Source organism: Silurus aristotelis (assembly GCF_946808225.1).
Source record: "Silurus aristotelis genome assembly, chromosome: 17".
Lineage (NCBI taxonomy): Eukaryota > Metazoa > Chordata > Actinopteri > Siluriformes > Siluridae > Silurus > Silurus aristotelis.
Window position 1 is genome coordinate 19,609,611 of NC_139590.1, and position 288,358 is coordinate 19,897,968.

A 288,358-nucleotide genomic window follows, 5' to 3' on the forward strand; every position below is an offset into this window, starting at 1 on the left:
ATGCATTATATCTATCAATTTAAACTTTGGACAGTCCGAATACTCGATTCTGATTGTATAATTCCACTATTCCATTATTCTGACAATAATACCAATCAATAAGAATACCAATACATTTCAAAATAAAGTGGACTGCATGTCTTTAATTTAGCCAACAATTAATTTGCTCAATATGCATTATATCTATATATAATACCTTGGTCAGTCAATACTTGGTTCTGATTGGCTGGAAGCAGGCATAGTCCAGTTTGAGTTTAATTGGCGTTCGAATGAATGCGCTGCATCACAAACAATTGCAAACCAATTGCAACCAAACAACTCACTGTAAAAACTGTGTAAAAATGTAAAAATGTCCTAATTACCTCCTAGCTACATAGATGATATAGCTTGTCTATTCATGTCACGTCAATGCTATCATTTAAATCACAGCTGGAAACGCTCTCAGAGCTGTGCTGTTACAACTCATCAACATCTTATGACCAATCAGATTTGCATGTATGAGTCATGTCAGTGTTCATTTTCATATTAGTGCGGAAGATAAATTTGCATTTTAAAGATTAATTCAGGCAAAGAGTCATAATCTGGTCCAATTGGACCTTTTGGTTATTAGCCACTGGTTTAACTGGGCAGTGATGTATATTGATTGATCATTCATCTGTCATTTAATTGTTTGATATTGGGCAGTAATAGGCTTATAATATTATTAATAATAATAATCAGTTATCGCTTTCTGTTATTTTGTTCAGCTAGTTAGTCATTACTCTGTGGTGATCTGTGGTATTGGTAGTTGGTCACTAGATTGCGATTAGGTAGTGTTGTTTTGAGTTCATTAGGCGGTGCATGTTAGTGATTGGCCATTAAGCAGTGATGAATGGTGACTAGTCATTGCATTGTGGGAATCAATAATTTGTTCATTAAGTGATGCTGTTTTGTGATTGGCCACTAACCTGTGCTGATCAGAAATTGGGCCACATTGATCTGTAGTTGTTCATTAGAGTGGGGTGAGTTGTGATTAGTCATTAAACCATCTTGACTGGTCATTTGGGAGTGATGATTTGAGGGATTCAGTGTTTTGTTAGTCCTTAATATGTGGTTGATAAGTATTTAGGTATTTGTCTGCACTCAACCAGGATCGATCATACGTCATTAAATTGTGGCCAGTCAACAGTCATTCATCGGTTGCCACCTGTGGTAAATAGACATCATACAATAAAAATGTTACTGCTGTAAAATTGAATTATGGATCTACCTTTTTAATGGACCGTTTGGCATCCCATATGGACTCTCCCACTCTTTCTCACAGAGTGCTACTTAAGCCTTCATATGCAAAAATACTGTGAACTCATGCATGAAGAATCAGGCTCTGGAGAAGAGCAAAGCATTTCAGAAAACTATCAAGATTTCCCTCATAAGCAGGGAACAAATAAACTGTGGGAAATGAACAGTATTGAATTAGCATATACATTACATTTACAGTAAGGAATTAACACTTAACACTTCTCTGGGACTTGCTAGCAACACCTAAAACTGCAGTGTCAAATAGCTAATAAGACTGCAGACAAATGAAATACCACCTAGGTTTTTCATTTGTGGGAAGCTGTAAACATTATTTCAATAGTGACAGCTCTTCATTGTTTTGGGGCTGTTTTCTGCCAGAGGACCTGGAGGTTTTCTTAGGATATGTGGTCTTTATCAAATACACCAGATATTAAATGAACACCAGACATCTGAAAAAAAGAAAGTCCTTCACAGTCTCCTGACTTGAACCACATAGAGAATTTGTGGGGTGAACTGAAGAGAAGAATCCACCAGCATGGACATAAAAATGTAAAAGAATCTGGAAAGATTCTGTATGAAGGAATAGGAAATAAAATCCCTTGCCATGTTTTCTCCGACCTCATTAGGCGTTCACAGAGAATACTCAGAGTTGTTATCTTAGCAAAGGAAGGTAGCACAAAGTATTGACTGAAAATATGCCAGTAATTGTAACACCCATATATTTAACATATATATTATTCTGTATTTTGTTTGCAATTGATATCCATGAGAGCAAAGTGTGTATTATTATTTTTTATTTTATTTGTACATTTTTTGGAACGAAAGGTTAAACAATAAAGACAATTTCTTACAACCTTCTTTGCTCATATTTACCAATATTAAAGGAGGGAACTGTATGCCTCTATATTTTGACTTACCTAAACAAAAAACATGGTTATTAGTGCAAGGTCTTTCAAAACTAGACAGTCAGTATATTATATGATTTGTATTAACCTCCTACAGTGTTGAATTACCACCTACACTGTTTATACACCAAAACGGTAGGTGATAATTTTACGCTGTAGGTATCCAGTACCTCAACACCTTACAGCAATGAATAAACATCTGCACTGTTATTAATTCTAAAGTATGGTATTTATTGTGCGGAAATATAAACTTCAATACTTGCTATCATGTCGATATTAGAAAGCTAGGCCTACATCCATCATGCGACTGCTGATTTCCCATGCAGCGGAGTCAAATTCGACATGTAGAGAAATTCCTGAAGGATGGCGAACTCAGCATGTCAGCATCTAACACATCAATACATGGCGACACATGGTGAGTCAAAAAGCTGTTCTCTCTGATCCACTGATTACCATCACATTAAGAACTCGCACACTGTGCTTGATAGAAATGAACTGCGACTCCGTTTCCATCACTTGAACCTACGCCTGGTGCTCTTTCAAGAACATTGTCCATTGTAAGGTTGATTGCGTTGCTAAAACACTAAAATAAACACATCTGCGTTAATGTGACTCTGATAGTGGTGTGTTTATATAACTTTAATTTTCAAGGTGCTGTAGTGTTTTCCTATTATCCATAATGCACTCTCAGGGCATGTCCACTGAGAGATGAGTCAGGTTATTACAAAAACAACATGTAAATGGGTGTCTGATTATCATATCTGATTAGCTAGAAGATTTTTAAATACAATTATTTGTGTAGCAATGTATACATACTTTTTGTTTTTTATGCATACATTGTGTGGTAAAGTTTTTTCTCTTTTTTTATCGATATATTTTTTATATCAATATCTTTACTAATTAAAACATTGATTTTAGGTCCTAATTGTTAAAAGTCCTATTTAATTATAGCATCACTCTTCATTTTAGTTATATATATATATATATATATATATATATATATATATATATATATATATATATATATATATATATATATATATATATATATATATATATATACATAGCCAGCACACACCATTACATTTCAGGTTTACACTTATATTGTAAGCACATACTTATTTACATTTATGGCAGCAGGACAATGTGTAAAATCTTATATTTAACACGAAAAGGAAAAAAATAAAGATTATTTAGAACTGAAAAACTGGACACAGGATCACCAATGCAACTATGCCACAGTCACTGCGAACATATTTCTCACCATTACGATGTCTGATATGAACATTATCTAAAGCTCTGAGAATCTGCATGATTTTATGCATTGCCACATTATTGGCAGGTTGGACAATTGCGTGCATGCACCAGTGTACATGTTTCTAATAAAGTGATCAGTAAACCTATGAGGACATTAGGTTATTAACTGTTTCCTGTTTGAAGACATTATTTTCCACAGTCATCAGGTGCTAATGAACAGATATTATTATGACAAAAGACAAGACAAACAACACTGTAGGTATGGTGTAGTATAGACACTCAAGATGAATAGGTATATGTTTAGCAATAAACTCACTTTGCACCAGCTAAGCAACTGCTTTCCTAGAGAGAGTAGGGGAGAGGGAGAGGGAGAGAGAGATAAACAGAGTGTGGGGAAGAGAGCAAGACAGTATTCCTGCTTAGGAGTTTATGCCTTGAAGCTGTAATTAAAGTTTAATCGAACCCAAATTTGACCCCATTTGCTGCTTACCTTTTAGACCTCAAGCACAAAGCCAAACCACTGTAATAGACGTTTCAAGAGGTGACTCAGTTTGTATAACAAATCCCTCCTTGTTTCATGGCACCAAGGGATTTACAAATTTATTGTGATGGCGGGGTAAAACACTACATGTTGACTTTTAAAAAAATGTGACAGCTCTTGCACAACAATATGCCGACAGTCAGATTCTTTCCACTTTGGTTTTAGATTCAAGAACACTTTCTTCATGCTTGTCCAGACATCATTGGAAATAATCTGTCCAGTTAGAAGCTTTATGAGATTTTTGTTGAATAAATGTCACATAAGGTACACATGTTCCATCTCCAACTCGTATGTGGAGGAGACAGTTATTGATTTAATGTAAAGGGTCTTATGCTGTTGCAGCTCATTGGGTCCATGTTACGTAGCTTATTACATGGGGAGAGTAAAGTTGTGAGTAAGAGAAATGTTTAAAGAAAAATTTTAAATCAAATTTTGAATGTAAGCAAAAAAAAACAAACAAAAAAAAACAACAAGCACAATTTCCACTCATGCTTGAAGCAGAGACATGTCAGGCTCATGTCTTAGCTACGTTTCCTACTCATATTAAAACATAAAAAGCCAATAAGAGGAAATATTTTCAAAATCAAGCATGAAATTATGGAGAACAAAACAAAAAACCCTTAAAAAGAGATAAATAAATCAAATAAATATATATTATACAGTACACAAATAAATATTAATTTTTGTAATGGTAAACAAATTCAGTGCATTTCATTTTGATCTATTAAAAAAATATTTCCAAATTGCATTTTAGCCTAAAATTTCAGAATGATAAGGCTTTCTGCCAATGACCATAGGGAAGTACCAGTCCCCTGAAATTGTCAGTGATTGATTATTTTCTTCTCTCGGGTAGTTGCAGTAATGGGAGTGTTGTGAGAAGTTAACGTGGAGTAAATCCACCCATTTATCTCCAGTAAGTGCTTTATCATGGCCAGCAATACAGCAGATTCAGAGACAGTGGTAACCTGGTAACCTATGGGTTCAAGAAGAAAGAGACGAAGGAAGATGGGGGAATGTTTCTTTTCTTTTTATTGGGTTCTCAAACATGAAAAATTATAGACCTTTATTAGACACTATCCAGATTATTTGCAAATGATGCAGCAACACTTCAAAACTAATCTTAAAGTGTTTTGCTGTATTGGGTAGTTAACTAGCTGCACTCTTCTCTGGGACTTGCTAGCATGAATACTAGCACAGTCACTTCTATCAAACGTGTTTTAGTATATTGCCTTTTCAGTTGTAATTAATTTTGTTGAACTTGACAGTGACATTATGTATGACAAAATTTTTCCCATAGCATTTTCTCAATACATTCTTTTAAAGCACGACCTACAATAAGCCACTTTGCAATTCCGACACGTTTATCTGAACTGGGAAATAAATGAGCAGCTAAAAAAAAAAAGTCACACCTCAGGCCTGGGCTGGGTGAAGAACAGATTGTTCTTTCTCGCCATTTTTCTCTTAAACAATTACAGTCCTAGGTTACTATTCATCATGGCATGATCATTCCAGGAAGATTTTCAGTACATGTCTTAAACCTGTAAATTTATACCTTGGGTATCGTATAATTTATGTGGTGTGAAAGAGCTTTGAGCTCAACCCTATTGAATACCTTTGAAATGAATTGGAAGCCTGACTGTATCCCAGGCCTCCTCACCATACCTACATCAGTACCTGACTTTTCAACTTCACAGAAGAGTAGAGGTTATTATAACAGAAAATGAGAAGTAAATGTGGAATGGGATGTTCAAAAAGCACATACAATACTATATTATTTGTATAGCGCTTTTAACAATAAACATTAGACACAAGAGGGAATAAGATTGTTCTTTATAAGTGTAAGTTTGTCCCTAATACAGCTGAAATTAGAATGTCATGGGAAAGTTAATTTATTTCGGTAATTCAACTAAAATTGTGAAACTCGTGTATTAAATAAATTCAATGCACACAGACTGAAGTAGTTTAAGTCTATTATTGGTTCTATTATTTGTCATGATTTTGGCTCACATTTAACAAAAACCCACCAATTTACTATCTCAAAAAATTTAAATACTTCATAAGACCAATACAAAATTTTTTTTTTTGTGTGTGAATTTTTGGCCTTCTGGAAAGTATGTTCATTTACTGTATATGTATTCAATACTTGGTGAGGGCCTCTTTTGCTTTAATTAGTTCCTTAATTTGGCATGGCATAGAGTTGATCAGTTTGTGGCACTGCTGAGGTGGTATGAAAGCCCAGGTTTCTTTGACAGTGACCTTCAGCTCATCCGCATTTCTGCATCTCATCTGCATGTTCGAGTTAACATGCTCCTGAGGTTCCAGTGACCACTGTTCCTGCCCCTCCTGATTCTGCGGATCTTCCCACTTTGTCCAGGCCTGCCTTTTGGATAGTGTCCTCTTCGATTGGAGGCCACTCTTTGCAGCACCGGAACAGTTTAATTCTCATGAGTCTCATCAATGCCTTGGGTGGTTCCATGAAATTCCAGAGTAAGAACAGGAGCTTTGAGGATGTTAATAGTTAATGTCAACAGTCTGCTACATTGACTCAGGACTACAGTTTGCTTCTGAACACCATCACTGCACCCCCGCATCATCGTTTATCTGTTATAAATGGACATTAGGTGCAACCCAGATAAGGATGGGTTCCCTCTTGAGTCTGGTTCCTCTCAAGGTTTCTTCCTTATGCCATCTCGGGGAGTTTTTCCTTGCCACAGTTGCCAACGGCTCGCTAATCAGGGACAAACGTACACTTATAAAGAACATCCTATTCATTCTTTCTGACGACATTGTGTGTAAAGCTGCTTTTTTCACTGCAATGTTCACTGTTAAAAGCGCTATACAAATAAAAATGAATTTATTTACATTTTTGGTCTCTTGTTTCTCATTTTCCTCTCGACAATACCCTATAGATTCACTATGGGGTTCAGGTCTGGTGAGATTGCTGGCCAGTCAAGCACACCAGCACCATGGTCATTTAATCAACTTTTGGTGCTTTTGGCAGTGTGAGCAGGTGCCAAATCCTGCTGGAAAATGAAATCAGCATCTTCAAAAGGCTGGTCAGCAGAAGGAAGCATGAAGTGCTCTAAAATTTCTTGGTAAATGGGTGCAGTAACTTTGGTTTTCAAAAACCTCAAGACTTCAAGCAACTTAGGCTATGTGTAGCCTAGTGAACCAAACTGAGAGACCATTTTGAAGGCTCAGGAAACCTTTGCAGGTGTTTTGAGTTGATTAGCTGTTTGGCATATCACCATATTCAAATTTCTTTTTTGTTAAATGTGAGCCGAAATCATTTCAATTAAAAGAACCAAAGACTTAAACTACTTCAGTCTGTTTGCATTGAATTTATTTAGCACACGAGTTCCACAATTTGAGTTGAATTACTGAAATAAATGAACTTTTCCACGACATTCTAATTTATTGAAATGCACTCGACTTTTGTTCTTATACTGCATAAGACACATATTTACATTAAAACTTAAATGGAAAAATTTCACTGTACTGGGTTTGCTCTCTATGCAGGCAATAAAATGTTTCTTCCTCTACTTTTGATGGTCGACTTTTACATTTTGCTTCGCCAAAGAGAGGAATTTCAACTCACCACCCATGATTTCCAAACAAATTTCATGTGTGCGACTAGTGCTACCCTACACCCCCTTAAGACACACCCCTTCTACAAATGACTTAAGCTATAACAGCCTTCAAGAACAATTTTTTTAGACCTACACACAAAGCCCCTACTAAAATAATTTTTTTTTTTTTTTTTAAAAGGTCAATCTGAAAAGAGCAATGAGCCAGACCGGGTCCTAATCAGTACAATTATACCCATTAAAAAAGTGTCAGAATCTTCTTTCTTCGCTGCTACACAGAGAAGCTTAGAAGTTATAGTCTCATTAATGCGTTCCATGATAAAAATAATAGAGCAGTAGAGCGGAACAAAGAGCTGTGACCTGAAAAGAATGCGTGTCATGAACGTCTCACATTAGCTCAGGCCACTGCATGTACAGTATATAATAATGAGCAGATCACTGTCACATAATATTAGTCACCGGTCAACTTCGTTATACTGAAGCACATTCAAGTCACCAGTGTTTTTCCCTATTAGCATTCCTTTAGGTGGAACTGTGAAGGAACCTCAGTGGTTAGATGCCTTGGCTCTTTGATAATGCCTTGTTCCATTCTGTATATTCTGTATCCTCTCTAGGAAATTGCTGTCTTGGGTACTGTTGTAAATAAAATGCAATATCTATAAAAAATATACAGTGGTGTGAAAAAGTGTTCCCGATTTCTTATTTTTTTGCATGTTTGTCACACTTTGTTTCAGATCTTAAATATTAGTAAAAGATAACACAAGTGAACACAACATGCAGTTTTTAAATGAAGGTTTTTATTATTAAAGGAAAACAAAATTCAAAACTACATGGCCCTGTGTGAAAAAGTGTTTGCTCCTAAACCTAATATCTGGTTGGGCCACCCTTAGCAGCATTTGCTGGTGTGTTTTGGATCATTGTCCTGCTGCAGAACCCAAGTTCGCTTTAGCTTGAGGTCATGAACAGATGGCCGGACATTCTCCTTCGGGATTTTTTGGTAAACAGCGGAATTCATGGTTTCATTTATCACAGCAAGTCTTTCCAAGTCCTGAAGCAGCAAAACAGCCCCAGACCATCACACTACCACCACCATATTTTACTTTTGGTATGATGTTCTTTTTCTATGTTACTTTTACACCAGATGTAATGAGACACACACCAAAAGTGAAACTTTTGTCTTGTCAGTAAACAGAGTATTTTCCCAAAAGTCTTTTGGATCATCAAGATGTTTTCTGGCAAAACTGAGACGAGTTCTTTTTGCTCAGCAGTTTTCTTCTTGAAACTCTGCCATGCAGACCATTTTTGCCCGGTCTCTTTCTTATGGTGGAGTCATGAACACTGACCTTAACTGAGACAAGTGAGGCCTGCAGTTCTTTGAATGTTGACGTGGTGTCTTTTGTGACCTCTTGGATGAGTCGTCCCTGTGCTCTTGGGGTAATTTTGGACGGCCGGCCACTCCTGGGAAGGGTCTCCACTGTTCCATGTTTTTGCCATTTGTGAATAATGGCTCTCACTGTGGTTTGCTGAAGTCCCAAAGCTTTAGAAATGGCTTTATAACCTTTTCCAGACTGATAGATCTCAATTACTCTCTTTCTCAATGGTTTCTGAATTTTTTTGGATCTCAGCATGATGTCTAGCTTTTGAGAATCTTTTGTTCTACTTCACTTTATCAGGCAGGTTTAATAGGTGGGTTTAATAGAGCCTATCCTATCCTATTTAATAGATTTCTTGATTGTGAACAGGTGTGGCAGTAATCAGGCCTGGGTGTGGCTAGAGAAATGAAACTCAGGTGTGATAAACCACAGTTTTAACAGGGGGGCAAATACTTTTTTCGGACTGGGCCATGCAGTTTTGAATTGTGTTTTCCCTCAACAATAAAAACCTTCATTTAAATACTGCGTGTTGTGTTATCTTTTACTAATATTTAATTTAGTTTGATTATTTAAAACATGAAAGTGAGACAATCATGCAAAAAAATATGAAATCAGGAAGGGGGCAAACACTTTTACACCACTGTATATATATATATATATATATATATATATATATATATATATATATATATATATATATATATATATATATATATACATACACACTGCCCTCTACTAATATTCGGCACGCTTTTAAAATTAAATATTACAAATTAAATATGAGCAAAGAAGGTTATTGCTAAATCCTTTTCATCTTTTGTGCCAAAAAATTCACTTTGCTTTTATAGACATTATAAACAATTGCAAACAACATATATATTTTTTTAATCTTTGATAAATATACACCATGTGTGGCTCAGTTACTGACAGCCTTATGATTTCAGAAGAGTAAAATATATTTCAAGTATATCCCCATTTATATTTTACATTGTTTAGTACACCTGGGGGTTCATCCATGAATAACTCTATGCACTTCCTCCCAATTGATACAGTATGCCTTCAGTCCTACTTGTTATTTTTAACAGTGATGTGCTCAGCTAAGCAGAAAAGAAACAAAAACGGGAATCGTTCTGAGTGTGAGTAAAAGTACAGACAGCACAGACAATTGGTGAAATTTGATGTAAGTGATTTGCCCTTAATAAGGGAAAGGAAGCTATGACCAAATATGGAACAGGCAGTACCAATCGACAGAGACTGTGGGTGTTAGCAAGAACAGAAAACAATGACCAAAAATGGAAGGTGGAAGTGTTGCAAGAGTGCAGGGGATGGTTAAGCATTCAAGACTGTGATTTAGAGATGAAGTATTATGGTATGACAGCCTGCGGATTAATAAAGAGAGAAAACGACAATACAAATTGTAGACTGACAAGCAAGAAGCAGAAGACTAATAAGATTATATTGAAAATATTGAACTTATTTTGACTGACAGATTTTTGTATTGTTTCAATTTTAGTCCAATTTATGCTTACAGAGCTTCCTGACATCTTATAAACTAATACTTTTTTAACATTAGTAGCATATAATATTAGACACAGCCGACACCATATAAAATTAAACATCATATGAGTTTATTAGAGGGACAGCGCATGTTGGACGTTTTGGTGACAAGGTGAGGGAGGCGAGATTGAGATGGTTTGGACATGTGCAGAGGAGGGACATGAATTATATTGGTAGAAGAATGCTGAGGATGGAGCCACCAGGAAGGAGGAAAAGAGGAAGACCAAGGAGGAGGTTCATGGATGTGGTGAGGGAAGACATGCAGGTACTTGGTGTGAAAGAGGCAGATGTAGAGGACAGGGTGGTATGGAGACGGATGATCCGCTGTGGCGCCCCCTAATGGGAGCAGCCGAAAGAAGAAGAAGAAGAAGACACATTTAAATCTCACCCCTGAAATCTGTAGTGCGACACAACCATTAAATAAACCAGATTAACAGAATTCACAGGGCTTTACTATATCCTGTATTCTTATACCTTTTATCAATGTCTGTATATTTAATATCGCCCTTCTAGGAGCATTAGACAAGAATATCAAGCCAATTCCACTACTTGAAAGCTAGGTTACCTATAGCACGATTAAACACTCAATTTTCAGCTTGTAATGATTTTGCGAAAGCACTCAAGTGCCTTCACGGTCCTGTTTTTCTTTCTAATGAGCTCTCACGAGCTTTTCAGCTGCCACATCTGACAGCTTCATACAGATTGCATCTATAAAACGCTCCAGGAGCAAAGTCGCTACTTCTGCGCGCATCTTTACTAGTAATAAATTACTGCACTATCGGAAAAAGCTTAGAATCATGGTAAAGCATCGTCGCTGTGTATTCTGCTATTACTGCTTTTTTTTCCCTCGCTGTAATCGTGTCTGGCGACGCCAAGAGATTAGCATTCGTCAATATGTGCCAATAATTCCGGAAGGGGATGTGTATAATGATTTAATGTTCTTAATATTGGTGCACGTATCCCCTTCGTGTCTGTCAGGATGCTGTGTGTTCCTTCTATCCGGTTTTCATTCTGCATTACGCTAGTGTTCGGTAATATCCTCTTTTCGGCTCTTGCTTTTGGGATGGTCACCAATATGCATATTAATCCTCTTTCTGTATACCAAGAACTCAGCATGCAGACACACATACAGCTAATGGCGAACATTGATCTGATCTCAGCATGCACATACCCGGTGCTAAAGGACAACACTGTTCCGTGTTTATTATACATTTCAGACAGAAATGCATGTATAATAAACACTGTTCCGTGTTTATTATACATGCATTTCTGTCTGAAATGTAATGCCACATAAGCAATTACAGGGCAAACACTACTGTTAACTCAGCCTCATCAACCACCATGAAACAGACAGACAGACAGACAGACAGACAGACAGACAGACAGACAGACAGACAGCGATAGAGAGATAGATAGATATTAAAGATATACAATAAATATGATATAAAATAAGATAAATATATAAGAGAATATATATAAGCCATTAAATCAAAGCAAAATAAAGAAGGGAAATAAAGAAGCAGTGAGATAAATAAATGCATAAGCAGGAGAGGGACATTGCACCGATGGGCTTATCTTCACCCACAGTCTTATTAGCATAGAAATTACTTTCCACACCAAGACAGGTAAAACTGCAGTATGCGAGAGAGAGAGGAAGAGAGAGAGAGAGAGAGAGAGAGAGAGAGAGAGAGAGAAAGAGAGAGAGAAGGGGGGAGGGGGTAGAGAGATGGACAGACAGACAGTTGGAGAGATGGATCAGTAAACAGGAAGAGATAAATCAACATACAAACTGAGATGCCTCTCCCAGTCTTCGCCTGTTTTCAGACCATCTAGTACGCATTGATATTCATAAGCAGACCGCTTATTTGTATTGATATCAATTAATTGGCTCAGGTATGCTCAGAAAATATGGCTGCTGCTACTCAGTTGAATCAGTGTTCGTTCACCTGAGAGAAGTTTATATTTAAAGAAAATGCAGACTTCCCAGTCTTTTAGCAATTCTGACAAACAGTGAGGACACTGAGGTGGAGGTGACAAAAGACTATCTGGCATTTTTCCCTACATACAAACTAGTGCATCCATCAGGAGTAACACTTTAGGCTACTGTAGATGTTTGCATTGGTGCATGCAACTGAGCTAATACAGAGCTAGACAAGGTTTGTTTCTTCCCTGTAGCGAATTGCAAATCTAAAGCACAAGCACAATAACCGGAACACACAATAACTGGAAAGCCGAACAAGATAAAGCACGAGGGATAACTTGGGAAGGCAAGCAAAAGCAATGAATGGTGTGGGAAATGTAGTCCCGTACCATAAACCTGGCACCAGAGCAATGGGTGGGTTAATCTGGCAACGAGAAAACAAGACGATGTCCAAACTGTTCACAGCTTATCGATAGGAAAATGTTTTCACACAGAAGCTGAAATGTTTTTTTGCAACATAAGCAAAACTGACATTGGAAAATTTTTATATTTGTTGACATTCCAAACTAGCATGCTAGTACTGGTTTTGTAATTGTTGGTGAATAGGTTAATGTCGGGATTGATAGTATGAGGTGTAGAGTATATTCTGAAATAATATGATGGAGCAGTTCTATATCGAAAACTTACCAATCAGACATAACTATGACCAGTGACAAGCGAAGTGAATAACACTGATCATCTCTTCACCATGGCACCTGTTAGTGGGTGGGATATTTCAGGCAGCAGGTCAACATTTAGTCCCCAATGTTGATGTGTTAGAAGCAGGAAAAATGGGCAAGCGTAAGGATTTGCGCACGTTCGACAAGGGCCAAATTATGATGTCTAGCTGACTGGGTCAGAGCATCTCCAAAACTGTAGCTCTTGTTTGGTGTTCCCGGTCTGCGGTGGTCAGTTTCTATCAAAAGTTATCCATCAACCTTATGGTCAGGTTTCCACAAACCTTTGTCCGTATAGTGTATCTTGATTACAAGGACTTTTTCACACCTGGAGGATCACCAAAAAAACCCTACAATTATTAAAGCAGCATTTTATGCTAGAATGCAGATGGTCAGATATTCAGAGGTGGATAGAAATGCTCAAATTAAGACCATTAAACACTAATAAAGGCATTTTTACAATCAGGCCTAAATGAAACAGAAGTGCAGAAATGATCAGGTTTCCGACTGCCGTCAGCCATAATAGGGTCATTAATACGAAAGAGGAAAACACTTCGTATTTACCTCAGTAATTATTGCTGAAGCCTGAGGAAAGGGATAGTGTTATTAACTAGCTTAATCATTACGGAGAGCTGAAGGTGAAGCGCAAACCACCATTCTCTCGGACATGATATTTATGAGTTCGTGTTCATAGATATTTACTTTGCAAGACAAAGACTTAACCACCACTTTTACATGCCTACTTTATTCCCAGTGTTTGTTTTTTTTTTTAAGTTGAACCATCAGTTTTTGCTGTTTTCCTGATACATGATGAACAGGAGAGGATGAACAGGAGAGTTGAACGGTGCAATGTGTTCCACACCCACAGCAGCTGTAATTAACTGTTCCAGCATTTCAAAGATAATAACCACCCCGGTGATGCTTAATTATCAGGCACAGAAGAACCGGGAATTATTTTTGTCCATCTTTACTTTCAACAGCTACATCATGTTCTAAAAAACAGATAAAAACACAGGCAAGTGGCAAGTTTTTTTTTTTTCTTTTCCCCCCATCAGTTGTTCAAGACAACTTTTATAAAACCTTCACACTCTCACTCTCTCTTTTAAGTAAGACATTTGGCAGGTGAATCTCAAGAAAGGATATAGATTCAAGATTTACATTTGCCAGGATTTTCATGATATGTGAGAAAAAGAACAAAGTGTGATAAGACAGACTCTTTCTGCTGAGTGAGGCAATTATCTCAATCAAGAGCAGATATTCACATCTGGATTTCTTTTATTGTGTGCTAATACTTACCACTTCACATTGAGCTGATGTAAGGGAAATGCATTTGCTTATTCATTTTCTGTGAATTTTTTTTTCTGTGAACCTCCAATTTGATTAACAGCCAGATGGAGTGTGTCAAAAAACAAAACACTGTGTCAGACAGTCTAGAAGCCTTCAATGCTAGGCATAGGGAAGAGTAAAAAAACAAAACAAAAAAACCCCAAATTGAACAAAAGGCTGTCAGGTGAGCAAAAGACAAGAACTAAACAAACACTTTATGGTTAATAACTAATCCAAAGCCTATTTATATAGTGGCATGCGCATGTATGTAATTGTACACAGGTGTTTTCAATCAGTAGCTTAGAAACTGAGAGTTCTACAGTGTGTGGGAATTGCAGTTTGTGGCAGCTGTGTTTGAAGGCCATTATGTGGATGGAAAATGGAGTTGTTGCCATAATGTGACCTGACCGTGGTTAACAGAGACACAAAAACAAGACAGAGCGAACTTTTATATTCACACTTACCCTATCACATTTAATGGGTTCTCTTATGCATTGAGATGTTTCACTACTCCGTCTCTCATTTTGTTTTCCCATCCTGCATTTTGCTTGCAATATGGCAAACCTCTCTCTAGTTAACCTGAAGCTCCTGGGAGCTGTTAAATGCCTCTGCTATTTCACACCAGGCTTTTCCCTGGGTGATGCTTTCCTTTGGAATCTTCCTGCGACTAGCATTTCTTTCCAAAAAAATCCCCTGCAGAAACATTTTTCGTAATTTCTATTCCCAAAACCAAACTGTTTCTCATATGAATTTCTGTTACATTTTTTTATCCAATAGATTCCAAATAAATGTCCTACTGAATAAATATATCTTTACTATATTTTCAACTAACTATTATACCTTCAACTATATTTTAGTATATACTTATTATATATTTTTTATTATATTGTATTGTTTTATATGTTCTGTTTGTTGTGCACTGTTGGTAACCAAGACTTAAAAAAAAAATACAAATTATACATATGTAATATAGACACACCTGAGCATAATGTGCTTTTTGAAGATTGCATTCCACATTTAGTGTCCGTCTCCTGTTCAAAAAAGCTCCACTCTTCTGGGAAGATGTTCCACAAGACTTTAAAGTGCTACTTTGGTCAGACAACTGTTAGTAATGTCAGGTTAGGTGAGGTGAGGGAGGCCTGGGGTGCAGTCAGTATTCCAATTCGTTCCAAAGCTGCTCAATAGGGTTGAGGTCACTTATGATCACCCACTCTATCCATGTAAAGCATATCTTTATTGATCTAGCTTTGAGCACAGAAGCATTGTCATGTTGAAAAAGGTTTAGTTCCCCTTATTTCATGTTGGCCATCACATTTTGCATACACTTGAACATAAAAAACCAAACCTGTTGGAAACTCAACCCTTGAAATCTTTTGGGATGAATGTGAACACTGACTGCACCTTAGGTCTCCTCACCTCACCTACATCAGTACCTGACTCGACTAACACCCTTGTAGCTGAATGAGCAAAAATGTCCACTGTTGTGGAACATAGTCCCAGAAGATTGGAGATTATTAAAAGAGCCAATTGGGAATACATGTGGAATGTGATGCTCAAAAAGTGAATACCATACTTATGACCAGGTGTTGTCACGCGGTTTCCTGGCTGTTATCCGGAGGTTCATGAAACCACATTTACTCACGTGAACGACTTAAATCCTAAACGACTTTCAGAGTTGTATATGTTTCACTTTAATTGTTTGACAAACAGCATGATTAAATGCAGGATCTGTCAAAAGAAAGACGCCTTTATGTAACATGGATCCAGCTGTTTAGGTGGATAAACACTCAATTTTAAATACAGCAGTCCCACTGAAAGTATGCCATGGAATATTATATGATGCAGCATCAGCACGGATGCAAAACAAGCCACAATTAAAATGAACAAATGTCTGGTTTTTTACAGCTATGGCAAGAAAAAGCTATTGACAAAAAAGGTGCAGTTACAAAGAAATGCTTAATAGCCATAGCCTCATTTTGTAGCAGGATATCTCAATGTTACAATACGAAATACTGTACATTCTTGGCAACCTGCTGTGTAACTCTGGATGAGGAAGTTTGTAGTTGATAGTAGCTGAGATACAATGCATCACTAAGGAATATTCTGACCAAATCTGGGCCAACTTCTGCCAACACTTTAGGTCCACCAATGGTTTAAATTTACTCTGAATTTGCAAGAATGTTAAGATATTTTTTTTTACTTCTCTTCCTTAGAGGTTGTGTCCAATCAACACAAAATTTTGCCAGAAGTCATCTTCTAAGTAAACCTCACAAAAATTATGAATCCCTCGAAATCTTATTAATTAGACTTGACTCATCATTGTTGCCACGTATTCTATTTGTTTATCCACATATTTCCGCTTAGAGTCAATTCCACCAGTGTGCATAGTTAAAACATAGACATGGCTCTGTCTTCCTGTGACACATCTGTGAATGTGTGCCTCATCGTGTCTGGTGAACAAATATCTACAGCTAAAACTGTTTCTGGTAACACGCACATCAGTTTAACTTGGATAAGCTGTTTCTAAGATGTTTGAGGCATATTAAAATTAAAAACATCCAACAACAGAACAGGTGTTCAAGAAAACCAATGAGATGACCACAATCAGAAAAAAAAAAAACGCTTCATTGGTAACAGTGTTGTGTTCATCGGTGTATTCATTGCATTTATTCATTTATTCAATAACTCTGAGATTGTTACTATCTATGATACACCTCCATACACACCCATACACACATTCATCTTATGTTGGAAACCCCCCCCCCCCCCCAAGTCTTCAGAAGGTCTGCGTCTGAATGATAATTCTTAAATACAGAACGAATGCAAACAAATGTACATAATTCAATGCATATTCTCAAATGCAAAAGATCCAAAATGGAGACAATTGGAAATTATGATAACAATATACAGAAATGTACATTATATATAGAAACTAATTGCTACAGGATGAGAATTCTTTTTAGCGTTGATACACATTTTATTCCAGACTCTAATTATAAGATTGCTAAAATGCTATATTTCTACCTACATTTGATCATTTTAAATATATATATGTATTAATTTTTTTTTTTACACAGACAGTGTACTCAGCTGTCAGAGAATCATGAAAACTACAGATATCATGCAAAAGTACAAATTTAAATAATCTTATTTAGGTATTCACTCTTTTGTATGTCGCTGAACACACCCTGTGCACTGCGTAGTGCACTACATTGGAAGCCTTGTCACTATCGTATACAGTGAAGCATAGTAATAAACCATAGAATATTTAGGGTATATTCGGGAAATCCCACAATGCACTGCAAGTTGGGAGCCAGACTAATGTAAGCTACCCAATAGTCAGAAAGCATTTTGTTTGCTTTCCCCCCTTTTTTTTATAACTCTTTTAGATATCTTTTCTTTCTGGCAAAGTTTCTTCTCTGGAAAAGTCCATCAGTCTTTTGGGGTCCTTGTTTTAATTCATTTTACTTTCTCAATCACGTGCTGCTTTTATCTTGACAGCTTTTACCTTTTCATCTCGTCGTTGTCTTTCTTGTTTAAATGATTTGAAATAAATTGACGATTCAAACTCCATACACATTGAATATATTGATTTCCGGATGTCTTCAGGTCCGTACTGTGTGAATAAATTGTGAAAACTCAGCAATATCCTATCCAGGGGAGATAATGATATTTCTTGCATAATGAGTATCGAGATGGTGATTTAAACATCAACCCAACGTGCCACGATCAAACAGAGCAAAAATGCAGAGGGAGAAAAAATAATGAGCCATGGATGAATAATTGAGCACGGTGCTGTTGTTTTTTTTTTTTTTTTTAATTGCTCGTTTGGCAATTTGTCGGTTATGCCTTTTTCTTAATTTACTGCACTTCCTGTTTCACAGCTATATGACATTCAGTCTAAGGCATAGAGAAAACAGTGCCTTTTGAGATGGTTAAAAGATTCTTCCAGATTTACAGGAAGTAACGGTGCAGAAATGTAATGCCAGGTCATGGTTTCTAGAAAGCATGAAACCTTCTAGGTTATTTTGTAAATGATGACAAAAAAAAATTTCTGAGTATGCTCCGATTTTTACGTTACATCATCCAACATTGACTCATTTTATTCTGTAGGCTATTAATACAGGCATGTATAACCTGGCCATACATAGGTATAAACAGTTAGATTAGTTTTCATGGACATTTATTTTCATTTGCATAATTTATTCAATACATATCAAGTGTAATGCAAATGAAATGAATGAATAGCAGTTGCTTTTTAAGTCAGTGTGTTAAATAACCAGACACATTGGCAGATTTTTACATTTCCTAAACTAAATTGTGTTCTTTTTTCTTTTCTGCTTTGCTCATAAATCTGAACCACAGATAGAATCCTGGCATTTTAAAGTCAGTTTGCCTCCAAATGAAATACATTTTAAATAAATGTAGATTTTTTTGGTGTTATATATATATATATATATATATATATATATATATATATATATATATATATATATATATATATATATATACAGTGAGGAAAATAAGTATTTGAACACCCTGCTATTTTGCAAGTTCTCCCACTTAGAAATCATGGAGGGGTCTGAAATTGTCATCGTAGGTGCATGTCCACTGTGAGAGACATATTCTAAAAAAAAAAAATCCAGAAATCACAATATATGATTTTTAAACTATTTATTTGTATGATACAGCTGCAAATAAGTATTTGAACACCTGTCTATCAGCTAGAATTCTGACCCTCAAAGACCTGTTAGTCTGCATTTAAAATGTCCACGTCCACTACATTTATTATCCTAAATTAGATGCACCTATTTGAGGTTGTTAGCTGCATAAAGACACCTGTCCACCCCATACAATCAGTAAGAATCCAACTACTAACATGGCCAAGACCAAAGAGCTGTCCAAAGACACTAGAGACAAAATTGTACACCTCCACAAGGCTGGAAAGGGCTACGGGGAAATTGCCAAGCAGCTTGGTGAAAAAAGGTCCACTGTTGGAGCAATCATTAGAAAATGGAAGAAGCTAAACATGACTGTCAATCGCCCTCGGACTGGGGCTCCATGCAAGATCTCACCTCGTGGGGTCTCAATGATCCTAATGAAGGTGAGAAATCAGCCCAGAACTACACGGGAGGAGATGGTCAATGACCTGAAAAGAGCTGGGACCACCGTTTCCAAGGTTACTGTTGGTAATACACTAAGACGTCATGGTTTGAAATCATGCATGGCATAAAAGGTTCCCCTGCTTAAACCAGCACATGTCCAGGCACGTCTTAAATTTGCCATTGACCATTTGGATGATCCAGAGGAGTCATGGGAGAAAGTCATGTGGTCAGATGAGACCAAAATAGAACTTTTGGGTCATAATTCCACTAAACATGTTTGGAGGAAGAAGAATGAAGAGTACCATCCCAAGAACACCATCCCTACTGTGAAGCATGGGGGTGGTAGCATCATGCTTTGGGGTGTTTTTCTGCACATGGGACAGGGCGACTGCACTGTATTAATGAGAGGATGACCCGGGCCATGTATTGCGAGATTTTGGGGAACAACCTCCTTCCCTCAGTTAGAGCATTGAAGATGGGTCGAGGCTGGGTCTTCCAACATGACAATGACCCGAAGCACACAGCCAGGATAACCAAGTGGCTCTGTAAGAAGCATATTAAGGTTCTGGCATGGCCTAGCCAGTCTCCAGACCTAAACCCAATAGAGAGTCTTTGGAGGGAGCTCAAACTCCGTGTTTCTCAGCGACAGGCCAGAAACCTGACTGATCTAGAGAAGATCTGTGTGGAGGAGTGGGCCAAAATCCCTCCTGTAGTGTGTGCAAACCTGGTGAAAAACTACAGGAAACGTTTGACCTCTGTAATTGCAAACAAAGGCTACTGTACCAAATATTAACATTGACTTTCTCAGGTGTTCAAATACTTATTTGCAGCTGTATCATACAAATAAATAGTTACAAAAATCATACATTGTGATTTCTGGATTTTTTTTTTTAGAATATATCTCTCACAGTGGACATGCACCTACGATGACAATTTCAGACCCCTCCATGATTTCTAAGTGGAAGAACTTGCAAAATAGCAGGGTGTTCAAATACTTATTTTCCTCACTGTATATATATATATATATATATATATATATATATATATATATATATATATATATATATATATATATATATATATACACACACACAGTATGTGCTATAGAGAAATGGACATTAGCATAATCTATTCAGCTAGCAATCAGTGGAACTCATTTCCCATTGTGAATGTATAATTCACCACCCTATATATATATATATATACTATACTTAAATGTAGATATTTAACTAAACTTTATTTTTCGCTTTTGGGGACAACCACACATTAAAACGCTTGAATTTTACCCGTGGTCAAAAAAGGATTCAGATTTAATGCTGAGTTTGCCTCCATGCATAACTGTTATTAGAGAAAGAGCTTATTTTTGACATATACTTTACAGCCCATTGAAACTCTCTGTTCTTCGCATATCCCAGCTTGTTAAGAAGCTGGGGTCAGAGGTCAAGTTCAGCTATGACACAGTGCCCCTGGAGCAGAAAGGGTTAAGGCCATAAAGATGATAGCTTTGCAGTTTGAGCTTCTGACCTTCTGATCAGTAACCTGAAGCCTTAACTGTTCAGTCAATACTGCCAGTATTATCTTGCCAAGGAGAGAAGCCTAACATTTTTGAATGTTTGTGGTAAAATATGTTCATCATAACTAAAAGTCTAAAAAGGTATATATTTTTTTTCTTTTTACTTTTTTTTTTTAATTTTATTTTTTTTATTTCAGAATTCAGCTGTAGAGATTTCAGAATTTTTTTTTTCAGGCTGCCCCACATATACAGAGTTGCCACTTTTAAATATTTGCCACTTTAAATATTTGATATTTTTTGATGAGTCAACTATAGTCATAATTGCACTTTTGAAATATTCAATGTGTTCAATGTGAGGTCAAGTTAAATATTCAATGTGTGTTAACTGATCAGAATGATAGATTCAGCAGTAAACCAGAGAATGTTTATGGTTAGAATAGTAAAAGATTGGTGGACAAATCAGGGCAGAAATACAACATGGTGTAAGCTCAGTTTAACATTTAAAGATTGTGGGTGTGGTGGACTACATTAGAGTTGGTGCAAAAAAGGGATTGATGGTGGGATGTATAGCAGAAAATAAGGACTGAGAAATGGCAAATGTTTGCATGTTAAAAAAAAAAAAATAGACTGATAGTATGGGGTTCAGGGAAAGAATTTGACCTTCGTTACAGCGGGTCTGGTTTTAAAATAAGAGCCAGTGTTGCCACTATTAGCTTTATCCAGTAATTTGCATCACACTGCTTACAGTGTTGCTTTAAATGTAGATTGAATATTAGCAAGCTCTCAGAAACCTGAGTTTTTGTGAGTTGTGATACAAAAATGGAGAACTGTATTGCTATAAAATCTTCCAGGGCAGCTTCTGGGATGCAACATTGCTAAATAGTGAACACTACAGGTGGGATAAACCCTTTGTCTAAGGTCATTTCTAAAATGGTTTTCATCAGTACGACGGAGCGACATATTCTGGATTTGTGTAGGAAAACCCAAGAAACTCATCTTGATCCAGATTCATGATGAAGAGTTTATCAGTCGGTGTGAGCTCCGTTGGCATCTTCGTGAACTCGCGATCAAAGTTGCATGTATCTCGGCTGTTTTTCTGCAAAACAAAAATAAAAGTAAGGCCTGCTATTAATATGTACATTTGATATTTTCTGTAGTCCCATGATGCCTTTCACGAGAAACGTAGGAAACAAAGTCTGGCAAAGTACAAGTAAGCAACAAGCTAAATTCTATGTAACGTTATACAATTTCTAAGACAAGGTGACGTTGTCCTACAACTCTCATCTTCCATTTATGAAGGAGGCTAAAATAATTGCTAAAGGTTAAATGGTTTTGTCTTGAGCAACTAGCGGTCATGAAGAAACAGAAAAGCAATGAGGCACATCTGTACTTTTACAGCAGTAAAGCTGGGCATTGTCTGATAATGTATAATGTATGTCCAACCCATCAACTGTTAACGGATGCTACAGAGACTAGGGATCTAGCCCAATAAAAGTATTTTCTTTTATCAAGCAGGTAATTTGTTACACAAATAGGATCCCGTCAAACAAAAAAGTGTGTGAGCAAGGGGTACAATGCTTGCAGGACCAACATGCATGTATGTTGCAGAGTAATGTTTCTTAACTTATACTTAGTCCCCATGCTTGGTACTGTCCTGGTCAGAGTGTTAGAAAATATAATAGACAAAAATAACAACTCCTATATATATATATATATATACATTAACATATTAAAATATGCATTAAAATGTATTATAAATACATAAATCAAGTCCTTTGAATTTTTCTTTTTTAACTTGGCTGATGATTTTGGGTTTCCCCTTTACAGCGAGGAAACCCCCCCCAAAACTGCTTAATTTCTCCACATTTTTAACTATGCCAGCATACCAGTACTTCTTAATAATTTTTGACTAAATAACTCAAATGAAAATGTCGACAAAATCAACAGTACAGATAAATTCCTTTAATTACTACCAATATCTGTTTCCTCTGTTATCTTCATTGCATCGCCTTACATTTAAATTATTCATCAAATCATCTGGCCCATCATCTGGTTTCATTTTTTCCCCATACTAGATGTTTTTTTTTTTCAATACAGTAAAATCTGACTGATCCTTTAAGAGTCCCTCTCCTGTTCTTTATTTACAAAAAGGAACCAAATTGGGTTTTATTATTTTTTTAAGATAATTCTTCTCATAGTTTGCACCTGCCGTGAATCATTAGTCTTTAATCTTCTGCCAAAATCTTCCTGCTGTTTGGATGAAAGCATGGGCTGTTTTTAAATTCCAGTGTATTTTATATTATATTTTAAAAAAAGACATGTTTTAAGGCGTTCCCTTCTGTTACTCATAGAATACTATTTAAAAATTTAGCACTCTTCTCCGAACTGTCAAAGTCTAGCCCTTCAGATATAAATATTAATAGAAATTCAACTTTTTCCTTATTTGTTTAGAGAAAGGACAGAGAAGCAAAGGCATACAAAATATATAATTGAGCACAAAAGTAAGTACGCCCGCCTTCAACTCTATGTTCTTATTTATCAAAAACTTAATTTTTAATTGTTTGGTAACCAATAATGTCTGTAGATATAAATATATAAAAAAAATCTTAGGGTAAAAAATTGAAATATTGGTGAAAAAGGTTCACCCCTCATACTTCGACAGAATTAGCAGAATACCACAAGATTAATTAGTCATCAATATGCCTATAATTCTAAAATCTGAATTTTTTTTGAGCCATGACTCAATGAAGCAAATGTTGCTGCTCTTCAATTTGAGACAGGTTATAAGGCCATCTCCAAATTTAAATAAATTCACGTTTACAGTGCAAAAGACTATTTACGAATATACAAATACAGATTATTTATCTGCTGTGGAATGAGCATCCTAGCAAATTCGGTCTAAGGTCAGGTCGTTTAATGGATAGAAGTATAAGTGAAAACTGAAAGGCTACATCATGTGAGCCAAAGGCCTCTGTCAGCACATTCAATGTTTTTGTTCAAGAAACCATTATCAGAAAAAGCTTGGCTTTCACGGATGAACGGCTAACAATAAGCACTTCTCTTGATTTTGGTCTTTAAAATTACATCTGAGTACACCACAAATGTTTTGGAACAATATTCTTTGGACTGATGAGGTCAGTATAAAGATGTTGGTTACCAAGCACAATACTGTATTTGGAAAAAAACAAAAAGTATCACCAAAAAGACCTCATATTGACTGTCAAGCCTGGTATTGAAGGAGTGAAGATTTGGACTTGTTTCGTAGCCATAGGATGTTGGAAACTTGTAGAGAGTAAAACAATAATTCCACTTTAAACCAGGATATTTTGGGTCTAGGTCTTCTGTCCAGCAGCTTAAGCTGGTCTGAAAAAGGTTCATGTAACAGGGCAATGATTTCAAGCACAATAGAAATTTGACACCTGAATGGCTAATAAAAAGAGATGTGTTAAAATTAGTTTTCTTAATTTTTTGTATTTTTGCAAAAGGTGGTTTGACAGGTTACTAGTTTCTAGAGTGTGCAAAATTGAATACAATCTCTAATGATGTTGGTGCCACTTGAGATAATTTCATTGTTTGTAAAAGTGAATAAAGACCACCCAATTGTTTTTTAAGGCTTTGATACAAACACTGAAGTACAGCAACTGTGGCAATACATATTTTACTGTAGTGCTTGTAGAAGTATTCAGTTGCCACGAATTTCAGATGTGTAAATTCCTGGTCTATAGATTGTATGACTAATTGCGTAATGAGTTTACTGCCGCTGTCATCTGTTCTGAATAGTTTTCTAATTCTAATCATTTTGATGTGTGTGCATGTTCTTGTGCTGATGGTTTTGGAGGCAGCTGTGGGATTTTGTAAAAGGAGAGACATGAGGCATGTCTAATGACACTTTCACACCTACCTTGTTTGGTGTGGACTACATTTTTTTTTTATTCTGGTCCATTTTGATAGATACAAACACTCCACCCACACTTCGACTTGGATCTTTGACATTATTTTTTTTTTTCTACTAGGAGAAGTTAGTTACCTATTATGCTTGGGTTGCATAGTTTATTATATGAACTGCTAGACCTAGAGTTTTACTCCCCGAGTGAATCTTACACATTCTCACCAGGGACTCATATGCAAGTGCATATGCATTCATTGATTTACACGATACACATTGGAAAGATGTTGACTTGCTAGTATTTGAGTAATCCCATTATCTATGGGATATTTTGAATCTCCACTCTCTAACATGGGTTGAATGCTAAACCCCCCAAAATTTGCCTGCTGCTGCTGCTTTAAAAACTTGCTAAGGTTGATGTAGAAGAACTCGAGTGGCCTGCACAGAGCTTTGACCTCAACTCCATTGAACACCTTTGGGATAACCTGGAATGCTGACTGTGTCCCAGGCCTCTTTGCCTGACATCAACTCCCTGCATTTTCTAATGCTCTTGTGACTGAATGGGCAAATTCAGCACCTTTTGCACAGCTGCTTTTTCATAACAAGCAGGGCAAAGGTTCAACAACACCAAACATATTTACAGCTGTTTCCATGGTAACAGTGCTCATACCAGAATCTCAAATGACTTTTTAGTTCATTAAACTTATACTTTCTTGGAAAAAACAAATTTGGTTTCTTTTATTCAAAGAAATTTGGGGCTTCAAAATGGATGGTGTTGGACTCAACATGGATTCTGAAAAAAAAAACCCTCTAGGATTCTGGTCCATGATGCTATGCATTCATGTAACTGCTGCTGCCTCGGGTTATTGGAAAAGTACTCTGAGCTCATTATTATGTTCATTGCACCATTTTGAGCTGACATGGTAAATTAATAGTCATATAATGAGCAAAGATATGGCCACAAAAGGATGCCCATGATCATCAAAAAAACTTGAATAGACTGTGGTGTTCAAATGCTTCACTGGTATATGGGGGTTCGATATGTGCCTGAAAACATTCACCACATCAATAGACCACCAACAGCAGACTAAACTATTGAAATGATGCAGCTACGTCTACAGATTCATGCTGTTGTTGATAAACTCTTTGTCATGAATGTTATTGTTAGTGAACAGCTTACTTGTTATTTGAATACAAACAAAGTGTTGTCTATAAATCAATCTGGATTCCGCAAAAATCACAGTACCACTACAGCTGTTTTGAAAGTTTTAAATGACATAGTGGGATCAATTGATAAAGGTAATTTTTGTGCCTCTCTTTTTATTGATTTATCTAAGGCTTTTGACACGGTGGACCATGACATACTGTTGCATAGATTAAAAAGTGTTGGTTTATCAAGTTATGTAATTTCTTGGTTTAAAAATTATTTAAGTGGAAGAACTAAATGTGTCCAAATTGAAAGATGTTCATCTGGTTCATTAGTTACTGCTTAAGGTGTTCCCCAAAGATCCGTGTTGGGGCCCCTTTTATTCACTATTTATATTAACAGTCTTGATCATGCAATACAAGATGTTAGTCTCCATTTTTATGCAGACGACACTGTCCTGTACTGTAGTGCTTCCTCTGTGCAGCAAGCTCTGTGTAAACTTCAGTTAGCTTTTAATGTCATTCAGTCACGGCTTTCTAATTTAAAGCTTGTTTTGAATAGTGATAAAGCTAAATATATGGTGTTCTCGGGTTCAAAGAAACTCGAAGGTAATTTGATTTCTTTTCAGACACTACAAGGTTCAATGATTAAATTAGTCAAAGAGTACAAATACCTTGGCATCATTGTCGATGATGCTTTATCATTTGGCTCTCATATTACTCAACTGAAGAAAAAATAGAAAATTAGGCTTGGGTTTTATTTTAGGAACATGTTTTGTTTGTCATTTAATGCACGAAAGAAATTGATTTCTGCTACTTTTTTATCTGTACTTGATTATGGTGACGTATTATATCAGTTTGCTCCAATCTCTATTCTCTCTACCTTAGATGCTGTTTATCATGGTGCCCTAAGGTTTATATTAAATTGTAAATCTTCTGTGCATCATTGTACCTTGTATAAAAGCGTTGGCTGGCCCTCTCTGTTCAGTAGGAGAAAAATTCACTGGTACATAATTATTTATAAAGCTATCTTGGGGATGTTACCTTCGTACCTTTGCAGTTTAACGCAACAGAAATCTGTTACGAAATACTCTTTACGCTCTCAAAATTGCTATACGCTGTCAGTTCCCTTTGCTAGAACTGAACTGGGTAAGAAATCTTTTGCGTATGCTGCACCGTTTGACTGAAATCTTATCCAATCGAAATTGAAGTTGCAAAATCTTCTCTCCATGGACCAGTTCAAATTAGCTATTAGGCAACTGGAAGACGACTCTTTGAAATGTAACTGTTTTTAAACTGTGTTTGTGATGTGTAAGTCTGTAACTGAATGTTTTGCTGCTCATCTTGGCCAGGTCACTCCTGTGAATGAAATTTTTAATCTCAGTGAGTTTCTACCAGGTTAAATAAAGGTAATATATATATTGAGGTTAGTTGGACCAAACAAGGTTTTTGTCCTCTTTAATGGTAAAAACTTTGTGCCTCTTTGTTTACTAAGTGTCCTGTTCTCAGCTGACAGACTTAAAACTCAATGTGGTCCTCTGCTCTTGTAGTTCATCTGCCTCAGTGTTTGATAGGTTGATTGTTTTAGGATGCCTCACCACAGGTATAAAGAGCGGTTATTTGATTGATTACTGTAGCCTTGCTGTCATTTTTAACTAGACTGGCCATACTATAAGTGCAAAACTGCCACTCAACTGCACATTTATTTAAAATGACATATACATAATTATATATTTGTAAAATTTAATTTAAATTCCAAGAGAAATACAAATGGAATAAAAAAATGAAGGCAACACAATTGAAATATTCAAACATTTACACAACCCGCTCTTTCTTGACTTTGTGTTGTCATTAATCAAGGCAAGGAATTCTAACAGAAACTGCGATGCACTGTATGCTCTGTACTCCTCTGCATGACACGTGTGTGTGCACAGCTGAGAAGTAAAAGATCGAGGGAAGGCGTCAACACCTTGCAATATCTTCATGCTTCAAATTTACAAATACTTGCCATTTTTATTTGCTCTCCCAGTGGGTTGTTTTGACATGAGCAATGCTAAGGGGTTCAAGTGAATCTTTAATTTGTGCCTCCACTGAGGCGACAAGGTTTTGAGGATAAAGCCGAATTAGGAGCTGAAGAGCTGCAAATCTGTTCTCTGCTGATAAGCAGGAAAATTCAAAATGAATGAATTAATGAATCGGGAATGCTACGGCCAGCGCGCATACACACTCAATGCCAGTAAATAAGTTTAAAAAAGAGAACTGAATGAACGTTCACTACCAGATTAGCACTCCATTGCGTAACACTGATTAATTGATAATGCATATGAGGGTGTTACAGCTGTTGATTGTAAATATTTCTGCTAATCCTTCACAGCTCATGTGAAGGATTAGCAGAAATATTTACAATCAACAGCTGTAACACCCTCATATGCATTATCAATTAATCTTCAGTGCCGGTCAAAGTTTCTAACCACACCACACTGTACACAATCTCATTTTTTAAGTGAAAATCTACCAGAGGAATGGGTTAAGGTTAGGAAAACTTTGTGGATTTAGAAATGTTGGAACTGAATTTCAGACAGTGTGTTGTACTAAATATTAACACTGTCTATGAATCTGTGAACAGGTTTACCTCCCAAATGTACCTGCTTTGAATAAAGCACTCCTTCGGATCTGAGAGCGAGCAGTTAATACGTTTCACAAACTGTTATTCTGTAGCATTTTGTCTGATTCGCAGCAACAATACTCATTCAACTGTAATATAGGGTTAAAGAAAAAAGGCTAGGTATACCATTGTAGCAAACACTGCACACTGTCTCCCTAGCTGCATGCTAATGTGCACTGAAATTCAAGTGCAATACAAAGGCATTAGCATTTAGGTATTAAAATAACAATAATAGAAAACCTAACTAATAATACCAATAACACACAATATAGAGCACAAACAATGAAAAAGATACAAAAAAGGGCTCATATTGTATGCTAATCTGTGCTAATCTGCATTCATTACAATTGAACTAAAAAAATGTCTTTGAAACACTGTCTACAACGTCAACAGTATTCAAGTCATCACAACACAGTCTCGCGGCATTTCGTGAGATAGTCACGAATTTTAATCTATTGTTTTGTTTTCATAGACACGTTTCCCTGTTTTTTTGTGTCACTCTACACGACTGCCTCAGTCTGACATAGCAATGGAAGCAGAGGATCATGGGTAATGTTGACAGAAATTCCAAAGGTCATCTTTATCAGAGAATAAGGCAGAAAATATATAGGGGTTATACTGTAATAACTCTGTGTCTCTAATTAACGCAGTCTCCTTAAAAAAAAAAAACATTACAGCATCTTTGGTATCCAGACGCAGAAAGAAAATTTTGGAGGAGGCACCAAAAAATACTTTCTATTGAAATACATTACATACAAGGTCGTCCTCAGTGACACTAAAAAAGAGGGAAATTAGTGTCTATAAACACGAATCACTAAATTACGTGAGACTGGGCAGGTGATTAGCGACATTGTACAAAGCTGTATAAAAGCTTTTTATAAGCCGAGAGAATAAATAAATAAAAATGTAGAACAGGATGGTTTTATGGTGCTTTCGAGTTTGCCGCAGTCTGTTTGAACACTAACAGATTAATAATAAATGTTATAGCTACACTACTAGCTAGCAAGCTGCTGGATATTATATGATTACTTAGCATTTACTTGTACTTTGTCTTAACATTTTCTTTTTGCAAAAATTAACCTTATTTTGCTTACATAGACTTAAAGGTTGGGATTGGTAAGAAAGTAAACCCTAAATGAAGAAAGACCCTTGTAAATACTGCAATGTAGCTAGCTGTTTGCTAACAAGTTATTTGCTGTTAATCTGTAAAAATTATGGCAATTTTTTTTTTTTATATTAGATACTGTCAGTCTTGAAAAAACAGAGAAAAAAATACTTTAACTAATAAAAATAAAATAAATAAAGGGATAATATATACAAAACATCATAGAAATTGTAATGTTTTAATGGAAGCTCTGATGGTCCCTGTGGGACTTTACTGGTAATTTGTTGCCTTCTATTGGTGGTGGGTCACATGTAGATTCATAAAAAAGGGGTTGAAAATGTCCAGACTGACCAGCACCGGAGAGTGCCAGTGTTTTTTATTGCTTTAATTATAATAACTAACAAATATGATGTAAAATCTCTTCTGAACCCCCCTGAATTTGTAATGTTTTTAGCAGATATATTGGGAATTGTATTGCCTTTTAATGGAAACTCCAATGGTCCCTGCGGGTCTCTTCCTGTAATTTGTTGCCTTTTATTGGTGGCATGTAATATAGATAAGGACCATTCGTAAACCTTATGAAACTTGCAGGTCACAAGCAGGTCACAGTTTTCTGGATTATCGTTTATGTACACAAACCTAATACACTGGAAACCATTTAATAATGGTTTTGACGGTTAAGATGATAGTTTGTAATGGTGTTTGTATTGGAATCCATTAGACTTTTATTGATGATTTGGGTTTTTTTTGTTGTTCAGCAGGGATATGTACATGTCAGGGGTTAACTTAAACCATTCTCAAGGGTACAGCATCCAGGGGGTTCACTTAGTGTTGGATAAAACAGCTAATTATTCCAGATTCACACATTGATTGGCTAATCTACCAATTTTTAACTGTCCCAATATTATTATTTTTTCAAACCTAGCATAGCCCTGCACACACTACATACATTTTAAGCATATATACAGAATGGGGAGCACTTTAGTGGCCACATATCTTTCTTTTCAATGCTTACTGGATAAATAAACTGCCATGATGGAGCACCTAAGGGTGTAAACTTGCTTTATCCGGTGTATATTCAGCAAATTTGCCAACGATTACTTTCTATTAATTATTCATAAAATAGACACGTTATTCTTCTACGAATAGTGTAGATTTACCATACTCATGATTATAAACGTGTCTTTGTTGAATAACAATACATTGGTAATCTATTAATTTACTAACCTTAGCTCATGGCCATAGAAGTTACCACACAAATGATAACACACAGTCAACTTTTAAAGCTGTTGTTCTAGAAAGTACCTCGACAGCTCCTGACCAATGAGATTCAAGAACTCATCAGCACTGTGGTATAGTCAGTAAAAATCAATAGAGAATGAAGAATTGCCTTCGACCCGAATTTAGTTTGACCTGAACGTCTGGTTATTGGAGACATAAACAGTTCTTGCTAAGCAGACTGAAACAGTCAGGTCCTGTGCAGAGGAGTGAATGCAGTTAAGCTATTAGTCACCTGTGGGGAGGAGGTAGCCTCTGGTGAATGTGTTAACCATCTCTTAAAGACAAAAAAAAGTCTTGTGGAGACCTGACAGCTAGTGGACTTGAGCCAGAAAAAATTACAATGGCATAGGTCATATAACATCTAGGGAAAATTGTTTATGGTTACAATCGCATGGCAATTTTTGCCTTTTATTTTCAAACCCACCCTAAATAGGAAACCATTATTCAGTTATGTGACCATAGTGATAATTTTTTTTATTAGTAATTAAAAAGATAAAACCAATGTATGACCAAAAATGTATAGACACCCATATCATACCATCACACCCATATGCTTTTGTTAAACATCTCACTTATTGTTTTTCAGTATGTCTGTGTCTGTGTCTGTGTGTGTGTGTGTGTGTGTGTGTGTGTGTGTGTGTGTGTGTGTGTGTGTGTGTGTGTGTGTGTGTGTGTGTGTGTGTGTGTGTGTGTTAATTCAGGGCTCTGTGTAGGAAAATTGAGTTTAGGAAGACAAGCTAGCAGTCTCTTCAAGGAGCTCAATAGAAAGGAGGAAGGAGGAGAAATTGTAAGAAAACAGCAAACAAAGACTATTTATATAAAATTTTGTGCTTCCATTGTTATGGCAACAATTAAAAAAAAAATCATATACAGGTGTGATGGTCAGCTGCCCATAACCTTTGGCAATATAGTGTCATTTGACTGATGATTGTTTCCTGGGGGGAAAAAAACATTTTGTGAAAATGTGTTGTTATAACAACAGCACCAAGTGAGGTGTTTTGATTAGATGCATCTATGAGCAAAAAAGCAATAAAACGAAAATAGGGCAAAAGCTCAGTGTGAAAGCTGGTAAATAATAACCAGTCCTTCCATTTTATTTTCCAGAAATCACCAGATCACAGCTCAGCATTTTTGATTTTGCTCTTCTTTTGGCTCACACTTCCAAAGCAGGTAAAATTGTTAGAGTAACTTTCATCTAAGTAAACTTGGCAAAGCAAAATTATACATTTTACTGAAATAGTTAATTTATCCATGCTCCTGTGTCCTTTTAAACCATTTAGGTTTGTAATGTAAATTTAGGCAAAATGCATATGTATTATTCTTAAGCATGCCTTTTCATTTTAAATTTTTTAATGAGAGCGTAGGTTGCCTGTTTTCAGCTTCTTTGTGTAGAAAGCAGGAATACTAATCACCTACTCATCACTGTAGAGCTCATATATTACTATATATATGATATACTCAAGATGCAGAATGCATGCTTTTTATGGAGGTTATGTATTCAAACAAGAATAACAATTCAGACATGCAAAAAAAAAAAAAAAATGTCTGTGGCATCACACTAATGGATCACATTCACAGATGATGTAAAAGACATGCAGTGAGCTAATTGGTCAGTTTCCATCCAAAAGTTCACTAATGGAAACCTTTATTTCCCTCCATTTTTATTTTGTTGTTTTCTGCTTTTTTTGTTCTTCCATGTGTCTTTCCTTCAATATTTCTTTTCTTTTTTTGTTCCCTCTTTCTGTCCTCCCTTCCTCCCTTGTTTTCCTCTTTCCTTTTTTTTAAATTGTTGTTTTTGTTCTTTCTTTTCTTCCCTACTCTCTTTTGTTTCAGCCACCCAGCCTTCTTTTGTTTCATTTGCATTTTCTTATGTCTTTCTATCCTTCTTTCCTTTTCCTTCCTCACTCCTTCTCTTCTTTTCTTCTTTCACATTCAGGCTTTATTCCCTTGCTGCCTTATAAACAGTTGGATGGAAGCACACAGTGTTGTGTGGCTGCAGGAAGTCACTCATGCGTCCTGGAGGAAGTGGAGAACTCGTGGGCGAAGTGGATAGCTGAGGAAAAACTAGAGCTTTCCTGGAAGAAGTAGAGATCTCCTGTTTCATGTTGTGTCTGCTATGTACACATATTTTAGTACATAAGATCCAGGTTATTAAATTACCTAGTGATTACAGCAAAAATGCTACATGCATCTAAATGTATACTCGTACAGTTGCAGCCAGTCGGCCTGCAGGAAGAGTTTTGCATGCATATGATTATCTAATAGTTATTATCTATGTTTGTAAGCACTTCAGCCAAGTGGCCAGTAGGAAGCAGGGCGTGTACCAGCACAAGCAAGAAATGATTGGCTAAAATAGCAGGATCAAGTGTGGGGGGAGGGGTCTTTTGAGTTCATCTAATAGCTCATATTAATTAGCTGTGAGCTTCTGCGCTAGGAAAATCATAGTTTATGAAGGAGAAGCCCTCGAACTCGTCCTGGTCGAGGTTCATGATGACTTCCTGGTCAGGCGGAGTGAGCACCGGAGGGTGACGTGTGAAAAAGCGATCGAAATTCTCCGCCTCTCGGCCACACTGCAAAAAGGAAGAACACAAAAAGAAAAAAACGAGTGATGGATGGAGGGATAAAGGAAGTGGGGAGGGGAGAGGAGAACAGAAACATGGAGGACAAATAAAACTGTGACCGGTGGACACTGTTTTCAACAATGAGAGGTGAAAACGTATGAAAGAGGCATGTGCCGAACTTTGGTAGCATGACATTGCTGCCATATTCAACGCAAATATCAAGTTTTATTTCAGGAGAGACAGCATAGATAGGCAGTTTTTTGGAAGCAAATAATCAATTGTGTAGAGTTATATATGTTTTTAAATGCCAATCACCTGTAACTCATTCCAAATAAACAATGTAGAGCTTGTTTATTAGTTTCACTGAGGCCGCTTGCATGCCAATTTAGACAAACTCATGAGCAATCATATTATATGAATGTAGAAGGTTTTCCCCAATAAAGGAACCATATTTAATTTGCAAAATCTTGTTACAAATAAATTATTTCATATCTAGTTTGATGAATGAGGAATAATATATAACTAGTCAGTAAAATGTGTGCACCCTCTTTATTTTCTTTATGTTTCTTTAATGTTACATTTTATTCATTTATTTATTTTTATAATTTTCCCATTGGTCTCACTAATTTCTGCCTTTTGACCCTTTTCTATATCCACATTTTTGATCGACTCTTCACTTTAAAGTTCTCAAACCTTTGTATCTATCCTAGTAATGCCAGAAATATAGCACATTAGCAACATTTTCCACCTCGCCAGCACTGTAAACAATAAATTTCAATTTTATATAATTAGCATTACTGATTAATATTTTATTCAGAGACTGATATAATTCCTTTTGTCTTTTCTATACAGAGAAAATGAATGGTATATTAGGCCACTCTTGTGTGTGTACAATATAACTCTGCAACCCACTTTCTACTTTCATTTGTACATTTAGAGACTATTTAAGAGCAGTTGTGAGTATTTGAGAGATGTATTGTTGTGTCTTTATGTTTGTATACAAGGTCACTTACTTCATATGGCATTGGATTTTGGTACAGTTTGATCATACATTTACAGCCAATAAACACTTGTATAAAAGAAATCCTCTTTCTTGTACAGTACATTGAATGATCACATATACTCATTGCACCTTTTATCAGGAACGCCTATATATATATCCAAGTTATGTCTCATACACCATAATTGAGAAAAATCATCATCTTAGTGACTGATCATAGAATGGGTATGGAAACATTTAAAAATTTACTAGCCTCATACTGGAGGTGATGACACCTAAACTCCTCTGCAAAAAGATGGACAAGGCCCAGAATGGCAAGTATAAAGATTTTAATGGCCCCAAAACACAAATAATTCGTCAGAAAATAACCAAGAATGAAAAAATCCATTCTCGAGACTCTCCAGTGCCACCAATTGCTTGTTTACCTTTGCTTAATTGACTGTTTGGGAGGAAAAATTTATCATGAATAAAATGCTTGATTTAAAATAAACAGGAAAAAAACGAAATATTATTTGGATATCTGAAGCACCTGATGCAGCCTATCAAAGGCCTGGTAATAAGCTCATAAATGGGGGCAGGACTGATAGAATGGTTTCATTCCTTCTAATTTCCTAACCAAGGATTTGTTATTAAAACTATTAAAAGCTTAATATGTTGCCATTTTGGCCTATTTTATTGCCCAGGAGTATATGAACTGGGAAAGAAAAAATCATCACTCTTCTCATCAGTACTGATTAGCTGGCCTGATGAGGAATTCTGTTGCAGCAGTGATTGAATTTAAAGCAGCCATACAAAATCATGATCTCTCAAAAGCATTCGATAAACAGAGTGCCTCATCTCCTGCTGTGTTGGAGTTACACGGTTTCACAGACTCGTAGACAATCAATTGCACATTAAGGCTAAGAAGTGTGGCTAACATCCTTAAACTAATGCAAGGCCTTAATAAGGAGATTCCTAAGGCCATGCTGTCGTCATTCTCCAGCTGATTGGAGAAGTCATGTACCCAGGGCATAGAATACTTTCATCTAACCTCTGCCTTTGTCCCAGATTTGTTTGGCGTAAAAGTGTGAGTTGTGTTTGAACATAGAAGTGGCGAAGTACAGCTTTAACACCTCAATGAGGTGCATCTAAGACGCGTTTCACAATTCAGGAAACAGTGACATGAATATGTGGCTATTGTGGCATGAGGATTTTATATCGGCACATGCCTGACATGAACACAACATAAACACACACCGACATGTGAGAGTGCTTACCATGAGAATGGCTTACTTCCGTCTCTGGTTTCCATCTGGGGAACTGTTCACTTTATGCGGATCTGTCAGTGTCTATCTTTCTAATATTTTACTGTCTGTTTTCTGTTTATTTGTCATTCTTTTGTCTTGTCTGTCTTTCTGTTGAATGCTTTCTATTGTGTCTATCTACATAACTTTATATTCTTCTTACACCTTGCACCTATCTGTCTGTCTTGGCTTTCAGTCTGTTGATATTTCAGTCTCATATCATCAGCAAACAACCCAGAAAGCTGCACATACTAATTACACTACTATTACTCTAATCACCGTCACATACTGTTTGTAAATTATCTTTATACTACAACAATGTTGTATAGTAGATGCAAAGAGAAAAAACAAACAAACTGTGTAATAAGCATTATTAGTTCAGAATCAGCCATGGCTATGATTTTTACCTCAGGTTGCTAACTGGCTATTTGATTAGCTAGCAAACCACAGCAGCACAAACATATGCCTCTGTGTCAAATAATTGTGCTTGTTCTTCTTTGTTGTCCTGTCTGTCTTTTTTTTTTATCAGTCTGTTCACCTTTTCCTCTGCCATTCTTTGACTGCTGTAAAGCCAGAATTATGTTGTTCACTCTTTTAGCTGGACTACTGACACACTGCTTCACCCAACATAAAAGCAGAACCACCGCCATTCACAGCTCTACACACACACACACACACTAACACACACACACACACACACACACACACACACACACACACACACACACACACACAGCTATCTCGCTCTAACAGCCCGTCAGAGAAAAGAAAAGAAAAGAAAAAGAAAAGCTGGATTTTTTCCCCCTTCAAATCTCTAACATACCGCCTGCACACAGGGACAAAAGAGCTAGAAGCAAGAAAAAAAAAAGTAGAAGTGAGGAAAACACCCATAATTAGTCCTGACTTTTACAATTAAATCAGTCGATTTTTGAGAGAATTCCATGTGCTGAAAGAAGTAACAGCTAGCGGACAGGCTAATCAGACATGACACGTGATAGAAAGAAAGACAGAAGGAGATAAAGAGATGTAAAGACAGGATAAGTGACAGAAAGCGAGAAAGAAAGAAAGAAATTTGTGTGTGTGTGTGTGTGTGTGTGTGTGTGTGTGTCTGTGTGTGTTTGTGTGGACTTGCCAAATGATAGGTAGCATCTATATTTATTTCCATATCACATAGTTTTACCTCACAAGAATACAAAAATTTATGAAAGCCATCTGTTGCTCTGCACAGCAGTGGATCAGTTTCAGACGATGAGTTTATTTTTGGAAATGACAACCTCTATACCTTGACAATTGCCTGTACACATTAGACTTTTTTCAAGACAGCCAGTGATAAGCTGTTAAAAAAGCTAACGTCTCCATATTTCAATGACAATTTGCTTAATGACGAGCTGGTGGATATGTTTCAGGTTTGATAGTACTAGGAAAGAAAGCATGTAGTTACTGTATGGCCATCTGTTTGGCTAGCTTTCCCAAAATGGAATACTAGGCTAAAAGATGATCCCATGAAACTCAAAGCTACAACTGAAGCCCTTAGCGTATTCTTTGGGGCTAGTTAATTATTTGAATAGATACTGTATTTCATCCTTCCACTGCCTACTGTGTTCTTGTGCTTATAATGTGGTCGAGCCTTTGTGTTTCTCGCTGATCTCCTTAAGTAGTAAAACCCATATATAAGGAGTTTACTTATTAATAACTGCAGATATGTGAATAATTGTATAAGTGTATACAGTATGCATGTACAAGTATTTGTATTGTGTGTGTGTTGGACTTACAGCTTTAGGTTTGAATGGTGGTTGAACCTCTTTGTTCTCAAGCTTCTCCCAATCCATGTAGCGGAAGAAGCCATGCTCTCGGATGTCTCTCTCCCCCTCAGGGCCACATCCTAGACGTTTTCCAGGGTGCTTCGTCATTAGCTGTGTATACACGCACACAAAAATAAATAAAAAGAGACTACACATATATACACACACACACACTATAAAAAAGAATTAATTGCTACCATAGTGTTGGCAATCTCAGCCAACAGCTTGTAGGTTTGATATTTAGCAAACCATATTTATAACTAGCTCCAGCTTAAAAGCTTAAAAAAAAATAATAATAAAAATATAGTGATAGAACATAGTGAGGTTTGAGGTGACCCAGCAAAATAAAAATTAAAGTCTGTTTTCTTAGAGTATACAGTATATCAGTGATTAATGTGGTCTTTTTTTTTTTTTAAGTAGTTTTGATCCAGCAAACTAACTCCCTAGCATGTTAGCTGCCAGATTCCTAGCTTAAATCAATTCCATTTTATTTCAGTTATAACGAAGGAGGAATTTTAAGATTCCATATGATTACAGTGCCCTACAAAGGGTCCCATGGTCCAATAAACAAATTAGAACACAGAAAGGCAAACGTGGGTTACATACTCCTTTACAGATGGCCACTGCCTCCTTAGACATCGATTTGGGATACGACACATGATGTTCCATGATGGACTGGAACAGTTCGTCCTCATCTTCTCCGTCAAATGGGGGCTGGGAATCAAGGCGAGAAAGGCAAAGATGGCAATAATAATAATAATAATACATACTACTAGTACTATTTATCTAATAATAAGAAAAGTATAGTTAAGTGAAAGGTGAAGGAGTGTGTGTTGACTGTACCTGTCCAGCTAGCATTTCATACAGCAGCACCCCAAAGGCCCACCAGTCCACTGACTTCCCATACGGCTGATACGCAATGATCTAACACGCACATGGTAAGAAAACAACATACAGTATGTTACTAATTAAAATTGCGCGGTGCATTAAGAGGACTGAACTGAGCTGGAAATGTACACTTCATCCTTCACACACTCATTAATTCCACTGAAGCTGATAGGAGTACAATATAAAAGGAATGCAGGAAAAAAGAAAAAAAAAATACATGATTTGCAGATTTAGACCATCTAGCATGAGAAGACAGAGATGCGCTCGTACAGTCTATACAGAGAGATAGCAACAAAATAATTTCTGGAAAGTGTGAAGAATTTTTTTTATCACACCCTTGCAAGCCTGAGCGTAGCACGAACGCACCTTTTATTAAACATTATTCCTCAGACTACTTAGATTGTACATTTCTAGAAATGTGTAGCACTCCTAGATTCCTAGGTCGAATCAATTCATACCTAATTAGTTTTAGTTTCAGCTAACCGAGGCTCCTATCTTGCACCAATTTAGCCTTATTTGTTCCAGGTTTTAAGCAGGTAGGAATCACAGTTTTAGCATGAAATCTTTTGCTCGGAAGACTCTGAGTTTTAATACTAGAACCACCAAGTCGCCATTGTAGGGCCCTTGAACTGCTCAGTTATATGAATGAGATCATTTAGGTCGCTTTAAATAAGGGTGTCTTCTTGCTGTAAAACTAATGTAAATGTTTTAGCTTTAGCTAATTGGGGCGTGTAGACTGAGTGTAAATGTTGTACTGTTGTGTAGGTTTGCTTAGAAGATAGCTACCATGTGTCCTATACCACCGTGAGCTTTTAATTAGCCATAAAAAAAAAAAAAAAAAAGCACCTCTGTATAGTACTGCTCCAGTTTTACATACTGCCCTAAAAGTGCAATAAAACATGTCGTAAGTGTACTAAAATTATTTAGCAGTACTAAAATCCATTTTTCAGCATTTCTTTTAATTAAAACAATGCTGTTTTTCCCCCCCTACTGATAGTAAGCACAAAATAATGCGGGCATGCTCAGATGCACAAAACACAAGCAATTTTCTTGGGTGTCTTTTAAAACCGCTGTGATTTTAATTCGAAAATGCATGTGTTTTATGCATGTTACGTTACGCATTCCTCATCACAACAGTATAAAAGCTGCAACATAAATGATTTAGGTTATCATCACAAAGCGGCAATAAATATGGCTGACACACGAGCATAATTAGCTTGGAGAATAGACGCGCGTAACGTAATAGTCTTAGTTTATGGCACTCACATAAAATCCCAATGTGACTCAGGGAGAAATTGAGTTGAACACCAAAGCTCTTAGTGGAACTATTTGAGATAAGATAATTGTTTTTGTTAAAACGAACATGACCAGTGCTTTATGCTGTTTGTAAATGTTTGTAGCAATCAATACTGGTATAAAGTCTTTCAAAATGTTATTATTGTTGCAGAACTGCACAGACTAGTCCACTAGAATTGTAAACCAATGTATAAAGTAAAGTAAAAAACGAAAGAAAAAAAAAAGCACTGCAGTGATTAAAATTCATTGATTACTAAAAGAAAAAGACTAAAAGCTGCACCCCCCTACCATACACTATAAATTCACTGTCTCATGTCACATTCTATGCATATTTTACCCATACCACGTGTTTCATTGATGCAGTTGTACATATTTTGTAAATGATTAATAAAAATAAATAAAAAAAAAACAAGATGCATGCCCTTGTGCCTATAGAGTGAGCAGAATGTGATGTGTCACTCCCGAAAATTCCTTCACGAGCCTTATGCAGGAAGCCTGGTGTGAATCTTGTGTTACTCCTACCCCAGCTGTAAATGCTTCAGAGGCCTATATAAGTGTTTGTATAAAATGCTTTAGGGGCTCACCCCTCCCCATCTACACCTACACTGTTATAGAAACTGTTTTGCAGCTTTCAAAATAGATGATGATGGCGTTGATGATAACTGTGCGTAGGCATTATGAGCATTTTCTTGAGCAGCAAATTCAGTAGCAAGACACAAATTAGCATTCTGTGTTGAGGCTGATGACTCTATTGTAAGGAAAGCTTTGGATATGATCTGATGAAGATCTGGTGTGTGTGTGCTAAATATAAATGTGAAGTCTTTGAAAATATAGTGGCTCATTATGTTGGTGTTCATTCAAGCACAAATGAGCCTATACTTTGAGTTTACATATTTAAAAAAAGAAGTTGAAACAGGCATTTCTATTGTGGAGGACTACAGATTAGAATAAGATTAATCAATCCATTTGCAGCAGCACTTTGGTTTAAACCTCAATAAAACTCAAAAAATAAATGAATAAATAAATAAAAACTGCTCCCTTGGTGCCATTGGTCCCTTGGTACGTGGACAACGCAGAATTATACTATATGGGAAAATGTTTGAGGTTACCTCACCATTAGATTTGTGCTTTTTATAAATATTAGATTCCATTAATAGAAACTGTTTGCTTTTAGAATACCTTCCACTTTTCTGGGAGGATGTTCCACTAGATTTTAGTGTGCTTGTGGAGATTTGTACTCATTCACTATAGGGGGTTAGTGAAGTCAGGTACTGATGTAGGGTGAGAATGCCTGAGGTGCATTCAGCATTCCATTTAATGCCAGAACTGTTCAGTAGGGTTGAGGTCAGACATCTATAGCAGGCCACATAAGATCTTTAGCTTTTTTCACAGGGGCATCGTCAAGCTGGAACAGGTTTGGGTCTCGTAATTCAAGTGAGGATTTAATGCTAGAGCATCCAAAAACATCCTATACACTTGTGTGCCTCCAATTTTGTATATAATATAAAATCCATTTTCATCAATGACATGCAATAAAGCTCCTCAGCATGTAGTATCCCCTCTACCCCATTATGGATTTCAGACCAATGTTTGTTATCTCCACCTAGAGCGGTTCCCTGGTACAGCTTCAGATCCTGGCCATTAGATGCTAAATGTTTATGCAAATAAATCTATGACTGCCATTTTCTACACACATGCACACACACACACACACACACACACACCTCAGGAGCAATATAGTCCGGGGTACCACAGAACGTTTTGGTGGTCCCTCCCTCGAACATGTTCTCTTTACACATCCCAAAATCAGCAATCTTTATGTGACCTTCGGCATCCAGCATTACATTATCTAGCTTCAAATCCCTACAGAGGAAACAGAGAGGAGACATTATTCAGCACCTGTTTAAATTCATTAATTCTTCCTTAGTATCAATAGACAAATATATATATATATATATATATATATATATATATATATATATATATATATATATATATATATATATACAGTGGGTACGGAAAGTATTCAGACCCCCTTAAATTTTTCACTATTTTTTATTTTGCAGCCATTTGCTAAAATCATTTAAGTTCATTTCTTTTCCTTATGAATGTACACATAGCACCCTATATTGGCAGAAAAACACAGAATTGTTGACACTGTTGCAGATTTATAAAAAAAGAAAAACTGAAATATCACATGGTCCTAAGTATTCAGACCCTTTGCTGAGTATTTAGTAGAAGCCCCCTTTTGATCTAATACAGCCAGAAGTCTTTTTGGGAAAGATGCAACAAGTCTTTCACACCTGGATTTGGGGATCCTCTGCCATTCCTCCTTGCAGATCCTCTCCAGTTCTGTCAGGGTGGACGGTAAACGTTGGTGGACAGCTATTTTTAGGTCTCTCCAGAGATGCTCAATTGGGTTTAAGTCATTGCTCCGGCTGGGCCATTCAAGAACAGTCACGGAGTTGTTGTGAAGCCACTCGTTATTTTAGCTGTGTGCTTAGGGTCATTGTCTTGTTGGAAGGTAAACCTTCAGCCCAGTCTGAGGTCCAAAGCACTCTGGAGAAGGTTTTCGTCCAGGATATCCCTGTGCTTGGCCGCATTCATCTTTCCCTTGATTGCAACCAGTCGTCCTGTCCCTGCAGCTGAAAAACGCCCCCACAGCATGATGCTGCCACCACCATGCTTCACTGTTGAGACTGTACTGAACAGGTGATGAGCAGTGCCTGGTTTTCTCCACACATACCGCTTAGAATTAAGGCCAAAAAGTTCTATCTTGGTCTCATCAGACCAGAGAATCTTATTTCTCACCATCTTGGAGAACTCCATGCGGGTTTTCATGTGTCCTGCACTGAGGAGAGGCTTCCGTCGGGCCACTCTGCTATAAAGCCCCACTGGTGAAGGGCTGCAGTGATGGTTGACTTTCTACAACTTTCTCCCATCTCCCGACTGCATCTCTGGAGCTCAGCCACAGTGATCTTTGGGTTCTTCTTTACCTCTCTCACCAAGGCTCTTCTCCCCCGATAGCTCAGTTTGGCCGGTCGGCCAGCTCTAGGAATGGTTCTGGTCGTCCCAAACGTCTTCCATTTGAGGATTATGGAGGCCACTGTGCTCTTAGGAACCTTAAGTGCAGCAGAAATTTTTTTGGAACCTTGGCCAGATCTGTGCCTTGCCACAATTCTGTCTCTGAGCTCTTCAGGCAGTTCCTTTGACCCTAATGATTCTCATTTGCTCTGACATGCATTGTGATCTGTAAGGTCTTATATAAACAGGTGTGTGGCTTTCCTAATCAAGTCCAATCAGTATAATCAAAAATTTCTGGACTCAAATGAAGGTGTAGAACCATCTCAAGGATGATCAGAAGAAATGGAGAGCACCTGAGTTAAATATATGAGTGTCACAGCAAAGGGTCTGAATACTTAGGACCATGTGATATTTCAGTTTTTCTTTTTTAATAAATCTGCAAAAAGGTCAACAATTCTGTGTTTTTCTGTCAGTATGGGGTGCTGTGTGTACATTCATGAGGAAGAAGAATGAACTTAAATGATTTTAGCAAATGGCTGCAATATAACAAAGAGTGAAAAATTTAAGTGGGTCTGAATACTTTCCGTACCCACTGTATATATATATATATATATATATATATATATATATATATATATATATATATATATATATATATATATATATATATATATATATATATATATATATATATCTGGGCATATACATCCTGTATGTCTGGACTTCTTGTTTATGCTGCACGCTTAAATAAATCAGTGTTTCTGTAAAAAAAAATATATATATATATGTATATAAAAAGGTGTACCTACTTACCTGTATATTATGCCTTTAAGGTGCAAGAAGAACAGGCCTATGGCAATCTCCGCAGAGTAAAACCTACACACATACACAAACACACACTTGACTATATAGTACCTGAGGGACAGAAATGTCTCCAATCGAACATTTCTTTGCACTAAACAGGTATCACAAATCAAACCATGATGCATCAAATCAGGGCATGTAAATAACCACTTTCTGCCTCTTTCAAACCAACTACCTGCATGTCTTCCCTCGCCACATCCATAACCTCCTCCTTGGTCTTCCTCTTTTCCTCCTTCCTGGTGCTTCCATCCTCAGCATTCTCCTACTGATATATCAATGTCCCTCCTCTGCACATGTCCAAACCATCTCAACCTCATCGCCCTCACCTTGTCTCCAAAACATCCTACATGCGCTGTCCCTTTAATAAACTAATTTCTAATCCTGTCCATTCTCGTCACTCCCAACGAAAACCTCAACATCTTCAGCTCTGCTACTTCCAGCTCCGCCTCCTGTCTTTTACTCAATGAAACTGCCTCTAAAACACACAACATCACAGGTCTCACCACAGTCCTATAAACTTTCCCTTTCACTCTTGCAGATATACTTCTATCACAAATCACTCCTGCTATCACTCTTCTCCACCGACTCCACCCTGCCTGCACTCTTTTCTTCACTTCTCTAACACACTCTCCATTACTTTGCACTGTTGAACCAGTTACCTAAACTCCTGCAACCGCACCACTCCACTGCCCTCCCTCTCATTCACACACATGTACTCTGTGTTACTCCTACTTACTCATTCCCCTTCTCCTCTCCTCCCAGCACATATCTCCACCTCTCCAGGCTCTTCTCAACCTGCTATCTACTCTCACCACAAATCACAATATCATCCGCAAACATCATAGTCCAAAGAGACTCCTGTCTGACCTCGTCCGTCAACCTGTCCATCGCGACTCTAAACAGGAAAGGGCTCAGGGCCGATCTTTGATGCAGTCCAACCTCCACCTTGAACCAGTCTGTCATTCCTACTGCACACTTCACTGCTGTCACACTGTCCTCATACATGTCCTGCACCACCCTCACATACTTCTCTGACACACCTGACTTCCTTATACAATACCACAACTCCTCTCTCGGCACTCTGTCGTACGCTTTCTCTAAATCCACAAACACACAATGCAACTCCTTCTGACCTTCTCTATACTTCGGAATCAATATTTTTATAGCAAATAATGCATCTGTGGTGCTCTTTCTCAGCATGAAACCATACTGCTGCTCACAGATGGTCACCTTGTCTCTCAGCCTGGCTTCCACTACTCTTTCCCATAACTTAATGGTGTGACTGATCAACTTAATTCCCCTGTAGTTACTGCAGGTCTGCACATCTCCCATATTCTTAAAGATCAGTACCAGCACACTCCTTCTCTATTCCTCAGGCATCCTCTTATCTTTCAAAACATCTATCTTGTTAAACAATCTTGTTAAAAAACTCCACTGCCATCTCTCCTAAACATCTCCATGCTTCTACCGGTATGTCATCTGGTCCAACTGACTTTCCACTCTTCATCCTCTTTATTGCTGCTCTCACTTCCTCCTTACTAATCCTGGTATGAAAGTCTGATTTGTGATTCGCATATTTGATTTGGCAGATGATTGACGCTGGATGCCCTTCCTAACGCGACCCCCCCCATTTATCCGGGCTTGGGACCAGCACTAAGAGTGCGCTGGCTTGTGCAACCCTAATGGCTGGGTTCTACAGACTGGCAGCTAATCGATAAAAATGCGATCTATACTTGAATCCACAACTTTCACAAATTACCAAATTCATGTACACAGCACAAAACACCACGCATCCACAAGGTATGACATTTCTTAGGAGACCCACCAGACTGTAAGCAAATGGTACCTTGGAATTCCAAGTATTTTAGGTTCCCCCTGTACATGACACCAAAAAATATAGTATATACTGTATAATTAATTAACACTTTCTGTGGCTATAGCTCAAATCAACTGGGTAATTAATTCCAATAGGTCTAGTATGTTATATTTTATGTACTAGGTAAAGAACACTGAATAAAATGCCATTCAGTATCCTGCCAATTGTGAAAAAAAGGGCGGAATAAATCAACATTACATAATGATATATGTATGTATTTTGATACAATAAAGATATACAGTATTTTAATGACAAAAGAATGTGGAATCCTGACTATAAGATTGGTGAGTGATTTCTGAAGATCCCATACTATATTTATCACTTATTTACTGTTATAATAGCCTCCAATCTTCTGGGACGATGTTCCACTAGATTTTGGAGAGTGATTGTGGAGAATCATTAAGCTGCAAGCGATTTAGTAAAGTCGGGTACTGATGTAGGTGAGGAGGCCTGCAGTCCAGTCAGTGAGGGTCTGCGCTCAATATCTTCCACTCCAACCCATCTAAATAATATCTTCATAGCGCTGGCTTTTTGCACAGGGGCATTGCCATGCTGAAACAGGTCTGGGTCTCGTAGTTCAAGTGAAGGGAACATTTAATGCTACCACATTTAAAGACGTCCTGTACAATTATGTGTTTCCAACCTTTTGCAGTTTGGGAAAGAACGGACATAAGGGTGTAAAAGTCAGGTGTCCCAATACTTTTGGTCATATATCTCGGTGATTTAAAGTGCAAATTATAAATAACAAAAACAAAGAACACAAACCACAAAGAAACGTTAACGAGTGTGTAGACAAGGACTACTGGGAAAAACTAGGGAAAGACAAAGGTAAGACTGAGAGTGCAGTGCAAAATGAGGCGGTATGTGCTAACTAATTAGGATTGTGGATTCAGGTGCAGGAATCGTGTGACATGGTGCAATGGATTATGGGAAACATAGACCGGTGTCTTTTAGGAAATAATCCCGACACTTTTTTTAAGCCATTTTTACTTTGTGTATTAATTTAAATACGAATGAATTATAACTGACAACCTTTTTGTCTAAACTCTCTTTCTTCTTCATGTATTTCCACTCTTTATCTACATAAATCTCTCAGAGAAAGAAAAGAACAAAGCTTCTTTAGCAAACAAGGAATACAATGTGAAGAATCAACTCCGTGGAGTGAAAGAAAAAAAAAATGAGAGAAAGTAGGGAAGAGAGGAAGACAGTTGAAAGAAGATTAAAGGTCAGTGCAGTAACCTTGTGTATCGACATAGCCTTCGTTTTCTCTCTCTCTCACCTTTTCACTCTCGTTTTCATTCCGCTTGCTGTGTTTTTTCCGTTCCGGAAGTAATTTATGGTTCAAATCGAAAATAAACAAGGGGAGTGAAGGATAAATGGCTTGGACTAGAGGTATGTGAGAGAGAAAATGGACTTTTCTTTACCTACAGTTGTCCCCATTCACACTCAATCAAGCAGCAGGCAACAGTGAGAGAGAAAGAGAAAGAGAGAAAGAGAGAGAAAACGGGAGGCAAAAAGAGCGATAGAGAGACAATTACTGACTGAGGAAGAGAAACAGAGAATGTTAAAGACCAACAGTGTCCAACAGTGGGTCAACCTGTGGAAAGTATCTTACATCAAGAAGTGTTAAGAAGCTGCAACCAGTCATTCATTTGAGCAACACACTTTTTTTTTTTTTTCGCTTCGTCTCAAACCACATACTGATGAATTGGTTGTTTAGTTTTAAAATGTCAAATTTTATTGTTTAAGTTCAAGTGGATTTCTATAGCATTTGCTGGCATGACTGTGGCCAGGAAAAACTCCCTTAGATGAATGAGGAAGAAACCTTAAGAGGAACCAGACTCAAAAGGGGAACCCATCCTCATTTGGGTGATATCAAGGATGTGATTATAAATGCCAAAACAATACAAAACACTGGAGAGTGAGAACTTTCATGAATACCATTGTGTGTGATTATGAGTAAAGTATTTAAAAAAAGGATAGTATTGTCACTATTTGCTTGCTTTTGTCACTTTGTCATTTTATTTCGATTTGTAAAATCAATCAGTCAAAAAAGTATTAGCACACCTCTGACTCCATTTCCCAGCAAGCACCACAGCTTTGAAACATGGCCATCATGGACTCACTACACCACATCGCTCCAAGTCACCTAGTTACTAATTGCCCACACCCGTTTCTATTAACATGTATACCCACAACTGTACTGCAAATACTTTAATCATTAAATACTTGTTTGTATTGTTAATTTGTTTGCTATTTTCCATAATGACCAGTGTTAAGCCCTTGATATCTGGTTTGTTGATCGTCTGACCGTTGTGTTTGTTAAAATCTGCATGAAATCAGTATCAGTGCAAATTTAGCAAACAAAATGATTAATTTCACTTCTGATGCAATTATTAGGGAGGACTAAGTAGAATGAATGGAGAAACAAACAAACAAACAAAAAAAGATTTGGTGACGTAAGTTAGGAAGAAAAGTCCAAAAGTCATGACAATATTTATTCAGGGAATATACATATATAGTGATGGATTATACCGCTCAAGTGGTGGCCTTCACCCTCCCTGGTTGGTAGCCTCCACTTGACAGGGAAGAGATGCCTGAAGAATGGGAATACACTAACACAAACAAGCTTTAATGCTTACACTTTGTGTTTTTTAGCTATTCAAGATCATTGTAAGACAAAATTTATATCTCGGACTCAAAGTTATAATGTGATGAATTGAATGACAAATTGACTTTGTTTGGTTTGCGACAGATGGCCGAAATCTATTTTATTTTAGACCTTTCACATTTTTTTTTTTCTCTGTAATTTAGCAAAGCGTCTGTGTTCGGGGCCTTTGCGTGGCTGAATGTGTTGATCTTTTTTATACAACAGTTTGAATTCACAAAGTTAACGCTTTATTTATTTATAAATGAATGATTTAAAAAAAAAAAAAAAGCGTGAGGGATTCTCTGCAAACCCGTCACGCCCTAATATATGATGTACTAAATAATAGTCTAGTATATTAGTATGTGCTGTAGTTTGTTACTCATCTTCTTAGAAATTCTCTTCACATGTTTAGATAGAAACCTACCGAGAGAGATCTGTGTGTGCGTGTGTGTCCGTGTGTGTGTCCTCATTAACTGAAGGTCGTTCGGCAGTGCTAGTAAGAGCAGCACTGTAGGGGTCTGAATATATCTATTCTCTCCCTCTTTTTGTCCTTTGCTCAGATCTGTCTCTGCCCAACTTCAAAAGCCAGATAGAGAGAAACAGGGAAAATGTCCGAAAGACTACGATGAGGAGGAGCATGAAAGAGCGTGCTCTGCAACAGAGGCAAGTGAACAACAGTCATCGAGAGAATAAGGAAGAGGAAAATGGAACATACATAGAAAAAGAGACTTCGAGAATGTAAGAAATCCAAAGATGGCTGCATTCAGAGATGAGTTAAGCAGGAATATGTTAATAATGAAATATCAGTATTCACCGTGTGCAACAACCAGGTCTGAAGTTTCATCAAAACTTTTCTTTCCGATTCTATCTTTTTCATACCTAAATCCTAAAGTAATCAGAAAATTTCGGGTCATCCTCTAAATTTTACTACGAAATCCAAGTTTGACGATAAATGTAAATTTGTAAAGCATGGAAATATTGTTAGAAAACCCGTTGACACATAAGAGAAAGCAGTTTTGAATTTGATTCTTGCTGAAATAAGGAACATTGGTAGGAAACTCCATGAGAGTTACAAACCAGGTAAAAGTGAGAAATAAGTGTAGTATTGATATAATAGCTGACCACTGAGACTAATAAATGTGCTTGGGAACATCAATGAACCTTAAAATGGCCTGCTGGACAACCACTAAGCACAAACACACAAAAAACTCTACCCCTTTAACAGACAGTAAAGACTCATAACTCAAAACAAGTTTTAGCATAGTTACAGATCCATGTCATAACCCTTTTTTTTTTAAAAACCAGTTCCTGGATAAATCCAGGATCTCAGCCCTGAAAGCTAAATGATGTACACGAATATAGGTGTTTGTTATGCACGACTCTGCATATTAGTGCATGTTGTTAATGCTCTGCCTATGGAAAGGGTAAGAATTAGCTTATATATTTCTACTACTAATAATGATAATATTAAGAAGAACAAGAAATGTGGGATGATGAAGCTAAAAGTGACAGCGTTGTGCAAGTACTCACACTGCATGTGGCTCTTTGAACTTTCCGACCTGCTGGATTTGGTACATCAGATCTCCTCCGTTAATGTATTCCATTACAAAGTACAGACGATCCTATAAACAATAGAAACGCAATAGAATCAAAAAAGTAACTTTTTTAATACTTTCAGAAGAAATTTTACAGGGTAATCCAGGGTTATGAAAGTGATTTAATTTTTTTGCCAGCAAGCCTGAGGCACAGAAAAGCTCTCTTGGACAGGGCTAGGAGAAAGAAACCCTGGAAAGCAGCTGAAGCTCAGCAAGGGAACACATTTACCTCTGGCTGGCACAAAAAAAACTGGAAGTAAATGCGATTCGGGAAGTGTGACGCATTCTTGAGTGAAGGAGATAGTAGCTGTAATCCTTTATAAACAGAGGCTGTGGTCTTTGAACAAGAGAGTGAGAGGTTGTGATCCGTTAGAGGGTCTGCAATACTTCATGCTTAAGGCTTCAAACTTTTGAAGGAAAGGGTTGCAATTCTTGAAAAAAAGAGAGAGAGAGAGAGAGAGAGAGAGAGAGAGAGAGAGAGAGAGAGAGAGAGAGAGAGAGAGAGAGAAAGTGAAGAGCCACATCCATCAGAAACGAAAGGAAAAGTCTTAGATAGAGGCCTTGAACCCTGAGTAAAATGCTTAGGTTTGCAATCCTTGATTGAGATCAGTGTTGAGATCGATGAGATCTTTACCTTCCGCTGCACTTGTGTGTTATGCATAAAAAATCTTAATGATCAAGTCAGAAATGCAAGGACAACAACAGTGCTGGAATGAGGTTAGTTAATGTCCACAAATTGTTGGTTTTAGAATGGAGTAATGCATGCAACAGTCTGAGGGAGCAGTTGAGCCTCTTTCTGTGCCATTAAAGTGCTAATAAAGGTTCAGAAAATGGCTTTGTGATGTTACACATGTAGCTAGATAACATAAAAATGTAGGTTGGTAGATTGCTTACAATAAATAAAATCAACTTGTATGTGTGTGTGATACAGTGCGATGGACTGGGTCATATTAAGAGCCCTGCCATGTGCACTGTATTCCTAGCTTTGGATCTCTGACTAGGATAAAACAGCAACTAAAGATAATATAATGTTCGTTTCACTTTCACTCTCTCTCTCTCTCTTTTTCTCCCTGTCTTTGTGTGTTTCAATGTGTGTGTGTGAGTTTGTCTGCTCATCATGCTGTCAGACCCACTGCTGCTCTACTGCACCCAAAGATTTGTCTGACATGCTGGCCTCCCTTTCTTATTTACAGAGTGTGTGTGTGTTTGTGTTGGCGTTCTATGTTAGGTGAAAAACATGCTGTGACGTATGCATTTAATTATGTAGGTCTGTATGTGTTATTGTATACTCATCTCCTAATCCACACAATCTCAATAAGCTCTAAAATCATTTTAAGTAAGTGTGTGTGTGTGTGTGTGTGTGTGTGTGTGTGTGTGTGTAACCCAGCCATTATGGATGCACAAGCCAGTGCACTCTTAGTGCCGGTCCCAAGCCCGGGTAAATGTGGAGGGTTGCGTTAGGAAGGGCATCCAGCGTAAAACGTGCCAAATCAAATATGCGGATCACAAAGGAGAGGAGGAACACGTCTACAGATGCGGCAGGGAAAGAAGCAGTGTAGGAGAGTGGAGGTTCGGGTTGGTACGTTAAATGTTGGTACTATGACGGGTAAAGGGAGAGAGATAGCTGATATGGTGGAGAGGAAAAAGGTAGATATGCTGTGTGTTCAGGAGACCAAGTGGAAAGGGAGTAAGGCCAGGAACATTGGAGGTAGATTTAAACTGTTTTATCATGGTGTGAATGGAAAGAGAAATGGTGTTGGGGTGATTCTGAAGGAAGAGTACAGTAAGAGTGTAGTGGAGGTGAAGAGAGTTTCTGATAGGGTGATGATCGTGAAGGTGGAAGTTGAAGGGATGATGATAAATGTCATCAGTGCCTATGCTCCACAAGTTGGCTGTGAGATGGAGGAGAAGGAAAGATTCTGTAGTGAATTAGATGAAGTGGTAGATGGTGTACCTAGGAAAGAACGATTGGTGATTGGGGCAGACTTCAATGGGCATGTAGGTGAAGGTAACAGAGGTGATGAGGAGGTGATGGTTAGGTATGGTTTTAAGGAGAGAAATGTGGAAGGGCAGATGGTGGTAGATTTTGCTAAAAGGATGGAAATGGCAGTGGTGAACACTTATTTTAAGAAGAAGGAGGATCATAGGGTGACGTATAAGAGTGGAGGAAGGTGCACACAGGTGGACTATGTGCTATGCAGGAGATGCAACCTGAAGGAGATTGGAGACTGTAAGGTGTTGGCAGGGGACAGTGTAGCTAGACAGCATCGGATGGTGGTCTGTAGGATGGTTTTGGAGGCGAAGAAGAAGAGGAGGAGAGTGTGGAATGAAAGAAGAATAAGATGGTGGAAACTGAAGGAGGAAGACTGTAGTGTGAGGTTCAGGGAAGAGGTCAGACAGGGGCTCGGTGGTGGTGAAGAGGTGCTGGATGATTGGGCAACTACTGCAGGAGTGATGAGGGAGGCAGCTAGAAAAGTACTTGGTGTGACATTTGGAAATAGAAAGCAAGACAAGGAGACGTGGTGGTGAAATGAGGAAGTGCAGGAGAGCATAAGGAGAAAGAGGTTGGCAAAACAGAAGTGGGATAGACAGAGTGATGAAAAAAGTAGGCAGGAGTACAAGGAGATGCGGCAGCAGGTAAAGAGGGATGTGGCGAAAGCCAAGGAAAAGGCATATGAGGAGCTGTATGAGAGGTTGGACACTAAGGAAGAAGAAAAGGATTTACACCGATTGGCCAGGCAGAGGGACCGACCTGGGAAGGATGTACTGCAAGTTAGAGCAGTAAAGGATGGAGAGGGAAATGTGTTGACTAGTGAGGAGAGTGTGTTGAGAAGGTGGAGGGAGAATTTTGAGCAGCTGATGAATGAGGAAAATCAGAGAGAGAGAAGGTTAGATGATGTGGCGATGGTGAAGCAGGATGTAGATAGGATTAGTAAGGAGGAAGTGAGAGCAGCGATTAAGAGGATGAAGAGTGGAAAGTCGGTTGGACCAGATGACATACCGGTAGAAGCATGGAGATGTTTAGGAGAGATGGCAGTGGAGTTTTTGACCAGATAGTTTAACAGGATTTTGGAAGGTGAGAAGATGCCTGAGGAATGGAGAAGAAGTGTGCTGGTACCTATCTTTAAGCATAAAGGAGATGTGCAGTCTTGCAGTAACTACAGGGGAATTAAGTTGATCAGTCACACCATGAAGTTATGGGAAAGAGTAGTGGAAGCCAGGCTGAGAGAAGAGGTGACCATCTGTGAGCAACAGTATGGTTTCATGCCGAGGAAGAGCACCACAAAAACCTTATTTGCATTGAGAATGTTGATGAAGAAGTATAGAGAAGGACAGAGGAATTGCATTGTGTATTTGTGGATTTAGAGAAGGCGTACGACAGGGTGCCAAGAGAGGAGTTGTGGTATTGTATGAGGAAGTCAGGTTTGTCAGAGAAGTATGTGAGGGTGGTGCAGGACATGTATGAGGACAGTGTGACGGCAGTGAAGTGTGCAGTAGGTACGACAGACTGGTTCAGGGTGAAGGTTGGACTGCATCAAGGATCGGCCCTGAGCCCTTTCCTGTTTGCAGTGGTGAGGGACAGGTTGACGGACGAGGTCAGACAGGAGTCTCCCTGGACTATGATGTTTGCGGATGATATTGTGATTTGTGGTGAGAGTAGGGAGCAGGTTGAGAAGAGCCTGGAGAGGTGGAGGTACGCGCTGGAGAGAAGGGGAATGAAACTCAGTAGGAGTAAGACAGAGTACATGTGTGTGAATGAGAGGGAGGGCAGTGGAGTGATGCGGTTACAGGGAGAAGAGGTGGAGAAGGTGGAGGAGTTCAGGTACCTGGGGTCAACAGTGCAAAGTAATGGAGAGTGTGTTAGAGAAGTAAAGAAAAGAGTGCATGCAGGGTGAAGTGGGTGGAGAAGAGTGTCAGGAGTGATTTGTGATAGTAGGGTATCTGCAAGAATGAAAGGGAAAGTGTATAGGACTGTGGTGAGACCTGCGATGTTGTATGGATTAAAGACAGTGGCATTGAGTAAAAGACAGGAGGCGCAGCTGAAGGTAGCAGAGCTGAAGATGTTAAGGTTTTCGTTGGAAGTGACGAGGATGGACAAGATTAGAAATGAGTTTATTAGAGGGACCATGAGATGGTTAGACATGTGCAGAGGAGGGACATGAATTATATTGGTAGAAGAATGCTGAGGATGGAGCCACCAGGTAGGAGGAAAAAAGGAAGGCCATGGAGGAGGTTCATGGATGTGGTGAGGGAAGACATGCAGGTAGTTGGTGTGAAAGAGGCAGATGTAGAGGACAGGGTGGTATGGAGACGGATGATCCGCTGTGGCGACCCCTAATGGGAGCAGCCGAAAGAAGAAGAATGTGTGTGTGTGTGTGTGTGTGTGTGTGTGTGTGTGTGTGTGTGTGTGTGTGTGTGTGTGTGTATGTATATCTATATAATATACCATGGTCTGAAAGCAGGAATGTAGTTGGGTGAGAAAAGGAGGTTTTCCAGAAAGTGCCAGCACCCTCTTCTCCACCATGGTACACTCCACATCATCATCCTGAATCACTACGTCTTTCTTCAGAATTTTTATAGCAAATAACTCATCCGTTCCCTTCATATCAGCAAGCATTACCTGGAACAGAGAAAGAGAGAAAGAAATGGGAGCATGGTACATGTCACAAAAAAAAAACACTTGCTATAACCGTTGCATAAGAAAATCATTTGCTATAAAAGACAACACCCATATAACAAATAACCTATAGTATTCTAGCTAATGGGCTAATAAGTGTTTATGATTTGGTGACATGCATACATTTACATATAAAGAGAGAAAAGAAAATAGTAAACATGTACATTTTTCACCTCTCCATTAATGATGTGAATACAAGACAGAAAGAAATAGAAACAGATCGACCAGTGGGTAAACAAACAGGTTGAAAACATGAATTTCCTGTCAGTATCATTGATAATGTCTTCAAATGTCTTTGTGGAAGCAATGTGTCCCCTCCCTGGTCAGTATCTGTTTTGTTCTAGGGGACAGTCAGGTGGCAGATGGGATCAGACCCAGTCCGCAATCAACAACTCTGTTTGCATAGTCTGTCAAATGTTTTAGTGGCAGCAGTAAACCAAAATTCAGCTGTTGATTTATTAACATTGAAAATCCAATGATTTTCCAATGATTTTCTAAAGATTTTAGACCTTATCCATGAAGCATACTGGACAACATGTGTTTTTGCAAGTAGATTAACTTTAGCTTTGGTATTGGTAGCTAGAGGCATAGCAAGTTAGCAGAAAGGTGCTTTATTCTTCTTTAGTCCTCTTGGGCATTACAGTACAGTGAGATTCTTTCTTCATATATTTCAGCGATGTTAGGAAGCTGGGCTCAAAGCGCAGGGTCAGCCACGATACAGTGCCCAGGGTGGCAGATTGGCAATACCGAAGCTCAAACCCCCGACTGTCTGATCAGTTACCCAGGGCCTCAACCACTGAGCTACCACCTCGAAAAGAACTACTTTACTGTGCAAATTTCCCTGGCACATAACTGATTAATGCTCCGCTTACCACTAACTCACGCATGCGTTTGTTATATGGATCAAAATATGAAAACATTCAACCCTTTCTGAAACAAGTTCAGCATTTCCAGTTTCACAAAACTGCTGCCACCAACATCCCAGCCCTATGCAGAAAGTCTGAGTGGCCACTAGAAATTTCATGACCATAACCACCTCATAGTTCATGCCCAAAAAGACACCACATGCAAGAATCAAAATACTTTTTTTTTTTCTTTCTGGCATTTAGTTATTCCTATTGCACAAGCAAGATCAGGAACTTTATCTGATTCATATCTGTTTATGGAACTGTCTATGGAAAATGTGGAGGTGGTAGCTCAGTGGTTAAGGAATTAGACTCTGGAGTGGAAGGTCACAAGCATCACCAAATCCCAGCACCACCGAGCTGCCACTACTGGGCCCTTGAGCAAGACCCTTACCGCTTAAGTGCTCAGTTGTAAGTCGCTCTGGATAAGGGTGTCTGCTAAATGCCATAAATGTAAATCCAAATGTTTGGATAAAGCAGTGAACTTGGCACTGCAAGGGCTCTAAAGCTTGCACCACTTCTAAAGGTTATTCGAAGGGTGTTCAGAATGTGCGCGTCATTCTGTGGTAAAAAGATGTAAAAAAAAAAATTATAAAAATTATAATAAAATTCAATTCAATTCAATTCGAAAAAACTGCTCGTGTTTGATGGTGTATGGAATATAGGCAAAATTAATGTGGACCAAGCTCCTTTCCAAAAGATGTGTGGAATGTGGTTACGGGAATTTTCCCTTTTATCTATGAGAGCATTAGTGGGGTCAAACACTAAAGTCAGGCGAGGAGGTTCAGTGAGGTTGGTGTCCGCTCTGTAAAGACCGCTCTTTCAAACTAACCATTCAAACGTTGTCTTTATAGACCTCCTTTTTGTATACAGGGGCATTTTTATTCTGGCACAGGTTTAGGCGTGATCCGTTACTTACACTGAAGAAAATTTGTAATAGCACAGCATACAAAGCCATTCAATACTACTGTATGCATCCAAATTTGGAGCAGCATTTTGGGAAAAGCGCACATACTGTATATGTACAACTGCATACACCTCAAGGTTGCTTGTCCATCTCAAAATTGCTTGCAATTTTATGCCCCGATAATGATTGCGGTAAAACACCACAGGGTGTGCAGTTATAATCCTCTTCCCACTACTTCATACATGCTTATGTCATATGTACCAAAAGATCCTAAGCATTCAGCCCCAATCTGAGGGTCCACATTGGTTTCACTAGTGGAGCCGCTGCCACCAACATCCCAGCCAGATGTAGAAATTCTGGACGCTAGAGATTTCATGAACACATGAAATTGTTCTTGAACACATGAAATTGTTGATGTTGTAGAAGTCCCTACGAAGGCTTCTACAACATCATGAGGTTAAAAAACAATCTGTGAGGAAGTCAAATTACTTTCGGCAAAATCTCAGGTCTATGTTCATAAAACAATTGTTTTTTTATTCATTAATCTCTTAAACAGAGCAAACAGAATGGAAGCTGTTCAATCAGTTTTAATCAGACCCTGGCATATTCCCCACCAATGCAGTCAATTAGAGCCAGGTTAAAACCTAAATTTAGGCTGTGAGCAACATTTAATTAAAGGTGACTAAAATAGCTACTAAAATAGCCCACAAGGTACAATGTGAACCAGAGTTGTCACACAGTTTTGGGACATTTGGAAAAATAATTAAAAAAAAATATATATATATATATATATATATATATCTTGAAAGTAATGCATCCAGCTTATATGATTGATTTACTAACTCGCTCGGTTTGCCCTACAGATAGCAAGATAGCAAGAGAGACACCTGGTGGGAGTTGACAGAAACAATTAAATATCCTTTGGACAGTACACTCAGAAAAAACTTAACTGTTGACTATGAAAAATACACTATATGAACAAAACCATAAGATTAGTATGTGGTTTTTTTGAACATCCAATTCCAAATGTAGTCCCCATTTGCTGTTATAATAAACTCCATTTCTCTGGGATGATGTTCCACTACATTTTTCTCATGGAGATGTGTGTTCATTCAGCTACAAGGGTGTTAGTGAAGTCAGGTACTGATCTAGGTGAGTTGAGGAGACCTGGGGTGCAATCAGCATTCACATTCATCCCAAAGGCTTTGAGGCCAGAGCTCTATAGTAGGCTACTCAAGTCAGTTGTTCCAATACTTTTGCCAATATAGTCTATCTTTCAGATTCATCAGCTAAAGCTTACACTGAAAATGGAAAAAATTCCAAATCTTTAATTGAGGTAAATATATTTTAAGAAAAACAAATGTGCTAAGTGCATGAATATGGTTTCAGTTGATATGTTGAGTGCACTCTGTTCCAATTGATCATTTCTTAAATTTTCATCTTGTTTGTATTTGCGTGAAGAAGAAAGGAAGACAAGCAGGAATAGACAGAGCCAGTCAGTATAGATGGGAGAGAGAGAGAGACAGAAATTTAATACATGATTTAATGGAGAGAAAGAGAATAGACACAGACAGGATGGAGGAGAGAAGAGCATAATGAAGTAGAGAAAAACAGGGTGGAATAGAGAAAGACAGAACGGCAGCAGTGAGGCGATTCAGAAACATTTTCTCTGTAATTGAGAAATTTGGAAAAACATCTGTTAGACACACACACACACACACACACACACACACACACACACACACACACACACGCAATCCTCTGCCTCCCAGCAGCACTCAATATGCTTGTTCCCATGGCAACTGCCAGCTTTGAAATGGAGGACCCCACACCCCACACATACCATTTCCCTCTCTCTCTCTCTCTCTCTCTCTCTCTCTCTCTCTCTCTTTCTCTATATATCTATATCTATATCTATATATATGTATATATATATATATATATATATATATATATATATATATATATATATATGTATATATATATATATATATATATATATATATATATATATATATATATATATATATATATATATACATATATATATAAAATCTGTTGCTTTTATTCATCTTTGTTCAACACTACATTTGCTAAACCATTAGTAACATTAGGACATATAATGGCAGACTTCCAAATGCTTATAGATATGGATGTACAGCAACAGAAGGCTGACAAAAAGAAAGAAACAATAAGAGTGTAGAACTAAAAAGAGGTAGAGAAGATGACGCAGGTAGAGACTTAAGAAGAGACAAAGGGACAGGCACGGAGAGAGGGCAAAGGCAGAAAGAGAGAAAGAAAAAAGAAGAGAATGAGGGAAAGGAGACAGCTAGAAAGAAGGCAAAGACAGAAAGACAAGAGAGAGATTCTGAGATGGGAAAAAAAGGGTGAGGTGACCAATTGATGTAGGGGCGGGTAGAAAGAAAGTTTAAGGAAAAAAATGTAGGGAACAGCTAGATAGTGAAGGGGAGGCACAGGATCAGACAGAGAGACAGACAGACAGACAGGCAGCTAAAGGTCAAAAGATGGGAGTAATGACCTTGCCAAAGCTCCCTTTTCCAAGCACCATGAGGAAGTTGAAGTCAGAAAGCTTCATCCGGTCTTTATTTCCATTATTGTCCAACTTGGATACAGACGAGTCTGTCTTTTTAGCAACAGAAGCTATTTTAGCTCTCTGTAAAGCAAACAGAAAGACAGAGACACACAAAATTACTTCCTGCAGAATCAATTCAAATTGTAGAATGTAAAAGTAGATGTAGAATAGAAAAAGTTCTAACAGAATTTGCTACAATTGCAACAATTGCTAGTGGTTATGTTTAAGTGTACATTCTGTGGTGTGCGTGTGAGAAACAAATAATATTTACCCATAATGCAATACAAAATTGGCAAAATGCCACGCCGCACATGAATATGTGGTAAAATAAGTTATAATCTGTAGAAAGTCAGATACCATTTTCCAATTTTGCTATGATTGTGTGAAAACAAGCAGAATTCTTACACTAGCATTTTGAATACTTCCTACTGAAATAAAGGATTAATTCAACTCATTAATTCCATGTCTCACTCAAATCTAACCTTTAACTCCACTAAACCTTTTTAAGGTTTTAAAGCTTTTTTGTGGGATAAACCCAATCCTATCACAATCCTATTCTTGGGGACATTTGGTCCCACAAACATAGAAAAACTTGCCCACAGACACATACACAAAAGTGTGATCTCACACTCGCTTTAAGTGAGCATTTAGGCGTTTAGTTGTTTTCAACAATCTCAGCATGAACATTTCAGAATGACAGATGGATCTCTGTGTGTGTGTGTGTGTGTGTGTGTGTGTGTGTGTGTGTGTGTGTGTGTGTGTGTGTGTGTGTGTGTGTGTGTGTGTGTGTGTGTGTGTGTGTGTGTGTGTGTGTGTGTATATGTGAGGAAAAACATCACTGCTTGTTCACCAGTTCTCTCTGTGCATTCACCCTCCACTTGTGTTGGTTACAATCATGTCTGGGAGAAAGTAATTTAAGATGTTTCTGTGTACATTTGAGAGTTCCATCAGGGTGTAGACATACCCTCACATACCCTTCATATCCTTTCTGTGATCTCTTAGCCATCTAAGCGATTGTGGCGGACTCAAAACAGTGATCCAGGATAACATCGGAGTGACACCAATAACCCAATTCCATGAATGAGATTACACTCTGGCACCTCTTTTTCTCAGTCAATGATTCTGTAGATGAGTTTCCTCTAGTGTGTAAAGTGGCACTGGCTCTGGCCTCAACAGCTGACAGCCAGCCAAGTTCATCCACTTGCTTAATTCTGAGCCTCAAAAGGCAGAGGGTAGCCAAGCTGTACAAGTCCCTTCACAACTCTTCTGTGCCACTAGGCAACCTTGCGGCAAAAAAAAGCAGCCAGCAGAGAAAAGACAGTGGCCCAGAACTGTAGATGGGCCATTTGATGAAAAAGCCTTCTGAACCTTCTAAAACACTAGAGAATAATGAGCCCCAGTCCATGCACAATGGCTATCTCGGTCAAACTTGCTTTACTCATTAGTCATGACGTGAACAATAATACCATACATTTTGTGACCTAACAGGAAGGGTGCCAATTCATTTTTGTGTAACAGTGGGATACCTAGCCCTTCTGCTCCGGGGCCATGACCCTTCAAGGCTTGGCAAATGGAAGAACTGAGTGGGTCTCTCTAGATAAAAAACCTGTCACCCTTCATTTATCAGCTTTACATTAACAAAACGATTTTGAAAACCAGTCAGGGCTAAAAGTCAGGGCTAAGTGAACTCTTGAAGCCTACCTAGACAATTTACAATGTCATATTATCAGAGTGATTGGAAACTGTAAAGAGGGGATACGATGGAGAATACAGCCTCTACTAAATTTTATTAGCAGAATCTTTATTTTTAAAAAGAGTACCCCCTAAACAGCAGAATGTGGCAGTAGAACAAGGCAATTGACATTAAAGAGCACTACACATGCTTCTAAATGCACATCATAACTTTATTCACTCCATTGAATGGAATGTTCAAAACACTCCAGTTCCCAACCTCTATTTCCTTGCAAGACTTCCCAGATCATATGCAAGTCATGGTGCATACTGTGCACACACATGCAAACACACACACACCAAACAAACCCTCAAGCACTGATGTCTTACCTCAAGTTTTTGTCTCATCTCCTCATTTCCTTCCTCTCCCTCAGGTGGGACAGGCACATTAAAGTACTCACCCTCCTCCTGACTCAGCAGCTTAAACCTGTGTGTGTGTGTGTGTGTAAGTGTAAGAAAAAGACAGAGAAAACACCATAGATTATCAATAGTGAAGGATTGTCTCTCTGATACTCTAACTTGGCTATGTCTGTGTGTTAAAGCAGTTTAACCATTATTGTGGTGCTTGGGGCTAAAAGTGGTCTCGGGTCCCACTGGACTACATGAAATCCATAAAATCAGTAAAAGACAAAACTGTGTTACCTGCTGCCTCAATGAACAAAGGTCACAGAGGTATACAATTTGCAGAACCAATAACCAGATGTATAGTCTTTAATACTGCAAACCTTTAAATGCAGGTCTATGCCTGGATAAAGCATAGGTTCTATTCATTTATCAAACACACAGGGCTAAACGATGTTATTGAACAAACCACTGTAATATTCCACTATATCCAACAGCAAAAATAAATGGCTTTCAACATTTTATTAGTCCTTCTTCTATCATTCTTGGATAAAAAGTCTGTAATAATGTCCCCCTTATTCAGAATCAAAGCGGCCATTATTAGTAAATAGCAGGTCACACTGTAGTGTATAGGGTCCTTACACAGTGTCAACACTGTTATCATGTGGTATCATCAGTGATGGACAGTTACAAAGTAAATGTAATTCGTCACTGTGCTTAAGTAGCTATGTCGTGCATCTGTATTTTACTGAAGTATTTCTGTTTTGGGAGACTTTCACTTTAACTACATTTCAAAATCACTTGCCACATCATTCGTGGCCTTATTTGTGCGATTTTCTTTTTTTAAATAGTTGAACAGAAGGTTTTGTGCTCATGATCATTTAAATAAAGGGAGTGTTTAACTCATTAATATCATTTTATTAATAGATTGATGTGCTAAGAGTCTTTTCACATAAACTGAGTTGATAAAGCAAAAAGTATTGTGACAAAAATGATAATAGAAATATTATAGCCATAATAAATCATAGTCCTTTGGATACTTAAGTACAACTGAAGGCAAATAAACTTGTACTTTTACTCAAGTGAAAGTTAAAAGGGAGCACTTTTATTTTATTGGAGTAATATTTTATCTAGTGTATCTCTACTTTTATTCAAGTACACGGTTTGTGTACTTGGTCCACCACTGGCAATCATTCTGGCTCGGGCAGTTCCTCAACCTCAGCTACATCGCTCAGTTCATAACTGGTGCATGCAAGATTTTTTTTTTTTATCCATTTTACACAGATATGATTATTTCTTTTACTTGCTTGTAATATGATACATTTAGTCCTTTATGCTAAATATATAACTTTAACCAGCCAGTTACTAAAAATTAATGAATGAAAAATGCTGTACATGGTCTTTGTCATGCAAGAAAGTAAAAATCTCTAGCTCACCTAATTGTTTTGTTTTACTGGGTCCCAATCCCAATGCACACCTCAAGGACTACGCACTACATCAGGAGAAATGTTTTTTTTTATTTATTTACCTGCTTTATATCTTGTAGATCCAAGTCAATAACATATGACATAATTGTTTACCATCAGGACTGATCTTTTAAAGAAATCTGGCTAATCAATAGTTACAATTCGGATATTATGTAATAGATACAAGTCACTGGGACGTGTTGTGTTTGGGTTTGGGAAATGAACGATAAGAAAACATCACTTCACTTGTGTGTTTGTTTGTGTGTTTGCCTGTGTGTGTGATGGTGCTAATTGGTGTTTGTACAAGCTAATCTCCATGTAGGGTCAATAACAGTCAACACACGGTGCAGGGGGATTTCTAATGCTTACTTAGTATGTCTGTTCCACTATTTCTGTCACCCCCTCTCTCTTTTTCACCATATCCCACTCTCTTCATTTCTCTCTGGATTTCTTGGTTTCCCTTTATAGCTGTGTCCAACACTTTGTGCATTTCTGCATTCGAATGAGATTTAGGAGGAATGCATCATATTTTAATATTTACTAGCACTACATGCTACCTCTAGCTTAAACCTTAGCTAACTGTAATGCTAAGGGGAAAAACCCAATGAAACAATTTAACTAGCGAACATTATCAACCTTTAGGTAAAAATGATGGCCTTCTTCATTTAGTTTGAAGTTTGATTTGAATCATTATCAAATACATTTTATTTGCAATAGCTGTCTAGTAGTACATAACATAAATCTTTTCAGAAAGGGAGCCATAAACATAGTTTATTTTGCCTTATTAATGCATGTGACCATTTTCTAGACACTTTCAACACAAATTTCCACCTTAAATAACATAGCACAGCATTGCAAGTGTAAAAAGCTTTACTAGTAGTATTTTCACGTCACTCCTAATAAGAGCATAACAAATTACAAAGCAGCTATCCAAACTTGCCACAATTGAACATTGGAGATCTTCAAATCATAAATCTCCAAATCTCAAATCATTCTGGCAAATAAATATTTAATAGGACAACCTGTGTCTATGATTTTTATAGGCATGAGGCAGAAATATGACCTGAATATGAGGCTGATCCTTTGCAGGACACACACATTCACACTTTAGAGGAGAAATTAGCACATTTTACTGGCATGTTAATCCCAAAGGACACCATGAACACACACACACACACACACACACACACACACACACACACACACGTTTGTGTATGTCTAAAGACCTCTTGAAGCCCATAGACCTTATATATAAAAACACATACAAACAGACACACAGATGTGTGTTATGTATAAGGTCTCTGGGCTTCAAACGATCTTTATAACTCTCAGAGACTCTCAGAGAAGGAGTCACACTCAAAGAAAAACACTGAAGGGAGTTAACACAAAATAATAAGCAGAGATATGGTTTCCTTTCTGATAAAAGAGCAACAAAAGGTCACAGAGACAAAGAGAACTACTACAGGGGTGTGTGTGTGTGTGTGTGTGTGTGTGTGTGTGTGTGTGTGTGTGTGTGTGTGTGTGTGTGTGTGTGAGAGAGAGAGCGAGAGAGAGAGAGAGAGAGAGAGAGAGAGAGAGAGAGAGAGAGAGAGAACTGGGCAGTTTACAGACTCTTGAAACCCCTTAGAGGAGACACTGCCATTTACTTCCTCTTTATTAAATCAGTCTTCAGCTCTGGCTGAAGAGGAGTGTGAGAGAGAGAGAGAGAGAGAGAGAGAGAGAGAGAGAGAGAGAGAGAGAGAGAGAGAGAGAGAGAGAGAGAGATGGAAAGACAACACAGCCGAAGAGATAAAGAGGGTGGAAGAGAAAAGGTAAGGAGGAAATGAAGCCCTTCAGATAAAGAGATGCTGAGCGAGCAGGAAATTTGTTTAGGTGTAGTTAAGTGTCTGCATCATTATTACTGTGCTCATGTGGGACACACACCACACACACACACACACACACACACACCCCTTCCAAAAAATACCAACAATATAACAAAGCAATGGCTTCAATTCTGATCTGTGATCTTTTAGAAAAATACATTTACAACAGATGAACTGTCAACAAAGGTCACACTTTCCTAATAGCTGACAGGTGGAGAGTCCACACCTTCTTCTCTGGGACTCTCTCTCTGTGTGTGTGTGTGTGTGTGTGTGTGTGTGTGTGTGTGTGTGTGTGTGTGTGTGTGTGTGTGTGTGTGAGTGTGAGTGTCTCACCAGCCATCCACGCTTTGTTTCTGTAGTTCCGAGATGCCGAACGAGAGGGAACCCATGAAGTCATTCCTACTGGTCAAATCCCAGTCCCACATCTCCACTGATAACCTGCGGTCCTTATCGGATTCCTTCAGATTACTATCAGATAGTGTGTGTGAGAGAGAAAGAGAGAAACGACAGAGAGATTCAGGGCTGTAGTCTGCCATCCCAAAACACATAATAGCACAAACAGCTATCTCAGGTATTGTATAAGTAAAATACCGCTAACACATTCAGTGATCACTTTATTAGGTACACCTGTACATCCATGCAATTTATTGTGGGATTGTATATACAGTACTCTCTAGAATGCTGTGTAAAACAACATCAACAACAACAAAAAAACCTTCAAGTGCCAACCTAAAAGTATTGCTTTGCCTTTGCTCGCTGTAGCCGTAGATTACTTTTCTTCTGAAATTCTTTTTGTTAACCATCCTTGCAAAAGTGGTTACCTGAGCTATCTTAGACCATTAGCTCGAACTTGGCTGGCCATTCTCAACTGACCGCTCGCATCCACAAAGCCTGCTGATAACTGAATGATTTTTAACATCATTTTATGTTCTGTTATGTATGAAAACTTAAACACGTCAGTTATTTCATAAATACTTTAAACCCTATTGCCCCAACATTCGGATGTCACCTGAAGCTTCTCAACTGTACCTGCATCACTATATATTTTGTATGCAAGGATAATTGCATGAACGTCCATATAGGTGATTCTAATCAAATGCACTGTGAGCGTAGCAAGCATATATCATATAGCAGTAAAATATTCTTTACAGTTTTCTACATAGCAGGATACAGTATTATGACAGAGAGACTGATTTTTTTAGTTTGCCAAAATAAAGTATTACAATTATTTGATATAGAAATTACATATATTCTAAATATATATATATAAAATTCAATCATGTAAAATTAGTTTATTTTATGTAACCATCTTAAAAAAGTTACACTAAATTACTTCATGAAAAAAACTACACAATATGGCCAAAGGTTTGTGGACACCTGAGCATAAAATTAGTATGTAATTTTTTAAGCATCCCAGTCCACATTGAGTCTTCATTTGCTTTTATAATAACCTTCACTCTCCTGTAAAGATGTTTGACTAGATTTTGCAGCGTTTGTAAAGTCAGGGACTGATGTAGGTGAGGTGAGGAGGCCAATCAGGAGGTCAGTGTTCCAGTTCATCCCAAAGGTATTCAATAGGGTTGAGGTCAGAGCTCTACAGCAGGCCACTCAAGTTCTTCCACTACAATCCATGTAAAGCATGTCTTCATGCAGGTGGCTTTGTGCACAGGGGCACTGTCATGCTGGAACAGGTTTGGGTCTCCTTGTTCAAGTGAAGTGAAAGTGTCATGCTACTGCATCCAGAGGACATTGTATACTATTGTGTGCTTCCAATGCTGTGCTAACAGTTTAAGGAAAAGTCACATATAATAGGAGTCAGGTGTCCGAATACTTTTATCCATATAGTGCACAAAAAATAATTATATTGCATCAGTATTAAAATGTAATATCGAGAAAATTTTATCTTTAGCTGGTAAATAATGGGGGTAACAGTGACCAAGAAAAATAATACAGATTTTATATTTTAAAATAGCATTATTAAATATTATTCCTGCTAAAGTATTGCACACTTTTCTTCGAGTGTCTTTTATTTAATGAGTCAATTTGATTTTAAGTGCAAATACATTTATACAAGAGCATTAACTTTATCATTGACATTTGTAATTTACCATTTTAGTGTAAATTGCAGATTTTAAAACAAACTTACTATGCAATCATTTATATATTTTTTACGTGTTCCATTTCAACATCTAATTTCTTCCTTCCTTCTTTTTTTTTTTTTTTTTTTTTTTTTTTTTTTTTTTACAATTAATTATAAAGTAAAAATTTCTCACAATGTGAAGGTCTCGTTCCATGTTGGATTCAGGCAGCACTTTATAGTCTTGGTCTTTTGTTTGCTCTCGCTTTTCGGATCAGGAATGAGTTTCAGCTTCACGTACGGGTCAGAAAGGCCATTCGGATCCATCGGAACCAAGTTTCTTCCTTCCTTGACTAAAAAACAAACAAACAAACAAACGTGTACAAAACTGTTTCAGAACCAGACTCATAAATCACCAACAAAAAGAAATTTGTCCCAAACGTGAGTTTATGATCAAATAAGCTGGAAGATATAAGTAATTATTAATGAATCATGAATGTGGTTCTGGAAAGTTCTGTAAAAAGTCTGTGAAAAAAGGAGTCATTTTTGGATCTAACAGAAGAACTTATGTAAGACAGAGAAACAGGAGAGATGTTAGAAGACTGCCTCACACCCCACAGTCAAACCTGGAAGTAAAGCTTAATAATATGTGGTTGTTTTGTGGCAGGGAATGTTGGCGACTTATCCCAAGTAAAAGGAATACTGAACTAACACGGCTAACATTCCATACGGTACTTCAACAACATGCAATTCTGTTTGGACTGCAAACAGTCAGATGGAAGGTTATCTCTCATGGAATGACCTGCCCAGTCAGCGCACCTAAATCCTATTGAACTGCTATGGGATGAAGTGGATCACAAGGTCAGAAAGAAATATCCAACTAGTGAAGAACACCTTTGGCAAGTTTTTAATGGCAAAATGTTTCAGTTGAACATTTGGTGAAATGAACTGTCTAGAAGCCAAAAGTGTGTAAAGGTGTTATTTATGCTAATGGAGGATTTTTCAATTAAAATAAAATGAAACATCTGTGCATTTAAATATTTGTTTGGTCCCAGTAAATCACTACCTTACATAGTTTGCTGCATAGAAACAAAAGGAAAGCCAATGTGTCGCTCAAAAATATACCATAGTGTTAAGGTGTTAACACACCTAACACACATTAAGAACTGGAAGTATCAAAAGTTAAAGTACTGGACTATGATAACTACATTACCCTCAAAAGATTAGAAAGAAGAGAAAATTGTGAACATCATAATCCATAATCCTCTGCCAGTAGCGCAGGTTCACAGACAGTATACACGTGTGTAAGCTATTTCGTTCCACTTAAAGTAATTGAGCGTACTTAAAATAAGAAAAAAAAAAACATACTTTGGATTATCTCGGTGTGCCATTACGCTGATGTATGACTGCACCGTTGGATCGATAACGTTTTAATGGAATGTCATTATTCATACTGATGTGGCATATCATTAATGGTTAAACTATTTGTTGTGAAAAAAATTTCACTTGGCTGAAAAAAATACAAATAAAAAGGGCCTTAAGTATATTTGCCACCAAATGGGAGACAATAGAACAAGATGGCATGGTCTCACCTTTCAAATAAACTGCTAGTTATCAAATAGCACACCGGCTAATATCAACACTCAGTCATTAACTACACAGTTATTGAATTTTTTTTTTTCACATCAAAATCCCATCTATAATTCACTATTATTATTTTTATTATCATTATTATTACTAATCACAAATAATAGAAAATTATACAAGAACGTCAAGTCTCCATACCATCTAATAATGTCTAAGGTAGTACTGCTCACACACAGATACACAGGACATACTAAGGGAATGGTGGAGGTATTTTAATATCGATCGTATAAATATTTCCAAATAAATTAAAGTTCCATTGAGGATGACCTCGAGAGTCGACCGTTACACTGATTAATCCTGGGAGAAAAAAAAAAAGAGAGCAGCCTGAGGCGAGGTAGGCTGTTCTCTTCATTTTGAGAATGTGTGTGCGTGCGTGAGATTGCACAGACCTTAATTTTCCAGCTGATGAGTGTTACGCCCAGTGCGCTTAGTAAGAACACACACACACACACACACACACACACACACACACACACACACACACACACACAAGGGAGCATGTAGATTGGATACATAACTGTATTTATGTAACACTATCAACCACAGAACATTTCCTCATATCAGGTCCGCTTAAGAGTCATTTAAAAAACGTTTAAACCACCCTACATTTCCATAATTCACAAGATTTACCCTTTTGTTAGACCAGAGTTTCTGATTATCTTCTTTTTACCTGCAAATTCCTTGTAATGTACATTATTACAGTATTCACTGAGAAAAACAGGAGGTAAAGGATATTGTTTTTCTACAGTCACTACGTCTTTACTGTCCACATTAATAATGATGATGTGACTATGTGATAGCTATCTCCATTGCTAATTTCAGCCACGGATTAGCTTCCCCTGTTAGGTGCCCGTTTTGCCCAGTTGCCTAGCAACAGCATTCTCTGAACTTCGGTCACTTTGTCACTGCGTGTCGCTTTCCGTGTCAAAAGCAACGATGAAATTAGTTCAACGTGTCAACCTTTCTCCGTGTCAAAAAGACAATGGACTGAAAATGATTTGGCTCCAAAATGACAAAACAATGTGAAGCTTTTAATGGTCTTCAGGAGATTCATTACAAAATGAACACGCTCTAAGGTGTTCCTGTGCCACCATTTTGCTCGTCTACTTTTGCTAAAATGAACCGCATAGAGGAAAATCAAGTATCAGAGAAATTTCATCATGATGCTTTTAAATGTTCAAAATAAAATTGAACATGTCTGGGTTCAGAAAAATGTTCACCTACTTATACTAAACATACAGGACATACACATTCATGTCTTCCATCAGACGAGCTTTTTGAACATCTTATTCCACATTGAGTGCCTATTTGCTGTTATAGTAACTTAGGAAGGGGTTACACTAGATTTTGGATTGTGTTTATGATTAAATTAATCTGTACTACTGTTTATATCTGTCATATATATATATATTTTTTTTTACTCTCAAGTGTATATATCACACTAAAAAAAATACATTTTATTTTTATATTCTATATTCATGTTCGACAGTCGTCAAAGCATTTCACTGCATGTCGTACATCTGTATGAATTTGTATAAAATTTGAATGCTACAGAATCCAAAGCCGTCCTATTCAAGTGTGTCTGTGAGTTTGTGGTAACGTTGGAATGGCTGGAATCCCAATGCCAATCTTAAATCAGCTGTTTGAAACACTTCAACACGAAAAGTATCAGTGAGTTTACCCACAAGGCTTAAACATTTCCAGAAATCAAACAGAATCGACTCTTCGTTAAATTCAAACTGAACAAGAATTTGTTGTTAAGCCCATAAAAAGCTTCTGCCCAAGAGTTCACATCATATTCATGGCTAGGCCATTAAACAAAAATAATAACTAGAAGTGACATAGATTTTAGAAAGAAAGTTGTTAAGACAGCACAGACTTGACACACTGTCTAACAGATCACCCTCACTCTACAGCAGAACATCTCTCACTGTCATGGTGCTGGCAAAAATAAAAAAAAAAAAAAAATAATAACTTGTGCTGGCTTTCCCACTTTTTAAAATCATATTTAAAATGCCAAATTTTCTTTGCATTGGCTGTCTGTAGCTCCTTTCACAAGAAATGATGGGAAAAAAAACGTTAACTGTTTTTACTCTATTCAGATCGTGGTCGGTCTAAATACTTAATTGTGATTGGCTGCGTTCAAACGCACAGGTAGTCCTGGTCAGTTTAATCCCTGATTCCAGCACAGAGACGTCTCCATAGTACCACAATTTAGAGCAAGCAGAATTCTATGGTCTGTATGTATATAACATACTATTCGCCCTGAAGTACTGGGACAGCTGACTTTTATAGACAAACTTGAAGGCACACAATTGTGTAGGATGTTTTTGGATGCAGTAGAATAAAATCTCCCTTCATTTGAACTTGGAGACTCAATTTTGTTCCGACGTGTATTTTTGAACAATCTTTTTCCACACAACTCATCTTCATACTCTATATGGACAATCCTTGCACAACCCACTGTACTGGTCAACCCTACTGTTTTACCCTGTTTTAGGTCTTTTTTTTTTATTTGTTTTTTTTTTTGCACTGAATGTTGCACTTTGTGTTGTTAGTTTAGAGTTGTGTGTACTTTTGTGTTTCTTGTGTTTCTATATGCTGTAGCACCTTAGTCCTGGGAAAATATCTTGTTTTCACTGTGTACTGCACTGTATATGGTTGAAATGACTATAAAGCCTACTTGAACTTGAGTAGAAGATATTGTGTGGCCTGCTATAAAGCTCTAACCTCAACCCTATTGAGCATTTTTGAGATGAATTGGAATGTTGACTGTACCCCAGTCCTCCTCACTCTACATCAGTACCTGACTTCACTATGGAATGGTAAAAAATCTATAGGCTAAATTTTTTTCCATTTATTTCTGTCAAGCTGCTTTTTCCACAATGACCACTGTTAAAATATACTATTTAAAAAAATGTGCAAAATTATTTGATGTTTGAGTATTTCAGAATGACTTGTTTAGCTGAACATTTTCTACTCACCTTGGTTTCACTGGGCCTGCTGTATTTTGACTCATCCCTGTCCCACCCATCAATGACAGCATGTTTGAGTGACAGAGACTAAAAAATGACAACCAGTATCCACCAGTGTCCCTTTTTGATCACTATTCCTGTTTTATTTTTTTTATTATTGGTATTATCAAAGTCATATTTTGAATGTTTTGGGACATCCTTTCACGTTACATAAGCATCATCATGACAGAAAATGTCCAATTAACTTAACCATGGGAGAGACATGAGACACAGAGGCCAAGAGGCATTGTAAAAAAAATATTAAACAACACCACCACCTGCTGGACAAAAAAAAAAAAACGCACCGTCCTCATCACGACTTTAATTCTTACCATCTGTCTCTCAGTTGCACATTAATTTTCGTTTTCTTTCTTGCTCCATCTCTATGTCTCACCATCTGTTGCTGACCACTTGGCCATATGTAGTTAGTTATGGTATTACTAATTCTGCCATGCACTGCCAGAAATTTCTACCAACAAACTCAAAAAATGACCATGTCTTGAAAAACACTATGTGTGTGTGTGTGTATATATATATATATATATATATATATATATATATATATATATATATATATATATATATATATATTACATATATATTTACATATTTACACACACACACACACACACACACACACACACACACACACACACACACACACACACACACACACACACACATATATATACACACACACACACAAGTATGATACCTGTGGCTCAAAAAGATGCAGTATTAATCAGGCAGAGAAAATGTAAACAAAATAATGTAGAATAACAAATTTTTTGGCCTAAATTTCTATTAATACAAAGAAATATCATTCAAAACTGGATGATGAATGCTGAAGGAAATGCTGAACACAGCACGTTTGAAACTGCTACTAAAAGCAGCTGTGCATCTTTCACACATGACACAAAACACCATGTCATGTGTTCAATAGGGGTGTTGTTTTCACCTAAAAATCTGCAGAGTGTCATTTTCAGATTACTCTTTGTAGTAAGAGCAAAAAAAATTAGATGCTTAACAAAGAAATTTAAGAGAATAACCTACATCATCTCATTTTCTTGTCCAAAAATCATTGAATCCACCCAACTATAATGTTTAGAACAGATTAAACTTTCACCAAAATAATCCAAACAGCAGACATACAAACAATATTGACCCACACTCATCACTTTACTATAAATGCCTGGGTCAATCAGTCATGTGACAGCGACAGAATGCAAAAAAATTCCTAAGTAGTTGCAGCATGCTGAAAAATAAAAAATAAAAAATGCAACTTGCTGAGAAATCTTGAAGCCGCGAAACCCTGCACTTTCAAAGTGTTGTTACTGGAGACTGTAAGATTCATAACTTTCAAGACAAACTGTTAAATACAAACCACTGTATGAAAAACTTCATATTAACTAATGACACATTTTCAATACAAAACTTTTAGCAAACAAATCTCTAAGCATAAGCATATTAATGTATTCGCCTTGCAGCCAGCAATACACTCACAGCACCTGATATAGAATATTAATAAACACCTTCAGACCAATCAGAATGGACAATTAAACAGGGGGTATAACATTAAACAATATGTACAGCAGCAATGTTACCACTGCACATTTGGACAAATCCAGTGTCTTTTCTCTTTTTGACTGATGTGACTTCATATTTTAACCTCAAAAATTGTGCAGTTACACTCTGGTAGTAAAACTGTGCAGGCTGTATTGCAATTAGTGCAGGAGCGCCCCCTAAAGCATTTTACTGAATGTACTATTTTCAAAGTGACCACTAGGGGATGACAAGCGCCAAGAAATGCTGCAGTAAACGAATCGACATGTACTGCATTTGCTGCTGTTTTGATTTGAAAAAAAAATGAAATAGACCTTGTTACTATATCTGGTTGAGCCTACACTCTGAATACTGATAATAATGTTTGCAATTTGATGCTTAAAAACATTAGAAGGTCAAAAGACCTGTTGCAGCATGACAATACCCCTGTGTGCAAAGCCAGCTACATGAAAATAGGTTTTACATGGGTTGGAGTGGAGGATCTTTAGTGACCTGCTACAGAGCTCTGACATCAAGCTTATTGAACCTACATCAGTATCGTATCTGTGTCTGCTTTAACTTAACGTTATGTATTTTTTCAGAAAATTGGACTTCACTACATTTTAAAGAGTAATATATTTTTGTACTGCACTACATTCCAGAAAAAACAGGCTGCTCCTCACTACTTTGAAATGAATACATAAATTGTGTTAAATAAAAACCTGTCACAAGACTGCAAAGCGTAACCCCCCGCGGTTCTGTTAAGACTTCTCTCACTGCGTGTTAGGAAGTTCTCAAAAAAACGTAAAAAGTACATTCTACTCAAGTTTAAAAAAAAAAAGTAAAAGGAGTTTGTAAAAGTAAAAGGATGTGTATATGCTCAAGTAGTAGAATAGTCTACTTTGTCCGGTACCACTTGTCAACATAATACAACTTTAACTGACCTGCGATAACGGTAACGTTTAGTTCTACTCATTTAAATATTGAAGTGTGTAAGCAAGATATTTCAGTGGTGAATTTGGTGAAGCTTGTCAAAGTATGGTTCGCTGACTCAGTTCCTCTTTCTGCACTAAATTTAAACTGCTGAGTTCATTATGTGTATTGTGGCCACTGAGGAGAAAAAACACCTGTTTCATACACCTGTTAATGCAGGCAAAACTGTGCTTTTTATACAGTATATAATATGCACATACACACATGGATGTATGTATGTTTGTGCATGTGACCTTGCATAAGCTTATTAAAATGCCCAGAGAAATGTGCAAATATTTATAACAAAATCAGAAATGTCACCACCTGGATTGAAGTAAGAAAAGAGGTAAGAGCTCCTCTGGATAATTACTGAAGTGGTTAATATATTCCAGGTCCAACAAATTATTTAACCTAAACTGATGCAGTCTTGCATAACCATGTGGGAAGATTCTGTGGTCATGGAAAAGATGCTCCTCTGTTACAGAAAGGTTCAATTATTGGCCTGCATCAAGAAAACAACTAAGAGAGTGCTGAAAATACTAAACTGCTGAACTAAAACTACTGTCTAACAAATTATATAACCAGGAAGGATAATGGTGAACCATCATCTTTCAGGAAGGTATATGGTCCGAAATAAATCTTGAATGATCGAAGTTGACAAAGCCGTAAAACTCATAGCTATGTTTAATAGTGAAAGCAAGAGCATTTTCACATGAACAAAGTGATCAGAACTCTGGGACTGGGATGAAACAGGGGGCCTTAAAAAAAGCCTCAAGGTGAAAGCAGTAAAAACATTTATCACAAAGGCCAACAGGAAAAAAGTGTGTGTGTGTGTGTGTGTGTGTGTGTGTGTGTGTGTATGTATTTATGTGTATATATATATATATATATATATATATATATATATATATATATATATATATATATATATATATATATATATATATAAAAATAAAATAATGTTAGCATGTTAGGGTGGGTGTACAAGACTCACTGCAGACGGTGAGGACGTTGTTCTTGATGTTAGCAGTTATCTCGAGGCGTCCTCTGCGTTCAGTGTGATCGGTTCCACACAGGCTTGGCACATTGGCAACACAACGCTTATGAATATTCATCATACAATCTGCAGAAAGATACAGAGAAAGAGAGAGAAGTTTCTCGATGTGATTTTAATGAAATGTAGCAATAAACTGGCATTTCTGCTGCATACGGTCATTAGCAGAAGGCAAACTTTAGCTACCATAAGCTAAAATGAGCTACATAACTATCTAATATCCTGCATCCTACGGTTATATCACAACAATAAACCCATAGCCCTATTGCTAACTCATTAATTAAAAGTAAAAGTGATTTAAGTGAGAGACAATATTCTGGTATACATTTCTCCTGATCCTGATATTCTGTTAGATCATTAATGAGAGATAAATAAGAAGGAAAACTGGAAAGGAAACAAATTTAAAAAGGAAACCACACTACTTTGTAGCACAAGATGTTAATGATGCTATGCAATAATACTGATAATTATTAATGAGAGTTGAAGACGCTGATGACTCTGGTGTCGTTGATCCTTATGACCATGAAATTGTGCTGGCAGTGATAGTGAAGATATTAAATACAAGTGTTAATGTTGAGAAATGGGGTAAAGGAATTTAACGGGTGGTCATGAAGGGTGCTGATGGCATGATAACGATCACAATTTTTCTGACGATGTTGAGGTCAATCATTCATGTTTCGGATTACGGTGATTATTATTGGTGGATCATATTACGATGGTCATGCCATTATTCTGATCGTCATGACGAGGGCCATTATGATAATGGCCATGTCATGATTCTGCAAAATTGTAATTGTGGATGTCATAATAGTAATGTCATGCTTCTTATTGCTGTGATGATGATGATGAATAATATTGCTCTGCTCATGTAATGGTTCTCAGTACTGTGCTGATGATGATTATTATAATGGTTTGGTGATGATTCTTATTATTGTATGGTGACAATGCAAACATATTTATAGCAATAATTGCTGTGGTTCTATAATACTAATGGTTCATGATGCGGATAATTGAGATACCTACAATGATCATAGCCACTATGATAAAAGTGGCTATTTCCAAGTTTCACAGCCAAGATCTTCATCAATATTAGATCAGAAAATATATTAAATTCAATCAAAACTAATTTTTGCAATAAACACTCTTAATGAATGCAATGGTGTAGTTAATGAAGCTAACTGTACCTGAAAAAGTGGAAAATTTGCGACCTATAAAATGGATATAAAAGTCTGTGAAAATGGAAGGATTTTGTCATATGTAATGGAAAAAAATAAATCAAAATAAATCAATAAATAATCTCAGAATGTATGAAGGAGTTTTTGAAAAATTATGGTAAAGAAATACCAGTAACCTTTTTGCAGAAGTGTCACACACTTTTATAATTGGGGATGTGACTGTTCTCTAAAACATACCAGTTCTGTTCAAAAGTAATAATTATACAGTTCTCATTTATGAAATGACTCTGCTAAATAAAGGTCAGCTATTACCCAGAATTTTCTTCACATCTTCTTAGTTTCACATAACTGCTAAAGTCCTGTTTGCAAAAGAACTTCCAGAAGCATAAGATGTACCAAAGTGACATCACCAAGGACCATGAGGTCCCTCTAAAGATGATAAAAGAACAAGACCAAAGCATACCAGGAAGGCTGCCAAGAGACCTACAGAAAGGAGCTGCAAGGATTTCTGACTGCTTTCTCTCTAGATATGACAACGGTCTCTCATATGCTTCTGGGTTACAGGGTATATAAATCCCCCTGACCCATGTGACTAATTTAATTCCAATTAGATGAGACCATAGGCACAATAATCCTCCTGTTTAAACGCGATAAACGTAAAACCGCAATAAACGGAAAAATGACGCCAACTTAAAACCCACACTGAAAACATTTGCAAGAATATAGCGAGATGAATTTTGTGTAAGAGCGTAGAAATACAGTACACTGCATCACACTTATAGGGAGTACATGTGCTGTACAGTATACAGTTCTTTAGTAGCGTAGCCTATGCGTAGTTTCTCTGCTTGTTTATTGGTTGAAGTGTCCTATTACATCAAAAAAGGGGCTGAGTTTAAGATACACGTCACCGCATTCTTTACATTCTGTACTGTATTAACATTTTACTTAATTTTATAATTCATAATTATATTTTTATTAATAAATCAATCAATCTATCTATCTATCTATCTATCTATCTATCTATCTATCTATCTATCTATCTATCTATCTATCTATCTATCTATCTATCTATCTATCTATCTATCTATCTATCTATCTATCTATCTATCTATCTATCTAAATATCTAAATATCGCTAGTTTAGAGCCATGCAACCAAATGACTGTGATTTTTCTCATTTTAACATATATATATATATATATATATATATATATATATATATATATATATATATATATATATATATATATATATATATATATATATATATATATATATATATATATATATATATATATATATATATATATATAGGGGGAGTGGTGGCTCCAGCGGTTAAGGCGCTGGGTTGCCGATCGGAAGGTCTGGGGTTCGAGCCCCGGTATCGCCAAGCTGCCACTCTGGGCCCTTGAGCAAGGCCCTTAACCCTCTATGCTCCGGGGGTCCCTTACGAGGGAAATATCAAGGTCCGTGACGTCGGGGCCGCCTTCCCGTGGGCTCACCACCTGCAGGAGGGACCGTAAGGGACGGTGCTGTGAGGATAGGGCAGCAGTCGAAGGCGGGGTTCTGCTTAGACTGCTGCCCCGGCGACCGGAATTACGGATAAGCGGGAAAAAATGAATGAATAAATGATTATATATATATATATATATATATATATATATATACAAAAAATTAACAAAAAAGTGTGAAACAACTGAAAATATGTCATATTGTAGGTTCTTCAAAGTAGGCATCAAGAGAATGCCAAGAGTGTGCAAAGCAGTAATCTAAGCAAACGGTGGCTACTTTGAAGAACCTACAATATGACATATTTTCAGTTGTTTCACACTTTTTTGTTATGTATATAATTCCACATGTGTTAATTCATAGTTTTGATGCCTTCAGTGTGACTCTACAATTTTCATAGTCATGAAAATAAAGTAAACTCTTTGAATGAGAAGGTGTGTCCAAACTTTTGGTCTGTACTGTATATATATCAATTAGTGACAGAATAAAATGTATTGTTTTTTGTCAATTTTGACAGCTGTTTGTGGGATTATTGTATGAGGCCAAACTCTTTCTACTTTGCTGTGGGCCTATACTGAAAGGCTGAATACTTTATTTGATACAATTTTTAAGTTTTCATTACATTTTGGGCATGGAATCCACGCTGAATCCACCCTTCTGATGGGATCAGTTTAATCCAAATTTTTTGGATCAAAGTGATCCAAATCCTACAAAAAAGTTCTGAAAAAGCCAAACTAAAAGTTTGATCCGGATCAAAACCATGATCTAATCCGATTATGTAATCGTTTTTTTCTTTTGAAAAACCCATTTTCAAGATTTGATCCAATCCGTTATCCAAAATCCTAGTGGATTACTTTTGAAAAACCGGGCCCTGGTTTACTGATTTTGTGTTCTAGAAGGATCTGTCAAAACCTGGACAAAATCTATCTAATATATTCACAGATAGTTAATGGCTGTACTGCACATTTCTTTCATACTAATATACACTATATGGACAAAAGTATTTTTTTCAGCCGTAAATTTGAAAACACAAAGTTGTAAAGAATGTCTCTGGATGTGGTAGCATAGATTTTTTTTTTTTTCCTTTACTTTAACTAGGAGAACCAAACCTGTTTTCTACCTAAGATCTCTTGCTATAAATCCCTGACCTCAACCCTATTCAACAACCCTACTGACTGCACCCCAGTTAATCTCACCTCACTCTGCATCAGTATCTGGTTTCACTAAAGCCCTTGTAACTGAATAAGCACAAAAGGAATGTTCAAAAAGCAGATACCAGATAGCGAATCTTATGGTTGGTGGACATTTATATAAGAAAGCACTAAAGATTTATTTGTACAAGGTACAAACTAGTGACAGCTTTCTACATGTAGAACTGGTAAATATTCTTGATTGTGGTAGTTTTGAAAGAAATAAAGATGCAAGGAGGTTTGTACTGTAGGAGCTAAAGTGTTGAAAATGTAGTGTAGAAGTAATTCTACACGCTTTTACACCTTTAGGGTATTTGAAAGGGGCAGGATGGGAAAATTAGGCATACTTACTGTAAGTTCTAGATAGGAGAGTGAGGATTAAATGAGAGATAAAAAAAGAGGAGGTTTATGGATGTGGTGAGGGAAGACATGCAGGTAGTTGGGTTAAAAGACGCAGATGTCAAGGACAGTGGGGTATGGAGAAGGATGATCCACTGTGGCGACCCCTAACGGGAGCAGCCGAAAGAAGAAGAAGAAGAAGAAGAAGAAGAAGAAGAAGAAGAAGAAGAAGAAGAAGACAACCTAAAGCTTTTACATAGTTTTGTTGCTAATGTATTGGTTGTTAATGTTTACTGTTGTACATTTAACATTTTTGGCATATGGCACACCCTCTTATTCAGAGCGAGTTACAGTTATCTCATTTTTATAATTGAGAAGTTAAGGGTTGCTCAAGGGCCCAGCAATGGCAGCTTTGTAGCCCAGCAGTGGCAGGTTTAAACTCATGACCTTCTGATAAAAAGTCCCAAATCCTTACCACCATCTTTCCCCATGTGTAGCTAAGTGTGTGTAGGTGTGTGTATTACAATCTAAAATGTAATTTGTTTGCTTGAGGTAAAGTTATAACAGTTACGCTGAAGCAAAGCTTTTAGGATAGTTAAAAAAAATAAAAAATTTAATCCTAGCAGTTTGGGATTTGAGAGTAATGCAAACTTAGCTGGAAGTCATTTAGAGATGGGGCAGGATGAGTCTCACTGACTACCATCACAAGTGACACACACACAAAAAAAAATTATAATAAAAAAAATTAATTAATTAATTAATTAATTAATTAAAAAAATAAAAATTTATATAAAAAAAAAAAAAAACACAAAGCTTTGCTCTTTGAGACCCAAACAAATGCGTTACTCACGGTCACATCTCATGCCCTGGTGGATCAGCCCATACAGCAGGGAGCCACAATGATCGCAGAAGGTCGGACTTGAGTACGTATGCACCTTAAACTTGTGTTTGCTCCGTGGGTCCTGAAGACAAAGAGACAGAGACACAGAGAACCAATCGACCATTAAACACTGATCAATACTCGTTCATTCGTTCAGTCATTAATCTTCAGTAATCACTCTTTGTCGTTTCGGGGTGTGATTGATCCAGAATCTCATGGGTTTCACAATCATTCACTCATTTATTCACACCTAGGAGACGAACTAAACTTTACTTCAAATGTTTCCCTAGAGAAACCCTGGAGGAACATGTTATTTACTGTAACACACACTGCACACAGGCACAGAGAGTGATGTTCTCTTTATTTGTCTCTCTCTCTCACACCGACTGACACGCACACACACACACACACACACACAAAAGCACTGCAAAATAATCCATTTGCATTCAGGAGCTCAAATAAAGAGTTCTCGTTCTGCGTTAGTGTCAGTGAATCATAATTAATTGTGCTGTTTACCATAATAACAGATTGTGAATCATTAGCAGGATGTCCATAAGGCTGTATATCAACTGTATACTATAAGTGATATGCACTGTAAAGACAATCACCACATTTTAAGACACGTTTATCGCTGCAATTAGGGGGATCGTTTTCTTCGAGTAGGATGCTTTCTTATCTGGTCTAATCCTCACTGGAAGTGTGAAGAGTCAGTGATAACAATATTGTGCATGTTAATCATTGTATAATAGATTACTGTTGTGTGTCAAATAAAAGAAATGCTCTGGTACGTTGTCTTCACCACACCAGAATTAATATTCCTCCATTCAGCAGAGAGATCATGACAATGACATATTTCTCCCTCTCTCTCTCTCTCTCTCTCTCTCTCTCTCTCTCTCTCTCTCACACACATGCACAAAATCACAGACACAATCACAAGTGTATGAAGGAAGTCAAAAGAGTGCGTTTATGCAGCACACAGTAGAAAGGGTGATGACGAGAGAGAGAGGGAAAGAGAGAGAGAGAGAGAGAGAGAGAGTGGGAGGATGAGGAAAAAGGAAGAAAGGAAATGAAAGAAGATAGACAAAGAGAGATATGCAGTAAGCAAAATGACCAAGACAGACAAAGTAAAGAGATCAATGGAAATGGAAAAATGAACAGACAGGAACAGGAAGATTGGCGGGGAAAAAACAGGGTCGCATGGAGCCCTGCTATGAACACAGATTGATATAAATCCTCTACCAGTCACACGCATTGCCTTAAGTGCTCATAGAAAGGGCTTTCTTCATGTTCCTCTGAAGAATATTTAAGACATTGAAGCACAAGAAGTCAGTCATAACCAGAATAGTTGTATTTTTTAACAGTTAATTTAATGGTTAATGAGGACGCGCCACTACTGAATGTGCACTTGTTAGATAGTTCTCCTAATGGATAATCACTTGTTCAAGGAAACATTTTCATTAAACATTTTATTATACACTAATTAATATTAGTTATTGAGGTGCAAAAAAAAGGCAGAGAGAGAGAGAGAGAGAGAGAGAGAGAGAGAGAGAGAGAGAGAGAGAGAGAGAGAGAGAGAGAGAAGGCAAGACACTTCCCTGTGTAGTGCTCTGCGTTATTCAATGTCCTGCAATGCAATATAATGAAGTCCAATAGGGATGAAGTCACTCCATATGAAGTCACTCCACTCCATATGTCCCACCCCCATTTAAAATAGTCAGTAGCATTTCGCAGTGAGCTCCATGACTACGCAGGGAAACAGAACACTGTTGAATTAAACAGAAAATCTGTGCAGGATGAGTTCATCAAGTATTTTGGAGAAGAAAAAAAAAAACTGTACATTTTGTTTATTTTCTATTTGAATGTTGTCACTGTTTTGGCACACAACAGCTCATAGATATCCTTCGCATACATCCTCACATATTTATATAAAAGGCGCAAAACTTCAATTTGATTCCATGGGACTTTAACGGAGAAAGGGTGTGCTGTCACGAGTGTTATGCTTCACAGACATTCAGTGGTCATGAGTTCCATTCAAAAAACCAACCTGCCACTTTTGGGCCTCTGAGCAACCATTTATATCCCATAACCATTTATGCAACCGCTCAGATTTATGAATAAAATCACTGTCATGATGTCATTCATTCAGTCATACTGAATAGGTATAAACCTAAAATGTTGCAACCATTTAGACAAAACAACAACAACAACAACATAAAAGAGACCAAACCAAAAGCACATGGTCCTTTTTACCTGATCACACGCTAATGTAATGACATGTAATATAAATACGTGCTTGTATAAACACACACTATGATAGAAATACATTGGATGGACAAAAGTTTGTGGACACCTGACCATAAGACATGCTTTTTGTACATCCCATTCTACATTCAGTCCTTTGCTGTTATAATAACCTCCACGCTTCTTGGCGATGTTCCGCTAGATTTTGGAGTGTGCTTGTGGAGATTTGTGCTCATTCAGCCACAGGAGCATTAGTAAAGTCAGGTACTGATGTAGGTGAGGTGAGAAAGCCTGGGGTGCAGTGAGCATGCCAATTCCTCCCAAAAATGTTAAGGTCAGAGGTCTTTAGCAGGCCAGTAATGATCTTCCACACACTTCCAACCCATGTAAACTATATCCTCATAGAGCTGCTTTGTGCACAGAGGCATTGTCTAGCTGGAACAGTTGTCAGAGTATCAACAACCAGGAATATTACCACAAGTTAGTGTACACACTACTTATCTGAGTGTACCAACATACAAGAAACAAACAAATAAAAAACTAATTATATAATAATATATAATTAATACATCATTGCTGATAAAAACATACCTAAACCGTTCTATTTTCTAAAATCATTCACAATGATGTAGCCAATTTGGGCTATTTTGCTAGCCCTCTAATATGTAAACCAAATGACAGTTTGTAAATATATTAATATCAAACCTCACTGATTAATATTTTGCCAAAATTCCCCTCTTAAATTGTAAATAAAATTGAAAAAATAATAATAATGATGTGAAGGAAAACAGAAATGAAGCAGGCTAATAGGATCTACGGTGTACCCGTGTGGACACCAGGCATGGCACACAGGGAAGCTGTGGTCTTTACTTAGCTGACGTTGAAGATTCAAAGTGTTATACAAAATTTAAAGAGGATGTGTTTTTAGTACACACAACAAAGCACTTGTATACAGTAAGTTACTCGGGATAAAGGTGTCTGCTGAACGCTGTCCATTTCAATGAAAATAAATTTCGACTTGACATTGTATAAGAATGCAGCAAATTCATGCAAAGGATCTGATCTGAGCCCAAGGTTTATATTAGTTAGTCTACTTATGCATACATTTACACACACTCCAAGTATATAAACTTGCATATAATAGACGTCAGTATAAATGCTGTATTCCAAATCTCTTTAAACACTCCCCCTTGGGCACTGGTTTACTCTTGGGATCCTTTTATAATTTTACGTTGCTTTGTGTGTTGAATCAATATGAGTTTTGGTGTGAGTGTGTGTGTGTGTGTGTGTGTGTGTGTGTGTGTGTGTGTGTGTGTGTGTGTGTGTGTGTGTGTGTGTGTGTGTGTGTGTGAGAAAGAGAGCCGATTCACTGCATGTAAGAACCGCCTACAGAAACACACACATACAGTACACACACACACACACACACACCACACACACACACACACACACACACACACACACACACACACACAATAGAATAGCTGGATGGAAAATCCTCCAACCCTGTGGCCTCCAAGGTGTTACCATGGTGATAGGTAAAGCCCATGGCTAGCAAAATGCCAACAACTTCAGGTAAAATAAAGCAAGAAAGAATGAGAGAGAGAGAGAGAGAGAGAGAGAGAGAGAGAGAGAGAGAGAGAGAGAGAGAGAGAGAGAGAGAGATAGAATGCCTGTCATCCAACCTTCTTTATCTCCCTCTCTTTCTCCTTTTCTTCTTTGTTTTTCAGGTCTCAGTGTCACCTGCTAATCATTCTGTGTTTAGGTAAACCAGAGAATTGTGGATAACAAGCGTTCACTGCATCAGGCACACTGCTCACTTCAAACCAGTCAGAGGCTTTGCCTCAAATCAACACATGGCTGTACTGTCTTACTATTTTATCCCAGTAGTGTGTGATTTGGGATGGAGCCATGAAGAAACTGGAACATGTACACACACACACACACACACACACACACACACACACACACACAAAACACTCCTCCATCAGTCAATCAGCATTTGGCGAACGTGTGACTATTTATAGCTTCCACCCACTTACAGTGTGCAGTGATTGAACACAAATTTACGGCAGGTTTTGAAAGAGTTAAACTCTTCATAGACAGGGAACATGCAAAGGGAAACGTTTAGCTTAATTAACCGATTTAACAAATGTTACATATAAATACATATGGGTGACAAATTAAAGGGGAAAAAAATTCACTTCACTCTGTTGTTTCCTATAATAGGGTGAAAGGAACTGAGAGTGGTTTCTACCATGAAGGCTTCACCCCCTACCACCTATCCCCAGACACTTTCTTTAAATTTACTGACAAGGCTTAATAACCCCTAATGAGTGTGTATGTGTATATTGAACAGTTAATCTACAGGTGCATCTCATTAAAATGTAATGTCGTGGAAAAGTTCATTTATTTCAGTTATTCAACTCGAATTGTGAAACTCGTGTATTAAATAAATTCAATGCGCACAGACTGAAGTAGTTTAAGTCTTTGGTTCTATTAATTGTGATGATTTCGGCTCACATTTAACAAAAACCCACCAAATCTCAAAATATTAGAATATGGTGATATGCCAAACAGCTAATCAACTCAAAACACCTGCAAAGGTTTCCTGAGCCTTCAAAATGGTCTCTCAGTTTGGTTCACTAGGCTACACAATCATGGGGAACACTGCTGATCTGACAGTTGTCCAGAAGACAATCATTGACACCCATCACAAGGAGGGGAAGCCACAAACATTCATTGCCAAAAAAGCTGGCTGTTTAGAGTGCTGTATCCAAGCATGTCAACAGAAAGTTGAGTGGAAGGAAAAAGTGTGGAAAAAAAAGATGCACAACCAACCGAAAGAGCATTGAGAGGCTGCGGTTCTCTATTTATTCAAGAGTTTGGGTGATCTTCACAAGGAATGGACCGAGGCTGCGGTCAAGGTATCAAGAGCCACCACACACAGACGTGTCAAGGAATTTGGCTACAGTTGTCGTATTCCTCTTGTTAAGCCACTCCTGAACCACAGACAACCACAGAGGCGTCTTACCTGGGCTAAAGAGAAGAAGAACTAGACTGTTGCCCAGTGGTCCAAAGCCCTCTTTTCAGATTAGAGCTTGTTTTGTTTTTTTATTTGGAAACCAAGGTCCTAGATTCTGAAGGAAGGGTGGAGAAGCTCATAACCCAAGTTGCTTGAAGTCCAGTGTTAAGGTTCCAAGGATGATTTGGGGTGCAATTTCATCTGCTGGTGTTGGTCCACTGTGTTTTTTTGAAAACCAAAGTCACTGCACCGGTTTACCAAGAAATTTTAGAGCACTTCATGCTTCCTTTTGCTGACCAGCTTTTTAAAGATGCTGATTCCATTTTCCAGCAGGATTTGGCACCTGCTCACACTGCCAAAAGCACCAAAAGTTGGTTAAATGACCATGGTGTTGGTGTGCTTGACTGGCCAGCAATCTCACCAAACCTGAACCCCATAATCAATCTATAGAGTTTAGTCAAGAGGAAAATGAGAAACAAGAGACAAAATACAGATGAGCTAAAAGCCACTGTCAAAGAAACCTGGGCTTTCATTCCACCTCAGCAGTGCCACAGACTGGTCACCTCATGCCACGCCAAATTGAGGCAGTAGTTAAAGCTAAACAAGCCCCTACCAAGTATTGAATACATATACAGTAAATGAACATACTTTCCAAAAGGCTAACAATTCACTAAAAAAAAATTTTTTTTTTTTTTTTTATTGGTCTTATGAAGTATTCAAATTTATTGGTCTTATGAAGTATTGTTTTTAGATATTAAATTCTATATTAATTGTTAATTTTGTGCCAAAATCATCACAAATATTAAAATCAAAAACTTAAACATCAGTCTGTGTGCATTGAGTTTATTTAATACACAATTTGAGTTTTCCATGCCATTCTAATTTATTGAGATGCACCTGTATATAACCATTGTTTCAGTTTTTTACATTTATATTACATACTCATCTGACATCTCACTTTATTAGGAACACCTGCTCATTCATGTGGTATGCAATACCAAAAAATTATTGGTCGTTGTTCTCAGACACATGGACCACGGAATCATTGTTGGTGCCCGATTTGAGTGGTACCAGGTTTGCGTATTGCTGATCTTTTTGGATTTTCGAACACAAACAGCAAGGGGGAAATCTGCAGTCTAAAACACCTAGTTCTTAAGAGAGCTTGAATGGAGAATGACCAGACTGCACTAAGCTGGCAGCAAGGTGGTATATAAGGTCAAGTAATCACACTTTACATCCCTGGTTTGCAGAAAAGCAGCACAATGAAAAGTAACAGTGAGAACAATCTTAGTGAAACTGGACAGCCGAAAAAAAAAAAAGAAATAAGGTAAAGCTTTCTATTTTCCTCTTTCAGTAACATAGCAAAAGAAAAAAGTTTTGTATTAGGTATAAGATATCTTTGTCTGAGCTAAGATAAAAACATAAATATTTGATGTCTAAGGTACATAGGCAAAGATTCTTGCCCGAACTGTTACCACAGAGCTGTAGGTACGCAATTGTAAAAAGATGTCTCTGTATACAGCAGCATGGCTGCTCACTTGAACAAGGAGATTCAAACCAGTACCAGCATGTCAATGCACCTGTACAGAAAGCCCGCTCCATAAAGATATGGGTTGGAGTGGAAGATCTTGACTGGCCTGCTATAGGGCTCTGACCTCAATCCTACTGAAAACCTTTGAGATGAATTGGAACACTGACTCCACCCTATGTCTAGTCAACTCACCTACATCAGTGTCTGACAGTGTCTGAGCAAAAACCTTAACAAACACACTTCAAAGTGCTTAGTGGAACATCTTCCCAGAAGAGTTGAGATTATTATAACAAGACAATGCGGACTAAATGTGGAACGGGATGTTCAAAAAGCACAACCTTTGTCTATATAATGTATTTAAAGTTAGAAAGATGATCATATCTAATATAAAAACACAACAAACTTTGTCGTTTATACTACTACAGTTTTTTAAGACATCATTGTGACTAACAACTGTGACTTTCGGGCGGCTGCACATTGTAGGCGCTAAATTCATCCTTTTTCCACTGACAACCCCTTTCAAATTGCATATGCTTCACCAACACAAACCTAGAAAGTACATAAATGAGTCATTTCGGTGTTGAATCCTGCGGAATCCACGCTAATGCCTAGTCGTTTTCTACGATTGCGCTCCATTTTCCTGATTCCTGATAAATGATTGATCTCAATCTCCATGTCTCTTTGCTAGTGGCCTACAAAACACCCACTAAGTCCTTAGAGGCACCGTCCTGAATGCAGCGCTCATTCAGAGCGGTAATGAATCTGCCGCCCTCTGACACCGTCATTTTCGCGAGTGCGCGCATGTGTGTTTGAGTGAGTTCATGTGCTTACAGGTATAAATAGTCAGACGCAGGAGAGCGGCGAATCAGAGAGGCTCGCTTATGGGTTCAATTATAGAAGTGGGCTAATTAGGTCGCCTTTATCTTGGGACTGATGTATTCTCATTAAATCCAAATTCACCATGGGCTTTACACGGGAGAGCGACTACCACAGCGTTCACCTTTTATTTTTTTTGTATGTGGGTGTGTGTTATTCTAAAAAGGAGATCCAAGTCTCTCTGTCTGGCTCTATTAACATCTCTTTCTATCTTCGCTCTCTCTCTCTCTTTCTCTTTTAATTTGTTTCCTTCTTTCTCTCACACAATCACACATTCTTTATTCTTTATTCTTATTTATCTCCCTTTCTTTCTCTGTTTCTCTTGTTCTCCTTGGTGTAAAATATAATGAAAATTACTGTTTGGGCTTTTATTCCCATTTCTTCCTTTCAAAAAGGAGGTGACTCATTCCTAGCAGAGTGGGGGGGCATGGTCAGGCACATTTCTGCATGTGTGTAGGTGTGTGTCTGTGTGTGCGCGAGTGTATGTGTCCAAAGTAGGAAACATACACGAGATGAAAATAATCCATTCATTCACGTAATGATCAACCACATATATTACTGTTGCTATTTCCGAAACCTGTCCAGCACTACTTGCTCTTTTTCGGAACGTTCTCCAATTCACAACAAGCGAGGCGCCCTGCCGAGAGCCGAGCCGAGGGTGCTCAAGCAGGAGAGTAGGGCACTAGTGAAGGAGGGAGGGCACACTTAAAGAGAGCTCCAGCAGCTTCAAGAAGGCTAACAGCATATTTAAAGAAGCGAGTGCTGTCGAGAGGCCTCTAGTCATTTAAAGAGCACTAGTATTGGTTATTAGAGTGGGTTAAAAAAATAAAAATAGCTGCCCAAGATGTTTTCGCATGCTTCTCTCGAGTCCTTTTAAAAACAATGTATTTCAGAGCTACAGTGCATAAGATAGAATATAAAAGTAATAATAAAAAAATAAATAGAAAAACACTGCACTTTTGAGTCAGGGAAGAAAAAAAAATACATTAGCAATGTGGTGCAATGTGGAAATCCTGCATCACTACCTACTAAGTTCCAGACAGAGCTCTTGAGACAGATTCGTTGGGATGTTTTTATAAACCATACGAATAAAAGATGCTTCTAGCATTAGTGAAAGAGAGCGAGAGACAGAGGGACATCAATAGACTGAACAATAAAAAAATGGCAAGATGGATATGTTTCATTCAATTCGATTCCGTCGATTTTCGCTGACACAATAACGAGCACTTTCTGCTGTCTCATCCCAAAGCCAGCAGTAGAATGCTAGCCTGATGAGGCATCAAACGATCAACAGGATGTGCAGTGGAAGGTTATCTTGCAGCAGTTCTGGTAAACCAAACACTATAGGACTAAAAAGTTGTGAAGTTTTGCCTTTTGGCTTTTTTACCGGTCATTTTTGTGCCAAAATAATGTGTATCATATCATGACTGCTATAGCTTTTCAACAAGAAAACACACCATTGTATCTGTTTACAAACAAATATGTACTCTGTTTTACATATTTATGTATATACATATTTTTTTAAATATATTTCTAGTTCTCAAATGGCGAAACAATTTACTTCTCTTCTTTCTTTTTCTTGGTGAGAGTTGCTGGTGATTTTATAGGTCGATATTAATATCACGAGGGACAAGATTGATATAAACTAAATGTCAGCCGTATTTTATTAAAACTGCTAACAAAATATCTACACAGATTAACCACCTTTTAATCCACTTGCATTATGATGTATAAATTACTATTATATCAGCAGTTTCTACAAAGGTGAACTGGTTGACATGGAACCAATCAAAGCCAAATATAGAACCAGATCTATCTATATATCCATATACAGTATATTCTCTTATGTTAATGTTTACATACATAATGCATATTTACTTCCAGCTAATCTTTAGGTACTGACCACATCCTTGCATACCACATTGCAAACCTACGACATGACTCAGAAAGAGCCAAAAGTGTATCTCTGTGACCAGTTCGAACAGGAAACACACTGATCACAGCAAAACATCCATAACATCCTACTGCACTGTCCACTTCACCGATAGCGAGAGAAGAACCACGGTCTTGAGACAGATATACAGCTTGGGAAAGCAGAGACACAGCCAGGCAAGAGGGAAAGATAAATAAAGCATACTCACATCCGACGCCGGGCCTTTATCTGCTCCAGGACAGGAGAAGGTGACAAACTCATGGCAGCGCTTATGCACCACAAAACAGCAAACTGGTAGAGAGGGGAAAAAAAACCCCACAAAAAGTTGATGTTAGGATCAAGAGAACTGAATTCTTATTAAACAATAGCATCGGATAGGGTGGTCCAGCATGGTATGATTGAAATAATTTCAATTCTCAAGAATTAAGACTATTGGGTCTGGGAAGTAAATCTGTATGTGGGGAAAAAAAATCTTATTGATTAGTTCTAAGGCCTAGATTTTAGATTTTGTCTGCCTATTTTTCATTACATTTCCTCCTGGGAAATCAGTCCATCCATTCATCCATTCAAATCAATAACTGTACCGCTTTTGGACGCGAGTTGTGCTTCAATACTTCAAATCGAGACAAGTCTCGATTGGTTTGGATGCTAATTAATCCTATTGCCCTGCCTTATGCAGAAAACAATCAAATAAAATTCTCTTTTATCCACGTAGTATTCTTTGAACTCTAGACTTTACAATAAGTCTTTGACTAAAAGAAAATTTCAGGAAAGCTCTTCTGGTAATTTCTGAAGAATGGGTGGAACTCTTTAGGCTGCAAATATTGAAAAAAATATTTTAAACTTGTCAAGCACATTGTGTACACATTTGCACCATTCTTATTTGGCCCAGGGTACCAGACTAGCCAGAACCATCTCTCAAAATAGGACATATAATATTCCATGAATATTCAAAGAACCCCAAGGTAATGTCTAAAGATCTACAGCCCTCTTTAGCACTGGCTGATGTCACTGCTCATGATTCCACCATCAGTGAGACACAATCACTCTACCAGAAGGAAATGGACTTTTCTCAAGACATTAACCCAGCCAGAAAACATGCGTTCAAGGTTTGCAAATGTTTTACTGAACTATGACACTTGGATTCACAGGAATTCTACCTGGTGTCAGATTCTACACAATCCAAATTCAACATAAGTTCGAGCAAAATGATTACCCTGAGTATGGGGTAGTATACTAATAATAATTATTTAACAAATTACAGTACATAATTAAACAAAACAGAACCATTTACAGTACTGTACAGTGTAAACTATGCAATATAAATGTATGAGGCAACAGGCATGTGGCCAGGTCGAGTGGTGGGCGGCGCATACGCTGCTACATTTGCCTGACACACGAGACGTAAAATATTTAATACAATTTTGTTGTATCGCTATCGTTATTATAAGATCGAAAAATCACAAGTTGACCCATCATAACTCTTGGAATGGTAACTACAAGATATATATATATATATATATATATATATATATATATATATATATATATATATATATATATATATATACACATATATAGTTTACACTGTACAGTACTGTAAATGGTTCTGTTTTGTTTAATTATGTACTGTAATATACACACACACACACACACACACACACACAGGATAGTCTAATGCTTTCCAAATCAAAATGCATACAGAAATTAATGCAGAAAGTTCATAACCTTTCTATCACCATTGCTGCTTCTGCGAACTTTCCACCCTACAGAAACATAAGAGCGAGACAGCGTTCTCTATCAACACCTTTCCTGAAACTGACACTTTCCTTGATCAGATAGCACACACTTGTGTAGATGCAGTTGAATGGACAGGTGATTAGGTGAGCGCCAGCTGCCGAGCCCGCGCATTTTCTCAAAGGTTTTTTGCCGGCGGCTGTGTGAGCGCAGTGTACAGTACTGAATAGACAACACAAATGGCCCTAGGGCTCACATGCTCTTTTTGTTCAAAATCCGGTGGTATAACTGTGCATGCTATTAACAGGCATTCAAATGCACATCCGTGTAATGATAAAAAATAATAATAATAATTATAATGCTGAATTTTCTCTGTTTTCCTCTGGACCTGGAAAACAGGTCTGGAACTGCCAATACCAAAGTACAACATTGCTCCTCTATTCAAGTATCCATTTTGATCAAAAGAACAATACATGGCCAAACGTTTTTTTGGACACCTCCAAATGTGGTCATTTGTATTGAATATCTTCGTATGCTCCAAAATCTAGTGTAAATCCGTCGAAAAGAATGAAGCTTATTGTACCAGCAAAAGGTGACTAAATTCAGAATATGTTCAAAATGCACATATGGGGTAAAATTATAGGTCTACTAGCGGAAAGTACCCGTGCTTCGCTACGGAAGGCTGAATGCTAAGCAATATGGCAATAAGCAGTAAGCACTGAGCAGGACTGGATGATCAGAGATCAGAACGTCTGTCTGTACTGGTCAGGACTATGAACTTAACTGAGCTCCGACAATGTTGTGTCTACCCACTATCCAGACAGTGCGAGGTGGGGTAGGGGAGGTCAGAGTCCGATGGGCTCTCAGGTGATATGGAAATCAATACAGGCCTCAACCTGTAAACCATTGTCTTTACTTACTGTTACTGCACTGACTTTGTATATTAGTCGTACAGAGAGTACGTGATGGTTGAACACTCATTTTTATAGTTTGACTGTAACTCAAATAGAAAATCTTCATCCAGTAAACACTTATTCACTTAAAGACTTATTTTACATCGAGGGAGCCCTAATAAAAATTATTAGAGCACCTTTAGCTAATTATTAAATTTCCTCCAAAGAAATAACGTCAACAAATAACGTACTACCCCTTTGTAGTACCGATACAGGGCAAACTACTTTGAAAATAATTTTTATCGTGCATCTAACATCTAATAAGAAACAATGTACTAAGTTTCATTAGGATCCGTAATGTTATTTCGAAGAATTTACAATGCGTGAGAAATCGCGTTTTTCGCGAGTTAGCCGCGATCCAGGGCGAATTTTTCAAAACCCTTTCTTTGTGAGCACCTAAGACCCAAGAGGAAGGTATGTTCCAAATTTCATTGCAATCCGTTCAGTGGTTTTTGAGATTTCGTAATGAGTGAGTGAGTCAGTCAGTGGTATTTGAGCTATATATATATATATATATATATATATATATATATATATATATATATATATATATATATATATATATATATATATATATATATATATAGATAAGCATTTGTAAACATGATTGTATATTTATATGAGCTTTTTAACCTTGCTGGTCTGAGTCGATTGAACCTTATTTATCAAAACGATACTTTCATAAACTGTTGGCAAGAGAATTTACAAGAAGCATATACTGTAGGCATATATGTATTAGTAGGAGGATTAGTATAAAGTAGGAGAATTAGGCTGTCAAAAATTCTTTGAACTTAAAAAATAATGAGGATCACAGATTTATGACAGCAATCAAATGACAAAAACTTGATTTGATCATTTTGCCATTTTTGTGCTCGATGTCAGCGTTGTTAAAATGGAGTATTAGAGGCATCGCTAAGCAAAATGTATGACATTTTGTACCAATGTAAATTACATACAGTAATAGCAAAAAAAAATTGCTTAGGAAATTGACTATTGTTATTGGTTTCAGTATGACAGCCATGTACTGTAAAACCTTACATCACGATGCACACCACTATTCGAAATACACAAAATACATTGTCAGCTTTGACTGATTTCTTTTTAAAGTATAACTATATACTTGGCTCGCACGTTTTCCTTTTACTTTTGCCTGTTCTTTCTCCTGTGTATGCTTTTGTAATGGTTCTAGCTTGGTCTCTAATTCTGTTCTGTGCCTAGCATACTAAAAGGATTCTGCTATCTACCCTCTTTCCCATGCATGAGCTCAAGCAAATCATACTGTTATTATCAGTCTATTTAGCCAGACTGCTACTCTAACCTGTATTAGCCATGCCAGAGAAATCAAAACCTTGAAGAAGGAAGGAAGGGCATGGCACAGTTATATCTTACGCTCTGCGTTGGATCTCCGTGCTGAAGAAAAGAGCAAACTCTACAGCACCATATGGACACACAGTCGAGTGTGTTGGTGCCACACAATTCAACTCGACACCTACACATCCTATCTGTCTCTTCTTGTATTTCTCTCACTGTCTGGGCACTTCCCAGTCTCGGTAATGGAGAAACAATCCTCCACCAGTCCTTGCAAGGTTCGTCACTAAAAAGTGTTTTTCTCTTTTATTCTCTGTGTGTTTTTCAAGGTGTGGGCTTAATGTGTGTGTATGTGTGTGTTTGTGTGGGGGTGGTAACAGGTGTGCTGAGTGCATGTTAAAGGTTACAGCACAATTCCAACTAACAGGAGAAAAACACACACCAGAAGGTTCTTTTTTTCTTCGACAGTTTTGAGCATGACCTCATATTTCCTTTTTTTTTTTTTTATAACGATAAAATAGGCAACTCCTGATAATGATTACGTTCTGTGCGGAGAGAGATGACAGAAAATGGACAGAGCAACATTAAGAAATGTACAGAGTGTGGCGATTTTGACTGGGAAAGAGGCGATTCAGTGTAACTCTGCCAAAGCAAAAGGACAGACAGCAAATGCTGGAGGAATTAAGAGAAAGACAGATATAGAAATGATGCTGGAGGAAGGTTGTGGGGGATGGGACCGAGCAGCGAGTGCCAGGTTTAATTGGCGTTAAGCATGCTCTGTGTGTGCGTGTGGACTGTATCAACCTCCCCTGCAATGGCATGCTTTTTATTATTTAATGGCGTCTTTAATTATTAAAGGACTGTTCGGTCTCCTGTAGAGGTGACAAGAGCTAGACAAGGCACCCTCTCACCTTTCACCCCTCGCCACATCAGTTACATATAATGCCCCCAACCTCTCTCAGTCCCCTTCAATTACATCATCACCAACCACCATTAACCAAATAGCTGGACATTAAAGGCTAACGGAACAAATTGAAAATGTAATTGATTGCATAAAGGACATATGACGGTACACTAGAAAGGGATAGAACAATAAGTACATTGCTAAGGGCAATGAATGGGTTTATAAATAAATATACACCTAGAACAAATAAGTGACGGGACTAACTCAGATCTGGCAACTTTGCCAAGTATTGACTGTGATAAAGAAAAGACTCAATAGGCTATAATAAGAAAAAAAAAAGAAGTGAAAAGAAACTTCTTTCATCAAATTTCCGCTACTGGTACATAAACTTTAACGCACAATGCAACTAGAAATAGCAGCGCTCAATGCAGTTAGACAAGAAAGCAGGTAATACGTTGACCACTTATAGACAAAGGCTGTCCTTTTTAGTATACCATTGTTTTTAGTTTGTATTACTCCTTCTAGGAGCATATTAGTAGAACTTAGAACGAAAGTGATTCTTGGCAAGTAGAACCGTTTGTGATCGGTATTGTTTGTCCACCATCGCTTGCTATTTTACTGCTTACATTGATTGATACGGTTAATATCTTCTTCTGACCAGAATTAATTTACTGTTCACTGAATAGTAACACTAGCTAGCTCACCAAGTATCAACGAAAAAGCTTTAGGGATGGTGTACCATTAGTTCATTTTAACTACAGAATAATTTCTGGTCATCTTATAGCACAAATCTATATACGCATACCTGAAAGGCTAAAAGGCTAAAAATACTGTTATTAGAATGCTATAAAGCGTTTTAAGAGTACGTTTAATCAGCTTCAATAACCTACTGACAATTCGCAAAGCATCATTTAGATTTACTGTTCAAATTAAAATGCTAGTGGTGTCCGGTGCAAATGATATCTTCGAAGTAATGCTCAAGGCTTAAAAGCCAAACCCACACCACAGAAGTTATTACTACAAAAGACACACCCACCATTGTTGGCCAAATGATCTCCCGTCAGCCAAAGCAAACTGTTGTTGGGAATTTCTGACAAATTCTTGTTCAAACTCCATTCCTGGAAAATGCATGTTCACTTAGACAAGACTAACACTGCTTATGCACACTGAGGGGAAATAAATTTTGTTTTTTTTTATTATACACCATCCTTCTAATGCCTACTAAGTCCACTTCAAATGTACAGATAATGTGTTTCAGAAGACTTTTAAGATTCCCAACACTGTACAATTCGACCCCCATTACACACACAGCCATGCTAATATCCCCAACATATATTTACATGCTAATGAAGTGGCGTTAAATATTTATGAGTGCGCAGAGGCCATGCTCAGGCCCCAATTCGGCACAATTCAATTACAGTAAGTGTAATGGCTGCTGCGTTTCCGACTTACTTTGTAGTGCAGTGTAGCCTCGGTGCATGCAGAGAAATACAAGAGCACACCTACGCATTTAAACCCCAAACACACATATACACTTAAGTGCACACACCCACAAAGACGCCCACACATGCATATCTGTGCTGGAGAACTGCCGAAGCTTCACTGATCAGCACTGATTACAGCAGCGGCTCAATTCAATTCGACTCAATCTAGTACATTTCTGTTCAGCTTGCAAAGTACAATACTTCCGCACATGAGATGCTTATGTTTTTTTCCGCCCCCAAGAGCCAGGGACAAGAATTTAGAACGCTTGGTCAAATATAAAAACTCTTTTTCGAATCGGAGTGTGATCCCAAAAGCTAGTCTTTGGAATTCAATTTAATGTGTATAGCGCTTTAACAACAGACATTGTCCCAAAGCAGCTTTAAAGATTTAAATTAGTCAATATATGTTTATCCTTAATGAGCAATGGTGGCAAGGAAAAACAGATACCTTATATGAGGAAGAGAACTTGAGAGGAACCCATTCTCATCTGGGTGCCACCGAATGTCCATTCATTATAGTTTCATCATTATGAGGTTATTAACTATTCACTGATGGACACTTGAGTAAAAAACGGTTCGTAGCAAGAGTAGCTTTGGGCAACTATTGCTAAACTCAAGAGCCATAAAGATGGATTTGGACTGTGATGGATATAAATCATCATCACAGTCCAAATCCATCTTTATGGCTCTTGATTTTAACCCCATCACAGGAGCCTCATGTGTCCAATGGCCTAGTATTCACTTGCTGATTTGGCTGTAAATGTAGCACATGTATACGCTTTTCGCTCTTAGAAATGATTCTTAACCTATTAGCAGTTACAGGACTCAAGTGAAGAATTTTACCACCATAAACCAACTTCAGTATATTTGATGAGTAAATGTACTTGTTTTTGATTATTTAGTGCTTGGTTTAGTATTTAGTTCAGTAAACCTCTGATTGTGAGTTTATGTATGTTTAAAACAGTTCAGACTATTATGAGACATGCAATTTTGTATTCAGAGATGAGAACGTCTAACATATTTTACCACTTGTCTGGAGATACAAAGCTCTTCCACTAGGGTCATGTCATGTTCCAAACGTAGTCACTGGCATTGAGCTACCACTTCGTACCACTATGTATAAATAAATGACCTGACTGAACACTGCCATTGATAGACGATTACTTGCTAATTCGGGTGGGACGAATTATCACAGACCTTGCTGTCTCAGATGAGTCTAAACAGCCACCTTGAACAAAAAAAAAGGAGACACAGCCGAGTGTCCCATGTGAGATTTCAGAGTCCTTGGAAAAACCTTGATCTACAAAAGACCCTCTTATACACACACACACACACACACACACACACACACACACACACACACACACACACACACACACACACACACCACACGTTCAAAGCCAGATTGATAGGCGTTATGTGTAATATAATTATCCCAGGCCCTCGTTAAAAGGAGGCCAGTGTTATGGCGGAGTATAATTTCAGTGTCTGAATCTCTGTCTGAACACTCGGGAACAACGAGAACAGGTGTAGATTAGAGACCCTTACGCACTTACACACAACTCGTATGAGTGATACCACATTGCCTGCATGACTGCTTTCAAATTTTGAAGAAATTGTTGAACTTAATATAATATCATTCAGTACGATATTTATTTATACTTGTCCATTATTTAAAGCTCTAATAACAAGCACATTAGGCCAACAAGAATTGTGATGCTAGAATGCAGCATTCTGAGTTTATAAACTGGAAATCATTCGAGGGTTGGTTTTAAATTTGGTGACTTAAGTCCAGTGGTGTAAAGTATTTGAGTAAACAAATTCGTTAGTGCACTTAAACAATTGTTTTGACTATTTCAAGTTTTACTGAGTATCAAAGATATAAGCAACTTTTACTTTCTACTCAACTACATTTATGATTCAATATACATGTACTTTTGACTACAATATATTTTAATTGACAATGACACATCAGTCAGTCAGAATATTTAGTTTGACTTTACTCTATAACATTTACTTTGTGACATTATACTATATTTTTATTTGTTAATTGAAGATCCCTTTTTAAAAGATTGATAGTCTTTTATTTTTAACTGATTTGTTCAAACTTTGTTTCATTCTGGCCTGTTAAAGAGTCTGTTGTGTGGATTTTGGTTAATGCAATTCGATTTGTGTTTTAGGAAATAAAACCTCAGAAATGAACAGATTTTTGGCATTTTACCAATGTGTTGAGGACTAGTACATCTTCGAGCCTACATTCAATATGTGCCACACTCTCGAGTACAGTTCAAATCAGATACTCTTAGGACTTTTACTCGTCATATTGAAATCTTTAGACTTAAGTTGCAATGGAGTAAGTTTTGCAGAAAGGTTACTTACTATCTATACTTTTACTCATGTATGATTTCCAGGTACTCTTTACATCCCTGCTTAAGTCAATATTTATGCAGGAAAAGTCCTGATATTTAGTTTGTTTATGGAAATGCTTAAGTTCAAAATCGCCTGTATACAGACCCATGCCTCCATAGTCTAGTGCTTAAAATGACATTTTAGCACGTGTTAGCATCTTGAATATAGTCAAATGACAAAAGTGTAGTCTAGTATAAGATTCTACAGAATTATCAAACCTAGACCTTGCTTGTTCCTTTCATCTACAAATAAGCACCAAGAACTGCCAATAGAACATGATACATCTTAAAAAAGTTATTCGATCAAAAATATTCAATATACAAGTTGTCATTTCCAGCGGCCCCAGCACTGCCAAGCTGTTGAAGAGCTGAACCTATTCAGTGACCCCAGCTTCCTAACAATTTTATGTCAGGAAAAGAGTTCTGCTATGACAAATCCGGGCTTCTTCCACTTTAACGAATGAAATGATTAATCGTTCACAAGTCTATGCACATATTTACAATACTGACCTCTAACGCCAAGCCACAGATTTCAGGGTCAATTTATAACCCACGTCACATACGTATCCCTTAGATAGCCTTATATACATAGTAGTTGTATCAATCTATCACACTTCTATCAGGCATCCAATCATGCATGCTTACAGTAACTCGGATACCTCAAGTGATTTCTGACATTGGGGAATTAAATTGTACATCTAGTGGGAGCAGTGGGAGAAGCAGCTGCCGTTCTACTAGTCATCGCAAAGTGATGCGGGTCCCAGTCTGAATCCGTTGGCAGACTGAGGCAAACCGAGTGCTGCCTGCTTGTCAGGATTTTCAGACTCAAGCGACTAGTGGCATCATTATCATTTAACTTTGGATGGATGTACACACTGAGCACCTCAATCACAAGGAATCGTACAGCGAGAGCATGGTATTTTGTGATGCAATTCTCACCGTCATGCCGAAAGTGCCGTGTGAGTGGTACTGACAAGACGAGACTGGGTTTCTCTCAAGGTTTCCTCCTTGAGAGTTTTTCTTTAAAAAAGGTTGCCTTGGGATGGCATATTTATGATCCAAACATACATCCATCGATAGATGGATTTCCGAAAACCTGTGTAATAATTGCATCAGCTGTTTAAGGTGGCACCCAAATAAAAATAAAATTTTCTTCCCTTTGTGAGCCTGGTTTAATTCTAGAGTTCCAGCGTAATGACCGAGCATTATTTGGACTTGTGAGAAAATGAGTCATTAATTAACCTAATCATGTGTTTCCATTACATTGTGTTGAAGCAATGAACGCTTTGGAACAGTGACATGTGACAGTGCACCAATGTATATATAAATCAGACATTTTGCTCTAAAATCTATCTAGACACCCGGTGCAATAGACCATGAGACAGACCTCTATGAAATTGGTGCACAGTCCAGGAAGGGTAAATGAACGATGTCATTCTGTGCTGTCCATGTGAATCAAGCTAATCTGAGGCGATTGTGTGGTCGAGATGTTGTGTATTTGCATGCTTACATAAGCGAGACACTCACAGTAACCATGATCTGTTTTGCATCCAGTTCACTCAGGAGCAGCCTTGCACTCACACCATGAAGCAGAATTATAGAGTATTGTGTGTGTGTGTGTGTGTGTGTGTGTGTGTGTGTGTGTGTGTGTGTGTGTGTGTGTGTGTGCGCGTGTGTGCGTGTGTCTTTTGATCCAACAAAGCATTTATAAGTGACACAGACAGAGAGAAATAGTGACAGAAAGACAGGAAGAGACTGGATAAAAAAAGGAGACCTGTTGTCCTCCTGTCACAAATCCCTACAGTGTAGGGTGCATTTCTTAGAACAATGCGCACCGTTTGTGTTTTTATTCTGACGTGTTTTTGTTTCGGCTTCATTTCTGTCTTCACCGCTGTCTTTCTGTTGGCTTATGTCCTGAAGCTCACCTCAATCTCGCCTGTTTTCAGTTCAGATCCTAAATACTTTGTCTATTTATATTCTCCTTTCGCCTCTGACTCGTTACAAACTGTTACTTGCCGATTGCATTCGTAATTGCAGTATCCCAATGCATGGAGTTTAAGTTCTAGTTACTCAATCAAACATTAATTCAATAATGAGACATGATGTTTAGCCTTTTAGACTTAAGATGTAGTGTTTTCCATGAAACTGTTGTTTATATAACAAGTTCTATATTGGCTTATCAGCAGTGGCAAAACTGGAAAGCTTCTTAATGTAATGCTGTCTTAGCTTATATTAACAATAGATATTATCTCATGCCATGATGCTAGACAGGTTTTTAGTCAAACTAGCTGATTGTGAACAGTATTACATTGCAGTTGTAATTGGTGTGCATCTTTGTGTGATTTTGGGTTTATTTTGAGGTCCATCATGTTTCTTCCTCTGGCATTTACATTTACATTCGCGGCATTCAGCAGACGCCCTTATCCAGAGTGACGTACAAAAGTGCTTTGAGTCTCTAGCAATGAATAAATCTACACTGGTACGCAAGATTACAAACTTGATATTAATATTGAAAAAAAGAAACATGATGGCCGAGCGACACCGAGCACATGTCATTGGTCTGTTAGTGATTTTGTTCAACTGTTCTATATTAGCTCCTGGTTAGATTGTCTATTTATGTCCTGCTGGATCAGTGTTCCACGTGAAGTTTTAGCCTGTATTTTATGTGTTTAAGTCTTCACCATGATGTCTAAGTGCTTTATGTTCTAGTTTCGTAACTGAGAGAACCCTAAGCACCGTGACTGAGAGAACCCTAAGCACCTTGACTGAGAGAACCCTAAGCTCCGTGACTGAAAGAACCCTAAGCTCCGTGACTGAGAGACCACTGAACAGTGTGAACAAGAGAACCAAGAGAACACTGAGCACCATGATAACACAACACCGTGCGCCGTGGCCGAGAGAACACCGGGCGAACACCGAGCGCCGTGGCCGAGAGAACACCGAGCGCCGTGGCCGAGAGAACGCTGAGCACTGTGGCTTGGAGAACACCAAGCACCGTGGCTGAAACCACTAACTACTCCGACTAAGCCATGAGCATGGTGACTGAGAACCCACCAATGTTACACTTAGAAACACAGAGTGAGATGTGTGTAACGTGTGAGAAGCAATGTTGAGAGTCATTTGTTCTCCGAGCGTGAGAAAGAGAATGGAAAAATGAGTGCTGTTTGATTTTGCCCTTTAATGCCGATGGTAATGGTCGTTATGCAAGTAAGGAGAGGCTGCCTACGCAGTGCGAATAAATATAGCAGAATACGCACTGAGCAGAGAGAGGGGTCAGAGAGTCAGCAGCAACACACAGCTGTTCTGAATTCACACCCATGCACGCATGTACACTCACACATACACTCATATACTGTGCTTCTGCACTGCCTACAGCTAAGCACACTTCAGGTGTCCTACGCTTGTACACTGTACACTAACGTGAACTTTTTATATTTCGTCAGCAAACCGCGCAAGACGTTAAACGGAAACGGAATATTCCATTTATGTAATCAATGATCTAATAACTGAACGATACATTTAAAGCAGTTTGTCTAAAGGGTGTCAGCTCTGAGAAGCCAGAGGCCACGGCATCTTTAGCTTTGCTGACGGGCACAGAGACCACGGGTGAGTCTCAATCGGCTCCCTAGCTCAGTGAGTCAGTATATCGTGTAAACGGGTTCGGGCACTGCTAAGGACCTTGGCCAAACACACATCGAGATACTGATGACTCAATTTCCGGCGACATGACTACATACTCGCAATAGAAAACATGCATACAAATCCACTGGCATTTAGCAACAACGGGTGGAATGAGCCTTCCAATTTCCTCATTAGTTACTGAAATAACCCAAAAGATACCAACATATGTCAGAGATTCTTTTGCCAAATCATATGTTTCTGTCAAAATACTTCACTTGATAAAATAACCTAATAAAATACGCTAATATGACAAATCTGAAAAAGGAAACACGTTCTTAGGTTCTGACCATTTTCTACAATATGTTTTGGGACACCTGACTTTTCAAGCCATACATGGTTCTTCTCCAAACTTCTAACAAATATTAAGAGGCACACACTTGTATAGGATGTCTTTGGATGCGGTAGCATAAACCTTTCCCTTCACTCCCTTCACAATGTAAGAGACCCAAACCTGTTCCAGAAAAACAATGCCCCTGTGCACAAAGTCAGGTACGTGAAGATATGCTTTACATGCTTTGGAGTGGAATATACAATTGAGCTCTGACCTAAACCTTTTAAACAACTTTGAGATGAATTGGAACGCTGACTGCACCCCTGGCCTCCTCACGTCACCTACATTAGTACCTGACTTTACTAAAGTCCTAGCGGCTGAATGACCACAAATCTCCACAAAACCTACTGGAACATCTTAGTAGAAGAGTGGAGGTTGTTATTACAGCAAATTATACTAAATGTGGAATGGGATGATGTTTAATGTTGGGGAACATCTACGAGACAAATGAGTTCCTGTTATTAATTACGTTATACAGCTATACACAGTGATGTGTGTAAGACACTGGGGACTCCTTCTGTAAATATTCATTCATCCTTCATTCATTTTCTCCCGCTTATCCGTAATTCGGGTCGCGGGGGCAGCAGTCTAAGCAGGCCCCCGCCGTCGACTGCTGCCCAATCCTCACAGCACCGTCCCTTAAGGTCCCTCCTGCAGGTGGTGAGCCCACGGGAAGGCGGCCCCACATCACTCCGACGTCACGGACCTTGATATTTCCCTCGTAAGGGATCTCCATGTGTTTTATTTTCTTTAAAAAGTAATAACACTATTATTAATCTGTTGAATAGGTACCATGTACAATAACCCAGCCATTAGGGTTGCACAAGTGCACCTTTAGTGCCGGTCCCAAGCCCAAGTATTACTGCGTGTGTGTTAGACCAATGAAATATCATTGGTCTAATGTTATGGGGTTCCGTTTTTTGGCTTGAAGTTTGTGAAACCGGGAAAAATCCATAAATTAGCCGCTTCGTTGTTTAAGCCGCAGGGTTCAAAACGTGGGGAAAAAGTAGCGGCTTATAGTCCGAAAAATACGGTATGTGGAAAAAGAACCAGAACTTCAGGTTACCAACGACCGTGACAGGTATTGTTAGCCAACATGGTACTGGTGGAAATAGGGCTACTGTTGGCCAAAGGAGGAGAGGGAGAGGTGGAAGACAGAGTAGTATGGAGACGAATGATCTGCTGTGGCGACCCCTAATGGGAGCAGCCGAAAAAAGAAGAAGGTTCAATTCAATTCATTTTTATTTGTATAGCGCTATTAACAATTAACATTGTCTCGAAGCAGCTTTACACAGATAATGTGGTAATAAAAAATGAATATGTTCTTTATAAGTAAGTTTGTCCCTGGTATCATGTATAATAGATGGTCCACAATCCAAGTCCCCTGGACAGTTACTATAGAAACTGTAAAATATTACAAAAAGGGTATTTATCGAGCCCATCCTTTGAATTATACTCGGCACTACTGTCAAAGCTGCTGTTACAGAAAATGTATCAGAATCAAGAATTCGACAGCGATGAGCTAGACAACTTTTTTTTGTATTTGTTGGTTTCTTTTTTTTTATTTGTACACGTCATGTATGTATGCACAGTATATGCGCATTATTCATCTCTTCCTCTTGTCCCTGTCTCTTAGTTTTTCTCTCTCTTTCTTTCATTTGCTGTCTTTCATCTCTCTGTCTGTCTGCAGCTGTCTCTTTATATGCACTGTATAAATTATGTACGGTGAATGTCAGAGTTGCAGCCTGTATGGAAACTACCAGAAACACTGATGCTGCAGGTGAAATTCTGTTGTGTATATGTGCGTGTGTATGTGTAGCAGCTCGACAGTAGGGAGAGGATGAGACTTTTTCTCTTCACGACCCTTGGCCATACCTGGCCACCCACACACATACATATACACAGACACACACAAGTACGTATACACTCACTCACACACACACACACACACACACACACACACACACACACACACACACACAGGTATGCACAAACACATATAGTACAGGACTCTGAGAGGTGTGAAAGAGAAGAGAAATGAAAAAGTGAGAGAAAGAGAAAATGGAACTGCGAACAAGACTAAAAGACAGAAATAGAAAATAAATATGGCAAATAAAATAAGTGCAAACTCAAGGGAAAGAGAGAAAAGGGGGGAAGAGAGAGGGAGAGAGAGAGAGAGAGAGAGAGAGAGAGAGAGAGAGAGAGAGAGAGAGAGAGAGAGAGAGAGAGAGAGAGAGAGTGTTTACTTTTTATCAGTCTACAGATGCACTCTTTCAGTCTGTCTGTCTCTCTCTCCCTGCCTTTCCTTCTCTGTTATTTTTGTTCGCTAATATATGCTTTGTGTTGATTTAAACATTGAAAAAATCTGTTTTAATCACAGAATATCAACAAAATCACTTGCAATACAATCTTTAACTAATCTTTAATTAAGTCACATGAAAAATAAAATAATCTATAAATAACCCATCTACTGTCTTTATTAAGAGTCTGAGATTTTCTCTTTTTTTCTGTGTGTGTGTGTGTGTGTGTGTGTGTGTGTGTCTGTGTGTGTGTGTCTGTGTGTGTGTGTGTGTCTGTGTCTGTGTGTATCCTGAGGGTAGCAGCCAAATTCAGAACAGTGATCACCATGCACACTGAAACAGAGAGAGTGCACAGAGAGAGAGAGAGAGAGAGAGAGAGAGAGAGAGAGAAATAGAGAGAGAAATAGAGAGAGAAATAGAGAGAGAAATAGAGAGAGAAAGGTGACAGAAAGACAGAAGTAAACAGAGATATATACAGAGAGACAAAATGACTGACAGACAGTGATAGAAATACAGTAAGAGAGAGAGAAAGAGAGAGAGAGTAAGAGAGTGTAGGGGAGAGGGAAAAGGAGACTGTCATGATGAATGTGTGGGTGTGTTGAGACAGAGAAAGCAAGATTAATAGAAATCGAGAGCGACAGATAGACAGACTGGGAGTGAGAGCAAGAATGAAAGTGCCCATCACTCCATCTATCTTGTTGCCTAGCAACGGAAGCAGCCAGGTGCGCTGCGAGTTAAACACAGTCCACACCTTCAATAAGACAACCACACCTTCAGCAACACACCTACAGCATCAGAAACAAAACCCACCTAACACAGTCACTAACAAACCACACCTTCACCAACAAACCCACTCAATCAACACCCCTACAACTACAGCAACAAACCCACACCGTCATCAACACACCTGCAGCGCCAGCAATAAACCCACACCTTCAACACACCTACACCTTAAGCAATAAACCCACACCTTTAACACACCTACACCAACAAACCCACTCTATCAACACACCAACATTCTCAGTAATAAACCCAAACCTTCAACACAACTACACCTTCAGCAACAAACCCACACCTTCTTCAACATACCTACGTCAACAAGCGCACACCTTAAACAAATCTATACAGTCACCAACAAACACACACCTGCAGTGTCAGCAACAAATCCACACCTTAATGAACACACCGACAGTGTCAGCAACAAACCCACACCTTCAACACATCTATACAGTCACCAACAAACCCACACCTTCATCAGCACACCTAAACCAACAAACCCACACCTTCAGCAACAAACCCAAACCTTCAACACATCTATACAGTCACCAGAAATCCCACACCTTCAACACACCTACACCATCACTAACAATTCCACATGTTCATGAACAAACACATACCTTCATCAACATACCTACACCAACAGTCACTAGCAAACCCACTCCTTCACCAACACACCTGTCACCAACAAAACCACACGTTCATAAACACACCTACAGTTTTACCAATTAATGCCACACCTTTAATACACTTACACAGTTACCAACAAATCCACACATTCAACACACCTACACCATAACAACATAATCTACTACACCTTTACTAATACACCCAGGCCTTCAACAACACAACTACAATATACCTTCACTAATACACCCCAACACAACTACACTATACCTTCACTAATACACCCGACCTTCAACAACACAACTACACTAAGCCTTCACTAATGCACCCAGACCTTCAAAACAACTACACTAAGCCTTCACTAATACACCCAGACCTTCAAAACAACTACACTATACCTTCACCAATACAACCAGACCTTCAAAACAACTACAATAAACCTTCACTAATACAACCAGACCTTCAAAACAACTACACTACACTTTACTAATACACCCAGACCTTTAACACAACAACCGAACTATACCTTCACAACAACTACAATAAACCTTCACTAATACACCCAGACCTTCAAAGCAACTACACTATACCTTCACCAATACACCCAGACCTTCAAGACAACTACACTATACCTTCACTAATACACCCAGACCTTACAACACAACTACACTAAGCCTTCACTAACACACCCAGACCTTCAACACGACAACTGAACTATACCCTTACTAATACACCCAGACCTTCAACAACAAACTACACTACACCTTCACTAATACACCCAGACCTTCAACACGACAACTGAACTATACCTTTACTAATACACCCAGACCTTCTACACCACAACTACACTATACCTTCACTAATATAACTGAGTTTAAATGAAAAAAGTAAAGGTAACGAAAAACTTAACATGATCATTATAATGACAACTACAGCCAGGATACATATGCCAATATACTGAAACATTACTGCCATATACACTGGAATGGAACAAATATCTGAGCCCACTGAAAAAAAAGCAAGTGTATTTTTAGTCATCAGGATATGAGAGTTTATAGCTTTTTTCTGTTCTTTTTTAATACCAGAAGCCAAATCCCACAAATAAGGCGTACATGAGATTTTTTAGAAAGTGTATGGATCAGTTACTGCCATGAGCTATTACATAAAGATGGTTAAAAAAGTTTAGAAAGTGGTGGGGGCATTTTCCCAGTGGTCCCAGCATTAGTTACTGTCCTGAATGTGCAGTTATTTTATGGACTTACATGGAAGCTGTAGCTGTTTATTGTATTTCTATTACTTTTTAAGGCTGTTTTCATGTTAAGATCTTGAGTGTACGATACTCATGTTCTTTTAAACTGAATCTCTCTCTCTCGCTCTCTCTCTATCTTTCGCTAGACATGCTCCTGGGGTACCAGTGATGCTGTCCCTTTACCTGCATCATGATGATCTAGCTCTGGATGAAGATTTCCTCATTTGGAGACCACTTATTGTTGTTGATGAAGGTTCAACTTTACCAGCCTCAAGATCCATAATGTTACTGTGGAGGGTAAAACTCAAGAACCATGAAGGTGGATTTGGACTGTAATTAATATAAACAGTCTGCTACAATTGCTTACGGCTACAATTGCCATGAGCAGTTTTACACTCAAGTCTCCATCCATGAACAGTTGATAACCTCAACAATGATGGAACTACAATGAATGGACATTCTTTAAGAAGGATGAGAATGGGTTCCCTTTTGAGTCTGGTTTCTTTCAAGGTTTGTTCCTCAAATCATCTCAAGGAGTTTTTCTTTGCCACAGACACCATTGCCTGGCTCATTTGGAATAAATGTATTTATATAAAGCTGCTTTGGGAGGAAGTCCATTGGTAAAATGACGATACAAATAAAACTGACCTGAAAGGAAACCTTGTGCAGATGACCCCAGTGCTTTTGGTATCCACAGTCTTAATTGTGTGGTCACAGATTTCTGTCAATGTATACTTTAATGAGTATTCTTTTCTGAGCATCAGACCATTTATTCTCCCCATATTTTCTTTAAAACTAGATCGGTATCATTTTCTAGAAAATGACTTTGTTTCATAACTTGATATTTTGGCTGAAAGAGCACACACAAGAGGAAAAGACGGAAAAAAAAAGCTATTATGAAAAGGAATTTTTCAGTTCATCCTTCATTCCATATGCCTGTTTGTGAATCTCGTGTAAACATTTTTTTGAAAATAATAATACAGTACATTATTTTAATGTAGATTATACAGGGAATCTGCTTACTTTCTTAAGCCTTGCGCAGTCAATAAGCTTTATTACAAACAATTGTTAATCAAAGTGTGAATGTGGAGCAGGTGCTGAGCTCACATGACATGGTGCAGAGGTTTGTGGGCAACGCAGCCTGGAGTCTCTCTAGCATGAAGTACACAAGAAAATCGTAGACTAATTATAGATTGCTTGTGAGTCATTTTGGTACTGTTTTGGAATGCTGTGTAAAAACCACACTAATATAATATTAGGTAATAATATTACCTCAGTTCCATAATCATTCAAAATTAATATTCCAGCCTGCCACAGATAACCATGTGATTCTATATGACCTATGTGTAAAGCAGTGTAGGTTACCGTGTGGGCGGTTTCAACAAATAGATCCGTATGTATGATGTCAGTAAGGAGCAACTTGGCAGCTATTTTTTTTAAGAATAATGAAATCTGCTATATTTTAGTTTATTTATCTACTTTTAGTCACTGATGTGGTTTTTAGTGAATGCTTAAGCATTTGTACACCAATGCATCTTTTTTTTTTTTTTTTTTTTTTTTTTTTTTTTTTTATTAAGCCTGATTGTTTGCTGCGTTTCTCCATTTCCATTCTCTTTTTATAGCATTTGTCTACTACAACAGTAACTTATGTTTTCAAATGCGATTCTAACTTCCAACTTTATGAACATTTACAGATACAAACCTAAATCAAAGTGAAATTTGTTTGAAGTAAAAAAAAACGGAGGAGAGTCACCGCTAGCTAATCGTCGACCGTAACGTCTATATGATGCGCACTGGACTCGGGAAATAGAATTTTTTTAAGTGCATTTTAAAATTAATTTTACAAATTCTTTATTACTTAATACAAAATATTGTATACAGTATTTAGATTATTTCTATGCTCTTACATCATTAGGAGATATGAGTAGTCAATAACGAACACAGTAACAACTTACGAACAAATTCATGGTACGAACGGTTGAAAGAGAGAGAACGTAACCCGTTTGTAAGGTAGGGAAGCGTCTGTATACCGTTTGTTATACAAGATGCCGATATCTTTACAACTGAACAAAATGTCTGTATATCTTTTATAAAAAATTTCAAAACGATGTTGTATTATATTTTATATTGATTATTTTAAGCATGTTTGTGCAATTATCATTAAAAACAATATAAATGTTTATTTACACAAATTGTACTCACATGCTATGTTTTTGTGGGGGTATTTTGTTTTTAACAGAAAGAAAGAATTCAACAATTCACTCATTCTGAACCAACGGGGGATTACTGTACCTTAAATTTAATTTTTTTTCATAGTTATATTAAGCAAAACATCTAATAAAAAAATGCAAACAAATTTGTTTTCTATCTGTAATTTCTGAAATATTATCGGCAGATTGATTGATGATCAAAATAATCGTTAGTTGCAGCCCTAGTCTGAATTGTTCTCGCTTCAGATGGAAACCTGGTCCGGTGTCAAGCTGGTCCACGTTGCACAGAGACGCGCGAGATGCTGACAGCTGTCCTATTTTATTAAAGTGAACTAGCTGAGTGAAGGAAAATCCCCAAGGGAGAACTCAGACCGACTGCGTCCCAATTCTCCTGCCCTCCTAAACTTCTTTTAATCCTCCGGCCTCCTGTCGCGCCATGCATCAAACGCCACAGATCAAATGGAGTGCACTCGATCGGCCACAGGTTTTTAAGGTCACAATAAAATCTAAACTGTTCACTTGAATCAGTGTTTTGTAAAAATCATACATACATACACACACACACACACACATACACCAAACCGTGACTTAAAAACAGAGGTACATACCGAACCGTGAATTTTGTGTACCATTACACCCCTTATAAAAACACACACACACACACACACACTCACACACACTCACACACACTCACACACACTCACACACAGCCTATGACTGGATGATTATTGCAGTGATTATGTAATATTATGCAGATTATTTCCACTGGCACCACTTCCTTTCACCCTGATGATGCAGTGCGTCGCTTCTAATTTCTTAAACAACCATGCCATAATATAAATCCCATGGTCATAGAAAACTAAAGCAAATGATGCCGTAAATTAAACTAAAAACTTGAAAGTGCTGAAACCACTGTAATTGGCTTAACGACTCACCATTGCATTATTAAAACCTCGAAAGATAAAGCAATGCAAATAAACATTGAATTTTTTTTTCAAATGCTTCAAACACTTGGTTTCGATATCAGAATATTCGATCATTCGACATCAGAACTCCCAGCTACATTTAATAGTGAAGGCAAGAGCATTTGCACAAGCAGGATGCAACAGTAACAGACAGAATTGGGACTAAACAGCAGTGGGGCCATAAGAAAGTCACTTGATAAAGAGTCAAGAGTCACAAAAAAACTTCAGTTTGACTGTGTAAAAATGGAAATGTCACATAGACTGATGAGTCCAGATTTACCCCATGCCAAAGCGATGGGTGAATCAGCATAAGAAGCAATGCACTAATAATGCATATCCCTAGTAATCATGATTTGGGGTCGTTTCCACTGGTAAGGACACAGATCAGCAACATTATGTTGCAATCAAAATTTAATTTGCTGAATACTTAAACGTACTAAATGATTATACCCAGCAATGCCATGCCTTTTTACTGATGACACATATTCTAGGAAGACAATTCCAAGATTCCTCAGGCATTTAAAATTATGAAAAAGTAATAATTTACATGCATGAACTGGCATCTTGACATTAAGTCAAGTCAAGTCAAGTTTATTTCTATAGCGCTTTTCACAACAGACATTGTCTCAAAGCAGCTTTACAGAAATCAACAGTTAAGGTGAATGGTGTGCTGTGGGGACTGGGGCAAGGAAAAACTCCCTTAGATGTCATGAGGAAGAAACCTTGAGAGGAACCAGACTCAAAAGGGGAACCAATCCTCATTTGGGTAAAATCAAGAGTGTGATTATAGTCATTAAACAATACAGAACACTGGAGAGTGAGAACTAACATGAGCACTGGAGTGTAAGATAAGTAATGTTTTTTCTACAGTCTTATACATTTATAATGGTTATAAAACTAGGAGCTACTGGGCAACTCATAAAACAGCTCAACATTTGCTGTCATGATGTGGGATCCAATTGGCACTGCTACGTCTCTGGGTGGTACGGGAAGTTTGCTAGTTTGGAAGACATTAGCCTGTTGAAAGTCTTGGGATGTGGTAGAGACCACTGTACAGAGTGGTTAGACTGGCCCATAACCAATAGAAATCCTGGACAAAAATGACTGCAACTTTGTGTTGTTGTAGCCCATCCACTTCGAGGTGTTCGGAAATGCCTTCCTAATTCTCTGGATGTAAACAGTGGTTATTGTAGTTATTGCAGACTTTCACTCCACTATATATATATATATATATATATATATATATATATATATATATATATATATATATATATATATATATATATATATATATATATATATATATATATATTGCAGGCAAATCAGCATCAATTTTTCTAGGAACACTTGCACACAGTTTTTGAATGAAGTCAGCGTGTTGGTTGTTCCAAACATCTTGGAGAACTAACCATAGATCTTCTGTGGATGTAGGCTGCCTCAAATCCTCTTCATGTAATCCCACACAGACAGACTGGATGATGTTAAGCTTTGTGTCCCGGAGGAAGCCAAACAATCACTTTCAATACTTATTGTTCTTTTACACTGACGATAGTTCTTGATAAAGTTGGCTGTAATGTTTGGGGTCATTGTGCTTTTTCAAAATACATTTGAGGACAATTAGACACCTCCCTGATCTTACTGCATGATGGATAAGTAGTTGCCTGTATTTTTTAGCACTAAGGACACCATTAATCCTCACCAAACTTTATTTGTAGAAGTGCAGCCCAATACTTGAAAGGAACCTCCACAATGCTTTACTGCTGCCTACAGACACTCATTACTGTATTGCTGTCCAGCCCTTTGGCAAATAATTACAAATTTTGACTCATCAGTAGAGAGGACCTGCTGTTATTTTTCTGCACCCCAGTTCTTATGTTTTCATGCATAGTTCAGTTGCTTAGCCTTGTTTCCCTGTTAAAGATTTGGCGTTTTTTTTTGGCTGCAGTTCTTCTATGAAGACCTCTTCTGTCTAGACTTCCTCGGACAGTAAACAGGTGTACCTAGGTCTCACTGGTTTCTGCCAGTTCTTTGCTGATGGCACTGCAGAACATCTTCCTATGTCACAGGGAAGTAAGCATTATGCGTCTTTTATCCGCTGTATTAAAGTTTACTTGGCCCAACACTGCATCTGTCCGTTTGTTTGTGCTTCTTCAAAATAGCTTGAACAGCATATCTTGAAACCTCCGCCTGCAAATCTTTGCCTGAGAGAAACCTTGCTGATGCTCAGTCTTACCATGCTTTATGACCTTTTACATAATACGGTCTTCCACAAAAACACCCTAGTAACAGAGCATGGCTTAGCCAGTTTTAGCCTCCTGCTACCTACTTTTGAAATTGAAATTGATTAGCACCTACTTGGTATAATTGATTTAGCAGACAAAACCTCAAGAATTGATGTTGGTTTAAAGCCAAGTGTGATCACACCAAATATTGATTTGATTTTGTTTTTTTTCTTTCATTTATAAATACTTTGCATTTAGTTAATTTATAAAAATACATACATACATACATACATACATACATACATACATACATACATACATACATACATAAATAAATAAATATAACACAGGCAAAATTAACACCTTCGAATCACCACACATTTATTCACAATGTCCTTTTCTTACTCAGATAAAAAAGATTTGCCTACATAATTTTTAATCACTAAAAATTTAATTTACTGATGTGACAAATCTTAAATCAAGCACCAAAATCCGCCATGACGCACACATCCGGCAATTAAAACCGTCCATGTGGAAACATAGCAAAAGCTCCATTTGGTGTCCTGATGATATACGTAATTTAAAACACCATAATTACTTTAAAACATTTACAAGAATATTTTGTCTTCATACTCTATGTTGAGTTTGGTTTCACTCATAATAAATATACATTTGCATAAAGCGTCCATACATGTCCATGCCCATGACAAGCATATTAAAAACTTAAGTATTAATAGAAGACACATTTAGAACAGATAAAAATATGCGATTAAGTTGTGATGAATCACAAGTTAACTCATGACAGTCCTAATATATAGAGATTGGGTAATAAGGAGATAAGGATGGAGACGAGTCTGCTTACAGACAGGAGGTTAAAGAGCTGACTCTCTGGTGCAACCACCACAACCTGGATCTCAACACGCTCAAAACAGTGGAAATGATCGTGGACTTCAGGAGAAATCCCCCAGCACTCCCCCCACTCACCATCATGAACAGCACTGTAACAATAGTGGAGTCATTCAAGTTTCTGAGTACCACCATTTCTCAAGACCTGAAATGGGACAATAACATTGACTTCATTGCTAAAAAAGGCGCAGCAGAGGTTGTACTTCCTTCGCCAAATGAGGGATTCAACCTGCCACAGGAGCTGCTGAAACTATTCTACTCTTTCCATCATTGAGTCTACCCTGTGTACATCCATAACTGTCTGGTTTGGCTCAGCTATCAAATCAGACATCAAGAGGCTAAAGCGGATGATCAGGACTGCTGAAAGGATTATAGCTGCCCCCACTGCCCAATCTTCAGGATCTTTACTCATCCAGAGTGGAGAAAAAGGCTAAGAAAATCACTTTGGACCCCACACACCCAGCCCACTCTCTTCAAACTGTTGCCTTCTGGTCAGTGCTACAGAGCTCCGTCCATCAGAACAGCCGGGCACAAAAACATTTTTTCCCACAGGCTATACTCAGCATGTACAATTTTAATATTCATAACTACACATTGTACATCATAACTGACATTTGTACATAGAATCCAATGGTCCATTTGTAAACTGCACACTTGTAAATAACATCTGTACATTCATTTACTTTCTGGTTTACTATTGTTACATTATGTCTGTACTTCTCCTGCACTGGAAGCTCCTGACGCAAAGTCAAATTCCTTGTGTGTGTAAGCATACTTGGAAATAAAGCTATTTCTGATACTAATATATGCACACACACACGTATTAGTATTTAGTACTAGATTAGATGTTGCACTTCAAAAATAAAGGCAGCGTAAATTATGACGTATAGGGTAATGAAGGGAAGGAGAGACATTTAGACAAACATTTAGAAATTATTGTGGAGAATTGGCGTAGTAAATTGTAAGTCCCTGGGCATCGTGTTTAAAAACTGGATCTCGTTGGACACAGTGAGCTTATTGAGCCCATGAACCCACTGTGTCATCAACTTCTCAAGTGCTTTCCACTGATACTCTTGTCTTGAAAGTCATTCATTATACTTGGTTGATGTTTATGAGAGCCTTTGCAAAGTACAGAAAACTAAAAAAATTCTCTGTTATTTCAAATATATTTTATTTTACATTTGTTTAAGAATCTTTGCCGAGCACATTTCATCTAATGAAAATTCATCATTAGAAACAATTATTTTTAGCATCACTCTATTTTTGGTCCAAATTTAAACTAGGTCTTTATGACCTGGAAAAAGTACACAGGCTCATCGCGTGCACACACAGTTACTGAAATACACATATTGACCATGTGTATAGGAAACATGAATAAACAAATATTGAACTTTCTTTGCCTGTGTTTAAATAAGATACAAAAAAGAATTAGCCAAAGGAAGAAAAATCCATGTGTGTCTAGGCACACAGATGCTACAGGTATTATGGTGTAGTGTAGTAGTGCGGTGTAGTGTCATAGGGTGGAGTCTATCATGTTTATTGTTTCGCTGTTGTTAATATTAAGTGTTAATAATACGTTTTTGTTCTTTTTATGTTATGGTCATGAAAAATGTATACATATACTTGGCTTGTGCTTTTTAAACATTTGCTAGTTGAATTAGCAAGTGCATCGTTACATTTGCTTTATAGTACTGTAAGGTGTGTAATGAAGTTTACTGCTGCAATAAATACTCCATGTTTGTATATATAATTAAAATGTTTTATCAGGTTACTGATGTATTAAAATATGATTTGCTGAAAGCAGCATTATTAACCACACAATACTATTCATGTCAACTCATTTAATTTCACTTTCAACAATAGACAATTATTCAGCATTTAGCAGAGCGGAGGTACGCCAGGCAGCTGGTCAAAACGACATAACGTGGCGTGTTCTTAGAGCATGCGCTGGATAACTGGCACAGGTCTTTACTGACATTTTTAACCTGTCACTAGCACAAACCACAGTTCCAACATGCCTGAAGACTACAACCATTATACCAGTGCCTCATCTGCAGGATGACTAAATGATGTTCACCCAGTTGCACTCACCCATATTGTTATGAAGTGCTTTGAGGAACTGGTTCTGAATCACCTCAATGCAGGCCTACCACCTACACTGGACCCACACCAGTTTGCCTATCGCCCGAAAAGGTCGTCAGAGGATGCGGTTTCCACGGCTCTTCATTCAACACCTACAACACCTCCACTTGCATCTCCTGCACCTCCACTTGCCGATGGATTCTGGACTTTCTCACCAACAGACCTCAGTCTATTAGGGTGGGCAAACAGGTATCCTCAACCCTCATTTTGAGTATATTTTGAGTAACTGGCATACCACAGGGCTGTTTTCTAAGCAGTAAACAGTCACAAACTGTTTAACCTCCTTCCATCAAGAAGGAGATACAGGAACATATGCACCAGAGCCAGCCGGTTCAGGGCTAGCTTTTTCCATCCCCCATCACCCTACTGAACTCTACACTAAACCATTAGATCACTGTATAAACACTGTATATAACTTCTGTACAATTGTGCAATCAATGTACATATTGCATATTGTAATTTTTATACCCTTATTCTCTACCCATATTGTGCCTTACATACATCTACACTACACTTTTATTTTATGTGTATCTATATACACACACCTTACATACTGTACATCCTGCCTGATATTTCACATTTATGTATACAGTGCAACCTCGATACTACAGGGGTTACGTTCTATGAAGCCTTGCGAGTAATATAAAAAAAAAACCCTGAGGTTTTGACTCTCACCTTTTGATGCTTCCTTTTTCAAGGGGAATTGTACATGTACTGTAAACTCAAATTGTGAATTACTTGTAATAAATGTTTTACTTACTGCTTTAAATGAATAATACAATAATAAAATAGTTTTTCAAACATTTTTATGTAATTTATTAGTACAAACTCTGTTTTGAAATGTTACTCCGGACTTTCGAGCCACTCACGGCTTCTCGCGAACGATCAGATTTCGCGAGTTACTCTTATTCCGTTTCCAAATGAAAAGTCGCGAACTATCGAGGTCGCAAGTGTCAAGGTCGCAAGTATCGTGGTTCCACTGTTTATTTAGCTTTTGCTATTTTTTTTTCCTCTATGCTCCGCTATCCTCATTTAAAAGGTTATAGCCTTATAACCTTTTAAATGTTGTTCCCTTAACTATTTACTTGTACTTTTCAACATTATCTACACATCTCTACACTGCTATAGATTTTATATTTATTCATTGTGTATATGTTTACACCAGTGGTGGGCCGTCAGGGAGAGCAAAGCCTTCTCTGCTGGCCTATAAACACCATCAGAAGCACTGACCTACATTTACAACCTAAATTATAATATTTGTTCCATGAAATTGTATTATTTTATAATATGTGCTCTATGTGCTGCCATGTCAATCTAATCTGCCCAGGGCCTTCAAAATCAGTACTGCTGGCCTTTTTTACCATAGTCTCTAATAGAAATTAGTCTGTTTCTTTAACCAATCAGATTTCATATTCAGCTAGCTGGCTGTTGTAAGCATTTTTCCATCCTCTGATTCGTTGGTCAGAGGGAAACTGTTATGGCCAAGTTCAACTGGCAAAACACGTCTGTAGCGCGCTGCACACATTAATACATCTGAGTTGGACTTTTTTTTATGTCTATTAATGCTAAAGTGCATTTCATTGCTGTGTGCCTGTACTATGCAATGACAAAGATCTATCTATCTATCTATCTATCTATCTATCTATCTATCTATCTATCTAGACACCTTTTGGTTGCTTTTCTTCTTCACTAGCCCTCTTGTACTGATTTTTAAGACTTTGAGGCTCTTGACGCAGTTGATGTATCTTTATGTCTCTACGCTTTCTAGTATAGATGGATTTGATGCTTCCACTCTGGACATAGCCAAATCTTTCGGCTGCATAGCTAACAATGACAGCAGTCATGGCCTCAAACCGACTGTCCACTCCCCCCTTAGCTGTAGCTTTAAATATCTCACTCACATCGGTGTCAAACTGCAACCACAAGGTTTGACTCTTAGCTGAAGGCCACTTGATCCGCTTCTTCAGGATTATTCTACAGGGATTGGGGAATTCTACTGCATGGAGGGACTGGCCTCTGTGGGGTAAAACCTGGCCGGGCTTTTCCTGCATCTTACATGAATCAAGATCTGTGCACTGCAATACATTAAGCTAAAACAATTTTTACAGTGACAGGCCTGAGTGGGTACTCATACTATGAGCCTCAGATTCAAATTTTAAAGCCAGCTTCTGCACCGCTGACGCACAGCACGAGGACTCAACTTTTTTGATTGACCCTTGCAAGGCCTGTTCCGAGTGAAACCCGTCTTGGAAAACCTGTGTATTACCTTGGTCACTGTACTGTAACTCAGTTTCAGGGTGTTACTGATCTTTTTATAGCCTCAGCCGCTTTGTGGAGAGCAACAATTCTAATTTTCAAATCCTCAGAGAGTCTTTGCCATGAGGTGTGTTTAACATGAACATGATGAACAGGATGTGTGGCTTTGCATGGTTACACAACTTACAGCTGTTATCACTTAGGATGTACTCACTTTTGTTGGCAGCTATTTTGACAATAATTGCTGTATGTTGAGTTATTGAGGACAGGAAATCTATAAATCTATACAAGCTGCACATTGACTACTCTAAAATATATCCAAGTTTAATTTCTATGGTATTGGCCCTTGAGTTTTCCGTTATTTTTACTGGCTGTAGCCAGGGAATTACAAGTGGACCTTAAACACAGCACTGAAGCCACATGCGTTAACTTATTAAAAAGTGACAACATTTCCATTTCTGTTCACATTTTCGTTTCTGTCATTTCACATGCTGGGTGCCATCATGTCTTATACTGTGTGCAGATTTTCCATATACGAACCTCCTAACTAAAGCCCTTTAAAAATTAACTTTAGTAAAGTGCACAAAAATGTCTGTATTTTTGTCAAGTAGTATTAGATTGTAAAGCATTTACCACATGGCCATTTATTGTAAATTGGCCACTTATGCACATCTGGTTAGATGCTAACTGCATTTCATTGGCTCTGTACATGTACTTTGCACAAAAAACAATAAAGTTGAATCTCATTAAATCTAATTTCATTTTTCTTTACCATCCATCTGAATCATAAGCATATATTGGGTGTCTTCTATCATAAACCTTGGCATCCAAAATGTATTCTATTAATTTGAACTATGTAGCTGGACTTGAAGGTTTGGCAAAGAGACCCTAAATCATTATGATAAAAACTAATCAGTTTGCTGTTTAAGATCATTTGAATATTACCCCCAAGGTTCCTATAGATGATTAGAAAGCCTTGTCTAATGTAACTTTTCCACAGATTTATCTGCATGCATACATTAAACTTATCCTAAAGCTTTTTTTAGTACTTATTGCAATCTGCATTTTTTTTTTTTAAAAGATGACATTATAGTCTTCTTCTCTGACCCACTTGCTCTGCACTCACCAATGTCTTGCTATAAAACTAATGGAAATGTTATCTAAACAACATAATCCCACTACATGGCTAATGAGCTACAAATTCATTTATTATTTTTATATTTAATTAAGTGACTTCTTGCTTCCAAAGGGTAGCCTGAGAGATGGTAGATACATGTTTATTGGAATATGGGAGGCAGTTACATAAAAATAAAAAAAATAAAAAAAATAAACAGATAATGTATGTTAATCTAAATTTATAATACAAGAAGCCTGGCTAGTAAAGACTCGTTCCTTACCTTGACACTGAAATCCTTGTTTCCCAAAACCCCTGAAACAAAGAGAAACAGCACATATGAAAATCGTTCTTTCGTTCACATTTCAGAAGAAAATACACATGAAAACCTGAAATAGTTTTTCATTTCCCTGCACACCAAATTACTGTATTTCATTTGACCTTTAAACATTTTAAATATAATATACCCCTTCCCCGTATATTACATTTACTTTTAATACAGTATATTAAAAAGATTTTACATAAATATTTTATATTACGTAAAAAAAATACATTAATAATTAATACACATGCACACAGGCCACATGTATGTCACATGCACTTATGCTTCTTACACCTACCATTTTCATTTTCTTTTTTTTTTTACTTTAGATATAGTGCACACTCAAAATGTTATCCCTAATTGAATGAATACTCCAAACACAAGCCTATATTGAATGAATCAACCTTCATGCACTTATGTAATTGAAATGATTCATGCCCAGATTTCAATCAGACATTTAATTCAATATATGCTCCTAACTTCTATTTATACTTATCGATGGAGCACCCTCATCAAATTCTATCTAGGCACATACTCAAAGTACTAGAAGTAATTTTTATTCATACTTCAGACGTAGTACGTAGTCATGCAGGATGTGTGCACTAATTCTCATTTAATGTCTTGCACAGTTGAGGTTACATAATTATCTTTAGTTTTCCCCCAAAGGTGCTGAATGAATGTAGACTCATATATATATATATATATATATATATATATATATATATATATATATATATATATATATATATATATATATATACTGTATAGTCAAATGATTTATAATGATGATGATGATAATGATTATTATTATTACTATTATTATTATTATTATTATTATTATTATTATTATTATTAGCATACGTGCATACAGGACAAAGGGAAAGAGAACAATACACAAACAGGCAAATTTAAAGGAAATTTCAGGATAAAAACCTTCAAATCCATGCAAAGTGGTGAGAAATATGTTTTCGTGAATAAAATATTTGCATTGCAAAAAACTTAAACAGAATGGACACTGGATTTACTGCTTAATAAATTAATTGATTATATGATTCATTAAGTTGCTGACTTGTCAGTGCCCTTTCACCCAGGGTGTATTTCCTCCTCGCGCCCGGTTTTTTTTCTCGACATCCACCGCGAACACTGACCAAATCAAACTACTACTGAGTTTTCTAGCGCTCGGCTTTTTTGCGCGTTTTTCCTTACCAGATGAAGTCGGTACAGTGGCTGCAGAAGGTGGGCTGCTTGAAGAAACGCGGGATGAACTTGTGGTCCTTGACCTCGTGCACGTTTTTTTGGCGGAGCGCGCCTTGGCGCGCGAACCCGCGGATGCGCGCGCCCTTCTCCTCGCCGTCGCTGCCACTGCCGCTCGGAGCGCCGTCCGCCATGAGCACCGCCGAACCGTAAACCGAGTGGAAAAACTACCGCGAACACAATACCGACTCCGAGAGGCAGAGAGAGCGAGAGAGCGCGCAAACCAGGTCCTGAGCCGACACTGAGTGACGCGGCTAACGGGAGTGTGAGAGCGCAGGGGGTGTGAGACACAGCTTCAGGTTCCGCTCCACACAAACCGCTTTCTCACCCAAACTGCCAGTACACTTTTGCGCCGAAACTCCTCCTTCCCTCATCACTCAATTAGTCTCACTCTTTCTTTCTCACTTTCTCCCTCCCCATTTCCTTCAATCAATCTATCTATCCATCCGCATCCCTCTCTCCTTCTCTTTTACCTGACAAACTCGTGATCTTTGACACTCATTCTTTCTTTCTTTTTAATGACTCACTTGACCAGTCTATCTATCTATCTATCTATCTATCTATCTATCTATCTATCTATCTATCTATCTATCTATCTATCTATCTATCTATCTATCTATCTATCTATATACCCTCCTTTACACAGACACAAACCACATGTTTTTTGGAGGCTTTATTGCACATTATTTTCCCCCTAACCAGCTGATTATGTAATATCTCAGACGTCTGCTACATTGTACATAATACATTCATTTGAATCTCTCTTTCTTTCTCTCTCTCCCTCTCTCACACACACACACACACACACACACACACACACTCACGCACGCACGCACAAAGGGAACATTAATTCATTGTCTAAAATGTTATATAAAGAAAGAGTATAAAAGATATGACAGCACTGAAACGGTCTCTCTCTCTCTCTCTCTCTCTCTCTCTCTCTCTCCCTTTTTCTCTCTAGCTCTCAAAACATACAGGAACTGAGTAAGTCCTGAATATGACTCACTCCCCTCTATCCTCCACTTTCTCCTCCAGGTCAAAACTAACCAGCATGTCACAATTAATGGATCGAATGTTGTTGTTGTTTTTTTTTTTATCTGCACACACCGCCATCTCCAGGCCACTCTGAATACTGTAAATATCCTTGGACATTGTGAAACTCCTGGATCATGTGGCACACGATGCAGAGTGGAAATACCAGGAAAGATCCAGGAAATACCACCATCGTGTAGAAATCTCTGACTTATTACCAAGATGGCACGTGGTCCAAATTATACGCGAAGCTGGCAAGTATTGAGGTTAAAAAAAAAGCAACGCTATTCATAGCTGGTGTCATGTTTTACCTCTAACCACCATGTGGAGCACCTGGATGATGTATGAGGATCATGACTCAGTTTAGGACTTGAAAGATGACACAATTAAGGCCCAGGTAGCAGAAGCACAGACGGTCCTGAAGTGGCACACGGTAGGAGTGGGATGCCCAGCGAGGCTATAGGCAATACGTGAAATACACCACACAGTGAGCCATTCTGTATTTACACAATAGGACTTCTGTCTTTTTGCTGGATCTGGTACATTGTCTGACATGATACCAAGATACAAACATTTCTTTATCCAGTTCTTAGATCGGCAGACGATATACCAGGTCCAGCAACTTCGGTGGATGCCATTAACAGAAGACCATCCAACCTGTTCCTGTCTTACTCTGCACAAAGCGAGATCCGTGAAGACCAAGGTTGGTGTGAAAAAGTCAGGACTTTGATCACAATCTCACTGAACAGTTGGAAGTAGGTGTCCACATACAGTATACTTGGACACCTGACTTTTTCCAGCCTTTTGTGGTTCTTTCCCAATCTGTTACCACAAAATGGGAGGCACGCAATTGTATAAGATGTCTTTGGATGTTGAGCATTACATTTCGAACAAAAACCTGTTCCTACATAACAATACACCAGTGCACACAGCCAGCTTTATGAAGATATGACCTCCTCATCTCACCTACATCAGTACATGAGTTTACTAAAGCCCTTGTGGATAAATGAGCACAAATCTCCACACAATCTAGTCAAACATCTTCTTAAAAGAGTGGATGTTATTCTAACAGCTAATTAGGACTAAATGTGGAATGGAATGTACAAAAAAATCTAAGGTTCAGTGTCCACAAACCTCTGTCATTATAGTGTACTTTTGCCCATTTATCATGTCGCCCAATCTAGCTATTTGCCTTCTTTATTCACATGAGCAGATGTTCAACAGATTAGTGCAGTGTTTTGAATATGGTTTACATTGACTCTCAACACTGACACAAAATGAGTACCAATGTAAGGCCAGATACAAACGAAGACTTCACTGCGTTTTGAAAATAAGGGGAAATTAGCAGGTACAATGTGCTTTGTGTTTGCATTGCATCATCATATGAAACTTGATACAGGAAGAATTTGCTTGGCAAATAATTAAAGCACCATAGATGAGGTGAATTTTGTTTTGTGTTGTTTCTTTTGATAATCTTCGATTATTTCATGTTAGATTTTGTTATTTCTGAGGACCAAATGTTCATATTTTCCTTTACGGTTGGGTAAAATAATTTGTATATCAGTGGAAGAATTCAACAGAGACAGCAGTACCAGTGGGTGGAGGATGGCAAACTGCTGTACAGTATTTAGTTTAAACATTGTTTTCTATGCTCTGTGTGTATTAAGCACGGTGTTGGTGGTCAGCAGACTTGTTTCTTCTAGTTTCACATGCTAGTGTTTACAGAATAATGCATCCATGTGGCTAAGCAGCTTGTGGGCGCATTCACAAGTCAGCAAGCTGTTTTATAAAGTGTGAAGCGAAAGAGACTTACAGAGACACAGCAGGTCTAAGAGTCAGAGACAAAGAAAGACCAAAAACAGAAGTAATAAGATCTGTGGTGAGAGATGTAAGGAAAAGAAAGAGTAAGCTATACAACAGGCAGAAGGAGAAAGATAGAGTTGGGTAGGAAAAAATGCTTCCTCTACAGATTCTACATTAGAGGTCGACCGATTCATCGGGTTTTGCCGATTAATCCGCAACGATAGTTGCACCGATTGCTAAAACTACTGACTATCCGCAAAAATCCATACCGATAGTTTTTCCGGGTTGCGTTCAGTGCAGTGCATACAGTGCATCTGGAAAGTATTCACAGATATTTTAAGTATATAGTAGTATTTTCCACATATTGTTATGTTACAGCCTTATTCCAAAATGGATTACAGTTATTATTTTCTTCAAAATTCTGCAAAACAATACCCTGAGACAATGTTAAAGAAGTTTGTTTGAAATCTTTGCAAATGTATTTAAAAAAATTATGAAAAAAACACGTACATAAGTATTCACAGCCTTTGCCATGACACTCAAAATTGAGCTCAGGTACATCCTGTTTCCATTGCTCATCCTTGAGGTGTTTCTACAACTCACACACACCTGTCGATATAAGGTCCCACAGTTAACAGTGCATGTCAGGACAAAAGCATCTTTCAACAGGACAACGGCCTTAAGCACACAGCCAAGATAACAAAGAAGTGGCTACAGGACGACTCTGTAAATGTTCTTGAGTGGCCCAGGCGGAGCCCAGACTTGAACCCGGTTGAACATCTCTGGAGATCTGAAAATGGCTGTGCACCGACATTTTCTATTCAACCTGAAGAAAAATGGAAGAAACTGCCCAGAAATAGATGTGCCAAGCTTGTAGCATCATACTTAAAAAAAACTTGAGGCTGTAATAGGTGCCAAAGGATCTTCAACAAAGTATTGTTCAAAGGATGCGAATACTTATGTACATGTGAATACTTTTGTTATTTTATTTTGTAATAAATTTCAATTTATTACAGACTTTAAAGATTTAAAGATTAAAGATTTTAAACAGACTTCTTTTACGTTGTCATTACAGGGGTATTGTTTGTGGAATTTTAAGGAAAATAATGAATTTAATCCATTTTGGTATAAGGCTGTAACAAACAAATTGTGAAAAAAGTGAAGCACTGTAAATACTTTCCCGATGCACTGTACAGTACGAGAGTGGTTTCCAGAGGCGATTCACTGGTGCCATGTGCTGTTCATTTAAAGTGTCTTTTATTCATTTCAGCTTTAAATGTTTTTTTGTTGTTGTTACTTTTTGTTTCAGTTCAAATGCATGCCTTTTATTTTCCTCAAGATTTATTTATTCAGCACATTTTCATGATTCAGCACTTTTTTTGTAATTAAGTTTAGTACTATTTTACATTTAGTGTTTAAATTTTTTTTTATCTAGTATCCGTTTTATAAACTATCGGTTAATTAATAGGTTATCGGCAAGTACGATCCAACCTAGTTATCTGTAAAAACCACTATCTGTCCACCCTTTATCCTGCACCGTTATGGATTTGTAATTTGTAAATATTCCAACATGATGATGCAAAATAAATTTCCAGGCCTAAAAACAGACACATTTACACAAGCCATGTGAATATACGTACTTTTAGCCATGGTGTATCATCTCGTTGATCCACCGCCCCCTGCTGGACAACATTAGGCAGCAGGCTTTACACTCAGCCCATTGACACATTCACACAGTTTGTACAGTAGGTTGCCATCCTAATACTAGCTTTCAGTTTGCCATGACAAGACCTATTAGGCTACAGCATGAGTACCACTATCGTACAATACTCTGCACTTTACATTGTGGTTCTATGCTATACTGATGTTTTAGGAGAGCAGTTTCAGCTGTGTGTGTGTGAAAGTTATCAATATTCTGAAAGACAGATGTTGTTGACTTCATGTAGTTATACTCAGTTAAAACAGTTTGCAGACTGACTAAATGGATTAATATCCATTAATTGGCTAATTAAACAGGTGTTTTGAATAATAAGGATGGCGATTGGGTATAGGCAGGTGTACCCTGTCAAGGGAAAAGTACAGGACTACCTGTGTACAAATAACTGACAGCTTCTATTTCTTGGAATGGCTGGTAATTACAGGGTTTCTGTCAGAATGTTGGTCCTGTCATGTTCACTGATGTCCTTCAAGGACAAGGAACTTCAAGAAACCTTGTTAATCTTGCAGTTCATGTCAGTGATAGCAGTGTGGGTGCTGGATCATGGAACACTTTTTTGTTTTGTTTTTATTAATGCATGTAGTTTCTGGAGAATGATCCCTGTAACTCTGTCCAGTATTTTAAGCGTAATTTAGATTGTGTTGTCATGTACTCATCAATGGAAAACAACTCGCTGCATATCCGAAAAAAAACCCTGCACATATATACACACACACACACACACACACACACACACACAGGTCAACTATGATGCTTTGAAAACCCAGCCACAACCAGATGGGGACAGGGTTTCTTTTTAAATTGGGTTTCCCTTAAGGTTTCTACATATATGTATGATTTTTTTCTTCCCATTGACATCTGGCTCACTCATTATGGATAGGGACAAATATCTGAATTTAAGTGATATTCTTTAATCAGGTTATTCCTGTAAAGCTGCTTGGTGATAATATCCATGTTGAAAGTGAAATACTGATTAAATTCATTTGAACCTTTATGGACTTTTCGAACCAATAGGAGACCAGGTATTTTTAGTGCTCAGTAAAGGAACTTTTTAAAGAAAGTAGTGTTTCAGATAGAGCAACTTGGAAATCACTGAGAAAGAAAATATTGCTAACGTTATACCTGCACTTACCATGAAAACAATATTACATGAGACAAAAGTTAAGACATATAAATCACTTTATTGGTTAATACAACATAACGGTACAAAACGGCTGTGTATAATGAGAAGATGGATAAGAACAACCAAGAGAGGTGACCATTTAACCTGTAATTTATGACCATATCTTGCCAAGATCCATATTCAGCAACGTGTAACGATATGGGGGGGGGGGGGGGGGCAACGACACATGAGGCTACCTAAACACAGTCTACAGCTAATGAAGTTTTCAGATTGAGCTTGAAAAGCGCTTTCTGTTTTCTTGACTTCTCAAAGCCTGGCACTGGTAAAAATCGAGGTGAAGCTCTAAAAATAAAGCCAAGGTACTGTTCCGCTTGGGTCACTCGTTCCTTTTGAATTATATATTACCTTTTAACTTGCGGCGCTAAAGGTCATACATAATTAACGTTCTGTAGGCGTAATGTGGAAACATGAGAAAGCGTGTCTGGACACCTTAGCGTAGTATTTTCGACCCCCACCTTAAAATTTTTTTTAAATCGGGTGGAGATATAGAATGAGGCTTTTAAAAACATAAAAAGGCGTGTCCTCCAAAAGCCTTTGATTTCGTCATGGTTCAGAGGTAGAACACGCGTAGGGGTGTGGGTTTTGCTCAGTTACTGTGGGGCGGCAGGGGCTCTCTCTTCCGGTGCGGTGTCAGAGGGTGCAGACTCTGTGCTGTTTTCTCTCTCTAGTGGAGGATTGCTGTCACTCGCCCCTTCCTCTAATCCACTCTCGGCTTGCTCTGGCTTCTCCACTGCGCGCTCCTCACACTCCTGCTGGCCCTCAGACGCATCAGCACGAGCCTCGTCTGCAGGACAGATTCACACGTACGCGTTACAGATGCCCAAACATCATCATGGCTGTGTTCAGGGGAAAAGCTGTGGTATGTGAGACTCTGGTCTCGATCCTCACCTATCTCCATTGGACTGGGTTTGTCCTGCTCCTTGCTGTCAGTGCTGGTGTTCTGCTCGCTGCTGTTTGGTCCACTCGCTCCCTGCTGCTCCTCCTCCGGCACTCTCTCGGTCTTCTCTGCCTCCGTCTCGCGCTCTTTCTCGCGCTCCTTCTCCTTCTCTCGCTCCCGTTCCCTCTCCTCTGCCCTTCGTCTCGCGGCTTCTTCGGCCGCCGCCATCTCCGCTGCCAGCTTCTCCATGTCCACCTCCACTTTTAGATTACACAGCTACGAATACATGTTCACAGGGATCAACTCTGAAGCTAAGCTAACATATCAAACTCCCTTTTGGAGCATTCGGGATTCTATATCCGTTCTCTATGGCATTCACTCGAACACACCTTGTAATACACTAATCCACCCAACACAAAAAAACCATGTGAAAACACATTCATGTCACTAGTTAATGTGTAACCATCCCAAACACCCAGTTCTCTAAACTCAATGCCAATTATGTATACATAAAATCCAACAACGCATGGTCCTATTTTATAAATAGGGTCCATGTGTAATACCTACACTGCTCTGGGTAAATCCAGAAAGTACATCTTACCCGTTTGAGCTCATTGTTAAAAGAATCCGTGGACTCGAGGAAACGCCTCTTCTTCTCCTGGTGCCTGTCTTCAATCTGCAGCAGTTCTGCCTCTAATTTCCTCTGAACACACAACATTCACATAACAATAAAGGACAGAATTCTGTTTTTTTCTTTCTGGAGTTAACAGCAATTCCTGGTGCACTATGCTAATCGTGCAATTGTGTACCTGATGCACCATGAGGGACTGGACCTGGCGTTTGAGCACTTGCATGCGTGCCGTGGTGACCACCGAGCGCACGTCGGGCACCACCACCTCGCTCAGGATATCGCTGATCAGACGGTGGTTCCTGTGGAATCGAGCTGCTGCTGTGTGCTTTATAGAGAAGCCGTCGTCGTAATCTACCCAAAACACACGTACACAGGAAGGAACACATGATACACATGGACACTATGCACAGGAAGTCATCAATGGCCTAAAAGTCCTAATAAGTACACACACTGTGGCAGCGACCGCTTTCTGCTGAACACAAAAAACGTTCCTTAGGTGCCATCACCTTGACATCTTTTTTAGTGCGTGCCAGATGTTGTGCGATTCTCACCATCAGGATCTTCAGCTGGCTGGATGCTCATGTAAGGCTCTCCTTTATCCAGACGAGACTGCCTCTGCCTGCTCTCCTCTTCCAGAGCCGCTTCGGCACGGTTCTTAGCATTCACGTATGCTAGATACGCCGGGGAATTGTGGTAGGCCTTCAGGGAGTCGTTATATTCGATCTGAAGACAAACAGAGAGAGACTGGGGTCAGCAAACCTGCTTATCTAACGAGTGCTGCAATGGAGAGCCTGTGGTCATCCCTGGTGTCCTCCTTACACAATAACTGACCGCAATACACCACCAGCATGATACACATATTTAGCTAGCATGACTTTCGATCAATCATCCGATTTATCTGAACATAAAGAGGCATGGCTGACCTTTTCAGCTTCATACTCATTCAAGTAATCCTGCTTTTCCTCATCTGTCAGGTCCCTCCACATTCCCCCGATGATCTTCCCAATCTCCCATAACTTCAAATCCGGGTTGGAAGCTTTCACCTGATCCCAAACCTGTAGAAGGAGTACAGACTTTTAATTCATGGTTACCACTAAACGCGGGTGTCCCGTTCAGAAAACTCCTTTATTTTTTCCTGCTGAAAAAACAATGCATCAGACATTCAATAGTGATCATCACCTGGTCTAGTTGATTTAGCCTTCATTACAAAAACAGCACACAATGAAAAACAATTCTTTTTCTTTACATCTCTTCAGTGTCACACTTCCTGTTTGAAGTCATCCTGGGAAGCAATGATGGACTGTACCATCTCCCGGATTGGGAGGGTTGATGAAATATAAGCAGTAAAAGCAGACACCGTGGGTGTCTTACCTTCCTGCTTACCTTCCGGCTGTACCGCATGTAGGGCATCAGAGGCTTATCAGGGGGTTTGGGCGGCTTGGGAACTGTAATCCCAGAGGAATTCTGGCAGGAGAAAAAAAAATAAAGTGAGAGAAAACAAAATATTACACAGTTAGAAATTAGCCACGAGATGCAACAGACGGCATGATTGTGTGTGTGTGTGTGGGGTGGGGAGGGGCTGAGCAATAGAGCACTATGAGTAAGGAGAGCGGGTGCATGGCTGAAAATGGAGACGGAGCCCTGAGAGGCAGCACAACCGAAATGGTCAAATAAGTGGACTTGCTTATGTTGGAACACACCCATGAGCGGCTAGACATGTGACGATTGGTGATTACATAATCTCACAATAGCGAATTAACACGTATACAGTTAGTACTCGCAAAGATAAAATTACTGCTTGAGTAGATAAATGATCAAGTTGCCTTCTAAGAACGACCCTACAATCCAGTGCCCCTGATGGTTAACTTGCATAACACAAACCACGATCAAAATCGTTTTAATATTGGCACATGCCTAAACGCGACCATTTGGTATGTTTTCGGCCTGACAAAATAAATGAGGCGGTGAAATAAATGACCAACATGAAAGAGGGTGGAGCACTTCTGAAAACCAATCTCTCAATGCATGCTGGTAAAGAAAGAGAGAGAGATTTCCAGAAGTATGAAAAACAAAGGATTTATGGATGAAACTAGAGCTATAGACACATCTACCCATGTGTTTTTCTGTTCCTCTTAAATGCAAATTGATTAATTTTAAAACAGACCCTGCCAGAGGCAAGATTAGCTGGTCTAGCTTTATCCTTAGCGGTATCCGGGTTGCTCTGTTTAGCATGGATCCTACCATTACCCTGTTGTTTCCGCCGGGGTTTCCTCCCAGCCTGTAGTTGTTGTAGGCCAGATGGCTGTATGGGTTGTACCCCACAAACCCAGGGGTGGTGGGCATTTGCTGATGGAGACAAATGAGACAAAACACGAATGAGAAATGACAACAAACAAGGGAGGAAGGGACCAAAAGAAAAAAGAAAAATGAACAAATCTTTTTTTCAAATTTTTTTGGTTTGTTTTTATTTTTTTTTTTGTTTCTTGTTCATGATTTGCTTAAGACATGCACAAAAAAAAAAAAAAAAAGCAGCAATCGTTGATAGCAGCACAAACTTGCATTTGTCCTACATCCATTTGTAGCAAAGCAACACACACACACACACACACACACTATGGGGGTGGGAGAGCAAATTTGATGAGATGATAAAAAAATGCTGCAGAAAAACTTTATTTTGCCTAAGTTAAAGATTGGATTCCCCCCACCCCGCAAAAAAACTGATGTCTAAGGGGCTTAAATTTCCTCACCACCCCCATATTAAGTGTCCATCACCGTTCCACAGTCCTGTCCACACACTCCTGAGTGCTTTAAAGTTGGGGTGATGGGGGGGCATGTGAAAGGATGACTGGCATGTTATGAAATACTTACTGTAGTGGGGGCCGGAGCAGGGGGCGGGGCGTAAGACGGCCGCTCTGTGTTAAGGAGGAGAAAATTTTATTGAATTACTTGCTTCAATAATTACATCATTTCTGGGGGAAAAAATATCAATTACACGCATCATTAAATAAATACACATGACAGTGTTAACGTTAAAGCTAAATCCAAAATCAAATCAAATATACATACATAAAGCCAAGAGAAGTGTTGAGAATTTCTTACTAGGTTTGGTGACATTTCATTTTTTTTTTTAGCAAATATATATTATATAAATAAATAAAAGAGCCTAGTGATAAATAGAGCATAAGAAGACGGTGAGTGAACTGAAGTCGAGATTACGTCATAATTCTCATCAACCAATCACTGATCATCACAGCGTTGTGGACACTTGTGTTTATTCACCAAATACCCAGTATGGTAGTTTCATTTGGGCTTGATTTTATAACACAAACTCCAATTAGATCAGTTTACACGACTAACTCATTTTAATGTGCAAATGAGTCTAATATCACATGCAGACTTCTTTAAGCACAAATTAGCTCCTGTGTCCTTAACAGGAAAACACAAAAACACTTACTTGACATCTTGTTGGTAGGATGTGACAATTCAGGCCAATTCAATCTTTCGTTTCTGAAAGAAATAATAATAATAATATGTATATATTAAGTGAACTTAATAGGCCATTAAATGATTTATGATATAAAATGACAGACAGGAGGCCCATCTACACACATCCAAGGGTTCCGGAAGAAATGTTTCGATGACGATGAGTAAAACTGCTTACATTAAATCAATCCGGCAAAATATACATTCAGCATTAGCTAATCATTTACTTGAGAACACGATAAGCCAATTTTCCAGGTATACTTTCCGCTTTTAAACACAATTAAGCCCGTTTTCATGAACTAAATCCAAACCGCTCTCGTGTTGTATTGTGTGTATTTGGTGCACTCACAGGACCCCGCATATCGGCCTGTCCTTTCCGCCTGACTAAAAATTAATTATTTTATGAAGTATTGTTCGTTCGCTCAACCATTTAATCGAAATAATGTAATTGGATCAACCAGTAATATGGACCCAAACAGTTTTAAAATCCCTGAATTATCATCTAAGTGTTTACTGAAACGATTTTCTCCAAAAGCGGCTCGAATGGCGCTCAATAAGGCGCAGTGACACGGCTAACTAGCTACCAGTAGTGTCCACTGCCGTGTAAATTCAGATTTATATTCATAATAATGGGTACCCTTTTTTGGATATTCGTGCACTAGAAAACTAGCGATTACAAGTCAGAAAAGTTTGTAATTTTGAACTGTAAATATATAGGTTTAATTGAAATCTTGGACAGCAAATTACCGACAAAGAAAGGTGCCTGGCTGCTTAGCCGACACCCGTGCACGAAAACACGGGCTAATTTACCAATATTACTGAACAAAAACTGCTGATAGAAACAAACATATTTATTGAGATTAATCTAAAAAACTAATTTAAGGTTTTTTTTTTTTTTTTTTTAGCAAATACGAATTATATCTAGGATTACAACGCCACATCAACGATACTCACCCACACGCCTTTGTTCCCTTTTGGAGCTCCGTGTCTTCAGCACCACGCTCACTGCTGCCCCCGTGTGTACAACCTGACACTCTACAGTCTCACTGCTGCCCCTAGCGTACAATCTGACACGCTACAGTCTCACTGCTGCCCCTAGCGTACAATCTGACACACTACAATCTCACTGCTGCCCCTAGCGTACAATCTGACACGCTACAGTCTCACTGCTGCCCCTAGCGTAAAATCTGACACGCTACAGTCTCACTGCTGCCCCTAGCGTACAACCTGACACTCTACAGTCTCACTGCTGCCCCTAGCGTACAGCCTGGCACACTTACAAGGCTCATTGTGGCAATTAGTGTACGGTACAACATAACACACTACAGTTTTACTGCTGCCCGCTAGTGCACAACATAACACACAACAGTCTCACTGCTGCTCCCTAGTGCACAACATAACACACAACAGTCTCACTGCTGCCTCCAAGTGAAAATAATTGCACATTACAGTCTCACTGCTGCCAATAGCCCAGCCATTAGGGTTGGGTATGGAGGTTAGGGTTGGCACTTTAAATGTTGTCACTAGTCAAAAAGTCAAAAAGTCAAAAAGCTTTTTTAACCATTATAAGATGACGCAGTACACAGTGAGCTGAGACAACATTTCTCCAGAACCCTGGTGCTACATAAAACAACAACAAGCTACATCACACAACTTAGAGCTACATAAAAGAAAACAGAGCTAAGGACTAAGTAAATTGTCCAAAAATTGTTTGTTGAGTGTGTGTTTAAGTTCGCAAAGATCCTGAACCATCTAGTCACGTATCAATTGGATCCCACTGCATGTGTGGAGTTTGACATTGGACCTCATGGAGTGTTTAAAGGCTCTGGCATGGAGAAGCTGATGCTGGATCTGTGATGATCACAAATGTTGAGCTCAGTAGCTCCTACTTTTATACCAAAGACTGTTGAAAGAACATTTACTTATAATCTTATAGTCCAGTACTCATGTTAGTTGTCACTCTCCAGTGTTCTGTATTGTTGAAAGATTTATGATCAAACTCTTGATGTCACCCAAATGAGGATGGGTTCCCCTTTTGAGTCTGGTTCCTCTCAAGGTTTCTTCCTCATAACATCTAAGGGAGTTTTTCCTTGCCCCAGTCCCCACAGCTGCTCATCAGGGATAAATGCACACCATTCACCTTAACTGTTGATTTCTGTAAAGCTGCTTTGAGACAATGTCAGTTGTGAAAAGCGCTATACAAATAAACTTGACTTGACCTGACATTGAAAGAGGGTTTATATTGTTTTATCACCGTGTGGATATAAAGAGGTGAAAAAGGGTGATCCTGAAAGAAGAGTACAGTAAAATTGAAGTGGAGGTAAAGAGAGTTTCTGATTGGTAAGTATGGTCCCAAGGAGAGGAATGTGGAAGGGCAGATGGTGGTAGATTTTGTGAAAAAGATGGAAATGGCAGTGGTAAATATGTATTTTAAGAAGAAGGAGGATCATAGGGTGGCGTATGAGTGGAGAAAGGTGGACAATGTTCTATGTAGGAGATGCAGCCTGAAGGAGATTGGAGACTGTAAGATGTTGGCACTGAACATTGTAGTTAAACAGCATCGGATGGTGGTCTGTAGAATGGCTTTGGGGGTGAGGAATATTAAGAGGAGAGTGAGATATAAAAAAGAACACGATGCTGGAAACTAAAGGAGGAAGACTGTGGTGTGAGATTCAGGGAAAAGGTCAGACAGGGGCTTGATGGTGGTGAAGAGGTGCTGGATGATTGGCAACTACTGCAGAAGCGATAAGGGAGACAGCTAGAGTTCAATCTGATAACAGACTAGTTTCATTGCTTCTCCCTAGTTTTCATTATAACATTATAGTCTCCCTGCCGCCCTCTAGTGTACAACATAACACACTACAGTCTCACTGCTGTAGTGTACATTATAACATTGTGGTCTCACTGCTGCCCCCTACTGTACAATCACAATCTAACTACTATTTTCTAGTGTTTATAACTTTAGTCTTACTGCTGCCGCCTAGTGTCCAAGCTGATAATGCACTACAGTCTCATTGCTGCCCCTAATGTACATTATATGAACAACATTAAGTGCACTCTGCTGGCCCAGCATTGTGATAGTAGCTCTGTACAGTATATGTATAGAATTATGGCATGAAAGGGATAATCAGAACCTTTCACATAATAGTAAAGACAATGTGACAAGGGGACAATGACCACAATATCAATGACTGTGCACTAGTTTTTTGAGTTAAAAGAGTTAAAAATTAAAGTGTTAAAGTACTATTGTACAGTCTCAGTCCACCTAGGAGGTGGATAACCTGTGGAAAATATAGTGGGGTATGGAGACTGAGAGGGGTTATATGCATATCTAGGAGCATCTATTTTAAGAACAGTTGGCATGAAGGGGCAATACACTCCAATGCCAAGTTCACATGTTCACTACTTGATGGGATTGTGCTAGGCACTACTAGCATATGTTTGGAGGTTGGGTGAACACAGAAAATCCAGGGAAAATCTATAGGTTACATGGAAGAAAAGCAATTTGCTGCAGTTGTGATGCAGTAATGCTACATGCTGGACCATCGAAAAGTTCTATGTATTATTGAAGCATTATTTTCTCCCATCAAGAGCTATTACTTCATCAACCGTGCGGTCTTCATAGTAATCACAATAGTTTAATACTATAAAACCTCTGACAATGATAAGACACACTGTTCTACACAGTAATAACTTGTTGGGAACTGTTTTGATTGATGGTGCAAATTACCTGCAGCTTGTGCATTTTTAACTCCATGTTGAAATCCCCTCTTTACTTTTCTACATACCTCCACTTTTCTGCAAAGGCTTTCCACTCGATTTTGGAATGTAACTGTAGGGAGTCTTCTTATTGGCAAAAAATACTGAGATCAGGCAGTGAGAAAAGAGGAGGCCTGGGTGCAGTCAGCGTTCCAGGTCATTCCAAAGGTGTTGCGTGGGATTGCGGTCAGGACGCTCGAGTTCTTCAGTAACATCTTTGGCAAACCATGTTTTCATGGAGTTTAAATTGTGCACAGCAGCACTGACAGGTTCGAACAGGTTTGCTTATCTTAGTCCCAGTAGAGGAAAGGCTGAATTATTTCCTTTTGCCCATACAGTGTAGCTAGCTACTAACATCACTCACCATTATTGGAAAACTGCCTGCTCAATATACAGTATATTATCATTATCGTCCCCTGAAGAACAGAAATCCTGAAAGACACACGACTGTATGTGAGTCCAGCAATATTTACACCTTCAGATACATATGTCAAATCTTCTAGTCTATGTTTTATCATTTAAGCCCACTGCATTCAGTAGCGATGCCTCAGTGATTGAAGTTCAATACTTAAAGCCTTAGCACTACCAAGCTGCTGCTGATGTTGAGTTCTAATGCAAGACCCTTAACTATATCAGCTCCAGGGATGCCTTTATCATGGCTGACCTTTTGCTCCTAACAAGCTGGGGTGAGCAAAACAAAAAAAATTCTCTGTAGTGTAATATATAGAGAGATCTACCGAGATCTAATATATACAGTATGCTCTACAAAGACTTCTTTTAAGTGTTGGGAAGACAGAACAGTGTACACACAGTGACCGTAAATGCCTATTTCAATTGATTATCACAAATCCATGAAACACACACACACACACACACACACACACACACACACACACACACACACACACACACACACACACACACACACACACACACAGAGTACTCCCTCCCAAACTGCCTTTATTAATTCATATTACACAGTAAAATAATGTGTCCGTGTCTTCAGTGATCTCTTCTGTCTCTTTACACAAGACACACACACACACACACACACACCATGTGGTTTATCACGTGGGGTTATTTCAGCAGCCACTCATTCACTGCAAATAAAGCACAAACAACAGTAAAGGTCATGGTTAATGATATTAATGTGTTTAGTAAGTACTGCAATGTGTATGTGTTTGCAAGTGTGTGTGACACATACCCCTATAGTGTGTCCTGAGTGAATTAGCACACTGGTGTGTGTGCGTGTTTACGTTGATGTTGGTGTATATGCAGCGCTGGTTTAGGTTCTGTTGTGGCCGATAGTTATCGCTCAAGCTGAGGAAGATCTGAGATGCGGCGTTTTGACTGAGGAGACGCAGAGACTGCAGCTATACACACAAACACACACCAGTTAGAGAGAAGCAGCTGAAATGTCTTGGCAGTACATTATAATTACAAATGTAAATGAAGGCTAGGGGAAAAAAGTTGAAAGTTTGCTACAGGCTGTTGAGAACGTCTCAGTGTGTTAGGGCTTTTAAAGATTCTATCCAAGTACGCAAACAGCTAATCTGTGAAGAGGCAACAGTGGAACAGAGGCTTGAAATGGTTCCTGTGGATAAAAAGCTACATTTTGTGCTAACATTTATAAAAAGGCCAGGACAATATTTTTTAATACTCTGAAAAACTCTGCTATCGATCCCAGGCGATTAATCTCATGGCCAAGATTTTGTAATCTCTATGGACAACTCTCCAGTCTCACTACTGGTCACTGCACGCACCCTTGTAATAACCACGGACAATCAACTGTCCTTTTCTTCTCACATTCCTAATCTAATATCATGTCGATTTCTTTTTTAAAACACCAGGGAAATTCTTCTGTTTCTGCCCACACAGGATGCTCAGGTGTGGGTTCAGTCCCTCGTCATATATATATATATATATATATATATATATATATATATATATATATATATATATATATATATATATATATACACACACACTATATCTAGACTGTAACTCATTCATTTAAATTTACAGCATTTGGAAGACGCCTTTATCCAAAGAGACTTATAAATATCTCATTCATACAACTAAGCAGTTAAGGGATACGGGCCTTGTCTAAAGGGGGGAATTAATCTTATGACCTTCTGATCAGAAGTCCAGCATTTTTACCACTGAGCTACCCCTTCACCCCAAGCACACTTCTGATAGGTCTGCCTCTGAAAGACATTCAACCTCTGCAACTAATTCAGAAAGGAGCTGCATGACTTTTCAAGCTTCCTATATTTATCCTATAAGGCTCGCCTGCAATGCCACAATGGACAATGGACCAGCAGCCCTCTACCTTATAGCATGTACAGTGCATCCAGAAAGCATTCACAGCATTTCACCTTTTCCACATTTTGTTGTTACAGCCTTATTCCCAGAAAGATTAAATCCATTATTTTCTTCTGAATTCTACAAACAATACCCCATAATGACAAAATGAGAGGGGTTTGTTTTAAATCATTGTAAATTGATTAAAAATAAAATAAAATAAAAAAAATCACATGTACATAAGTATTTACAGCCTTTGCTCAATACTCTGTTGAAGCTCCTTTGGCACCAATTACAGACGTTTGTCTTTTTTTGTTTGATGCTACATGCTTGACACACCAATTTTATGGGCAGTTTCTCCCATTCTTCTTTGCTGAACTTCTCAAGTTACATTAGATTGGATGGGAAGCGTCAGTGCACAGCCATTTTCAGATCTCCAGAGAGGTTTAATCGGGTTCAAGTCTGGGCTCTGGCTGGGCCACTCAAGAACATTCACAGAGGCATCCCATAGCCACTTCTTGTTATCTTGGCTGTGTGCTTAAGTCCGTTGCCTGTTGGAAGGTGAACCGTCACTCCAGTCTGAGGTCCAGAGCGCTCTAGAGCAGGTTTTTATCAAGGATGTCTCTGTGCATTGTTGTTCCCTCGATCCTGACTAGTCTCCCAGTTCCTGCCGCTGAACAACATCCCCACAGCATGATGCTGCCACCAACATGCTTCACTGTAGGGATGGTATTGTTCAGGTGATGAGTGGTGCCTGGTTTCCTCCAGACATGATGCTTGCCATTCAGGCCAAAGAGTTCAATCTTTGTTTCTTTGTCTGCACCTTCAAGTGTCTTTTGGAAAACTCCAGGCAGGCTGTCATGTGCCTTTTACTGAGGAGTGGCTTCCATCTGGCCACTCTATCATATAGGTCTGATTGGTGGAGTGCTGCAGAGATGGTTCTTCTTCTGGAAGGTTCTCCTCTCTCCACAGAGAAATGCTGGAGCTATTTCAGAGTGACCATCGTGTTGTTGGTCACGTCCCTAACTAAGGCCATGATTGCTCAGTTTTGCCATGGCAAAAGCTATGAATTCTTATGAATTATTTTTTTCCTTTTTTTTATCTTTTAATAAATTTAAAAAGATTTCAAACAAACTTCTTTCATGTTGTCATTATGGGGTATTGTTTGTAAATAATTAATCCAATCCATTTTGAAATAAGGCTGTATCATATCGAAATGTGGAAAAGGTGAAGAGCCGTGAATCTTTTCCGGATGCACTGTATCTCAACTCACTGCAACACACTCCCTCTGAACCTCAACCACTGCTTGACCGGTTCCACCATCTCTCAAGTCATACATCTCAAGACTACAAGACTCTTCACTGTTCTGACACTGTTTACTGTTCTGAGGTGGTGGAACAAACTTCCATCTGGTGTCCGAACAGTTGAGTCACAGTTTTCAAATGTACATATCTTCAGAAGGGTTTAAAAAACTTTTACCAATATACTCTCCCAAAAGATTTTAAGGACTTTTCAGTCTTTGATTTAATGAACCAATATTCCGATCCTGATTCCTATAATTTTCTGATCAATTTCAAAACATCTTTGTGGGTTAAGTGTGTCCAGATAAGTGTGTCTACCACGTAAAAAATGTTAATGCAGTAGCACTGTCAACCCCATTAAACTGTTGCCTCTGGTTTGTATAGTGTATCTAATAGACCTTAGCTATTATGGGATTAGTTTATGGTTCACCTCAATATGTGAGACATAGACAGGTTTATTCATCAGGATCCATGTGACTGTTTCCAGGCATGGCGGCACAGTCAGTGAACCTTCGTATGTTATAAAGCGCCACGTTTCAGGATACAATTCCTCCAGGTCCAGTCCCTTAAGTTCGTATGCGTCATCTGTGGGGAGTTACATCGGGGGCATTGTAAAGATGTTGTTCTCACTTATCTAATTGTCACGTCCAAAAACTTGCATATATCTTAAAATTTATATTTTCAAACCATCAACACAATAATACAAAAAAAAAAGTAATACAATATGATTGGCTTTCAAGTTGTTCTACTTTACCAGTTACTTATTGTATATAAAACATAAAAAAAATTTTTATTGGGGGAGACTTTTAATTCACTAAATTTTAAAGTCAAATATCTTACTTTTTACCTAACTACATTGTGCAACAAGCCACCAATACACAATACTTTTGTATTTTAAATAATTTTGTATAAATAAAGAGAGCACTTTTACTTTTACTGGAGTAATATTTTACCTAGTATATCTCTACTTTAACTCGAATACATGTTTTATATACTTCGTCCACCACTTTAATAATAATAAAAATAAATAAATAATTAAATAAATATTTTTTTTTTAAATGGGCATGGCCAGTTGGGTAAATGTACAGTCAGGAGCCAACCAGATAAGATATTTATTAGAATGTTCTAGTAAATAGAATATACGGTATATTCATAATAAAATAACAATCTGTTAAAGCTGCAAGAAGTTGAGGAACGAAATATTCTTACGTTTGTATGTGATTCGAGTGATAATTTCCCTGCTCAGCATCCGAAGGAGAAATGGATTGGTGGGCTCCGATATCTGTGGAAAGGAAACCTTATCGGTCCAAATACTTTAATGCAGATGCATCAAGTGTCTTATTCATTTCAATATAGTAATGTAAGATTATGTGTAAATTAGATTCTAGAGATTAGAGTGAAGATTATGAGAGTGTATCTGTACACTGCATACACCATGCGTGGGCCATTTCAGACATTCCAGCATTAAATCCTGGCACTAAATGAAACAACATTTCGAATGCTGATTCACACATGAATCTGACTTAATGTTTACTTTAAATTCACATAAATGTGTATGGAATATCTGCCTATATCTTAGAAGCTAACACATTTGACTGCACGTACCATGTGTGCGTGCATGTGTGCGTGTACGAAGTAAGCAACTACAACATCCCTTGAATAATAGGACATCTAGTATTTTGCTGGAAACCTGGCTCTATTATATGTGATCCTGTCGGTCTCATAACGACACAAAAACTGTCTGTACAGCAGGAGATATTTTCACTTAAGCATTGGAAAGGTGGACATGCTAGTTTTTTAAAAACAGAATATACAGTGTGATGGTTTTCTAAGATGGATAAGTTGTAGTTGAAACTGTTCGAAAATTTGCTCAGATAATTGACAAAAACTACCCATAAATCCTGAATTTTCCCTTCACTTGAAACCTGTTCCAGCATAACAATGCCCCTGTGCACAAAGCCAGCTCTGTGAAGATATGCTTTATATGGACTGAAATGAAAGATCTTGTGTTGCCTGCTATAACACTCTGACCCTCAACCCTATTGAACAGCTCTAGGATAAATGTGAACCTTAACTGAATACCAGGTCTCCTCACCTACATCAGTAACTGACTTTACTAAGGCCCCTGTGGCGGAATGAGCAAAAACTCACAAAATATAGTGAAACATCTTCCCAGAAGGCTGGAGATTACTATACCTGGTTCCTAGTGTCGATTCTACAATTCATCCATGAATGTTAGAACATTCCCCAAATTATTAAGCTTCCTGAAATTCAATGTGATATTATTTGTGCAGTGTTTTGAGCTACAGATATTGTATAAAGCAGCTAGACAGTAGCTAAAAGTGACAGTGCAAAGAAAACAACGTTGAAATGATGAAAACATGATTGAGGGAGACTCTTTCGTAGAAAATCCTAACAGGCGCTATCCAGGTGCTGAACAGCCAGTAGTACTGAACAGCCAGTGGTGTACTGAACAGCCAGTAGTAAATGTGGATGCTCAGTGTACGAGCAGGACAATATTTTCACGATTACAACAGCAGTTGTTAAACTATCTACATCACACGAGAGATTCGTTTTTAGAACCCACTGTGATCAGCCCATTGACATGCAGCGCAGGCGAGCGAGTCGCCAAAGGAGCGTCTAAACAACTTGCTATAATTGGCACATGGCGACCAATTAATGCACAGCAAAACAAAACAGGGTGATTCTCAAATTGTTTCTATAATCTTTTCCAAGAAGAAAACTACTCCGCTCTATGAAGTAACAGCTGGTAGTGCACTTTTTTCAATGCTATTTAGTATGTGGGTATGCGATTTGGGATGATGTGTATAGCTCAAAGTAATGAGTCTGGAAAGGAGCCTGGGAAAAACAAGCCATTTATGCAAAGTGAAAAAATAAATTTATTCATTCCTCCGTTGCAAACGAAGCCCCCACCCTCACTACAACACCTGGATAAAGCTTGTGGCTGCCATTCCTCTGACTTCAATAAGCGCAGCACATTTCCTTTGGGAATGCAATGAAGCGCCTTGGTATGACTTCAGCTCTTGGCTTCGTGACAATAAATAATGAATATTTACGCTTAGGTCTGGACAAAGCAACAGATTTACAAATCTTGTTTAAAAAATAAAGATGATGTTTTGTATTTCTATTGTATTGAAGAGCAAAATTGTTGTTCTGTTTGTTTAGAAGTCTATAAGAAAGGTAATGAACATTAGAGAATGTTGAATGAATATTAATCACTACACTGGCAGGTCATCCCTTGTTGTGCCATCCCACGAATCCAGAACTTCTTTTTGAAATCTTCCCAAGATCTCCCTTATCACCCTCACGGCTCCCTGTAGCTCTAGAAATCCGCATCAAGTTCAAAACACTGACTGCAAAAAAAATTAATAAATAAAATAAAAATGCACCAGCACAGGAAGGCAGCTAACATTCGGCCCTTTGCATAACATTCCCTTCGAGGTAGAAGTCAAGCCTGACCTTTAACATATATTATAGACATGTATGAACACTCTGTCCTGGCACTGTGGTGGTGTAACCACCCCTGGCTTTTAATACAGCCGAAAGTGCTTGACTGAATTACACAACAGCCGACATCGTTCGAAATGCACCACAACCCCCAAGCAATCTCAACAAACCTTAGCAAATAGGTTAAACATGGAGCATGGTTACCGGTTTGGAAGATTTCTCACCACTACCTTTACCCACGGCTGTCAACTTCAATCAGGATATGATCCTAGATGACAAGATCTCGCGCGGTTTTTGAGTTATACGTTATACTCAAACAAATAGAAAAAAATAAGCAAGGGCATTTTTCTTCAGACTTATAGCTAACAATTACTTGTATGCAGATTTACCCAACAGCCCCCCCCCCCACCCCCAAACAACACCTGGCTAGAAATGGGAACACTGGTAAGTGGGATGACACACAGAGGAACTATGTTTGCTACTAACGAGCTGCTGCCACAGACTGATACCAAGTGCAGCCGAGGGACAGATACATTATAAAGAGCATTTAATTGGATCTATGCAAATGCAGAATGAGTCATTTAAAAAATTCAACATTTTCCCAGAAGAGAGGAATTATTAAAAGATTAAATGAGAACATCCCTAAAGTAATATTTTATTTATTCAAGATATACTATGTATATGTGTGTCTATAACAACACGTTTCATTGTTGTAGCTCCTCTATAACAGGAATATGTGCTTTTGGCATCCTACACACCTGATCTATGACTGATGACGGAGACTACAAACCTCTTTTGTAAGTCATTCGGGGTTCAGATAGTGTGTCGCATGCTGCAAATATAAAAATTAAGGGAAACAAATCATAATATAAACAAATAAATATAGTAAAGTCAAGTATTGATGTAGTTGAGGTGAAGAGGACTGGGGTGCATTCCTCTTCATCCCAACTGGGTTAAGTTGAGAGCTCTATAGCAGGAGAATGTCCACGCTAAACCCGTGTTAAGCATATTTTCATAGGGCTGGCTTTGTGCACAGGGGCAATGTCATGGTTTGAGTCTCATTTTGAAGTGGAGAAAGCATCTCATGCTACCGCATCCAAATGCATCCTATACAACCTCCAACTTTGTGGTAAGACTTTGCAGAACAAGCAACACATGGCTGGGATTTTTTAGTTGTCCCAACAATTTTGACCATATTGTGTTTATTTTGAAGAGCCTCTGGAATAGAACAGAAATGGCTAGCGATATTTTGCCATAACATTTATAATTGATTGCAATCCAAAAATGTGTTATAATTGTGGGTTACATAAGCAGTGAACTGTGACCTTCATGAAGAGGGAGATAATGGCGACGCCGTGCGGGCTCTTCTCTGCTTCGCTGTAGTTTAAATATAAATCCTGGTTGTAGTGTATTAACTGCACCTGAGCAAACACACACAGGACACTGTGTATAAGTGAAAACAGTAGAGCATTACATGATCGTAATAGTTAAAGCAGTATTAGTAACGGACGCCAGTGAGAACAATGGGGTTGGACGCAGAAAAGGAGTAATCGCCTGTCCTTAAAAGAATACCTAAAATAATGCTGATGTAATACTGATGTAATGTGGCCATGTGTGTTGTGTTATTATTAAACATGCGGTGTTAAGAAGCAGAGTGTGCCTGCCTCTGTCCACAGTGGTGTGGTTTGATGGATGGCTTTCACTCGCACGCATAAGTGCGCCGCGATCGTTTCCTAAAACTCGGAGCAAATCCTTTTAATCCTGATCTCTTAAGCCTTACTGTCTCCTCCTGATCTCTCTCAATCTTTGCTTGCTTTTCGATTTGTGCGAATCAAAAATAATTGAGACATCGTGTACTCCCAGTAGCGGATGTGTACGAGAATAACTTGGCGACGATTTTTAACTTGCGTTTGCGTTCGTCTAGCGAGGTTTAGGTCTCACCTCTCCAGGAAGGGCGTTCCCGTTGATTAGGTGCTCAGAGCCGTGAGTGTCGTCGCTGCCGAAATGCAGTCGGATCTCTTGCAGTGTGTACGTGTAACTCAGGGGACCGCCAGACAAACACACGCGCTTAGAGCCATCCACGCGCAGGATCACATGACGCCCCGTGTTATACAGAACGCCGCTTATCTGAGAAATACAAAGATGGAAAGATACAAACAAGAGATGTAAAAAAAATTTAATAAAAAAAAAATCCTCATCTTTTTAAATCAAGAGTACATCAGAATGATATTATTTTACACCTTTTTTTGCCATACAGCAAACTGATTACACACCATGTTCATTATCAGTTGTCGTTGTCTAAAAATAGATTGCCCCTATCATGAGCATTGCCCCATACCCAGTTAAAACACCACCACCATGCTTTACCATGGTGTTCTTTGAGTAAGTCTTGTTTGGATATCAAGAAAATCTTACACTACCATTTTTAATTGAGGAGAATCCTAATCACTTTGTTCATGAAAATTATATTATGATTAATATTTTGTGCATCATGAATTTAAACGTGGTTGTTTCAAATGTTTCTATTTGTTATTTGCTTGAATTTTGTTGCTTGCTACTATCACATTGAAGGAAGAAAAATATCTTGCGTCTTACCTTAAAAAAGACAAACATATAAAACTGTCTGTGATTTATATCTAAGCAACATAATACAAGCCAGAATGTGGTTGTACAGACTACTGTGATTAGAATACTTATTCCTTCCAGAAACCAAGGCCATGGAGGAATACATCTCTGAAGCCCTGGCCTAAGGTTGCATTCATTCATCCATGTCTTCTGCCACTGCAGACATCTTTTTTTTTTTTTTTTTGTAAAGAAAATAGATGGAGGACTCAGACACTGTATTGATCACAAGGTCTCAATATCCAGTACCATTGCTCCCATCTTCCTTTCAGAAAGCATGAGGGGGCCAAGATTGACCAATTTCGACCTATGAAGTGCCGATAAGCTGATGTATATCGGGAAAGGCAATGAATGAAACATTTATCGCAAATACAAGCAACTATAAATATCTGGTGATGCCGTATGGTCACGTGAATTTGCCAATTGTTTTCCAGGCTTTTATTTTAAACCAAGTACTTCCTTCCAGATTTTTCTGCACTCCTGCATTGATGAAAAGTGAAGCCTAGGATATTACTAGGTACAAGTCACACTACAAAGATAAAGTTAAAGAATAAACCCTATGTCAATATAGTTACATTGTGAATTCTGCAAACTCTTTGACTCTTACAACCATTATTAACTTTTAGAGATCATTCCTCCAAAGCCGGCTGTGTCATTCAACAAGCCAAGCGATCCACAGGAAAAAAAACAGCCGGTGGTATTATTTAATTTCGATGGCTTCACCAAGGACATGTAGACTGCGGTGTTCGAATCGCCTCTTGTGTCTGGTATGCATTTTGCAAAAATGTTAGTGTGTCCTCCAGTAAAAAAAGGCAAACCAACTGGCTCACCCATGAGACCAAAAGGGTTCCCTTCCCCAAAGCATTCTGCTTTAACAACTGGCAGAAGTGGAGCAGCAAGATTGCACACACCATTTCTTAATTAATTCATACACTGGCCTCACACCTTTTCAAAGCACAGTGGGGTTCAAACCACCATTTTGTCATACTCACCTATGGTCTTATTCTGCATCCTTTTAGGCATCTCTGCCTGTGCTATTATATCAGATATCAGTGTAAGTCAATGGGTGAAAGTAAAATCCCAATAAATTAAAATTGTATTTTTGTACAGCACAAATCACTCAGTGGTCACTGGCAATATCATAACTGGTCACCCTTTCACCTTTATCGATTATCTGCACAGGATGTTTTTTACTTATTGACCAGGTCCGATATGTGCAACAAACTATTTTGTTTCTCTTATCTATTTTGAGCCATCCGAAATCTGGTAAGACCCCAGGCAAAACCCACACACAAGAGCAAGCAATAAACTTCAGCTAAATTCACTTTGCATAATGTTCGCTTGGTGGTAATCGCTGTCACATCGGGGTGAAATTGAATAAAGCTGCAGAGGGAACCGAGCCCGCTGCAGCATTGATGTAATGAGGTGTGAGTTAATTCAACACTGGACTGACAGTGATTGCAATTTCACTTGACAGCAGAGAGCGAAACAACACTGACAGCCATGCTGGGAAAAAAACTACACCAAATGCTAATAAAATGGTGTCAAAACTCCAATGCTGAAGATGAATACTCTCTTTATTTCCTCCTCACACATAAATCTATCCAGACACAACTGACCTGCTGACATACTGATGCAGATAACTGTTCATGCTGTATTGTGATATTCAACACACTGCTAGCAAAGCTTTCGTTATGTTTTACTGGGTGGTGGTAGGGGTAATGTTCATTTTTTAAATGCAACTTGCTAGATGAAGTTAGATTACTGTGCAGACCTCAAATCAGGCTCCTTTGAGAGATTACATTACCGATGCTGATTATTATACAAAGGCCCTCGCAAGTGGTGCAACAGAATAATGTTTGTCCGGTCAACAGAGTTTTAAAGGTATTTCATTCCTGGCAATGCCAAAGTAATCTGGGACCCCAACAAAGCAAAACTGGCACATTTGTCAATCACAATGGCACAAGCTAATCATTGAACAGGTCATGTAACACTTTAAGGTGTGATACACTGCCAGGTAATGCAGCATGAGCAGCAGTTTCAAACAATCTAAAAGGACACATAGTCAAAGCTTGAGAGCTTGAAAGCATTTTTGTCTTCACAATACATCCTGAAATATGCAACCTGGCATGCTCTACGCCTCCTAATGCCCAAGCTATAACAATTCGTCCCCAGCAATGTTCAAGCTATCACAATTTTTTATTGAATTAAAAAATTACACTTTGTAGTTTGTTGCAGTTTTTAATTGTGGTTTTCTGCTGTAGATAAGTTCTTATAATGAGTTCCTGAGTTTACGTTTTAGAAATTCTAAACTAGAGATTAATCGAGTAATCGGCACCGATGGTTGATATCTGGAACTATCGACTATGTGCAAAAATCCAAACTGATAGTTTTTCCGGGTTGTGTCTGTGCTGGAGTGGCTGAGAAGGTCCGCTTCTGTTATACAGTATAAGAGAAGCCGCTAGAGGCTAATCACTGATGCCCCGTGCTGTTCGTTTTGACATGCGAGACTGCACGCTGTACCTCGTTCATGCTAGTTCATAGTGCATATGAATTGCAAATAACAATCAAACACTAAACAATGAAATTTTATTTTAAAACATTACCATCGCACAAAAATCCAGTCATGCTTAAAGTGGACATCTTTGAATGTCTTCACAAAAGGCCAGAGCATTAAAATTACATTTATTTTTATCATTTATTTTCCTAATATGTTAAGTATTATTTTACATAGAGTGTTGTTTGTTTTTGTTATGCAGTATCCAAAACTATCGATTCATATATCGGTTATTGGCCAGTACGATCCAACCTAGCTATCGGTAAAATCCACCATCGGTCGACCTCTACTAAAAACGTCTATGCCTTCAGACTACATCTAAAACTTCTTGACTAAGACAAAATAGTTTCTCATGTCAAAAACCGAATACCAAAAGTTCTTTCCGGAGGACTTCCCTGTGGAATGCATGTTTTGTGAATGAGCTAGAAGTGGTAAGTAAAATATAAGTGCTTTAATAAGTCTATTATTTAAAAAAGAATAAATGATGAAAATTCTGAAGAATGTTTGATCCAACAGTAAATCATGAAAAGAAGGTGAGGAGATGAAGATGAGGACTAGGAACATACTAAATAATTAAGAACACTGACATGTGTTGTGACTAAACAAAGCATCGTGTGTGTGTGTGTGTGTGTGTGTGTGTGTGTGTGTGTGTGTGTGTGTGTGTGTGTGTGTGGCTGGAGGGTATATGTACGTATGCTTCTTTCCACTTGGCTTATGAATATGTATGACCATGTGGGCGACGGGGCTGCCTCTGCTGTACTACAACAGATTTATTTGATCCCATGCGCCAATGATCAATCATTGAACAATGGGATAATTGCTCGGCTAATTTTTTATTGCAGATTTGCATAATATGTTCGCTTACCATGTTATTAGTTAATGGGCTGGATGCAGCGAAAGACAAGAAGATAATCACATTCAAGCGAGTCTCAGAGTGATCCATAAGAAATGCATAAACTGCTTTATCTGATCAACTGAGCAACTTGAAGACTGGGTCAATTCGTAGTCAAGTCAGACAGACAGCCTGAACTAACAAAACTCTCTTTAAAAAACGACAAAAAAAATTGAACGCAGCCGTATTATGAAGACCAATCAGATCAGACTAGAACACTGGCCCTATATTATGTCTTATACATATAAATATTACAGTTTAAAAACGTTTAGTTGCTATTAGGTTATAAAAAAATCAATCTAACGCGTATCTTTTAGTGTTGATGGAGCCTTATTAGACAGTGTAAGCTGAGAGTAAAAATAAAATAAAGAATGATTAAAATTCCCTTCAGATATGTAATTCATTTTATATTTTTATCTCCTCCTAGAGTGAAGATTTTGAAATGGATCAAAAAGCACTTCATGTTCAGTCTGAACCTGCACACATCTTATGATCACATTATCGATCTGTCTCAATCTGCGGGTCGATGCGGTTCAAACTCGTGGGCCTGACTGGAGCGAAGTTCTCCATGCCTACAGCTTTATTTAAACTAAGAATAAAATAAACGTTTGAAAATATCTGGACAATTTGGAGCATTATGTAAATTCATCTAACTCACTTATGGCGTTCTATACCTGAATGTTTAATAGGTAATTATTATAATGAGTTTTACTCACTGCTTAATCGTGCCCCTTTGTGTAGCGAGAATGTAACTTGTAAGGATGTGCATTTCCATAAATAAAGCGTTTCTCGACGTGTATACGATACATTCAAGATGCACATGAAGCAGCTACTGTTTCGATGCAGTGTGATCCGATTTCGATTTGATTCGACACAATGCGACTCAATGCGATACGATGAAATGAAAAATTTTGCTATGCAATTCACTATGGTACAGAGAGTTTGCTTTTATTTCTTTGGTTCAGAAAGACAGCAAATAATCAATTTACTTAAATTACCTACTGACTTCTAACGCATGGCCCTTTAACAAACAGGCCTGTAGTATAAAAAAAAAAAAAAATAGATAAAAATAGAAAAAGAAAAGATGAAATAAAACTAGATGTTCTTTTCCTGTTCTGTCTCCAGGAAGTTACAGCTCTGCCTCTGCCATGTTAATCTGTATTCTACGTGACTCTCAGGACACGCCTCGATCTCCATAGTATTGGGATACGTCATATTCATGTAGCAGCAGTGGCGCTGAGAGAATGCGCTTGAGAAACAGTATAGCGATGAAAAATCAATCTACATATTGGCCACAAATTATTGGTCACTTTCTCAATAATAAAAGTGTAGCGCATCTACTAATAATCGTATGTAAGTTAATTGTTTTTTGCCTAAGATACAAATGCCAACTTGCACTTTTTAAATTGATGGATTGATGCATTTCCTTTACCTTTCTTCCTCCAGTGACGCGTAGCGGGGTGAGGAAGGGGTCAAAAGTCAAACGGCGAGTCTCGATGTTTACCGGCGACTGCCGTTTCCCAACGGAGCAAAGTTTCCACGCAGAGTTCACCAATCCCCAAAAAGAGGGAACTGAAACACAAAGACAAACATTACTCATATGTGACTTGTATTAAACAGAATGTTTTAGATGCTGCATGCCAACAGTTTATTGCTGATAATCAGGCATTTCTTAAGATGTTTATGTGGCCTGTTGTGTCCTGCCTCGTCTAATTACATCATTTGGTTTTATTCGATTCATTCTAATCATCTTTCATTTGCATATATAAAGATGTCATTATACTTCTTAATCGCTGAATTAGATGCAAGACAACGATGTGGGAAAGAAAACACTTCGATAGAAGCCGATATCTGTTTTTGTTAACGATGTTCATGATTTCTACATGCTTGTTTACAATTCCTTTTGCTGGATTTCTGATTAATAAGGAACATTTTGCATATTTTGCCCTCTGGCTACACATCATTCTGTAATTGTTTTAAGAAGATGAATAAAATGAATTTGTGAATATTCTAAACTCAATTATTATTGTGCATCCTACAGTCTGTGTCTCTTACAGGCATTTAAGCACATAATTGTGTGTTCATATTCAGTGACCTACATAAACTATAGCTTTCCCAGAATAGTGACAGTAATCCCGCTTTTGTGCATCGTGTCACGCAGATGAACACAGCCGATAACATTCTCGCATTGTTTGTCTTAACCCTGTCTGACTTCATGACCAAACAACAGCGTGGTATATAAACACATCGCTTTTCAATCGTTAACATTTTCTGTTTTCCCTAGAGATTGTTTTAGCCAAACACTTTCATTATTATTCTGCTGTCGCTCTGTGTTATTCACTATTCCTGATCTACTAATCTCCTTTAGCCACGCCCCCTGATCATTATTCTCAAATGTTCTCCTTTAGCCACACCCTCTGATCATTCATCTTAATTGTTTTCTTTTAGCCACGCCCTCTGATCATTCTTCTCAATTGCTCTGCTTTAACCACACCCTCTGATCATTCTTCTCAATTGTTCTCCTTTGGCCACGCCCACTGATCATTCTTCTCAATTGCTCTGCTTTAACCAAACCCTCTGATCATTCATCTCAATTGTTCTCTTTTAGCCACGCCCTCTGATCATTCTTCTCAATTGCTCTGCTTCAACCAAGCCCTCTAATCTCAATTGCTCTGCTTCAACCAAGCCCTCTAATCTCAATTGCTCTGCTTTAACCATGCCCTCTGATCTCAATTGCTCTGATTTAACCACACCCTCTAATCTCAATTGCTCTGATTTAACCACACCCACTAAACATTCTTCTCAATTGCTCTGCTTTAACCACACCCTCTGGTCATACTTCTGAATTGTTCTCCTTTAGCCACGCCCTTGATCATTCTTCTCAATTGCTCTGATTTAACCACACCCTCTGATCTCAATTGCTCTGCTTTAACCACACCCTCTGAACATTCTTCTAATTTTTTTTTAAATCATAATTATTAATAACAGTTCTGCCTCAGCCTTTGAATCATAACCCCCTTCTCTCTTAACTGCTCTCCTTAAGCCCTGCCCTGTTCCAGCTTACACCTGCCGCTACTTCGGATGCCCCCCAATCTTTTATTATTATTGTTACCTTTCCACCTTTCTTACCTAAACCACATCTTTTGGTAATTTTTTTCTCACCTGTTATGCTTTATCCACACCCTTTGGGCATTATTCTTATCCATTGTGCTTTAGCACTTGCCACAATCTTCAGGGGTGTGGATCTCATCTTTCCAGGCCTATGTTGCCTATCTTAATGCAAAAGATACAATGACGCTACAGTGACATTAGTTTGCCTCCTAAAGAACATGTTTTTGAACTAAATCTGAAATAAGAGGTTACTGTGCAAACCAACAGACCTGCATTTACCTAAACCCAATTCCTGAGTCTGGAGCCTTTTCACATAATGGACATTATGATTAAGTGTTATAGTGCTTTTAGTGCTGTAACTGTGCTGCAATTTTATTTTCTTACCTTCTTATGCTTTGGTGCGGATATTTACGGTGTGTGGGCTTTGTATGGTTTTATGCTGTGCAGATCCTTGACTTATTAAGCAGAGCTCTAAGCCAGCAGGACTGACCTTTATAAGCACAGTGTAAATGAAATAATTGGGCATTTGTCACACATCATTGCATCTGCCATCTGCTCCAGATTGTGCTTTGAATCGGATGCTTTAACAAAAGTAGCGTGTTCTTTTAGGTGAGGCATGAGGTGTGAAACAGATAGTAGTGCACCAATCAAAATAATTCATGCGCACTCTGAATCTGGGTCCTATTACACACAGATTACATTTCTAGGCTGGTTTGATAATCTGTTTCTGCATTAAAGCGTGCAAAAGCTGACTTATTCATCTGTATTGACTTATTCACACAATTTAATATAATTGACGTCACAGCAAATCCATATGTGCGCTGACCCAAATAAACACCCGCTCAGTGGAAGCTCGTCTTTCTACCTCGCTTATGAGGCATTTATAGGGGGAAATTCATGGTAGAAGCTTGTGTTCTTACCTGGTATAAAACTTCCTTCTATGACATCTTTATAAGCCCACCATCCATCATGGGGCATTGAGGATGCAGGCTGTGCTACAAAAACAAACAAAGAAACAAACAATAAAAAAAAAAAACCCCCAAAAAAACCCCAGAAAGAATGGCACAAATTCGAAGCTTTCCCAACTGCTTGAGACGAGTGTAACAGACGAGCACAACAGATGAGCTGTTATGCTTAGCACTTATCGGTTATTAACGGCATTCATCTGTGATTATCTTCCTCTATAGCAATATTCTCACTGTAATACTGCACTGGACATCACAGCCCGAGACACAGCTCCGATAGAAACCCAGTGACGTATGGCATTTGCAGGCTTCTACAGCAGCTCAATGTATGCTGTGTTTTAAAGAGAGAGATTTCGATCCCATATACTGTATCTAAAGCAAGAGACTCCCTAATAAAACATGAGGAAGATACCTTGTGAGGAAGGAACTGAACTGAGAATTCATACTGGTTCTAAATGTCACTGGGTGCTGGGGTCCTCGCTGGAGACACGGCTCCACTGAGAGGAACTGGGCATGTTTGGCATTGAAAGAAATCTCTCCAGTGCTCTTATTGCTTGTCCAGGACCCGCGGCCATCATATATCATCCATTTGATGCTTCAGTCTTATTAGAGCCAATTGCAGTGACACTAAAGAAAATTGTAAACTTATAATAGAAACAAAAAAAAATTCAGCACCAACTTAGTAACTGAATTTATTTATAATTATAATACAAGTATAAATAGTTACTTCCTTTCTGGTAGTTGGTGAATATTGCTTTGTTTGATTATTTGCATTTGTTTTGTTTGTTTTTAAGTGTTTTGGCAGACTGGAAGGAAAAATGGGAGACAAGCCAATAGATAAAACAACATAAAAGAATATATTCTTATACTTCAAAAAGCAGACGCAGGCTCTTTCTCTAATGTAAGAGAAACCCACCAGCTGCCAATGCTCTGTAGCACTCGTCCTTCGTCCTTGATGCCTGTCTGTAGCCCTCTTCTCTCATATTCCTGTCTGTATTGCTAGTGTGTTACGTTCGTCTGCTGCAATGATCTCTAGCAATGCTCTGTAACATTTCCCTGCTCCGCTTCAATAATGTTGGCCAGGACGTTCGTCTGTCCCAATTAAAAACCTGCCTGTAACATTTCTTTAATGACTAGAACTCATCTGTAATCAGGCCCAGGCTCAGTCTTAGCCTAGGGACCATATCACTGCCCACTCAGCCACACAAGTCTTATAATGTTTGGCAAGACTTAGTCCTGCACAGGGTTTAAATGAGCACCTGGATGATTGATTAATCTCATTATCATCACCAAAAGCATCTATAACAATGTGCCTGATAGTAAAATGACACATTATGACATCACAATATTTGTGTCTAGAAGTCAGGTGTGACAGTGTGCACTCACTCAGAGATTTACACATAGGTGAAATTAGTTCAATGATTTGATCACACACTATTGAAGTGTTAACAGAAGGACTGCAAGTTTTTTCTTTGTAACAATTATTATTCATCACTTATATATATCATTACATATAGTATATTAGATAGTTAGCAATGACATTTAATTACTCATGAATATTTATTCTTCTTTGACAGAACACACTGAGTCATCAGAGCGCAGGAGCCTGCATAAGGGTGCAAGTGCATGGAAAAGAAACAGTGCAACTCTCCACATGATGTCCAAATGAATCAGAGGGATCATTCTTACCTTCTGCAACGAGGACATGAACGTGTAAAATAAAAATGAATTCCCAAGCGTGCTGCATCCTCGGTCCTTAGTCCATATTCACCGCGCTGTTCCGGTCCGGATGTGAAGTGATGTGAAAGAACTCAGGCGCGTTAAAGAAACAAAAAGAAAGCGCGAGCGAAAAGAATAAGCGCAGGAACTCCGGAAGCCTCTTTATGATCAATAAGACGCCGGTGTGGTTTGAAAGCTGCCGCTGGAGAAACTGAGACGCCGCTGTGCATGTGGCCGCCAGAGGTCGCAACTGGGCTATTAGGGGAACTCTGCTGCGCATGCGCACCAGCTGCTCGGCTTCTGCTCAAAGTATGGGAATGCTGCAGGGTCCGGGCTGCTCGAGAAAAGTCGTGGGCGGGACTTTTATTGCATTTTTCAACCAGTCACCTTACGCCTGGCTGTCACCCACGCTCTGGTATTGGCCAATCAGAGCTGTCAATCATTTTCTCTTTTACATATGCGGAATGCATATGAAGGTTTCTTGTGCAAAAAAATAGGGAGTAATAAGAGACGTCACACTTTTACGCACTTTCTCGACTGCTAGAATAGCTAGCTATATTCTGTGACAATAACATAACTAATTGTCAGAATAACATAATAGCTAATTGAAATAAAACAACACCACACTGCAATCGAAACAAGGCCAAAAATGCTACATATGCAATGTTAAAGTAGGGAAAGACAAGCTCCTCATGTTGTTATATCAATATCTTCTTCTTCTTCTTTCGGCTGCTCCCATTAGGGGTCGCCACAGCGGATCATCCGTCTCCATACCACCCTGTCCTCTACATCTGCCTCTTTCACACCAACTACCTGCATGTCTTCCCTCACCACATCCATGAACCTCCTCCTTGGCCTACCTCTTTTCCTCCTACCTGGTGGCTCCATCTTCAGCATTCTTCTACCAATATAATTCATGTCCCTCCTTTGCACATGTCCAAACCATCTCAATCTCGCCTCCCTCACCTTGTCACCAAAACGTCCTACATGCGCTGTCCCTCTAATAAACTCATTTCTAATCTTGTCCATCCTCGTCACTCCCAACGAAAACCTTAACATCTTCAGCTCTGCCACCTCCACCTCCAGCTCCATCTCCTGTCTTTTACTCAATGCCACTGTCTCTAATCCATACAACATCGCAGGTCTCACCACAGTCCTATAAACTTTCCCTTTCATTCTTGCAGATACCCTACTATCACAAATCACTCCTGTCACTCTTCTCCACCCACTCCACCCTTACTGCACTCTTTTCTTAACTTCTCTAACACACTCTCCATTACTTTGCACTGTTGACCCCAAGTACCTGAACTCTTCCACCTTTTCCAGCTCTTCTCCCTGCAACCGCATCACTCCACTGCCCTCCCTCTCATTTACACACATGTACTCTGTCTTACTCCTACTGACTCTCATTCCCCTTCTCTCCAGCGCATATCTCCACCTCTCCAGGCTCTTCTCAACCTGCTCCCTACTCTCACCACAAATGACAATATCATCCGCAAACATCATAGTCCAGGGAGACTCCTGTCTGACCTCGTCCATCAACCAGTCCATCACCACTGCAAACAGGAAAGGGCTCAGGGCCGATCCTTGATGCAGTCCAACCTTCACCCTGAACCAGTCTGTCGTACCTACTGCACACTTCACTGCCGTCACACTGTCCTCATACATGTCCTGCACCACCCTCACATACTTCTCTGACACACCTTGACTGTTGTTATATCAATATCATTTACATTTTCTCCTTAACTTATGCCTCTATCAACTATATCATTCCAGCAGTCTTCTAAGATTGTTACAAACCACACCGGATCTAACAACGACATGAATGTAAAACTGTGCGATGATAAAAACCTATTGAATCATTGGCTATCATGCAAGTTATGTTGCATTTTTATTATCTAGTATCAGTAAATATAGGTAACATTTCTGACATTAACATCCTTGGTTGCAAAGACCTTCTCACTCACAGTAGAACATAGAACCACCCTTTAGGAAAGAAATGACCATGATTGTTTGCACAGCCCAAAATCATACAATTTGCCACAGGCATTAATCACCTGCCAATCTCTTGCTTTGGAAACTGCTTGTTTCATGTAATAGCAATTGAACAAAAGCAGAAGAAAAAGCTATCAACACTCTTCTGCATATTTGTGCTCACCGACTGCTTCAATTGGCTATTGTTGCTGTAAATAGTGGGGAAGTGAGAAGATTTTCATTATATATCTAATTTTAACTTCCTTAACTACGTGGATGGATGTGGCATTGACGGGATCCAAACATGTGATCATGATGATAGGTGGAAGTTTAAGTTTACATTTAAATTTACATCTACTGGCATGTTTTAGAGATCCAGCTAGAGATCCTGGAAAAAGACACATGGTGCACATATGAAACTCCACTCAGACTCATCAGCATAGGATGAAACTAGGGACCAAGAAACTGTGAGGGTGCTCCCAGCTACTTCTAACTGTGTCACGGTGCACCCCCTAAGAATAGGTCTTATTTTCATAGAGTAGACTTTTTTTTTTGTCCATCTGTAGTATAAGGACAATTTGGATGAGCAATTTCTAGAAGGTTCCCTCACACCGTTAAATAAAATTTGTTGTTGGGACATTGCTGCCCATCACTCAGCTCTCTCAATTATTCACCAACTACACCACACTACAGTGAACAATATAGTCATGTTTATATTTGTTATTCCCTGTATATTGTATTGTTGAAATATTACACAGGCATGCCCCCATTGCCTCAAAACAATTGCAGTGGAACAGCCAAATGTTGCATCAGGACTATCCCTGCTGGCAATGTTCATTTATTAGACGCAGTAGCATTCAACTGTTCTACTTAAAAAAAATAAAAAATGTAAAGAATTTAACCCTTATTTTCGATAAACTACAGAATGCTACACTGTGCTTGTGCCTAAATGTGTAGCCATTTGTTGCTAGCATAGGTTTGCTTTTATTCACTGACTTTGTCACTGACTTTGTATGATAACTCGGCATAAATGTTCACTCAAAATAATGAAGTAAAAGCATTCAAAGTTTTTAAAATAATAAATTATAAGTTAGCCACCTAGCATGCTACTTGCTTTACAAAGCAGCTGCTAAGCACGCTAGACATTTGGTGTAGTACATACTTTGTACTCTTACCTGTTAGTAAAAAGGTTTATTACTATGCTAACAAATCAGCTCAAGCTAATTTGTTCGCATGTTAATGAACTGTTTTGGCATTTGATGCTAATCTCCTTACTTTTGGTTTTGGTTTTAATTCTGGCATTAAAACATTTGCTAAAATATAAGCATTTTTAGCATAATGCTAATAATAATTATTACATACATTTATTAATAATAATATTATGAAATTTGCTCCTAATAATAATAAAGAACAAGAAGAATAACAAAGATTCATTCACTAGTTTACATTACTTTGGTCTTTACTGTCAACTCTTCACAAAAAAATAATAAAATAAAAAGATTTTCAAATTAAGGCAAACATCTAAATAAAAACTTCACAATTGCCACAAATGTACAAATGCTTAAACTGTCATTTACAAACAATCTTAAATATAAAAATAAATCATAATACAAAACAGTGAAATTTTTTTTCAAGTCAAATAGAAAAGTGATTTGTCGATTTAAGAATATTTAACAGCATACATTTTTTTTAACTGGAAAAAAACAAAGGTTACAACATTCTGTTTTGGCAGTAAATAGAGTGCACAGGCTGTACGAAATATTGATCTGTTTATGTGTAAACTAACATGTTTTATGCATTTAGAGTATAAAAAAAACCCCACAAAGGCATTTCAGACAAACACACAGAATTCTACCGTAAAGAAGTGTGTTAAATAATTTTCAAACAATAAACTACCTGGAATATGGCACATAATAAATGCTTTTGGTCTTACTGCATATAGTTTTACTGCAAACCTGGACCGTGTTGCTTTTTATTTGACCACTTTTAGAAAGCAGGCCACTTTGGAACCTGGATACCCGGAATAATATTCACTTGACACCCTCAGCATTTGAGTGCGCTAGACCCTTGGCAAAACCAGCTACTGTTTGCTCTTCTGTCAGCAGGCAATTTAGTTAGAAACATTTGGTTTTCTGTCTGACTACAAACCAGTCATACATTTATTACACTTACTTAAGCTAGCAGGCTGATGCTCCTGTAGGAGTTGTAGTAGGTGATGCCACCTCTATCACTCTGACTGGAGCGCATTATTGTTGGTTAATTCTACTTTCATGTCCTTTTCACGAAAGACTCTTTTTTTTTTTTTTACATTACTATAAATGTTGTACAATGTTTTTAACAAACAGTTCTAAAAATAAAACAATCGAGGTAAGACATGATGAGTTAACATTATACACTATATAGACAAAATAATTTGGACACCTTTATTTTCTAGCAAGAGATGCTTCTTCCACAAACTGTTAGCACAACGTTAAAAGCACACAATTTCATAGGATGTTTCTGAATGTGTGGCAGCATTCAATTTTCCCTTTACTTAAACTAGGAGGCCCAAACCTGTTTCAGAATGACAATGGGCCTGTGTACAAAACCAACTTTTTGAAGACATGCTCTACATGTGTTGGAGTGGAAGATCTTCTGGTATAAAGCTCTAACGTCCTACTAAACAACTATGGGATGAATTGAAACGCTGACTGCACCCCAGGCTCCCTCACCTTACCTACATCAATACCTGACTTTGTGGCTGAAGGAGCACAAATCACAACTACATTCCAAAAATCTAGTAGAACATCATCAGAAAAGTGATGTTGATTCTAACAGCAAATGGGTACTAGATGTGGAATGGGATGTTTAAAAAAACACATACCAATCTTTACCAATGTTTAGGTGTCCACAAAGTTCTGTCCATTTATTGTATGGAAATGGAATTAAAAGCATTCCAATAATAATGATAGAAACCATGTTATCAGATGCAGCACAATTTGCCATTTATATAATAACTATTGGCCAATTTGTGAAAGAAAAATGTAAGAACTAATGCAGGGCATCTTGTCATTCATAGAATATTAGTTTAATATATATATTTCTCTGTCTGCATTTTCTACTCCATTTTAAAGGCAAATGCTCATCTCGCTGTGTTTTTAACCCAGGAAAAAAGTCTGAACTGCACACTTTTGCATTATCTAAACCAAAAAATGGACTCATAACTAACCTCTTTTCAAACATTGATGTAACTTTTAAAACTCTGAAAAGGGCCCGGAATGTGCAAACGCAGAGCTCACATCATCTATCAAGGACTGCGTTGACGCAAATGTTTTATCCTCACACACCCACGCACACTCGTACAGTAACACAGCTCCCATCAGCTGAGGTGTGAATGCACACTCTCCACAGTCAACGCACATTTATTTATGTGGGATGTGCATTTGTGTGTAATATACAAATATATCGAACTATACAAATCAAACAGACACTCTAATGAATCTTTTTTTTTTACCAATTCTGACTTTAAATCTCCAGTTCATATTTCATAACTGCCTTCTAGATGCCTCCTTGGCCTAGTGTATATTTTCACACTTTATATACAGATAATAGTCTACATACCCTTTCATATGCCACACTTGCTAACCTGTTTGGGATGGAAAACCAATAAACATATGGAGTGTGTGACTAGGGGGGAGCGGTAGCTCAGTGGTTAAGGCGCTGGGTTACTGATCGGAAGCTGCCTCTCTTGGGCCCTTGCGCAGGGCCCTTAACCCTCTGTGCTCCAGAGGCACCGTACCATGTCTGACCCTGCGCTCGGACCCCAACTTCCAAACAAGCTGGGATATGCAAAGAAATACTTTTACTGTGCTGTAATGTATATGTGACAAATAAAGGCTATTCTATTCTATTCTATTCTATTCTATTCTATTCTATTCTAGAGAGTGTGCATCTTTAAATGTATGGATCTAGTCAGGCAGTTTGCATAATGCGAATATAAAATTTTATGTTTTAGAATCTTGAATGGTCATCGTGTCTCTCAATGGGCTAAATAATACTGTGTGGATATGTCACCTCAAAAATGCACTGTGTGTGTGTGTGTGTGTGTGTGTGTGTGTGGACTCATTGCGGTGTGTCATTCCAGTTTGTAATCCAGTGCTTCTTTTTATTGCCATTCTCAATTAGGGTGCGCTGCTCTCGACACATCCTCACTCCATGGTATTTGGCCATTGTCCGGAAATAAAGCGCCCGCCTGAAGAACCCGCACTACACACACACACACACACACACACACACACACACACACACACACACAAAAGCGAGAAAGAGTGTTAAGTACTTTATGTCTCGAGTAGTGCAGGCTTTTAAACTTTAGAACCCAACTAGAGTTCCTGCAGCAGGTTGCTACATGATTTGGCCTTATTTATTTAAAACTTTTTTCGTTATAAAGCTGAACAGTGAAAGTTTTCAGCGGTTTTTATATGTTGTTCAACATGAGAAGGAGAGAATTTAGATCATATTTGTAGTTGCAGGAATATTTGGTCCTGCTCACTGTCTGCTTGTGCACATTAGCACCTAAATCACCTCAAAGCACATTGCAAAAAGTGTTTTCATGATGAATTCATAGTAGGATGATATATTAATAGTAACAAGCCAATCATGATCTCTGCATCCAAAGACATCCAATACAATTGTGTGCCTCTGGCAGGTCATACTTTTGTCCATATATTTGTAATGTATGTGTATATATACACATACAAACTCATACATAATACATATATCATATCTAGCATATACCTACACAATACAACCATGCCCATTGCTCCTTGGGAAGCACAGCATCATATTCATCAATTAATGTGCAGTGCAAGATCATTATTTATTCAGAGCCAGTGTTCTGATAAATTGTCCTGCCTCTACTTATGTCCTACGGAAGATTCCTGGCATCCGCAAACTTTCCTTCGGCAGTCCATAAATCCATTTATAGATTTAGATGCTGAAGGCTATTTCTTATAAGGTCATGGTAATTAAGTGTACTGTAGCACAAAATATATAATGATGTATTGTTTCACAAATTTCTGACATGACCAATTGGCAAAACGCATGCTGATTTTAAAAACAGAAGGCATTACTGTATGTTCACCAACAAATTTCTTCATTTTCGATGCGTACAAAACAAGTCGATAAATCATTTTATTTGATATGTTTTAGTTATAAGTTGAAATGATTTTATTTTAGCTAATACACACAGTACTGTGCAAAAGTTTTAAGCAGTTCTGTCTCTGTACCTCCCCCAGCCACACTGCTTGTTCGGTTTCAGTTAATGACTGTGTTTCAACCTACATTTGAACTTGATGATCATTAGCACCTGCTTGGTACAATTAGTTAATCATGAACCTGGTGCTACAAAATCCCTGACTTAGTGTAAGTGTACAAAGTGTGCAATTGTAAGAATTGAAACCAACGGGTGGTCTCACCAATTGTTAATTGATAATAAGCAATTTTTAACACTTTTGTTTTTGAAAGCATTCTTACTTTATAGAATTTTTCACCACGGCCTAAAAATACTATATATTAAAATACTATATATTTTTATCAAAGATATCTATAAATACTATATGATTTATCAACAGATAAAGGTTTGTTTGAGCCGTTGAAAACAAAGAACGAAAAAAAAATTACTTGGGTATAAACAAACAAATAAATATTTTTTGGCCAATTTAAAAGGACATAATTAAATGGATTCCTGTTATTTATTAACACATTTGCGTGCATTAAATGTATTCATTCAATGTTTGTTTATTTATTTGTTTGTTTGCACTTACAGTGATATTTAATCCACTTTATCTGAAGATGAAAGAATGGAAACTTCCAGAACTAAACCCATTAAAAACTATAGATGTTGGTGTCACTGTTCAGCTTCACAATGTGTTCTAAGGAAGTTCTAGTTGCTTCCATGTATTCATTTCCATACTGATTACTTATTGCAAGATGACTGCAGTAAAGGGGTTCTAAACGTGCAAATGCTACATTTAGAACTGAGATAAATAGGAGCACTTATTAGGCAGAAAGTAGAGGAAGCAGTGGCCGATTAGGAGGTAGATAAAAAAGAGAGTGGGTGTCCTGGTACAGCTTGAAAATGAAACAAAGACAAATTGAAAGAGAGTGATGTAACGTAATTCAATGTCTGAATCATCTTTCTCTGAAAGCATGGGTTGTTCTGATCAGTTTAATCATCGTTCTGAATGAACACGCTGCCTTATAAACAACAGTATCCACAGTAACATACAGTTACAGTTGCAGACCAAATGAGACATGGCTCAGACGCATGCAGTTCGCTCGTACATCTTCTGTGTAAGTGTGCATTGGAATCGAGTGATTCTTTGCCTCCATGTTGTTCACTGATATTGTATACCTATCCATGGATTATCCATTTCATACAAAAATGTGGGTGGAGGAGTGGTGTGATGCTTATTATGGTAAATTATGATGTCACAACAGCCATGAATGAAGTAATAAAGCAAAACACAAAATTTTACAGAAGTATACATACACTAAAGAGTATTACGATCTTGAGAGAGTTTGTTATTTGAGAGGTGTGCCTCAGTAATATATGATTCTGACCCTCGCCTGATGCCTATTCAGCGTGAGCAAGAAGCATTTTTATGCACAACACTTATATCTGTCGAGTGCTTAGATTATTAATTACACCATGGGCATGCATTCTTTACACGATAACACTGAATTGATAAAACCACTGTCAATATTTTATTAAACACAGTTTTTATATTTTTTTATTAGGGGTGTAACGGTACCGGACATTTTCGGTGCAGGGTTTTGGTTTTGCAATCCTTTTTAAGTGCAGAACATAACTTCCCCAGGAACACATTAAGTGGCGGACCGCAAGTTTGTTTAATCTCTGCCAGCGTTTTTTTTATTATTATAAAACTTGAAAAAAAGAAACTAGAGTTAGCGCAGTGTCACTGTGGATACTCACACAGTACTGGTGTTAGCCGCTAACCCAAAAGTGGCTAGAGGTTAACGCTAGAGCTACGGATTCTTTGACGTTTTATACCCAGCTTCAAGAATTTCTCCTAAAAGGAGAAAATCCTGACAATTCCACATATCGAGGGAGTAAATGAATGAAAAATGGAAGTAATGAAGACATTTGTTAAAGTATGCTGAAATAATCAGAACAGTTAAGTAGATCATCTCTTTAGACCATTAAATATTAAATGTAAAACACACACACTTACATACACATCTCTATTACCCAAATAGGGTCTAACAAATGTAAACTATTTAATAAAAAGTTTCCATTTATTTAATTGTATTTATTCTATTTAATTTGTGGCAATTTAATCAATATAATAAAAAGTGTAATGTATTATCTGTTTTATTTTAATTTTATAAATTATTTAACCAAGCAGGCATTTTTATTTAAAACTGTTTTAAAATTGGTAACTGTTCGAATGTTGGTGATCACAAACGTTAATAATAATAAACTGTGTTTAACGACAAGCAATTTTATGTTTTGCATTTCTTCCCCCGAACTGTAATGAACTTGAACCTTAAAAACCGAGGTACGTAACAAACCGTCCAAATTGTCCCAACCTGACTCTGCATACAAGTAACTTTTCTTGCTTTACAAATGCACCGAGGTGTAACAGCTGTGCTGTGCATAAAGAGAGAGGGAAAGAGCATGTGTGGAATAAAGGATGGCATCTGTTCATGACTGTGGACGTGCCCAAAGGGTAGTAACTATTACATTCGACGGTCCAGTAATATAGTGGTTTGACTCAGTAGCCAGTTGTTATGGTAACTAGGAAAATATGCACCACCTGCAAACTTTTTTTTTTCACTACTGAGAATAGCAGCATGGCCATTTGGGATGCAAATGCTGTGTTGTAATATAGTATTGCTGAAACACATCAAAGGAAATTTAGTGGGACACCCCTCTAATCAATAGAGGAGAAGTACCTCCTAGAGTAAGAAAGAGTGTGAGATCTGAAAGAAAGCATCAGTTTAGAGAGGAACGCTTCGTTCTAGAGAAGGAGGTCTCGTTTGGTATATTTTACCCAGTAATACAGTAATCTAGTCTGCATGATCATCATTCCTCCTCTGTTAGTTTGTCTTTCTCAGACGGCTGTGTCCTCATCTCAGCCTTCTGTGACTTCGCCTCATAAAGCTCTCTAGTGCTCGCTCTCCGGAAAAACCCGCACTGAGGAAAGAAAGGGGTTAAATGAAGTCAACAACAAAAAACACAAACACATACATCTCCTTAAACTCATCATGATCTTAAATACTTAAGCGTTTCATCTGGAAAAGAGCTACAAAACAGTAAGGAAGGCAACAGTGACACTGAAGATGGATTCTTCTTGACTGTGCTGCTTTATATGATATATGTGGGAATATATGAAGAGACATAACCGAATAGAAATATGTCATTCACAGTGAACAGATAATATATTATAAACTGTTACAGATAAAAACATTTTAGAATGCTTGTCATTTGTATACATTAGGACTGAGATCCAATGGGAAATAAGCCAGCAGGTTTGCAGAGGTTTAATTAAGGCTACTAATTCCTTTCACATGTGAAAATATATCACTTTGTCCGAAATAACCAACAACCATAGAATAAATATGTTGGGAAATATAGCAAACAGGTAAAAAAACAAACAAACAAACATCATAATTCATTAAGCTACATTAATAAACAAAGACTAATTATGACTTGATATAGCTGAGATTCCTATATGGGTTTTTTTCCCTCGATATTTTCCAATGTTTCCATAGTCACAGTTTAACATTTATAATAAATTCTTTTTTTAGTTAAGACATGTCCTTCGAGTTTAAATCCAAACACATGCCCAGATACAGATACCGATATGTGGAGCAAAAAATACAGCTATAAATAGTGTGTTATATCCCTGGTGTACTTTCGACTCGGGATATTTCTCCCTCTGCACCCATACACAAACAAAAACCAACAGCATGAAGGAAATGTTCCCTGATGTCAGCTGAACCAGGGCACCTTTGCCAGCTAGCTAAAGCAATAAAACCGATAGTTTCCAGAAAAGTACCCACTCTGGAGCAGTAACTCGAACCAGCCCCGATTACTTTGTTGAAACTGTCTCTAAAGTTCTTGAATTCCTAAAAAAAATCCCTTCTGTGACAGAAATGCCAAACATCAAAAATTAATTTATAAACATTCATATTTTCTGGTTAGCCTGCGTACCTTCCACAGAAGCAGAACGATGAGGGCGAGCAGAAGAACTCCGGCTAGCGCGGAGACTATAATGATCCACAGGGGCACTTTATCCACAACCTCAACCTGCAGCACCGGAGTCACCTCCACAGAGAACTGCACATGCAATTGTAAAGAGGGATTTAGGTTAAAAAAAATGCTTATATTAACATTACGGTTCACATGTCGTTTGAGTGAGTTTTAATAGGACTCACAGTCACGTGACTGATTTGATTGTCCAGATGGATGCTTGCTCGGTCTGTCTTCAGTTTAAGTGTTGCCTCTCCAATGATGAAAATCAGCGAGGCTTTGTTGTAATCCTGCACACCCATACAAACAGGGATTGAAATGAATCATCAGTCAGTAATGTATTATGTATAATAAACCTTCATTAATAGTACAATAAAATATACTATAATATAAATCATCATATTTTACAGCAGCATAGAGTCTAATAATGATTTCAGTACATTACAAAGTATATTTATAACAAATCACAGTGTATTTTAATAATGAAATTGCACTATTATGAGACTTCATTTAAAGTAGAGTATTGTACGGTGTATAAAAGAGGATTAGAGTTTATAATCACATTCTGTACACTATTTAAATACAGAGTATAGTATATAAAACTTATTCTTTTTTATAAAATTGTATTCTCTAATGTAATTGTATAATATTTGCAATCTCTAATGCTAGTCATATAGATAGTCATAATACACACACATACACAGAACTTTGTGGACACCTGACCAGATTGTTATATGGGATGTTTTTCAACATTTAGTCCCCATTTGTAATAATAGTAACCTCTATCCTCTGGGAAGATGTTTTAAAAGATTTTGAAGTGTGCTTGAAGAGATTTATGCTTCTTCAGCCACAGTGGTGTTTGTAAAGTCAGGTACTGATGCAGGTGAAGAGGACTGGGGTGCAGTCAGTGTTCCTGTTTATCCCAAATGTGTTCAGTAGGGTTGAGGCCAGAGCTCTATAGCAGTCCACTAAAGATCTTCAATTTAATTCAATTCAGATTTATTTGTGAAGCGTTTTTAACAATGAACATTGTCCCAACGCAGCTTCACATAGATAAAAAGGTTATTAATTCAAGTTTATAAGCTTAGTGCCTCTAAATTTTATTCCTTATAAGTTTATCCCCTTATATGTTTATAAGATCTTCCATTCCAACTTATGTGAAGCATATCTTCATGGAGCTGGCCTTGGGTACTGGGGCATTGTGCTTCCTAGTGTCTCCTAGTTCAAGTGAAGACAAACATTCATGCAATCTTATACAAAGACATCCTACACAATTGTGAGCCTCCAATTTTGTGGTAATAGTTTGGGGAAGAACCACATATAACTAGAAACGTCAGGCAACCCAATTCTTTTATCGTATAGCGTTGTCCATTAAAAAAATATAAACCTGTAATATATTTGAAAGTAGTACAACCATTATATTACGGAAGAAAGTAGATTCATAATGTGGATATTATTGTACATAATAGAGTATTTAATTGTATAATTAAGTCCTAAATAATATATGTTGTAGGTGGTGGAGGCACCTTTAGACAGTCTGCTAGATTATAATCAAGAGTGTGTGTATGTGTGTGTGGTTATTAGAGGGCAAAGACCTCCAACATAGTGGCATTCCATAGCCTCGCCTGCACCGTCACCGCCGCCGTGTCCGTAGCGTTGTTCAAGAAGCAGCTGAAGGACGTACATTTCGCAGTACCTGATGTACAATTCTGAAGGGAAAATAAAATAAAAACCCACATTAGCATCAGCCTTACGTTATTCAAAGACACATCACCATTCCATCTGCATCACTTGTACATACTCTCATAGCTCACATCTTATCACACATTATTAACTTTTTGGGTATTTGTCATGATTGGTGTGGCGTTAATGCACAAAACGACATAAGCACTCATAATGTTGCCTAGTAACCACCCAATATAGGTGTTAGCTTATTTTGTGTTTGTGTGTATGTGTGTGTTTTCTAACCAGATGGTCAATTTTTCTGCGGGCGCTCTTCAGGTTGACAGCAGACAGAGCTTCTAAGCGAGCGACAGACTGTTCATCTCTCTTTCTCCGACTGCTCTTTCTATCTTTCGCCACCTAGCACACAATCACAACAGCAACATTAGATTATGCTCAGTATTATGAAAGCAAGCAAGTAAGATACATTAATTGATCAATTAATGCTATTAATGCAATTAATATAAACTATTATAGACTTTCCGGTTAATTTTACTTCAAGTTTGATGAAGTAGTTTTGGGGTAAAAGGTCAAACGACTGTATTACAACATAAATACATGTTAATATTAATTGGGAGAAAATACGGCAAGTGGTTACAGCTCTTGGTCTTGCTGTGCACGAATATGAGATAAAATTCCTATCATGAAGCATCGAATTATATTGTGTTGTGATAATTCATTCTGGCAAATGGGACAAATGTGTAATAGAGTTCCTGCACACAGTGTTCAGTAGGCACAAACCAAAAGAAAAAAATGCATAGTAATGCAAACAACGAATGCATGCAGGGCAGAACTCGACCAATTCTCATTAATCATTTGGGCAAACGAAAGGCAATCAAATTATTGAAGCATCTACAAACCAGGAATGCACACAAAGCAAAGACAACAGTCTTTTAGCACGACCCATTCTTCATTTTTATTAACATGACAGCACATCTGTATGCCTATCATTACAAAGATGTGAGAAAGAAACAAAAACCTCATAGGGACAAAATGCAAAACATCAACAGTAATTGAACAGAGAACTCTGATCCCAGAGGGTTTAAGTAAATAAAATTTTTATTGCACATATCAACATGACTGTCAGAGTTACAGAGTACTATGTAAAAGAAGCAAATGACTTGCTTTAAACAAAAGCTGTCTTTTAGCTAGAGTAGATAAGCTTTCTCTATGACTGTGCCTGATCCAGAACACTACCTGAATTGCCAATGTGGATGTTTAGCTCTTCTCATTGTAATGAATAATAAACAGCACATAAAACTACTGAATGAAATCCCTAGTGCCAGCCAGCCAGCCACCTACTATATTGCCAGCCTAGCTAGATAAAATATAACGTTTTTAACAAAATTCAGCAAAAAAAAAGAAAAGAAAAACCCATCTGAATCAATCCAGATCACTCCTAATTGGCTGCCAGTTTGTGCCTGTCACCACATATATGTAATATTAAAATATATCTCAGTTTGCCAAATTTGCTACCAGAAAATGTATCAAACATCTCGAATGGTCATTCCAAAAAAACGAACAATAAATAAAATGAGCTGGATTAAACGAAGCATAAAAAAAGAGATATTCGATGGCATATAACATCGTCAGCTACAAGGTGGAATTCAAACTGACCAAGATTTCAATGGGGAAATTTGTTCATGTGAATGGAAACGCTTATGGTTGTAAAATAAAGCATCTCTTTCAGATATTTTATAGTCCATGTCTCACCTCGTAATTCCTTGGATTGACTATTTCACCTGGTGGCACACACGAGGACATTGAAGTTCCAGTCATTGTAATTTTCTCAATGTACAGAAGCCACTTTCCGTTTGCCACCTCCATTGGCCAGTTAAAGTCGATGTAAAATACGCTGTGGCTCAGGACTGGTATATCTCGCACCTGCACACAAAACCAGATATTATACTTCCAAACATCTTTTCCATACCAAACAGAGAATCTCATGTGTGGATAAATAATACACTATATGCACCAATGTTTGTGGACACCTGAGCATAATATTGGTATTTGTTTTCTGTATGTTCTATTCTACATTTAGTCCCCATTTACCGTAATAATAACCTCCTTTTTTTTTTAATGTTCCAATAGATTCTGGATTGTAATTATGGGGATTTGTGTTAATTCACCTACAAGGGCGTGAGTAAATCAGACACTGATGAGGGTGAGGTATGAAGGTCTGGGGAGCAGTCATTCATTTCAATTTCAATTCATCCCAAATGTGTACAAGAGAGGAGGTCTAAAGCAGGACACTCAGGATGTTTCACTCCAACGCATGTAAAGCATACCTTCATGGAGCCTGCTTTGTGCGCACAAGCATTATCATGCTGGAACAGGTTCGGGTCTCCTAGTTCAAGCAAAGGGAAAATTTGATGCTACGGCATGCAAAGACATCTGTATAACTGTGCCTTCACATATTGTATTGTGGGAAAAGTCAGTCCCAATACTTTTTTCACATAGCGTACATATAATCTATTAAAACACAGAGCAGGAGGTGTTCTTAATCAACAAATAGATCATCCCAAATATTTCATGCCAATCTGTCTATCCTGATCTTGAAGGGGTATGAGTTGTACAACTGTGCTTAGAAGATTTATCAATAGCAGTATTTCTTAAATATTTTGTCAGAGATCCCTTAATAAATGTCAAATGAAGTTCCTGTAGGACCCCACTTTATATCAATATATTGGGATTGTGAGGATTGTGCCATTGAACTATTCACTGGGGACCACATTTTTACAAAATTTGAATGCTTAAGCATGCAAAATTCACAGAAAGTGCTACAAGGCTTCAATCCAGATAAGAAAAGGGTCCTTACATCAACTATAATACCTACAATGATGTAAAAGTTCAACACCATTTTCTTTTACAACTAATACATGAAGCTTAACAGCTAACAAGCTGGAAAAAATATACGCATAGGATGCATTAATAAATTTGGATGTCAGATAATGATAAATGAAAGGCAGCTTTCAGACTGACCTCGGGCTACTACGAATAACGGGTGGCACCCTATGGTCTGCTCGACGCCCCCGCTCTGATCCAAGTGCTCGCAAATGAGGTCCTCGGAGATACGCTTAACCGTAGGCCATTGTTTATATGCATAATATTTTGATTTATTCATCTAGCCTTGCAGATTTGATTCCATTTGCAGATGTTTTTCTATGGTCATGAATGGATTAAATCTACAAAATCCATAATCAGTGTCTATGTTACGTAGATTTTGCGTAACTGTGAAAGATCTTTTATTAGCTTTATTAAAATGAATTGTCTTAGCACAAGCATAGCCAGACAACCAGAAGGGATGCAGTTTTAATTTCCCCAAACAACTGACATTTTGAACAACGTGAATGATGTATTAAGCTGTTGCAGGAGAGGTATAAATGAGTTGGCAAAGCTACATTCCTCTACTTTTTGAAAAAAAAAAAAAGACATCATGTAAGGTCTCACATCTGAAAAGATCAGATAACGAGCAGATTATTACCAAGTATAACAGCACCCCCAATGGTTTAAAGAAAAAAAAAAAATCATTAAATTGTATAAAGAATCAAGGCTGAAACTGATTTCTTTCCAGGCACCCAGTTTTCTTTCAAGCTGGGAAAATATTTCCATTTTGAATATACAATGACTGAAAACAAGGTTAATTGACTTTGGCTGATGAGATTATTCATAAATTCGGATAAAGAACGAAAAGTAAAAAAAGACAAGATCATTTGGTCAGATTACACTACAAATGACACAGAAGGACAAATGTTTAGCATTAATTGTTCGAATAAAAAAGATACAACAGGTCTGTTTGCCAGGGCGGCAATGCAGCATGAACGCAGTTTACCAGTTTAAACATGTAACACTGTATACTGAAGCTAACCACTGATAAGACTTCATGGTATAATCCATTGTTCCACACAAAGAGTTTCACTGTCAAGCTATTGTCAGCTATCAGATTTTAGAGCGCTCTAGATATTACATTTGAGCTCTCCTATTCAATAACATTTCCAACCGTAACTGATAAATTGTATTAAGTTTCCCCTGACAATTTTCAATGCGAATACAGATTAAGGAAAGCGTGTAACTCACTGTAAAATTGAACTCCACTGGACTCCCGATTTCGCTGGTGCTCTTTATAGCACTGTCGCCAACAACATGGCCACTGAACTCCGTTTGTACCCGAGAAGGAATACTGCATACACACATACAGACAAATGGGAAACACCGTCAGTGTTACAAATCCTGTCGAGAACCATCCGACTTAGATATTGTTGGTACTTCCTCTAAATGTAGTCAATCAACCAACACATGTTTTCTGATCATCGAATGCTTCATGCGATTTTTCGTGAGCCTGTGCCCTTTGTATTATCAAATTCTATATTAGGCTCTTGGCTGACAGGAGTGAAATGTGGTTTTCTGCTGTGGTTTTCTGCTATAGGTTTGAGATACGTATTTTGCTTATTGTGGTTGTAAATGGTGTTTATTTGAGACTTATCTCCAGATTCTCTCCCTCTTTCTCGCTGTAACAACCCTACAGACTGCAGTACACAAAAATCCCAGGGGATCGGCAGTCAAAGCCAGTGAGATCGAAATTAGATTTTCCCCCATGCTAATATCTGATGTGAACATTAACTGAAGTTCTTGACCTGTAACGGCATAATTTTATGCAGTGTAATGCTGATACACGATTAACTAATTACATAATTTGACTTCCATTACTTTTAATGCATTAGTGGTACAAAAAATACATGGTTGATCAGTGGAGTTGGGAACGTGAATAAATGTTTTTTCACATATATACATTCTTTGTATGCAGTTTGTAGACACCTAACCATCACAACCATGGGTTCTTTTTATATATCCCATTCTAGATTTATCTCTCCCTTTTTTCAGTTATAATCACGTCTTCTGGGAAGGTTTTCGAGTGTGGCTGTAGAGAGTCAGTTCAAGCACTGATATTAGAGAATTGGATCCGGGGTACATTGTTAATTCCAGTTTATCCCAAATGTCTTTGGTGAGGTTGAGGTCAGGGTTTGGACTTCAGGAGTCATAAAACTTTGATAAATCAATTATTTATTGTCATGTTTGTTCTAAGTGAAACATCAGTGGTTTAAAATGAGGTTTGCATTTGTTAGTTGTTTAACACTGTAGTCTATACGACTTTTGTTTTATATTAAAAAGTAATGTGAAATAGCTTTGGATATGTAACAGATCCTGGAGATGTAATTGATCTCTATTATATGATCTCTTAACATGTACTATCTCCATGGTCCATGTTGTGGGTCTTCCTTATCAGACCTTGTCTGAGTGGTTTTAGTTGTATACATACACTATACACAACAGACTATATTGATCATCATCCCATTTCCTGATTATTAATGGCTTCAGAGAAGGGAAATTGTAATGCTACTGGATACACAAAAATCCTAGACAATTGTGTGCTTCCAGCTTTGTGGTTTGTTAAAACAAACACATATTGGTATGATGGGCAGGTGTCCATAAAACCTTTGTCCAAATAAAGTGTAAGATTTAAATCCATACAAAAATGATTCAACTGCCCCAATAACAAACAAACAAACAAACAAACAAAAAACCAATAAACAAAGTACACAAAATGTTAGGAAAGGACATTATGGCATCAAATGGTACAAGCGTTGAATTTCATTTAGGGTAAGTGAGACATTGTGAACAATTTCCATTTTTTTTTGCTGTGTTCATTGCATTAGTGGGAAGTGCTGTTCAATAACGTTAAGTACTGGCAGGAAAAGTGACGTGACTTACACTTGAAGTGTGGTCTTTAATGTGTAGTCCACGAGCAGCACTTTGGTCAGCGGCATTAAGTCTTTTTGTATGCTCAGTCTGCAACAATAATACAGCAGGTTAAAATAAAACAATGACCACATACATAACATGCTATACTAGGTGGTATTCTGTTGCACTAGCTAGCTATGTGCTGCACACACACACACACACACACACGCACACACACACACACACACACACACACACACACACACACACACACACACACACACACATATATTTATATATGCACTCACGTAGAGAGCTGAAGTGTTGCAGAGATTTCTTGCGTGTCGAGCGTGATGGATGTCATCTCGAAGGTGATCGCAAAGACGACCTGTTCGAGCACAGAGACGGAGAACGGAGTTATTGAAGCGACTCGTAAAACAGACTGCTAATTAAAAATAAATGTTATAGAGAGACTGTACCCGCTGATTCGCCGGTAATGGGTTTCCCAAATCGCACAGAATGAAATTGTCTTCAGGAGAACAATTTACTATTATATTAGTCTGTAAAACAAAAAAAAATCAGGAAGACAGAGAGAATGAGTGAATATTTACAGTAAATATAAAATCATTTGAAAATGACAACCAAGATAACTCATGTCAGATTTAGTTTTTGCATCTATTCATTTTATGAATTCATAGCCCCAGTCCTATCTAAAGAGATAGCATGTTGCACCCACCACCGAGCTTCACCACAAGTACGCTCAATTCTTTTACCTGGGTCTCTTCAGACCATAAAACATTTGCCACATTGTTTAGCACTCGCACATTAGAATCTTAGATTTTCACCTCAGATCTGACGGAGGAGTATCTGAGCGAGGAGGAAATTGAGACGTTTAATTCTGTGTTATGAGCATCTTCAGCTAATCGCGTCGGTGTTGGAAGGTTTGTCACGTTAACAAGAAGCACCAGTTTCTTAATGGCAGAGTCATACTGCAGGACCTGTTTACCATCCTCACTGTATACACAAACACAAAAAAAACCACAGAACTTAGTAAATATTTGTTATATCTGATCAAAGCAAAAGCAACCAATTACCAATCTATTATTCCTCTTGTTATTAACGCTTGTTACTGTTAATGAATTGAATATGAATAGTCATTATGGGGTGGTTACACAGGAAGGATGTCATGCTGGCTTTTGGCAAACGTGGCGGTCATCTGCAGGTTACTCTCGCATTGATTATCCTCGCCGCACGCTTTCTGAAAGTTAATCTGCATTGGGGGAAGTGAGTGGGAGGGGGGTCAATGGGACAGACGGATACACAGACAGACAGAAGAAGGAGGGATTATAGGAAGGCATAATGATAAATAAATGTGTATAAAAAAGGCACATTGCCCGCATCACCTCTGGTTTTTTGGTGAGGGTTTGTTCATAATTAAGCACGGGAAACAAGTTCAGGTCCTGTAGCTGCAGCTGATCGTTGGAAATCTGAGGCTCAATGATTGATGCGTTCAGTGAGAACGCCACCGGAGTCACCTTATTACGTATGGGCTTCTGTAATCACAGATATAAATTAAACTCAATTATTTGATTACATACCAGCTTCTGACTTCTGTAATATAGGATTAAATAGATTTCAATGCAATCACCATAGTACAGACAGACTTTTTATACTATGAATAATAGAACCACTACTAGTATGAACAGCACTACTGCTACTTCTACCATTCTTATTACTATTACAGTACTACTTCCATTAATACGACTACTTTTATTTCTTTTACTACTACCACAACTACTACGACTACAAATGCTACTACGTCTACTACTACTTTTTTTTATCCATGTATAGCAGGTAGTGGAACATGTTTTTTATGGCTGGCAATAAATACACAGATTTAGTCTGTGGAAAATGTCAAGCATCTTTTCAGGAGACATGAATACCACATCCCAAAACTGTGTGAGATTTAATAAATAAAAACTTTTTAAACGTCAAGTTCTACGACCTTTACTACTTTTTTTTACTACTACTGTTTCTACTTTGCACAACTGTTTCACTATATATATATATATATATATATATATATATATATATATATATATATATATATATATATATATATATTTGCACTTTTTCTTTGCTGCTGTAACACAGAAATTTCCCCACTGTGGGATGAATGAGGGTATATCTTATCTTATTTTATTTTATATTATCTTACTACTACAAGTTCTAATACCTCTACTACTACTACTCCTTCTTCTTTGAATATTACTACTACTACTACTACTACTACTAGTTCTTTTACCTGTACTACTACTTCTTTAACAATTACTACTTTTACATCAACAAATAATAATAATACGCCTACTACTACTAATATTAATAATAATACGAACACTGCTAATAAAAGTACTACGCGTTTTACAATTTACTATTTTTTTGTCCCTTATTTTTCCTCATTGTAGATGAATCATTAATTTTACTCAGCGAATAAATAAAACAAAAAGAATGAATAATGTGCTCCTTTTGCATCTACGGCCATAGAGAGGCTATAACGAGCAACGAGGGAGATATTATACATAGAACACTTAATTCTAATGGCATTTTTAGTCCTTAAACCTAAGCACTTACAACTAAACATTGTATATTAATACTGTATGAAATGCTCGTCTTGCAGACGGTCAGCAATCCTAGTCCTAATCCTGCTCTTGTTGTGCTAATCTGGTCCTTTTTTTTAAAGGTCTATGCATGCACAACACAAGCCACATTCCCCAGTTAAATTATTAAATGTTATGGTTTGTGCTGTTGTTCTTACTATCACTTTAAGTCTCTGTGTCTCACAATGCTGTGTCGGCATCGATAATAACCCACTGTACACGTCTTTGTCACTGGCAATAAAGCGGACGCGGGTTTGGGACGAGCGCTGCTGGACATCAGCCTCCACTGTGTATTTCATAGCTGTAACACACACAGGAGCATTAAACACAGTGCATGAGTCTGCTTTATAACCAAAGTATTTCTGCTTTTCTGTACATAAAAATAAAAATACATTCAAGTCAGGTACTGATGTAGGGTGAGGAGGATAAAGTCAGCGTTCCAATTTATCCCAAAGGTGTTCAATAGGGTTGAGGTCAGAACTCTATAGCAGGCCACTCAAAATCTTCCACTCTAACCGATACAAAGCACATTTTCATGGATCTGGTTTTGTGCACAGTGACATTATCAAGCTAGAAAAGGTTTGGGTCTCCTAGTTCAAGTGAAGGGAAGATTTTGTGGTACCGCATCAAAAAAAACACCCTAGACAATCATATACAAGGAAAGGTCAGGTGTCTCAATACTTTTGTCAAGATCTGACTCGATTCTGAGCTGAGCTAGCTAGCTAAATAGATAGATAGATAGATAGATAGATAGATAGATAGATAGATAGATAGATAGATAGATAGATAGATAGATAGATAGATAGATAGATAGATAGATAGATAGATAGATAGATAGATAGATAAATAGATTATACAACAGTGTGTAAACCAAGTTTACTTACTAATGTCTCCTTTAAAATTTGGCCCTCCTGTGCTGAGTTTGTAGGAGAAACACACTGTGACCTCAATGCTGCAACACACACAAACACACAGTTAGGAAAACCTCAAAAATCCCAACATTAGAACACACAGAAAGATAACAGCATGCTAACAGAAGACAATAGAACAGTTGTATTCTATTGAAATGCACCATAAATCAAATTTGCTGAGTCTGTGTTTCGGGTACTCATGAGAAAATTTTACTTTTAATTTTGAATCAAATACAGAATGAAATTTCTTGAAAAGGTTTGACACTTGAAGTGTAAATCCAATGTTTTCTGATTTTTCCTACCGAAAACAAGGTGACTAGCTATTCTGACATGACATTTTTCAAACATTTGCTGTCTATATGAACAGAAATTTCCCACATGTAAATGTGTGTAGAAAGCTGCATTAGAGTGTTTTCTTACCAGGACTCACAGCTATTTGGGTCGACGATTAAAGGTGTCACGGTGAAATCATATTTCAGGTGAATGACAGGCCGAGATCTTTAGAAACATTGAGCACACACACACACACACACACACACACACACACACACACACACACACACACACACACAGATAGAAAGATAGCAACACAATAAGCAGTGGGCATTTTTGGCACAAAAAAAAAGCCCTATACAGACAAAAGTATTGGGACACCTGACTTTTCCAGCCAAAAAGTTGGAGACACACATTTGTATAGGATCTCTTTGGCTGTGGTAGCATTACATTTTCTTTCACTTGAACAAACCTGTTCCAGCATGAAATGCCACTGCGCACAAAGCCAGCTCTATGAAGGTATGCTTTACATGGGTTAAAGTGGAAGATCTCCTGCTTTAGAGCTCTGACCTCAACCCTTTTGAACACCTTTGGGATGAATTGGTATGTTGGCTGCACCCCAGGTCTCCTCACCTCACATCTATTTAAAAATTTCTATCATATCCTATTTCAAAATCTACTGGAAGATCTTTCCAGAAGATTGGAGGTTATTATAACATAAGAATGGAATAAGATGTCCAGAAAGAACATAGCGATCTTATGATCAGGTGTCCACAAACTTTTATCCATAAAGTGTATTAAATGTGTCCCTTTACACTGTCAAGCAAAATAGCCCAAAGCATAAGCCAAAAAAAAAAATCATAAACGACTAAAAGTGAAAAATATAGAAGGAGAATATGCAAATAGATTCATTTAGCACCCATAAAGTGATTAAGCAAAGCGTAAAGTTTGTTTTAGGAATGATTAGCGCTCTAATTACTATGACCGAAAGGCAGATATTAATTTTGCAGAGTCTGTGTTTTTTTTTCTGATAGAGGACAACATTTATACAATTTACCAGGATCTAATTAGATGAAGTCTCAAAATTACATCCTAATGTACCAGATGAATCCAAATCATCGTTAATAATTTTTACCATGGTATTATAATCACGATAAACATAAATAATACAATACATCAATACATCAAATTTCCTTTAATCAGAGTCATACTTGAAGTTACAGTTTTACTCCTCTGAAGGTCTTTTTGAAACCTTACCTCGTCATTATTGACAAGAAAGCACACATGGAAATTTTTGTGGAGTGAGCAGCAATTAAAGTTGTCCGTGTGTAATGAGTTTAGCACAGAATAATTACTAAAGCAGAAAGTGTTGATGCACTATTTACCGACCTGATTAAAGCCACTCGATCGTCCAGAGAGCCGACAACAATATCAGGATATTTATTATCGTCTACATCCAGACCACCGCTGATGGAGTATCCGAACGTCTTGAAGCCACCGTTACTCACGTCCTTCCCCTCAATCACCTGAACACACATTTGCACACAGACTGTAGGTTTTCTTGATAGAAACGCTTTATTTCAATTGTTGAGTTCATGAGGAAAATCTGTTCTGCTACATTCTGTAATTCTACACTTTTGTACAGCTTTAATCCTCTTACCTGACTGGGTTTGGGTGAAACTCCATCTTTTCCCCCAGTCCACACACACACCCTGCCTGAGCCGTGATATGGAGCTCCGACCGCAAAATCTAAACCAGGTACACACTGCACTGTTAGTACAACTCAATTACCACCAGGGGGCATTTGACCACATCATGCAATGACTGAAAGAAATTAGCAGCAGAAACAAAGTGCCCCCAGTCTTTGACCTATAAGAATTTTACACCATATAGTAAGCTTGATTAAAAACTGTACCTCACCTTTACATCACGTTGACATTTTCTTTGCTAGTTTTAACTAAGAAAGTTAAACTTAAGATTGCACAAGTGTACAATTAATGGCATTATAAGCAACAGACGTGGGGACGGTGTGCTCAGGCATGTTCTAATACTATCCGTTGGTAAAGTGTATTGTTAGTATACTGATCGGTAATTACATTTCTCGTTCATATTTTAGTTTCAAAAACTGCATTCAAATATTTAACTTTGGTTGTCAGCTATAGGTTTGTCACACAGTGTCACAAATGAAAAAGAATTGAGATCTAACAATTCAACAGTCAAAAATCTACATTCACTATTTAAAAAAACTGGTATGGAGACAATGATCCGAATCTGACATGAGAAAACAGGCCAAGGATCAAGGATTGACGTAAGAGAATAATTGCTGAAGTGTTATCACCAATCATGTTAGCATTTCACACTGCAGCTACAGGCTACATTATCATAACATTGTTTAAAATGAGATGTCTAGCAGTTTGGTCATTCAAAAGATTAGCTTTTTGTACTACATTTTGTTAATTATTTATACAATGTTCCAGTCATAATGATACATTGGCTGTCTGACTCAGAGTCAGAATGGAAATGAGCTGGGACTTTTGAGCCTGTGTTTGAAGTCAAGTAAATGCTCATGCTCGTTTGGGGTGAGTCTAATTTATCTGTAATGGAAGTGCAAATTTAAAGCAAAGCATAAAGGCATCTCTGCATCAGCAGATTTCAAACATCAAAAACCCGAAAGCGCTGCTTCACCCACATAAGTGCTTACCTTGTAACCACAAAGGGCAAAAAAAAAAACTTGCACTCAGATTGCACTCAACCACATCAGCAACTCATCACAACAAATCACAAGTCAATGTTTTCATGACATTATATATACACTATAACTTTATATTGTTGAATATTCATATAAATGAATATAAATTATTTTACCCTGAAAACCATCCTGGTTGATATCCCCAATGGAAGCCACAGCCATGCCAAACCCTGAGTCTCTTGGACCGGTGAATATCAGATCAGTTTTTGGCTTGAATGAGCCATTTTCATTCATGAACACATACACAGCCCCACCCTCCTCTTTCCTGCGGTTAAAATAAAACGGCGCTCCAACAATCAGCTCCTTCCATCTGCACACAAATAAAGGAGCATGTTTAATTATTACATGTTTAACCATCAATTGACCAGATATACACTACAAAGACAAAGGTATTTGTCACCAGACTTTTCCAAGCCATATGTAGTTCTTGTTCAAACTGCACAAAGATAGAAGCACACAAATGTATATGAAGTTTTTGGATACAGCAGCATAAAATTTTCCCTTCACTTGAACAAGGAGACACAAGCCACAAAGTCAGTTTTATGAAAATATGCTGTACATGGGTTGGAGTGAAAGATCTTAAGTGGCCTGCTAAAGATCTTTGACCTCAACCCTATTGAACACCTTCAGGATGAACTGGAAAGCTGCAACCCAGGCCTCTGTACCCTACAACAGTACCTTGACCAGTACACAATTCTCCACAAGCACACGCCAAAATCCTCCCAGAAAAGTGGGGTTATTAAAACATCAAAATTGGGAATTAAAGTGAAATGGGATGTTCAAAAAGCACATATGAATCTTGTGGTCAGATGCCCACAAACTTTTGTCCATATAGTGTAGCAGCACTACTGTTGGGCATGGAGAATTAAACATAAATCGAACTGTGTATAAGATTACACACTGTATAACATTACACCACACTGCTTTAAGGAATTTATAACATCAAATACTTTGGTACCACTGCATGTACACCATAAAGGATCAGTGGTTGGTTAGAGAATCTGTGACCTGCTATTAACTATAAAGCTATAACATGGTCATAGTGAAATAAAAATCTCAGATTGCCATATAATTGCACGATATAATTATATATGCCATAAGGTGTCATTTAATGATTACACAGTCAGCAAATAACCCAATCGAAGACCAATGGCCGATTTGGAAGCATCCAGGCTTTCTTTCCATTCCTGTTTGCTGTAACTGTGCTCCACTGAGGATGGGAATTACAGTATTCTTATACCTTTGTGGCAACAAATTTCTTTAGCTAATCAGAAAGGAATAAAAAAAACACATTGCCAGTTTATAAGGTATTCCACCCTTGTGTTCTTGAGAAATTGGAACACAGATAATCACAGAACTTCTTCTAGATAAACACTGTTGCATCCCTTCAGCACTGTTTTACAGATTTCAACTGGGCACTGAAGCTGTAGATTTGTGATCTTGCCTTAGATGATAGAGGTTAAGATTTGTCTTCTATCTGTATGTATTGATACGCTATACAGCCAAGAGTGTGTGGACACCTGATCATCTTATCCAGATATGTTTTATCTAGACCGCTGCCACAAAAAAGCACAGGATTCTCCAGAATGTCTTTGTATGCTGCTAAAGTGTGGTCCTTTGTTGTTCTATGTAAAACCATGGTCCTGGAGGGGAAAGTTGTTTTGTTTCACCATGTTCTGTACCAGCTCTACGTGACTGAAATGACAAAGACTTGAATTGGCTTAAATAACATGCCCCTGTGCCCTGTGCAAGGCAAATGGAGTCATTGTTTGTCCATGCTGATGTGCAAGAACCCCTTGAGATAACCCTAACCTCAACCGCACCCATTACGCTTAAGATGAATTGGAACGTTCTATTGCACAAGGCCTTCACAACCAACATCAGCGACCATCCTAACCAATGCTTTTGTAACTGATGGCCATTAAGCCCTATAGTTGTGTTCCAGAATCTACTGTAAAGCCCTCCCAACAGAGTGGAGGCTGTTATAATAAAATACAACTCATATTCTAGACAATAGTTTTGCAGTTGCATGTACAGAATGCACAGGGTGTGATGATTCCTGCCTAAATGAACAACCACACTTCTATAGTAACCACAGCAAAGTTAAATTCATGTAACAATTACTGAGTACAATTGTGCATGCTCGAAGATTTTAACCAAATGGACATTTTTGGGGACAAATAGGGAGCGAGCGTGAGTGTTAAAAACCAAAAATTCGTACAATTGATCATATCCAGTCTTACCCGTCATTATTGATGTCGACGATAGCGATGCTGTTTCCGAAGTACGAGCCGACCTGTTCGCCCTCCAGCGTTAAATTCAAATCCTTCAGCTCTCTAATGCCACCGCCAGTCGTGATGACCTTCATTAGCATCACGGAGCCTTTACTTTGGTACCTTGGTGCTCCAGCCACAACTGTGTCCTCGGCTTTGCTTAATATTCCCTTGTCTTTACCCACAGAGTAACCTGGATGCCAAAATGCACAAGATTTAATAATAATAATAATACGGTCGTTACATAGAGACAAAACAATGGCAGACAAAACAACTGCAAAAATAAGGATCTTCTCCGCATGGTAAAGATGATATCCAGCTATTCCATAGGCATGGATGTATTTGCAAGAGCAGAAAATAAAAATATTCAGAGAGAGAAAAAGAGAGAGAAAGAGAGAGAGAGAGAGAGAGAGAGAGAGAGAGAGAGAGAGAGAGAGAGAGAGAGAGAGAGAGAAATGAAGGTGTATTGTGTGCCGTAGAGGACGAACGGCTAGTTGGAAAGATAGATGTTAGTTGAATAGATGGCTATATTTTTACCATTGCACAGACACATGGATAAAATCAGGTAAAAACAACAATGCTAATGCGGCTCTATCAGACAACATGGGTTACATCTCGAAGAACATACCACATTAGTAAAGCGTTATAGGATAATAGCAGCCTTTCTAGTGAACTCAGATCCCATAGTACAGGACACATTAGTCTATAATAGGCACTAAAACACACTTCTTACCAATGTAAATGTTTCCGATTTCCATGTCTTGAAGTTTGATAATCTGCGTATCGAACGCGTCATCTGGGTTCCTATAAACCACATATGAATTACCTGCAGGACAAAAAGATCATTTTCATTAAAAAGCTTTTTTTTTTAATCCCATAGCTTCTTGGCATGTGCAAAATTCGACTTTATAGCAACTGATTTTAAACATCCCTAGTCTCTCTATCTACGTTTAATTAGCAATCAAATCCCAAATTAAAACTGTAACAGAAGAAGGGATGACTTTCACTCTTCCTTTAATCAGTTGCTCTCTTTCTCTACCCATGAATCTCTCTGTCCGTTCGTCCGTATTCATCCTGGTTGTCTTTATTAGTACACTGTGAGCTGAATATCAATCAGATCTAACTAAACACTAATCACACAACAGAGAAATGGAGTATGGGGACAGAGAGGCAGAGAGTCTGTTTGAAATTCAAAGCTTGTCAGCGCACTCAAGTTTGCCGTACTGAAATATATGGCAAATGGATAAAGTGCCAGTGACGGCGGTCGGTGGACGGTGAGATTAAAGACTCTGACTCTTTTCATTCATTTGGACTGGAACTCGAACAATGACATCATTGTGTCAGTTCCAATGCCCAAACTTAAAGATCGATTTCTGGTATGTTGTTTGAAAAGAAATTTAGACACTTAAAAAATAAATAAATAAATAAATGAAAGCGTTCCTACATAATTCGCAATCATATTCAGATTTACAATAAAAATCAACCTTCTTGCTATTCCTATGCACTCAGACCTCATCCCTATACCGGCAATATATTTCCCTATATGTTCGGGAATGTTCATGAGCAATATTTATGTGTCTGTTTGTCTCTGTGTGTATGTGTGACCTTGCCAGTTGTAGCAGCCCGGAGCTCCGGCGATCACCTCAGTTTCTGTCATGGTGGCTGAGATGCCCATATTACACATCCCCTCCATTAATTGGTTTCCATTAGGACTACACACCTCCTGGCGGTACTGCCATTGGCTATCATTTGTGTCGTCGTAGCTCAGATCGTTCCCCCGGATATAACACTTTCCGATCATCCGCAGGTTCGCGCCATTGTCCATGCTCCTGCTGTAGCGATGACCACAGGCCTAAACAGGATTCAAGTACACAACCAAATCCGTGTTTTAGATTAATTTACAGTTTCCATTGCAATAGACAGGTGCCTTTTGCTTAGTGATCCTTAGATCCTTACATAATTTACTAACATGGAGTAATAATTTATATGTAATCCCCACCAGCAGCTCTTTATTTTGACCAAATTGTGACTCCCTATTGTGCACCAAGTTAGAAATGCTTACTTTTTGCTTATTTTGCTTATATAGTTTTGCACTATAGAGTGCTGTTCCCTATTAGATGTTATAAACTACAATCATAAATATACCAAGTTTCCATTTTTTTGTAAACCGACTGACATCTATCTGCTGATGCCTGCCATTAATTGTAACACATTTCTTACTTTTTTTAAATCTTGACATGTGGTTTCACACTTATCAGAGATAATCATTAAAAAGAAAATGGTGCCAGATAAGTACAAACTGAAACCAGATCACAATATACAGTGGTGTGAAAAAGTGTTTGCCCCAGAAACAAATGAGAAAGAAAGTAATTGGGATTTATTAGTCTAGAAAAGGTTATAAAGCCATTTCTAAAGCTTTGGGACACCAGCGAACCACAGTGAGAGCCATTATCCACAAATGGCAAAAACATGAAACAGTGGAGAACCTTCCCAGAAGTGGCCGGCCGACCAAAATTACCCCAAGAGCACAGGGACGACTCCTCCAAGAGGTCACAAAAGACCCCACAACAACATCCGAAGAACTGCAGGCCTCACTTGCCTCAGTTAAGGTCAGTTTTCAAGACTCCACCATAAGCAAAAATGGTCTGCATGTTCCAAAATGAAAACCGCTGCTGAGCAAAAAGAACATAAAGGCTCGTCCCAGTTTTGCCAGGAAACATCTTGATGATCCCCAAGACTTTTGGGAAAATGCTCTGTGGACTGAAAGGACAAAAGTCTTGGAACTTTTTGGAAGATGTGTGTCCCATAACGTCTGGCGTAAAAGTAACACCGCATTTCAGAAAAAGAACATCATACCAACAGTAAAATATGGTGGTGGTAGTATGATGGTCTGGGGCTGTTTTGGTGCTTCAGGACCTGGAAGACTTGCGATGATAAATGGAACCATGAATTCAGCTGTTTACCAAAAAATCCTGAAGGAGAATATCCGGCCATCTGTTCGTGACCTCAAGCTGAAGCGAACTTGGGTTCTGCATCAGGGCAATGATCCAAAACACACTAGCAAGTGCACCTTTGAATGGCTGTATGAAAAACGAAATGAAGACTTTGGATTGGACTAGTCAAAATCCTGACCTGAATCCTATTGAGATGCTGTGGCATGACCTTAAAAAAGGCTCAGTAGCTCCTGGTTCCATAATCTCAAATGACTGTATAGGACTGTAGAAAGGACACTTTCTTATAATCTTACATTCCAGTGCTCATGTTAGTTCTCACTCTCCAGTGTTCTGCATTGTTTAAAGACTATAATCACATGCTTGATATCACCCAAATGAGGATTGGTTCCCATTTTGAGTCTGGTTCCTCTCAAAGTTTCTTCCTCATAACATCTAAGGGAGATTTTTCTTGCCACAATCACCATGGCTGCTCATCAGGGATAAACACACATCATTCACCTTAACTGTTAAATTCTGTAAAGCTGCTTTGAGACAATGTCTGTTGTGAAAAGCGCTATAGAAATAAACTTGACTTTTGTGTGGTCATAGAATTATGGTTACTATTGTTGCTATAGCAGCAGTATACTATACAACAGTACTCATGATTACTATGATATGACAACAAAAACTTGCAATAAACATACACAAACCACTAAAGTAACACTCACCATCACTCTCCCTTCCTGCAAACCTTGACTGACCACTGACACGCCAAGCCACATTCCCTCTATAATGTCTTCTGCGTCCACAGTGTCTACTCACAACACACACACACACACGCACGATTATTTAGTCCAATTATATTCAAAAAAGTACTATAGGCTTGCTATTATTACTTGCCTACTTGCTAAATGTATAATAAAATAATTTGTAGCATTCTAGATTGCTAGAGTGTAGCGTGTAGGTTAGCTAGCTTAGAGAATACTGTTTATCTATAAATGTTATCATTGTGAATGTTTCATGCCAAGACATTTATTTAAACCTTGTGCTTAAGTGTATGCACTGGCATCTTAGTACCAGACAATATTTTAGACAATAACAATTAGGCTAACAAATACAAGCTAATTAGCAAGTAATTTAGCGTAATGAATAACGTTCGCAAACATTACCTGAGCTGATAAGGTTTGTCCTTATGCAGTCTTTAGGCTCTGTAGTGATTGGGCAAGCATACATATCTCCTGTCTGATTAGCCTGTAACGTCGGCTCTGCTTTCTCTTTTGGTGCACCAACCAGCAGCCTATAACAAATAAAAAATAAATAGAAGACTCAAATACATTAAAAAAAAAAACACAGTACCAAAACAAAGCTGCAAGAGTTTAATGGATCCTCAAATGGGTATAGAAACATTTCATTATAAGATTTTTTACAAAATAAAAATCACAACACAATTCCAACATACTCTAAAACTTTTATTTTTATTTTACCATGGCCTCCTTTTCTCAGGTGCTTGTAATGAATCTCTGACATGTTTTACATCATGTGGGTTTCTGAGTGTGCCTGTGCATGTGCAGACATACCCTTATGTAAACATACTCCATTCCCGCACACACACCCACCACTCCCTCACACTCCTCAGGCTAAGGATTCCATTGAATTCACAAAATGAATTGGTTTAGGTCCACAAGCTCTGACACTTCATTCGCCAAAAAACTTTTGCGCATTTTTCAAAGCACAAGCTTCCAAAGAAGAGTCTAGTAAATGTCTTTCTGATTAGTAAAAAAAACTGCATTCAACACTGTTGAGCATGTAAACTGTATCAGCAATGCTTGCAGTGTTGCTCACCTGATAGCTAGCTAACACTAGCGTAGACATGCTTAGGAAGGTTTAATTTGTGAAACATCTGGCTGGAGCACCGTTTGGTAATGCGGTTGCAAAGAAAGTACATCTGCGTGTGATTCAGTCTGATTCATATCTGCTTGCGTTAGAAACAAGTCAATGCTTCACATCATCATTCGCTTCCAGTCAGACGTAAATCCTGCTTGATGCTCTGATAGGATTATTCATGGCAAGATTAGACTTAGTCATGTGCACACAATCAGATATACTGTCAGATTCAATGTTCGCACTGGTGTGATCATGACCACTGTTAAATCGGCTCACCTTCACTAAGGGAAATAAAAATATATAAGCTCTCTTCTAAGCCTCCACAATTTGGCAAATGGGTGGGCATGTGTGCTTATCAAAAAGTGTAATATAAAAACATAAACAAATATCATGTTATGCAATATTATGTTTTTAACAGGAAAAGAAGGAAACAAGTGTATAAACCCAGCATGCCGTTTATTACCAATAGTCGCCAGACATGGATGAACTCACAGATGGGTATTTAACAAAAATGAATCAATAAAAAAAAAAAACATATGAGTATTAAACTCAAAGATCTCAAAGCTTTATCAAATTGGCAGGTGCAATACAAAATATCTAACGAAAGAACACATGACATGACATTTACACAAAAGATAATGCAAACAAACCACAAAAGGAACTTGAACGAAATGTGAAAACAGCGACGGTCATGCTCAGAACTGCAATGCAAGCAGACAGGCCTGCCCATGTCTCCCTGTCTGTCGTCTAACAGTTTTTCCTTCTGTCTCCACAGTATCACTCCTGACATGTGCCATGTGCTTTTATTTCACTCTGATTGAAATTCAGCTCACATTACTTAGAGCTAATAAAGTCATAGAGGACAAATAACAGAACAGTGGACGTGTATTGGGAGAGGTACAAGAGAGAGAAAGAGAGAGAGAGAGAGAGAGAGAGAGAGAGAGAGAGAGAGAGAGAGAGAGAGAGAGAGAGAGAGAGAGAGAGAGAGAGAGAAGAGAGACGAGTAGAGCAAGCGGGGCCCAGAGCAAAGGAGAAGTAAAAGTCATTGGTCTTTCAGTCTTCTGTTAAGGTTGAGGTTTAATGTAATTCAGGGCACTCTGTCTTCAACCTGTGTCAGGCTTCTATCTGTGGAAAGCAAATGAACAAGAAGTTTTCTTTCTTTCTTTCCATCAATAATTAAATATAGCACATCCTTGAACACCTTGACTCCTGTCAAGGTTCTGTTTTTAGCAGTCCGCCTACTGACTACCAACCCAGAGATCAGAGTGGAAGGTCCTTGTCCAACTCTGAGCTCCAGCTGTGCACATTGTTATCATTCAGCTAAAAGAACCGACGTGTGATGTGTGAAATTATGCGCTCCTGATGATCCAATAATTATTGGATAAATGGATATATGATTTGGCTAGTGCAGAAAAAAAACATTACAATTCTCAGAGTACATCACAATATATCAAGACCCTGTCTTGTTTGTGAACCCCTCTCTTCTTCAACCCTTACCACCTTGAGTTCAAACATGTTAAAGCAGGAGCTTTGTGCTGCATTAATAAGAAGGAATTGTATTTTTCCATTGAGGCTGGCACTTATGATATGTTTCAGGCCTTGAATACAACATGAATGAATACTCCAGATGAATCAAAACATGCTGGAAATAATGATTTGGTCAGTGTTTGCCTACAGAAAAATAAGTGAGGTTTAGCATGTATTTATTTTCCAGCCTATAAACACATGCAGGCCAGCAAACATGACAAAAACAAGATCTGGCTGAAAAGCATTCTGATCTTTCCAGATATCACATTGGAGAGCTGTACACATTTCTAAGAATCATACAGGAAAACAAAACAAACATCTACAGGTGCATCTCAATAAATTAGACTATCAATAAAAAGTTGATTTATTTTAGTAATGCAATACAAAAAGTAAAACTCGTATATTATTTAGATTCATTACACACAGATTGATATATTTCAAGTGTTTATTTATTTTAATTTTGATGATTATGGCTTACAGCTAATGAAAACCCAAAATTCTCAGAAAATCTGAATATTACTTAAGACCAACAAAGAAAATATAATAAATAAATCAATTTTTAACGGGGAAATGTTGGACTACAAAAAAAGTCTGAACATGTACAGAACTCAATACTCAGTCTGGGCTCCCTTTTCACAAATTATTGCAGCAATGCAGTGTGGCATGGGGGCGATCGGTCTGTGAAGCTGCTGATGCTTGTTTAAACATTTATACATTTAAAAGCTCCAGTGCCTATTGCATGTACAGTGTCTTAATATTTGGTGTTCAAAGACCCGAGTGTTTTTGCTTATTTAAGGCAATGTGTAAATTTTTCTTGTAAAGAATTGTGGTATGGCAACTTGTATTGGTATCGATGTCAAAGCTTATTGCATTTTTGCAACTCTAATACTGAGGTGGACATTCCACAAAGACCATAATTCTATTGGCCCTGAGATTGGCTGATTCTCTAAGGCGGCAGAACCATTGGGATTTGTACATTTTCCATCGGAAAAGATCCACAAGTTTACTTCCGGCGGGACCGTTTCTGTCCAAACTTTCCAACCATGTTCCCAACTCTCTATTACAGTTGTCTGTTTTACCACTTCCCTTTTTTTCTCTCATGTATAATACTCGATCTTCAAGTGGTTGACCTACTGCTTTCTTACCATTTAACATTTATTTGTTTACATTTCAATAAAGAAATATTAGCAAGAGAGGTGTCTCTGCTAATAATGAAGTAGAGATTTTTTTTCTTCACCAGTTCAAAAAAATAATGCTTTAATGGTAACTTAATTGAAAATCCAGGGGTTATGGTCAAGCCTCAGTCTAGGCAAACAGTAAAAACATCAACAAATCAAGAGCTAAGCAGATCTGATGTAGCCCTATCTTTACCCTTGTACTGTCATTGGATTCTTACCCTAATGTGTACACCAGTTCTGTGTCTATTTTCTTTACAGTTATTTTCTGTTGCTCCCTGTAAAATTTTATTAGCCATTTTATGATCCAAGTTTTGATTACGGATTGTCCTGTGTTACACCGGGCTGTGTTTGGACTCATGCTATTGACATTGACAATGATTCATGGACTTTCCCACAATAAAACACATCCTTACTGCATGCACTTGCATCCTGCTTTCATCTAACCGCATGCTACATGTACAACCCACAGCCTGTCCTAAACGTGCCCCAACCATGCAGCCTGTTCATCACTCCCTGTTCGTCTAAACTCTAATTTGTGCATTTGTTCTCAAAAGATTATTCATGGCATGTTTTAACAAAATTCATGCGTTCAGGTTTCAATAGTCAAAAGAAGGAGGCTTTCCATGTAGGAAAAACAAAGACTATTCTATTCACAAAGACAAAGAGGGACAGTTATATGGTTACCGTATTTTTTACGGACTATAAGCCGCTACTTTTTTCCCCACGTTTTGAACCCCGCGGCTTAAACAACTAAGCGGCTAATTTATGAATTTTTTTTCCGGTTTCACAAACTTCAAGCCAAAAAACTGAGCCCCATAACATTAGACCAATGAAATGTCCGAACGGAAACGAAAAAACGCACCTCACCTGTGTTCTGAGCTGCACGGCATCGGGAGAAAAAACTTCCATCGGGTGATTTTTAAACGCACGACGATGCCAAAAGATGACTTTTGTTTGGCTACTGTTTAGATACAAGCCGTTGTAACGCGTTGAGTCAGGGTGAAGGGAGAGCTTTAGTCAGAGATAGCTTCTCCAGTTGCAACAGAAATCATATAAGCACAGACAGGTTTCCAAAACTTTTTATTTTTCTTAGAAACAGTGTTACGGGTTAGTCAAAGAAACTTCAAAATGAGCATCAGAAAATAATAAGGACATATTCCTCGGTCTCCACACATGCAGTAATAGCGGAAAAATGCAGTGGCAGGCTATTCCCAAAATACCGCTATGCTCCTAAAGGAAGCGCAACATACGTGTCTTTTGTTAAAGCCTGTGTAAAATACATTAGTGTAGACATTACGGCTTATAGACAGTGCGGCTTATTTATGTTAAAAATAAAAATATTTGTAAAATTTAGTGGGTGCGGCTTATATATGGGTGCGCTTTATAGTCCTGAAATTACGGTAAGTATAAGTGGAAGAAACAGTGATCCAGTGCAATCCTATGCATTATAAAGTGGTTAGTGAAGACGAATGACTATTTTTGAAAGGTTTTTGTAAAGTAACAACGCAGTGTTATAACGCAAAGTGTTATCTGTATCGGAATAAATTAATTAACCTAATGTGACGTGAAATAAAGGTGTGTATATTCATAGTGTGTGCGTTTGCCTGTACATTAAGGAAATCTCAGCCCACAGTGAAAGCCATGTTCTTTCAGAAAACACAAGATATAAAAAAGAGAGAGAGAGAAAGCAGAAACACAAAAGAATGATTTTAAGCAGATTATCCACAGTCATGTTCAGGCAAGTGGAGAGCTATAAAAACACAGCATACATAGATGTGAGCAGATACGACTAACCCATATACATGGGCCTTTAATGATGCCACATACAGAATGAAAACACACACACACACACACACACACACACACAAATCCTTATACAAAACCATCAGTATTCATACCGCAATAATGTTCAGTTGCAATTGACCGTGCACAAAACCAGCTCAATGAAGATATGATTTACATGGGTTGGAGTGGAAAATCTTGAGTGGCCTGTACCTCTGACTGCACCCCAGGCCTCCTCCCCTCACTTCAATCAGTTCCTGACTTTACTAACACCCTTGTGGCTGAATGAGCACAAATCTCACACAGAGGAGTGGAGAAATTATAATAGCAAATGGGAATTGGGATGATAAAAAGCACATGCCAATCTTGTGCTCAGGTGTCCATAATCTTTTGTCCTTATATTGTATGTGTGGGCATACTGGAATGGACCAGAAATTTGTTTGTAGTTACTGAGATATGCTATGCGTAGTCATCAAAGAAGTAAGACTTGTGTATGTGTGCACTCAAAATTTAGGACATTCGCTCACACAGTGTCTCTCTTATCATCACAACCCTTCTTTTTTTCCTCCTCGTCACTCCTCTTCACTCATAAACTTTAATGTGCACACGTAGACAGACTGTTATTATGCCTCTGCATCTCTGTGAAAGCTCAATAAACGAATATAAGAGGATCACTTCAAAACTGCCAGCTACATTTTTCAGATTTGTGCCAGATGCTTTTTTTTCTCTCCAGGCCACCTACCTGCCTGATCCCCCATTCCTGAAATGCACAAGTGTAATTGTACAGATAGGGTGGAAAATGTTGTGTCCCTCATTCACAAGTACTTAGATGTTTAGCAGATAGATGTTTTTACCATAATGTTAAAGACTTAATTAATTTTTTTGTGGCAGTCTCACAAATAAACCAAATCTTATATAAACTTGAAGAGGTGTGTAATGGTTTCAGTAGCTTTTATGCATGACTGAAGCTGTTTGTCAGAGAGACTGTGTCCCATGGAAATTTTTAATAAATTCTCTGAATGCCTTTGCAAATACACACACACACACACACACACACACACACACACACACACACACACACACACACACACACACACACGCACACACTTTTAAGTGTAGGACGTGTTGGTTGAGACCAAAATAAAAACTCACTTCCTCTATATGAGTTAACTCATGGCCAAAAAAACCCCAACTGTCTTACACCTTGCACCTTACACAGACATGACACGTTCACGCCTGTAAAATCTCCTCACTTTTTGTGTGTGAACTAGCTCCCGCTCTCTTTCTCACACACACAAGCACACACACACAAACACACACACAAAAAAAGAGACTTACAGGTTCTGGATTCTTACTAGTTATTCTGGCATACTAATACAATACAGATGAACTAGCATGTATATACATTTTGGGTTTTTTTTTGTTTGTTATGGTTTTTTTTTAATTATTCTGTAATGTATGATCAGAATAAACCTGACCTGAACAATCACAAAAACGAGTAAGTATTCAGATTTTAGCTAAGAATTTATAATATGTATTTGAGTACTGAATACACACACAGAAATATAAAATAAATAAAATAAGATTACATAAAGATCTTTAAAGATCATTAAAGTTCTGTCTGGGGGTATAGTGACATAGTTTACCACAATATTGATGCACATGTGTTTGTGTGTGGGTTTGGAGAAGATGGGCCGGAAAAACCCTATTACATGGAATAAATTTGCCATTTTTTACAAAACAGCTTTACCGACTTTACCATACAACAAGACAAAGAGCCGAAGCATACGTCCAAGCACATTTTTTATTTTTTTTATTTACAAGAGTTTTACAAGATGCATGGCAAAGTATTTCAGCTAAATGTTTTGAGAAAAAAACTGTCTACACGCCAAGAGTAGTTATTATTAATGCTAAGTAAGTAAAGTAGAACATCTGTACATTTATGTATTTGTTTGGTGTAAGTAAATATCAACCCTTCCATGACGTTACATTTAATCTATGTTGCATAGACACAACAGGAAACTGCATGTCTCTCATAAACCATAAAAGACTCAGTGTTTCTATGTGTTTCACAGACACTATATAACTTTCAAACTTTATTAAATCTACACATTAATTGCAGTGATTTACTGATTTTCATTTTGATGAGTATATTTGAGTAGCAAGGCTAACTGTATATAAAAAAAAAACAAGTAATCAAGTTACATTTATGGTATTTGTTATTAACCTAGCGGTCCTCCTGTGCTTTGCGTTGCATTCTAATAATATAATCAGCCCATGTTTGCTATGTATATGTTTACTATGTATATCTATATTTTTGTCACATACTCTATCTATCAATTTACCTTTGTAACTGTAGAGTAGAAATCCAAAGTTGCAGCTAAAGTTTTAGCCTAAATTTGCTAGTTTATTTTATTATATTTTATATAGCACCGCATTTTATAAAATATAATCAAATATTTAGGCTAAAACTTTAGCCTTTATTTTATATAGCACCACATTTATATATCTGTGGGAGAATGCTGAAGATGGAGCCGCCAGGATGGAGGAAAAGAGGAAGGCCAAGGAAAAGGTTTGTGGATGTGGTGAGGGAAGACATGCAGGTGGTTGGGTTGAAAGAGGCAAATTTAGAGGACAGGGGGGGTATGGAGACGGATGATCCGTTGTGGTGACCCCTAATGGGAGAAGCTGAAAGAAGAAGAAGAAGATATAGCACCACATTTTGCTTCATGTCACCTAATTTTTTTATTCCAGCTTTAACGTGTTATATGCCAAAAAAGATTAAAATGAAAAACAAATGTTAAAAAAATGTATAGCCTGGGTGCATAATTTTGTAGATTATGCACATTTTGCGTTATCAACACGAGAGACTTAAAGTTATGCCGTTTATATCTCAGGGCCCAAAAACTATATATAAGACAAGCATACAAACACATTATAAGATAATAAATACATAAAATAACTGCTACAACAAAATTATGATTATTGTTAATATAAATGTCCAAAATCATCCAAACTGTACATATACAGTTGTTCCACATAGACACATTCACAGGTGTAGCCTGATTGTCCATTCAGAAGACCAATAAAGAATGTACTATAGCGTATGTTTGGTACATTCGGTGCATTTGTCTATATTGTATAAATACAATTTACAGTTTGGGTTTTAGCCTCATAGCCATAAACAGGAATTCGTTTAAAATGAAGCTTTGAACGCTTTGAAAGAAGTCTAGTCATTTACACATTCATGTAAATAGCACTTAGTGGATTTGCTATGAATTATGGGATGCTTTTTCCTTCTGTAACAGAAACACAGGGAGTGAGCTGACATGTCACGGATGATTATGTCCATAAAAAAAAAAACACAAAGCAACAGATAATTCATATTGAAGCATTTTGTGTGTTTTGTGTGTGTGTGTGTGTGTGTGTGTGTGTGTGTGTGTGTGTGTGTGTGTGTGTGTGTATATATGTGTGGGCCATTGGGAAATACATTTGTGCAGTCTCTGGTCATTATGTTTCCATTCATAGCATCATGCGAACAGGAAACAGCAGATTAGCCGAGTTATTCGCTAATATATGACCACAAGTAGAAACACAGAAACATGATTTGATCACTGATGTCAGTGAGACTTCAGGATGGGAACATACTTGCACCGCAACTTCCCTTTCTAAACATGTGTGCAGGCTCCATTGCATTACTCCAAGCTTCCATATTACATAAAGTACTGTAAGTTGCATTATTAGAGTCTTACCTGCCAACTGCAAATAGATCAATACAACTACAATGCAGCACATTTTTATGAAAAGGGTTAGTGACAGAAGGGGATGTTTATATTCAAATTTTTATTACCAAAGCACTTAAATGTTTAGCCCAATAAGTCTTCGGATTACGGTTTTTAATCTGACTGGAGCCAAACCAATCATTCATGTGTTGCCCATCATTCTCAATATGTAATGCATTCTATAATGCTTTTCTGCTCACCATGGTTCCAAAGAGAGGTTATTTAAGTTACCATAGCTACCATATCAGCAGTCAAGCCATTCTCATCTGACCTCTCTTATCAACAAAATGTTTCCATCCTGCAAAATTGCTACTAACCAGAGTTTTATTTATTAATATTTTATATGATTGACTGATTGTATAATTGCAAGAACAAGCAGGGGCCCAAGGATTTCCCTTGTGTACTTGTGTAATATTAGCAAAAAATAATATTTTACATTATACCACAGTACTGTGAAATTCTACAAATCTGATTAGGTACAATAAACATATTTCTGAAATAAAACATGTTATGGAACAAAAAGTAAATCAGGCTCACTAATTTGAGATGGTGGAAAAGCGGGCAGAGTTTGCAGTAGTTTTAGTATACGATATAACAGGGTACTTAAAACACTAACTCCACTGTCAGTCATTGAATCAAGGAAATTCACACGTCACCTGGCTCATCTGTCATTTTAACTGGGAAAATTTGTATCTCATATTAGTGAATGTCTGCAGGCCTAGCCTAACATTTTGCAACACTATTTAGCATCAAAATGAGACGAAGTCACACTCACAGGACAGTTGACTTTTGGGAAATCAATATTGTGGCTGCTAAGCACTTTAACTAGCTAGCTCATCTTGACTAGCTAGTACTACAAACAAAAACGTGTTGAGGATTTAAAACAAGGCCATACCTAAACCACTGATATTGTACACTAAACCAATAATGTAAAATACTTCACTTTTCTATGAAGCTACTGTGTGTTTGAACTCATGTGGTACAGAATTCAGGGCACAGCCTGTACAGAGTGATTGTACACATGCTTTTCTGTTCGGTTTAATCAAAGGTGGATTGTGTCTTATCCTGACTCATATCCTTGACTGATATGAAAGACAGTGTGTGTGTGTGTGTGTGTGTGTGTGTGTGTGTGTGTGTGTGTGTGTGTGTGTGTGTGTTTGTGTGTGTGTGTGTGTGTGTGTGTGTGTGTGTGTGTGTGTGTGTGTGTGTGTGTGTGTTGCTGAGATATATAAAGCCTGAGGATTTCTGGAAAGAAAAACATTTATGCAAACCGAGAAATCAGTTTGCTTGTACCATCATGTTTATGCAGCTCCAAGGCTTAACACACGCGCGCGCGCACACGTGTATAAGCGCGCGCACACTCAAACACAGACACCCAGGACATGTCTAACAAATAGTATATATGTGTTTTTTAAGACTTTTCTAATATCTAAAAATGCATATGCTATATCACTTCCTGTGTTACTTCCTCTGCCAACTTATAATAACAGCAGTGATTCAGATGAATGATTAGTAAAACACACACGCACGCACGAACACACACACACACACACACACACACACACACACACACACCCTTAGATTCAGCTTAATCATTCACATAGACACACCTTAGAACAAACACACATACACAGAGAGAGAGAGAGAGAAAGAGAATAGAAGAGAAAAAGAGGGAGCGAGAGAGAGCAAAAGAGATATCTCCACACACTCTATTACAAACATTCTCCTGTTAATCAGTCAGCTACCTGTCAGTCAGCTGACCACTAGTAGCTCTGGCCTCAGTGCAACATCTAAGCTATGTTGCTTTACCACTCTGCTATCGTTTCACCTGTTAAAATGCTAGCATTTAGACCTCGACTTTGATTTTCATGAAGTGCTACAGTAGTCTGTATCGGTATGGTCCAGCCTATAGTATTGATTTAGAAAATAGAAACAACCAAGACAAAACAGAGCATGCTGAGTTATATGCTAGGTTATAAACAGTTTTGAATGGATATACTTGATTTTCCCACTTTGTGTTAAAACTGAAGGCTTTTCCAAGTCAAGTCAAGTCAAGAAGCTTTTATTGTCATTTCAACCATATATAGCTGACGCAGTACACAGTGAAATTAAACAACGTTCCTCCTGAATCCTGGTGCTACATAAAACAACATAAAGCTAAATCACAGAAAACACAGGGCTAAGGACTAGTAAGTGTCCTCACCACTTAAAGTGCATCATGTGCAACCTGGTCCAAACAGTGCAAAGACAACACAAGACAGTGTAAGACAAATACACAAAACACAAAACAGCGCCGCCAGTAAACCTGTTGTATATTGCACACTGCTGTGTGTAAAAGAGTAAAGTGAACATTGTAATTAACAAAAATGTAAACAAAATCTTGAGCAAAAGAGCAACAGCAGCAGGCAAAAAAGATGTGCAAAAACAGCATGTAAATAGTTAGTAGTAATGAAGTGATGTAATTTGAGTTCCACTTTAATATAAAGGTAAAAAAGCGCAATAACACTTTTTTTAATGGAGCGTGTGGCTGTGCTCAGAATTAACCAATCACATTCAAACTTTATTTAATCGTAATTACAACATGCGTAAATTATGCAATTCTCATTAAATGTCTGATTCTATAACAATTTCTTGCCATCTTCTTCATGAAGAGGAGAGACATACAAATGATTTTCCACAACATTCTAAATATGGAAGATAAGATACCTGAAGAAGTGGAGAAAATAGGAAACCAATGTGACTAGCATGTCCTTAAAAAAATCGGAAGAACTTAAAACATATCATGGAAGATCTAAAGAGACCTACGACATCATTAAAGGAAAGGAACATCTGATAAATACTGAATACTTCCTGATACTCACAATAATCTCTCAGCAACATATATACACTAAATGGACAAAAGCTTGTGGACACTTTCCCATTAGATTGTTTTGTGTGTTTTAAACATCCCATTACATATTTAAGCCCCTTTTGCTGCTATAATAACCTCCAAATAGGGTTGAGGTTAGAATGCAGGACAATCAAGTTCTTACACTTCAACCCATATAAACCATATCTTCATATCTGCACAGTGGTATTGTCTAGTTGGAACAGGTTTGGGTCTCCTAGTTCAAGTAAAAGCAAAATGTTATAATACTGCATTAAAAAAAATCCTATACAATTGTGTGTGATTCCAACTTTGTGATAATTTTGGGGAACAACCAAAAATGGGTGGAAAAGTTGTCTGTCCCAATACCTTCAGCCAAATACCGTACCATCACCTCAAATCATATGGCAAAATGTGCTATAGTCTGCTGAGTCCAAGGTTTTTGAACAAAAAGCAGGCTGATCATTCAAGAATACCAAACCCCTGGGTGAAACATGGTGCTGGCAGCATCCTTACTATGAAGCAGCTACTTTGCTTCTCTACCGCTGGGACTAGGGCTCAAAAGAGGAAATTATGGCATGTTTAAATATCAGTTTTGGCAACAACAAAAAGTAAGCACTGTAAGATAACAACCCAGAGCACATACACTATACTGCCAAAGGTTTGCAGACACCTGGTCATAAGTATGGTATGTGCTTTTTGAGCATCGCATTCCACATTTAGTCACAATTTGCTCTTATAATTCCCTCCAATCTTCTGAAAAGATGTTCCACTAGATTTTGGAGTGTACTTTTTTTGAGATTTATGCTCATTCAGACAAAAGGATGTTAATAAAGTTGGGTCCTGATTTAGGTAAGGAGGCCTGGGGTGTGGTCAGCTTTCCATTCATGCCAAAGGTGTTCAATAGGGTTGAGGTCAGGGCTCTATAGCAGGAGATACAATTGATAACTACAAACAAAAAACAATTGTGTGCCTTCAGTATTGCGATTTTGCAGTTGGGAAAGAATCACAAATGGCTGGGAAAGTCAGTTTTCCCAATACTTTTGTCCATATAGTGTATCTAAATAATGGAATGGCTTCAGAAAAAACACATGAGATGGAACATTCAGAGCTCAGGTCCAAATCCAAAAGCTAAAAACTGTTGAAAGTCTTATAGAGGGCTGTTCACAGGTGATCCATTCAGAACATTCCTTTTTTTAATTCCCTTTTTCTTAAAACATTAGTTTTTACCATGAAACCCTAAACCTTTCATACTGATATTGAAAAAACAATAAATGGGAGTCAATCCTGGGCATCTGAACAGGGCAGAATGCAGACTTTTTAAGTGTGTCATGCTCCCCTTTGCCAAATGCCTTCTGCATTTGCCTGGATTCCGGTGACTCAGAGCAAGCATGTTAGCCTTTATTCTTCTGTTAGATTGGTAAGCAGGAATTAGCAGGTGACTAAATTCGATTAGCAGGGATCTACAATGCCTTAGCCCAGGGCCAGATTTATAAACTATGTCAAGTCAAGTTTATTTCTATAGCGCTTTTTACAACAGACATTGTCTCAAAGCAGCTTTACAGAATTTAACACTTAAGGTGAACGATGTGTGTTTATCCCTGATAAACAGCCATGGCGACTGTGACAAGGAAAAACTCCCTTAAATGATATAGGGAAGAAACATTGAGAGGAACTAGACTCAAAAGGAGAAACCATTCTCATTTGGGTGACATCAAGAGTGTGATTATAGTCTTTAAACAATACAGAACACTGGAGAGTAAAAACACGAGCATGAGCACTGGAATGTAAGATTATAAGTAGTGTCCTTTCTTTTTACAGTCATTTAAGATTAAGGAACCATAACTCATAAAAGAGCTCAACATTTGCGATCATCATAGATCCAATGTCCCCACCAATTTTCCCTCCCCTCTTTGATAAGACTTCTTTTTCCTCTTTATCAACTGCATTATCTAAATCGTGTCGTAATTTCAAACAAAGTCCGCTGCCTTCATTCATTCAGCCAGCATGAACTTGAAAAAGATTCTGTTCAAATGGCCTGCATGTCCTTACATTGCCATTATAAAGTGCCATTATGACAATTCCATCAAAACATGCAAACTAAAACTCAAATCCGATTTTTATAGAAAAAAATACAACAAAGAGCTTGTGTACTTTGATACAGACATTACGGGCATACATGGCTATAAAAGATGACCATATGACATTTTGTCTCCATCTTCAATCCAAAAAGACTGTCAGGTTGTCATGATGTTTTTGCATTTACAGCACTGAGCTGTAGCAGAGTGCCTTTCAGAAGGGCTTTGTAGTTTTGTTTTTTTATCAAAACCACATCCTAAGGCTAAGTTTGAGACTTTACTGTATGATGTATAATATAAATGAAGAATATTCGAACTCATAACCTCCTGCGTTGTGAAATAGACATTACAGGTTTATGTCACATATGACTGGCATGTCCAAGCATCCAAATCTTGGCCAGAGGTAAACCTGATAACAAGGACAAGGTGCATGATCCTAAGTCTTTATTCACCACGTACAAGACACAGAGAGTCGCTTTAACGCATGCGTTTTGACCTACAGGTAGTTTGCGTTAATGCGCGCGTGGGTGCGCGTGTGGGTACTTACAGGTAACGCGCGCGCCCCACGGTTTGCCGGTGCATCGCTACTGAGAGTCCGAACAGGCTTCCGGGTGTGCGTCCCTCCTTAACCACGGCAAAGCGTGTGTCCAGGTTCGAAGCGGCACACGCACTGGAGAACACGAGCACACACAGCGCAGTCCGGAGCATCCAGAGTTGTGACGTCATTTCGCTGCCCATCTTCGCATTAAGAAAACCCCAAGTGCCTGGGGAGCCTTCTTCTAGTGGTGCTGCTGACACGCTCGAGCCGGTGAATGTCCAAGTCTAAGTACAGTTAAAGAGGAGGAGGAGAAAGTGCGTGCACACACACACACACACACACACACACAGCCCCTCCCTACGTGTGTTTGCTAGAGGAGGAGTCCACAAGGATCTCTCACGAAGCGAAAGCTCATACTAATGTAATAAATCAGACGAAGGTGGGTCGGGGGCTGCAGGTGCTCCCGCACCTGCCCTTTTGAACCCCCCCCCTCCCCCGCCCCCCGTCCCTGATGTCCATAGTGCGCCTTTTAAGTTTTTTTTACCCACTCAGACTAGAGCAGTATCACAATACAGAAACACGTGCTGGGAATAATCCTTCCCTGCACCTTCAGGCTACAAAAAAAAAAAGATCACAATCGCATGCGTGCAAAACGTGCAAGTGTGCTGGTGTGTGTGTGTGTGTGTGTGTGTGTGTCTTATCCTTGTTTCCGATCTTGTTTTATATAATATACAGCAAATGGAAATTACAGAATGCAAACAAAGACACTGCACAACTTTCTGTTTAAAAAAGTAAAAAAGAAACATAATTGCTGAACCCGGAACAAAAAGGACATTTATTACTCCCAAGTATATGGATCAAGATTTAAACCATTGTGTGTTTACACTAATCCTGGTTGAATTCATGTAAATCAGGACATCTGAACAGCAGAACTTGTGGCTTGAGAAACAAAAGCCCAGACTTGGGCTACTAAACCCTGGCAGAGGAACCACTTGAAAGAAATGAAAGGTCATGTGACAGTGTACAAGAGGATTTGGTCAGGAACAAACAGGAAGGTGTGAAGTTTTTCTTCACACCACACACACTTGCATGTCACAAATGTAATATTGTGAATTTTGCTACTGAGTTTGAGGAAAGACTGGTCAGGAATTGAGAAAATATTGAAGATATCGACTGTTATTATTATAAGACTTAAAAACAGAAATTTCCAACATTTTACTGTGCAACAGATTTTACTTGATATGCTATGTTTTAAAATATTAGAATATCTTGGTGAGATCCTTGGAGATTTTCCATTTTATTTAATTGGTAGATCATATCATTAATATGCATTTGTTTGAAATAATATTTTGGATTTTTTAATGTATTTTTATCATTCAAATACAAATAAGTTTTACATCAAAAATCGTGCGATTAAAAGTACATTTACTGGCAAACACATAAGTCATGTTTTTTTTTATATGATACTAACATTAGAAATGTGTTGGGTATAGAGTTTTTTTAATACCATTACAGCTTAAATTGTACAAATATTTTGGAATTCACCAATACTCAGGTAAAACAACCAGCTTCAGGTTTGACAGAGGAACCCTCAAGCTGTGAGGCATCAATATTACCTGCATAACACATCATATCACTTATAGTCAATTCACAAAATGTACTGAATTACCATTAACATCATATACAGATATAATGTCTAATTACCCACAAGATATTTTCTGAAATCAAAGGAAGATTTGTGTGTTGCTCATAGTGTCAGGAGGCACAGGAGAATAAAAGACTAGCTGGTCTTCACCTTTTTTTGTGTTTTATTGTATTGTAGCCTTCCTGAATCAGACTTGTTTGTTCAGCACATCACAAAAATTGTATCACACTCATCAGATTAAGATCTGAAGAATTTTAGTCCCTGGACCTCCTTCTCAAATCATTCCTAAACAATTTTTGCAGTGTAGTAGAGCACATTATCCTGCAGAAAGGGGGGGCACTGCTATTATAAAATTCAATTGCAATGAAGGGTGTAACTTGTTCTGAATCATGTGTCAAAGTAACATCCACAAGAATGTCAGCACCCACGGTTTCTGAACAGAGCATCCCCAGAGCATCAGACTGCCTCCACCTGCTTACCTTTTTACCATACCACCCTGGTGCGATCTCTACCCCAGGCAAGTGACTCACATTCACTTAGTCTCCCACAGCGATGTAAAAGAAGACGTGATTCTTCAAACCAGGCCATTTGCTTTGCCTTCTGATGCTTATGTGCCTGTTTAAAGTGCTTTTAGGGATAGGAATTAGTTTTGGGAGGGCTTTTAGTTTTAGTCTTGAGAGCCCATGACCTTGTCACTAGTTGATTGGTTAACAATTCTTTGAACCATTTTTGGTAGGAACTGCTACCAGGATCACCCCAAAATACCTGCCATTTTGGAGATCCTTTAACTCAATGTTCTCACTGTCATAGTTTGGCCTTTTTCAAAGATGTTTACATTTTAATTCTTGGCCACCTAACATATTTCACCAGTTGATAAGTGAAATTTGTAACAAGATATTCCCTTACCTGTCAGTGATCAGTGGGAGGTCAAATCTAGGTTGGATTAAACATTAATTAGGGCTGCAAGGTGTACAATCTAAAGCAGAGCAGCATTTCCTCTCTCCTATTTCTCTTCTCTCTGCTTGCCACAAGTTAACTCACAACCTCATGTGAACCCTATGTTTTAATGGGGAATGTCATGGCATATGCAGGCTTTAATAAGTTAATTTTGAGTTAATTTAAGTTAACACATCTGCTAAACAACAGAATATTTTTCCCCCAAAAAAATCAGAAACCCAGGTAAAGATAAGAATACTCTATAATTCATTAACATGTACAACCACAGTTAGTTACAGTAAATTGGATTTTACATTGTTTTGGAGATATTTTTGGCTTGATGTTCACTGTTTAGCACTCTTTATTACCAGAATTACTGTATTATTAAGGCCTTGGGCAAGAGGTACAGGCAATTCTGACATAATATGCTTGTGAGAGATGACCAACACAAACAATAGTGATGGATCACAGGAAGTGGAGAAAAGCAACAACCGTAATCATGTCCTATAGAATAATAGAATAATCAGAAAGCAAAACATCATTAATAACTTTCAACAGGAAGTTGTTTAATCAGTGATTGAAGTTTTTGAAGTGCGTGTGTTTGTCTGTACATGCACATTTTGTGCTCTGATTAAAAGCGCAAGAGTTACAGTTCCAAAATCACAGCACAATTTCAGAACAAAGGCTGTGGCTATAATTATACTGTGAGCAATTTCCATTCTCTTTTATTTGAATCGTCGTGTCACCAAAAGGGACAAATAATCGAGCCCTGAGTTCTGTTCCTTTTACATGGGATTTATGTGCTCGTTAAATGTCTCAATCTTCTTCTGCTCAAACTCCTCTGATCCCCCCACACCCCCACAACCCCCACCATTGCTACTATAAAGCCATATGCCTTTAGAGCTTTAACAGGAAGTAGATCAGGAGGAAGTGAGGGTGGTGATTGTGCTCATGTTTCCTGTGCTGCCTTGAATCATTGGACTTTTAAAAAGAAATCTCTGCCAAACTTCATCAACATGACACATGTACACACACACAAAAAAAAAAACTTACACACAAAAGTGTGTGCATTTATAGCCATGACTTTTGTATAAACATTATCCTATTAATACATACACGCATATATATATATATATATATATATATATATATATATATATATATATATATATATATATATATATATATATATATATATGTAAACAGCAATTAGTGCTTAAGCATCAACCTTTAAGGAAAGAGAGATTTTGAAAGCCTACGTCACACGATTCTGTCCTAGAAGTCACTAACACCAGTGTATGAGTATATGACATTAAGTCTTCCTCTTCATAAAGGAAATAAATAATATTTGTACCAAAATAGTTTTTGTCCTCTCTTCCCCATTTTCCACACAGTAAAAAGAGATATAGAGGACAACATATTTTGTCATGTATTCCAAAAGATAGACACTAAGTGGGTTGTATACCGAATCTTAATACAAATCGCAATTGCAAGACTTGTAAGTAAGCTTGCAGTAAGTCATGTGAAATGAAATGTCAGGGTAGTGGCTTGTGGGAAATTACACATTCTAGGTTGTGGGAACGCAACCAAGAATGTTTGCATTTGGATTTGAAAAGTATTTAGACCTTTTACTTTTTTTTTTTTTTTTCTGTTGCAGCCTCATATTACAATTACAAAAATTAATTTTTTCTCACCTATCTACACTCAGTACCCCATAATGACAAAGTGAAAAGAGAATTCTAAAAAATTTAGTAAAATAATAATAATAATAATAAAACTTAAGTATCATATGCACATAAGTATTTAGACTTTGTGCATCAACACTTGAAAATGAGCTCAGGTGCTCAAACCAAGCCATGGGCTTTATAGCAAAGTGGCTAGACAAAAGCCTTTCTCCAGTGCAAAACACATGAAAGACCATTCAGAGTTTGCCAACAGGCACCTGAAGGACTCTCAGTTTGTGACTGTGACTCTTAGAATTGAACAATATTCTGTGGTCTTTTAAAACAAGATTAAACTGTTTGGCCTCAATTCTAAACATAATGTCTTGAGGAAACCAGGCATTGCTCATTACCTGCCCAAAACCATCTGAACAGCAGTGGTGGACAAAGTACAGATTGCATGTATTTAAGTTAAAGTAGAGATACACAAGATAAAATATTACTCCAGTAATTAAAATGCAACGAGTGATTTTGAAAAATGTAGTTAAGTGTAGATATTTGGTTTCCGCTTCTGCTCGTTCTTCCTGACATCCAGTTAAATTAAAAGTCTCCCCAAATGGAAATACTTGAGTAAAGTACAGATACGCTAAAAAGCGACAAGTACAGTAACGAATTACATTTACTTCATTGTCCATCACTGCTGAACATGATGGTGGGAGTGTTTTTTCTGTAGCAGGGACTGGGCAACTGGTCAGGGTTGGGGAATGCTTAATAGACTACAGAGATATCCTCAACAAAAACCTGTTTCATAGTGTTCAGGACCTCAGTCTGGGCCAAAGATTCACATTCCTACACAACAACGACCCTAAGCACACAGCCAAGACAACACAGTAGTGGCTTAGGGACAATTCAGTGAATTTCCTAGAATGGCCCAGCCAGGGCCCTGGCTTGAACCCTATTGAACATCTCTGAAAAGACCTGAAATCAGCTGTCTACTGACAGCCCCCATCCAACCTGAACCAGCTAGATAAGATTTGCTAAAAAAAGAATGGCAGAAAATCCTCCAATCCAGCTGTGCAAAGCTGGATTGGAGTCGTACCTAAAAAGACTAGAGGCTCTAATTTCTGCCAAAGGTGCTTTAACTAAGTACTAAGTAAAGGGTCTGAATATTTATGTACATGTTTTCATGTTTTTTTATTAGTAAAAAAATGTACAGACATTTTTAGAATTCTGTTTTCTTTTTGTCAATATGGGAAGTGTAGATTAATGAAGAAAAAAATTGAATGATGGTAGAATCAGGCTGCAACCTAACAAAAATTAATAAAGTGAATACTTTGTGAATGCACTGTACAGAATGTACATTCGATTGATGTGTGATTCATTGTGCTACTAAATAAGTCAAGTTTAAGTTCAAATGTATTTCTATAGCGCTATTCACAGTGGACATTGTCTCAAAGCAGCTTTTTAGAACTTTAAAAATGAAAGAGAATGATGTGTGTTTATCCCTGATGAGCATTGAGATGTTTCGCCTGGTTTTGATGAGATATATATTGGGTATCATCGGCATAACAGTGGAAGCTAATTCCATGCCTTCTAATAAAATTTTCCAAGGGAAGCATGTATATTGTGAAAAGCAGGGGTCCTAGAACTGAACCTTGTGGCACCCCTTTATAATGTATTTGCATTAAACTGGATAGTTCTCTATTTCTTTCTTTCGGCTTCTCCCATTAGGGGTCGCCACAGCGGATCATCCGTATTCATGATCCGCATATTCGAGTTGGCACGTTTTTACGCTGGATGCCGTTCCTAACGCAACTCTCCCCATTTATCCGGGCTTGGGACCAGCACTAAGAGTGCACTAGCTTGTGCAACCCTAATGGGGTTGGTTCCCTGACCACAGCGGTGAGAACAGCGCATCCTAACCACTAGACCACCAGGGAACCGGATAGTTCTCTATTTAAATCTACAAAATTGTAGTGAAAATGAAAATGAACTGAAGACTCCTTTCATAAATGTTTATAACACATCTAATCTTTGTGGGCTTTTGTATAGTTTTGTATCTTGTTCACTATACTATCCTGTGTATATGATCTCTTAATATAGAAACATAATGGAATTAGTGCATTAATATTTTAACATAGGGATCTAAGGCTGAATTAGCCTCAGTATGGGGTATGTAAGAAGTGCCTGAAAAAAAGGACTAGATAGGAAGAAACCCAAAACTTTAAACAAATCAAGGAACATGACAAAATAAAAAAGCATTTACATCTGATCCAGAGTGGCTTACATTTAACTAATTCATACAACTGAACAGCTATGGGGTTAAGGGCCTTGTTTAGGAGTCCAGGAGTGGCAGCAAAGCCCAATGCCTTGATCACTAAGCTACGACCTCCCTCCATTCCTGATGTTTGCAGTCGCATCAAAACCAGAAGCACAAAGCGAAAGGCAGAAATGAGATAAACAATGCTGGGTCATTCACAGAATGAATATCTGTCCAATTACAACAACAGCTTAGTCTGCCTGTGTCCATGTGCTTGATATACTGTCTAACTGGTCTAACTAGGAACCGATGGGTTGATGGGAAATGAGTGGCTCAAAATGCACCCTCTAGTATTAGTGGCAAAACTATTATCAGAGCTGTGCTGTTATAGAAAAATGAGTGCACTCATCCTAATGCAATAATTTAACTGCCTTGTAAAATATGGTCTAATAAGCAGCTATAATACAAATAAAGTACAAATAATGAGTCACTTAGTCACGATAATGACACATGGCTTCTGTGTCTTCCTGTTTTCAGATACTATGTGCAGACAACTTTCTCTTTAAATTTGGAAACACGCTACATCTTTTGGGCTGATCAGTTTCTCATGTATCACTGACTACAATATGGTATATGGCAATATGTTATACTGTAGCTACTGTATTAGTACTACTACAGTATTAGTAAAGGAAGCCCGGGGTGCAGACAGCATTCCAATGTATCCCATGTTAAATAACGTTAAGATCTGTGCTCTATGGCAGGAGATCTTCCACTCCAAATTATGTAAAGCAGACCTTTATGGAGCTGGCTTTGTGCACAGAGGCATTGTCATGCTGGAAAAGGTTTGGGTCTCCTAGTTTAAGTGGAGGCAACATTTCATGAAACCGCATCCATAGACATCCTGTACAGTTGTTTCACATAGTGTTAGTGGAGCAGAATTATGTGCGGTTTGCATGTGTGATGTGTATACACTATATTTCCAAAGGTATTGGGTCACCTGGTCATAAGTACTGTATGTGATTTTTGAGCATTGCATTTCACATTTAGTCCCAATTTGCTCTTATAATTCCCTCCACTCTTCTGGGAAGATGTCCCAGTAGATTTTGGAGTGTGCTTATGGATATTTGTGTACATCAACCACAAGGGTATTTTTTAAGAAAGGCAGGTACTGATGTGTCGGTGAGATGGCCTGGGGTGCAACATTCCAATTCATCCCAAAGTTGTTCAGTAGGGATAAGATCAGAGCTCTATAGCAGGCCACTCAAGATCTTCCTCTCCAAAGCATGTAACCCAGATCTTCAAGGAGCTCACTTTGTGCACAGGGGCAGTGCCATGCTGGAACAGGTTTGGGTTTCCAAGTTGAAGTGAATGCAAAATTTTATTATATCACAGACGTCCCATACAATTGAGTGCCTTCAGCTTTGTGGAAACAGTTTGGAAAAAAATCTATCACATATAGCAGGAAAGGTCAGGTGGCCCAATACTTTTGGCAATATAGTGTATGTGATATCTAGTTATCATTCGCACAGTATACACGCTTGTCTATAGGTCTGAATTATGGAATTGTCCTCTGAAAAGGACGCCAGGAGACACTATGAGTAGTGATAGGCCACTACATGAAATATGAACATGGCATGGCAGCTGTATTATTGAAGCACAACCCCTCAGTAACAAAAGAGCTAATCAACAAGCTAGTCAAAAAAAAACCTTGGCCTCCTCTCCTCTATCTCTCTCTCTCTCTCTCTCTCTCTCTCTCTCTCTCTCTCTCTCTCTCTCTCTCTCTCGCTCTCTCTCTCTCTCTCTCTCTCTCACACACACACACACACACACACACACACACACACACACACACACACACACGCACCATTTTTACAGTATTTTTGTCCTGTGACTTTGATCTTTGCCTCCATTCAACACACTGAACACTTTACTGTGCAGTAATTACCCCTACCTTACACACACACACAAACACACCCACACCCACACACTAAATGATGTTCAGTGGTCTGTTTAACTCAGAGGTAATGTTCAACTAAAAAGAAATGGAAAAGAACACTGTAAACCTGTAATCTTTTCATAGTATGAAATTGTTCATGATTGCAACATTTTCAGTAAAAAGGAACGTCTCTCTCTCTCTCTCTCTCTCTCTCTCTCTCTCTCTCTCTCTCTCTCTCTCTCTCTCTCTCTCTGTCTATCTCTCTCTCACACACTCACACACACACACTTTTGTGTATGGTCAACTGGTCATTTAACATCCTTAATTAAAAGATTTGACTTAAAGGAGTCAAAAAACTCAAGTATGCTTTTAAGATTTTTTATTTATTTTTTATTTTTTTCAAACCAAAATTAAAGGGTTAGGAAATACTCTGCAACATGATGCCTGCAAATGTTCAGGTGATCGTTTAACATGTAGACAAGTATAAAGCATGTAATATAAAGCATGGTCAGGGCAGTATTTATGAAAAATGCATTTCAAATATAAAATAGGGTTTTGTCATTTGTATTTAATAGGGTTGATAAAAAATCTTCATTTTTAGATCAAAATCTGGGGGAGTGGTGGCTCCAGTGGTTAAGGCACTGGATTACTGATCGGAAGGTCGGGGGTTCAAGCCCCAGTATCGCCAAGATGCCACTCTTGGGCCCTTGAGCAAGGCCCTTAACCCTCTGTGCTCCAGGGGCGCCATATCATGGCCGACCCTGCGCTCTGACCCTAGTTTCCAAGCAAAACTGGGATATGCGAAAAACAAATTTCACTGTGCTGTAATGTATATGTGACAAATAAAGGCTATTCTAAAATAATATTTTGTATTTTTGTTTAAAATACTGTAAAATACTTTGTTGGAAGTCTACATGATGACATCAGAAAAATGCAGCCTCTGATTGGTGCCTACTCAGTGGTTTGCCCAGACTTGTTGAGATCAGAACAGAAAATGTATCCATATGGAAGAAGATGGTGAAGGTCAGAAACGTGCAGGCTGCCAGCTTTTAAATAGGTGTCCAATGGTTCATAAATACATATTTGATTGTTGAATATTGTACCCGAATTGAAGTAGCTGTTTAGTAGGATCATGATTTTGGATACAATTGCATGAATGACTGCCTGACACATAATATAACTTTTATTTGATCAACATTTAAATGATTAATTAGTTATAAACTAGTTGCTATGAATACAAGTGCCATCAATTGTCTTTATATGAATGACTTGTTTGTCATTGAATCAGTGTTGCTGATGCAAAGTAGCCCTTCGTTACTAAACACCAAGTAACTCAATAAAGTTACAATTATGAGTTAATCGCAAACTGTTAAACATTAAACTGTCAGTTACTTTAAAACTAACCTTCATCTGGGAGATTGCAGGGATATTGTATGTGAATATTTGATCTGTTAACTGGTTGCAGATTTGTTGCGTGACCAGAGAAAAGATGTTGCTATCAAACATTGTTTACTTAAATAACTAAATCTGTGTATTGGCAAGAGAATACAGTAGATCAAACAGGCCAATTGATGGAAGGTTTGCCAAGAAATGTCCTGCTCCCTTGTAAAAGTATTTTTAGTATTTTTTAAATACAAAAATACAGTAGTTTATTTTGATACATGGTGTGGCTGCTGTATTTTGTAGTTTTTTTTATATACACTTAAAGTTAAGGTATTTGGTATTTTATTTTAAAATACATTTTGATGTATCTTTGCCCAACCCTGGTCAGAGGAGTCCAATAACAGCATGCAAAAAAAGTCCCATTAGTATTCAGGCGATGCTGACTGTGAATAGGTGCTTGAAAATAGGTCATGTGATATGACTGTGCTGAGGATCATTAAGATTCATGTCTAAACATCTTTAGAAGTCCTATGCATGAGGGAGGTTTTGGGAAATTAAAAGTAGGGTCAGTGATATTGGTGGAAGTTTATTGGTTGCTTAAATGCCTATTGTTTATATGTTTAGGACAAACAGCCTCAAGACAACAAGATCCCTGATGAAGATGACGTGATGAATCAAGCCGTTGGTTTTAGGCAATTACCAGTTTAAAGGAATGCGGATGTCCTGGTGATTGCCGACAACAGGAAGTTCATAATCAGATTAGGTTATGAACAGAGAACAGAAAGTTTACAAGCAGAAGACATGAACAGGGACACTGGTGCACATTCACAGCATGCTCGTTATTACATGAACACCTTTGACATTTTTTTTTTTATTATTCTTTTACAAAGTGTTAGCACAAATTTGAAGGCACACAACTGTATAGGATCTATTTGGATAGATTTGGTCGAGCATTACATTTTTTATTTACTTGAACTAGGAGACCCAAACCTGTTCCAGCATGACAATGCACCTGTGCACAAAGCCAGCTCAATGAAGATATGCTTTAAAAGGGTTAAAGTTGAAGATCTTGAGTGGCCTGCTACAGAGCTCTGACCTTAAACCTAGTGAAGACCTTTGGGATAAATGGGAACACTGACTGCACCCCAGGCTTCTTAACCTCATCTACACCAGTACCTGATTTCACTAAGGCCCCTGTGGCTGAATGACCACAAATCTCCACAAAATCTAGTGTAAAATCTTCCCTACTGGGCTCTTGATTAAGGCCTATATGCCTTAGCTGCTGAGCTGTATAAATAAATTAAATAAAGTCGCTAAGAGCGTCTGCCAAAGGCAAACAGCGAAAATGGTCTTTTGAAAGTTCTTCCACTTTGGAGGACCATCGAAAAGCTTCATGTTTCATTTAGCCACAATGGCATTTTTCACATTGTGTGAATGTAAAAGCTATTGGGGGGTAAAAAACAAAAACAAAAAGACTATCACACTTTTAGTGAATGAGTTATGAATAAAACATGGCTAATGATTCAAATAATCAGCACAGCTCACAAACCATTTCATTTATTTAATCATTTTAAAAGGTAGAAATGCTTCGAGTCTTGTTTTGTTTTGTAATATTAGTATCAAAATATACTATAAAATAACACTTTTAGTTATATCTAATAAGGGTCAAGTAAAAAAGTGTACATTATGAATTCACTTATATTAACTAATAATCTAAAAAAACATCCCATGAACACAATCATTCCAATTTATCTTATTTTAAATAATAATCTTTAAAAAAATATATATAAAATACATTTTTAAATTTCTTTTCTTTTTCTCTTTTGCATTCAGAATGTGTAAAGTGTCTCTTGTAAAAGGACGTTCACACGCAAGCTGATCATGTACCCGTCATCAGAGTGACAAACCCGAAGAAAAAAACAAGATAATGTGCGAGCTGTACGAGAAGACAATCCCAACAAACTCCGCTTCATTATTTCTCACTTTACTACACATCTGTCGAAGCTACGGGCTGAACTAAGATCCAGCTTTGAAGCAGGTGTAGAGGAACCAGAGAACTGAGAACAGCGCACCAGAGCTTGAATCTGAATATTACTTTTAATGAACTGAATTCAGTTCAGACCACATAATAAAACCCTTCCTAATGAAATATTGAATAGAAAACAGCAGTGGCTTTTGTCTCCATTGTTTAACAGCATTTGATTTGCTATCCAAATTTCTGTGAAGGACAACAATGAAAGGCTACACAAACCACAGCCTGCAACTACACTACTGCACTTAGACACACTTTCCCATAGCATGAAAACCCAATACTGAACATTTTAATGAACATTTTACAAGCGATTAAGCTCTAAACAAAACCTCAAATCAGGCTTAATTTCCTTCATCTCCATTTTATGGACACCCATCTGCATTTACTTTTTTTTAAAGTACATCTACCCATACTTATGTGTGTATTTGCTCTTTATGATGTTTGCACAGCTTGGAAACTCGCAATTACGAATTTCATTCGCGACAATATTACACTGTATAGCTCTGTAGAACTTTTAAAACTGGATTTGTCTCTATTTTGTAGTTTTTTTGCAACCAGATATGTTCTCTGATTAATACCTCTGGGAGGAATTGCTTCTCTACCAGCACAAAATAATCTGAATGAGTGGGATCTGCGTGTTGCCTTTGTCAGATTCTCCAGACGGATTTAAAGACCTGCATTTCAAACAGCACGTTCAATTTTTCTGATTAAATTACCCACAATCCAATTTCAGTGAATTGCTGTTGAAATTGCTTTTCTTCCTCATAATACATGTCATATTCTCCATCTTACTGTCCTAAATATATATTTCTATTTATTTAATTCTGAGTAATAATGTAAGATTTAAAAAAATCCCAATTGCACCAACTGCATTTTATTAAAGAGCATCTAGTTATGTTAATACATTTCTGTAAGTTGTATTACAAATTAAAGTATTTTCATGCTTCTGTTGGTTACACCGAGTTTAATTTGTGAATGGCTGAATGGACAAATCCTTCTTACCAAAGTCCAAAACCTAGTGCAAAGTGTTCTTAGATGCATGGAGGCTTTTACAGCAGAGAAGAGGGAACAGCTCAAAATGAATACTCGTGATTTTTGAAATAGGATTTATTGGGGGTCTGATTACTTTTGGACATGTAGTGTATAAAGCCCTTGGGCTGGGTCAAATCTAATAAGGATCTACTGAAACCACCCATGTCTGTGGGTTATAATGGGAAAAAAAAAAAGCAGAAATCAAATAGTTTGTGAACAAATGCATTTGGACACCCGCCTATGATACTCATATAGGTTTTCTCTAGCCTTTGGAGTCAGAAACATGTTATTCTCTAGAATGTCTTCGTATACTTTAGCATTATGAGTTTCCCAAACCGGTTTCAGCTTGCTGATATCGCTGTGCACAAAGCGAGATCTGAAGAAACATGGTTTGCTAAGTCTGGATGTAAATGATCTGTGGTGTGCAAAAAAGTCTGACTTCAACCAAACTAAACACCACTGGGATAAAACTGTGTGCCTGATCTCAGAAATGCTGTTGTGGCTGAATGGACAAAAACCATAACTCTAGTAAAGAGCCTTTCCAGAAATGTGGAGGCTGTTATATGAGCAAATTTCTGGGCGGTTGTGATGACCCATACATCATTGAAAAGATTTCCAACATGAGTGTAACGGGCAGGTGTGCACATACTGTTGGAACATAGAGAAACTAAACCAATGAACTTGTGGCTTTTCCTGACAAAAAACAATAATCATAAACAATTCTTCTAATACTTTTTAACCCACTGTTGAGTAATTAGATTTATTCAAATGTGTCTTTTTACCTAAAATGTCCCTGATCTTATATTCTGCATCTATTTAAAGAGGTTTGTGTTCAATCTTTTGGTGCATAGTAAGCTGCGTGTACGGAAATGGTTTGCATGTGGTTGTGTGTGTGTGTGGTTGTGCATTGTGTGCTACAGTGAGGGGATGGTTGCAGACGAGGGTGAGACTGTGTGACAAATAAGCAGAGACGTCTTCTGCTCTCAGGGAAGAGAATATCTGTCCTATGTCTGTGTTACATCACACACACACACACACACACACACACACACACACACACACACACACACACACACAAAGTAAAATAAAATAAAATAAAATAAAGCATGATATATGGGTGCAGGTAATTCAAACAGACAAGAGTAAGCAGTTGCAGAGACAGTGCATCCACTCACTCAAATCCCTAATGGAGTCTAGTCAAGGCCATGTCCCTACAGTAATGATGTCATGGTCATTCTCTTCTGTGTGTGTGAGTCTATTATTAGAAAATGCATTGTGTAATAAAGGGAATAGGATATAGATTCAGTTCAAACTTATTGGAAAACAATTTCAGCCAGCTGTTGATGTCATAAATGGCACTGACCGATTAGAAAATTCAGTTTTACAAACATTTCATGGAACTTTAAACACCAAAACCTAATATTGTATATTACTCATTGTACTGTCGCATCTTTCTTTCCTTCTTTCTTACTTTTTTCATCTGATGCAGTGCATTGTGGAAATTAAATGCACCATTTATCACAGACATGACGGCAGAATTATAGAGTAAACACGTGTAGTCTAAAACATTTATTAAAAAAAAAGTACATTTCTATATTAACAGTACAAAACCTGAGTATCTAGCTCCACCAAATGGATACCAGGGGAATAACACTTACTGAGGTAATTATTCAATACACCTTAAAGCTTGGGTGTCTAATTATAACACGACTCTATTACAGTTGTTACAGCAAAGTTGTCATGCTGCACATGTTTAATTCTACACAAGAAGCAAACCGAATTCATCATCATCATGTTCATCAAACCAGTCTGCGATGGTTCTATGGCATGGTGCAGTATCATGCTGAAAGTAGCCATTAGAAGTTGGGTAAATGGTGCCTATAAAGGGATGCACATGCTCAGCAGCCATAACACATAAGGCTGTAGGGTTTTAAAGATGCTTGATTGGTATTAAGTGGAATTATAAAAGTATTCCCTACACCATTACACCAACACCATCTGCCTGAACTCCTGAGACAAAACAGGTCGGATCCATGGTGACGCCAGTGATGCCAAATTCTGACCATGCCATCTGCGTGTCAATGGAGAAATAAGATTTATTAGACAAAGTGTAATAATAATAATGAAAAATGTTAATCCTGCACACACTGTAGTACACTACACTATATATTATATCTGTTTTTTTGATGATAGGAAGCCAGGCCTGTGTTGCTTATTCAAAGTGCTTTTCTGCTCACCACAGCTATAAAGAGTGGTTTCTGAGATACAAAGATCTTTTGTCAGCTTGGAACTGGCCCTCACCAGCTGTTTCTCTGCACCTTTCTTTAAAGATTGTTGTGTGTAGAAATCCCAGAATAGCCGTTTCTGAAATACAGCATCAACAAACATGTTCTTCGATTCACCAAACATTTTATTCATTGTGCTATTGCCACCTGGTTGGCTGTGCACATGCACAGATACACAAATGCTAACAATGCGGTGAAACCCCTAGTGTAATCCACCAACCTTGGGTAGCATGTAGGTTGAATTTGACTTATTTCAAAGGTCAAATCATTGTCCTCACACTACCATTGGTCGTTTTCATCCTTCTAGAAACCCCAGGGTTCATAACAACCAGTTTTATATCGAATTAGCATTTCCTTCACATGCTGCATTTATTTAGCGATCATTACCAGTTTTTCTTTATTCACCGACTTCATTCATTGTGCTTGTTTGTTGTTTACTCACCGTCTGTTCCCCATCTTGATTCACGAGCTTTGTTCAATGTGTTGGCTCACCATGTTTATTCATTGTCCTACTCACCGCTTCATTATTTTCTTCATCTACTCTGCAAAAACACTTAATCCTGAGGTGCCCTTAGAATTCTGTCCTAATCCAAAATTCCAGAAATAGCTGAAATATCTGGCAGCAGAACAGCGAAATAATGCGTTAAAATAAATGTGCTTTGCACATGTACTTTAGAGCATAGTGAAATCCGTTCTTTGCATATCCCAGCGATGTTACGCCACGATACAGTGCCCCTGGAGCACACAGGGTTAAGAGCCTTGCTCAAGGGCCCAAGAGTGGCAGCCCAATACCAAAGCTTGAACCCCCGACCTTCTGATCAGTAACCCAGAGCCTTAACCACCACTGCCAAAAGCATTTGTGATGGAAAAAATATATAGTTTACAACGAATAATTAATTGTATGACTAGGCTAAACAAACATGCTGACCGATGTCGTGTTTAACCATACAGGGAACAAAACGAGTGTTGGCTATTGTAGCGTGTCATGTGACTGATCTACAATGTTTAACGCTAAAGATGTTTACATTATTTGACTCAGATTGTGGTAGTAATCAGATTCCTATTTAGATTCTAATTTAAATTCAGGTTTGGGGGAGGGGTCAGTTCATGATTCATTTTGTATATCGTAAGTCATACACTACATTTTTGACAGTTTTGTATATACACACACACACACACACACACACACACACACACACTATGCAAAATAATGACACTTTAATGACATCACCCAATGAACTGAACAATGTTCACTTGAATGGTATAAAAATATAAAACTATAAATTATGCAATAAAATACTGTAGCAGTGTATTCTTGGCTGATCCTTTTAAAAGCCCATACTATAAATAAAATATAAAAAAAAAAATTTAAGTGCTTTAAATGTGACAAATAAAAACACAGTTAAAAACACAGGTTCATTGACAATAACCATCATAATTATTCACTAATTGATTCTGTAAAGGATCCTTTGAGGAAAGAAATTTTTTTTTGTTGAGAAACTACTCTATGTATGTGTCTGGTATTAGTCAATGCTGGCAGCTTCGGAGAAGTTGGAGTGTCTTCAGCCTCTCACACTCACCCACACAACAGTGAATGGTCTTTATCGATCAAGAGTTACTCTTTCCCCTTCCCCTCTCTGACTCTCGTTTTTCAGGTCAGCAAAGACCTGTGTAAAAAAGCGTGGGTCGGCATTCAGTTTTAGCATGTTTGCGCTGGTGCAGTGGATGATCTCCAGGCACCTATCCCAGAATGCCTCTTTGTCCTGCTGCAACAGAAAGGGCTTAAGAGGGTACGAGATCTCGCTGCCCATGTAAGAGTAGCTCAAGTATAGGCAGGTGAGCAGTTCTAGGCGCAGCTCGCGTTCGCTCCCCACTTCAGCCGAGACCACTGCACGGCACAGCATGTAGAGAAAGACCACGCTTGGTGGCGAGATGAAGGCCTGCTCCTGCCAGCCCTGCAGAAGGAGCGCACGGTCCACGCCACGCAGCCACAGTGCGGGGTCGCCTGGTGATAGACGCTTGAGTCTGTAACACCGACGGCACAGGAACTCGCCCAGACTACGTAGTAGCTCGCTGGTCGACGCTTGCACCAAGATCCGCTTTGAAGATCTGGAACCTTCTGACCCATCTTGGTCCTGGTCCTCGAGGGCGCCGCTCACAGCAATGTCGCTGGTGGTTTTGGAATTCGGAACATTTAACCCTCCCACTTGCGTGAACACTGAAAGGTTAGCGTAGGACTGAGACTTCTTGAGGTTTAAATTGCCGTCAAGGCTGAAACTAACCTTAACAGCGCTCTCCTCCTGACTCCCCCCTCCTGCAGGGAGCTTCTTTGACCCTTTCCGTCTCGCTGAAACGGCCACGATGCGTTTCCATGGTAACACACCGATGACCGATGAGCGCTTGTTGTTCCTGCTGTTCTGTGCTGCCTCGTCACACAGCGCTGCCTTACGGTAGCTTGGCGACATTGACAGCGTTGTTCCCATGTTGCACGGCGCTCCTACAGTAATGCCGGGGTTTAATCTTGTCCCTCAGGTCAAGTCACGACGTGACCGCTGAACCCAATCTGCACCTTCACAAAGAAACAAAGGTCGAGCAAATTCACTCCCACTGATCAGAAACTATATCAATGATGTTATAGTACAAAAATATTAACCATTTTTATAATCAGCAAAAACAAAATCAGCCAAAAAAAAATAATCACAAACACCAAATTAAATCCTCTTGGTTGCATGCCTTCAAACAGCATTAAGTAATGCTATGGAAACATGACAATGCTTTAGTCTTGTTTTTTCCGGATCTATCATTTATTATAGACTCAGTTAGAAGTCTCTAAACAGGGAAATTGCAACTTTTTATCAACTAAATGATGTTCTATGCTGCAATTCCTGCTTCCTTACGATACTTTATAAATTACATAATTCAGGATACAATCAAACACTGCAGACTCTATGTTTCCTGACAGACATTTAAATAATTTAAACCTTGAAAGCCATTATAATAGTTATACTCTATAAGCAATTCCAGATAATATCCTCCAATACCTGAAGCCGATAAAACCAGTTATTTAATGGTACACTAAACCTATTTCTATCTGTGCCATTTCCTTAGGGTGATTGCACGCACATTTCCGGTGCCATGAAATTGTAAATATATGCACGTTGTATACATTTGAAATAAAACATATATTCTTATAAACACAATCACTGTAGTGAATACAATCAAAATTATTGTCTGCCTGAGGCCATCCTTTTTCTGTAATTCAGTTCAAAGTAAAAAGGTTATTCAAATGTAACTATGCAATTTTAATCTCAGATTATTTTACACATTTCTCTGGACACAAATAAATGAAAACCTACTTTCTATAGTAATATAGAAATATAAGGTTATTTGATATGCATTTATGCTTCAGGGGGTTACTTGGTGTGGGCTAATCAATTGAGGAAGACACTGAAATAAATTCATCTGTGTGAATATTGTTCGATTCTTAAGGTTTGTATTTTGATGAATTCGATCCTTGTGAGAGTTCTGGGGTTAGTCTCCCCAAGGTGGTGGGGTATTTAGGTGGGGGATGTGAGTTACTTAGGGACAGCTGCGTCCCCCTGATTTTCAAAATGGCTGCCATGGACCTGCTCATAACCAAATGTAGAAGCCACTGTAATTTTATCAGTAAGGGGTTTGGACAGATGGAGACGGTGATGTTTTTTATCACAGATTGTCGCAAAATCTTAGGTTTCTTAGAAGCATGGCTTCATTCACAGGAAATTATTTTTATAGGAAATAAAACTAACTTTTCTGCTTTTATGACTAAGCTCAAGTTTCTGATCTATTAGAGCTAGGACATACATATCACCAATCATATAATAATAATAATAATAATAATAATAATAATAATAATAATAATAATAATTAATAATTGATAATAATAATACTAAGGGAAATGTTCCTATTATTATTATCAGTCATCAGTGTCTACACTATTTATACCTTTTTTGAATTTAAACCATAAATCCATGCTAAATCTGTGGTAATAGTGCATCAAAATAGCTAGCTAAACAAAATAGTGCTCGTTGCTAGCTTAGCTTGCTAAGTGCATTTGTTCCACAGAACACTTAAAAATACTTCCATATAACATCTATAGTAAAAAAAAATATTATAATGAAATAAATAAAAATATTATTATAATATTATATATAATATTGTAAAACAAAAGACTACTGAGTCAGCTATCCAAACTGTTGCTACTGGAGACAGTTAGCATCAACCTTGTTAGCATATTTGTTAAATTGTGAAAATCAGACATTTTGCATTAAAAGTTATAAAGATAAATAGGATGCTGGTTATTATTATTATTATTATTATTATTATTATTATTATTATTATTATTATTATTATTTGTAAAGAAGAAAATAACCGTAAGCACAAACTACTTTATTCATATTCTGTATCAGCAGCTTTTTTTTTAGCACACATCATAACATTAAGACTAGAAAACACAAAAAGTTGAATAAGGAAATGTGAACAATATTTTTATACATATGTTGGTTTAATTTTTGAACTAAGTACAAAAAACGAGTCTACATGCAGGGACACTTGCGTATGCCACGTTTAATAATACATTTATATATTTGTATTTTAACTGTTAGTTTACTAATTATCAAATAATAATCGTATTATAAAACCAAAAATAGAGTTAGCTATGCAATGCGGTGCAGCATCAGCCTTAACTAGCTCATGTGCAATAACTCATTTGCTGTATTGCCGAAAATACAGCCATGTTAGATAAAGGATGGGTGGGATCTCAACTGCACCCAATTATTATTATTATTATTATTATTATTATTATTATTATTATTATTATTGTTGTTGTTGTTTTTGTTGAGATCCATGTAAACAGTTAAGTGCATTCCTCCTATTGTGCACCAGCTGCATTAATCAATGGCACTCTAACACAGGAGCATCAAATAGATGTATAAATATAAACATCACTTTCAATAAGGACTTCCGGTACACGGTGCTTTATTTTTTCTGAGTGATTTGCGAACGCAAAACGTGCCTTCGTGCTTGAACATTGTCATCCCTCTGCTTTTGCTCATGAATAATTAACACCTCGAATATTTAGGTTCAATACTACAAGACCATGCTGCTGAGCTAAAAAAAAAAAAAAAAAAAAAAAAAAATCACAACACCGATGCAGCAACTCACCATTCAGGGGAAGTTATTGGCGCGTGCAGGCGACAAAAATGTGCACAGTTCAGAGCTCGTGCATGGTTCCGGTTGCGTAAAAGCCTAGTCTCAATGCAGCAGACTCGAATCGACGATCTGAAACCAGCAACGCCGTTAACGTGTGTGTGCGCGCGCGTGTGTGTGATATGCAGTCTGCATTAAAGCTCTGTGTGTGCGTGCATTCTGCAATAAAGACATCAGTGTGTGTGCATTCTGGATTAAAGCTGTGTGTGCGCGCATTCTGCATTTAAGCTCTGTGTGTGCATGCATGCTGCATTAAAGCTCTGTGTGTGCGTGCATTCTGCATTAAAGCTCTGTGTGTGCGTGCATTCTGCATTAAAGCTCTGTGTATGCATGCATTCTGCATTAAAGCTCTGTGTGTGCATGCATTCTGCATTAAAGCTCGGTGTGTGCGTGCAGTCTGCATTAAATACATCAGTGTGTGTGCATTCTGCATTAAAGCTCAAGATGCACGTGTCTATATTTCTATGATATAGTAATGTGCGTTTTTCACGTCAGCACGGGCATGATGCACATCTTATGCTGATCGTGGAAACCTAACTAAAAATACGGGCACTATTAGGATCATTACCTGTCTACATCATGACGACCATGGTGCTTTTGACCACTATGATGTTGATGGAAAACATTTCAGGTTACACCCGTTAATATATAAAGTGCAAGAGAGCAGTGAAAGATGTGACAGTTACAGAGAAAGAGAAGGTGTGTGTGTGTTGGGGTGATTTGGAGACAGGGAGAAAAAGTAAGGGAGGGAGGAGAGAAAAAATGGGGTGATGGAGGGATAGAGAAAAGAGGGGTGGAATAAAGGAAAGGAAACAGATCCAGACGTTTATGACCAACACATACAAACTAAATCAGTTTAAAGGATTTGTGTTTTAACATCATCCCATTGTTGATGTTCCTATAACATCATTTTATTTCCTGTTATACCCTAACAGTTTTTCTTTCATTTAATTTCTTTATATATTAATGAACAATACACTGTATTCTTTCAAATTCACAAATTCACTTTGAGTTACACTGTCACGGGAGGGTTTTTTTATCATTAGCTGCCTCAATATTTTTAGTTTTATGATGTTTAGGGGGGAAAAGTCTGCAGTGCAGCTTGTCTTGTTATTGAGAAAGTGCAAATTGATCATTTATCATCTATAGGAGGCTTTCGGTGGTGGAAGTTTAATTGACAGTATAAAAAGCTTTGGCAGGAGAGATTACTTTCCTAAATGTTAAGTAAACCAGTCCTTACCAACAACTTTATGAACACACACACACACACACACACACACACACACACACACACACACACACACACACACACACACACAAACATCCCTGAGCGTGTGTTGTTACACCTACTCTCCATTTCAGTGAGAAAACCTGTATACCTGCAGCTGTCTAATAATTCATTCACGTGGCAGCAACACATGCAGACAGGTCAAGAGCTTCAGGTAATGTTCACGTAAACTAACAGAATGCAGAATTACGTGAATATTGTTGTCAGATAGGCTGCTTGGACTCTTACTGAAACCGCTGATTTAGTGGGAATTTCAAACACAACAGCATCTTGTGCTCACATTGAATATCCTTCAAATCTCCTTCCTAAGGCCAGTTCACAAATTTTCTATAAGATTTTCTAGTCAGGGTTTTGTAATTGCCAACCCCAATACTTTCACTCTAATGTCTTCAAGCCATTTTGTTTTAACTTTGAAGGTGTGCTTATAGCCAGAGGATGATGAAGACCCTTTAGAGTCTGGTTTCTCTAAAGGTTGCCACTGTCACAACTGGCTCGCTTATTAGGAATGAGCTTATAGGGACTAATGTATGACTTTCAGGTCATGGCGTTTGTAGGATTGTAGGAATTGTGCATATATATATAATTACACTGCCTTTTATTGTGGCCAGCCTAAAGCTCACCTGTGCAATAATCATGCTGTCCAATCAGCATCTTGATATGGATTATCTAGGCAAAGGAGAAACGCTCACTAACACAGATTTAGACGTTTGTGTACATAGAAAAAGTCTTAGGTCTTTGAGTTCAGCTCAAGAAAAATAGTGTTGTGTTTATAATTTTGTTCAGTTTATATAATATATTAGCTAACAGCATCCAAAGGACTGAGTGCATCTTGACAACAACACAGGACAGAAGACTATTTCTTCAGTGTAGGTCCTGCAACATATGCAACAGGATGCTACACATTTTCTACCAGTTAGCCATGGAAGGCACCATCATTTATGCAACAGTATAAATGTTGAGGGAAGAAGGATCAAAGCGACTAAAAAACACGGAGAAAGGACAGCTGGACAGGTCATTGGGAGCAATCCAGGCTATAATCAGTTTTGCAAGAGAGGATGCTGGCTTAACTGCTGTTCATTATGGCCACTGTCTCTAATCTCCCTCTATGAGCACCTTTTCTTGCACTTCAGCTCAGAATGATAGACATGGTGCAGCAAAGAATGATAAAGGAGGTCCTGTATAACCACTGTTATAAAATTGTACAACTCTTTCCCTCTGTGTTAGATGCATTAATACCACATTCTGCTGCACTGTATTTACTTAATGGTTCTAATGCCTCACTAATCATCAACCACTTTCTGTCATATGTATTTATTCCCCACATTTGCTTAGTTTACCACAGTATGGGCACCATCATCTGTGTTCTATGGGAATTGTCTTTTTCCATGCAAAACACATGTTTATTGTACTACTGCAAACAAAACTATTTAGCCTCAGTGCTTATAAAGTTACTCAAGCAATGTATCTATTTTATGATTAAACATTTTTATTATATTTGTACATATATGCACAATATATACAAAAGTTTGTGGACACCTGAGCATAAGATTGTGCTTTCTGAACATCCCATTCCACATTTAGTCCCCATTTACTGTAATAAACTCCACTTTTCTGGGAAGATGTTCCACTAGATTTTGTGGAGGTTTGTACTCATTCAGCCGCAAGAGTGTTAGGTAAGTCAGGTACTGATGTAGGTGAGGTGAGGAGGCCTGGAGTGCAGTCAGCAATTCATCTCAAAGGTGTTCAGTAAGGGTGAGGTCAGAGCTCTATAGCAGGAGATCCTCCACTCCGACCCAAAAAGCATATTTTTTATATTTTTAATTGTCATGTTGGAAAATTCCCTTCTACTCTAACCAAATACATACTATACAGTTGTGTGCTTTCAACGGCAAACATTCAGGCACAGGGATTCATGAAAGGAACCAGGGTTAGGACTAAGAGTTAGTGGAAGAATGGAATTGATGATGTATTTAACTAAAAGTTTGTAACTTCTGACCTATCGACCTAGTCGGACATAACTCAGGATTCGTACTTACAGAATCAGGGTGGTGTCTTGAACATTGAGTTTAGGAAGTGAAATCAAATCAAAATTGCAGCATCAGTAATTTAATCTCTCTCTCTCTCTCTCTCTCTCTCTCTCTCTCTCTCTCTCTCTCTATCTATCAATATACAGACATACACATCAGCATGTTACAGTAATAGCATTAATTATACCGCTGATCAAAGGGAATGAAGGCACAAATATTTTTGTCAAGTCCAATGTGTGATTGACTGTGCATGTGTGTGTGTGTGTGTGTGTGTGTGTGAGTGTGTGAGAGAGAGAGAGAGAGAGAGAGAGAGAGAGAGAGAGAGAGAGAGAGAGAGAGACCTCTGAGAGAGAGAGAGAGAGAGAGAGAGAGAGACCTCTGCTGGCTCTTGGCACTCACACTAAAACCGGTGATGTGAAGCGCGTGCTTTCTGTATACATACCGACCACTCAGGTCTTTCGGAAGCTGTCTGCCCACGTGCGATCCAGAGAGGACTCTTTCATGAGGGGCTTCCCAATGCTATTTAACTCCTAGTTCCTAAGGTCTTAAGCACTTGACCCGGAAATGCACGAGAACAAGTCCTCCATCTTTAAGGACGCATCATTTTAAGTGAACCCAGACACCTGTGTATCATAAACCAATGTATATGTTGTAGTGTGTGATTTACTAGGACTCTATGTTAAAGAGCCTCCATAATCCAAAAGCACTCACTTTTAACGCATAATGGTGTTTTATTTCTTTATTTGTGGCCAGGTTGGGAGTTGGATGTTTTGTACAACGCTTCACTCTAATTTCCGGGCTTTTTATGAACATTTTTTAATGATAGTTAGTAAGTTAGTAGTAATGTTTTTGCTAAATCGATAACTACCTTAAAAAAAAAAATAATAAATTGTGCATAATTTGTGTGATATTCACCTTAACGTTACTTGGGCTCCCCCTGGCGCTTGTTATCTGTATTGTTAGAGTGCGTTGTTTTTTTTTCTTTTAATAAATTATTCTATACTTTTGTCTTTTGTTTATTAATCTCTGTATCATTTATATCACAATTAAAACGATAGACAAATCATAGAATTCCAAAGTGGTTACTAATTACTCGTGCTGCTTTTTTATATTCTGAGAATTTTTACAGTGTATACCTGCCATTCTGTATTCCTTCTATTCACTTGTCATTGCATTTCAAGAAACGAGGGATGTGCTGAGAGGCAAGGAAATGGAATGAGAAAGTAGAATTCGATAGAAGGATAATAATAGCGCATGGATGACGTCAGCGCTTGTTCCTACTGAGCGAGTAAACTGGAAAAGCATTCGGTCTCTATCTATCTATATGTCTAGAAATATAAATCTCCCTCTTTTTCTCCCTCTCTCTTTATAAATAAAACAGAGTGCACGTGTTTATGCCTCAGCGCGTGCAGAGGGCTGTAATGCTGCTTCTCGCCGTGCGCTGCAGGCCTGTGTCGCTGTCCGCGGCTCTGGTGCTGAAACGGTGCTTCAGCATTTGGCCCGCCCCTTTTCGCAGTCGCCGTGCTCTGATTGGTGCGTGACAGAGCATGTGCCATCAGTACACACGGGAATAACTCTATACACTGCGATATTTAACAATTATTAAACTTACATATACATATATAACATATAAAAGTCAAGTTAAGGAGGCGTTTATTGTCATTCCCACCATACATATACAGTGCAGTACACAGTGAAACAAAACATTCCCCTTTTTAACAAAAAAAGAACAGGGAACAGGAAACTACACAAAACTAGGACACTTGTCTTTGCACATGTGCAAGATTTAGTGAACAAATAGTGAACAACACAATACAAAGGGACAGTAAACATAGTAACCACACCGACCAGCATCGTGCAGAAGGTTTGTGAATAAAAATACTGTACACACACACACACACACACACACACACACACACACACACACACACACACAAAACACACACACACACACACACACACACACACACACACACACACACACACACACACACACAAACACACAGATATATACACATACATATACATAGATACATACATATACATAGATACATACACATATATACATATATACATACATTAAACATGTACTTTTGATTTCATTTTCTTTTATATACATTTATAACCTATAGTAGAAACTATACTGTAGTGTTGAGACTAATGTAGTAAAATGCCCTGAACAATTCCATGGCCCTGGGAAACCTGGGAAATGGTAGCTCACTGGCACTGGGTTTTTGATTAAAAGGTTGGAGTTTCAAGCCCCAGAATCACAGAGCTGCCACTCCTTGGCCCTTAAGCAAGGCCCGTACCCCTCTTAGTTCCAGGGTTGCTGTATCTTGGCTGACCCCAGCTTCCTAACATTGCTGGGATATGCAAAGAAATAATTTCATAGTGCTGTAATGTATATGTGACAAGTAATAGCTAAGAGGTTTTTGGGTTACTGATGGTGGAGGTCAAGCCCCTGTATTACCAAGTTGCCACACGTAGGCCCTTGAACAAGGCCCTTAACACTCTGTGCTCCAGGGATGCTGTTTAATGCCAGACCCAGCGCTCTGACCTCAGGTTTCTAACCGCACTGGAATATGCGAAGAACAAATTTCACTGTGCTGTAATGTAAATGTGACAAGTAAGAAAAGCCCCCTTTACCCTTTTCACCTTTAAAAAGCCTTTTTTTGTTTGTTTTTTAAGTGTTGTACATTTGGTTCAATGCATTGCAAAAAAAAAAAAATTATTTATATCTGTCATGCCATACTAAAAAAAAGATAGCATTTTTGCGTAAAAAAAAAAAATCTTATCAGACCAAATCGAGCAAATGAATCCTGACAGCTCAGGGTGACATTCTGCCTCTCCGCGTGCGGCCGCTATCCAATCAGAGCGCCGTGGGGGTGGGGCGGGGGTTATACCGGAGAAGGGGTGGGAAGTGAAATAACGCATTGAGAGCAGCACGAAGACTCATTCAACGCAAAGATGGCGGCCCGGGTAAGACACAGAGCCTCACCTCACAATATTACACCTCATCAGTGTGTGGGGTAAAACCGGTTTGCAGAAATGTATCGAGTCTGAGTGCGCGCGTGGGTGCGTGCGGGTGCGACGGGAAGGTCAGACGTGAGCGCGCGGATGCAAAGGCGCAAGACGAGTTGTTCTGGAAGTGCGGCTCCTGACGGCACATAGCAGCTTTAATCGCAAAAACGACCTTATAATATGTTGTCACTTGGGTGTTTTCTTGATCTTTACGTTTAATGCGTGTGTATGTGCGTGTGTAAGTGCGTGTGTGCGCGTGTCCATCCGCAGCCTAAATCAGGCGATGCTGATGCGTTACCGTCGCGCGCTCGCTTGCCATTTTGTGCTGATCACGTCACGTGCCGGGGATAATTAATTATGAAAAATTCTTAATCAATTATTAATTCACAGCTCTGGGATTTGCTTTAGTCGCAATCCATGGCTCTGTCCCAAATCTAACGCCCTAAGCCTTATATGTCACCTATGCTGTATACTATCAACGGGATTGGGATACAACCTGAGTCAACAAATCCCTATTATGTAACCATGTCCTGCTGAACACTTCTGATGTGTGTGTTAAGTAACAAATCAGCATGTGTGTGTGTGTGTGTGTGTGTGTGTGTGTGTGTGTGTGTATGAGTGTTATTTGGATGTCACCATCACACACACACACACACACACACACACACACACACACAAAATCAACGCCTTAATTTCTGGAAGGATCTACATTCTGATTGTAAAATTACATCTTTTCATTACAGTGAGCAATTTCAGTGTGTGGGATCTCAATAAAATCGTCTCGAACTAGCCGTATTCTCCAACACACGTTTTTCTCTGACGAAAGACACACGATCAATAGAAAATGTGTACGTTTTCGTTACGTCATTGGTAAACGTAATATGTAATCCCTTAAACTGGTTTGTTGTTAAGGATGTTTGTCCAGTGACATGTTTTGTTTACATATCGCCATTGTCAATAGATTTTCTAAGAAAGAAAAAAAACTGACCCTATTGCAGAATTTTCATTGTCTGTCTTTGGAACTGCCATAGAACCATTGAATTGCATATTCTAGTTTATTCGTGATGCTCAGATGCGACAGATTTAATCATTTAAGCATTCAAACTCACACTCCGTTCCACCGCTACACACTTCACTGATGAAGTAATATTGTAAGAAAGAATTCCTATTTAGTTGTATTTCCACACTTCACCACTAGAGGCAGACATACAGTTTACCAAACCATGACAAGCTACCCTTGACATCACAGTGCACCGTCCTCCATCAAGAGTATAAAAGGCCAAAACACCGAGCAGCAGTCATTATTGACCAGTGGCCATTCGACATCGTGCAACCTGTCACTCAGCACTGACCATTCAGCAGTGGCCTCTCAGCATGCATTCTGCATCAACTGAACAGCAACGAACAGAAAATAGCAAGAATCACCTTATATACGATCTATCCTAAACCCAGTAAAGTTAAGTGTTCGGAATCCTGTACCATGTTTTTACTGACGCGCTGGGGCGAGTACAATCCCCTGATCAGCGCACACCAGAGAGTGAAAATCCTTATATGGTCCTTCAAACTAGAGAGAAAAACTTCCTAACATTTAATATTGTATTTAATAAGTAATGATGGAACACAGCAATCGATTTTTTTCTTTCCCCATGCACGTTCGTGGGTTCTTGGATTTGTTCAGTTTCTCACCACTGCAGTTCGGACACCGACAAGGAGCTCTGAACATCACAACACTCGCTCCAACCCCGTCACCAAATACAAGATAAACGTCGTCCACGTTGTACGACTAACTTTTTACGTAAAGGAAGTAATTATAGGCATCGATAAGTTTTTATCATTTCTCTCGTGTAGACGCACTTTGTCCCAACCGAATAATAATACGTGTCTGTATACGTTTACATTTAATGTTAAAACATTGAATGTTCTGAGTGAAACGTTGCCACCTCAATGTCTGAATTAAGGGGTCCTCTAATTCCATAATCTATTTTTGAGCTTTTAATAATATCTGTTCTGTTTTAGCTGAAAAGTTCGTGATTTTTCTTTTTTGTCATTTTGACAGCTCAACGCTTTCAAAAAAAGCGCCACCGTAAATGCTTCAGCACAAGACATGCGCAGTATCATCACAAACAAAAACTCTACATTAATGGAGCTCGCTTTGTGCACAGAACAGTGTCATACCGATCAAAAAAAGCCATGAGTTCAAATTTCCAACACCTCAAAGCTGCCACTGTTGGGCCCATAAGCATGGCCCTCAATTCAATTACTCAGCTGTATCAATGAGACAATAGAAAGTAATGTAAATGTAAAAGAATATTCGAGGACTGGGTCGGATAAGATGAAATGTGCAGCCAATAGCGTGGAGAATGGATTTGATGGCACATGATAATGTTAGGATGAATATGTTGAGTATGGAGGTAAAATAGGAATGTTGTAATTGATGATCGAGCAGAGTATAGAGTATATACTGTAGAGTTAATGTATGTAAAGCTGATTGTATTTAATAAGGCAGAATGAGGTATAAAGCTTAGAGGTTGGAGTATGGAGGTGACCGGATGGAGTGTGAAAAAGATAATGTGGAGTATAGTGGTGTTAAATCAGAGCATGGTAGGTAGGAGTAGAAAGGGTAAATGGTTGTCGTGATATGGCCCTGTTAGGCTGCAGAACCAGGACGGTTAATGGAGAGGTTGGCTGTTTGCCATTACTGCAGTACTTCTCTCTTCTGGGATTTCAAGCATTTATGCCTTAATGATTTTCCTCTCCATCAGTTTACAAAATACGCCTCCATCCGACTTGTCCTGGAGCCACACCAGCATTGTTTTGGCTTTAAGATTTGTGCTGCTGTAGTAGTTCTACCCCAGTTGAACTACCCCAGTCTGGAGCAGGACTTCTCTGTATTTCATACTTTATATTCAATCCTGACTAGTCTCCATAACCCTACCTTTGAGAAGCACCCTCCAAAGCATGATGCTTCTACCACCATGCTTCACTATAGAGATGCTATTAACATGATGATGAGCAAAACTGGGCATTTGCCAGACAAAGCACTTGATGGTCAGCCCAAAGAGTTACATTTTAGATCTGAAGACAATCAAGCAAACATCTAAGTTCAGTTTGGAGTAGCTTGGGATCTGGAACTTTGGGTTTGGGGTCCTTTGAGCAGTATTTAATTAATATAATCCATATTGCAATTACAGGAGGCTGTATTAATAAATAAAAAAGGGAGTACTTTGCCTTTGCTCTCTGGACAGGAAGGATGATATACAAAGCCCCCCCAAGCAAAGAGGAAAACGCACATTTTAGCTGTCACCCTCCCAAGTTGTCATATGATAGGGTGGTGAACAAACTGGGAAGAAAATGTGTCTTCACATAGTGCCTACCTCCTAGTTGTATTTGTATCTAAGATTCTGTTATATCCCCAGCTTACATAGCAACAAAATTGTGCAGCAGTGTGCCATAGAGGATATAGGGTGTGGTTTTGGACAAAGCATCAGACCTGATGTTAATTAATATGAGCCCTTTTTTACTTGTTGTATTACTATTCAATAGAGTTAATCACAGTGTGAAAGTGATGAAATTGTGGTTTAATTACAAAAAACCGAGACAACTTTCTCACCTCTCCATCATTCCTTTTTCTTTGTGTCTCTCTCAGACGATGCAGGCGGCGCGATGCCCCACTGACGAGCTGTCGCTGACAAACTGTGCAGTGGTGAGTGAGAAGGATCTGCAGTCTGGACAGTAAGTATTACTGCAATATAACATACCACATTATTATAACACAAGACTGGTATAATATTATGGACTGAAGAAAGTATAATTGACTAATTGTGGGCAGCACCATGATGATCCTGAATTTACATTTATGCATTTTTTCATGCAAGATCTCCATATATGTGGAATAGTTAGAACAATAAACAAAAATTATCAACCGATGTATGTGCATAGTGCCAAGGTGTATACCCAGGCCTGTTTTGGTATCTGCAAAAGATGACTGAATGATCAAGTGTATCATTTTCCTCTTTCTGCAGGCATGTGACTGTCAAAACAACTCCAAACCACAAGTTTGTTTTCACAGCGAAGGTTCATCACACGGTCACACCCGGGACTATAGCATTCAGCCTGCCACAAGTATGCAAACACACAAACATATTTCCTACAAAATACTCAAATCCACTGGATTCGGGCTCACAAGAGGTCAACACTTTACTATTGAGCCACTCAAGAGGCCTAGAAAGGCATTCATTTTACAATTTACCTCAAGGGCTTATCAGCCATTTTAATCATGGCTCTGTTCTTCACTTTTTTATTAACTCTTATGTGTTGAATGTGTTGATCCATGAAGAGTTCTAATCTCATAATACAAAACCTGCTATAATAGTTGAAACGATACAGTGGTACTTTTCAAATGACACTATATGGACAAAAAAATTTGGCGAGTAACTTCCCGAAATTTGACTCAAGCAGCTGCGTAACCCGAATCTAAATACGAGTAACTTTCCTCACAACAACTTGTGCTGTCAAATTCTTATGTTTATATAAAAGTTACAGGTACTTACATTGCACTTTATCTCTCTGACAGAGGAAATGGGCCGGACTCTCCATTGGGCAGGAAGTGGACGGTACGCATAATTCGAATGTTAACAATACTTAATAATAAGAATCGAATAATTCTGTGCACTTTATATGTAGTGATTATTGTGAAAATTTTTTCTTTATTTTAGTAATAAATTATACATTTGACAAATCAAAGCAGTGTATCGGTGCAATGATGATCGAGATCGACTTCCTGCAAAAGAAAAGCACCGACTCATCACCGTACGATTCCGATAAAATGGCGAGCGAATTCATTCAGCAGTTCAATAACCAGGCCTTCAGCGTGGGGCAACAGGTACAAAATGTTTTATATAGTACATTTATTACTTTATGTCATCAATTATTAATATTATATTTATGTAGCATTATTAGGTAACAAAAATTATGGTCAAATTATGGTCAAACAGATTTTGAGAACACAAATATTTTACAGCAAAAAATAGTGCTTTTCGAATTCTTTTGTTTATATAGTTATTTTAATTGGCACCATGCATTATTAGGTCAGCTTTCAGACTTTAGTTTCATTGTTTGGGTGAGAAATGGGTATCATTTAGACATAATTTCACATTCTGCGTAGAAGTTTATGCTCTAACCTAAAAAAAAAGTAATATAGAAACCATGATGTGAGCATGAAGGACTGTGGAAACAAGAACAAGCATGGAAAGACAAACAAGTCTGGCGAGACAAAGAGTGTGTTGAAACGTGAGACTGTATACGAGCGTAAATGAACAGTGAATGTGAATCAGTGATGTGGCATGTGATGGTCTCTGTCCGTAATCCTGACAAAAAAAAAGCAGGCAAAACAAAGGCGGATAGGACTAGGGGGAGAAAATGAAGTAAAATTGTAATCAACATGAAAACATCTTTTAAATTTTAACCACACAGGAGTATAAACATGAAGAAGATGCAATAATGAGAAGCATTAATGGGAACAGAACTCATAAGCAGAGCGTAATCAGAGCAGGCCTTTTAGCCCAGATCAATATAGCAACAATTATCAAGGGCATGTTAACCAACCCCAGCCACTCTCAGTGCCGGTCCCAAGCCCGGATAAATGGGGAGGGTTGCGTTAGGAAGGGCATCCAGCGTAAAAACATGTGCCAAATCAAACGTGCAGAGGATCCGCTGTGGCGAGTCCTAACGGGAGAAGCCGAAAGAAAGTTTATCAAGGGCATGTTGAATGCAAAAACCAGGAAATGAAACAGGAGGGGAAGTGACAGTAAATAATGGGTGCTTTTTTGGGGGGATTTACTGTAAATTAGCTGCATTTAGGAAAAAATAAGTTCAAAAAATATGTTATTTATTATTATTATTATCATTATTACTACAGAAATTTAAATGCTAAAGGTGCCTTAACTAACATTATTCACTGCAATTTTAACAAATCATTAATGCAACTTTGGCATGTATTAATACATGTTAACAAAGTTACTCATGTTTTCATATATATTTACTAAAATCATGTGAATTTCAATCAGTATATACACACTAAACTATATGGACAAAAGTTATGGAACACGGCTGTGGGAAAGGTTTCCTATTCAGTTGTGTTTCCACGCTTCACCACTAGAGGCAGACATGCAGTTTACCAAGCAAAGACAAGCTACCAATGACATCACACCGTCCTCCATCAAGAGTATAGAAGGCCAGAACACCGAGCAGCAGTCGTCATTGACCAGTGGCAGCAGTCGTCATAGACCAGTGGCCATCCGACATCGTGCAACCTGTCACTCAGCACTGACCATTCAGCGGTGGCCTTTCAGCATGCATTCTGCATCACGCAACCTACTGAACAGCAACGAACAGAAGACAGCAAGAATCACCTCATATACGATCTATCCTATACCCAGTAAAGTCGAGTGTTCTGAATCCTGTGTTCCCCTGATCAGCGCACACCAGATAGTGAAAATCCTTATATGGTCCTTCGAGCTGGATAGCAAAACTCCCTAACACGACTTTTCCAGCCATATCAGACCATCAGGGAGGTGCCTGATTGGCCCCAAATATATTCTATACAAGGACAACAACCCCAAACACACACTTAATGATATTAAGAACTATTTTCAGCATAGAGAAGAACAAGGAGTCCTGATCTCAAAATCATTGAGTCTGTCTTGGAGTTCATGAAGAGACCGAGGGATTTGAGGCAGCCTACATCCACAGAAGATCTATACTTAGTTCTCAGGTGAAACAACCTACCTGTCAAGTTCCTTCTAAAAACTTAGAGAAATTGACTGTTTTGCCGGCGAAGGGTGGTGTAGGAAAGCCTTTTCCTTTGGATGTATTTCCATGCTTTACCACTAGAGGGAGATTTTACAGTTCACCATTCATGATAGGTTACCAGAGTGCACCGCTTGCCGCATAGTGCACAGCAGCTGGCATACAGCATGGTAAAACCGGTAAAACAGCAGCTGGCAGACGACAGCAAGCATCACACCACACACACACGGTCAAATCTATAAACCCAGAAACGTTTGACCGTTCTGAACCCTGTGCCGTGTTTTTACTGAAACACTGGGGCGAGTGCAATCTCCTGATCAAAGTACAGCAACCTTCTTTACAGGCGGTCACACCAAATATTGTTTTGGATATTTCTTTTGTTCATTAACTTTACATTTTGTTAATTGATCCAAATTAACTATTAACACATCTAATTTTAAAGCATCTTTACTTTACAGCATTTGAGCATTTCAGCAAGTGAAATAATGAGTGTTTGGAAACCTCATAGTAAACTATAATTTTTGCAGTTATTACTATCACAGCTACTTGAACATTATTGTATTTATGGTCAAGCATTACTGTCAGTATTGTATATGCTTACTCTGTGTGTGTGTGTGTGTAGTTGGTGTTTAGTTTTTGTGATAAACTCTTCGGCCTGATGGTGAAGGACATTGAGGCAATGGATGCAAGCATACTGAAGGGAGAGACAGCGACTGGAAAAAAACAAAAGGTGTACCTATCAGTCTACTCGTCTGTTTAGCGCACCTGTTAATTTAACTCTATATTACAGACAAATAAAATATTTCAAAACCTGACCATCAACCAAATTTAACCAGAAATGTTAACCAGCTACATTAGTATTTTTATTAAACCATAGGACCAACCTTGCTTGTTTAACTACAGCGCAATCCCTTTTTTAAAAATTTTTTCTTGTATCTGTACAGATTGAGATTGGTCTGTTAGTAGGAAACAGTCAGGTGATCTTTGAGAAAGCTGAGAGTTCCTCCCTTTCCCTTGTTGGTAAGTTTTGCTTTATGAAGACCGTTCACACGTGTGCTTGACCCTTATCCACTGAAAGATTTCCTTTTCCTTCAGGAAAAGCCAAAACCAAAGAGGCGCGTCAGACAATTATCAATCCCGACTGGAACTTTGAGCGCATGGGCATCGGCGGCTTGGATAAAGAGTTTTCGGACATCTTCCGAAGAGCATTCGCCTCACGAGTCTTTCCACCTGATATCGTGGAACAGATGGGTACAGCTTGTCTTACCATTACATCACAGGCCCAGCTGTAGATCCCCTCCTCACACACACTGTAGATGTGTTAGTAATGACTGTAGTGTGCTCTCTCTGACTTCCCTTCTCTGTAGGATGCAAGCATGTTAAAGGAATTCTCCTCTTCGGTCCTCCCGGTTGTGGTAAGACTCTGATGGCGAGACAGATCGGCAAGATGTTGAACGCCCGCGAGCCAAAAGTCGTGAACGGACCAGAGATTCTTAATAAATACGTTGGAGAGTCTGAGGCTAATATCAGGAAACTGTTTGCTGATGCTGAGGAGGAGCAAAAGAGGGTAGGAAACAAATACATACACAAACATGCCCACATTTACTCAGATGACATCCAAGGGTATATCAATACCATCTTTATGTTTCTTTCTGTCTGCGGTAGTTGGGTGCTAACAGCGGGCTGCACATTATCATTTTCGATGAGTTGGATGCCATCTGTAAGCAGCGTGGTACAGGAGCAAGCAGCACCGGGGTCCATGACACTGTGGTCAACCAGCTGCTGTCCAAAATTGATGGTGTGGAGCAACTCAACAATATCCTTGTTATAGGTAAACGACACTGCACTATAATATTTAACATTTTACAAGCACACTGATTTTATTGGATCGGTTTGTTGACCATTGTTTCTGTTGTTACTGTACAGGAATGACTAACAGACCTGATCTAATAGACGATGCGCTGATGAGACCTGGCAGGTTTGAAGTAAAAATGGAGATCGGTAAGATCTTTATAACTTTTTTTTTTTTTTTACCCATGTTGAATCACGGCAGTTAACTTTCCACTGTGGGGCAGAGAAACTTCTATGATTTTACATGTATTTTATCGACCAAATTCATACAAAGACACGGCTGAGACAAAAGACAAACTGATGCCACACAGTTGAAAGCACACAATTGCACACGGAGCCAAGGTGTGATATTTCAAAGCCAAAAGGTCACTCAGACCTCTGCACAGTTGTGTTTTCATTACCTGGCTAATAAGGAGAAACAGCAATGACTGAATAGCATGTCCCACCCGAGGTGTTTGATCGACTCATTGATGATGACAAAGCAGAGATACAAAATAAATTTTGCTTTTTAAATACGGCAGGACCATGTTCAAATACAGTAAATTTGACATTTGACAATTTTGCTGTTGAATTTGAATTCTTTCGCACCCCCCTTCCGTACTTCGGTCATATCATTCTACTCACCTTGTCTCGTTCTCTCGTCCCTGCAGGTCTGCCAGACGAGAAGGGTCGTCTCCAGATCCTCAGCATTCACACGGCTAAAATGCGCGAGTTTAAACTGCTAGCAATGGACGTAAATCTGAAGGAACTGGCAACTGAAACAAAGAACTACAGTGGTGCTGAGCTTGAGGGATTAGTGAGAGCTGCCCAATCGACCGCCATGAACCGGCACATCAAGGTTAGCATGATAGTCTCAATGAGGACTAAAACATGCTATAAAAAGCTACCCAAGTGTTTCTCCTTCTATAATTGCAAACATTTGCCTACACCAGTATGTTGATTATGGACAATCGACATAGGGGTTCCCATTTATCTATTTATAGTCATCACCATTTATAGTAGGTCACTCACATTATAGAAGATATAACGTCATTCTCTCACCAGCCTCTCTGTTCTTCCACTTTTCTTCATTTTTAAAAGTCTTTCTATGGGCTGATACGAACCCCTGACACTGCAGACTCCTTCTAAAAATTGCTAAAACATCTTACAGAAAAAAAGTACCAAATCAACAATCACACATTAAAAAAAAAATATTTTTGTAATTGTATAAAAAAAAGTAAAGTATTATACATTTTCTGTGCACTGTTCATTGCTATGTCTGTTTCTTTAATGTCCAAACTAAATATCTGCCTAGCAACTGGACAATATCTTTTTTCAAAATTTCCTGTCATTAAAACATGTGCAATAACCCATAACGATACGTGCAGTGATTCTGGTCCATGTTATTCCTAAGGTAATTACACAGCAGTTGGGGCTGTGTTTATGCCAAAGCTGTAATGTATGTGGATCTTTCACAGTGACCTATAGGTTTATTGAGTATATAAACTCTCTCGTGTGTGTGTTTAGGCCACGACCACTGTGGAAGTAGACCTGGAGAAAGCCGAGAAGCTGCAGGTGTGCAGAGACGATTTTATGGGATCGCTAAACAACGACATCAAACCTGTGAGTAGAACGTGGAATTACGATTTTGGCAAATCCGCGTCTGTTTTTCCTTTCCTGAATAGCTTTCAACAGTTTTTGTGATGTTGAGATTGTTCGTTTCAGGCGTTTGGTACGAATCAGGAGGACTACGCGAGTTACATTATGAACGGTATCATTAAATGGGGCGATCCGGTGAGTCACATTCTGGATGACGGAGAGCTGCTCGTTCAACAAACCAAGAACAGCGACAGAACTCCGCTGGTGGCTGTGCTGCTCGAAGGTCTGGATAGATGACAAATATATTATTAAAGTTTTTATTTAGAGATATTAAAAAAAAAGGTGTATGATGATAAGACTCCAGTACAATCAAGCAAATAGTTAAGTGGTGAAGTTTCTGTTCATCACATCATAGCAATTTTTCCTTTTTCTGTATTTTTATTATTCATGTCAGAAGTCAGCCTTTGGTCTGATATGCTGATGACACGCGACAATTTTGCTAATACAGTAACAATGGCATTCAAGAGAACAGAAGATTTCCACCATCGTTCTCGCTCACCATTCTGTAGCAAGGTTCAATGTCATATTGAGAAATCCATTGTAGAAGAACACGAGACGTTGGTGCACACGCTAAACTCGGCGTTCCAATACGCATTTGCAAGTATTAGGTTGGCGTGTATTACAATGAAAGCCGAAACGCTATAATCCAGTCAGCCAAGCGGCAATGTGCGTATTATAGCAAACTGTGAAAACAGAAACCATAATACAGGAAAGGGTGAAAATAGCCTAAAATGTAGGTAAAAGAATGCTACAAGAAGTCATTTCACACTATAAATTATAAATATATTTATACAAAGTATTTAGGGTGGATTTTTTTTTTCTTTTTATTAAGACTTACTGTAAACATCTTTAAATATTTGCTTTTAAATCTTTATTCACTCTTATACCCAATGTAATCTCCTCTGTAAATTTTGGAGCCTGATGTGATGCACTGTTCAGGTGTACTTCAGGTGTATTCATGCTTTATCTTTAATTCTGAGACTCTGTTTTAGACATGCCAGGCACAACATCTCAAGACTACTAACAGCGATGGGCGCGTTTTGTGTTTTGTGTGTGTTGCTCTTCAGGTCCTCCTCACAGTGGGAAAACAGCGCTAGCTGCGAAAATCTCTGAGGATTCGCAGTTCCCCTTCATTAAGATCTGCAGCCCTGACAAAATGATTGGCTACTCTGAGATTTCGAAATGTCAAGCAATCAAAAAGGTCTGCCATCATCGGAAATATATGTCTTGTCTTTTCATTGTGGCACCTGTTACTGGGTGGGATTTATTACGCAGCAAGAGACATTTTGTCCTAAAAGTTGATGTGTTAGAAGCAGGAAAAACGAGTGGAAGAACATGAGCGAGTTTGACAAGGGCCAGATTGTGATGTCTAGACGATTGGCTCAGTGCATCTCTAAAACTGCACCTCTTGTGGGATGTTCCCAGTCTGCCATGGCCAGTATCTATCAAAAGTGGTCCAAGGAAGGCTGAAGGAGTAAATGCTGTTAATGCTCGACGGGTCTGGTGGTCATAATGTTATGCCTGATGGATGTAGACTCCTTAAACAAGGAGGTGAAAGAATGAGAAAGAAAGGGGAAAGGAAAATTAGAATATAGGCGTGAACTTGAGATAAAAAGCAAAGGCTGTAGTTGAGAATCAATTCTGAAAAAGAAATATGGTTAGAAGTAAAAAAAAAAATCTGTAAGTCTGACCCAAGTAACACACTGTTAACACTATTGGTCTCATCTTATACAACCTCATGTATGTGTATGTGTTTTACAATACAGATTTTTGATGATGCTTATAAGTCGCAGCTCAGCTGTGTGGTCGTGGACGACATTGAGCGCCTGCTGGGTGAGTCTCACACACACTCTCTGGGTCAGTCTTTACATTTTTTATTGCAAAAAAATTTCAAAAAGAGAAAGAAAAAACAGCATCACTAATTATCCACAGATTACGTCCCCATTGGCCCGAGATTCTCTAACCTCGTCCTCCAAGCGCTGCTGGTTTTACTAAAGAAAGCACCGCCTCATGTATGTACAATCACACCTCTCTGTAATATACAGTGAGGAAAATAAGTATTTGAACACCCTGCTATTTTGCAAGTTCTCCCACTTAGAAATCATGGAGGGGTCTGAAATTGTCATTGTAGGTGCATGTCCACTGTGAGAGACATAATCTAAAAAAAAAAATCCAGAAATCACAATATATGATTTTTAAACTATTTATTTGTATGATACAGCTGCAAATAAGTATTTGGACACCTAAGAAAGTCAATGTTAATATTTGGTACAGTAGCCTTTGTTTGCAATTACAGAGGTCAAACATTTCCTGTAGTTTTTCACCAGGTTTGCACACACTGCAGGTGGGATTTTGGCCCACTCCTCCACACAGATCTTCTCTAGATCAGTCAGGTTTCTGGCCTGTCGCTTAGAAACACGAAGTTTGAGCTCCCTCCAAAGATTCTCTATTGGGTTTAAGTCTGGAGACTGGCTAGGCCATGCCAGAACTTTGATATGCTTCTTACAGAGCCACTCCTTGGTTATCCTGGCTGTGTGCTTCGGGTCATTGTCATGTTGGAAGACCCAGCCTCGACCCATCTTCAATGCTCTAACTGAGGGAAGGAGGTTGTTCCCCAAAATCTCGCAATACATGGCCCCGGTCATCCTCTCCTCAATACAGTGCAGTCGCCCTGTCCCATGTGCAGAAAAACACCCCCAAAGCATGATGCTACCACCCCCATGCTTCACAGTAGGGATGGTGTTCTTGGGATGGTACTCATCATTCTTCTTCCTCCAAACACGTTTAGAGGAATTATGACCCAAAAGTTCTATTTTGGTCTCATCTGACCACATGACTTTCTCCCATGATTCCTCTGGATCATCCAAATGGTCATTCTCAAACCTAAGACGTGCCTGGACATGTGCTGGTTTAAGCAGGGGAACCTTCCGTGCCATGCATGATTTCAAACCATGACGTCTTAGTGTATTACCAACAGTAACCTTGGAAACGGTGGTCCCAGCTCTTTTCAGGTCATTGACCAGCTCCTCCCGTGTAGTTCTGGGCTGATTTCTCACCTTCCTTAGGATCATTGCGACCCCACGAGGTGAGATCTTGCATGGAGCTCCAGTCCGAGGGAGATTGACAGTCATGTTTAGCTTCTTCCATTTTCTAATGATTGTTCCAACAGTGGACCTTTTTTCACCAAGCTGCTTGGCAATTTCCCCGTAGCCCTTTCCAGCCTTGTGGAGGTGTAAAATTGTGTCTCTAGTGTCTTTGGACAGCTCTTTGGTCTTGGCCATGTTAGTAGTTGGATTCTTACTGATTGTATGGGGTGGACAGGTGTCTTTATGCAGCTAACGACCTCAAACAGGTGCATCTAATTTAGGATAATAAATGTAGTGGAGGTGGACATTTTAAAGGCAGACTAACAGGTCTTTGAGGGTCAGAATTCTAGCTGATAGACAGGTGTTCAAATACTTATTTGCAGCTGTATCATACAAATAAATAGTTTAAAAATCATATATTGTGATTTCTGGATTTTTTTTTTTTTAGATTATGTCCCTCACAGTGGACATGCACCTACGATGACAATTTCAGACCCCTCCATGATTTCTAAGTGGGAGAACTTGCAAAATAGCAGGGTGTTCAAATACTTATTTTCCTCACTGTATATATCGTGTACGTTTGAATAGTGTGTGTCTAACACAGATGTCCGTGTAATTAACGTCCGCAGGGCCGCAAGCTGCTGATCATTGGCACCACAAGTCGTAAAGACGTCCTGCAGGAGATGGAGATGCTCGACGCCTTCAGCACCACCATACACATCCCTAACATCAACACCGGGGAACACCTGGTGGAGGCGCTAGAGGTCTTTAACTATCCCACTTTATAATAAGTTGCGCTCTGGGTGGGAGGGATGTGAAAGAAACGGTTGAGGGCATGTACACCAAAGAAAGCAAGTGTATCAGGTTGCATGAAAACACAAGAAAAATACAGTGGTTTCTTCTACTAGATGAAGAACGTAGGAGATTATATGCAATAGCAAGAAATCGGTTAGTGGGGAAGAACCGGTTAACAAGAGTTAACACGTTTTTTTTTAACCTACGTGTGTAGTTGTTGGGCAGCTTCACGGACGCAGAGAGAGCGACTATCGCCCGGGATGTCAAAGGAAAGCGAGTGTGGATTGGAATTAAGAAACTTCTCATGCTTATCGAGATGTCACTGCAGGTAAGATCATGTCATTCATAAACCTTTCATCAACTTCAGTCCATGAATATCAGACACGCAAACCCTGCATGCTATAGAGTGTGACTGAAAATACACTTGTGTTCATGTGCAGATGGATCCGGCGTATCGTGTCAGCAAATTCCTCACTCTGCTGCGGGCTGAGGGAGCGTGAGTATTTCTTGAGATATATTTATATATAATCTTCTACAGTGTGACATTAGAAGCTGAAGAAATAATGTCACTCCCACAGGGTGGTACAAAAGTCAAATAATGAGGAACCCTAAGGTGCAATCAGCGATGCAATTCATTGTTCAATAGGGTCAGAGATCTATAGCAGGCTACTGGAGATCTTCCACTCCAAACCATATCTTTATAGAGCTGGTCATGCTGGAACAGGTTTGGTCCTCCTAATTTAGGTAAAGGGAACATTTCCAAAGATATCCTATACATCATGTTTTACTGCATTTCGGGGAAGAACCACATGTGTGTGGAAAAGGCAGGTGTCCCAATACTTTTTGTGTTTTATAAAAAATGTTTGCTATTAGGTGAATCGTCGTCCACAATCCCGTTTTTTGTCTTTTTATTTTTCGCGTAAGGATTGTTTAGCTGTTTCTGGCTCAGACATTAGCTCTGCCTCAAAGAAGTATGCCTAGTGACAGAATGAATTCGACTGGTTCATGAGTGGAAAGCCTAGTCAGCATTTTTTATTCCATTTTATTGCTCCTTTAATTAAATTGTATTTATTTTTATTTGTGAACGTCTTAAATCATTAGGCTGGATGAGAGCGATCACATCCGAATTTAACATCTCCCTTGCTCTCTGGTAAGACTAATCACAAGCGAATCACAGAAGAGCTGTGCTTTTAGGAGTAGCTTTATTAGAAATAGTAATATTGGTGGGTTATAATCCAATTAGTTCCTTGTTGTGTGATAAATACTGAACGCTCGGAGCACTAACTGCAGTGCGGTTGAGTAGCTGATTGGCAATCAAATTAGAGTGCACATCAGTTTAGCTCCGAAGTGTTATTCCTTTAGATTAAGTATAAATTACTCACAATTTTATATATTTTTATTACCTTCTGCAATCATCTCTGTCCCTGGGTGGTTGCTGCCTTATTAGAACGTCCATCCAGCAATCATTGAGCTCCACTCTTTCTCATTAGCACAGCACAGGCTGACGGCTGCTGCATGGTCTTCCTGTAATGGCTGCACAACACAACTACGAGATATAGTGAAGGAAATATGAAGTTAAATTTAATGTAAAAATTATTTGCTTGTGTCAGTCAGGAAGGTCTACCTGCAGTCACTGGGGCTTATACCCCAGTTAGCCAGTGTTTATGCAGTACAGATAAGGTATTCAAAATACCACCATATTTTTAAGACTGTACCCGCCGACCTACACCCATTACGCTTAGCAGTCAGTTGTGTTTAAGTGTTTGATCATAACGTTACCCCCCCCCCCAAAAAAAAACAAAAAAACAACAACAACACAGCAGATACTTACTGACAGTCTGTGCAAGTCCCGCCCCTTCCCTCTATTTCAGACTGGTAACGCTTTTGCCACAACCCTGATACTGATAGAATCAACAATAGCATCCCAAAAATTTTATTCCACTTACACCTAAGAAATTTTCCAACACGTACATTTTTAGGTATTACAGAATGACAATGTGTTGAACTAATTTAAATACCTTCCTCAAGACAGAGAAATTGTATATAAACAGAGGGGCTCACACTAAATGACCATTTCTCTCTTTTTCTTCAGAGATCGCAGCTTCTAAGAGTTCGAAGTGGAGCTCCGACTTGCTGTACACCCCTTCAACGTTACCCCCCTTTTCAAACACACACACCATTGTGTGTGTGTGTGTAGCGTCTTGTGCTTCGTGAGCTGCTGTTTTAAATATTTAATACAGTACATAATAAAAAAAAAAAAAATGTACAAACCCCTCACTATACACAATATTCCGTATTGTGTGTGTGTGTGTGTGTGTGTGTGTGTGTGTAAATGTGTCATATTCATATATATTTATTGAGAGCCTCATGCAGGTGTATGATACGCGAGTACAATTTTAAATTCTGAGTGCGTTGTCTTGTTGTAACACACACACAGACGATGTCCTGTTATACTTATGACTATAAGTGTAGTGGGCTAAGTTGTGGTTTAGAGTTACACTGTGCTGTACGTGTGTGTGCGAGCGTGAGAGAGCGATTTAATCAGGATGAAAATGTTGAACGTGATAGAACGTTCTATATGACCGGAGCCGACTGACTGCGCCAGAGGCCTTTCGATTATGATCCAATCCGCAGAACGAGTCACAGAATTAAAAATGAAAACAGATGATCGGGTTAAATGTAAGAGTGCGAATTAGCAGAACTTTCCAGACTCTCTCTTCACCCCCTGCCGTGCACCAAATGTTTAATGTACATTAAAAAAGACTAAACAAAATCACAAATGTTTGCTAACACTTGTATCGTCTGTTACTGAAAGATTCATGTTTTAGGCCAGCTAGCTAATTTATAATCATTAGCTTTTAGCTAGATAGTGATGTTAACGCACTAGTTTTGGCTGAACTACACATCAGAGTTTATCAGCGCTAGGGCTTTTGTTTATTTATATCTGCATGATTTAGTTACCGATCTGCTCTCTGAACTATATTATAGATTATGGGACAAAACGCAGATCAAAATTTGTTCAGTTTGTGTGATGTGTGTACTGTGACTGGTGGTGTTAATGGGGGGGAAACATTCGATTAACTAATGGCTCATACACCCAGCTCAAACTCGTGTGTGTGTGTGTGTCTTTGAGGAGTGTCTCAAATAAAAATTGTCTCTCTCTAAATCCAGTGTGTGTGAGTGTGTATGGGGCTCGTTATGTTTTTCAGTGTGCATAAATATTTTATTAGTATTGATCATCAGCAATGAGTAATTTATTTGGCTTGTGTACTTTGCTCGGTGATTAGTGCTTGAAGTTTACAGATGTGATGTTCTGAATATTAATGATGTTTGTGAATATTAATGATGTGTTACTGCAATAAACACGCACAGACGAAAAGCATGACTCGACTCGCGTTACTGTGCAGATTAGGACGTCTCCAGATGCATTCTGGGAACGAATAACCTATCATCTCATGTAAATGCTTCATCTTGGACAGATTCATAGATTCATAAAGGATGTGAGATTGCAGAATGGGAAGAAGGAAAGCTCACTGTTCCATTACGGTTCGTTAACTCCATTAAATTGCATCTAGGCAGGTCTAGAAGGTCCGATATAATTTTTTGGGGGGGACAATGCGAGAAACTGGGGAACCCAGAAAAAAAACTTAAAAAACATGAGGAGTAAATAAAAAACTTCAAACAGTAAGTAATGTTGACCTGTGAATGGAGCCGTTACCCTGAAGCAATAATGTGGCAGTGTAAGTTTAAAAATTTACAAAATTGAATTTATAATTTAGTACATTTTAATTTAGATTAGCGATTGTCTTTAATTAATATTTTTTTTTATATATATTGAAGAAAAAAAAGTTAAGAGCAAGGGGGGGGGGGGGGGGGGAGACGACAAAAGAGGGGGAAAGACCTGAATAGACAACTATGACAAAACACACATATACGTGTATATATACACAAAATATCTTGAAGGTCCTCTTTTCTGGATGAGCCCAGTGCACAATGCCCCGGCCCACCCACTCCCACACTTGTGCATTACGCACAAATCACTGTGTCCTATTTAGCGTCTTGGTGGTGTTACAGTCCCATATGGCATCACATCCTGCTGTAAGGTGATGCATTTCCAATAATTAGCTGTCATACCAGTCCAGGAAGAGCAGAGAGAAGGAGCACATGACCAGGAAGAAGAGGATCCAAACGCGGAAACCCGCATTATTCTTAATTGCCTAAAGGATGAAGGAGAAAACTTTACATTGATGTGCAATTCTTAACAATATGCCACATTTATCATACTTTATTTGGGGTTATATAAGTTGAATCCTGAATTGACGCCAATACACAACGATATTCACTCAAATAAAGCACCGCAAGCTTATCGTAATATATCTGCTGTACACATTATATCAAGTATAACTAATGTGATCATGTCATTAAAGCTGCTTTGTCTCTACGTAGGATTATACATGGACAGTATCTCACAAAATACTGTCCCTCACATACATCACATTTCAGCAACTGTTTTAGTCTCAAGGGACAATACTATAGAAATGAAACTATTCTCTAAATAACTGGCAACAAAAGTAAGTACACCCTAAGTGACTGCAGCTGTACGTCGTGTAACCATGTAAAGCCATGTCATATTCATCATGTTCATGTTTTTGTCTGTTTGACAGGACCATACAAATTGGTGTTATCTTGTTTTAAAGCAGTTTAAATTTCATGCTTTGAGTACAGTTCTCTCTGAGGATTTGAGAATTGTACGAGTGTTACTCACCTCTCGAATATCTTCATTGCCTTCTTTCACATTTTCTGTTGCTCCAACAACCAACTGGTGAATATTATCAATTTCTACCTCCTACACCAAACACAAAAAAAACCAACATAATTCTATTTTCCAGACAGCTCATGCACCCACGTATGCATTTTGTCTCTTAGTCACACACACCTGCTGCAGAACTTTCTCAGCAAATATCTCCTGCAGCCGAGAGATCTCCACCACCTTACCTTCAATATGCCTGTAAAACACACACATGTACATACAAGGATCAATTAAATATACTCTTTCTTTACTCCTGCCTAGATCCTACTCATGCTATTTAAATCCTACTCTTGCCATCCTGAGCCTTCAATATGAACTCCTGCCCTCTAGATCCTACTCTTGCTACCAGAACCTTAAATCTTCAACAGATGGCTGCAATCCTGAGCCTTTTCTCCAGAACATATTCTTAGAACATAAAGTTCTGCCTATTGTTGATATTGTTCATGCTGTCTTAAGCCTTTTAAGGTAGATTTTATGTTTAATGAATTTCAGACACTACTCTTCGTCCTGCAGGATCCATATCGCCACCAGATTCTACTCCTGCCATCTTGAGATTTCAATCCTGATCTTTCAGTTCCTACCAAGATTATTCTTGCTGATCATCTGTATAATAAAAACTGTTATAATGGAATACATTTTGTTATGGTGCACAAAACTGTTACACAGCAACGCATGTGTGTCTTACCTTACTTCATCCACCAGGCTATTCATCTCACTCACCAGCCTCTGATTCTCCTGCTCAAACTGGACAAAAAGACACATACATCAATGAGTAAGAGTTACACAAAGTGTGTGTGTGTGTGTGTGTGTGTGCATATAATATACATACCATCTGAATTTCCTCAGCTGAGAGCTCGTCCTCCACTCTGCTGTCCTCCCACAAATCAACACCACCATCACACGTTGGCTTCTCTACAACCATGAATATGCAAATGAGACAGTACAGTACAATGACAGCACTTTCAAATTCTCTATACTGATTGGTTAAAAGGTGTTGATTAAACCAAAACAGCAAAAAAAAAAGTACAGATTTACTACTAAGACATTTGTACTTATACATTTTCGGTTCTTTTGTAATTCCAAGGCTTAAAATAATTAAATGCAGTGTTATTTAACGAATAAAAACATGATCGTCAATCTAGTGGAGTTCTCCAAAAGTTCATTTCATGTGTTTGGAAAGTCCAGTTTGAGCACTTTGTAACAGTCAACTGCAAAGTTTTCCACCATGGGAAAGTCTTCTGGACTACAACGTCAAAAGGAATCTATTTGTTTTTAACGACTTACCGCTGCTTTCGTCCGGTACGGTTCTCTCAGTGTCTTCGCTATGAGGTTTTCCAACTTTCATTTTCTGTTCTGGTTCCAAACGAGACCTGAAAAACGCACACCGCATGCACACAAGGATTTCAAATGGTCTTCTGGCTATAGTGTAAGCAATAAAGCTGTCATGATCGTGATGGGAGACTCACAGTCTCTTCTTATCCACCACTCGCTTCACACGGATCGCTCTTTGCTCCGAGTACAGCTTACATACGCCTGCAAAAACACACAAACCCACATGCTCAATATTATTAGTATTATTATTTACAGTGCATCTGGAAAGTATTCACGGCACTTCACTTTTTCCACATTTTGTTATGTTACAGCCTTATTTCAAAATGGATTGAATTCATTATTTTCCCTAAAATTCTACAAATAATACCCCATAATGGCAACATAAAAGAAGTTTGTTAATCCATTTTGGATTAAGGCTGTAACATAGCAAAATGTGGAAAAAAATTAATACTTTCTGGATTGTTAGTACTGAAATTGAAGACCAGAGAAATAACGTTTTTATATAGATTATTACACGGAGACCATGTGGCTGGACACACACACCACAGCTTGTAAGCTTGAAAGAAATCGTTAACCCCTAGACATCCTAGAAATAAATGCATTGTAGTGGGTCTGCCAGAAATTGGGTTGGAAGAGAAGGAAAGGTTTAAACAAGGAAAAACACAGATAAGATCAACGGGTCGTAAAAACCCTCTAATTGAACGGATTCTCCTGACACCTGATACCCGTTATTTACACTTCCAAATTACCGAATGTCTTAACTCAAGTGTAGGGTTAGAAATACAGTGGACCTTTATACAAGTGTTATTTTACACTGTGCCGTGGGGACCCCTGGAGGTGAGAACAAGTAAAGGGACATGGCAGAAACTATGATCTCTTTGCAGACGCATGCTTTCATCACACTAGTCGACTGATAGTGAATTTTACCAAAACCTATAGCTAGGTTGGATCATACTTGTCGATAACCGATTAATCAACCAATAGTTTTTCAAATGGATACTGGATATAAAAAAAATTTAAAATAACACTCAAAAAAAGTACTGAAACAAAATATGTAAAAAACTGTCTCTGAATCATGAAAATGTACTCAATTATATAAATATGAATATATTAAATATAAATTTTTAAGTAATACATATAATGTAGCACTCTCCGTGCAGCGCACAGCCTCCTGCAAGAAATCAGCGATTCGCCTCATAATGACAGTGGACCGGAAAAACTATTGATATGGATATTTGCTGACAACTGATAATTCCTATTAGTATCAACTATCGCTGCAAAAAACGTTAAATTGGTCAAACTCTATTAGAAACACATGGGTCATATGGTTTTTATTTACTCATAAAACAGTTAAACACTCACTGACTATTCTTTGTGACTATGCATGCTGAATAAGGTATATTTAACCACTACGCCCATTAAACAGACGAGTCTCTACATGTTGGAAATTTCAATTAAACATGGCAACTACATGCTTAACTCTCAAGAAGTCTTCTGTTCTTCACTAATGTGAGAAATCGCTATTTGGACTTCAGAGGACAAGAAGCCTTGGAGAACAAGGCATCCTGACTGCAAAATGTCTGAGGAACAATGACCTCTTAATAAGCAAAGGAGGACACTAAAGTGGACAATAAAAGATATCTTGAAGACATTCTAGTGGTTTATATGATCATTTTAGCTGTGCAAAAAGTCCTTTGGAATCCTAGTGGCCTAGTGTGTTGTATTGCCCCTCTGGAAATACCACTGAGGAGACGTAGGAAATGCGAGCGGGCAAAGTCTCACCACAGAAAAATTTGCACAGAAAGGAAGAGCAATAAAATCTGGTACTGACACTGATACTTTCCCCACACAAGATTACATGGAATCGGCTAACTGAGACGACAAGGGTACTCGAAATATAAAACATACCAGACAAATCTGTCACAAGAGAATGACTCAAGACCCAATATGCCATAAACTATGACCAAGTGTTTTTTTCCCAAATCAATACATTGTTTACCAAACAAATTCTTAACAGTGTATAGGATGATTTTGGTTCAGACAGGTTTGGGTTCAACACTGGCATTGTGTGTTGTAATGTGTTACTTGTCTGCCATTAGTCTGCCCTGAAGTGAATGTTGGGACGGCAAAATAACGTGTAATAATAAATAAAAAAACAGATGACATGCATTGTGTTGGTACCTTTAAGGTAGACTTGTATTAAATCCAGCACAGCCCCACGATGCTCCTTCATTTGAACAGAGACTACCGTTTTCTCTGCTGTAAAAACACACACACACACACACACACACACACACACACACACACACACACACACACACACACACACACACACACACACAGGACCCCTTTCAATATTAAACATACATTTTTGATAAGAATATGGAGCAAGAACGATATAATAATAAGCAAACTGGGAAGGTTCTGTACAATACTAATTTCTTTGTTGCTATACTAGTGTGTGTGTGTGTGTGTGTGTGTGTGTGTGTGTGTGTGTGTGTGTGTGTTCTCGTGCATGTTTACCTTCAGCTCTCAGCTGTTTAATGGCATCTGAACATGTTCTCATGAAGATCTGAGCATCCTGATCAATCTGGTCTCTCTCACAGTCGGTCATACGAGTCACATCTGACGAAAGTAAACTACACACAAAAACACAATTAAGTCAAATCAAAAAGTTAACCATTTAAAATAAAGATGAAACAGTACACGTGTACAGATCAAAAATTTTCAGCACAGGACTTTCGGTTTGGTATATATGTACCGTATGCAATCCTTTTTACGCGTGGAACATAGTTATAATCGGAGTTCCCTCAGGAACGTATTAAGTCACGGACCGCAAGTGCGTTTAGTCTCCGCCTCATGCATTCTTTTTTTTTTTTTTTTATTAAACTTGACTATGCCGGGGGTATAAAAAAAGAAACTAGTCACTGTGGCTACTCACCCTTACTGAAAATAAGATTTTATTTTGTGCGTACATGAAAACGGTAATAAATCTATAGCGCTGGATGGATTCTTTACCGTTTTGGGTCCAGCTTCAAGAATTTCTCTTAAAAGAAAAGGAAAAAAAAACCCTCACAATTCCACATATCGAGGGAGTGAATGAATGAAGGCTGGAAGGAATGAAAACACTTGTATTGAATACTAACATCAATAAATATTAAATGTAAAACACACACACACACACACACACACACACACACACACACACACACATGCATACGCATCTGTATGATTACTCAATTTAATCAATATAATAAAAAAGAAAAGTGTATTGCATTCATTTATTCTATTCTTTTTTGATAAAATATTATAAAATATTATTTTATACATTATTTAACCAAGCAGGCATTTTGTTTTAAATTGTTTTAAAAATGTAAACTGCTCAAATGTTGATCACAAAGGTTAGAAATATTAAACTGCTTTAATAAAACAATGACAAGCTCATTTTATTTTTTGCATTTCTTCCCCCTAACCGCACCAAAATTGAACCAAATCAACGTATGTATCGAATCGTGAATTTTGTGTGTTACACGTCTAATTGAAAACTAAATGGGGTTAAAATCCCAGACTTTTGACACTGTTGGCAGATTGCACTCCCATTTGGTGTTTTATTTTATTTATTTTTTTTTATCATTTTTTAAGAAATTCTAATTCTCATTTATAATTCCATCTGCCATTCCTCTTTGATCTACGTTCATTTGGGGGAAGGAGGGTAGGTGTGCTTGAAGACTTTCAAGGACTTTAGTGTGGAAAATAAACATTCGCCTCAAAGTGCTGTGTGTTAAATAATGACTAATCACTAGAATTGCTTGAAAAATACTGTTATAAGTAAAGGTATGTGTGTGGGTTAGGGACAAAATTCGTGACTTGTGCTCTGTAGTTTCAAAAGAGCTGCTCCTGAGGAACAACAAACCAGTCGCATGAAATTCACACCTGCACCTCGGATTTCAGGCTCACCTGCCGGTGTTCACATAGTCCTTTCTATGCTGCAGCAGGAAATCCTTTAGTTTGGTGATGTTGGAGATCTGAAGACAGAAAAAAACCCAGAAGGATTAAGTGCTACACTTAAATAAGCAAGTGTTTTAGCTGCATAATAGCTCAATTAAACTAAATCACCTACTATTCCAGCTAGATGTTATTTATTATCAGTAATATCAATGAAATTAATTTGGTTTAGGTTGTCTTCACCGTTGATTTGCATGGTGTGCCAGGTATAGTCAAGTTGCTACAAATATGTACATATATTGCAACAGTGGAGCAACGGCAATTAAATACTTTCCATTTATTTCGATTCAACAAGAAAAAAAAAAACATTTGCAATGCAATGCTTTATGAAAAAATTCAATTGTGAGGAATCATAGATCACACAAATGAAGCCCCATCCTTACTCAGTGTGCAATGAAGGATCGCTCAGTTTCCAAAGTCTCTTACACTCTCACACACACACACACACACACACACACACACACACACACACACACACACACACACACACACACACACACACACACACACACACACACACACACACACACACAGAGCTATGTTCAGCAAGACCCAATTTGACAGCTGACAGCAGGATTATTTACAGAGCTCAGTGTGTCAGTGTTTAACAGCCGTAATCACAGCGTTTACTGAATTACTGCACCACCTCAACGACTCCAATTACCCACTAACACCGACACTGTGTGTGTGTGTGTGTGTGTGTGTGTGTGTTTTACCATACATGTCAGCTTTTAAGTATGTGCTAACATCACAATTTCAAATAAGGCGGAAAATTTATAAATCCCTCCAACCATTTTTTTGTAACATATACATACACACTGATTTTACCGTCAGGATCGTACTTGCCGATAATTGTAATCAACTAATAGCTTCTCAAATTAATACTGGATAAAAAAAACAAACATTAATTCTCTTTCTGGGGCCGCTCTTGGGCTGTATAACACAACCCGGAAAAACTATCAGTACTATTTTTGCAATAGCTGATCAATCGGCAAAACCAATTTCGGTTCACCTCTAATATTGTGTAAGTTATACATGTGCATGTAACATGTATAACAAGTTACATTGTTCCCAATATAGCAAGCTGCTGAACACGTGTGACCCTTTCAGAATCAAACTGCATCATTTATTTTACTTATTTATTTAGTAAGGTAGAGTTGTGGTAAAATTGTTTACCACAATGCAATACAATTCTCCATTCTGATTGGTCTGATTACTGAAAGGGAAAAATTACAATACATTGACGTGAGGAAAATGTATGGTGGTTAAAAAAAATAAATAAATAAAAAAGTTGCCGTTACTTGGTTACTGGTTACACTGGCTGTATAGGTGTACACACCCCTAAACCAATACATTTTGCTTGTAAACCAGCTCTTTATCTTCTAAGGTAAAAATCTACCAATTAAATAAATCTTGATTGGACAATTTATTCCACTCTTGCTCCCAATCTATTAGGATCTCCTGTGCTTCTTCAAGTTTTTGGCAAGATTTATTCCAAAGCACTGCTCATCTGTTTTCTCAAGACTTTCCTTTGCAGACCTGGATTTCTGCTTTGTCTCCATACTGGAAAGTGAAAAGAGAAATCTTCGTCTTTAACAATCTGATAGACGCATATAGGTTTTGTGCTAAAACATTAATATTTGTGGTTATCCCAGACACCCATTTCCAGCTACAGTCAAGAGAAGAGGCTCCGTACCATGATGCTTTTTCAGAAAATGCAGCTCAGTAGGTAAGACGTCGACCTTCTGAGGTTGCGAGTTTAGGTCTTTGAGTGAGGACGCAACCCTGAAGTGCTCAGTATAAATTAATTAAATGTAAGGCGTTTTGGAAAAAGGTGTCCACCAAGTGCCATAAACTCAAAACATGACAGCCTTGGAGTCATCAAACCAGTACACATTTTGCTATACGTTTAGAAATTATTTTTCCAATAGTCTTTTTGGGTAAAAAAGGAGGGTTTTTTTATTCTAACTAGCCAACCCAATAGCCTAGACATGTAAAGAACATGAAGCATTGCTGAAACAGGAAAGGTGCAACAATAGCCTGATATTCCATTAAGTAATTTAAAGCTCCTGTAAGTCTCTTAACAGCCTCCCTGATTGAGTGTTCTAAAATGTTTCTGGATGCTACACTATATTAAACGTGAGAAAACAACTCATGTATATTATTTTACCCGGTGTCACTAAAACTTGCTAAATTAACAGCATTATTTAGACCTTTTACATAGAAAGTATATAAAACATCAGTAGGTTCTGCTATTCTTATATTGTCTTCAAAGAGAAAGACAATATAAGTTTGGTAGGAAAAGAGGGGGGAAAAACTCAAAAGAAGCGAAAAGGCAGTGAGAGGGAGAACGAGACCAGGAAGGGGGTGAGCGACAGAGAACGGCAAAAAAAAAAAAAAAGGTAACAGTGGAAAAAGAGACTGAAAAACACTCAGATTGCAATTGTGTGTAAAATAACTAAACACGGTGTCGACTTGCTAAGGGCTATAACTGCTTCAATAATAGAGAATAATCTCAGCTTTAATTGCCTTTTTCATCACAGCCTGCGATCATCATGGGAGTGAAAAGGAGAAACAGAACCCAATGTTCAGCGCAATCTCATTTCTTCACATTGATGCAAAATAAAGTGCACAGTTTGTACCTGAGGACATTTCAAAACATCCACAAGAGAAAAAGAATACTGTGTGTGCCAACTCATACAAACCATTTACTAATTTATTAATATTCAATGCTTACAGATCAATTCTCATGCAGAGAGGTGTGTCTGTCTATCTGTCTGTCTCTCTCTCTCACACACACACACAAACTTTTGTTTTTTCATTCCAGTCAGGACTTTTTTTTAATTCAATCAGCTCAAGAATCCTGTGTTGTTTTGCTTATTGAGAACAACCAATTATTCTTGTGGGGACATTCGGTTGATATAAAACAAGCCCCCAGACACAGACACACAGTAAGGCAGCTCAGACTGGTGGGCGTCTTGTCCCCTGTGTGTGTCTGATTCCCACAGCTCAGCGTGAGGTCACAGGGATCAATTGCACCAGTAATTTAAGTCTCTAAAGAGCAAAGTAATACTAAACAGACCGTGTGTGTGTGCGTGCGCGTGTGTGTGTGTGTGTGTGTTGGGGGGCTGAAGGAGACAGTCTGCCTGGCTGCATTTAATCTCATCATCAGGGACCCCCACTTTACCTCTCGGCCTCTCCCTCTCTCTCTCTCTCTCTCTCTCTCTCTCTATCCCTCGCTCTCTTTCTCTCTCGCACACACGATTTTATCTTTACATGAAAAACAAATGTGCTGAAACGGTTTTGCTTGACAAAGTATTACAAAGACTTTCTTTCAATTCCATTTACTGTAGTTTATTTAATAAAGAATGTCTGTGTGCCTCTGTCTGTTTATTTTTACCTCTTCATTTGTTTCTGTACAACTGTCTCTGACTTTTCTCATGGCTGCCACCGATGCCTTGCTGGCCACATAAAGGTGCTTTATACTCATCACGTGTACATTGTGAAATTCTTTCTTTAGTAACCAAGAGCGAATGTATTATCCATTTGTACACCAACGCATATTTCTTTTATGTCCAAAAAATTTTTTGGAGTACACTTTTATACATAAATACCCAGAATCAGGGTTTTATATAATTTTAATAAGCAAAACATCTAATAAAAATCGATATTTTTTTATCCGATTCTTCTTTTTCTTCTTCTCGCTTCTCATAGTTATATTTTATTTAGTTTGGCCTACATACTATATACACATACATACATCCTTTATTTGTTCTGATGCTGAATTATTTTGGGGCCCATCAGATGCTTCAATGATGGTACTGCCTGATGAATAAGTATCTGCCTGTATTTCTAGGCATTGAGGACACCATTAATCCTGGCTCAATCCCCAAAACCCTCAAATGCAGCCCCAAACTAGCAAGGAACCTCCACCATGCTTCACTGTTGCCTCCAGATGCTTATTATTATCGTAACACTCTCCAGCCCTTCAGCAAACAAGCTAGTTTTTTGCTACAGACAAATATTTCAGATTTTGGCTCATCAGTCCAGCGCACCGGCTGCCATTTTTCTTCACCCCGGTTCCTAAATTTTTATGATTAATCGAGGGCTATCAAAATAAATGCGTACATTTTTTTTAATTAACCTGTGATTAATGCAGCACGCATTTCTTATTTTTAATTATAATAAAATATAAATAAATAGAAAAGAGGCTAAATTAAATCCTTAAACACAGCACACATTTATTCCTTTCTTTACTCAGATATAAAAAATGCAAATGATTGACAGTCTTTATTTATTTATATATACACATACATCCATACATCCATCATCTTCTTTAGGCTTCTCCCATTAGGGGGCGCCACAGCGGATCATCCGTCTCCATCCCCCCTGTCCTCTGCATCTGCCTCTTTCAACCCAACTACCCGCATGTCTTCCCCCACCACATCCATACACCTCCTCATTGGCCTTCCTCTTTTCGTCCTTCCTGGTGGCTCCATCCTCAGCATTACTGATCTGTATCCCTATTTAATAACCACACTGTTTATACTGTCTCACATTGTCTGTATTGTCTTGTATTGTCTTGTATAGTCTGTTCTTGTCTTGTCTGTTTTGTCTTGTATAGGTTTAATTTATGTCTGTACTTTTGAGAGTCACTAACAGCTGGAACCAAATTCCTTGTGTGTGTCAACACACTTGGCCAATAAACCTGATTCTGATTCTCCTACCGATATACCCCATGTCCCTCCTCTGCACATGTCCAAACCATCTCAATCACACCTCCCTCACCTTGTCTCCAAAACGTTCTACATGCGCTGTCCCTCTAATACTCATTTCTAAACCTGTCCATCCTCATCACTCCCAACAGAAACCTCAACATCTTCAGCTCTGCTACATCCAGCTCCGCCTCCTGTCTTTTACTCAATGCCACTGTCTCTAAACCACACAACTTACCGTGTTAGTGTCCCGAGCAGACCCTTTAAGAAGGTAGCGGATGTTGGTAAAACATGTGACCGAGATATCTTGACATGCATTAAGAGTGAGTCATAGACAGATGTGAATCCGGTAATTTTCCAAAATAAAACATTGTTTCGAAATCAGATTAATGAACCAGAAATAATGTAAGTTATGTATTGTTTCTGTGCAGCCCGGTAACAACTGACCCACGGACCGGTGCCGGTCCGCAGCCCTCTCATTCACACACATGTACTCTGTCTTACTCCTACTGACTTTCATTCCCCTTCTCTCCAGCATGTACCTCCACCTCTACAGGCTCTTCTCAAGCTATGCACCAAACTCTCACCAAAATATAATCCGCAAATATCATAGTCCAGGGAGACTCCTGTCTGAACTTATCCGTCAACCCGTCCATCACCACTGCAAACAGAAAAGGGCTCAGGGCTGATCCTTGATGCAGTCCAACCTCCGCCTTGAACCAGTCTGTCGTTCCTACTGCGCACTTTACTGCTGTCACACTGTACTCATACATGTCCTGCACCACCCTCACATACTTCTCTGACACACCAGACTTCCTCATACAATACCACAACTCCTCTCTCGGCACCCTGTCATACGCTTTCTCTAAATCCACAAACACACAATGCAACTCCTTCTGACCTTCTCTATACTTCTCAATCAACATTCTCAAAGCAAATAATGCATCTGTGGCGCTCTTCCTCAGCATAAAACCATACTGCTGCTCACAGATGGTCACCTCTTCACTCAGCCTGGCTTCCACTACTCTTTCACACACTTCATGGTGTGACTGATCAACTTAATTCCTCTGTAGTTACTGCGGGTCTGCACATCTCCCATATTCTTAAAAATCGGTGTGCTGCATGATTCATCGTATCGCAATCGCGATGTCGGCTTGTGCTAATATATGACGGCAAATGTTGAGATTTAATGAAATGAATAAGTGCATGTGTGGACACATTTTCTGAGAACAGTTTGCAGATTTTCCGTGCCGCTAACAAAACAAGAAAGACCAAATAGTAGTCTCAGATAGTATTGTGGCAAGTGTGGTCACGTGACTTTCCGGTGTGCAGCACGGAGACCGGTTGAAGATAGATGCCGAGCAGACCGGCACTGAACTAGTAGCCAAAATAACCCTACCTCTGTTATATGGCGATGTTTTAGCTGTAATTACCAACACTGAACAGAGAGAGGAACTGTGCAAGATTTATTCAATTAAAGTTGCTACATCACGTGGCAATGTGACTAATCTGTATCAGATCTCACTGGTTGGTATAAACTTTCCTCGTACTCACGTGGGGACACACACCCACACGGGGTAATGCACAACTTTCCTTAACGCCAACGCGCAACCCGCGCACCCTTGTGGATCGGCGCACCGACAGCTGTCAACCTCTGCTCTCTCTCTCTCTCTGTCTGTTTCATCCTGCGTAAACAGGGCCGTTTCTAGCCTATGGGAACCCTGGGCAAAGATTCCATAATAGAGTTGAACACATTTAATAATAAAAAAGACTGCAAAATTGCTTGAATTCAAGTATGTAAACAGATACTGTATCTTAACCTTCAGCAGAAAAACAGGTAAATAATTAAAATAAGCAGCTTCAGGACGTTCCTCGTTTGTTTCAAATATCTTGTTTTTCTGAAAATGTATGTGTTTTTATTTATTGTTTTATTAAGTTCAGCTGTAGCATCGAGAATTTAAAATTTTTAATTTTTTTTTTTACATCAAAGCAAATGTTATTTCATTTTGTAAACAATTATTCCTTTTGAAAACCTTTATAGTTTTACATATACACATTTCAGCATCATCACTAATCTGTGCGCAATTTCCTTGACAACCAATGAAATGGATTCATGTTACCATTTATATCGCAATATTGACCATATGATGATCGTGCATCTCACACACACACACACACACACACACACACACACACACACACACACACACTCTTTATAAAAGATCAGAATTCGTGATACCAGTCACTGTTTTGAATGTTTATGGCTCCATCATTTCATCACGTCATATCTTCCCTGTCTGTTTATCTTTAAGTTATAAAAAAAAAAAAAAAAAAAAAGTGTGCTATAATTTCTCCAAAAAAAGTTTTAGGCTGGTGGTATCCTAAATTTGCAATCTAGTGAACCATTGTTGATTTATTCATCCATAGCGACTTAGTGACACTATTGTACTTCGCTCTTATCCTTATTGTACCCGTATCTCTCTGGATGTGTTTTTATTACAACAATCACCATTAACCGCTGATAACCTCAGCAATGCTGGAACTGAATGAATGAATGGACATTGTCACCCAGATGAACATTGACACTGAAATAAAACTCATGTTGTGCATTGACAGTGTGTGGTTTTGGAAAACTTTTCTGAAAAATACAAATGACACCATCGACTGCAATTTAGTCAGCAGGGCTGGCCGATACATCGATATAATAAATATTGCGATAAATGATTCTGCAATACACTTTTCGTTAATACCGTTGGTATGGTGGGTTTTTTTCTACTGTTTTGTCTACTTTTATGATATAATGACATGCTGTGAGTTGTAGAAACGTCAAAAAGTATCAGCTTTACTGCTTAGTGTAATGTTTGTCAGGGTTCTGAGATAATAGTCTCTCGATCATGTTTTAGGACATGATTATTTGTGCACCTGACCTCAAGGGAAATCACATCCAGCTCTAGAGAGGTTTGCAATTAAGCACCAGGAATAATAATAATAATAATAATAATAATAATAATAATAATAATAATATGAAGCTGCTGCTACTGCTACTGCTGATGATGATGATGAACAATAAAGGTTTAGGTAGAACACAATCTTTATTATTGTAATCTCTGTAGTAGCATGTGTTTTATGTCTGGCATCTCCTCAAGACTGTGTCACAAGCAGAACTCTAGGACTTTCCCTGCTCCTGCAACACAATCCCCTCTGCCCTCCTGCATCAACGAGGCTAAGCTACTTTAGCATTCAGCACATTGAACTTCTCACCACTTCCTTGGCTTTGCTGGAAAAGCCGTTTTTCGGTCGGTTTCTCCGCAGGAGTTCGTCCTTTGCGGTCTCGGGTCCTACGCCCAACGCCTTGTTGCGCGTCTTCACTGTTTTCACGCTCGCCCTGAACAGCAGCGTGATGTCCACCGCCATCGACGCCACAGCACATACACACATCAACACAGACACGTCACCGGTGCCACGTCATATTACCGCGACAATGGTGCAGCTCTGCACTGAATAATGAACCGGGTTATGAGACCGAAGAAAAACAAGCAAAGATTATTTCATGCATAATAATCTGCTATTAAGTAATTAATTGTTGTAAATTAATTAACTGTTGCTGACAGGAAAGTTACAACATGTTTCATAAATGTCGACAAGCGGCCACAAGAGGGCGCGTTTTAAATGCGTTCGAGGCCCCTCGTTAGACTTTAAGTAAAACTCTTTATGCTGATATTATGAATGTGGGCTAATAATTATCTGATGTCGCTCGGTGGACGCTATCAGCATAGTTACACAAAATAATTTTATTATTTTAAACAAAGAGTAACCACAATTTATCATTCAGTCAAAGTCAAATTGAGGCAAAATTAAAGCAGCACATGTTGGACTCGAAGTTCCTGAATGCATTGTAGCTTTATAACACTAACACTACTTATTAATTCATCTTCTTACCTATATTGTGCACTAAAAGTATAATTACCATTTTTGTGAAGACTGTGCAATAAGTACCTGGACATTCTTACACTTCATTTTACAGAAAAGAACACACTGGTACACACACTGTCACTGTAAACAAATTTCTCATTGGATTTCAGGAGTTCTTCAATCATTATTCCTTCAAGAGTTTACAATCACAATTATTTATATTTAGTTATGTTAGTTAGTTAGGGCAATTAGTTAGTTAGTTAGGGCAATATCAGCTGAAAAAATGTGTCCACCAATCCACAATGTGCCAGAAGTAGTAAACCCTCTGGGTACCTCTGGGATACACATTTCAGCCAAGTATGATCTGGGACACATCATTTCAAATCTCAGATACCATTTAGGACATATAGAAGAACTTGGATGCAGCATAACGGCATTATAGCAGAGATTCATCCACAAGATGCCCAGCACAGTGGCACTAAGTTTAAATAGCATTGAAATTTGAAGCCTTGCTAATTGAATCTTTGGCAGTTAAGCAACGTTGTGAGTGAAAAGCTGTTTAGCCAAAATAAAAATAGATCAACAAGTCTAAAGCTAAATTAATATCTTTTCTCTTGGGCTGAAGTAATGATACTTTAGTAAAAATTAAAAAAATTAAAGTAAAAGTGCCCAAAGTACAATACATGTTGTCTTGTATGAAAGAAAGTGATTGTAATGTCTACAATTACATTAGCTAACCAAGTGATATATATATATATATATATATATATATATATATATATATATATATATATATATATATATATATATATATAATTAGCTCATGCTTAAGTTACACCTTACACATTATCCTGAGTGTGGTTTATAGGTTATAGTACTGCAGCAAAACATCACCACATCTGGATCGCTAGTTTAATGCACTCCATTAGCTTAAGCCTTGCCTGTACATCTTTCATTTCTGTGAAATACTGATATTTCCATATAGTTTTATCTTTTCTTTTCTTTTCTTTTTTTTTTAAGTATATCTGAAAATTTGGGCCAGCTATGATTACATTTTTCTTCTGTCTCAAACACTCCTGCTACACATGTTAGCATTTGGTGTGAGCAGTATAGAAAATGTTTTTTTTTGTTCGTTTGTTTGTTTGTTTTTTGTTTGTTTGTTTCGACAGTTAATTATTGATTTATTTCAAATGTGCATGTCTTTTTTTATTTTCTTTCAAAGATTCAATTTATGATGTTTTTCTTTATTATGGTGCTCAAAAATAAAATTAGTATGAACCAGGTACTGTACATATATACAGTATTGTTTAATTTCTAAAGATTGCCCCAAAGGGGCATGACAGCAGCAGAGATGGCAAAACACATCGTTCACTCAATTAGAAGTACAGATACTTATGTTATAAAATACAACACTTTTTTACTCAAGTTAAAGTAAAGAAGTCTTGGCTCTGACATGTACTTAAGTAAAAAGTAGTCATTACTACTACCTGTTTTAGTGTCATGCAGGTAACTGGACCTCACATCATATTAATATATTAATACAAAAGCATTTTAAATTTTGTTACCTAATGAATGTATCCAGGCCGAACAACCACCATATAGAACACAAGCAGAGAAAAGAGGATGATGATGATGATGATGATCAGGTGATCAGGAATGTCTGTTATCAGTCATGTTTACATCACTGACTCCCTCTGTCTCATCCACGTTAACCCCATAGTTCTTGTTGTTTTCTGACTTGTTTATTGTTACCTTTGTAAACTAGCCTACGTCTGTGGTGTGTGAAAGCCGCGCAATGACAAGAAATAGGCTGTAAAGAAAAAATATTGATGATGTCTAATCTAAAGTAACATGTTTAAAAAATGTAAGAAAAAGAAAGTACGAATATACGTTTTTGGCCGAAAAATAAATAGTAAACTACTGATACCAGAAAAATCTACTTAAGTACAGTAAAAAAGTGTTTGTACTTCACTACTTCCCATTCCTGGTCAGCAGGGCACTGAGGTTTCTCTCAATTAGCTCCCATGTAGAGGAGATCTGTACAAACTACACACACACACACACACACACACACACACACACACACACACACACACACACACTGACAATCAGTCTCTAGTGAATACTGTAAGGCCTGTTTAACAAAATATTGACACAGGCTGTATGTTTATGTTTACACACTCACACACACACACACACACACACACACACACACACACACACACACACACACACACACACACACACACACACGGTTAACATGCCATTAAAATAGAGTTGGATCATATCAGATGTCGCTGATAAACCATCAATTCATTCATTCAGGCCTCACACACAAATACACACATGCCAAGGGCTTCTGCTTCTATCTGGGACCAGGCCTGTGTAAAATCTGATCAAACACCCTGCATGTTTGTTGTGTGTGTGTGTGTGTGTGTTTGTGTGTGTGTGTGTGTGTGTGTGTGTGTGTGTGTGTGTGTGTGTGTGTGTGTGTGTGTGTGTGTGTGTGTGTCGTAATGAAGTGTACCTGAAGTGTTTTAAAAAAGTTTCTGCCTCATTAGTGTGTCATGGCAGTGAGCAGAAAAACATTTACACAACCACCCACTGAGTCTGCACACACACACACACACACACACACACACACACACACACACACACACACACACACACACACACACACACACACACACACTGCACACAGACTGTTGTTACAATAATTATGCCAAATTCAGCAGGTTGACTTTTGGACACAAGTGTGTTAGCATTAGCATTAGTGTGAAATGGCAAAGTCTGTAAAACATCTGTCGCAACATCCAGAAACAGGTTATATAATATACAAGGAGATCTCTTCAGAGAACAGAATCTGTGTGCGTTGTAGTACTCGGAATGGGCTAGAAATAATGCTAGCTAGTATTTTTACTCTATTTTATATTTTACTATTATAATTGTTTTATAGGTTAAATAAAATAAAATTCAACTATATTATGCAACACACTAGGTAAAACACAAACCCACACAAAAATTTAACATTAAATAAGTGATAAAATGTTCTGTGGACAGATGAGTACAAATTAGAAATTTTGTCTCTGACAGGAGAACTTATGTAAATGGAGTACAGTAGAGAAGATTTTAGCAGACTGCTTCAAAAATTTCAAAAAATTCAAGGATTTTTATTGAACATTTTTATTTTTTATTGAAACTCATTTAAAATGTTTTTAACAATTCAGTTTTTAAAAATTAAATAAATTATAATGATAATACACATGAGAAATTCAGATTTTAAGGTATCCCATGAAATACAGTACAGTGTAATTAAGGTGAAACCCTCTTTAATATTAATATGATGTCATTTTTGTGTCTATAATTGGCTAATATTTGTAGCTGACTATAATCCTACATCAAAAGATGTGGGAGTTCATTTGCAGATCATACTATCAGCCCAAACCTGCCAATTAAGGAGTTGCTCCAAAGTCTTTAAACTGTAAGGTAAATTCGGCTTGTACAGTTGAAAGCTACTGTAGTCTCTGGTTTTTCAGTTCAATATAAATAATCTGAACTCATTAAAGGGAAGGTTTGTCTGGCATCTTATTCTAATCTCACTATACATACTATATGTTGTTTTAACTCAAATTGAAAGCAACACACTGACTTCAAGAAATCTGGTTTTGTAGTCTGTATTCCTTCGAAGAAAATAATTTGAGAAGCTACACAAGGCAATATAAACACTAATAAATTAATGTAAAGTAATACTAAAGTTATGATGATGTGTGGTTGATATTGTAAATATTTTATTTGGATATCAACCTTAATTAAACATAATACGAAATGCTCTGTATGTATAAGTCAAAATGTATATATAAAAACTAGTTATTTGTTTATTTAGCTTCTGTTGTTGCTTATTAATATAGGCTTATTATCAACTGTGCGAAAATGAAGCGAATGCTTTAATAAATTAATTTTATTTAAATGAAAGCCTCAGAAAGTACATGAGAAAATGTATTTTAGTAATCCCAGATTGTGGCTGGATTAATTGATAAGGTAGTCTGCAAATCCTACATATATTGAAAGTAAAAGAAAAACCTGTCCTTTGTTGAATCCTGTATTATATGTCCCGTGGGAGGACAATCTAAAGTTTTATTCCTCGAAGTTCCATAGTCATTTAAAATACATTCTTTAAAAAAAATTATTAAAGAACAATGATATCGTAAATCATATGGTGCATCTTTGTTTACAGCCAGGGCTTTAAAATAATTTGTTTTTTTCCAATTATGGTATAGTAGTTGTATTTCATTACTATACTTACTTATGCATATTTCACATACTATTCATGCAATTTTATATTTGTACTTTCACTTCATTTTCAAGAAAATTAAGGATTATTAATTTAAACAGCTACAACTGATTAAGTAGTACTTAAATAATATTTAAGTTAAATGCTTAGCTGTGGCTGAAGGTCTTAACCAGTAACATTTTAAATCCTTCATTAAAATTTTTCACACCAGTTCAAAAAAATTCCATATCAGTGAAACATTTGTTTCATGAAATTTAAAAAAGATGTCCTACACAGCATGTATCATGTTGTAAAATTTAAGCTTAGTCATTTTCCCATGTTTGTTTTATTCCACAATTTGGCTCATTTACACAGTTTACGACACACTGAAATATAATTCTGTACAAAACGGAGGCGATTTGATAAAGGTTAACATGAAGTTTCATCAACTGCCCCAACCAAGTTCCCCAACATTCCATCACTGGATTAAAATGATTATATAAGAACCGCTGAGTTCCATCTGGACTCTGTTTTTTCTTCCTTTTGAGTTCAATAAGGTAAAAAAAAATTGCAGCTTGTCGTTTTACCAAGAAGCCGTAATGTGCAAAAATCTTGACTGTCATGACTTCTAGCCTGTGGTGGGAAAATGACTGAGTTAAAAAAAATAAAAAGAACAGAAAGAGGTTGAGGAGAACACTGTAGTTTGCTTCCACTGCTACAACACAACATTAAACAGAGTGGTATTTATATACACTATTAATACAGATATATAATCAGAGAGTAACTAAATGGCAGCAACTGTGTGTGCGTGTGTGTGTGTGTGTGTGTGTGTGTGTGTGTGTGTGTGTGTGTGTGTGTGTGTGTGTGTGTGTGTGTGTGTGTTTTATGGTCATTACTGATGGCGCTAATAGGAGTGTTTACGGCAGATTAAACTGCCATGTCCGTGATGAAAGCTCTGTCCAAACATACAGGACACTTCACTGCTGGTTCCCATTTAGATGCCCCCCCTACCTTCCATGCACACACACATGTACACACACATGTACACACACGCACACAGATGTAAATCATATAAAGGGGTAGTGGTGTGTTTGGCGCCAGCAGGGGCTGCACTGAGTAACCAGATCCGCTTTATCACAGTGCTGCATGTCACCGCTGACAGAGAAACAAAGAGATGGAGAGAGAGAGAGAGAGAGAGAGAGAGAGAGAGAGAGAGAGAGAGAGAGAGAGAGAGAGAGAGAGAGAGAGAGAGAGAGAGAGAGAAAGAGACTAGTGGGGGGATAAAATAGTGCTTTATGCCATACTTGGTGCAAATGAAAAAAAGTGCATCTGCAACCACTAGGCTGTATGGTTGGGACTACAATTGGTTTGGGCCCAGAGTCATACAGGAAGTCCCAGAAACCAGACGTGATGCTGAGATGGATATAAAGATTGTTTACAGATGAACATTTTCTAGAGCTTATACTATTAATAGCACAAATAATCTGCTGAGTTCTCAAATATGTTTTGTCAGAAGGTGATGATTAATTTACCATAACAGCAGCTTGGACAGTATAGTTCCAGCTGTGGTGCTCATTCTGAAATTGTTTCACTTATATAGGAACATCTGATATAGAGATTATACAGTGTTGTTTTCTTTGTGTATGACTTTTGATATGGTGAATATTCTGCTGACACTCAAATTATTAATAGTAATTATTGAGAATTTGAGAATTGGAATTTGGAAATTGCAAGTTTTGGAATTGTCAAGAACATCTGAGATTCTCACTCATTTGTGTATTCTAGAACACCTCAGACTCTAGAACAATTAAAACTAAACTATTTGAACAGCTGAAATGTACACTTATTTGAATGTTCTTAAACTGAGAATCACACAGTTGAGACAAACTAAAAGGAACAATCTGAAACAGCTGGGATGTTGGATTAAATAACATTTAATAAAACATTATTCTAGAACAATTAAAACAAACATATTGGAACATTTGATCATTCTAGAATGGGACCTTGAGAATTTTAGGATTCCTGACACGCAAATACTTTTGAAAATTTTAAAACTGGGACCTACAATATGTTTCGAACTTTCCAAGAATTGCTGAGCCTCACACTCACAAGGACAGAGACTCAATTACGTATGGAATGCTTAGAACACTGTTGTGAATGTTTCTCTCCGAATGTCACCATACAAAGGAGAACCAACTGCACACACCGATTATTTAGGACACATACAAACAATTGTCTCACAGTCATCAGTCAACTATTGATCTGTTCCAAAACCACAAGCTAATTACAGTATAATCCACACAAATATTATTACAAGTGGCAAACTGTCATCAGTAAGCAACCTTACTCTGTGTGTGTGTGTGTGTGTGTGTGTGTGTGTGTGTGTGTGTGTGTGTGTGTGTGTGTGTGTGTGTGTGTGTGTGTGTGTGATGGTATTACGTTTTTAGGTGTACAAAATTCGGAATCACAAACCAACACACACACACACACACACACACACACACACACACACACACACACACACACACACACACACACACACACTTTTACCTTATCTCAGTTCTTCATATGGCCTCATATGGCTCCACCAATCAAGGCAAACTGTAAATCTGTCTCTGTATCTCAGACACACTCCTGCACAGTTGTGTATGGTTTCTATCATAAAGCACCGTAATGCTATTGCAGACTAATAAAAGAAAATCTCACACTCACACACATTATATTCAATGCACACAATATTATGGTCATGGACCCATATTTTTTTCTTCTTTGTTCCCTAGACAGCATTTTTAAAAGGTAAAGCCAGACAATATTTTAAGTTTGGACAAATGTAAACCTCCTGTGGTACCATTTCAATAGATTTACGTAAACTGTACTTGAATTCTGTTGGTTTTCCTAAAACGGGATGTGATCAATTCTTTTATTCCTCAAAGAAAATTTAAAAATAGAAATAGAAATATTATAAAAAAATGAAAAATTGCTTTAAAATATTCAGCCAACAAAACAATTTTTTCATTTTCAATATAAAAATTATAGGCAGTTCTCGCTTTAGACATTCCTGTAAATGAACCATAGAAAATTTTTTATTTGTTTTTACAGGACTGGTGTTGCAATTCAAACGAACATAACACAAACAGTTAGACTGAATTTAATGTATCACCTGCATATTGGGGTTTGTGAGCTGACTGAAAACCTGACCAGGTTTATTTGAATGTAGAAGTGGTCTCTGGGACAGTGCTAGTGAGAGTGCTAGTTCAACAGCTGCAGTGCAATTTACCTCTGAACTAGCCTAGTTCTTATTCAAATGTTACAGTAAAATTAAACCGAGCAAGCATAGTACAAGTGCTTGGTTAAAAATTATGCTAAAATTAAACTCGGTAGCATAGTGAGAGTGCTAAGTTAATTCATCTACACTAATTCTGCTACTGTGCTGCAGTGACGCTCTTCTTTTTATTGAAAAGTCATCATTATTACTGTTTCATCAATCAGTTTAATACACAATAGAACAATACGGCTCCTTATTCTGCATACAACGCTGTCTGTCTCAATCTGTCTCTCTTTCTGTCTCTCTCTCTCTCCCCCTTCCTTTTGTCACCTGTCTTTTCACTGGATTATTCACATTTACCTTTCTCCCTGCTCTTATTCCCTTTTTTATTGTCTTTCTTTTCTTCTATGTGTGTCCCTTGCGTTTTGTCCCTCCCTTTCTTTCGAACACTGGTAATGATGCAGAAACTTGAATAAAATGATGGGTTTGTGTATGTATGTGTGTGTGTGTGGGGGGGGGGGGGTGTTTAATGTCAGGTGAAACAGACTCAAGTATGTAATACAGCCGTGTGTGTGCATACACGGTGCAAGTGATGCATGCTAGTGGCTTCTGCACACATTCCTGGACATGGAGAGAAATGACAAGGTTACATACATTTTCTAGCAGTCTGACAAACAGAATTTTACTGTACTGCATTGATCTATAGAGTGGAATTGAAGAAGATACAGCCCTTACATTTATCAGGTCAATGCTCATGAGAGACAAAACCAGAAGGATGCATTAATGGGATATACTTTCCAGAATGTCGGCTGTATACTGGTTGTGAGGAAAGAGGAACTTGCACAGCCATTCAGTCAAGTCTACGCCCAGACACAAATTCCAGCTCCTCTTGGTGATCCTCAGATGTTCCCAAACCAACTGTGAGATACAATCTTTTCATCTATACTATGAGCTAACCAAGGGACAACAATGAAAGGTATCCAAACCCCTTCAACTGGTTTCTCTCAATTTAGAGATGCAATAGCTTTATTGTGAATTATTGAGATCTTCATCCTGTTACAGAAAGTCCACTCAGCAAAACATTTGTTTTTCATTATTTATGAATAAAATCCCAAAAAATAAGATCATTCCTCATCTCACCTTTTTTTGGAGCTGTGTCCCATCTAAATAACAGTGTCACGCTACCAAACACCCTTATAGCTTTACTTTCCCTCTCATCTTGGTCTCCATTCTTATCCTCACAAACCCCCCTTCACACATCCCAACCCCTTCATCACTCATCACAATCGGTCCACTTTTCATCCAAACTTCTTTCCTTTCATCCCAACCTTTGCTATTCAGTCCCAGCCCCTCCTCTATTCATCCCATCAACATCTCCCCATTAACCCCAACCCCTCCTCCGTCAGCCTCATCTTGCACCCATTCATCCACCATCCTTGGCATGTGTCCTTCCATAACCAGACTCTACAAGATCACCCTCTCCACCCCTTGGTCACAAGCACCCCCTATTTCTGCTGCATGCATAAACGACAGGCTAATTTTTTCTGAGGTGCAGACATCACCTTTCCCATTATATATACCACCCCTCTACTAACCCTGGCACTCCCTGCACTTACTTCAATGTCCTCTAGTATCGAGAAAGAAGACTAAGCACAGATCCTTGTGGGACTCTAGTGGAATGGTGACCCAGATCCTCAGAAAGTAATTGAATCACCATGATACTTGACTAATATTTGGCTCGACTGGTGAATAACACACAGTAACATCTGTTTTACTATTAGAGGGTTTTAATAAAAACATGGAAACTTCTGAGCCTAATTAACCTCACTGTTCCTCAACATATCTTATAATTAGAATCTGTATGAGGTATGGGGTTGCATAAAACAGTTAGCTAATACATTCGCTAGCTACCTCTATGTAAATCTGTTGACTAATCAGAAGTTTGAGGGGGAATCTGACAAATGGTGGTCCTTTTCAGCTAAAATATTTGAAATCAAATCCTTTGACTGTGACATAGTGAATTAGTTTCAAGCCTGTCATCCAATAAAGTTATTTTTTAGACTTCACTGAGGCCTTTACTGTAAATGGTGGTGCTATTCATGAACCATTAGCTGGAATAACCTCACAGATGCTGTCATAGGCATGCTCTAGCATCCTTCATCCAAGGAACTATAAAGAGTTATTATAGCTGACAGACTCCACTGCTTCTATACGGCACAGCCTCAGATCCGCAATTTCAGCTGCCAGGACATCCATCCAAGTTTGTTAAATAGCACCATATTAAACACAGATTATTATTTTGCACATTTATTGCTCAAATTCAGTTACCTTTTATCTATGACATTGTATTTGTGCTGGGTTTCTAGTCTAAAAGAACGATTTTAACATATATGTCAGAGAACATTTATGGTCAGACTGTTGAAGACGTAATGAATTGCCGAAGAAAAAAACGGTCTCAAAGAGTGCGCACTTCTAACCACGCAAACACACAAACTGAGTGGACAGAGGTCATAGGTCATAGATCATTGGTGACTGTGGGTGAAGTGGTAAGGAGAGATCAGTGGAAAAGCTAATAGCGGTGCGGCGTAATCAAGCAGAGCAGAGTGCCGAGACCATGATTTTATGACATCAGTCATGCTGTGGGATTTCAAACAACAGAATCGTGACACACATACAGCATTTTGTGTGTGTGTTGGTGGAGTAAATGAGAATGGAGCTTTAGAAAGATAGAAAGAATACGATCGCATGTGCAAAGGTGTTTCACAATAACTTATTGTAGTTGGAAAAGGCAAGCAGCAGTTCTTTACATATGTTTGTATTTATGCTACATGAACACTCTTTAAGTCTTTGATATAAATGTATGACTATTGGACTTAAACCTGAGAATAATTAAGGTTGATTACTCAGGCAATGCCTTTATTAGTCCAAACTGTTGAAACTTATTGTTAGCATTCATGAATTATGTACAATTCTGAATATTGCTTGGTGTCACACTAGAGATTTTGATTTGAGAATTATTATTTATTTTTTATTATTTCAAATATTTAATTTCAATATGTTTAATCAATGTTCTTATATGATATATGAATATATATTTCATGATATTATCTTTTATTTCAACATACACTGTGGGACACTTGTGTTTTCCAGCCATGTTGGGTCTTATACATTCAGCTGTATAGAATGTCTTTGAATACAGTAGATAACATTTTTCCTTCACTTGAACTAGGAGACCCAAACTTGTTACAGCATGACATTGCCCCTGTGCACAAAGCCAGTTCCATGAATATTTGCTTTACATGGTTTGGAGTGGAAGATCTATTGCTATAGAGCTCTAATCAGAGACCTCATCACATGTCACACTGTACCACGCTGTCTGAGATCCTTCAGCACTGCTCGACTGGTACCACCTTCTCTCAGAATGAGAGGTAAGTTCAAGGCTGGATGAATGAACTTCCCCTAGATGTCCGTACAGCGGACAATCGATGGTTGAAGACCTACCTCTTCCTGAAACACTTAAATTAGCACTTTCCAAGTTTGCTTTGTAGAATTCAAGAGTTATATTTCTATTAAGTTTGTAATCTTGCGTACCAGTGTAGATTTATTCATTGCTAGAGACTCAAAGCACTTTTGTACGTCGATCTGGACAAGGGCGTCTGCTGAATAGCAAAAATTTAAATATGTAAATGTAAATCGTAACTCTATTGGACAACTTTGGCATGAATTGGAAGGCTGACTGCATCCCAGGCCTCCTTACCTCACCTGCATCAGTACCTTACTTTACTAACACTCTTGTACCTGAAGGAGCAGAAATTTTCACAAAATCTAGTGAAACATTTTTCCAGAATAGTGTAGGTTATTATAACAGCAAATGGGGAATAAGATTAGATAAGATATAACTTTATTCGTCCAACAGAGAGAAAACTTGTAAACTCTGTTACAGCAGCAAAGAAAAAGAAATGTGCAAATACATAAAAAAAAATAAAAAATAAATAAAAACATAGTACAGTAAATAGTATATACACAACACAATGTATAAATACAAAAGAAGAAAAAAAAGACAACGAGTAAGAAGTTACACTATCAAACATATTGCACATAGGTAATATTGCAGTTTTAAATTATTGTTATTGCACGAATAAATGTGAAATGTGATGTTCAATAAGCACAAACCAATCTTATGCTAATGTGTCCACATACTTTGGTCCAGATAGTGTATTTTATACTATTTAATATACATTTTCTTGTGTATTACAAATGAATGTTGTACGTGTTGGACAGTCTTTTTAAATTTATTTATATATATATATATATATATATAGGCTTAACATTAATTAAAATAAATTATAAAATACCATAAATTGGTTTCATGCAGATTGTTATACACACTGTATGTATGCTGGAGGTTTCAAGGGAATTTTTTTTTAACACTGTTGTGGCTGCGCGTGTTTGCGTGCGCGCGCGCACTTTGCGTGTTTGCGAAAAGAGACACTTGGCACTTTGCAGCTCGAGCGCGCGCGCGCTCTCACCGAAACGCCGGTGCAATATATAACAATGAGAATTTGTCCCATTGACTTTGACCATTAGGTGAGTCATGGTGATCTACGGTCTGGGCGCGAGCCATATCGTGCTCGCACTCGGGCCGGGAGCGCGCGAGAGCTTCAATCGCTGCATGATAAATCTGTCGCACAAATTAAACAAATAAGAGAGCTGTCCGATCAGGGAGGTTAATTATGAGGCGCGCTGGGCCGCAGGGGCGGGCCGCGAGCGCCATTCGTCAGCGCGCGAGGTGGGACGGGGGCGTCGCGCGCCCTTATCAGTCGCTCGCCACACGCGGCGCGCGCCGTCCGTCCGATCAGCAGATTCTCACTTCCCATAAATCCGATCTAGTAGCAACCCTGAAATCAATAGAGCCTGAACGAACTAATTAACTCACACTCGCTCTGTGTGTGTGCAAGTGTGTGTGTGAGAAAGAGAGAACGCTTTTCCAAGTAAGTTGAGGGGGCGTGATCAGGCATTCGCTCTTTGCTTTTTCAGCATAGTTTTTTTCAACCGTCAGCTTCTTGAATGATGTCCCAGCATAGTAATGCACGCGTCGAAAAAAGCTAATAGTTTTCAGATGACGTCACAACATTAGCGTCATTCCTTCGATCGTCATGAAGCGTCATTTGCATATCGAAAGGCGTTGCATAGAGAACAAAATTGAGTTGCATTCGAATAGATTAGGAAATATTTCTCATAAAAAAAAAAAAAAAAAAACGTCATTTTGGATCATGGCACCATATAATTATTAGGATCATGCTGAATTATTATAGATCTACAATAAACCAAAATGTGATAACGCTGGTGTGTGTGTGTGTGTGTGTGTGTGTGTGTGTGTGTGTGTGTGTGTGTGTGTGTGTGTGTGTGTGTGTGTGTGTGTAAATGCAGCTAACGGAACCTCATGACATGCTGTTAGGATTTGTGCATTTCAGCTGGTACATGCATCTCTGCTTCATGCACTTACCCATAAACCCCTTCTCTGTGCCACGATGCAGATATGCTTAAAGCCTTTGCTTATCAGCATTCAAGCTTCATATTGAGCTGCATGAATATAAAAGCGCCTGCTTCACACTTTGTTGGATCTCAGTCTTGATGCACTTCTCTAATTCAAATGTGTGTGTGTGTGTGTGTGTGTGTGTGTGTGTGTGTGTGTGTGTGTGTGTGTGTGTGTGAGAGAGAGAGAGATTTGTTACTATTGCTCATTAAGTTCTATTCAGCACATGAGGCTATAACGACACTCCAATACGGAGAAGATATAAACCCTATATTTTCCCCCCTGCTTCACTAAATTAGTGTAATTAGATTAATGACAAAGTGTGAGCTGCAAATTTCAGATAATTCAGCACACCCAAGACCCGAGACCTCTAATTTAACACAAAAAAATTGGAGGTCAAACAGAGGTCAGTTCCTTCAGGTGTAAAGGCTTGGAGTGAATTCCTACAAGGGTGAAATAGAGATGCACAGAAACAAAATATGGACGAAAGTTTGTGGACACCTAAGCATAAGATTTGTATGTGCTTTTTAAACATCCCATTCCACATTTAGTCCCCATCTGCAGTTATACTAACCTCCACAGCGTTCCAATTATTCCCAAAAGTGTTCAATAGGATTGAGGTCAGAGCTCCACAACAGGCCACTGTCAGGGGTTCCAATACTTTTTTCTATATAGTGAATGTAATCCATTTCATGATTGTTGGTACTTTATAAGTAGAAGGTTTTCCCATTTTGGTACTTTATTTTTTTTTTTTAACCAAACAAACAAAGAAACAGAGTCCTTATCATTCATCACCAGCTTTCCATTAAATACATATAGTTTGTTGCTGGGATATAAAATAAAAAAAAATACTCCACCCTGGTAATACATATGACATCATCTCCAAATCTCCAAATGCGGTATAACTCGATATACCAAACAGTGGGAAAAATTCTCCATCTTTACATTCTTGACATTCTCACTGCTTATTTAACCTCATAATGAATAAAGCAAAGGAGACGTGAGGAAATGCTGAAGTGACTATGATAGCAATAGTCTGTACGGCCAGCCACACACTAACTTGGGCGTCTGAAATCAAAACTATCTATCCATACATCCATGTATCTCTCAGTCACTGAGGTCATCTTAGATAAGGAGATGTTCCACAGCTAGATTCATTGAAATTAATTCAATCATGCCTACAATGTAAGCAGGTTCAAGACTTGCATCAACCAAGAAAGTTCAGTGTAGGTTTATATATAAAAGCCATATATCTAGCAGTGTGTGTGTGTGTGTGTGTGTGTGTGTGTGTGTGTGTGTGTGTGTGTGTGTGTGTGTGTGTGTGTGCTAAATAGCCGCAAGGACTACGTAAAAGTGGCTCTTTACGCCTGAGTGAGCTAACTGCTTTGAAATAGGAGACATTATCTGTAATTACAGAGATCTTCAGGACAGGCCTTTCATCTCAGGCGCGCGCATCAGAGACGCTGCTATCACATTAATTAGGGCCGCTACATTCCAGCCATTAGACACACACCCACACACAAACACATATGCACATACACATATAAGAGTTGAGTTTAAAACCTAAATTTTGTCCTTGTTCATAATCACAGAAACAAAGAGTAGCATTGTATACACACACACACACACACACACACACACACACACACACACACACACACACACACACATCTGAGCACACTTTAATCGGAGCCATACGTCCTGGGACACTGAATCTTTCCCGTTTCGCTACACTACCGACGGCAGACGGTGCCCAGCAGCGGGCTTTAATATCCGTACACCCTTTTCAAGTCCGAATGCAGGGACTTGCGCGTGAAAAGGGTTAAGACAGCTCGGCGCAAAGACGACAAAGGCCCTTTGTCACTTCTGTCCCTAGCCTCCTTTCCCCGATTAAAGAAGGGGTTTAGAAAGTCAAACAAAGCCTGAATTAGTCATTTACGGTGCTTATTGTGCAGCGATTCGGCCCTCATTTGTCACTCAGAGATAAAAAAAAAAAACATGAACCTCCACTGTAATAGACATTGACTTTGAGTTTCTGACAAATCAAGACAAAATGTGTTTTTTTCAGTACACATACATTATGTCCTCTGTACTAGCACATTTGAGACAGGGTGCACCGAGCTGGAGTAACTTCAAAACAGTCATACAAAACTTCAAAGTGCTACACACACACACACACACACACACACACATATAAACACACTCATTTGGCTTTAATAGGCCTGCAGTGTATCCACACATGGTAATTGCAGATTTTATCCCCTTTAAATACCGGATGTGAGGTGGAGGAAATGCTAAATTAAGCGCTTTGCATGTAATTTTATCAGCTACAAGTGATTAGTGTTTATTGGGAAAAACTGCTGCCTGGAGTCACAGAGTGGGTGATATGATACCCCAGACACCCCATCTGCAGTACCTAAAACCACACAGCACAGGGGTGGAGAAATATACAAGTGCATAAAGAAGATGGTGCCTTTGCTCTATAGAGCAGTTAAATGTTTTTAAAAAAATAAGCAAAATTAGGAAACAAATGAAGCATTACTTAATTACGAATTGAACTATGTAACTTGAGTGTTGTATGTAGCAAGTTCACAAGCTAGGATGCCAGGCAAGAGATGTAGACCTCTGTTACTTAGAGTAGAGGAGGTAGTAGAGAGTGGTGATCCGGGCTTTATAAAATAAATTATTACAGTTTTTGAGGAATATTTTCATGATATGCATGTCTGTGTATGAACCATGTGGCACATGCATTTTTGATTAGCAGACATAATATTCCACTTTTCCCCCTTGTCAAATGTTGCTATATATTTTACAACAGACATACACTTTTCCTTTCTTTGCATTTATACATTAAAATGCATTCCAATTATTCATTAGTTTTGAATCTGAAGACACTGTTGTTGTTTTTTTTCTAACTGGATCTATTTTATAATTAATAATATATTAAGATATAACATCCACCCATTTGTGAATCCGTTATAGAACAAGACCCATCAACAAGACACAGCACAGAGCTTTCTTGTGAACTTATGTACCTTGATTTAATGAAAATAATTCAATCAATAATATAACAGAAGGAGGTGAAGACAGGCCAAAGTGTCTGGAAAGATACATTATAGTTGGATAACGTTATGTAGTAAATCCAGTCAATAATTTAGCATATGAAATAAATTCAACTGCTGTTCACACAAAAGTCAAATAGTAATGAATGTTTAGTGATTGATGAAAAAGGTTGAAGCAACTTTTTTTCAATCTCACTGAATAAACATTAAAGAAATATTGAGACAGACACAATTTTTAGAGCAGTTTAATAACCATAAATGTTTGTGTCAATTTGTATTTAACAGGTACTCAGGAGATTTTCCATTAAGATTTTCCAAATGTATATCAGGTATAGATTTGGGCATAAATAGCAACAGTAATATGCTATAGCAAACATATATTCGAGATTAGAGTCACTATATGGGGATTAACTGTTACTATAAAAACTTTTCAATAAAGTTTCCACTTTTTACAAAAAATGTAAAACCCAAAAATGTGCTCATGATGTGAAGTTTTAATGCTTCCCCCACCCCCTGTGTAATTTTCAGTTCAATTGGATCCTAAATGTGTGCCTTCCGGCCAGTTACCGCCCCGCCTGTCTGTCTGCCTGCTTGTCTGTCTCTCCCTCACATCATTTTTTACTTTAATTGGTCAGTTTAGGGGGAAAACCCGCTGGCCCTCTGTCATTACCACAGTTTCTGGACACACACACACACACACACACACACACACACACACACACACTTGGTATTTTACTGCCTTAAAAGTGGCATTACTTATTTTTTTTTATTATTTTAAAAATGAAACATTCATATCAGAAATTAAGGAAAATATCTCAAAAAGCTAAATCTGATACAACTTTTATGTATTATATACACACACACACACACACACACACACACACACACACACACACACACACACACACACAAACACACACACACACACATACAAATGCTGTTATTTGGTATTTTACTGCCAAATATATATATATATATATATATATATATATATATATATATATATATATATATATATATATATTATATTTATATTTATATATTCATTAATAAGGCAAAAACAATAAATCATAACGTCTGGTATGAATTCATCCTGGTTGATTATGTGGTTCGGTGCTTGAATTTCATCTGAAATTAATGGCCATGGTTTCCTCCATCTTCATCCTTTACCTCTCTCTAAACTCTCTATCTCAGCCTCTTTATCCTGTACAAATCACATTTCTGCTGCATTTTAGTGCTCACAAAAATATAGGATGCACATGTGGGCAGAAAAGATGCAGATTTGCTTGCATGCTTCTAAGTAATGAATAAACAAATCCAACATTACAACAAAGCAGCAAAGCATCAAGTATCGCCTTGTTATTGTAGTTATCAATATTATTATCATTACATTTTACAAGCACTGTCTTTCATGCCATGATGCATCGTTTCTATGGAAAGTTGCATGTAGTTTATTAAAATAATTAATAAAAAAATCTAAAAAGGTGCAAGTGTTGACCTTAAAGTCCAATGAAACAAATATCTTAAATAACAATAGTCTTTATTTTCATTGCAAAGTCGAACGACATGGACAAGACCCCTGAGAGTATGAGTACCAGTAAGAAAAAAAGCTCCTTATTTGGGTGGAAGTTTATTGTAAGGACATTATCTTTATTGCCGATCCAAACAAATTGACTTTGCTCTGAAGAGTAAACAACGCTCGCGCTCGAAATGTCAGTCCGGAGAAGATTCCTGAGAAACCACTGAAACCACGCCCACCGGCGTGCAACTTTCCCGAAGCCCCGCCCACGAATGAAACAAGCCGCTCTGTTCGATGTATGGGAAAAGCTGAATCCACGCCCACACACGCTCTGATTGGACGGCTTTAGGTTTTTTAACTTTGCCGTCAGCGCGCGCCGGAGGACTGAAATGAACGGCGCGGCGATGCTCTCGCGCTAAAGTTTTTTTCTTTTTTGGAGGGTTTTTTTTCTCCATTCCCTACAGAGAGACTGCGGCTTTATGGGGCCCCGAGCGGCGCGAGCATGAAAAGCGAGGACGTCACTCCTTCGCACGACATGCAGAGCGGAAAGTCCAGAGGAGCCGCGCTGCTGCCGTTCAGCGTCGAGGCTCTCATGGCGGACCGGACCCCGAACCGGACCCCGAACCGGGCGAAACAAACCGGTGGCTCACGCGCGCTCTGGTGCGAAGACGCATCCTTCTTCTCCCGCTCGGTGGCGCGCGAAGGAGATGCGTCACCGGAGGAGAAGAGTCCTGAGCGCGCGGACCGGAGCTCGTGGACGGACAGTTCCCGTTTCTCCCCTCCGCCTGCAAGTAAGTAACGACAGGAGGTTATTTACAGAATAAAATGAGTAATAAATAAAAGTTTTAAATATTGTTTTTATCAAATAATGTGAAACGTATGCAATAATAAAATGATGTTGAATATCGTTATTAAATATTACTTATACTTTACTTACTTTTATTAATTATTATGATAAAAAAGAGGTATATAATATTCTTTTTTTATGTTTGTACTTTTTTTAAAGTTATGATTTGCTTTTGAGATGATTTAAACCCCTGGATATAGTCATCATGACGTGTTCTCGCCTATTACTGAGTTTCTTCACCCCTTGTGGTCTTTAGGGCGCCTGAGTCCCCCAGCGTGCCCCCTGAGGAAACACAAGACCAACCGGAAGCCTCGCACCCCGTTCACCACGTCACAGCTGCTGGCCTTGGAGCGGAAGTTCCGGCAGAAGCAGTACCTGTCGATCGCGGAGCGCGCCGAGTTCTCCAGCTCGCTCAGCCTGACGGAGACGCAGGTGAAGATCTGGTTCCAGAACCGGCGCGCCAAGGCCAAGCGGCTGCAGGAGGCCGAGCTCGAGAAGCTGAAGATGGCCGCCAAGCCCATGCTTCCTCCGTGCACTTTCGGGATTTCCTTTCCGCTTGGGCCGCACGTGCCCGCGTCGTACGGTGGAGGCGGCGGCGCGCACGCGTTCCATAGAACGTCAGTACCTGTGTCACCTGTCGGACTGTACGCGGCCGCGCACATGGGATACAGCATGTATCACTTAGCGTGAGGCGCGTGCCAAATTATCGGTTTCTTTTATTTAAAACAAAAATATTTTGTACCGAAGAATTCAGACGGAGAAAACTTGGAAAGCATAAACACGTCCTCTCATGCGCCACCAAATCCGAGTCTCCAGGTGCCATTTTAATTCACATAAATCACTGAACGTATGGTTATAAAGCACCTACAACACACACACACACACACACACACGCGTACACAAGTGCACGTGCGCGCACGCACCCTATTTGTATGCATTCATTGCAATGCGCCAGATCCAGTACAGTTTCAGCACGTGCTGATGGGTGAACTGTAAAATATTGTATATTACGGGGAAAAGTTTTTATATGATTATATTTGTTGAATAAATTAACATGAAATGGTTTATTCTGTTTTTCCATGGCAAACTGCAGTTATTTATTTATTGCTTGGTTTTTTAAAATTATTTATTTACTCATATATTAGTGAATTTTTAATTAATCCTTAGTGTTAGTGTTTAGAAAAAGAAGACGTGAGCTGTAAATAATAACTCAGAACAAATATGTCTGTTTTTTGTTTGTGCTAAATTCAGTTTAATGTGTCCTGCCTACAGAATATATGATATTTTTCATTAAATAAATGATTATTGCTCTTTTAAAACAGGTATTTAACGGAGACAGGAACCGAAAACCCTGTTGATCCCTGTTGAACAACATCTTAAAAATGTGGAATACAGTAATACTTTAAAGATTTCTGATTCACATCATTTATGTAAATTGAAACTGATGAAATAGATTTATAGCCTAAAACATGTTGAGGATATGAGATGTGGAATTTACGATCTAATTCTGATCTGATGGCATGTCCGACTCAGTGTCCCATAAACCCGCCATCACTTTGGGTTTTAACTGTCCATCTTCTGTACATTTTATATACTTTTTACAAAGAACTAAATTTAATCACGGTAAATAAAATTCATCATCGGTACAAACACCGAAAAAGCTTCACATAGAAGCCTATAATCACCTATAATATATAATCATTTACGGGAAAAGCCCGTAAAATAACACTTCGAATAAACACAAAATAAACATCACTTGTATTATTTCCAGAAACCCAAAATGCAGCTTTCCAAAAACCGACACACAAAAACTAGATGTTGACGCAGGCAGGGCAATTCAGATTCCAGCTGTTTCACAAGTCGCAAATCTGCATCTGTAATCCGCTCACACTGTGTTACAGAATAACTCCAGAACAAAAGTGAACCGATCTGCAACTGGATTAACTGGTCAAATGCTTCCAAATACACGAATCACTCTTTCATGGATAATGGATTTTTCCATTATTATTATTATTATTATTATTATTATTATTATTATTATTAAAAGTATTAGTATTAATATAAGTATTTTTTTATTAAGCAAAAGCACCCGCATTGGTATATGCCACCCAAATTCAATAAAATTATGCATAAGAATAAAAACAATGAAAATAAAAAAAAATACATAGATTGAAAATATACATTTGTCACCAAAGAGGGTCAGTGGTTACAAGTGTACCTCTGCAGTGACCGATCTAAAAATGTTTTTGTTTAAGAAAACTCACGCTTTGTCATTTTCACCGTCTTGCACTTATATTATAGCTTCACACACAGGTCACATAACCTCAGCCTGGTTTCCCATCAAATGGGAAGCAATCCAGCTGTGTATGCTCGGTTCAGTGTGACGTCACGCGCTTAGTGACGCCAACTCATCTGTTTTCATACATAGAAGAGATCAGAGGGATTCTACTTTTTGTGCAATGGGCTTCACGGGGTTTGCCCAGCTGTGCACAGACATGTGTGTATGCGTTGGGCTGACAAAAATATAGAAACGTATGAATTAAAAAATAAAATTGTAACCCTGGAGTCTGGAGGAGTGAACAGCTGTATGAGTGCTGACTCTCAGTTTTGTGTTGGAAAGGAATTTCGTTCATACAGACTGAAAACTTCAATAAAAACAGAGTAAAAAAATGAAATATATTTGATTAATGTGAAAAGAAAGCATTATTTGTGTGAATTTAAATCTTAGGTTTTATATTTTAAAAGTGTTTCCCCTATAAATGTATCCCTAATGAGTGATCCAGTGGAGACAGTGGGAAGGAAAAACTTTGTTGTCCGGGTGGCAACAAAGGTTTATTGATTATAGTTCCACTATTGTTGAAGTGTACTGTTCAGTGATGGCACTTAAATGTTCATGCAAACTGTAGTCCTAAGCCATTGTAGTAGCCTTGTTTCTATAAATTACAGTCTAAATCCATCCTCAACGTTCTTGAGTTGCTCAGTATCTTTAGGCTGCTTATGTGGATCCATCCTCAGCTTCACAGAGTGTCGTCAATTAAAGAGAATCCCATCCAAAGGTAGGGCTTCGGGATAAATGAGGCAGATTCGAAAAGAAGAAAGGGACAAGGTACACTGGTCACTGGTACCTCATGAGCACGTGTAGCTCGACAGAAAGATCTAATGTTTGAGCCTTCAGCATAATTGATCTTCCTATACCACGGTTCCAATCAGATTGGAAGATTCCTCAAAGATTTTGTGATATTAATAGTTCATTTGCATTTGTAATTATGGTTGATCTTTTTAATTACACTTTGAGCAATTAAAGAAAATTCCCAGTTCCTGACGTTTTTATAAGCCCCATATTATAATAGAATAAATAAATGTAATAGTCCTTAAATGCATTTAAGGGAACAAATGCGTGTGTTGAATGTAAAAGGAGAAGGCAATGGTGCCCCCTATTGGCTGCGATCGCGCAGTGCTCTTTCAACCTTTGATTATTATGATTCAATGAGTTTTGTGTAGATAGGAGAAAAATCAATGGCAGACGTTTGTTAAAAAAAAATACTGTACGTTAATGATCAAGGATACAGCTGCTCCAGATAGGGCTAAAATTACTCAACCCAAAAATAATTCGATATGGGAAAGTTGAATTTAACACAGTAATAGTGATTACTGTCAAAAGACAAAGAAATTCTGTAATTCCACCACCAGAGGGAAGCAGCGTATAACATGTTAATCTGGATGCTAGTCTCACAGGAAATCTGAAATCCACTTGTTTTTTAAACAGATGTTTACTCAATTCCTGAATTTTACGCAGGCTATATTTCAGTCCTTTCACCGTTTGAACAATTTGTGACTTTTTCACTGTAAACACAACTGTAAGGTCTTGACATGTACCCATGTGTGAATAATGTGTGTGGTACAAAAAGGCCGCTTGTGTCTTACTGTAGAACTTATTCATCCATCATAAAATATCATATGGACATATGTGTCTAGTTCAAGAACATAGGGTTTTGCTATCCCAAAAAATACAAAAGTCTCTCTGTCTGTAAAAAAAAAAAAAATCCCTTCTAGAAGGCCAGCACATCTGTAAGTGGAGTGTGAGATGGGTGGAAGCCATTTACACGTGCAGTCAAAGTTTTTAGAGAAATCATCCAGTTTTAATTCAGCGTACAGCCACAGTGAGTGTACACGACAGGAGCAATTATTGATCTTACACATTAAACATGCATTTTATATTACATTATAATAGTGGTGCTCATTTTTACTCAGGGGTCTGACCATGGGGTCTGCTATCTCTTCCTTAGTTCATTTGGCACTGTGCTGCCTTTCATTAGCAGCAAACATCCATGAACTAGCTGCACAAAATACAGGCTATCTAATGTACTAGTGCTATATTAAGTGGAGTAACTGATAAGCTAGCATTAAACATAAAGACCAGATAACTAGCATTATAGTAAACAGATTCACTCACAAAGTAGACGTATACATTTTACGTGGTGCCTGACTCCTGAGGTGGAATGGCATATGGTCTCTGTGCTAAACAAGTAAACAAGCAGCATCGCTATGAAGAGTTAAGCACTGTGTAGCCAAAGCTACCCCAGAAAAAAAAGAACTCAGAGGGTCTCTGAGGAACATTACACAATATACACACGAGTAAGTATATGAAGTGTGTGTGTGTGTGTGTGTGGTGTTACGGTAAATAAGCCACACTTTGTGTAAGCGCTTAGCAGCCATTTAAACTGTTTCCTGTGGAAAGTTTTCCTTTGGCTGCTGGAATGCAGTCTCTCTTTCTCTCTCTCTCTCTCTCTCTCTCTCTCTCTCTCTCTCTCTCTCTCTATCTCTCTCTCTCTCTCTCTCTTTCTCTCTCTCACAATCAATCTGTATTTATCTCTCATTCATTCTCTCTCGCTCTCACTCACACATGCTTGTGTGCATCTTGTGTAATGATCCTCAGAGACAGTGTTATGAATATGGATTTTGTGTATAATGGTTTTGTGTGTGTATCTACTATATGTTTTCAGCTCAAAAGAATGTACTGTTTTTCTTTTCACATTTTTTTTTATTAAAAGTGTGTGTGCATTTGTGTATGTGTGTGTGTGTGTGTGTGTGTGTGTGTGTGTGTGTGTGTGTGTGTGTGTGTGTATATGTGTGTGCCCAACTGTCTCATCTTTCCTCCTCCAGTAACTGCAGTGTGTCTTCTGTGTATCTTGGTTGACTGATTCCCGTATCCAGAGCCTCACAGTCATTTGTCAGGGGAACCAGGTCCTAAACACACACACACACACACACACACACACACACACACACACACACACACACACACACACACACACACACAATCTTTATAAAATATTTGCTAAATTCACTATTCTTAAGAGTACTGTATGTTTATTGTGGTTCTATAGTATGAATTAATGTAATTAGAAAATGATACCCATGCAAAAAGCGGAACTGTGTTCAGCATTGATGATGTATGTAATAACACGTGATCTTTGATAAACACATGAACTATGAAACAGTAGACACTATTGTGGTAATAATATTGTAATAATAATGTGTAGTGCAAATGTGGTAATCAAATCATGCATGCTGATTATGGTGGTAAAAAGCCAAAAATGTGTGATAAAATGGTTAGGATTTTACGTTGTGATACGTTGTTATGATATAACGATCCGGTAATAATGACAGGTGGAATGAACGTCAAAGACAACGGCTTGATGAAAATAACAGCGACTGTAGCAAAAACAAACACTCGTAGAACAGTGCTGAAAGCCATTACTCAAACTAAAGTCTCATCTGTGTCATGTAATACAAGCAAATGCAGATACAGCAAAACACAACACTGAATACCATAAAACATGGTCAAGAAGCACAAACTTGAACCTAAGCATAACAAAGATGGCAGCCATAGTGGGACTAATGTGAGACAATTATGTGAGCTACAAACATGCATTAAGACAACTGTCACCAACTGACACAACTAATCTGATAGCGTTTTACTAACCAAACAAACTATATTCAACTGAACACCACCTCTCTACCTAACAGCAAAATACTGTTGGGGTTTCAGAAACCTGCTATGTTCATTAGCTAGCTACCTAGCTCATGTAACTTCATCCAAGTTTCCAGCTTGTTCGTTGATGTCCAAAACGTATGCCCTGTACTCATTCTTCCAAGCATTACCTATAAGCTGTATACACGCTTAAGATATATCGAACACAATTACAACTGCTACCTAAAGTTAAGTGCTTTGGTATTGAAAATAATAAAAATGGTGGTAATAAACAAGTGATATTTATATAAGTCTTTAATACATTTACACAGTTGTAAAAAATTACACCTCAGGACGCTTTACAGAGTTAATGAAACAAAGGCTAGTCAAACTACAACCTGTTAACAATATAAACATATTATGGTGACTATAATGTGATCATGTATTTATAACACGTGGACAGTGAGGCATGATAAAACTACTATACCCGGTAGCATATTCGGCTTATGATCTCGTAGAGCATACGGATTTTGCGTTTCAGAAACAGGATACGAGGTCGCACCCGGCAATAATCGATTGGCAGATTCTCCAGGGTGTACAGAAAGTCTCGCAGTTTAGCCGTCACACAGGAATTCTGTGAAAAATATTCACATAAAGCATTTCGTGGATAATGACATTCAATGAAGGCCAAAGTAGAAGTTGTTTTGACAAATCTAAATGTGCTGAAAAAAAAAAAAGATTTTCAGGACTTTTTGAGTAATCAAAAGTCATTAGAAAACTGGGTGCTCAGCTGTTTCATGGACAAAAATGTAACAGCAGAAACATTAAAAGAACACTGTATACGGTTGCACACCACTTTGTTAACAAGTGTCAACTTTGTTACACATTTCAAATGCAAAACCGCACTTATACAACAGCCTTTTTGAGCAAGAGTATTCCAACTTTATTACATCTTGGTTTGAAAATTATTTTCCACTCTTCCTTGAAAAATTCTCCAGATCTATCCAGTTGTAAAGTGTTTTTCCATACACAGTCCTTGTCAAAGCATTCCACATGTTTTTATTGTATTTTTATTATATTTGTAATAGATTTTGGTCTGGAGCACTGACTGGGCTACTCCAAATCTTCGATCTTCCTATGAAGCCATTCCATTGTTGATCCTATTTCATGGTTTGAGTTGTTAAAGTGCCATAACACACAGTAGTCCAACAAAAACCTGGAGGTTTTGTGCCAAAATAAATTTCAAAGCAATCCATGAATCCCTCAATTCTGAATAAAGCCTCAGTTCTGGCTATAGAGAAACAGCCCCAAACTCTGATGCTGCCACCCTCCATGATTCACCATGGGAATGGTGTTCTTTGGGTAATCAGCCATTTTGATTTTGTTCCAAATATCTTCTAGAACCAAGTCCAAAATGTTCTTCCTTAGTCTCCTTGGACCACAACACATTTTTCCACATGGTTAAGAATGAGTTAGGTGGGGGGTTTTGTTATTTCTCTGAGAAAAACAAAATGCTTAGTTATTTAGTCAGCTTAATCCAAAAAATAGACATTTGAAGAATATAAGCGAACGCCGTCACATGCAAGGACTGTCCAGATGTTCCTGCATGTTCTTTTGTAATATTTTCTGTTGCTCTCTTAAGCTTCTTGCGCTTTGACCAACTTTAAACTGATCCCGTTTTTTTGTAATGACACCAAGGTGCCCTATTTTCTTCCAATGATCTTCACAGTCTTGGCAAACCTGATGTGAACTGATCTTTTGGTAAATCCTGATTGAGACCCTGATTGAGCGTGTACATGCTTAGCAATCCCATTGGTGTCATGAAAATCTTATAAAAACTGCAGGTCTTTATTTGGGATTTCACCAAAATCGTTAAATACATGGCAGGTGTATGAGTAGCTGTACATATTTTAAACAGTATAGAAAGAAAAGCAAAAATCTGATATAGACTTACAAACCACAGAGAGGGAAATGTTTTTGAAATGTAAACTGTGTGAGCAAACAAGATGAAGTGATGCAAGGCAGAGTCTCTGATGTATTCATACTGCGGGATAATGAGAACCAGGTGAATCTAATGAGAAAGCCAGTGAACAACAGTTGTAGCGCCTGAGATTCCTTAAGAAAGTCATGTGTTGTAAAGCATTTTGGGTTTTGAAAATATTAGAAATGGAATATATTTGTATTTCCAGACATAGCAAAGTTTTTCTTCGAAACTCAGAACTGGTTCCAATAATTGAAATAACTGCACTCTTACCCTTCCTGTTATGTTCAATATCACCTCTAGCTGCAAAACAGACCAACGTACCCCTGCCAGTGCTTATAGTGTGTGTGTGTGTGTGTGTGTGTGTGTGTGTGTGTGTGTGTGTGTGTGTGTGTGTGTGTGTGTTTTTTGTCCTATTTAGTCCCCCAAATGTGCCAGTGGTATGCATGGGCATGGTCAATTGTTTTGACAAAACACAAAATTTCAATTGTGTTTCTGATGAGATTCAGGCCATGTGCTGTGTGATGTGCTGTCAGGAACAACTGTTTGGACCATGTGGATTATTTTACTGTTTTGGAACAAAGTGGGGACATGCTTCAAGAGTTTTGAGAGAAATAATGACAATGATTATACTATGTTATATCTGTTGTTATTATTATAATTACAATTATTATTAATAATGCAGAAATAAAACTTAAAAAAATGCGTAAAGGTAATATGACATAAGTAAAGGTAATATGACATACTTACGTGAACGTCCATAAACATTTTCGGAAAATACTCAGCGCATTCCTTCTGTAAAACAAATCAAATCAGCAGTGCGCATTGGTATGCATGAACCCAGTGTGTGTGTGTGTGTGTGTGTGTGTGTGTGTGTGTGTGTGTGTGTGTGTGTGTGTGTGTGTGTTTGTGTGTGGCTCACCGTGCGCGGGGAACTGTGCGTCTTCTCCAACAAGTCCATGATCTCCTTACCGAGTTGGACTGCGCGCGAGTAACAGGTCGGGGGCGCGCATTTGCCGACCTGCACTACACTCAGGAAAGCGAGCACGAAGAAAACGCAAAAGCAATAAGCGCGTGCCGAGTTCATTTCCGCGGAGCGCGCGCGCGCGTGGTTTCTTGCACGAGCAACTTCGGTCTGCAGGAGCACGCGCTGCTTAGGTGGGTTTTTAAGGGACCGGGATGACGTCATGGGACGGAGGCGCGTGCATCTTTAAACCTCCACCAAGAAGACTAAACTCGAGTACGTACTCTATAACTGTTTAGTGCAGTGGTGTAAAGTATTTAAATAAATATATTTTTCTGATGTATTTAAGTAATTTTTGCTGAGTTTCAAAGTTTTAACCAACTGTTACTCTTTACTCAACTACGTTTATGATTCAATATATGTTCTTTTTACTCTATTATATTATAATTGACAATGACCCTTAATATTGACTTTTTTTTTGGCTTATTTATTTTCAGTCCAAAAAGAGCTAGAATAAACTCCAAAACCTTTGAGAACCAGCTTTTTTTAAAGTTGAATACAAAAATTCATTCATTCATTTTCTCCCGCTTATACGTAATTCGGGTCGCGGGGGCAGCAGTCTAAGCAGGCCCCCGCCTTCGACTGCTGCCCAATCCTCACAGCACCGTCCCTTACGGTCCCTCCTGCAGGTGGTGAGCCCACGGGAAGGCGGCCCCACGTCACTCCGACGTCACGGACCTTGATATTTCCCTCGTAAGGGACCCCCGAAGCATAGAGGGTCAAGGGCCTTGCTCAAGGGCCCAAGAGTGGCAGCTTGGCGATACCGGGGCTTGAACCCCAGACCTTCCGATCGGCAACCCAGCGCCTTAACCGCTGGAGCCACCACTCCCCCGAACACAAAAATTATGTATTCAAAATGAGAGGTGCATCAAATCCAAGTCAGATCTGAATATTAGGTTTTACTTCATCTAAAATGATTTACTTTACTTTTATTTGTCCATTGAATACTAATCGTTCTTCTACTTTGTGACACGATCCTGTAATT

At 38.2% G+C, this 288,358-nt stretch overlaps 9 protein-coding genes across 16 annotated transcripts; 2 read left to right on the plus strand and 7 right to left on the minus strand.

Moving 5' to 3' along the window:
- Positions 1-21,235: 21,235 nt before the first annotated feature.
- On the minus strand, positions 21,236-121,308 carry prkcbb (protein kinase C, beta b). 2 transcript variants are annotated; one of them, XM_083565845.1, is made up of 17 exons: positions 120,595-121,308; positions 119,350-119,381; positions 89,701-89,783; positions 79,857-79,968; positions 74,735-74,863; positions 66,762-66,918; positions 64,822-64,956; positions 61,146-61,242; positions 59,031-59,165; positions 54,449-54,622; positions 49,937-50,028; positions 43,830-43,892; positions 41,717-41,855; positions 38,652-38,732; positions 38,415-38,522; positions 37,779-37,919; positions 21,236-22,175 (listed from the first exon to the last, which is right to left on the minus strand). In XM_083565845.1, the coding sequence occupies exons 1-17, from the start codon at positions 120,774-120,776 to the stop codon at positions 22,020-22,022; spliced, it is 2,016 nt and encodes a 671-aa protein (XP_083421971.1). In that variant the 5' UTR covers positions 120,777-121,308; the 3' UTR covers positions 21,236-22,019. The 2 variants fall into 2 exon arrangements, with proteins under 2 accessions (XP_083421971.1, XP_083421970.1); XM_083565844.1 differs by lacking the exon at positions 21,236-22,175 and adding an exon at positions 32,216-33,732 and having other exon boundaries at positions 120,595-121,272.
- Positions 121,309-126,355: 5,047 nt separating this feature from the next.
- smarce1 (SWI/SNF related BAF chromatin remodeling complex subunit E1) lies at positions 126,356-132,447 on the minus strand. 6 transcript variants are annotated; one of them, XM_083566604.1, is made up of 11 exons: positions 132,323-132,447; positions 131,340-131,392; positions 130,754-130,797; positions 130,133-130,231; positions 129,269-129,349; positions 128,809-128,940; positions 128,437-128,608; positions 128,064-128,236; positions 127,856-127,957; positions 127,266-127,530; positions 126,356-127,161 (listed from the first exon to the last, which is right to left on the minus strand). In XM_083566604.1, exons 2-11 carry the CDS (start codon positions 131,344-131,346, stop codon positions 126,968-126,970), a joined length of 1,269 nt encoding a protein of 422 aa, XP_083422730.1. In that variant the 5' UTR covers positions 131,347-131,392; positions 132,323-132,447; the 3' UTR covers positions 126,356-126,967. The 6 variants fall into 6 exon arrangements, with proteins under 6 accessions (XP_083422730.1, XP_083422726.1, XP_083422729.1 ...); XM_083566600.1 differs by having other exon boundaries at positions 129,257-129,349; XM_083566603.1 differs by having other exon boundaries at positions 129,257-129,349; positions 132,116-132,331.
- Positions 132,448-135,575: 3,128 nt separating this feature from the next.
- On the minus strand, positions 135,576-154,372 carry ca10b (carbonic anhydrase Xb). Its single transcript, XM_083566806.1, has 9 exons — positions 154,037-154,372; positions 152,303-152,377; positions 149,704-149,843; positions 144,142-144,327; positions 143,526-143,621; positions 139,942-140,014; positions 139,163-139,317; positions 136,332-136,500; positions 135,576-136,227 (listed from the first exon to the last, which is right to left on the minus strand). Exons 1-9 carry the CDS (start codon positions 154,092-154,094, stop codon positions 136,205-136,207), a joined length of 975 nt encoding a protein of 324 aa, XP_083422932.1. The 5' UTR covers positions 154,095-154,372; the 3' UTR covers positions 135,576-136,204.
- Positions 154,373-157,478: 3,106 nt separating this feature from the next.
- Positions 157,479-200,544, minus strand: itga3a (integrin, alpha 3a). Its single transcript, XM_083565789.1, has 26 exons — positions 200,201-200,544; positions 185,726-185,853; positions 185,285-185,370; positions 183,229-183,475; positions 182,357-182,449; positions 181,594-181,816; positions 179,467-179,660; positions 178,262-178,350; positions 177,991-178,127; positions 176,749-176,826; positions 176,302-176,369; positions 175,576-175,718; positions 174,164-174,313; positions 173,933-174,030; positions 173,606-173,774; positions 173,240-173,320; positions 173,069-173,148; positions 172,791-172,868; positions 171,099-171,201; positions 168,735-168,905; positions 167,268-167,381; positions 166,895-167,008; positions 165,485-165,589; positions 165,261-165,386; positions 164,098-164,240; positions 157,479-160,285 (listed from the first exon to the last, which is right to left on the minus strand). The coding sequence occupies exons 1-25, from the start codon at positions 200,389-200,391 to the stop codon at positions 164,130-164,132; spliced, it is 3,177 nt and encodes a 1,058-aa protein (XP_083421915.1). The 5' UTR covers positions 200,392-200,544; the 3' UTR covers positions 157,479-160,285; positions 164,098-164,129.
- Positions 200,545-216,609: 16,065 nt separating this feature from the next.
- Positions 216,610-224,492, minus strand: cdk5r1a (cyclin dependent kinase 5, regulatory subunit 1a (p35)). 2 transcript variants are annotated; one of them, XM_083565961.1, is made up of 2 exons: positions 220,564-220,747; positions 216,610-217,930 (listed from the first exon to the last, which is right to left on the minus strand). In XM_083565961.1, the coding sequence occupies exon 2, from the start codon at positions 217,842-217,844 to the stop codon at positions 216,963-216,965; it is 882 nt and encodes a 293-aa protein (XP_083422087.1). In that variant the 5' UTR covers positions 217,845-217,930; positions 220,564-220,747; the 3' UTR covers positions 216,610-216,962. The 2 variants fall into 2 exon arrangements, with proteins under 2 accessions (XP_083422087.1, XP_083422086.1); XM_083565960.1 differs by lacking the exon at positions 220,564-220,747 and adding an exon at positions 224,366-224,492 and having other exon boundaries at positions 216,617-217,930.
- A 2,260-nt stretch (positions 224,493-226,752) lies between these two features.
- nsfa (N-ethylmaleimide-sensitive factor a) lies at positions 226,753-244,500 on the plus strand. The gene is made up of 22 exons (XM_083566016.1): positions 226,753-226,902; positions 230,591-230,676; positions 230,967-231,066; positions 231,518-231,557; positions 231,660-231,826; positions 234,374-234,481; positions 234,696-234,771; positions 234,847-235,002; positions 235,119-235,318; positions 235,417-235,582; positions 235,678-235,752; positions 236,253-236,440; positions 237,109-237,204; positions 237,307-237,463; positions 238,308-238,441; positions 239,007-239,073; positions 239,173-239,252; positions 240,956-241,090; positions 241,336-241,449; positions 241,562-241,617; positions 243,214-243,708; positions 243,768-244,500. The coding sequence occupies exons 1-21, from the start codon at positions 226,891-226,893 to the stop codon at positions 243,227-243,229; spliced, it is 2,229 nt and encodes a 742-aa protein (XP_083422142.1). The 5' UTR covers positions 226,753-226,890; the 3' UTR covers positions 243,230-243,708; positions 243,768-244,500.
- Positions 244,501-244,888: 388 nt separating this feature from the next.
- Positions 244,889-259,447, minus strand: stx18 (syntaxin 18). Its single transcript, XM_083566017.1, has 11 exons — positions 259,245-259,447; positions 251,221-251,288; positions 249,787-249,902; positions 249,445-249,522; positions 247,398-247,464; positions 247,216-247,301; positions 246,761-246,843; positions 246,617-246,675; positions 246,058-246,127; positions 245,887-245,967; positions 244,889-245,338 (listed from the first exon to the last, which is right to left on the minus strand). The coding sequence occupies exons 1-11, from the start codon at positions 259,419-259,421 to the stop codon at positions 245,243-245,245; spliced, it is 981 nt and encodes a 326-aa protein (XP_083422143.1). The 5' UTR covers positions 259,422-259,447; the 3' UTR covers positions 244,889-245,242.
- Positions 259,448-277,619: 18,172 nt separating this feature from the next.
- msx1a (muscle segment homeobox 1a) lies at positions 277,620-279,459 on the plus strand. Its single transcript, XM_083566606.1, has 2 exons — positions 277,620-278,338; positions 278,651-279,459. Exons 1-2 carry the CDS (start codon positions 278,050-278,052, stop codon positions 279,082-279,084), a joined length of 723 nt encoding a protein of 240 aa, XP_083422732.1. The 5' UTR covers positions 277,620-278,049; the 3' UTR covers positions 279,085-279,459.
- Positions 279,460-283,386: 3,927 nt separating this feature from the next.
- Positions 283,387-287,553, minus strand: cytl1 (cytokine like 1). Its single transcript, XM_083566018.1, has 4 exons — positions 287,272-287,553; positions 287,100-287,144; positions 284,856-285,002; positions 283,387-283,641 (listed from the first exon to the last, which is right to left on the minus strand). The coding sequence occupies exons 1-4, from the start codon at positions 287,536-287,538 to the stop codon at positions 283,540-283,542; spliced, it is 561 nt and encodes a 186-aa protein (XP_083422144.1). The 5' UTR covers positions 287,539-287,553; the 3' UTR covers positions 283,387-283,539.
- Between the last annotated feature and the right edge of the window lie 805 nt (positions 287,554-288,358).

Excerpts from the sequence above, each read along its gene's own strand:
- ca10b (XM_083566806.1), bottom strand. The coding sequence starts at position 154,094 with ATGCAGCACGCTTGGGAATTCATTTTTATTTTACACGTTCATGTCCTC. Across the intron at positions 152,378-154,036 it reads TCATGTCCTCGTTGCAGAAG|CACAGCCTGCATCCTCAATG; the intron begins GTAAGAATGATC and ends TTGTTTTTGTAG. Across the intron at positions 144,328-149,703 it reads GCGTCACTGGAGGAAGAAAG|ATAAGCGGCGTTCTGTATAA; the intron begins GTAAAGGAAATG and ends TGTATTTCTCAG.
- stx18 (XM_083566017.1), bottom strand. The coding sequence starts at position 259,421 with ATGTGTGTATGTGCTGTGGCGTCGATGGCGGTGGACATCACGCTGCTG. Across the intron at positions 249,903-251,220 it reads GACTATGTGAACACCGGCAG|TTTACTTTCGTCAGATGTGA; the intron begins GTGAGCCTGAAA and ends TTTTGTGTGTAG. Across the intron at positions 246,844-247,215 it reads CGTACCGGACGAAAGCAGCG|AGAAGCCAACGTGTGATGGT; the intron begins GTAAGTCGTTAA and ends TCATGGTTGTAG.
- cytl1 (XM_083566018.1), bottom strand. The coding sequence starts at position 287,538 with ATGACGTCATCCCGGTCCCTTAAAAACCCACCTAAGCAGCGCGTGCTC. Across the intron at positions 287,145-287,271 it reads CGCACAGTTCCCCGCGCACG|AAGGAATGCGCTGAGTATTT; the intron begins GTGAGCCACACA and ends TTTGTTTTACAG. Across the intron at positions 285,003-287,099 it reads AAATGTTTATGGACGTTCAC|AATTCCTGTGTGACGGCTAA; the intron begins GTAAGTATGTCA and ends TATTTTTCACAG.
- smarce1 (XM_083566600.1), bottom strand. Across the intron at positions 128,941-129,256 it reads GCCGGAAGGTAAGCAGGAAG|GTTTGGGATCAGGTGAAAGC; the intron begins GTAAGACACCCA and ends CTCCTTCTACAG. Across the intron at positions 127,958-128,063 it reads AGTCCCTCATGGTGCATCAG|AGGAAATTAGAGGCAGAACT; the intron begins GTACACAATTGC and ends TTGTGTGTTCAG.
- cdk5r1a (XM_083565961.1), bottom strand. The coding sequence starts at position 217,844 with ATGGGAACAACGCTGTCAATGTCGCCAAGCTACCGTAAGGCAGCGCTG.
- itga3a (XM_083565789.1), bottom strand. The coding sequence starts at position 200,391 with ATGGGCAGCGAAATGACGTCACAACTCTGGATGCTCCGGACTGCGCTG. Across the intron at positions 185,371-185,725 it reads GACAAACCTTATCAGCTCAG|ACACTGTGGACGCAGAAGAC; the intron begins GTAATGTTTGCG and ends TGTTGTGAGTAG. Across the intron at positions 165,387-165,484 it reads ATCAAATCAGTCACGTGACT|TTCTCTGTGGAGGTGACTCC; the intron begins GTGAGTCCTATT and ends TTGCATGTGCAG.
- prkcbb (XM_083565844.1), bottom strand. The coding sequence starts at position 120,776 with ATGGCGGACGGCGCTCCGAGCGGCAGTGGCAGCGACGGCGAGGAGAAG. Across the intron at positions 54,623-59,030 it reads GAAAAGGGAGCTTTGGCAAG|GTAATGCTTGCTGATATGAA; the intron begins GTCATTACTCCC and ends TCTCTGTTCCAG. Across the intron at positions 43,893-49,936 it reads TTCAAAGAGCCACATGCAGT|GTTTTACTCTGCGGAGATTG; the intron begins GTGAGTACTTGC and ends GTATGTGTGTAG.
- nsfa (XM_083566016.1), top strand. Across the intron at positions 234,482-234,695 it reads CGACTGGAAAAAAACAAAAG|ATTGAGATTGGTCTGTTAGT; the intron begins GTGTACCTATCA and ends GTATCTGTACAG. Across the intron at positions 235,583-235,677 it reads CAACAATATCCTTGTTATAG|GAATGACTAACAGACCTGAT; the intron begins GTAAACGACACT and ends GTTACTGTACAG.
- msx1a (XM_083566606.1), top strand. The coding sequence starts at position 278,050 with ATGAAAAGCGAGGACGTCACTCCTTCGCACGACATGCAGAGCGGAAAG. Across the intron at positions 278,339-278,650 it reads TTTCTCCCCTCCGCCTGCAA|GGCGCCTGAGTCCCCCAGCG; the intron begins GTAAGTAACGAC and ends TGTGGTCTTTAG.